Source organism: Pantherophis guttatus, chromosome 4, assembly GCF_059756535.1.
Source record: "Pantherophis guttatus breed Tessera chromosome 4, ASM5975653v1, whole genome shotgun sequence".
In the NCBI taxonomy this organism is placed as follows: domain Eukaryota; kingdom Metazoa; phylum Chordata; class Lepidosauria; order Squamata; family Colubridae; genus Pantherophis; species Pantherophis guttatus.
Genome location: NC_142066.1, coordinates 60,360,194 through 60,636,696, shown reverse-complemented (window position 1 = coordinate 60,636,696; position 276,503 = coordinate 60,360,194). Strand labels below are relative to the sequence as shown.

Below are 276,503 nucleotides of genomic sequence, written 5' to 3'. Positions count from 1 at the left end.
TTCTAACTTTCAACCAACATATTTTTCTTATATTTCCAATTCTATTTTAGAATATACACATATAAATATGTATATGTATAATCTACATATATGGTAGTGTCAGTGTCTTGACATATGTAGCTGGATCTCATTGACATTCTTTGAGCTGATGTTCTAATTTTAATTTATTCCTCTGTAGGATTATTCCTATGTGTAAACTGCCTTGTTTTAGGAATTTACCCAACATCTGAACTGCCAACTGCTATTATAGCAGGTTACAGATGATATTGTTGAAGAACCCACTGCTTTTTGCTGTCACCAGGATTCTCACCCCAATCCTTGTTTTAAGGGAACGGAGTGATATGCGGAGTGTCTGCCCCACTCCCAAATTTGTGATTAACTGTGGCCTATTACCAATCTCTGTGGTCTTGAACGGAGAGTATAGAAATAAGTTTGAGTAAATTTTGAGAGTCTTGTGGAAGGAAGCTCAAAAGATAATGTTAGGTGCAAAGGAGATAAAGATAGTCTAGAATGGAGAACTACTTACTGATATGATGATCTATGTTTTAAAAGTTCAAAAACTGATTCAGAAGAAAGGAGGCATCAACAGTGAAGGCCTGGCATGTAATGCCTTGGATCAGCACATGCTTGGTGGAATCCAATGGTAATTTTAGCACCCAAGATTGTTGCAGTTGTGATCTCAAAAAAATAAAATGTTCTGGAAAGATTACTAATAAGTCACATTAGGGTGGCTCATCTGGTAAAATGTAAACTGAGGTGAGCCTAATCTAAAGAGAGTACATAGATCAGAGCAATGGTGGAGGAATACCATTCCTAATCAGCACTGTCAGGAGGTGTTTCAGGCTACCAACTTGAATCTCTATCAGCTTACTTATTGAAAATGAAGCTAGTAGAAGCTGTATTTGTACTTGAAAGGTGTAGGAAGGGAAAAGCCAACCCGAGTGGTTTACCAGATTGTTAGCTTCTGCTTGATCCACTACTTAGTATGTTATAGTAAGATAATATATAATGTTTTATTCATTATTGGATTGATTATTTTGTGTAGTTTAGTGCTGCTTCAATATTACCTTATTGCAGGATGTTTTAAGTGGGGGAAGCATTCCAATCCTGGTTTCAGACTGAATATATGTATAACAGCGGGCATTGGAAGGGCCATTTACCTCCTCGATGCTCCGCCACTCCACTGTATGGGTTACTTTTCTCTGTCATTAGTTCGACTGGGTGCCAATCAAATCTTCCTCCACAGCTTTGTCCCGCCTACTCCAACTGCGCATGTCCAGTCTTTTCACTCAGTCACTAGTGATCAGACTGGAGTGCCTATTTCTCTATTTGTTTAAGCGAATTTTTTCAATAGAAAATTGAAAAGGAATTTAATTCAAACTCTTTTTCGCTGCGCGGACTGGCGTTCCCGGCTGGGGCGCCTTCCGCTGCGTTAATAGCGATAATTGAGACCTAGGGGAAGTTCGGACTTTCCCTCAGCTGATCGTCGCCGCGAGCGTGGAGTTGGTTAACCGGAGTACCGGCAAAACCGCCCTCGCTATTTAAGCCTTTAGTTGAGCGGCAATTTTTACAGTCCCTGCCTTGCCGGCAAACTTAAATAGTCAGGAGATTGAATTTTAAAGAAACAGATTGGCTTTAGAAGCTAAAGATTTACGAGCGTTTGACAGTGGTCAAACAGGATCAAACGGCAATATTTGGAGACGTTTGTTCTCATAGCGTTATCGCTTTAAACAGCCGTTACTGTGCCCAACCGTCATCTGGTCAGAGCGGTTAGAGGGCTATCTGATTAATCAACTCTTGTGGAAGCCGTGTGAGGGACAGTACCAAGTTTTGGTCTGGGTCCTGACTCCTGACTGGGATAAACAACTATCATTACAGGAAAGTATATATTATTTAAAATTGTCTATTATATTTTGAGGGAGTTGGGTGATTGATTATGGCAGAAGAAGCAATTTCTTCAGAGTTGGATCAAAGCCCATCTCCTGTTAGAATCCCTTCTCCTAAACCATCGAAACAAAAGAAGGTTAAATCTAAGGCTTCAGGGCATTCTCATCATCATGAAGCTAGTCAAGCTGATGGGTTTTTAAGAATAACCAGACAAGATCAGCGTAGACATAATGCCTTAGAAAGGCAATTTGATAAAGCCAAGCGCTTGGCACAAACAAATATTCAAAGTGGAGAAAATGACATAATTATACTTAATCCCCAATTGAATCAAGGTCAACAGAGCATAACAAAGGATTCGGTCTCTAATTTAAAAAATCTTTCAGTTCCATTGGAGACTGTCAAGAACATGGAGCAGAATCCGGAGGGATTCAATTTAAAAGAAGCAGTTTCATCAGGACCCTTCATTAAAAATTTGACCCGGTCAGTCCCAGAGGCCACTTTTACGCCAACTGCGGCTGGATTTAGGATTGGGGAGGATTCCCTAATTGACCAGGCCTCAGATTTTCAAGCATTTTTGACTCAAACTTTTACCCGTATATTCCAAACAGGTTTACAACACTCAGGTCTACCTGTAGAACCTAATGTACCGGTGCAAGTCCACTCTGGCCATTATAACGTACCTACAGCTGAGTATGCAGATTCTGTACAAGGTGGTAAATCAACAGAATTGATTGATCCTGAGGATAATCTGGAAGATTTTGATTTATCTGATGATGATGGGGAAGTGGTTGACAAACCAGCATTTAAGGGTTTATTCAATCCAGCTCTATTTAAATCACTTCTTCGTAAAGCAAAGATAGCTACAAATATGGACACTGATTCTAACCAATCTTCTACTTCAAATAATCTTTTCCCAGTACCTATTTCTGATTGTGAGTTTGTTCCATATCCTGATTTATTTGACCAAGTTGTTCAGAAACCTTGGGAAAGACCTGGTTCAATTTCAGTTCCAAATAATTTTGATAAAAAGCTTTATTGTGCAGCTCCAAAATTAGATACAATCTTACAAGTACCATCAGTGGATGAGCCAATAGCTAGTCTTTCATCTTCATCTGTGTTAGTAGGAGATGCGGGAGATGGTTTAAGACAGGAAGATAAAAAAGCAGAGTTAACTTTCAAAAAAACACATCAAGCAGTAGCCTGGGCTATTAAGGCAGCTACCTCTGCATCCTTTTTTAATAGAGCCTCATTAGTATGGCTCAGACAACTGAAGGATAGAGTTTCGTTTCAAGATAATCGCACACAGCATGATATGGCCAAATTGATTGCTGCAGCGGAATATGCGGCAGATGCTTCTTTAGACGCTGCAAAATTTGCTTCTAGAGCTCTTGTGTCTACTGTTACTTCTAGACGTCTTTTATGGTTACGTCAATGGCGTGCAGATATGAGATCAAAATGGCGTTTGACAACAGCACCATATCAAGGTCATTCTTTGTTCGGTAAATCTTTGGATGCCGTTCTAGTCGAAGGACGGGATAAAAAGAAGGTATTACCTTCCTCTTACAGACGTTATGATCGTCGGTTCTCTCCATTTTCACGTCAGCCATTTCGTTCTGAGCAGGGATTCGGAGGATCCTATTATTCACGTCCATCTTACCAACAGTACAACAGTACCACAGAAAGATCTTCCTTTCGAGATAGGGGAAGACGTCAGTCAGGGTTCAAAAGGCCATTTAGAGGAACGAATTATCGTTCCTTCCGTTGTGGAAAATGACTCCTTGATGCATTTTCCCATTGGCGGAAAAATCCAATCGTTCTATCACCAATGGGAAATGTCAACAACAGACAATTAGATAATACAGACTGTGACTGACGGTCTTCAGCTGGAGTTCATTTCATCTCCCCCTTCTTGTTACATTCAATGTCCCCTACCATTGATTCAGTCCAAACAACATCTTATGAAGATGGAAATACAGCATTTATTGGAAATAAAAGCTATCGAAAAAGTTCCTTTCATTCAACAGACAAAGGGATTTTATTCGATCTTATTTCTTGTGCCCAAAACCTCGGGTGGATGGCGCGGCATACTAAATCTGAAATATTTGAACTTGCATGTGAGGTACCGCCGCTTCAAAATGCATTCCTTGAGAACAATACTCGGATGTGTTCGATCAAACGATCTAATGCAATCCATAGATTTGAAGGAGGCATACCTTCATATTCCCATTCACCCAGCACACCGGAAATTTCTCAGATTTGCTTACGGAACCCAACATTTTCAATACAGGGCGATGCCTTTTGGCCTATCTTCAGCCCCAAGGACGTTCACGAAACTAATGGCAGCAGTAGCGGCCACTCTAAGACAGCAGTCGGTAAGAATTGTTTGTTATTTGGACGACATTCTGATACTGTCTTCGACAGTACAAAAGGCTCAACTGGACAGAGAATTGGTGATCAAATCTCTACAAGATCATGGTCTCACGATAAATTGGGACAAGAGTCATCTAGTACCCACGACAAGGTTATTGCACCTGGGAGCAATTATAGATACAAAACAAGGCATGGTGTATCTTTCAAAAGACAGACAAAACAGCATAAGGAATTTGATTTCACAGGTTCTATCTCACAGAACAACTTCCCTATTAGTGCTGTCTCAACTTTTGGGAAAACTGATATCGTCAATCAACATTGTACCGTGGGCCAGACGCCATTCTCGTCAGCTGCAATGGCTTCTATTGCCATTTCAGAAACAAGGAATAGCCAATTCTTTAAAGAAAATAAATGTTCCTCCATCAGTGAAACTTTCGCTGAAATGGTGGCTATCCCCGGCGTTATTCAAGGGGACTCTGTTTCTACAACCAGCCAGAGTCATTTTGACAACAGATGCAAGTCTGCTAGGATGGGGGGCGCATCTGAATTCTCAATTAGCTCAGGGAACGTGGTCGTTGGCCGAGAAACAACAGAATATAAACTGGTTAGAACTGAGGGCGGTCAGATTAGCTCTTCGACATTTCCACAGGGAAGTAGCACAGAAACATGTGTTAATTCTCACGGACAACATGGCCACGAAGGCCCATCTAAACAGGCAGGGAGGAACAAGGTCGAAGTGTCTCATGAGCGAGACAGAGAGATTGATGGCATGGGCAGAAAGAAATGTAAGTTCAATAAGAGCAGAACACATTTCAGGATCACTAAATCAACAAGCAGATTGGCTAAGCAGAGGAATAATAGATCAAGCAGAATGGAAATTACATCCACGACTGTTCAACCTGATTGTAACCAAATATGGAACACCGATACTGGATTTGTTTGCAACAGAGAAGAACAAACAACTCCCAAGATTCTTCTCCAGGTTCAAGACTCCGGGGGCAGAAGATCAGGATGCGTTGAGGGCCCAATGGCCGAAGGGTCTTCTTTACGCATTTCCACCTATTCCGATCATTCCACATGTAATCAGAAAGATGATGGAAGAAAAGGCAGATCTCATTTTGATAGCTCCTTACTGGCCACGTCGGGAGTGGTTTGCAGACCTCATGGATCGATCAATACACAAACCATGGAAGCTACCACTGGACAGTACTTCTCTAAGTCAAGGAGCAATATTTCATCCAGATCCAGAATGGCTGCAGTTGACCGTCTGGCGATTGAACGGATTCGGTTAATGAAGGACAATTTACCAAATGATGTTATTGCCACTATTCAAGCAGCCAGACGGCCAGCTACAATACGCATTTACAATGCGACTTGGAAAAAGTTTGCTCTTTGGTGTTTAGAAAAACATACAGACCCCACATCTGCGTCCATTCAGGACATTCTTAAATTCCTACAGTTAGGTTTTGATAAAGGATTGGCCACAGCAACTCTGAGATGTCAGGTAGCAGCCTTAGCTACAGTATTATCAACAGATAGAAAACATTCTATATCACAGGATGAAAGAATTAAATCATTCTTACATGGTACAGTAAATTTAAGGCCACCTGTGGTACATAGATTTCCAAATTGGGATCTTAATTTGGTGTTGCAATCTTTAACATCTGGTCCTTATGAGCCCATCAAAGAATCATCTTTAAGACATTTGACAATTAAATTAGCATTTTTGTTGGCTATAACATCAGCAAGGAGAGTGTCGGAATTGGCAGCATTGTCAATTCGAAAAGATCTATGTGTGTTTTTTTCGGATAGAGTTGTTATGAAACTAGATCCGTCGTTTATTCCAAAAATCAATACTATTTTTCATAGGGCTCAGGAAATTATATTACCAAACTTTTGTCCAGATCCGAAACATCCGATGGAAAAGATGTGGCATACGTTAGATGTACGTAGAGCATTGAAATATTACTTAACTGAGACAGCTGAATTCAGAAAGACAGAAGCATTACTGGTTTCATTTCTGCCATCAACGATGGGTCAGAAAGTTTCATCATCAACGATAGGTAGATGGATTAAATTATGCATTTCTTCTGCATATAAATTGAAAGGTTATCAAGTACCACAGGGTATAGTGTCTCATTCTACGAGAAGTGCAGCTACATCGATAGCTTGGGCCAAGCAAGCATCTATAGAGGAAATTTGTAAAGCGGCCACTTGGTCATCTATTTCCTCTTTTATAAGACACTACAAAGTAGATACATTTGCATCCGCAGAGGGGGCTTTTGGTAGGAGAGTTTTACAGGCAATAATTCCCAGCCATGGCCAGGAGATGGATGTAGATCCCTCCCAAATGAATTAGGCTTGGGTAAGTCCCATACAGTGGAGTGGCGGAGCATCGAGGAGGTAAATGGAACGTTGTCTTACCTGAACGTTCATTTTGTTCTCGATGCTCCGACACTCCGACCCGCCCAAGTACTATCCATCACCTGGTCCGGCTGGGGTGTTCTTTATTTTCCTCTACAGTGAAAGTTACATGAAGGACATAGAAGAGGAGGTTGAGACTTCAGGTTCTACAAGCACTAAGGGTAACAGTCTGATGATAGTTCTGGATGGACTTCGTGAAAAGACTGGACATGCGCAGTTGGAGTAGGCGGGACAAAGCTGTGGAGGAAGATTTGATTGGCACCCAGTCGAACTAATGACAGAGAAAAGTAACCCATACAGTGGAGTGTCGGAGCATCGAGAACAAAATGAACGTTCAGGTAAGACAACGTTCCATTCCAGGGAAAACAGAAGCAACCATGTATCCTTAATCCTTACTTCCAATCCAATGACCCCAATCTTGAATCCTATAAGTCTCAAGCTCTGAAGAATAAATGCCTGGTTTGTTTATAATAAGGTTCTACTCATCATGATTTGGTAACATGCATTGCAAAATGTGATATATATTGCAAACCTTCTTAGGCAAGAATGATGATATATCTCCTAGGTTTTACATCATTCCTTATGCTAAGTTTGGAGGAGAGGAGTTTATTTTAATTAATTAATAAATTAAAATACTTATAGGTTTTATCTATAAAAATAACCTAGGTGATCAAGAGCCCCGCTTTTAGGACAGTGGGATGTGAACATCTGTAGGGACAAATTAAAGATCTTGCTGGGGTGGCCATTCTGCTGCTTATATTAATCCCACATAGATATTTTTAAATATACCACAATTCCTAATAAAATACAAAACAGATTCACAGTTCAGATGGCTAAATTCTTGCAAGGTAGTGGTAAATACATTCTCACTTTCCAATATAGTGAGAATTTATCTAACCACAGAAAATGTAGTCCTCTCAAATAATCCTGTATTTATCTACTGTGCATTTACCCAAATAAATCATGATGATTGACAAAATAAAATAGTTATCAATATTGAGGCAGATGACATGCCCCATTGGATAGATGACACTCAACATGCTACTGAAGAAGAGCTTAGACTGTTGTAAAATACTGATGATTATGATACCATTTAGATCAGGGGTATCAAACTCAAGGCACGGCAGCATCACCTGATGTATCAGGACTTTTTTCCCCTTTGCTAAACCAGGAGTCGGCATGGCCAGCATGTGACGCATCCAGCTCATGGACCAGGAGTTTGACAGCCCTAGTTTAGATTAAAGCGTTTAGGGATATCTAATTGCTGAAGCTGCAAAGATAACATTATACTGAGAACATAGAACATAAGAAATACAAACATGGGAAGATTCAACCCAGTGAAAAATTAAATGACTCGGCTATACATTGGCTTCTGAGGCATCAGCACACTGAAATAAACTGAAATTAGTTACTTCAAGTCAAAGATCATATTATTTATAGTCAGAATATGACAAACAAAGAAGGAATGTTGTTGCTCCATAGTCAAGAATGATATAGCAAAGATAGCATTTAAATAGAACGCTGCCACTGACTAATAGCACTTAGATTTCAAGTGTATGTCCCAATCATTGATGCAAAAGAAATGAGGTAGTTGATGATCAGATTCAATCTGAAATAGACAAAATATACAAATAAGACATGGTGCTTGTGGTTGGAGGTTGGAATGTCAAAGTTGGAAATGCAGCTAGTCCCTAACTTATCACCACAATTGAGTCCAAATTGCTAACCAAAACAGTTAAGTGAGCTTTGCCCCATTTTATGAACTTTCTTGCCACAGTTGTTAAGTGAATCGCTACAACTGTTAAGTTAATAATATGGTTGTTAAGTAAATCTGGTTTCCCCATTGACTTTGCTTATCAGAAGGCTGCAAAAGGTGATCCGGGCACACTGTAGCTGTCATAACTATGAGTCAGTTACCAGGTGTCTGGATTTTGATCACATGACCATGAGACCCTGCAATGGTTCTAAAGTGAAAAATGGTCATGTCACTTCTTTCTGTGCCACAGTAACTTTGAACAATCACTAAGCAAACTGCTGTAAATCAAGGACTACCTGTAGTACAAAGGAAAATGTAGTTTTACTTTGCAACCTACAATATAATAATACAACAGTTGGGTAACTTATCAGTTTCTGAAAATATAATGATTTTTCAACCTTAGGAACTTTAAGATGGTAGACTTCAAATTTCAGAATGTCCTAGAGTGGACAGATTGCTGTCTGTAGAACTCCTCAGAGTTTAAGTCCATACATCTTGAAGATGCAAACACTGTTCCATGGATGCAAACTTTCAACTTTAGAGAAGAAAGAAAAAGTTTGCTGTTGGAAAAGACTCCTGAGAGTATCATAGATAGCCATGAAAACAAATAAATGGATCATAAAACAAATCAAATCAGGATTGTCATTCAAGGCACAGGAGGCAAGTTTCATCCTCATATTATAATATTCTTTATACATGGGAAGACCTAGTCACATTGAGAAATCTGTCATGCTGGGAAAAGTGGAAGGAAAGTGAAGTTTTGTCTAGTGGTTAAAGCACCAGGCTAGAAACCAGGAGACTGAGTTATAATCCCACTTTAAGCAGGAAAGCCAGCTAAAATGACTTTGGGCCAGTCATTCTCTCTTAGCCCAACCCACTTTACAAAATTGTTGTGGGGAAAATAGGAAAGAATATTAGGCATTTTCACCCCCATGAGTGTTATTTATAAAAAAATATATAATAAAGATGGGATATAAATATAAATATCCCCAGTCACTGGTTTCTAACAAAAAAAAGAGGTAGCCACATCCATTGTAAGTATCTCTCAGAAAACAGCAGAGGGAAAAATCTAATGGTCTTGGCTCTTTTTTTGCAGTCCCTGTGAGTTCAAAGGCAGCGTTCAATCCCGCCAGCCGAGAGAGTTAGATGGACTGGTACTAGTCACTACTTTTCAGCAGCGCTACATTTTAAACGGCAAAGGACAGCTTTGCATCCCCAGCAGTATCCCAAAATGACGTTGACGTTCAACCCGGAAGTCTATTTCTTTTGACATATGTCTATTTTTGGAATCTCTGTCCCAGGCAGGAGCTTCCGCTTCCGATAGGAGTCCCGCCCTGATCAGGATGAGCGGAGGAGGGAAGAAGCGCGACGCATCTGATGGTAACGCAACTAGAAATCCAAAGAGGGTGTTGCGCGGATCCGTGGTCCTCTTCCGTTTTTCATATACAAAGCAAAGTGCGCTTATCGTGAAATCCGCTTTATTTAAAAAAAACACCACCACCAAATTCCCTTGTTTCCAGCATTTGAAAGTCCTTGGTGACGAACCCGTCTATAGGATGTAGAGTGTAGTATCTTCGCATTCTTCTTCTTTTTTTTTTAACAACACCCCAATCGGATATTTTCCAAATTTTTACATTTCCCACCCTGGCCAGGAAATGTATGGGAGTGCTGCTGCTTTGGAAAGGCTTAAAGTGGAACGTGTTTTTTCCTGTCTTTGTCTGATATGTACTTATTTTGTAATAAAACAATCTTAAAAATTTTTTTTTTCTAAAAAATACCAGCTAAAAATGCAAACTAAGGAGAAAAAGAAAAAATATTTTTTTATGCTTCTCAGTGGTCACTGGCCTACCAATGCGTTTGCTATTGTAATATAAATAATACAAGATATTATATTATAATACAAGATATTATATTGTAAAATATCACAATCTCTACCATAATAAGTCGTATTGCTTGAATATTGACAAAGTTGCACGGCATTTAGTAGCTTTGCAGTAAGCTTCTCTGCTTATGGCCTTGTTGCCTACCAAATTTTTTAACAGATGGAGAATGTTATTCATCCTCCAGATATTAAATTATCTTTCTTTCTGTTTTTATGCAATTTCCTCATATGCTAGGCTGTCATTAAAATTTTCTTTTTCCCTTTTTGAATTGGAGAATGTGCTGCCATCCTGCTACGTTATCTTCAGGAGCAGAACCGGCCTCATAGTGCTCAGGATGTCTTTAGCAACTTACAGAAACAACATGGATTGGGCAAGACGGTAAGACAATGTCAGAGATGCGTTGAGGGACTTGTGTTAGCTCCACTGGTCAAAATAATATTGCACTTCACTTTCCAAATGTATGCTATGTATCTTTTAAATTCTCCAGATTGGGTATTTTAATTTAACATAATCCTAATCTACAAGAATAATGAATGTTCATAATGTTCATGACATGAGTCCTTGAAGAAACTGATTAGTTTAGAAAAACTATTGTTTCTCTGCTTATGGCATCAGTTTTTATTTGTACTGTGTTATGCAGCATGTTACAATTTAAGCAGATATTCACATACTGGCACTAACTCCCAACTACCTCCACCACCTGAGTTGGCAGATTTCTTCTGAAATGCCATGAGTTTTGTGCTCAGTTCTCCTATAGCAAAGAATTTTCTCTATCAAATTTTCATCTTCCTTTGATGTTCAAACAATTTGCAGTTTTCATTTCAGTCCTCCACTTAGTTATGAATTTTTCTCATTCTGCATTTTCTTGTTTTCTGTTTGATTTAGGCTGTAGTGAAGGCACTGGAACAGTTGGCTCAGCAAGGGAAGATCAACGAAAAGGTTTATGGGAAACAGAAGATTTATTTTCCAGATCAGGTGAAATGCCATTCTGTGAAACTTAAATTTAACTTCTACCACCCCAGGGAAAAAAATAGAAAACAAAGCCTCAGCAAGAAAACTAACTCATTTTTTTTCAGGGCTGCCAAAATCCATGTGCTTTTCTAAAACCAATAATCAGTATCAACAACTAGAGCTATCTAGATCCACCTTATATACCAGCTGTTACACATCTTCAACTTCTCTTTTCCAGATTCTTTTAGTAACTTAAAAGACTCTGATGCCAGCCCAACACTTCTACAAGTTAGAATTGTGATCTCAGTTTGTTTTTATTAGCTAGCTACATTAAACATTTGTTTGGGCTTCTGTCTGGATATGTGAATAGTCAGCAGGAACAGCCAGCAAGAAGATGTATAGTCGCTGGTACATAAGATGGGTCACCAATTTTTGCAGCTTGGCGGCCCGGCTGGTGGGAGGAGGGGAACCATGCTGCGTGAGCACACATGCATATGCAGCTGGACTGCAAGTCAAGCTGCACATGCACATGCCTGCACATGCCGCTATGCACACGAGTTGAGTTATATGCACCCCCATGTGCGCCAGCCCACTGCTTGCATGAGTCAAGCTGCACATGCACACACACATTGCCAGCCTGTGGCCCGGTTGCAAATAGGCCACAGCCCGATAGTGGGCTGTGGCCCAAAGATTGGGGACCCCTGATCTAGACAGCTCTGGTTTTTAGAATAGAATAGAATTTTTTATTGGCCAAGTGTGATTGGACACACAAGGAATTTTCTTGTGCCTATGCTCTCAGTGTCCATAAAAGAAAAGATACGTTCATCAAGAATCATAAGGTACAACACTTAATGATAGTCATAGGGTACAAATAAGCAATCAAAATGATGCTTGCCATGTAGGTATTGGCCTGGGACATAGGAATCCCACATTCACATCTCTTCTTATTCCCCAAGTGATTTTGGGACAGTTACTGTGTCCGCCAACCAATCTCATGGAGCTGTACTTTGCAGGGGTAAATTGAGGGAGGGAGTGCCAGACTTCTTCATGCGTTCTGAGTTTCTGAAGAAAGATGGAGTAGAAATCTAACAATAGAAGTTACATAAATAAAAATATTAGTTACCAGGAAACTAAAGTGGCAAGTAGAGGCATGTGAGCTTCCCAGATTAATCCATTTAGCCAGCAGTTGACAGAATATTGAACTAGATGATCAGATGATGAAAATTTCTTACATAAATTAAGTTGAAACTTAATATTACAAGACATAGTTTTATATTGTTGTATCAAATTTTTAAACATCAGAGAAAGAATCTTGATGGAGATGGTGTTTTACAGTTTTACTAAATAAGCAAATTGCTTCTCAGCTGAAAATTATTTCTTTGTAAATGGATAGTGATTGTTTTGGAAGAGAAGTGCATTGGCTGAACATACTATAAAGATAGTACAAGGATATACAATGAAGGTTTTATTTTCACAAAAACTTGATTGCTTGCAATGTGGTTTATTACATTATAGCATAATAGAAAATATACATAAAACATCTGCTGATCATCTTAGATTAATGCTCTGTCCTATACATGTTTTTCCAGAATCGTTTCGGTAATACGAGTGAATCAGAACTCAAGGGCTTGGACAATGAGATTTCAGAATTATCTTGCAAAGTTCAGACACTCCAACAGAACTGTCGTCACATGGAATCAGGTGCGTTCAGGAAGGTTAAATCAGTTGGTTGAGTGTGAATGCCTGTGCAATTGAGTGCTTGAATGGCATGGAAACTGGGAACTTTTTGTATCTGAGCTGCAGCTGGGATGCCTGCAAGCCTTCCCACTGACCAGTGCTATTTCAGCTATTCTAACTAGCAATTCCATTCCAGAACTGAAAGAACTGAAGGGCTCTATGACAACCCCAGAGATGGTTAAAGAAATTGAAGAGTTAAAAAAAGATTGTGCCAATTATACAGAGAAACTGGAATTGATCAAATCTGCTGCCAATCATGTGTCCCCTGAGGAGAAAGAAAAGGTAACAAAGCTGCAAAGGGAGGGTCCAGTGGCAGAGAAAGGGATGGTTCAGACTGCCCATTCTGGCTGCCCCGCTATTCTATACCAACCATATATAAGGGCAGTGGAAGTGCCGAATATTCCAAAATTAAGTCAAGCATCACAGAGAGAGGAGTCCCAGGACTCCAAAACACATTATTCTTTGCCAATAATCAAATCTCTATTATGATCTCAGGCCAGCATATAGAGGGTTAAGGTCAGTGGTGAAATCTAAAATTTGTTACTACTGGTTCTGTGGGCGTGCCTTGGTGGGAGGGGGGGGTAATGTGACTGAGTGGGCGTGGCCTTTTTTTTTTTAACTTTTAAAACCATTTTTTCTACAACCTCTTCAGCGAAGAGGTTGTAAAAAAATGCTTTCAAAAGGCTCTGATGATCCCAGCTGAGTTGCCTGATCAGCAGAAACTTTTTTTCTTTTAAATGCCTCTGACGATCAGGCAACTCAGCTTGGATCACAGGCATTTAAAAGAAACAAAGGGTTTTTTTTCTTTTAAAAGCCTCTGACAATCCCAGATGATCCCAGATCATCAAAGCCTTTTTTCTTTTTACTTTTAAAAGCATTTTTTCGGCGAAGAGGTTGTAGAAAAAATGCTTTTAAAAGTAAAAAAAAAAAGCCTCTGATGATTGTGCGGCTCAGCTGGGCATTGGCGGGGGGGGGGCGGGCAGGGATTTTTGCTACCGGTTCTCTGAACCACCCACCTCCATCGCTCCTGGATCAGAACTGGAAGCATTTCATCCCTGGTTAAGGTGCAATCAGTTAAAAACACCGTTTTTAAAAAATCTAAAAGATATAAAATAGAAAGTATATATAAAAATCTAAAGGGAAGAGTAGAAGTATTAAGTGTAGGGTAACATAAAGCTTAATATATGGAAGACTATATCAAATTGCATAATACTCTAATATAATAAGCTATATGCTCATTAAGTTTAGTTTATGGCACATATCATTAGTCAATGAATTGTACAGAAATTTGCAACATTGTAAATATTTGTTACGGTAACAATTGTTCATGTGATCTGGGGAACTCCCACAACCTGGCATACATCAAGAGCGTTGAAAATCTAATTGTCTAATTAAAATCTAATTCTAATTGGCATTAAATGGGAATAAACATGAATGCTCTTTTAAGGCCTTTTTCGTGCAGGTAGTTTGTCAATACTCAATTTTGGATGCTGCAGCTTTCATTCCTAAATCAAAGCTGGCTGCAGTCTGAGCTGTTTCATTAGACCTGAAAACATAAGGATTGCTTGGGTTTTGTTGATTGCAGGTATACAATGAGAAAAAGCTGTACTGCAAAGAATGGCGTCGCCGCAAGAGAATGGTAAGACACAATTATTTACGGTTTAAAAAATGATGTGTTGAGTGTGTATTTAGGAAACGCAATAGAATACATTCTAATATTCGATTTTTCAAGTGTAAAAGATAATATTCAAGTGATGGCTTACAATATACAGCTGCAGACTCACTTTCCATGCATAATTTAATCTGGTTATTGAATGCAGGGATTCATGCCTATTATCTGTTAAACTAAATGTTGCATTCTTCCTCTCTTTGTGTTGAAAATAATTTGCTTATTCGTGTCAGAAGCATCAAAATTAAATTATACGGCATAAAATTTATAATATAAAATACAAGATTAAAATATGTACAAGGTAGTTGTCAATAAGAGTATAACTTTCTTGGCATGGATGTTTTGGTAAGCTTCAGCTATTGAAAAATGTAGCAATATGGAAAGTTATGTGCGCTCTAAGAACTGCACCTTCATTTTCTTTGTGTAAATTGTTAAGACCATAGGATTCTTGGAAACCAAACACTTAACCTTTTGGATCAATTATAATAAAAATATGGGAAATGCATTATTGAAAAGGTAGCATAGCAACAAATAATTGTGAAAAATACTATAATTATTTTTCTTAAATCAGTCTTTTAACAAAATATTTCCAATTGATTTTTCTTGTTAATAATAATTTAATATGAAGTTTTGTATCTCAAGATGAAAGTTCCTGTTTCTATCTTTTTTTCTTACTTCTTTTTGAGGCATATTTAAGTAAAATGATAGAAAAAATGTTGACTTATAGATTTTGAAAAGTGATTATTTTTATCATTATTGTCTATGTTATTCTGAGAAATTTTGTTTTCAGATTTATGGAATAACTTTCCAATTGCTTGCCAGCTGTGTTTTCAACTAGCTAAGAGAAATTCATATATTTTCTCCTATAATTACCAGATCTATATTATTTCTGTCTGCCAATCTTTTTGTAGAAAGGATAGCAACTAAACATAAGACATAATTTTCTCAACAGGCCACAGAATTACTTGATGCAATCCTTGAAGGCTATCCGAAAAGCAAGAAACAGTTCTTTGTGAGTATTACATGTAAACTGATATTGAGAGCCACAGGGATATAAGCAGGCATTTCTTGGTCAGTTCCAACTGTGGATTGTTCAATTACTGGGCCAGGTATGGTCTGCAGAATGCTCTTATTTTCATTTATTATCACCTTAAAAGAAATGTGTTGTTTATTGTTCAGGATGAAGTTGGCATTGAGACAGATGAAGATTTCAATGTTACAGTACCTTCTATGTGAACCAAGATCTCATCTGCATAATTGAAATTTAAGCATTCAAGTTTCAGTTTTTCATTCTATGTTGCTCTGATTTTCAGAATTTAAAAATATTTGCATTCATTGGGGACAAGCACACCTCCCATTTTACACTTTAGTTTTTTCTTAGTATTTCGCCATAGGACTTCCTAATCAGTCTGATTGTTTTGTTCTTATAGTAGTTAGAACAAAATGTTAATATGCACTTGAGAAAATGGGGGAGGGGGCTCAAAGTACTTGAATTTTGAATAGTATTTTCTCTGTAATTGGACTGCATATTGTATTAACAGCATATTATGCCATTAAAGCAACACTACTACTTAGAGTGAGCTAATTATCCCACCAAGAATTGGGGAAATTTTAATGTCAGTTGTTACTTAGCCATCATGCTTTGCTTTATGCTATGAGTCACCTTGTGAGATGCAAACACATTGAATACATTTTCTCCAATTTAATTGGGCAATTGTGGGAGAAAGAATACTGGGTTTACCTCTTCTTTGTTACATGGAAGAAAAACAATGTACCTTGGAAAATTGATATTAAAAGATTAGTTTCCTGACTTGGGCAAGTGGCTATTGGATTAGATCAAAGATCAGCATACTCATATATGGTTGCATGTGACTGGCAATCGCCCTACAAGATCATATTGCCAAAGTTTGGGAGTAAAATACAAATTTTCAGTAGCACAAGGACTTTATTTTTGCTAATGGTAATACTGTTCCCTTAAGCCAGATGTATAATACATTCATTTTGACATTTCAAGTTGCTGACCCCTCTTCAAATAAGGGCCAATATTGTGGAAATTCCTACCTGAAGGTGTCAGTGGAACATTATATATGATTCAGAGTCCAAAATAATGGGATAGCCCCTAGTCTGGAAATTAGCATTTTATACAATTACCATGAAATAATGAGTAATTTCAACCCAAACACCTAGGTCCAGAGTTTTCTAAAATATTTTAGATAAAATCAGGCAAAGCCAACAAGTCATTCAACCACATAGCAAATTTATTAGAACTGCATGTCATAATAAAAAAATAGCAAGGTCTTGTCTCAGTTAATGTCCTTCTCCACCAACCAGCAGTAGATAAGAAAGCAGTGCCTATAAAAGACAGTGGACCCACCTTTGCAGCAAAAAAAAACAAAAAAACAAAAACCAAGGAGCTGCAGAAGGGAGTTGGCTTAATTCACTTCATTGCATTATTAGAAATCAAGGCTGCAAGAGACTAAAAGGTATTTCCCCTTTATTGCTAATACAACATAATTGATAAGCCTATTCAGGCTTTTAATCCATAGAATTGAAGTGAAGGCAAATAATGATTGCATATAGGTTAATTTTAAAAAGCTGGAGGTTGGCTACACAACAGAAGGTTGTTGCTAGATGACTTACTAGCTCTCTACAAGGCTATCAGAATGTATTATACAAAGGAAGGCAGTTTATTGCTTAACTTCCCTGGTTCTCTGCCCTTAACCCAAGGTAAATGCTACATGGAGTCATGGTAGTATATAAAACAGCTTTGTTTTTATAATCATTACATTAGCTACTGCTCCTTGAACCAAACCTTAGATATAACATCTATGCATTTAGAAAAAGTATTTACCAAACTGAGGAGAAGAGACATTAAGAAAAGAATTTGGCTCATTGTGAAACCCTGGTATATTGTAAATACATTTCTATTAGATCAGCTACACTTATGCATAGGAACAGATAGAGCCAAGGCTTGAAAAAGAGATGGCAGCAAGCAATCCCCATGAACTGAGAGCTGATTATTTTTCTGCTCATCTGAAGAGCTTGCAGTGTAAACTGAGGGGATTCCAGAGGTAAACCCAATCTGTAGCCCTAAAAATGCTTGAAATGGAATTACTGGAAGGAATAAAGCTTCTTGGCCATATATCTCCAAATTAGGCCCCTTCAATGCTTTCTCTTTGATTAGTAGAGTTGGCTCTTCAGTCGTTGCAGTACACCAATGACAATGTCTCTCAGGGTCTGTGGAAAAAGGCACTAAGTAAGTTGATAACTGTTTCTGGTATAAATCACCAACAATCGCCGTTCTATTTCAGTTTGGCAGTTTCTCAAACTTTTAGCATTGGAATAGAACTTTCATCACCTACAGTGCAGCAAGATTATGGGGAAAAAATGCTGCTTCCATTCAAGTGCTTTATTTTCCTCCTAAACAGTGCCAAGAGTACTTTCCTATGAAAGACATGACCATCTCTGCCACTGTTAGGCTATTTATTAAACACAAAAGCCAGCTAGAGAATCTGACGAATGTTATTTAAGGGACAGCAATGGATACAGTATCCTCATTAAGACTTTTTTATATGATTACCTCTGAATCTAGGATTCCACGAACAAATCAGGTATATTTTTCCTATATGTGATATTGGCCATATGTTCTTATGTTCTGGAATTACCTGTGGCTTACAGTGCTCTTCTATCCAGCTGAAAACACAAGCTGAGAGCTCCTGAAAGCTTGTTACAGAGATGGAGGCATTAAAGGACTGGAACAAGGAGTCCATGATACCCTGGAAAACATTGAACTTCACTTGGTCAGAGATCTGGTTCTTTCCTTCACTGGGATTGTCCTGATGAGCTTTAACAATATCTTCATAGTTTCTGAAATGCATATATGTAGTTAGTTAATTTAGCAGAAAATGTGGAATAATCAGATCTGGAATAATAAATTGATTATCATTTTGTAGAAGAAACATTTCTTAAGGATAGGATGGAAGAGCTGTAATAATGATAATCATGTTACAAAGTAAATATTTCTCAAAGACAGAATGCCATTTACTGTTGAACTAAAAATATCTGTCTCCTCCTTTCCTCCCTGTAGGCATACATATTCAAGGTAAAATATGTAACATTTTTTACTATTTTTCCTGAAAATCACAGCCCTGATTGAGTTAAGAAAGTCAGCCTGTGACCTTCCATGACTGAAGGTAGTTTAAAACATAGGTCTCCCTGCTCTTACTTCTAATACTGCACTTTATTTTGGGGAGGTCAACTAGTGAATCATGAATATAGAAATGCACAAGTCTTACACTTTCATGATGTTCAAGGCCATCACATCTTTCCGGAGAGTGGAGACCTCTTCCTCTTGTTTCTTTTTTTCTTTGTGCAAGAATTGAATATAATCAATAGCTAGGTAGCAGAGAAAGCAACAATTTAGAAAGGAGCCATTAAGTCTTTTCAAAGCCCAACAGACAACACCTGGCTATTCAGATATTTCTAAGCTCAGTTACATTAAAGGTGCCATTCCATTCCCTAGAATGAAGACAGAATTAAATAGATTCACAAACGCTAAGACTAACACGTTTTGGAGAACCATGTTAGTGTATGATGGCAATAGTGTATGGTGTCTACCTATACGTTTTATAACTATTTTTTTTTGTTAAAGATGTAAATTTAGAGAGGCTAAACTGAAGATTTAAACTGGAATTAAGCAACTGCTAGCTCAGTAGTAGTCTCTTTGGAAATCAGACACATTTCCAAAGCTGTCTCTCATATAATCTGTATAGCCTCTCCTTCCTCTATCTCTGCAACAATCTAGCCACTATATATCTCCTACAAAGTGGGTTACAGGGCTCATGAAAATTTACACCTTTTATTAAAATATTTTAATCAGAAAAGTGATTATTCTATTCCATTTTGTTCTACTTGTTAGATACAGCGGTAAGAGTCAGCTATTTACAGAATTTAATAGTTATATAATGCAAACTCTGAAATTTGTACAAATTTCTGGGAATCTTATAACGGGTCTTGGAGATGGGCCAAGAAACAGATAATTTTGGGAGCCCTACTCACTCTTCTGCAGCACAATCGCCTTGCTTAGCTTCTGGGAGCCTATTGAGAAATCTTGCTGCTGGCATGTCGGTACAATTGCTTGCAAATCATCATAACCTTTCTGTTAGAAAAACAAAAACATTACAACTCACATATCAAATCTGCCACATATGACAAGAAAATTAAAAACAAGTAGTAGAACCTGGTCAGTAAATCTATTCTTTTACCTGTTCTTCGAAAATAGAAGCTTTGTAAACTCCTTGTAAGGAATTTGAGATGCAACAAATAGCAAGCATGCATATATGTGTGGTTTTTCATATTCTCACCTTGATAGCATCCCTCCGCTTTTGCTCAGCTTGTGTATGAGCACGTCGACGGCGATCCTTGTATGATTCTTTGTAGGTATCTTGTTGGTAATCAGAATCTTCATCATCTGTGGCATGAAAAGAGTCTTTGTTGGCAAAGCAAGGAAGGGAAGTCATTGTGAGTGCTTCCAATACTTTCCTAATCACAAAGTTTCAATTTATTGAAAGAAGATCCAATAGACTATTTAAGAACCATTAACAGAATTGCTTAGCTCCAGATTTATTTTCCAAAGTCAAAAAGGAGTAATTTGACCTTAGCTTTATAATTTAAGAAAATAATCCCTAAAAGGCACTTTCATTTTAGCATAGATACTTGAGAAAATAATTCCTTCAGCTTTCAGTTGCAATTGAAAAATTGCTTACTTCCCTTAAAGCAATATAATGTTTAAGTGAAATGTGAAGAACCAAACTGTTTAATAAAAATAACAAACTTTTGGGATACTTAACCTAAAGACTCAAACAGAATAATAAAGAATTCTATGTAACTGATGCTAAATAAGGCAGGAATCAGCAATGTTGTGTCCATTGACATCCTGAAAGGAGCCCACAAATCAATTGCAGTTAATATAAAAGAAACAGTTTAAAATGACTTAGATTTTTGGAGGAGCATGTGGAAAACCAGAAATGTGTACCTGAACTAATAAATAAACTGGTTTGCAAACTATCTAAAACAGAAAAAACATTGAAACGTAATAAAAAGAATCTGTCATTTTCAGATATTAAATATATATCAGTGGCTATTAATCCTATAAAAATAACAAAAGTAGAAAACAGGAAAGATCCCCTAGCCCAGGGGTATCAAACTCAATTTCATAATGCATCAGCATTATGGTTGCCTTCAAAGGGCCAATTGCATGCAAGACTATGACGATTCACAGCGGCCAGGTGGGCGTGGCTGGGTAGTCACGGCTGGGTTGCCACAATTAGGTGGGTGTGGCTGGCTCAATGCCGCTCACTGGGCATAGCTGACTTGGAATGGAACAAGTCGCACTGGTTAACTCGATGTGGGGACAATTCGGTGCTCCACAAGCTCGCCTCCCCAAATTGCTGGCAGATAAGCACATGCACACTCATACTGCATTCTCAGTTTTGGGACTTTGGCAGCAGAGGCGCTTGTGGCGGGTGCAGCACAGCTGCTGGGACTCTACTATGTGCTGACCGTGTTCTGGCACCAGGTGGCCACCATGAAGTTGTTGTAGATAAGTGCAGAGTACCATGTTTCCCCAAAAATAAGACCCTAACTTATATTTTTTTGAACCCCAAAGGGCTTGGCCTTATTTTCGGGGGGGGGGGGTGTCTTATTTTGGGGCACAATTTGGGGGTGGCAGGTGGGGAGGTGGAGAAGCAAGGGGCAGGAAGCCCTGCCATGCCCGGCAAGGTGGGTGGGGAGAAGAGATGGCAAGAATCACGGCTGCTTTTGTAGCCGATTGTGGCTGCAAAAGCAGCAGGAAGCCCCACGCGTCTTGCACCCTCTTCAAGAACAGTCTGTCATACCTCAATCGGTTGCCAGGAACTTGGCCCTGATTGAGGCTCTCTGGGGTAGCACCCGCAGCCCAGCGCTTGAGAGGGTCGGGGGGGGGCCTTTACGCAACCCAGCCTTTCTTTCAGGTGGGCAGAAGCCCCCTCCTACCATGCAGCCAGCTGGTTGAGAATTGGGCAGTCCTGGGAACTGCTCCCCGGCTGGACAGGGATCTCTGGCAGGAAGGCATCTCCTTTGGGCTATTGAGCGCCAGCCTGTACACCTACTTGGTTCTGCAGGTGCCAGGCTACAATCCTGGGTCTGGTGGATGCTGCAGCTCTCAGGCCAGCTGTGTGCAGAGCTGGCACGAGAGTTGCAGCGGCCATCAGGGCCATGGCCTGAAAAGCACCTGGCTCTGTGTAGCTGTAGCCCGGCCCCTGCAGCACCGATTAGGCCACCCATGCCAACCCCCTCCCTCCTCCCCAGGGTAGCCACATCCCTTCTCTAACCTGCTTTTCAGCTCCGTTCTCCGCTGCACATTCAGGACAAAAAAAGTAGTCTGTTGGATTACGGTTAAAAAAAAAAAATACCGGTAGTTGAGACCTTCCAACTTCTCATGAAGAAAAAAAAAATCTCGCAAAGTTGGAAGGTGTTTTTACATAGTCTCACAGACTGCTTTTCTTGCCCTGGATGTGATAGTGGAGAACGGAGCTGGAAAGTAGGTTAAGAAGGACCTCTGTGTGTTTTTGAGGGAGGGGGGATAGATCTCTCTCTCTCTCTCTCTCTCTCTCTCTCTCTCTCTCTCTCTCTCTCACACACACACACACACACACACACACACACACACACACACAGTTCTTTCTTTGGGATCGCAGCACAGATACCCCTTCCAGGATTGCAAGGCTGAAGGCTTTGGATGGAGCATTTTGGGGATGTGTGTCTGTGCTGTGGTGCCAAGTAAAGAAAGATCAGCAGGAAAAAAAAGGGGGGGTGGGGGTTCCTGCAGCCTATCCTTTCTTTGGGATCGCAGCACAGACATACACCCCCAAAATGCTCCATCTGAAGTCTTCAGCCTTGCAATCCTGCCAGGGGCATCTGTGCTGCTATCCCAAGTAAATAAAGATCAGCAGGAAAAGGGGAAGGAGACTGGCAGCTGGGGAGGTGCTCTGAAGAACTGGGCCAAGTTGCACAGCCCTCTCTAGCTCAGCTGATCAGCGGGCAGCAATTATGGGGCTGAACCTCCAGGAGTGACCGGGGAAGGGAATGGCTGTCTCCTGTGCTGGCCATGCCCAATCTTTCACTAGGGCTTATTTTCAGGGGAGGGCATATATTTCAGGCTTGGCTTTATTTTTGGGATATGTCATATTTTTGGGGAAACACGGTAGAGCCCCAGCAGCAGCACTGCACCCGCCACCAGTGCCTCTGTTGCCTCCATGGCCTGCTCATCAGCCCGGCCTACCTGCTGGCCCCACAGCCACCAAGTGCTTCCCTTTCACTGGGGACGCCAGCCCACACGTGCTCGCTACATCCTGTGTGTGTGCCCAAGGGAAGTGCCCGGCCAGGCTGGGGCCAAGGCTGCAGGAGCCGGCCCCTCGCCATCTCCAGGGCGGCCCCACAGGCCAGATCTAACCACATCTGGGCCGGATGTGGCCCATGGTCCTTGAGTTTGACATGTCTGCCCTAGACCCTCTTTGAATGACTAATACAGTTGGAAGCGCTATTCCAGTCTCTACTTTTTTTGGAATTTTTTTTATGATGCCAGGATGGGGGTACTCAATAGATGACTTTTTTGTGTGTTTTTTTACCCCATTCTGCCTTTAAAAAATTGAAGGGTGATGAGGAACAATAATAAATATGAATGTGTTTAGAAATAAAGGAATACACTAGGTCAGTAATGGCTAACCTTTTTGCCTTTGCGTGCCAAAAGCAGGGGGAGAGGGGGGGGTCGCGTGCGTGTGTGCCCACATCCATAATTCTATGCACCCCGCCCCCCCATGCATGCGTGTGTGACCCCTCCGGACTCCTCCTGCTTTTGGCACGAGATGGCCTGGTGGGCCCAGTAGGCCCGTTTTTCGCCCTCCCCAGGCTCCAGAGGCTTTCCTGGAGCCTGGGGAGGGCAAAAACAGCCTTCGCCACCAGTTGGAGGCCCTCCAGAGGCCGGAAATGGCCTGTTTGCCAACTTCTGGTGAGCCCAGAAGGCCCGAAAACCAGCTGGCTGGCGCGCATGAGTGCCAGAGCTGAGCTCGTGTGCCCACTGATATGGCTCTGCATGCCACCTGTGGCACACATGCCATAGGTTCACCATCCTGGCACTAGGTAGACAAAAGTGTTCAGGAAGCAACAGGAAAAAATCCATCAGATGGTTATGCGATTATGGATGAATTACTGAAATGTTCAGTATCTGTCTGCACAATTATTTCAATAGCTATAAATTAGGTTAGTATCAGTCAGAAATTCATGAGATACATCTGTTGAAAATAATTGTGGATGGTGTAGACTTACTTTTTGCCTACACAAAATTTAGGCAGGAACTGTTTAGAATTATAGAATGTTGGTATAATAATTAAGAAATGTCATTTCTAAATCTACAGTTAACAATTTTCACAAAGCAAGGTTATAGTGACTTAGGTTAATTTCCAACATGTTGAGTTTGCATTGCACAAATAAAAATTAGATTTAGCATTGTCACCTGATTAGAAGATATTCCCTACTTACAAGAACCTTTAGTAATAGAAGTGTCAAACCCCAACCGGTTTGCCATACCTGGGGGGAGGGGGGAATTGGAAAGAGTGGCAGCAGGAACAGCCATGCGGCGGCATGCCGTGAGGTGGCCCAGGCAGCGACAAGGTGTCTGGCTGGGACGCCGTTGGCTCTAGGTACAGCATGAAGCAGCAGAAAAGGAGGCAATGGTGGCATTATCGCCCACACAGCTGACTGGCAGCCTTCCTGGACCCAGCTGGCCAGCGCCAGATGTAACAGCATGTGGAGCAAAAGCGGTCTACAGGCCGTGGGATGGAGGCTGGTGCGGACCAAGCACCGAATGGTGGACCAAGGTGCCTGCTATTGTGGAACCGGATGCTGGTGCCGGGTGGTGGTTGGGGGTGGGGAAGCTGAGGGGCATAGTTCCGCCTATAGAGCTCTGGGAGGCGGTAGCTCCCAGTGCTGACTTTGCAACAAGGTGCCTGCTATTGTGGAACCGGATGCTGGCGCCGGGTGGTGGTTGGGGGTGGGGAAGCTGAGGGGCATAGTTCCGCCTATAGAGCGCTGGGAGGCGGTAGCTCCCAGTGCTGACTTTGCAACAGACTGCTACATACTCAATTTGTGCCAGGCCTCAGACTTGAATAAACCTGTATCCAACAGTTTATTCTGCATGTGCTTCATTGATCATAAAAAAAGCCTTTGATCATTTCAAGCTATAAAATATGCTTAGAAACAAATTCCAAAATCATCTCATTATCTTATGTGGAACTATGCACAAGTCAGGAAATCAAATTACAGACAGAACATGGCAAAAGGTGGCAAAGAAGTGAGTGCATACTCTCTGCTTATTTATTCCACCTACCTGTGAAATATATTTTGAAGGAAAGTGGGTGGAAGAGGATGAGCGTGATTTTAAAACTGGAGGAAGACACATCAATAACTTACCCTATGCTGACGACTGTACTCTGATAGCTGAAAGTAAAATGATATGCAAAATCTAGCAATGAAAGTCAAGGAGCATAATGAAAAATGGGACTAAGATTAAATATAAAGACCAGACTAAGGGTCAAATGCAACAAATACAACAACCAGACTGAGAACTAATAATGAAGATACTGAAGTAGTGGACATCTTTTACCATTTTGGATCGCCTATTTACAGCCATTTAAGAACAAATAAAGAATATTAGACAAAGGTACATATCACTACACACCTAAGAGTAGAAAACTGAGAGCTACTGAGAGGAAAGGAAGCAATCCATACCTGTATTTGGTACTGAAGAGGCACTGGTAGAACCAATACTATTAGCTCTTGATACAATCATCACTTTTTTTCTGTTTTCTACAAAGAGTGCTAGAAAATAAACACAAAAGTATTCATAACTCAAACTAATTTAGTAATTCTTTAGATACTATTTGCTGTTCAATAAATATTTTTTAAAAATTGATAGTCCTGCTTATATTTGAAACAAAAATTCTAATAGGTATTGATAGCAATTATGCAATAAAAACAGGAACTGTTTAGTCAGCAAGTACTCTATGCATTGCAGTAAATGGCATTATCATTTGCAAAATTAGTTTATCTCTCCTTTCTTCCTTCCCCTCCGTTGCAATTGGTTCTCTTGTCATTTTGATTTCAAGGCAAGGACACTATTCCCTCCTATTCACTCAATGTTTTATTAGGAATTCATTCAAAGCACAATATGAAATAAGCAAAGCCTATGTGCTTCTTGAATACTGCTCATGTGAACAAACTTTGGGAAAATAAGAAATGGAAGCAACTGTAAATAATGCCTAACTACTACCGTAAACTAAAATGCGTTAATTTCCTAGTATTAATTCTTCATAGAAGAATTGCACCAGGGAAAGAGAATGATAAAGGGATTACAACTTACCAGAATCCAACCCATTGTCATTATAAGAAATATTAACCTGTTGAATTATGTCACAAAGAGAAAATATAAGAGATCATTTTTCCATTGTTCAACTTTGATAACTCAGGTTGTGAGTTGTATTAAATACATTTCCCTAAGCATCTCTGAAAGCTCCATGGTGACTACATGAAGAAGTATGTTCAATGGATCTACTGTTACCTCACATAGAATATATAAAATAAGTAAGTACTGCCTATAAACACACACAGAGTCCAATTTGTATCATCAGTTTTTGGCTTGTTTCTGAGCAACAAACTAAGGCATGTTTTTACAATACTAAGCCAACATTTCGTATATTTTCCTCCGGAAAAAAATATCCCTATGGAAAGAGTTAAATTACAATGCAAGGATATAATCCCCTAAAATGCTTCAGTCTTACCCTTGCACAATTTGTTGCAATAGAGAAACAAGAAGGGAAGCAATGAGGTGTTGCAACATTAAAAGTTATAAAGTTCAAACTCTGGATATGAGGGAAACAATACTTTGCCTCAAAGAAAATATAGTAATATAAATTAGAACGTTGGTCACTCTTCTATCCAGCATGCTAGTTACAGTAATACTTAATAAAGTGCAAACAATAAAGTCTCAGATAAAAAGTTATTTTTCAATAAAGATAGTTTTGAACATGCCAGTCATGCTTATGTTTGCTCTCTATAAGTTTAAAGTGGGAACTTAATGTTGTCTGTCTTCATTTCTGTTTTATGTAGGATAATTTGCAATGAGATAAGCAGCAACAAATTTACTAGCTCACCTATAAACAAACATCGTCATCCGCATTTTAATTATCATGGCAGAAAAAGCTACTGCTATCAATGGAGCAACAGTCTTATTAATTCCAGGAGTAATCTCTTTAGAATCTTAAAGTGTCTATTTTATTATTCTATCTATGCAACAAACCAAATTCAACGAATCTTGGCACGAAATATTCCTGAGAAGCCAGTGGCTATGTTTACACAACATATTACTCCATGGCTTATTAAACCATCGTGTACCCAATTTATCCAGTTGAGAGTTTGCACAACAGCGCGCAATCACACCGGCTACATTTGCTCACTGAACCAAATTAATGTATCGGCTACCTTCAGCCCAAAATACTGCAGGAACCCAACCTAAATCTCACCCCCCACCCGTTACAGGCAACGAGTCCTCAACACAGACAACTTTCTACGGTTAACTCAACACGTCAAGAAAAAGCAATCTTCCTATGTTCAGAGAGGTTCGCTAGGCTGCTACTTTATATTTTATTTATGTATTGATCAGAATTTGTCAAACCAAAACGAGAACAAGAATAAAAGAATAAAAATACAATGAGAGGGGCGATAGGCACTTATTAGTGCATAAGTTCACGCCCCCTCTACTTTGATAATACTGGCTCCCAACAAACAACTAACATCTTTCCTAAAAATACTGCTCTGTCTGCTCTGACAGCTGATTCTGTCCCTCGCTTTTCCTATTCGCATCGCTCACTTTTCCTCCCCAAGGAGCCTCCGAAGAGACGCTCGACGGCTCCGCCATCTTTTCCCCTATCTTTGGCACATGCTCACGTCTCGTCTCCAGAGCGGCCAATCAAGTTCGGGGAGCGCACTTCCGGGAAGAAGAGGGGAGGCGCTTGGATCGGAAGGGATGCTGGGAGAAGTAGTTTCTTCGGTCTCTCACTGACTCTCTGTGGGTTTCCCGCCTCCTGAGCGTAAGACGTCGCGCAGGCCTCTTTTTTGTCCATGTGAGGATTCGCATCTCCGTTTAAATCCGTCATAACTTCGTCTTAGCCGAGAGGGGAGGTAACTGGAAATCCTCCTCGGAGGTTTCTCCCAAACGATCTTCGGAGGGAGCCGTTGAAATATAAAAACCGCCTTGTTCTTTCTTGATGTAAGGAAAGGAACCCGGAAGTGTTTGTGGCTGGAGATCGGCCGGACGGGGAGGATATTTTAGGGGCGTCATGGCGGATCCTACGGAGGAGCTCGCCAAGCTCGAGTATCTGTCGCTCGTCTCCAAAGTTTGCACGGAACTCGACAACCACCTGGGCATCAACGACAAGGATCTAGGTGGGTCTCTTGGGCTGGAGAGGGAGGGAGGGAGGGAGGCCAAGGCTCCCGTGGGGGCATCGTGGGTTCTGTGAGGCGCCTGATGATGTCCCCTTCGCCTTTCTTCACCGCCTTGTATTCCTTCCCCGGCCTTCTGCTACTTGGCGCAGTGAATTCCTTTTGGCAAAGCTGCTTTGGGCCTGTTGTGTTTCCTCCAACGGAGCTTCTTGTTTCTTAGATGACAGTCTCGTAAGGGAGCTTTACCGGAGGAACTCAGTCGCAAAAAAAACGAGGCTTTGCTTTTGCTTCTGAAGAAGACGGAGGGAAACCCTGTAAAAACAGTCTGACGTAGCGTTAAATTGCAACTGCATTTTGAGCATCTGTCAACGGTTTTCCTAGGACAGGCAGAATTGTATGTTGCCCTAAATCAATAGAAAATTCTGGTTTTCTTATGGTTGTTGTTATTTTATCTCTCTCTCTATATGTATTTATGGCAAAGAAGTTAGAATAGCAGTATATGTAGGAAATGCACCAGTAATTGTGGCTGTTCCAAGATACCCAGTACATAAATCAACATCCCAGGTCCTGCATCTTTCCATATGTCAACTTGATTAATTATGCTGAACGTTTTCTCTCTTTCATGACACAAGTTGTATGGGTTGCTTGTTTGTTATCTTGAGTTATTTTGTATCAGTAGTATCTATGCCCTATTTATATGTTCTGGCTTACAGAAATTAATTGTGATGCTCTGGTTCTATTAACAATCAATGGCAGAGGTGGAAGCAGATGTTAGCTATCCCAATTTTAAGTATTTAAGAGTACTGTTAAAATCCTGAAATTTGCAGATGAGACAATGGTCATTGGTCTCATTTGAGACTGTGATGAATCTGCATGTAGACTGGAGGCTGAACATTTGTCCTTTTGGTGCAGTTTAATAATCTGGAGCTGAACACATTTAAATCTGCAGACGTGATAGTAGATTTTAGGAGGATCCCTCCTATTTTATCACCTCTTACAATATTAGACAACACAGTATCAGCAGTCAATATCTTCAAGTTTCTGGGTTCTATAATCTTCTATAATAAGGATTTGAGATGGATACCTTATATTAGAATAATAAAAAAGGCACAACAAAGAATGTTTTTCCTGTGTCAATTCAGAAAGCTCAGGCTGCCCAAGGAGCTGCTGATGCAGTTTTACAGAAGAATTATTGACTCTGTCATTTGTATTACTATAATGTCTGATCTGGCACAGCAACCAAACAGGACAGTTACAGACTTCAACGGATCATTAAGACTGCAGAAAAAACAATTGTAACTAGCCTGCTTTCCATTGAGGACCTGTATACAGCACAAGCCAGAAAGAAGGCTGAGAAAATATCTATAGACCCCTCGCATCCTGGACATAAACTGTTTCAACTCCTCTCCTCAAGATGCCACTATAGGGCATTGCATGCCAAAACAACTAGACACAAAGACAGCTTTTCCTTCATGCCATCACTGTTAAACACCGAATTCTCTGTCTTATACCTAAGGATACTTACCCATATAGTAGGGCTGTATTGCTATTATCCTTCTCATCTTTCCTATTACTATCTCCTATTGATCTCTAATGACTTATCACTTTGTTGTTTTATCATGATTTATGATTCATCACTTTGTTGTTTGTATGCACTGAGAGCTTATGCACTGGAGACAAATTCCTTGGGTGTCCAATCACACTTGGTCAATAAAAAATATTTTATTCTATGAAGTTTTTGGTCCCAAGTGAACAACATCCACAAATCTGTGAATCTGTTTACATCCATGTCCTTCCTCAATGGTTAAGGCCTCCCATGAAACATATTGTTATATCCACGTCGTGGTGATTTCATTCTTGAGTGAGTGGGTAGTGCTAGTAACAATTAAGGAGGAGATAGTTCATCCCACCCTCCGGAAATTGTAACTGGACCAAATGCTATTGGAGAATTCTTGCTCTTCCATTCTTAGTGAAGGATGTAGAAAAAGTGGTCAGGCTGGGACTTCAGAGAACCCTGGAAGAAGCTGATTATCTAAACCCCTTTCATCAGGGTTCAAGACCTGGGCGTAGTGAGATATTAATTGCACTTGATCATCTCCTGAGAGAATAACAGAATAACAGTTGGAAGGGACCTTGGAGGTCTTCTGGTCCAATTTCCTGTTCAAGCAGGATACCTATAGCGCCTATACCATTGTAGATAAGTGGCTGCCTAGTCTCTTCTTGAAAGCCTTCAGTGAATGGCGCATGCACAACTTCTGAAGACAAGCCATTCCACTGGTTGATTGTTCTGCTGTTAGGAAATGTTTCCTTAGTTGTAGGTTGGAATTCTTTATTAGTTTCCATCCATTCTTGTCTTGCCTTCAGGTGCATTGGAAAATATGTTGAACCCCCCCCCCCTTCTTTGTGGTAAGTCCCTCAAATATCTACTATCATGTCACCTAAACATATCGAATTACTGCAACCATTCTTAATTTTTTAGCCTCCAGTCCCTAATTATCTTTGTTGCTCTTTTCTGCACTCTTTCCAGAATCTCAACATCTTTTTTATAATACGGTGACAAAAACTAGATGCTATATCCTAAGTATGGTCTTACTAAGACTTTATAAAGCAATACTAATACTTCGCATGATCATGATTCTATCGTCCTGTTAATACAACCTAGAATTGCATTGGCTTTTTTGGATCCTGCTAAACACTTCTAGCTCATGTTTGATTGACCAAAATCCCTTTCAAGGTTACTGCTATTGAGCCAGGTTTCATCTAACGTAGTGATAAATGCATTCTGGCTCTCCTTGTTCTCTTGGCAATTTTCAGTATCCTTGATTATGCTATGCTATCCAAGATTCTGGTCATCAATTATTAAGCTATTCATAGCACAGAACCAGGTTATTTATGCCACTCTAGTTGTTTCTTCCTATCCCCTCTACAAGTCTCTTCTATCAAACAGCATCATGTAATTGTACTCAGAAAGTGTGCCTTCTCTATTATGGTGCCAATCGTATGGAACAACATGCTCACAATCTTACCAGCCTTTTCTAAGACATTGAAGACCTGGGCTAAGATACTGATGGGCTTATTTTAACAGAAATATTTGTGTAGATTAGGAGTCGTGCTAAAGATGATGTTTAATTGTTTTTTTTAATTATTTCCTTGTTTCCAACTGATTATTGGCCACTGTTACTCACAATGGGTAGCCATAAAATTAAATGAATAAAGTAGAATTGAGTGTTTAAATAATTTCAGCATAATAATTTCTCTTAATTTTTCTGTTCACAGCCGAATTTGTGATCAGTCTTGCAGAGAAAAATACAAACTTTGATACTTTCAAAACAGCTCTGATGAAGAATGGTGCTGAGTTCACAGTAAGGAATTGTTAAAGTCTTTTGAAGGTATCATGTGGTATATCAGAAGTACATAATCTGAGGCTCCCAAATACTTGAGTACAAGTTCCAGACATATTACCAAATTGTAACCTCTAATATTCCATGAAAAGAAAATAATTCAATATATAATAAAAATATTCATATTAACAATATTCAAAGTAAACATTTTGTCTGTCCCCTTACTTTCTTAAGTGGGTCTGTATCAAGCCATTCAAAGGTCAAATGTATCATCAACCCAGAAAAAATACAGTACAGTACTGCTTTAGGGAGGGATGTTGGCTTTATTGCTATTAAACTTTACTAAAAAATTTTGCAGCTTCTAGAATTTTTTTTCTTTATTTACCATTTTAGGACTCCCTCGTCAGCAATCTGCTCCGTCTTATACAGACAATGCGGCCTCCTGCAAAAGCTTCCACTAGCAAAGGTTAATATTTTTTGCCATTCATCAATTGTAAGACAAATGGATTCTTATGGACATGGATTAATTTGTTTACCTGAGAAAAGAAAGTTGGAATAAAAATTAAAAATTGGTTTTAAATAATTGAAATTGTAAAATTTTAAAATAAATGGGGCAGACAAACCTGTCTATATGTTTAGAGGCCAAAACAGATTATGGAGTAGCTACATCAATTATTCTAAGGATTATTGTTCTCATGTTATTTAATCTTGCAAAAAAAACCTGGATTGCTGCCATTACTTGCAGACTTTCAATGAATGGTTCCTTGATATCCCAAGCATTTGATCTTATTAAAATGAAGATAGCCTCTTCAAGCGAAAAATGCTTATTTTTAAAAAATAAGCATTTGCCTTTTCAGAGGTATATGGTACAACATAACCAGGATATATAAATAAAAATAAATTGAAAAATAAAAAATAAAATAAAATAAAAAATTTTCCACTTTGTAAAATTGTGAGCAAAAACATATTGCCACATTTTGTAGGACAGTAGAGATTTTTGATTGCTTATTCCTAATAGAGTGTGACTAGATTACAAATCTTCCTGGAGACTGTTTCAAATTCTGTGAATAGTTGGGCATGCACTTTATCTCGTAAATATCATTTTTCCTATCCTGTTCCCATTATCCAAGCTTTCCAATATGACTAGCAAAGTCATATGCAAGCAGGAAAGAAAAATAAAGAATAGTTTTCAAAGAGTTTTAAAAGGTAGAAATGTTTTTGTGATGTAAGAAAAATTCATTTAAATTAAATGTTAAATGTGGGTTTTTATTTTTTATTTTGCTATCACATTAGATATTATTAAACCAAAAACAGAAAAGGATAAACTGAAGGACTTGTTTCCAGCCTTGTGTCGGCCAGATAATCCCATGGTGAGGGTAGGTGTGTGAGTTTCCTTCTTTACTGACAAATACATTGAGGATAAAAGAAGTTGGAAATACTTACTTACTGATACTGATTGTAACTTACTTACAGTTACTGATAGTAACTGACACCAGGAACTCTGTCATTAAGTGACATGTCATAAATTGGAAAATCCCATGATTTAGCAGTGGCAGTTACAACAGTTCATCTTTAAGCAAGGATTGTGTAGGTTGTTAAATATGGACCACCCTTCTGACTTTCTGGGTGCTTCCCCATGAATTTTGCTTGTGGGAAGCTGGAGGGAACATCACAAATCGCAATCACATAACTGCACGGATACTGTGATGGCCATAAATATAAAATCCTGTCACAACTACCAGTAGCAGTGTCACCTGTGCAAGAATGAGAAAACAATTGGGAGCAACATAGCAAAAATTCTGTGCAAGACACCACACATTATGTTAGTTAAAAGGGCATCGGAGGGAAGAAGTTATATATAGTCAGTGAAGGAAGTTTTCAGGATGAATAAAAAATGCATTCCCAAAGCAATAGAAAAATGGCTGCTGCCCTAAATTAATGGAGATCTGTATTTTAATCATTTTCTCTCTTTGGGGTGGTGGTGGTTTGGTTTGAATATATGTCTTGTTAATTTCTAATGTCTATTCAAAGAGTTACTTGGAAATTAGTTAACTTTATTTACTTATTGGACTTTATATGGTTGTTAAACTTGCACATTTGACTCTGTACTGCTGACATAGGATTAAAAACACAAAACAAAACAATAAATATATAAAGCACAAAACCCCTGCAATCCCTACAGCAACTGAGGCTAAAATGTAGTTGAAAACATATTTTTATTAATAATGTATTTATATGCTGCCTGATCCCCAGTAACTTTGAGTATTTTTCAAGGCTTTTTTCAATCATCTGCATGATTTTCAAACCCTTACAAAAGGGCGACAGGGTTGGGACTATCCAAATATCGGGCAATTTGATTTTCTAGAGGGCAGATATTATGACAGTTAAGCTACACTTTCTGGGTCCTGCTTGGTGGTGTAGTTTCATAGAAGAGACCCAAAGCCTGCCCATCCTGTTGGATCCTCTGAAACAATCAGAGATAGGTGATTACCTGGCCCTTTACCAGAATGCTTGTGAGGATTTCAAGACATGACAACTAAAGAGCATACATAATATATTTAAGGAAAAACTAAAAAGATCATTGAAAGTTGTAGGCAGATTTATCGTAGTGTGTTGTTGTCTTAGAAAAGTGAATTGCAACTTGATTTGACTACTATCTACTCTATTTTCTCAGGATTGTTTGTACCAGATTGTATTTATTCACTGTGATGTTACTTAATTGGTGACTCACTGCATTTCTGAAAATGAAATCTGTTTACAGAAACATCACATAGCTGTGCCCCAAAACAAAAATTTCTAATATTTCTTTCCCAAGGCCACATGGTAACTGCCATCATATAGGTTTGAGAGAATTGCTGAGGGAATATCTTGCTGCACTAAGGACTCTTTCTTCTTCTTGAATAGACAATGCTGGATGAAGATGATGTGAAAGTGGCTGCTGATGCTCTCCAAGAGCTAGAAGCTTTAATGCCATCTGCGGGCAGGCAGGAAAAACACCGGAATAATGAGGACCAGTACGTTCCCTTTCTCTTATTTCTCTGAGAAAGAATTTTTTCACCTTAAAGTTATAGATTATCTACCATAATATTTTTATATTAGATGAAGCATCTTTTCAAAGAATTGCAAATAGATTAGGCAAAATAGGGATGTAGTCTGTAGTAAAGATGTAATACAATATTTGGGTTTTATTTCTGTGTTTTTAATAGCTATCAATATTCTTCTGTTAGTATCTTTACATCAAGTGTCCCTTTCTGGATCGGGACTCCCTACGCACGGTCACTCAAGCACTCGTCACTTCCCGCCTGGATTACTGCAATGCTCTCTACATGGGGCTCCCCTTGGGGTGCACCTGGAGGCTACAGTTAGTCCAGAATGCGGCCGCGCGGGGGATTATGGGAGCGACGGGGCGCTCACATATGACACCTCTCCTGCGCGAGCTGCACTGGCTTCCTGTGGTCTTCCGGGTGCGCTTCAAGGTGTTGGTGACCACCTTTAAAGTATCCATGGCTTAGGGCCGGGGTATCTGCGAGACCGCCTTCTGCCGTCAATAGCCTCCTACCGACCGGTTCGCTTGCACAGAGAGGGCCTCCTCAGGGTGCCGTCGGCCAGACAATGCCGGCTGGCGACCCCCAGGGGGAGAGCCTTCTCTGTGGCATCACCCGCCCTCTGGAATGACCTACCCCCTGAGATACGCACGATATCAGACCTCCGGACTTTTCGTCGGGCCCTGAAAACACACCTATTCCATCTAGCCGGGCTGGCTTGATCCCATCCTCTCAGTTTTAATTGAATTCGGTTTTAATTGGGTTGTTTTTAAATCTTGGGCTGAAATTATTTAATTGTTCTTTAAATTGTTTTTAAATTTTATATGCAATGTTTTATCTTGGCTGAACACCGCCCTGAGTCCCGCAAGAGAAGGGCGGTATAGAAATAAATAAAAAAAAAAAAGAGTGTCAGTTTGGTATGGTGGTTAAGAGGCTAGAAACTAGGAGACTGACATTTAGTTTCATGTTAAGCACAAAACCAAATGAGTGATCTTGTGCCAGTCATTCTCAGCTCTGAAAAGGAAGCAGTGGCAAATCACTTCTAAAATCTGGAAAACTGCAGGGATTTGTCCAGGCAGTAGCCAGGAATTAAGAATTGACTTGAAAAAACACACACACACTTTCTATTGCAATGAAATCAAATGGTACCTGGTCTCTTGCTCACTAATGTCTGATATCTGAAATAATAAGCAGTTTTTTGCTTGCTTTCTCTCTGTAACTCTGTAACTGCAACTGTTATAAATATATCTGATGCAACAAAAAAACATAAGAGCAAATAACTGTAGAAGAATAAAGGAGTCCCCATTGGGCATCACAGGTAATCATCCAAGCAGTAGTGACTATCCATACAACCATCTTTAAGTTGTACTGTAGTGACTGGCATCTAAGTAGAAATGAGCATAATTTCAGTATGTTTTGTTGGTAGAGCCAAGAAAAAGCATAGGAGTCGCAGTCGTAGTAGAGATCGAAAGCGGAAACGAAAATCATCCTCTCGCTCCCGGACACGGGAACGACATAAGGGTAAATCTAGATACCGCTCCAGGAGCAGAAGTCCTAGCTGGGACCACAAAGAAAGAGAGAGAGCTGGAGAGAAAAGCAGTGAAAGATGGAGGGATAAACATGTGGATCGCCCTCCACCTGAAGAGCCTTCCATAGGTGACATCTACAATGGCAAAGTTACCAGCATCATGCAGTTTGGGTGTTTTGTTCAGCTTGAAGGACTCAGGTATATCACATCATGCGTTTCACTATCCTGCTGAGAATCGTTACAATTTTAAAAATATAAGTTAGGCAGTGCCTTTTTAGTGTATTTAGTGTAGTGTAGCCATTGCTACAAACTATTTGAATTTTTATGATTTCATGTTTCCATATTTTTCGGACTTAAGACACTCTGGACTATAAGATGCACCTAACTTTTGGGGAGGAAAACAAGAAAAAAAAATCTGCCTCTGCCTCCCAGCAATTTGCCTCCTTACAGCAAACAGCCTGGTGAGCTTCAGCACAGGCTGATTTAGCATGAGCAGCTGATTGGCGGTTGGATCTGCCTCCCAGAATACCGCCTATAAGCTATTCCAGGCTGCGGGGATTGCCACCTCTCATTGCCGCCCATTGCTGCTACCGCTTATTGCTGCCTCTGCACACCCCATTTTTGGCCTCTGCGCGTCCCGTTTTCAGCCTCTGTGTGACCCGTTTTTGGTCCGTTCCAGGCAGTGGGAAGGTGCTATCTCTGCCGCCTGGAACAGGCTGAAAATGGGGTGCGCAGAGGTTGAAAATGGGACGTGCGGAGGCCAAAAATGGGGCACGCGGAGGTGGCAATGGGCGGCAGTGGCAATGGGCGGCGGCGATCCCCGCACCCTGGAACAGCTGATAGGCAATATTCTGAGAGGCAGATCCAACCGCCAATCAGCTGCTCGTACTAAATCAGGCTGTGCTGAAGCTGACTTTGCTGTTCGCTGCAAAGAGGCAAATTGCTGGGAGGCAGAGGCTGAAGAGTAGGAGCTGGCAGGTAGGTGGGGCTTTGGCAATATTCGCTCTATAAGATGCACAGACTATTCCATCCACTTTTGGGTGGGGAGAAGTGTGTCTTATACACTGAAAAATACGGTAAATTGTATACGTTAACTCCTGAAGAAAGATTTTATGTTATTTTTAAGGCTTGTTTGCCAGTTTTTATAAAATTGCCTTACATTTTAACTGAAATCATTAGCCAGTAGTCAGGAAAGTTATGTAGCAGTGAATTGCTTCTTGTAAATGTTAAAGGTTTTTAAACTTTTTAAAACCTTTTTAAAGGTTAAGAATATAAATCAAATATGTCAGCTAATAGTATTACTATAACAAACTTCATGAATTTTGTATAGGAAGAACTAATGTTTCTAAAATACTTTGTGCTTTTGGTATTAGAAGATAGCACTGAGTTATTCTTGCTCCTCTTCTTGTGTTTTATTCCTTTAGGAAACGCTGGGAAGGACTGGTTCACATCTCAGAATTACGTAGGGAAGGAAGAGTTGCTAATGTGGCTGATGTAGTGAGCAAGGGCCAGCGGGTGAAGGTCAAAGTACTCTCCTTCACTGGCTCAAAAACTAGCCTTAGCATGAAAGTAAGTCAGACCTCTCTAGATCATTTGACTTTTACTCTGCTGACTTTTAGATCTATTATTGCTTTGATTTCAGTTTCTCAGTGGAATGGAAGTGATTGAGTAAAATACAAACCACCATGAGTACAATTAGAAAATATTGTATGACAGCTATGACATTTTGACATCAGAAACAAATAGAAACTTAACTTGATTTTTAGCCATTGCTCTTTTGTATTTCCTGCTATTTGTGAGATGTTAGAACAGAAACTGTTACTTATATGACAGATTTATGTGCTGCATTAATCACAACTTGAAAAATGAAGGCATAGCTTTTTGATCCTTTTTGGAAATAATGGCTGAGTAGCAGCATTAATTCTTTAGTTCAACTTATTTATCAAGTTATTTAAAAAAAAACATTTGAGTTATTGTAAGAGGAATTTGGATTGTTTAAAATGGCTAATAGCAGTATATTCATTTACATATTCTTGATTTCACTGCTTGGTCAGGATCCATAAGTCTAAAACTCATTATTATTATTATTATTATTATTATTATTATTATTATTATTATTATTATTATTATTATTATTATTCCGCCCTTCTCCCGAGGGACTCAGGGCGGTGCACAGCCACAATAAAACATAAATATCCATAAAATTAAAAACAATTTAAAAACATATTAAATAATTTGGCCCCTATATTATTAAAAAATTAAAACAACAATTAAACTTCATGTTTAAACCAGCCCAGCTTGTTGAAACAACAATGTCTTGAGGGCATGGCGAAAGGTGCCATGCCCTAGGTCAGGGATCATACGTATCTCCAGGGGCAATTCATTCCAGAGGGCAGGTGCCCCCACAGAGAAGGCTCTCCCCCTGGGGGTCGCCAGTCGACATTGTTTGACCAACGGCACCCTGAGGAGTCCCTCTCTCTGGGACCATATTGGCCGGTGGGAAGCTATCAGTGGCAGAAGGCAATCTCGTAAGTACCCAGGTCCTAAGCCATGGAGCGCTTTAAAGATGGTAACCAGCACCTTGAATCACACCCGGAAGACCACCGGGAGCCAGTGCAGCTCATGCAGGAGAGGTGTTACATGGGTGCGCCATGTCGCTCCCATAATCACCCGCGTGGCCGCATTCTGGACCAGTTGGAGCCTCCGAATGCTCTTCAAGGGGAGCCCCACGTAGAGAGCATTACAGTAGTCCAGACGGGAAGTGAGGGCATGAGTGACCGTGCGCAAGGCATCCTGGTCCAGAAAGGGACGCAACTGGTGAATCAGGCGAACCTGATAAAAAGCCCCCCTGGCCACAGCCATCACATGATCTTCTAGAGACAGCTGTCTATCCAGGAGGACACCCAAGTTGCGAGCCCTCTCTGAGGGGGCCAAAATCTCACCCCCAATAGTCAGCAATGGAACCAGCTGGCTATACCGGGACGCCGGAAACCACAGCCACTCGGTCTTGGAGGGGTTGAGTCTGAGCTTGTTTCTCCCCATCCAGATCCGTACAGCCTCCAGGCACCGGGACATCACGTCAAGGGCATCATTGGGGTGGTCCGGGTGGAGATGTACAGCTGAGTATCATCAGCGTACTGATGGAACTTCACCCCAAAACCACGGATGATCTCACCCAGCGGCTTCACATAAATGTTGAACAGGAGGGGCGAGAGGACCGACCCTTGCGGCACCCCACAAACAAGGAGCCTCGAGGTCGACCTCTGTCCCCCTGCCAACACAGACTGCGTGCGGTCAGAGAGGAAGGAGGAGAACCACCGCAACACGGTGCCCCCCACTCCTAATCCCTCCAACCGGCGCAGCATGATACCATGGTCGATGGTATCAAAAGCCGCTGGGGAAGTTGTCACGCCACCACACTCTCAACAACCTTCGCCACAAAGCGAAGGTTGGAGACTGGACGATAGTTCACTAATACAGCCGGGTCCAGGGAAGGCTTCTTGAGGAGGGGCCTCACCACCACCTCTTTCAAGGCGGCGGGGAAGAAACCCTCACTCCAAGACGCTTTAATAATCACCTGGAGCCAGCATCGTGTGACCGCCCGGGAGGCCAGCACCAACCAGGAGGGACACAGGTCCAATAAATATGGCAGCGGTAAGTCTACCCAGAATCCTGTCCACGTCCTCGGGAGTCACATGGTCAAACTCCTCCCAGATAACACTCTCAAGACCCACCTCCATCACCCCATCTAAATCTACCAGTCGGAGTCCAAGCCTTCCTGAATCTGAGCGATTTTGTCATGCAGGTATTGCACAATATCCTCAGCCCTGCCCTGCAAGGGGTCTTCCCGCGCTCCCAAATGAAGTACTATTAGTTTTAGAATGTGTTGTAGATGGCTTTGAATCTTAAGTTTTAAATAAACAATATCACTAAGGTGGATATTAGGAATTTTGATATAAAAAGTTGGACTGTTAACAAGTGAGTTGTTTAAAGAATTTTAAGTATTTCTTAGGATTTTAAGACTCAGAAAAAAAACCTCATATCCATCAGATATCCCAAATATTATTTAAAAAAGACTGATTGTCAAGCTCCTTATCTCCCCTCTCTTGCTATATTATGAATACTATTTTATTAATAATAATCTTTTCTTGAATATTTGAAAGAGAAAATGAAAAAAGTGTAACTGAAGCTATTCCAAAGCACCATGCAAGTTCACAGGCCAAGATTATCACAAGATTATCATCTAATTATATAGCTACAAACATAGAAGCTCCTCCTATTTTCTGTTACGTGATGCAGTTGTGGTCACTGTTGGACATGTTGTAAATTGCTTATCAGGGAATATGCCTTGTTGCAGATTACAAAACTAAACTCTCAGTGCTCTTATACAAAGGTAAATTCTTACTATACTATGGAACTGTCTCCCATGTCTGTATTAGGATGTAGATCAAGAGACAGGAGAAGATTTGAACCCAAATAGACGTCGCAACCTCATTGGAGAGTCTGAAGAGACAGCCATGAGAAATCCAGACAGGCCCACTCACTTATCTTTGGTCAGTGCTCCTGAAGTAGAAGATGACACATTAGAACGAAAGCGTCTCACTCGTATTTCAGATCCAGAAAAATGGGAAATTAAGCAGGTAATAATTTTCATTATGAAATATGGTTTGATGTTATTCTGTAGTTCAGTGGGAGAATTGACTGTGCATAAATTTTCATTTGCTTTGTTTGTTTTGCTTTGATTTTGGGTGCTGTAAAAACAGAACATTTTGTAATTGCTAAGCAGCCTGTGGAATTCATCCCCCTATTCGGACCTGACAGCTAACAAAAAGCCCAAGATTTTAAGTTTTTGTTTTAAATACATATTTGTATTTCCTCCTGTTGATACCAAAGCAGGCTTTTCAGTCATTTTCTCAGCAAATTGAATATTAGTGATTCTAATATGAATCAGTGGCCAACTTAGTATCCTGCAATTCTGCTCTAGACTATAATCTGATCATGAAGCTTGGTCATCATTTACCATCTTCTAATAAAGCCATCTAGTTTAACTATTGCAGTATGTGATAAAGATGACCATTGAAGACTATTCAGAAACCACGACTGGTAAATAATGTGATAACTAGATTATATTTGAGACTGCCCAGAGTATACATCTCATTAATGAGGATGCTAGTTTTATATTATTTGAAGCTCTATTTATCATACTTTACATTTTGATATGCAATTCAGTATTCAGTATAATTTTTAAAGCTCTGTATAATATGGGATTTGGATAGTGGATTGAAGTACTTATTATTATGCAAATTAATCTTTGTCTTGTTCAAGGCCACACAGTCCTTGAGTCTACTTTCCCCTTCACCGGGTCCCCACAGGATTTGAGCCTCTTCTGCACTCTCCCATCACCCATTGTGCACTTATCTTTTGAAGATCTCTAGAACTCTGGACCTCATGTTGGGGTAGAATGGCAGGCCACTCCTTTCCTCAGCATTTCTGGCCCATGCAGCCATGTCACAGAAGCAGCCGCCATTTCGGAGTGACCACCGTGTCATGCTGTGTAGACTGGGTTAGGGAAACAGTGAGGCTACTCACTGAAATTGCAACTGCTTCTGGGACATGGTCATGCAGTCCAGGAATGTTGAGTTATGGAATGGCCTGCTGTCTTTTTCCAATGTGAGGTCTGGAGCTCTGGAGATTTTCAAAAGGTAAGTGTGCAGTCTGTGACAGGAGATGGGGAGAGGACCTACGTCCTGAGAGGACCTGGTGGGCCTCCTCCCCATCTTCTGTCCAAAGAGCCAAGGCTTGCAGGACAGGATGGTGAGGGAGATTGGCAGGGGGCGCTACAGTGACCCTGTGGTTGGAATATGGATTTTTTTAAAAGTATTAAGTATTAAGATAATTTATTGCATTTTTCTAATACTCATTGAAGCAAATAACACAGAACAATCCCAAATTGGCTCATTCTCAAATTAGTAAAGGGAGGCGCCTTGCTCTGAACATGACAACTTCATTATAGTTACTGTGGTTCTTAGCAGTTCTATGAGAGATTCTATGTTAATATGAAAAGGTTAGCTTTTTTTTTTTTTTACAACATCTGTGCTTAGAGAAAGTAGTACCTCTTTGTTGTGTCTTTGAGGGTACATATAACCATTTGCTTCATTCCCAGATGATTGCTGCTAACGTGCTTTCGAAGGAGGAGTTTCCTGACTTTGATGAAGAAACTGGAATCCTGCCAAAGGTTGATGATGAGGAAGGTAAACCATGATAGATCTAGTAATAGTCTAGATATGATGCATCAGTGTATTTCACAAAGTAGTTTTTTTGCTCCTCATTTGTGTTGAATTTGGGAATGCTAATTCAGATTCTTTTCAGCAGATTACTGTCAGTTCAGATGATTGCTTAAGATACTTTCATGTTATGGAAGAGAGATTGTTCTTTCATAATCTTTGTATCTCCAGCAATCCAGAGTCCAGAACTGTGGGTGTATTGAAATAAAGTTATGGAGGGGCTGTTCTGCAATAGAAAAGAATGTTGTGCCACAAGTGTATGATAGTTAGCTTTGATGTTGGTAAATAAAGAGTGGAGGCATTGGTTCGCATAATTAAGAGGCTTTAAATTAAAATTGGAGCTGAATTTAATTTGTTATTCTAGATGAAGATCTGGAAATTGAATTGGTAGAGGAGGAACCACCATTTCTGCGAGGTCATACAAAACAGAGCATGGACATGAGCCCCATTAAAATAGTGAAGGTAAAGAAATACTGTTCTTGGGTCTCTCCATAAAAATGGGTAAGTATAGCTGAATACTAGATTCAGATGGGTTTGTAAAAGTTAAAATGCTTTTGGTATCCAAAGTACAGTAGAACAATGAAGGGCATTGAAAACAAATTAATACTCTTTCCCATCATATTCTTCCATATACATGTGCAAAGCACAGTATCATCTTTCCCTTATCTATATCAGTTCCAGGAATCTCAATAGTTCATCTCTTTTTATTATTTTTGTTAATGGCCATTAATTAACATCAGTTAAACAAATTACAAAAAAAAATTAACATTAATTCTGTTTTCTGACTTTGTATTCAAGCTTTGTCCTCTTCATTGTTAAAATTGTGCATGACTATCAAGTTCTCCTTGCTTTTTTCCTATTAATTTATGTTTTGGATGATGGTTGAGAATCAGTCAGGATCAGATTCAGGAAATCTGAAGAAAGAAGTAAGACAACATTTTCTTGTTGATTCCAGAATCCTGATGGCTCCCTGTCTCAAGCAGCCATGATGCAAAGTGCACTTGCTAAAGAGAGGCGGGAACTGAAGCAAGCCCAGCGGGAAGCAGAGATGGATTCTATTCCCATGGGACTCAACAAACACTGGGTGGATCCCCTTCCAGATGGTAATCTCAAACCCTTTTTCAGTGTTATTTGTCTTCTACAAGCAATTTATTTGAAACCATCTAACACTCATATTTATTTCAAATCCAAATACATACAACATGGTAGGAAATCTGCTTGACAAAACAGTTGTTTGTAGTTTATGAAATTGCCCAGTATTTCCCCCCCATTAGTCTACTATCAAATAGAATATCAAAACAATACAGCATCATAGTATAAGAGGTTTAAAATCAATTTTGTTAGATTGAAATAAACTTGTGGGGTGTTTTTTTATAATTTGTATGTGGGTGGTTATACACATATACACACAAATACTTTGAGTCATGACTAGTTTCTCATTCGTTATTATTAAGGATTGTTTTTCCCATTTTCTTTATTAGATTCTTAGAGTCGTATAGATAGAAAGGATCATTTATATTATCATGTCTAGCTCCATGCTCAGTTCAGAAATGCAGATTATAATATCCCTGCAGATGGGTTTCTAGCACCTGATTGAACATATCCAAGAACCACAAACACTTGTTAATTGGTTGTAACGTCGAACTTTTGGAATGGAGATGCTTATGAATTGGATTGGAATAGCATTTTTATTCACTACTTTTTTTAATATGATCTCTATCAAAATATAGAGTATCTTATTGGTTGGTTAGGTCATTCTACTGTGTTTCCCCGAAAATAAGACCCTGTCATATATTTTTTTGAACCCTGAATTAAGCGCTTGGCCTTATTGCCATGCGCTCAAAAAGCCCAATTGGATTTGGGGAGGAAACAGGGTAGGAAACTAAAGTGCCATGTTTGGGTATGCTTTCTTTTTGTCCTAACTATTGTTCAGGAAAGTCTTTCCATATGGATATAACAATAGCACTTAGACTTATATACTGCTTCATAGTGCTTAACAGGACTCTCTAAGCTGTTTACAGAGTCAGCATATTGTCTCCAACAATCTGAGTCCTCTTTTACTGACTTCGGAAGGTATACTAGAATAGTATTGCTCATTCATCATCATCCACTGTTCCATTCAAATATTAATAAAATAAGAAGAACATAGTGGTCCCCTTCCCAAAATTATTTTTGAACAAGGAAAGGGGAGGATCTTACAGTTGCTGAAAAAAATACAGAATGGCTAAGGGAATGACTGGAGATGTAAACAGCAAGCTTAGCTGCCATTGAAGAGGAATAGTTGGAGAGGTCCTCATCTAGTGAAGATAACTTTTTTGTAACATATAAATCTTTCTTTTCTCACTTTCCTTTCCTCTTCAGCTTCCCTTTCCAGTTTTGTCCCTGCTGCTTTTTTTTATCTTTCTAGTGCAGCTATTCCTACAAATTATCCCATTTGCATCATACTTTCTTTCCCCTTTTCTGATGGAGAGATATATGTGTAGGCAATAGTAATAACACTTAGACTTATATACCGCTTCACAGTGCTTTACAGCCCTCTCTAAGCAGTTTACAGAGTCAGCATATTACTCCCAACAATCTGGATCCTCATTTTACCCACTTTGGAAGAATGGAAGGCTGAGTCAACGTTGAGCCTGGTGAGATTCAATCTGCCAAATTGCAAGTAGCTGGCAGTCAGCAGTCTGCAGTACTACATTCTAACCACTGTGTCACCGCAGGTCAACATGGCTCAGGCAAACATACATTATATTTCTGCATATGAGAGTAACTGAGACAATGGTTAATAATAGGCACGTGGAGAGTAAATTACTTTTAATGGATGTTCTGTTTCAAGATTTCTAACAAACCCACAGAAATAGTATTTTGGAAGCAGGAATATTGCAGTTTAGGCAACAGCAGACAGGAATGTGATTCAAATGCATAATAAAGAGTGCTTGTTAGAAGAGAGCCAAAGACAGTCCAAGAAGCAATAATGTATTCCTAGCTTAATAATCAGTTGTTTAGTAACTGTTCGAAGTTATGACAACTCCCCCAAAGGTGCTTATCACCTAGTTCTGGCATTTTGATGGAGATGCTCCCCTCTCCACGACTGCATTTCAGATGCTTAGTAATCAGTTCACCTTTACAACCAATTGCAGTATTCTGTAGGGATGTTACACAATTTACAATATTTTTTGCTGGAAACTGACTCACGACAGAAATGCCAGACTCCCTTACAGTCATAAGTCAAGCACTACCTGTAGTCCAAACCCAGAATGCCAAGTCATCTCATCAATTAATCCAAAAGTCAAGAGTTACAAACAAGAAGCAGGAACACAATTCAGGAGCTGTATAGCCAAATGGTTATCTCCAGTAAGGACTGCAAGCACAGGATCTAAATCTATCTGCAGTCAGCTAGTTGCAATCACTCATGCCTTGCCCTTCATTTTGCAAGAAGCTCACTGAGGAACATTACTCTTCTATCCTCTATATACTCTAAACCTAGGGTTTGGGATTGTGCCTCAGAATCTGATTGCTCTAGCTCAGTGGTTCTCAACCTGTGGGTCGGGACCCCTTTGGGGGTCGAACGACCCTTTCATAGGGGTCACCTAAGACCATTGGAAAACACATATTTTCAATGGTCTTAGGAATAATTTTATGGTTGGGGGTCACCACAACATGAGGAACTGTATTAAAGGGTCGCGGCATTAGGAAGGTTGAGAACCACTGCTCTAGCTGAACAGGAAATGCCTGTAACTTATCAGCTTTAATTGAATTCTGATTTAGTGATTCCTGAGGCTGACAGTTCTGAAGCATAGGCTCAGCTGGAGCAATATCATCAGATTCAAGATCAGAGACAGACTCTAAATACTTTATTATTGTAGTGGAATAAATAACTACCAATTAATTATTTTAATTGGTGTTAATAAGTTAATACAATTTGTTTCTGGTCCTTCCCTTTTTTGAAATTATTTTGCTTCTGGCAGATGTATGTGCATACATTTTCATTTACATATATGATACTATATATCTCACATATATTGAGTAAAAAAGAATTCCAGTAATGGCTTCAGCAGAAGTTGGAAACCTTTCATTGGTAAGACTGGGTATTGCACAAATTTTTTATTGTGATCCTACAAGTCTTTTTGGTCCTTCCTTTAGATTAGAGATTATCTTAAATTCAGGATTGTCTCTCATTCTGTTAAGTGTGTTATTCAAATACAATTTAGAATTCCACCTGAGTGATGGATATTCAGAACAGGGCAAATGAAGCAAACCAACATATCATAGAAATCATCTCAATATAGTTCTGTTTGTTCTTGATATGATGACTCTTGTTCCTTCCTTCAATGACTATCCATTTCTAATGCAACCCGTCAGTTGTTTTATGTTTCAATATGGATCTCAGACTCATAATTTTTCTTCCTTCCCAGTGGATGGAAGGCAAATTGCGGCCAACATGCGGGGTATTGGCATGATGCCCAATGACATACCTGAATGGAAGAAGCATGCTTTTGGAGGCAACAAGGCTTCTTATGGAAAAAAGACGCAACTGTCAATAATTGAACAGCGAGAAAGTCTTCCAATTTTTCGTCTGAAAGATCAACTCATCCAGGTAAATCTTTAAGAAAAGCAGTTGACTTGAATCATAGTAAGGATCATTAAATCCAATATCTTACATGTCCTAGGCATTTAACCTGGACATACATTGAATCTCACTTATTCTTTGAAACCTGCATTCAAAAATCCTGAATTTGATGTAATTATTTAATACATTTAGCATTATTTAATACAAAATGCATTTAGCATGTGGTAACACCTTGCTGACATTTGGGTTGAGATGCTAAGCAGGGTCATGTCTCACTATTACATGAATGGAAGATCACTACAGAGAAATAGAGCTATACACTAGGGGGGGGGGAATCTAGAAACAAACAGAAGGGAAACAAAAATGTTATGTATTGTTTTCAGGATAATTGTATTGATGTATCCATGATATCACCAGACTGAAGTTTCACTCAAAGGAAACTTTACTTTTTATCTGTTAAATATTTTTTCTGCTTTTATCAAATATCCAAGATGACTTATCCGAAGACTAAATAGCTCTCAGTAAGAAAGTAATGAAAAACTGACAAAAGGCACATACATACATACATACATACATACATACATACATACATAAATACATACATACATACATACATACATACATACATTTGTTGTTGTTAGTTATGAAGTCATGTCTGACCTATCGCGACCCCATGGACAACGTTCCTCCAGGCCTTCCTGTCTTCTACCATCCTCTGGAGTCCATTTAAGTTAACGCCTACTGCTTCAGTGATTCCATCCAGCCACCTCATTCTCTGTTGTCCTCTTCTTCTTTTGCCCTCAGTCTTTCCCAGCATTAGGCTCTTCTCCAATGAGTCCTTCCATCTCATTATGTGGCCAAAATGTTTGAGTTTCATCTTCAGGATCTGGCCTTCTAAAGAACAATCAGGGTTGATCTCCTCTAGGACTGACTGATTTGATCGCCTTGCAGTCCAAGGGATTCGCAGGAGTCTTCTCCAGCACCATAGTTCAAAGGCCTCAATTCTTTGACGCTCAGCCTTTCTTATGGGCCAACTTTCACAGCCATACATTACATACATACATACGCCTTTTGTCAGATATTTTTCATTACTTTCTTAAAAATAATGGAAGTTAGTTTTCATTCACAGTGGGAAACCTTCAGGTTTCCTTAGCCTGTGGTTAAGTTAGTCTAAAACTTTTTAAACTATTGTACAGGAGATTCGATCACAAAAAATTTTGCCCAGATTTGCTTGTATTTTTCAGTGTGGTCAATTTATTTCTCCTCCCCTCTTCTCTCTAATATGTAGAACCAAGATTGAAAACAAGATCTGTAAGATTAATAAACAAATTTCTCATTTTGATCTGACACACTCGCACGTCTGTTTGTTTGTTTTCTGCACTGTGGTGGCTATTGATTTGATTTTAAAAGTAAACAACACCAACTAGATTCCTCCTGAACATCCATTCTCTTTTAAATGAGACTATTTCAATGCTTCACCCTATTTTTTTCAGGCAGTTCATGATAACCAGATTCTCATTGTCATTGGTGAGACCGGCTCTGGGAAAACTACACAGATCACACAGTACCTTGCTGAAGCTGGCTATACCACCCGTGGGAAGATTGGCTGCACTCAGCCTCGTCGAGTGGCTGCCATGTCTGTTGCTAAGAGGGTTTCAGAAGAATTTGGTTGTTGTCTAGGACAAGAGGTAAGATGTATTCTGCTGTTTTGTGAATTAATTCTGCAATGTACTGAAAAAAGAAGGAATATAACAAGACTTTAAAGCAGCAGATGTATTTAACTGTTTTCAACAAATTTATAGAAGCTATTATCACTCACTCTAAATTAGCCAGGACAAAACTTTCTCCTTGAACTCTACAGATAGGAGAGTTTACTCCTTAGAATTTAGATCTGGGCTTGTACACAGTAATCACTTTTCTTTCTCAGAGAATTCTTCCCCATTTGTTAGTACCTGCTGTTTTGAGAATCATGCAGAATAAAGAAAAGCTTTATTTGGTTAATTTGAAGGAAATGTATGTTTTGTTTTCTGCAATTTGCTTATCTGGAATATGTTAATTTACATAATTTATTTTAATTAGGTATGCAAAACATGAATACTTTATTTTGTGAAAATTACTGTCTGATTGTTTATTTTTTTCCCAAATTTTAAAGATTACAAACCTTACTTGTTTCAATAACTATATTTTCTGAAGTTATGTGATATGGTTCTTAAATTGTGAAATTTACATAAATTGATGAAGCATGTTAGAAAATGAGATATGCATCCGTAATCCAAATATAGAGTAATCCCACTTTAGAAAAAAAATAAACTTGAGTGGCAAGGAATATTCTATGTGAGAATTCATTCTCATGATCAGAAGTAAATCCGTATCCATTACCAAATAAAAAAACAGATAGAAACCTAGCCTCCCTCCTGAAAGAATAAATAGGGCTGGCATACGATGCATAGCAGTTGCTGGAATTCTTCCAAGATGGCTTCTTTAGTTTTTTCACAATAAAACTACTGATCTGAATTTTTATGTTCTTGGAATTCTGTTCTTGTTCTTTCTGCCTTGCCAGTTGAAGACATCTGCTATCCCGTGGGGCTAGAGGGGTTAGGTAGGTTGCTTCATAGTGGGTGTGCATAATTGGGCATAACAAAGTCTCAAATTCTAGATGTACCACCAAACTAAAGGCTGTCTGTCCTTGTTCTGTTTGTAACCTCTGCCTCCAAACAAATTGACCTTAATATCACTCTCTAAAAGTGAGGGAGTTCATCACTGATACTCCTTTTGCTGTATTTTTTGAAGGTTGGTTATACTATCCGATTTGAAGATTGCACTAGTCCTGAAACTGTGATCAAATACATGACAGATGGAATGCTGCTTCGGGAGTGCCTCATTGATCCGGATCTGACACAGTATGCAATCATAATGTTGGATGAAGCCCATGAACGCACTATACATACTGATGTACTCTTTGGTCTCCTGAAAAAGGTAAGAACTCTTTCAAATCATCCACAGTGCTAAAAGAAGCAGAAAATTGCTCAAAGAAAGCAAAGCAGGCAAGTTTGTCCTGAAGTTCAACCATATATTGATCCTTCTGTTTATATTATATCATTTTCTTTTTTTTAAATGTACCCCACTTTTTCTCTGCAGACAGTTCAGAAGAGACAAGACATGAAATTAATAGTGACCTCAGCTACATTGGATGCAGTTAAATTTTCTCAGTATTTCTATGAGGCTCCTATTTTTACCATTCCTGGTAGGACATACCCAGTCGAGATTCTCTACACCAAGGAACCTGAGACAGATTACTTAGATGCCAGCCTGATTACAGTCATGCAGATCCACTTGACAGAACCTCCAGGTGAGCCATGGCCTGAGAACAATGTTGGGACTCTCTGTAGAAGTTGCTTTCAAACTGGGAAAATATTCAGTATAATTATATTGGCCATATTTGTTACATTGAATTTGATTTCAATTTAATTAAGATTTGAACTGGCCCAGAATAGTTTTACAATCCCTCTTCATTCTCATTCTCAAATGCCCAAGTGAGCATTCCAAAGTTTAATATGGGCCTGAGTCTGAAAAAGGTTGCATGCATGCTTCTGTAAAGCCTCCTTTATTGTCTAAAGTCTTTTAGCTTGCAATCCCTTTTCCTTTTATACTAGTTAAGTCAGAATGGGATTTTCATTTTTAATAATAAATGCACAAGATTTATTATTCAGGTTTGGTCTCCAGTGGAAGCTGTATAATTTTTATAGTTAATATACCTGTTCCTTGAGATAGAATAAAAATATTTAATGTAAATAACTCTGATAAGACAGCTTTCTTGCTCTTGGGAGCCTAATTTGCCATTTCTAATGTAAAGAGTTTTAATTTTTATGGACAAAGTAATTCTTGAGGAGATATCTGCTATTAATTTAGACTCTTTTTACATTGTTGGATTTCTTTGGCAGTCACAAACCTAGATACCACACAATTCTGATACTGTTAAATGAGAACTTAGCTTAAATACAAACATATATCTGAACCAGCTTATATATTAAAAGAAGAAATATTCAATATGTTACTGAAGAATAAAGGCAGAATTTCTGTATAAAGCTACTGGATAAAGAAGCAAAATTTTACAAAGGTTTTTAAGGGGAAAAATGGAAATTTCAGGGGAAATCATATTATATAAAATTTTATTTATTAAATTTATTTACTGCCTGTCTTGCCATAATCTAGTCTTATCAGTATATTTTCCCCATCCATAGTTGCAGTATGTCTCTCCTAATTTTGAATTTCTTCTATCTGATTTACATAATCGTTATTGATTAGTAAGCAGGAGAACGGGTACCATGCTCTGTTTAACATATCAACTTCATCTAATTTTTCATCTTCACTCAGCAAAGAAGTATCTGTCATTATGTTTCTTTTTCTCCTGGATGATTTACAGTTCCATTATTCAGAGCAAATCATTAAAATCAGCAAATTTTACTCCAATTGTCTACTTTTTAGTGTAGTCTCACAACTGTAAAGGCCACATACTTGCTTTTTTTTTATAAAATCAGACTGAAAAACAAATCACAAGATAAATCTGAAATCTCATACCATTGTCTGCTTATTAATTGTAAGTGTTGTTTTTATATTGGTCTGACTATATGATTTGCTTTTCTTTCACACAGGAGACATCTTGGTGTTCTTGACTGGCCAGGAAGAAATTGATACAGCTTGTGAAATTCTCTACGAGCGAATGAAGTCCCTTGGCCCGGATGTTCCTGAGCTGATAATCTTGCCTGTTTATTCAGCATTACCTAGTGAGATGCAGACACGGATCTTTGATCCAGCTCCCCCGGGAAGTCGAAAGGTATCTATTCCCACATGTGTGGGGTTTTTTTGTTTTTGTTTTTATTTTTTGGCTAGATGGTTGTTATCTTCCAATATAATATAATTAATAATCAAATATTTTCTAGATCAGGGTGTCTATTGAGCATCTTGTTCTCAAAAGTGAGAAAAATGTTTCTTTGAAACCTGTTCAAAGGCTGGAAGACATTTTCCAATTCCTATTGTCTTTTCGTTCTATAAATATGGGAATTCCTGATCTCTTCATTAATGGGGGGGGGATGATGTTTTTGAAGTGCTGAGAGGAAGTTGCATATATTTGAGAGTGAGATGGATAACATATAAATAAATAAATCAGCAAGTTTACAGATTGAGTGAAACATTAAAAATTTAAAAAATTAAAAGGATTCTTGGGTATGTATTATTTCTTGTTATCATTTAATAGCCTCTGTTAATCCTAAAACTTCATTCCCTGTCCTCTGTTTTATTTTTTAGATGCCTTTTGAGGCTGGGGTGGGAATAAAATCAGATTATCTTCTCAGTGAAGATATTTACAAATTCATTTAGATTCTGTGTTGGAGCATTATGAACATTAAGTTTATTTTTTGTGATTTGCTGTCACAAATAGCCTCAGGATTTTGCTGAACTAAAAAGCAACAGTAATGGATTTGCTTCAGTACAGTCTATGTGAACAACATCAATACCAAAAATATACTTATTCCCTCTTAGGTTGAGGCTTCTTCTGAGTACACTCTTTTAATATTTATCAGCAAGAAGGAAAAGAGGTTTAAAGAACAAAATATAAGTGTATAAAGTGATTTAAGACATAGAAAGAGAGGTAGAAATATAGTGAGTGGATGGGCATAAACTAGGTTTAGCTATGTTTTCTTTTGTTATATTAATCTTTTAATTTGGGGGGATGTTTACAATTTATTACTTTGTTTATGCAGTATATGTACAGTATAAAATTGCTTATTCTGAAAAGAAATACGGGTATGCATGCATGCATGTATGTATGTATGTGTATATGCGTGTGTGTGTGTATATACATATATATCCCCATTTCTTAAAATTTCTTATTTTCTTCCTTCATTCTGTTCATTAATCCCATTAATGTTGAACTTGATATTTTCCCTAATAGAGTACATTAATTAAAAAAAAATCTATAACAGAGGAGACTTTCACTTCTTGAGCTACTTCTTACAATTTTAATTAATCTAATTCTTGGAATTTTTTTGTTTTGAAATCAGATATGGCAGTTCTGGGAAATGTGTCTGTATTTGTCTATTTGTTTGTATGTATGTATGTATGTATGTATGTATGTATGTATGTATGTATGTATTAACCAAATTTATCACCCATCTCATTAAAGGCAACTGGATACCGCACAACAAATGGGTAAAACCACAAATAAATTTGATTGCAATGTATGCTATCCAGTTGGCTTCAGCAGTGTATACCTTTTGCTTGTAAATGGTGCCAGTGACCTGGTGGGCATCTGTTCATTGCTCCCTTTACTCAGTTTTAGTCACATTACCTAGAAGTAAACATTCCAAGGTGATAACTCTAGCCATGAAAAAGAAGTATCTGTTACTTAGGGGAAAGATTACGATAAGTCTAGAATAAATATTAAAGTGATGGCAGATTTTCATATTGTGAAAGCTATGGTTTTCCTCTTAGTGATAATAGATGGCTATAAAACCTGGATTATTACAAAGGCTAAATTATTTATTTATTTATTTATTGAATTTCTATACCACCCTTCTCCCGAAGGACTCAGGGCGGTGAACAGAATAAGATTTCATATACATATAATTTTTTTATATATATAAACAGTAAATAATAAATTGAGTCAACTTAGTGTATCTGCTAAGACCTTGGCATAGAATTTAGATGTTTATGCTAGCCCTGCTTGTTGAAACAGAAAGGTCTTCAGGGCACACTAAATTATAACACTAGGTATGGTAGTTAAAAAAAAACTTGAATAGAAAAGCAACAATTCTTCTAAATGAAGTAAAAGAATGATGTCATTGAAAAAGCTTGATGTTTGGAAAATTGAAGGCAGTTTAAAGATAGCAGAACATCTGTCTAGATATTGTCACCAATTACACAAACAGGACCTTATAAAAAATCAAGGGGTTTTGGACACACAGTAGAGCCAGAAGAAGCTGAAGTACAGTGATATTATTATCTGCTGTAATGAACAAATTTTTATAGCATCTAGAAATACTTCTTGATCAACTGAAAAGAATATTTTCCAAACAATTTGAGGATATGTTTTTTTTCATGTTATCTTTCATGACATGCAAAGTAATAGTTAAATCTCTTAAGATCTACCTGAATGCTTGCACACACTGCCTGCATGTTCAAATATAAATAAATTAAAAAAAAAAAAATCTTTAAGAGTTCTAAAGGGAGAGGCAGATTTTTCTTCATTCATATTCAGGGTGATATATTGAATATGTTGAGTAGTAGTGCAGTTTGAGGGTTCTGGTTTGAGGGTCATTTTATAAATTGCTGTTGCTGTAGGTTTAATTAATAATAAAAGTTTTTTTTAATTTTATATACAAAATATCAATTTATAGTAAATGTATGTAGAATTGTAATTGTAATTGGATTTTTAAAATTATTACTATTTTTATTTTCATTGATATACATTGCTCACAGTTATATTTATGTGAATTGTGTGGCCATATAGCTTTCCCAAATAAATAAAGTCCTCCCTCTTTTTGTAAAAAAGGAGATTTAGTTATAAATTGCATATTTTTTGCAATGTTATACACGTTTTTCATGGATTTTTATGTGTGCTTTCTTGACCTTATTATTTAGTTTTTAAGAATAACATCTGTTATGTAATCTTCAGTTTAGTTTTCCATCCGCCCCCCCTCCAATTTAAACCAATTTTTTTCAGGAAGAATATTTCTGTATTTTCTATGTATAATAGGCGAAGGTTTTGACCATTGAATGAATAGCATGTCTTAAAAGTAGCTTCATAGTGGTTCTGTTTTCATTCCTACTTTTTTCTTGCTATATTCAATTGTTTGCCATTCCTTTTTGTCCCCCTACAGGTGGTCATTGCCACAAATATTGCTGAAACTTCACTTACAATTGATGGTATCTATTATGTAGTTGATCCCGGTTTTGTAAAGCAGAAAGTATACAACTCCAAGACAGGGATTGACCAGCTGGTTGTGACACCAATTTCTCAGGTATTTGTTGGATACTATGTTACTTGAAGCTTTTACTAAGGGTAGTGTGCACACAGCACAATTTCTGCAGTGAATGAGAATGTCTTTATCTTATTCCAGTCTTTGAGGAGTAACAGAGGTGTCCTCAGGTTAGGATAGCAGTTGGCACTGGGATTGCTGTTACTATATGATGTGGTGTGATGCCATGTGGCCACATCATTTAGCAATGACAATTCCAGCAATCCTGATTGTTCTTGTAAACATAAGACACATAAGGTAAGCGGGAAGTGATGGGAGTTCCAGGTAAGGAGTGCGGGAGGCCCAGTGCAGGTTGCTTGCAAGTTAGGCTGGGGTGCTAAAAGAGAATCGGGGTGGATGGCACAGCAGGGTGCATCTGCAGGAAAGCTAAGGAGGATAGTGTAGCAGAGCACACATTATTAGATAGAACAGACAGGAAACATGACTGGATGAGCTAATTGTACTTTATTATAAGTACATGAACAGAATCTTGCAAGTCTGAAAGTACTAGTCTCACTATCTCATTTTATAGCCTGATAAATTAGGAAACTCCTTTCTGAGTTTCTTTCTCTGCCTGTTATGCAGTGGCAGGCTTCACCCTCCTCGATGTGATCATTCCATAAACAGCATCTCTCCTCCAGCTCCCAGAATCATTCCCATATACCACATCACATGTGTGAAGGAAGGCTAGGAGAAGGATGTGGTAGGTTATGTGTGCAGCAATCCATGGAAGGATTTACCAGAATGATTTACCACCTTCCTGTTGGCTTCTCCATTTACTTTTCTTTCTTTTGTCTGAAGTCAGCTTTATGTCAAATCAATGCATGAACAGTGTAGCATCTGGATATCATATATTCTGATAGAAATAAAACTGGTAGATTAATCATAATTATTATATTCAATCAACTTATATATTTCTAATAATGATACACAATTATAATAAGTTGCAATCTCTCATTATTCAATTATTCCATGTTTTCTCTTATTGTTACTTTTATTTTATTACGTATACACTAACCTTCCCCCTTCTCTTTTTTCTATCACTTACTCTAGCTTTTAATCATGTCACCTTTTACTAAAAAACATTTTCTTTCTATCCTACCTAACTTCTAGTCATGTTACCTACTAAAAGGTGACCTTCACACTTTCTGCCGCGAACTAAAGACATGGCTGTTTAAATCGCCCAGCCTGGACTGATGGGGTTGATTATTTTAATGAGTTTTAACATACGTTTAATTTGTATTTTAATATGTTTTTATCTGGTTTGATTTTAATTGTTGTGAGCCGCCCTGAGATAGGGCGGCATACAAATCAAATTAAAGAAATGAAAGAAAGAAAGAAAAGAGAAGAAAGAGAGAGAAAAGCAAAAACAAATCAGAACAACTACAGAAAAGAGAATCATCTATCCGTCGTCTCTTGTCCATTTCAATACTTTAATTGCTATGCTTTTTTTAACTTGCCTCCCAAATTCCTCTCTTAGATCTTTATCTCTGTCAGAATCTGCTTGTTGGCTATTCAATCTAGTTATTTCTCTCATCTCTACCCTCTTCTACTGTCTAGTTCCCCAAATTTCTGCCCAGGCCCGTCTCTCTTTCAAACATATCTTCCAACTCTAAATACATTTTCCCCCTGGTTTAATTCATCAATCACAGATATTTCCATTGTTATCTCCTCTTTGTCTTCTTCCTTCATTTCTTCTGCTGACTCCTCCCTTTTCTGGGCATCTTATACTTTGCTCATCATCCCTCATATTGTGTTTTCCATTTTTGCCATGATCTCCTTAAATCCTTTCTCCATGGTGCCTTTTGTGTTTTGAAAGAGTAATGCTATCTGCTTCAAAATTTTGCCCATTTCTGCCTTATAAAGTATCTTATTTTATTTTTTAAAAATTCAACTTTTGTCCAACAATCCAAGAACTATTTATTCAGTCCTTAAGTTACCCTTCAAGGGGTGCACTAGTTCCAGTTCTTTATATCCCATGGATAAACAGTCAGTTCCATTTAATAATCTCAAAAGTTATCCAAAGCCTCTTTGCATCTCCTTTATAGCTTCAATCTTCTAGCATAATATTCAGGGGTCCCTTTAGTAGAAAAGAAACTTCCTTATTTTCATAGTTGAGTCTCCAGTAGTCATAGGGTAGTTAAAAGTAATCCAATAGATATTTTCACAGTCCTTCATGTAAGTATTCCGAAGCTTGTAATTTTTCCTTTCGTCAGCAGGTGGCACTCTCAAATTTCAATATTGCCACTAATCAAGTGTTCTTTTAGTTACAGAACAATTATAAAAGCAGAATAGGTTTTGTAAATAAATGATTCCAGCATTTTAAAATGTCTTCCCAATTTAAGAGTCCCAATTTTCTGTATATTTCAAAAAATATTTTTCTTTCCTATGCCCTTCACTGGTAGTTTCACAGAATGCTCAAATACCGCTTTAACAGATAATTCTAAGCAAATAGTTCTAAATTGTTCCTCGGGGTTGAATTTAAAGCAAAAGAAAATCCTCTCCCCAGTTCCAGTCACTGTTTACTTACTTTGCTCCAGTACCAGTCTTAGATGTTCATTGGTTATAGACAGATGTTAGAGAGGGAACTGAAAATATTTTTTCAAATAAATAAAAAAGAAGATACTTCGATACAAAACTTGTGGGACACCACAAAAGCCTATATAAGGGAGTTGACCATTGCATATAATTCTAAGAAAAATAAAGAAAAGAGAGAGCAACTGGAAAGCTTGCGGGAAGAATTTTAAAAAATTGAATATGAAGTACAAAAGGACCCACAAAATAAAAAGATAAAGGAAAAATGGAACATTACGAAACATAAGATTAATTTGATAACACAAAAAGAAATAGCACAGAAAATTAGGAGGCCATGACTTGCAAGCAGGGTGGCATGCATTCCTGTGGGATGAGAAATATAAAACGCATAAATATTTTCAAACACACTCGATCAGGAATGCATTACTACAGATTTGGAAAAGAACAAAACAAAAACACTACACTAGAATTCCAGTGTAGTTACCACCCACAGAAGCATTGATGTACCCAAATTTACTGGAGAAAAATAAGATAATTAGATACAAGGAATTGGTAAATGACCAGGGAGATTTGAAAACTAAACAGGAACTGGAACAAGATATTGGTAGGGTGACAGATTGGTGGACATTCACACAAATTCAATCTAAATTTGTAAGAGATAAAAAGATATATACGAAAGGAACCACAAGAATTGGACAAAATCATTCATGGAACAGAAATAAAATTAATTGGCAAGATATACAAATATCTACTGAGGTATAAAATGGAAGAAGAGGTAGTTAAGGATACCATGATTAGATGGGCGAAAAATTTTGGCTACAGTATAGAATTGGGGAAATGGGAAAAATTATGGGAAATAAACATTAAATTGACTCTATTAACGGCATTCAAGGAAAACCAGTTAAAAATGTTCTACAGATGGCATTTTACACCAGTACGGCTTGCTAAAATGTTTCCTAACAACTCTCAAAATTGTTGGAAATGTAAAAAAGTCCCTGGAACATATTACTATCTCTGGTGGGCATGTCCTAAGGCGAAGAAATATTGGGCTAAAATTAGAAGGTGGATAGAAGAGATAATTGGTTACGATGTGGACTTGAAACCAGAGACGTTTTTACTAGGGATATTGAACAGAAACTACAATAAAGAAATTAGATATTTGATTTTGCATATAATTATAGTGGAAAGGATAGTCTATGCACAGTCCTGGAAAAATGAAAAGGTACCAACAGAGGAAGAAATAATTAAGAAAATCCTGGACTGTGCGGAGATGTGTAAATTAATGAAAGAAAGAAAAGAAAAGAAAGATACAGAATATTATCAAGTATGGACTAAGTGGTACGAATGGCTGGAGATTAGGGAAAGTAAAAGTGAATAAATGTGACAAATGTGTAAAATACTCTAAATGAATAAAACTAGAAATAAAGGGACAACAAAAGTAAAGATAAAGTATGAGAAAAATGGAGAATGTAGAAAGAGGAAAGTAAGAGGAATGAAACTGATACGTAAAAAGAAACACATATTGTGTGTTTGTGTTTTGTATGTTGTGTTGTGGTTGTAAAATTAATAATAGTAAAAAAAAGATGTTCATTGGTTGTCCCAGCTTTGTGGCAGCTATCTTTAGCTGCCTCTTCTTTTTGCCATGGCTGAGAGGGAAAAGAAACCCTGGGTCAGACAGGAGAGCTGTGATTCTCCTCGACCTCACAGGGTGCCCCTCTTTGTTTCACCACCCCTACAGGGCGGCTTCAGCTCCTCTCGGAGCCCACGAACAGGGAGAAGTCAGCACAGTGAACACGGAGACCTGTTCACTGTGTCTGAAAGCGCCACAATGTCAAATGGAAGTGTCCATTTACTTTTCTTTGGGAAGCCGGCATGGAAGATCACAAGTGGTGATCATGTATGACTTTGGGATTCTGCAACCAAAGTGAGCTGGTTGGCAAACACCCAAATTGCAGTCATGTTAAGGGATGCTGGAACTTTGTAAGTATCTCTTGTTCAGTGCTATCATAACTTCAAACGGTTGCTGAACAAGTGGTTGTAAGCAAGAACTACCTGTACATAAATTCTAAAAATGTGCTGTTACTGGCACTGAGTTTTTATTATATCATTGCGGCGCCATATTGACACTATACAAGAATAACCACTTGTCAGGATTCAAACAGTGGTGTCTCTATCATTCAGTTCTATTTTAAAGGCTGGAGGGTGTTTTTTTTAAATTAATGAAATGGTACAGTGACCTAGAGGTGGAGCTCTTGCTTCACAATCAGGAGGCTGTGAGTTCAATCCGAGGTAAAAGCAGATATTTCTCTTTCTGGGCATGATGAGAATATATCTGCTGAATTTAGTTCCGCATTGGCGACAGAAGGGGATCCGACCAGTAAACACTCAGCTCCATTCAGTCGCCCAGACTCCACCCTGTAAGGGATTATGGGGTCATTAAAAAAGGATGATGTTTCTTTTAATGAATCTTGACCTTTGAATGCTAAATGTATGTGCATATTGTATGGAATATATAAAAATCGTTTCATGAGTTCCATAGAGCACTTCTTGAACTGTTCTTTTAACTTTTCACTTCTATGTCATATTCTGCTATACATAATATCTGCTGCATTCCTTCCGTCTTTCACTTGTTCTTCTGTCTTGAATTGCAATCATCCTGTGTTCAATTTTAATGCAAATTAAAATATGTGGTGGGTAAGCAGAAGGAATAAATTCTTCTGTGTATCTTTTAATTTGTGATTCCTACAGGCCCAAGCTAAGCAACGAGCTGGAAGAGCTGGAAGAACAGGCCCTGGCAAGTGCTACCGACTCTACACAGAGCGGGCCTACCGTGATGAGATGCTGACCACCAATGTGCCTGAGATTCAGAGAACTAATCTGGCAAGCACCGTATTATCTCTTAAGGTGAGCATTGGCACCTATATGACTTTCAGGCTTTTGTTCAGCATCTTCAAAAAAAAAAAAAAAAGCCTTGCCCAGCTGTCTTTATAAAGAAGGAAATTGGGGGATTTCACACAAATTAATGTATAAAATTGAGAGTAATGTTTTGGGGAGCAGGCCTAGGAAATACCTTTTGTCAGTTGCCAGATGTGTGAACAATGCTTGTTATCTTTTCTTCCCCTCTGATACACTCAAGGCTATGGGTATCAATGATTTGCTGTCTTTCGATTTTATGGATGCCCCTCCAATGGAGACTCTGATCACTGCAATGGAGCAACTGTATACTCTGGGAGCTTTGGATGATGAAGGGCTGCTCACTCGACTGGGGCGCAGGGTAGGATCAGCATTGTTCAGATTCTCTTTAGTGTGCGGTTGAGCAAAAGAAAGTAATATCCAAGGTAATACAGCCTTCGGGAAAGTGGTTTGCACAGGATGCCTGTTTCTGCACTGCACTGCACTGGTGTCAACTATTCGTGAAGTCCATCACCAGTTATAGATGGAAACCTATTGGAACATTTATAGATGGAAACAGTTAAAATATTTTTTTGCTATACTCCTAAGCAGGTGGACCTATTGTTGGATCTCACACAGTGGTTTGATGCAGGGATTGGAAGGAATCTTTAGCAACAGCAACAGCAGATGATGATAATACCTTATTCTGGGCTGGTGTTTTTCTTTTACGGATCTATTGGGTCTATGTGTATTTTTCACATAGATTTGCAAGTTAAACCTTACTTGGGGATATTTCAACCAAATTATGTTTTTCTCCTTCCTGGCAGATGGCGGAGTTCCCACTGGAGCCTATGCTATGCAAGATGCTCATTATGTCAGTGCATCTAGGTTGCAGTGAGGAAATGCTCACCATTGTCTCAATGCTGTCTGTGCAAAATGTTTTCTATCGACCAAAGGTAAATTGGGGAGCATTGGAATGAAAAAGATTGTATCTTACATAGCAGCCGTGCTCTGCTCGCAGCTCGACTAGGGCATGGGAGAAGAATGGCTGATCTGATAAAGTGCAGATTTGATGTTGGAATGGGAAACTTGATTTCCTGCCTTATCCTTATCACACAACAGCTTCTTGATTTTAGAAGATGTTATTTAAGTCGGTCTTTAAATTTTCAAGCATTATTTGATTACCCTTCTCACTTATTTTTTAATAAATAAGTTATATGTCAATTCTGTTAGGTTTGTAAAATTTAATGTAATGCAGATGAGGAAAGAGCACTAATTCCAATAACGTATCTTCCAATAGCACAAAGAAGTGTAATTCTGAAGTGTTCAATTTTAGTTTTAAGAATTTAGTTTCCTAAGTCAAATAAAGTAATGTAAAAGGATGGTTGACATGTTGATATAAAAGTTTGCATGTTCTGCAGATAAGCTCTTTAATAAAAACTTAACTTCCTGTTTTCTTTGTAGATTTATTTATTTATTGGTTCGATAAATTAAGATCTGCGTACACAGAACCCTTGATATTGCCAGTTATTTAATATTTTTTAATTTATTTTGTAATCAATATAAATAATCATGTATATTTCAATAATTTGCTTGAAGGTTCACATTATTTTAAAATTCTCTTTTATCCCTTTTTTGCACTTGACTAGTTTCAATATACTTAGTAACATTGCATCACAAAATATATTTACCACTCTAGAAAAATGCATATTTTTATACCTGAAAGGAATAAATCAAATAAGGCTAATTTTGTTTCATATATGTAGGACAAGCAAGCTCTTGCTGACCAGAAGAAAGCTAAGTTCCACCAAACTGAAGGAGATCATCTCACACTTTTGGCTGTTTACAACTCCTGGAAGAACAATAAGTTCTCCAATCCCTGGTGCTATGAAAATTTTATCCAAGCCCGTTCACTACGTCGTGCCCAGGATATTCGTAAGCAGATGCTGGGAATAATGGATAGGTGAGTTAATGAAATAGGAGGGGAAATTGTTTTTCAGCCCAAAAAACAGGCTATGGGAAACTATATTTGGCAACATATGGGTTTGAGTATAATTAGTGTTATATTTGAAGATTACCTTCTGGGAGGAGGCTTTGTGGTATCCGAAGCAGAACATCTAGATTGTGTGTGTGTGTGTGTGTGTGTGTACATGTGTGTGTAGATGTGCAGGTATATTTATGTATGTATATAGCATGGGTATGTGTGTTGGTTTGTGTTTGGATAGATACATACTTTCTCCCTTGCGCTGCTAAGAGAGTCCATTGAATGGGCTTATACTCTTGTCATTGGCCAAAGACTGAATTAAAATTTGCTTATTATTATTATTATTATTATTATTATTATTATTATTATTATTATTATTTATTGAATTTGTATACCGTCCTACTCCAGAAGGACTCAGGGCAGTGAACAGCCAAAAGATAAAATACATATAATACAAATGTTAAAAAAACATTAAAATACAATTAAATAATTTGGCCCAGAAAACAAAATTTAAAATACCCCAAATTTATAAGACAAATTTAAAATTTAAAAACAGTTTAAAAGAGAAGTTAGGCCAGGCCGGCCTGCTGGAATAGGAATGTTTTGAGGGCACGGCGGAAAGCGCGTAGATCCGGGATCCTCCGTATCTCCGGGGGGAGCTCGTTCCAGATGGCGGGTGCCCCCACAGAGAAGGCTCTTCCCCTGGGGGCCTCCAGTTGACACTGTTTGACCGACGGCACCCTAAGAAGCCCTCTCTATGGGAGCGTACTGGTCGGTGAAAGGCTACTGGTGGCAGAAGGCGGTCTCATAGATACCCCGGTCCTAGGCCATGGAGCGCTCTAAAGGTGGTAACCAAAACCTTGAAGCGTACCCGGAAGACCACCAGGAGCCAGTGCAGCTCGCGCAGGACGGGGGTCACATGGGAGTGCCACGTCACCACCCGCGTGGCCACATTCTGGACCAGCCGGAGGGGTGCTCCTCAAGGGGAGCCCCATGTAGAGAGCATTGCAGTAGTCCAGGCAGGAAGTGATGAGGCATGAGTGACCGTATTTAACGAGTCCCGATCCAGAAAGGGACGCAACTGGCGAATCAGGCGAACCTGATAAAATGCCCTCCCAGCCCCAGCCGTCAAATGCTCTTCTAAAGACAGCTGTGAGTCCAGGAGGACACCCAAGTTACAAGCCCTCTCCGTGGGGGCCAATAACTCGCCCCCAATAGTCAGTGATGGCACCAACTGACTATATCGGGATGTTGGAAACCACAGCCACTCGGTCTTGGATGGGTTGAGCCTGAGTCTGTTTCTCCCCATCCAGATCCATACAGCCTCCAGGCACCGGGACATCACTTCAAGGGCATCATTGGGGTGGTCCGGGGTGGAGATGTACAGCTGAGTGTCATCAGCGTACTGGTGGTACTTCACCTCGAATATGCCTCCCTTTCCGGTCTGGCTCCAGTTCATTAACTCAGTCAGGCCTGACTGCAGTTTTTTTCCTTGGCTCCTTCAATGGACTGTCTCTTTTGAACGATTATAATTCAATCCTAGCTGTTATCGGTCTCCCCTTGCACTCTTGCTGCTTTGTGCTCACCGGGAGGCCGTGGCGACGCTTCCCGACTTTGAAGGTTGCCTCCTTTTAATAAGTTATCTTATTACCTTATCTGAAAAGATTTTGAAAAAATAAAAACTAGATGTAGAATATAACAAGAAATTGACAGAAATTGATTGATTGATTGATTGATTGATTGAATTAGTTTGCAAAATCACTCACTAATGTGTGATTTAGGACAGCATAGACAAATAAAATCACACATAATATCTGGAACTATTAACACACCTTACTAGAGACAAATTCATCCAACTGAAAAACACCAGCAGGACCCTAATCTCCCAACTCAATGCCTGGAGTAATACCCAATTACAGGCCAGGTTTGCCTGGAATAATGTGAATCTTCTCTATAACAAAATATGCAATCCCAGGATTTGGTCATGCTACACCTGTTGTTTGATTAATTGCCACCAAGTTGGTGTTGACTTTTACTGACCATGTAAATTTTGTCTGGAATGTCCTCCTCTAATCTAGCCTTTAGTGTCTCACAAAAGTGCATTCAATTGCTGTTGTAATTGAGTTAATCTACCTTGGTGCAGGTCATCCTATCTTTATTTCCACTTTTTCTGGTATTATGTACTTTTCAAAGTAGCTTCATATAGTGTCCAAAATATAACAGTTTAAGCTGATCATTTTTGTTTGATTGATGATAGTCTTAAAAGTCTTCTCCAATATCCAAGTTGAAAAGCATCTTCAAAGATCAATGTTTATATCCATGATGTATCAGAGAAAATCATTGCCTGCACAATTCTAATCTTTCTAAGGATAGATACATCATGGTATCATGAGATCAATTAACCTCTTTTTTAAAATTAATATTCCTTTTATCAGTGTATATAGTAAAGTCACTGAAACAATGGATAGTTTCAGTCTTTTGAGACTGAGTAGTAAAAGAAGCAGTGGTACATCACATGTTTGAATTCTAATTGATTAGGAATGTGCTCACAGTAGGAGGCAATATTTAACAGTCCTTTTCTGTAAAATATTACAATTATAAAAACAGTAGAGCTAAAATAATCCATTGCTGAAAATAATATTTAGAAATTGGGTATGGACATCTAAAGCAGTTTTTCTTTTGGAAAAAGTCTATTTTAATTAGAAAATTAAAACAGGATGCACCAGAGGATCTCACTATTGAACACATTGGTCCTAAAGCCTTTCATCACCCCTTGACTTTAACAGGCACAAGTTAGATGTGGTCTCTTGTGGAAAAGCAACAGTACGAGTCCAGAAAGCCATTTGCAGTGGTTTCTTCCGGAATGCAGCCAAAAAGGACCCACAAGAGGGCTACCGGACCTTGATTGATCAGCAAGTGGTCTATATCCATCCCTCAAGTGCCCTCTTCAACCGCCAGCCTGAATGGTAAGGGCATGGATTGAAATCAGAATTATGTCTATTTGAATATGCTGAATTTCCTATAAGTAGGTAAATAGAAATTACACTTTATTTATTTTGTATAGCATACCTTTGTCAGGAAGATCCATATTTTTACAGAATAGTCTTGACAGCTTAATTACTTAATTGGTTTATTCGGTTAGTGCCTGCGCACTTATCTGTAATACTCCGTGAACTAGCTTGCACTATTTGGCTAGCAGTGTTCAGGTTGATGACATCTTCTGGGGCTTCTTCTGCCAATCTCACCCTGTGTCTTGGCAGGTCCAGCACTGACTGTCATTCTCTTAATGCAGCTAGTCTTTCCCACCAGAATGGTACCCATTTATCTACTTGCAATAAGCTTTCAAACTGCTGGGTGTATAGGGCAGAAGCTAGAGGCAAGTGACAGGAGCTCATCCCGTCCCACAATGCTACCAGGGCTTGCTTGCTTGCTTGCTTGCTTGCTTGCTTGCTTGCTTGCTTGCTTGCTTGCTTGCTTGCTTGCTTATTTATTTATTTATTTATTTATTTATTTATTTATTTATTTATTTATTTATTTATTATATTTCTATACCGCCTTTCTCCCGTAGGACTCAAGGCGGTGTACAGTCAAGAAAAATATAGACACACAAACATCATAAAATTGCTAATTAAAATTATTACTTAGTTTGGTCAATTAAATAAAACCCAGAATTAGATCGCATTTAAAAAATCATTCACATGTTCATATGTTTAGCCCCGCCTGTTGGAACATCAGGGTCTTGAGGGCACGGCGGAAAGCATGGAGATCAGGGATATTCCGTATCTCCGGGGGCAGTTCATTCCAAAGGGTTGGAGCCCTCACAGAGAAGGCCCTCCCACTGGGAGTCGCCAGTCGACATAATTTGACTGACGGTACCCTGAGTAGTCCCTCCCTGTGAGAACGAACTGGTCGGTGGGAGGCTATTGGTGGCAAAAGATGGTCTCGTAGGTACCCAGGTCCTAAGCCATGGAGCGCTTTAAAGGTGACAAATAACACCTTGAATCGCACCCGGAAGACCACCGGGAGCCAGTGCAGCTCGCGTAGGAGAGGTGTTACATGGGCGAAACGAGCTGCGCCCATAATCACCCGCGCGGCTATGTTCTGGATCAGTTGAAGCATCCGGGTGCTTTTCAAGGGGAGCCCCATGTAGAGAGCATTACAGTAGTCCATACGGGAGGTAACTAGGGCATGAGTGACCGTGCGCAAGGCGTCCCGATCCAGAAAGGGACGCAACTGGCGGATCAGGCGAACCTGATAAAAGGCACCCCTGGCCACGGCCGTCAAATGATCTTCTAAAGATAGCCGTGAATCCAGGAGGACACCCAAGTTGCGGGCCCTCTCTGTGGGGAGCAAGATCTCATCCCCTATTGTCAGTGATGGTACCAGCTGACTATACCGGGACGCCGGAAGCCACAGCCACTCGGTCTTGGAGGGGTTGAGTCTGAGCTTGTTTCTCCCCATCCAGATCCGCACGGCCTCCAGGCAACGGGACATCACAGCAAGGGCTGTGATTGGGGTGGTCTGGGGTGGAGATGTATAGCTGTGTGTCATCAGCATACTGATGAACACTCACCCCGAAACCACGGATGATCTCGCCTAGCGGTTTTACATAAATGTTGAACAGAAGGGGTGAGAGGACTGATCCTTGCGGCACCCCACAAATAAGGTGCCTCGAGGTCGACCTCTGCCCCCCTGCCAACACAAACTGTGAACGGTCAGAGAGGAAGGAGGAGAACCACCGAAGCACGGTGCCCCCTATTCCTAACCCCCGTGCATTCCATCAACCGAGGACTCAGGGAAGGGGTGGGGGAGTGGCAGCAATCATTAGAGAGTCTTTGCCCGATGGAGGCCACTGTTCCTCAGATAGCCGGATGTGAGTCCCTCCTTGTGAAGTGGGGTCGGGGGATTCAGATGGGCCTACTGATTGCGTACCTGGCTCCCTGCCACGTAACAGCGGTCCTGCCTGAGCTGCTTGACATTATAGCCGGGGTGGCGGTGGAAACCCCCAGACTTATTGTTATGGGGGATTTTAACCTGCCATCCGCTGGTGAGATGTCGGAGACGGCTTGAACCGCTAGAATGCTGACCATTTCTGGTTAGCAGATTCTGTGTCCTTAAGTTGCTGCACCACAGTGCTTCCTTCACAGTTGTACTGTGAAACAACTATATTGCTAGAAATTTGGAAACAAAAAATATTGCTATGAACTTAAGGAATTTGTATGCATCGAAATAATAGTATTTTGTATTTACAAATGTGTGGAGATCCTCTTAAATAGGTCTAAATGCTCCTAGAACCGTGATGGCGAACCTATGGCACGCGTGCCACAGGTGGCACGTGGAGCCATATTGGTGGGCACCTGAGCGTTGCCCTAGCTCAGCTCTAACACGCATGTGCGCGCTGGCCAGCTGATTTTTGGGCCTTCTGGGCCCAACGGAAGTCAGCAAACGGGCTGTTTCCGGCTTCCGGAGGGCCTCCAGGGAGGTGGGGAAGGCTGTTTTTGCCCTCCCCAGGCTCCTAGAAAGCCTCTGGAGCCTGGGAAGGGCAAAAAACGGGTCTACCGGGCTCACCGTGCCATCACATGCCAAAAGCAGGGGAGCATGGGGGGGTCACGCACGCATGCGTTGGGGGGGCAGGGCACATAGAATTATGGTGTGGGCAGGGACGTGCGTGAACATCCCGCACTCCCCCAGCCTTTGGCAAAAAGGTTAGCCATCACCGCCCTAAAACATCATAATCTAGAGGATTTATTGAATTTGCATCATTTCTTCTATCACGATAATAAAGTATACCACCTTACCCTCTATTATGGTATGATACAATTCTGCTTTGGTGTGCTACAACTGAAAGTTAGTGAAATCCTACAGAATAGATACATAGCCAACTGTCTTATGTGACATATTGTAATGGAGAGATTCGGCTATACAGATTCCACAACAGCTTTTAGATTATAAATCAGATTCAAGATTTTGGTTTCAGTATATAAAGCTTTAAATAACAGTCAGAGACCAGAAACATGATGGCTGTTGTCACCATTACAGGTAGACCTCAATTTACGATCGCAATTGAGCCAGAAATTACTGTTGTTAAGTTCTGCTGTCATTAAGCAGATCACCATCTTCAATTTTATTATCTTTTTTGCAGCAGTTATTAATACCACATGGATTAAGAGAAATCATTATACCCAATTTTTTGTCAAATTGGAAGTTAAAGCCAATTTCCAGCAAAAAAATAATAATCATAAATTTCAGTCACATGACAACTGGACACTCCAAATGGTAGCAAATGCAGGTTGGTTGCCAAATGCCCAAAATGCGATCACACGACTGTGAGGCAGGAGGTAGCTTTCAGAACTTTGAAACAAGATTGTTGGTAGCTCTGGGGAAATCCATCATAACTTCAAACAGTCACTTAAGGGACTGTTTGTAAATTGAGGACTACTTATATAGTCATGGACAATATTTCAGATCATTATAGAAGATCCTACTATGTATGCCTAGAACTGTGAATTACAATTTTGTGGTTTCTTGTTTGTGAGCTTTCTTTGTAATAGTGCCTTTGCTTTAAAATGTTCTGCTCACTGCTCACCTTTATATATTTTAAGGCATTTTTTATAGAAAATTTATCTAAAATTTAAAATTTATTTAAAAGTCTAGAGCTGTAATTCTTAAATTGGGAGTAATTACTCCCAGGAAGGTAATTTGATTATATCCTGGGGGTAGTGAAGCTATTTGTAATTGCTTGTTTGTGAGTCAAGGATCCAGTTTGGGACTGTTGCTGCAAAAACGCTTGGGTTAAAAAAAAACATTTTGTCCATCTATTTTATGGGACTAATGATATTATTTGAGACTTGGAACAGGAGTAATTAAGTCAAGCAATTTAAGAACCTCTAGCCTAATTTCTAACATCTAAAATAAGATTTTAATGTCTGTAGTTAAAAGAGCTGAGCCAAATCTGGAGCTATGCCTTGATGTGAATGATGATCTTCTTCCTTTCTTTAAAAAATAAGTTCTGCCACTTTTGAATTGTTCTTTATTCAGCCTTGGTCCGCTATACTCAAGTGGAAGCTAACTAAACTGCTGTTATATAGTTTTAAATATAAAACATCTACACTCCTTTTTAAATTAATTGATCCTGAGTATTGTTATGTGTGCCCTTTAAGAAGGACAGTCCGCCTATATATAATGTATTTGAAGGGCAGAAGAGTTCTGTTTGAAAAGAAAATGACATTCTTATCTTTTTTGTTTTATTATTAGGGTGGTGTACCATGAGCTTGTGCTCACAACCAAGGAGTATATGAGAGAGGTTACCACCATAGATCCCCGCTGGCTTGTGGAGTTTGCTCCAGCCTTTTTCAAGGTTTCTGATCCCACAAAGCTAAGCAAGCAAAAGAAGCAGCAGCGCCTGGAGCCACTTTACAATCGCTATGAAGAGCCCAATGCCTGGAGGATATCACGGGCATTCAGGCGTCGATGAACCTCATCCTTGTGTGGCAAAAACTGTTCAATATCTCTATAGCACACACTCTGATTTAAGGCATATTTGGCCATGTATTGTCATTTTTCTTAAGTCTCAAAGCAAGCGATAAAGCAGAGAAATGTGGCACTTAAAAGGCACTACCTTCATCTAATTGATACCATTGTCAATTTCAGAGATGTCACTTATTGTTAGACAGACTTTTTCCTTCTATTTCTACACTGTCCATGGATCAAAAGTTACCAAACATCTTGGTTAATAAATTAATATTTCAGTATTAATTTGTGGACTTCTCATATTGGAACCTGGTTAGCGTTGGCTCTGATTATAGTAGAAATGAGAAGAATGCCCATTTCTACATATAAGAAACCCATTTTTCAGAGGCGATAACACTGACTACCTTTTTTTAAAACCTAAGCAGGCCATTTAGAGGGTGGAGGATTGTTGGTATAACATGCACTAAGCTAAAAATGTTAATTGGCATCATTATTGCATTAAAGCAATATTCCTGTATTTTATCAATTATTTTTCCAAGCAGTTTTTTTGTCTAATTTTAGATAAAAAATACTGTTTCCCCGAAAATAAGACATCCCCTGATAATAAACCCAATCAGGCTTTTGAGCGCATGCGTTCAAATAAGCCTCCACCCAAAAATAAGCCCTCCCTGAAAATATTTAAACGCAGAGCTGGAAATCAGGTAAAATGGCAAGAGGAGCCCCATCTTGCTCCATGCGCCCGAAAATAATAAGACCTCCCCGAAAATAAGGCCAGGCGCTTATTTCGGGGTTCAAAAAAATATAAGACGGTCTTATTTTTGGGGAAACACGGTAATAGTGCTTGGCTACTCTTCTATCTTTTCTGCAGTTATTTGAAGATACTTTCTGTCTTCATGATGTCAGGGAGAGCCCTAATTTGCAGAACTTTTCCATTGCCCATTTCTTGAACTTAAAGATTTTAAATGTATATTAAAAAAGGACCAGCTTCATTCATATGTCCATAAGGAAGTGATGGTTCATGCAGCCATGAATTGTACAGCTCCTTTGATTCCATTTACATTATAGGTTTGCAATCTATTTACAATAAAAAAAATTGAGTTAAATTGATAGCTGTGGAAGGGATTATTTTTTCCCCCCACATCTGGGGCTGTGAGAAGATGAATGATCACTGTCCTGTTTTTTCAACTTTTATTTTTTTAAAAAATAAAATAATAATTATAGGGGCATTTTGCTTGTTGAAGATTTTGTATTCTTGGTTATTTCACTTCCTGGCAAAAAGTGGCAGGAAATTCTACTATTGTTCTGCGGTTTCTGATGTTCGGGATTGTAGAGACACAAAAAGTATCAAACAGGACCTTATGTGCTTGAAGCAAGCAACTTGTCTCCTATTCTATATGAAAAGCTTTCATTATTAACTTCAATTTTATACAATGAGAAACTGCCAAAAATAAATCCTCTTTTTATAGTATCTTCAAATGACATGTATTTTTCTGAGGTCTTGAGGAAAAGAAAAGAGAAAGTGATATCCAATGATTTTATTTGGCTCAATTTGTCTGTCACTGCAAGGAGCTAGCATATGTTCAGCTAGAGGCAGCTTGAAATTCCTAGCTATTGTGCCAAACAGTGAAAACATCTGGTTTAAATTAATTTATAAGAATAAATTGGTACGAGTTGGAAAGTTGGAGGAGAAATAATCTTCTTACAGAAGATTTAGAAATATTCTAAATGTTTAGAAAAACAAAAAGAGCTGGCCTTGGAATCTATGGAGAGAGGAAGAGTGAAACTCTGGAAGGAGTGCAGAAAAAGAGCAATAAAGATGATTAGGGGTCTGGAGCAGTAGTGGGTTTCAATTTAGTTTGCTACAGGTTTGCTTGGTGCATGCATGCGTATGCACACGACACTTCTCATGTGCAGAAGCAACTGGGCAGGTGGGCGGAGCCTCCCGCCGCCGCCACTACTGCTTCACCCGATCCGGGGTGAACTGGTAGCAACCCACCACTGGTCTGGAGGCTAAAGCATATAAAGAATGGTTGCAGGAATTGGGTATGTCTGGTCTAGGGTATGTCTAAGGGATTTGATAGTAGAGTTCTAATATTTGAGGGTATATCACAAAGAAGGGAGGGTGTCAATCTATTTTCCAAAACTCCAGGACAAGAAGCAATGGATGGAAAGTAATCAAGAAGAGAGTCAACCTGAAACTAAGGGAAAAAATCCTGACAGTGAAAACAATTAACCAATGGAATGGCTTGCATTCAGAATTTGTGAATACTCCATCACTGGAATATTTAAGAAGAGATTGGACAGAGATTGTCTGAAATGGTATAAGGTCTCTTGCTTGACCAAGTAGTTGGACTAGAAGACTTCCAGGACGCTTCTGGCTCTGTTCTCTTATAAACTGACATACCACAAAGTAATTATGGGATTGCAATGGGAAAGGGCAGAAGCTGTGTTTGTTTATTTATTTATTTTTTTATTTTATTTTATTTTATTTGTATACTTAATTTAATTTATATAAGCTGCGTTAGGACAGGTCTCAGATTACAAAGGCTTTGGTACATGCTATGTTGCACAAAATGATAATTCAGACACTCTGCTATCTGACTGCCTTTATTTATTTATTTATTTATTTATTTATTTATTTATTTATTTAATATAATTTGTATGCTGCCCTATCTCCTTAGGACTCAGGGCGGCTCACAGCAAATAAAAACAAACCCAATGAAACGTAAAATACATAAATATGCATGCATAATTTAAAAATATATTAAAACCCATTAAAATAATCAAAAAAACCCTCAGTCCAGGCTAGGCAATGTGAACAGACATGTTTTTAATTCACGGCGGAAGGTGTGAAGGTCAGGAGCCAACCAAATTATGTACTTGTAATTATGCATTTGAGGACCCAGATTGTTGGGGGCAATATGCAAACTCTGTAAACCGCTTAGAGAAGGCTGTGAAGCACTATGAAGCGGTATATAAGCCGTGCGGGTGGTTATGGGAGCGACGTGGCGTTCCCATGTAACACCTCTCCTGCGCGAGCTGCACTGGCTCCCGGTGGTCTTCCGGGTGCGCTTCAAGGTTTTGGTTACCACCTTTAGAGCGCTCCATGGCTTAGGACCGGGGTACTTACGAGAATGCCTTCTGCCACCAGTAGCCTCTCACCAGCCAGTACGCTCCCATAAAGAGGGGCTCCTCAGGGTGCCGTCGGTCAAACAGTGTCGACTGGCGGCCTCCAGGGGGAGAGCCTTCTCTGTGGGGGCACCTGCCATTTGGAACGAGCTCCCCACGGAGATACAGAGGATCCCGGATTTGCGCACTTTCCGCCATGCTCTCAAGACCTTATTTCAACAGGCTGGCCTGGCCTAACCTCCTTTTAACTGAATTTTAAATTTGTTTTAAAATAATAGGGGCGTTTTAATTTGGGCCAAATTATTTAATGTGTTTTTATATTGTTTTTAAAGTTTGTATTGTGTGCATTTTATCTTTTCGCTGTTCACCGCCCTGAGTCCTTCGGGAGTAGGGCGGTATATAAATCCAATTATAAAATAAAAATAAAATAAAATAAGTGCTATTGCTATGCATTTCAGTTATGTTAATTAAAGGAGGGAGACCTAGCACTGTTAATGCCTCCCAATGCCAACTATTTATTTTATTTTTTTGTTTCCCTAATGTTCTCTGTTGCCATTTATTTAAAAAATTATGGACATAGAATTTTTTTTAAAAATTCTAAATAATAATAATTAGTACAATATATGTCACTCTAGCATTTGCCTGGCTAGTTTGTAAATTGGTCATCCTTTTTTTCCCATTCAATCATACCTGATTTTCAGAGACTGCCTGGACAAGTCCATGCAGTTTTCTTGGGAAGGTTTTTCAGAAATGGTTTTTGCCATTGCCTTCTTCCTAGGACAGAGAGAAAATGACAGGCTCAACACTACCCAGTTGGCTTCATGCCCAAAGTGGGAGTAGAATTTAACCTCCTAGTTTGTAACCTGTTGCCTTAAGATTCCTAAGACTTGGAGAAGATCAATGGACCATTGAATTGAACCCACTGAACTCAACAACAGCAACAAAAATATGTCGTGGGGAAAATGCCAGTAGACATCCAGTGTAGTGGATCCTTTAAAGGGATTAGTTTAAGAAAAGTATGTCACAGTTATCTTAAATCAATATACTTTATTTGGTAATGTTTGGAGACTTGTTTTGACAATTTAACATGGTACTTTGAGATAAGCAATTTATCTTCATACAGTAGTTAAATGTTGCACTTGTTAACAGTTCAAAGGAAAAGCTACTGAAATTCTTCAGCTTGGACTGAAGGAGGGTAAGGTTCTTCTGGTTCTTAAAATCTCACGCTCTTACATTCTTACTACTATTTTCAAGGTGATAGCCACTACTACCTGCCATTACAGGACATTTACTAAGATTCTGAAGCACCTGAGATTCAAGGGTGAAAAAGTGCTTGGGGAATGTGCTGCACAAACAGCACCTCTCTGTAATTTCTCAAGCCAAACACAACCACTTTAAGGAGATGCAGACAATAATTTTGTTCAGTTTTCCATGTGCTCTAAGTCACTGTTTTGCCTCAATTACTTATCCTTAGCATTTGCTGCCATTGAAATTACTGATCAGAAGGCTTTTTTGGCTAGTAACAGCTAAGGTCAAGATAGCAGAGAATAATTCAAATGCTCCTACTCAGAGCTCACAGTTAAAAGAGATTCTAGCTGATATCCTTAACACTTCCCCAGTTGTGAAACATGCCACCATGTGGTGGTGAATTGTTAATTGTTAGCAACTACTTCTTCTAAAGTGTTTTGTCTTTAAATTTAAAGATTAAATTTATCTTGCATATTCGCCAACTGGGAGATTATTGCGTTCCTTTCCTCAAAATGCATGTAAAAACAATGAAGCTACAGAAGCAGCAACAGCAGCAGTAAATTTCTGTATTGTCTTCAATTCAGGCTCAGCTGACCCATCTTTGCAGGCTTTGGTCAATCTCATAATTGCAGATTCTCAAGACAGTCTACCTGCATGATATATCATACATACTTCATGTTTTTTGTTCTGGTTTTGAGTCATCCAATATTGTTTTTGGATTAAATTTTTCCATAGATTTGTAGGCCCTGTGATTAATTGGAGAGAATGTTATAAAATTATTTTCCAAAAATAATTGCCTCAAAACGGATATGCTGCAGTTAATTATACAAATTGCAAATTTCCATTAAAATGTATTTACCAGCACAACCATAGGCTACTCTTAACAACACTATTCAGCAGTATCCATTTATAGCATTGTCTCAGAAACCACATTGATTTCTTCTTCCAGTTGGGTTAATTGTTTTTATGCTGCTGTTTTGATGTGAAAGATAATAAAAAAGAAATAGTGAAGAATTTAATGTCAAAAAAATTCAGGAATTATAAATAGTTAAAATTGTGCTGTTAATTTGGAGCAGAGAATAAGTAACTAAACAGTACATATCCTTGAAGTAGGGATGAAATCCAGCAGGTTCTGACAGGTTCTAGAGAACCGGTAGTGGAAATTTTGAGCAGTTTGGAGAACCGGTAGCGGAAATTTTGACTGGTTCGGATACCACCTCTGGCTAACCCCAAAGTGGGATGGGAATGGAGATTTTGCAGTATCTTTCCCCTGGAGTGGGGAGGGAATGGAGATTTTGCAGTATCTTTCCGTTGCCACGCCCACTAAGCCACACCACACCCACCAAGCTACGCCCACAGAATTGGTAGTAAAAAAAATTGGATTTCACCACTGCCTTGAACCAACTGCTTAGCATAAGATTATACAGGTGAATTTACATCATACAGTACAGTAAGGCATAACAGTGTCTCTGGTTAGGGTTAAGGTTAGGGTTAGTACTGTAATAATGGGTTGTAAGAATCCAAGTATTCTTGAAGTAGCACTCATAGGAAAGAAGAAAGGGCACTGATGAAAATAGTGTTGCAACAGCAGCTGCCCTTTTGAAATGTCGGCTCTAATATTCTGAAAATTATGCTTTTAAATTTGCACGTGATAATATACTTTTAAGAAGACAACATCTTCATTCAAAATGACTCCTTGACAGGCTGGAACATTGGACTAAATTCAGTAGAATGACATGACCTAGCAAAAAAGGAACATATAGAACTGGATGGAAACCTAGGGCTTCTAATAGAATATCAGCATCTGCTGAACATCAGCAAACTGTATGATGAAATAGCTAAAACAGCTTGCATAATCTTGGACTGCATTAGTAAAATGCCTTAAACACATTACATGTAGTTCCATTGTTTTGGAGGTCTGTAAGAACATACTTTGAATTCTGGTATCACATGAGATAAAATGGAGAAGCTGGAGTGATTTCAAAGTTACCATAAATTACCATAAGGGATCTGGATTATTAACCTTAAAGGAACTGGTCAGGTTTTGTTTGCAAAGAGAAGACTGAGGAAGGGAGGATAGTCTATGGTATGCTGAAGGCTCTCAAGTAGGACTTTTCTGAAGTACAATAACACATTTTACTTGCTATTTTAATTTTGAATGTGTCTTTTTATTTTCTAGTGGAAGGTCATGGAGAGCTAGTTTGGTGTAGTGGTTAAGGCATCAAGTTATAAACTGGAAGACCCTGAATTGTACTCCCACTTTAGACCAAAGCCAACTGGTTGACCATAGGTCACTTACTCTCCAGGAGGCAGGCAATGGCAAACCACTTCCAGAAAACTTGCCAACGAAACTACAGGGACTTGTCCAGGCAGTCACCAGGAGTCAAAAATATCTCAATGGTTTTTTAAAAAAGGTTTTGATGTGACAGATGGTAAATATGTATTAGTACCATGATCACATGATCAGCATTCTTGTGCTTCCCAAACCAGCCTCTGAAAAGAGAGTTAATGGAGAACCCAGAATTAAAATCACAAGTCACAGTCACACAATATCTCACTGAATGACTGACCATCCAGCATAAACTCATTGTCACATAATTTTCCAGTTAATTATCATGGGTTTAATGATGGAATTGCTGGTCCAAATTGTGGTCACTAAGCAAAGACTACTTCTGTCTTTTGCTACAGCCTTAATTTTTTTTTGGCAGATGAGGAACTCCTGTTTTCAAGCAGTTAAGTGTTATTGCAGAAGCATGGTTACTTTACAATTTTGTTTTGCCCCGAGTAATCTGTACAGTCACTGGAGGAGACTTCTTATTTTTGCTGTTTCTCAGATCCTGATATTATTCCATGGTGGGGAGAAAATATGCCACTATGGTAAGTTTGATTGCTAAGCCAGAAATGATGAGACTAATTATTCTCAAAACAAAAAATATACTAAACAAATATCGTACATTTTTTCAAAATATTATATACACATAGCTATATAGAGAGAACATATGCAGATTAACATTTATAACTGAGTTCTCTAGTTTCACAATTTCCAAGCATCAATGATAATAATAGCAAAGTAAATAAGGTCTTTCTAGGGAAATAAATCATTTGTCTGCCAACCTCTATCTTGGATTATTTTAATATTTAAAGTTGTACTGGGATTGATCATTGTAAAATATAAAATTAGCAGAATTATTCAGGTCTAATCACCATTTCTAGACAGATATTCAAGTGACAATGAGCTCAAGTTTGCTGGAATTTGATTTGATGGAATAACTATTGCTATTTGGAAATTTACCCATTGCCTTGAGTAACCTTTCAGTAATGTGAATACTGAGTATCTCATGAAAAGTTAAGAGCTTTCATTTATAGTTTCACAGGAATATGTACTATCTTCTAATAACTGCTGAAACTGATAAAATATTTGTACCAAAGGGAAAGTTCATACGATATGTCGAGAGACAGAAAATTTATGATCTGTTTGCAGAGAAATGATAAATCAAATTCATATCTGTACCAAGACTAATTTTCCTCATTAATATTTTTTTTTCTGTAATTATATGGAAGTCTTAAAGAAGTTTTGTTCTTTGGCATTTCTGTAATACATAATTGTTTGCATTGGAAGAAATATCAACATGGTGTTAGTGGATTAATATTAAATATGAAATTTATATCTTCTTTCTTAAAAGTAGATTGGATTATACCTTCCAGTATAAGAATATCTCATTTAACAAGTGCAGGTAAATTAGAATCAGATATGGCTCAGATTAGTTTCAGAATTGCACAATTGTAAGACTTCCATTGCCTTGGGTAATCCTTTGGTTGCAGCAGCTCTTAGAAGATTGGCTGTATGTCTTGTAATATGATATAATATCTAAATATGCATAAACTGATATTTTTGCAAATGAAATTTCTGCAATATATTGTTCAGCTTTGCACCACTGGGTATTGTGGTTTTGAATATTAGAATGTCATAAACATTATAAAATCTTCTTTCTATAAATCTAAGTTCTATAAATCTAGAACATTTCTGGGCAAGGGAGAATTTAAAGCAATGCTTCCCAACTTGGTAACTTTAAGATGTATGGCTTCAAATCCTCAATTTACCAGCCAGCATGACGTTCACATTTCTTAAAATTGTCAAGTTTGAGAGACAATGTTCTAAAGTATCTCTTAGATTATATTTTTTCAGAATGAGATGATAAAAGTTGCAGTTACTTTCAACTTTGTCAGGCTCACAATTTACATCAGCTACTTTTTAAAAAAATATGTAATACGTATTGATGCAATAGTAGTGCTATTTATTATAACTCTCTGTTTAGGCAAATTCAGTAGTTCATCTTTTCTCAACTATAAGGAAATATACCTGGCTCTCCAGGTATATTTTACAACAATTTTTGTTTTTTCCAGCCAGAATAGCAATTATGTGAAAGCTATTGTTCCAGTTAATTGTTCCTCTAAATCAGACCTGGGCAGTCTATCACCTGCGGACCATATCTAACCCTTTGGCTGACCCTGTCCAGCCCATGGTGATAGTGACAATGGTGGTGAGGGGGACCATGGGGGCAGTGAAGGGGGACCATAACAGCAGCAATGGCCTGCGGTAGCGGTGGCCCTATTGGTTTGGTCTCCACAACAGTCTCAGTTCCGCATATGCCCCTAGGGAAATTAATTGCTCACCCTGCTCTAAACCCTCTGAACATAGAATATATCATTTTGACAAACATGTTTGTTCAATGGTATCTAATTTAACATAAACTGTATTTTTGAAATTAGTGGGAAGGCAACATATCATAAGATTGATTGCATATCAAGTCAATCTTTTCCACAGTTTTTTATTGCTTGAATACAACTACAAAAACAGAAAACAAAAGAAAGTATGTGGCCACAAATGAAACAAAACAAGTAAAGAAAAAGAAACAAAAGAAAAAAGCTAAATCAAACATAATATAAATGCAACATTAATTATGTGTATTTAAGAATTTTTAAATTTAATCTATTTTATTTATTTATTAGTTTGTCAAACATGTACAAGATAGCAGGTATGAATATGAACATGGACATGAATGAAGGAAATGAATACAAATAAATGGGCAAGGATGGTAGGCACGCTGGTGCGCTTATGCACGCACCCTTTACGGACCTCTTAGGAATGGGGTGAGGTCCATGGTAGACAGTTTAAGGTTGAAGCTGTGAGGGTTTGAGGATGTAACAACTGAGTCAGGTAGAGCATTCCAGGTGTTTACCACTCTGTTGCTGAAGTTGTATTTTCTGTAATCGAGTTTGGAGTGGTTTACCTTGAGTTTGTATCATTTGCCTGTGTATTATTGAGGTTGAAGCTGAAGAAGTCGTTGACAGGTAAGACATTGTAGCAGACAACTTTGTATACTATGCTTAGATCAGACCGCAGGTGGTGCAGTTCTAGATTGTCCAAGCCCAAAATTTCAAGCCTGGTGTCATAAGGGATTCTATTGTGAGTAGATGAGTGGAGTACACTTCTTGTGAAATACCTCTGGACCCGCTCAATCCTATTAATGTCTAATATACAGTGTGGATTCCAGGCAGATGAGCTGTATTCGAGAATTGGTCTGGCAAATCTCTATTATTATGGTCACTGGTCATCAATTTTATATAATTATTATGATTTTGATGTGTGCCATTGAGACTATTTTGACTTCTGGCAACAGCTTGGACAAGTTGCAATTTGGGGAGCAAGGTTTCAGAAATGGTTTGCTTCATTTATAGTGCAGAGAGAATGCCTGTCCCAAAGTCACCCAGATTTGGGGGTAATGCACCAAGAAAGTAAATAAAAGTTCTTCACAAATAGACAAATTCCAAATTTTCAGAATGCCATTTATCAATATTTTGATATTTTTAAAACCTAGTGTCCTTCCAAGAACACTTCGCTTACTATATACCTCATATAGGTAACCAAGGGATTTGGTTAAATTAAATGTATAGGGTCTCCAACACAAGAAATTTGACAACCAACATTTTTTGACATCTAGTGATAAATCCAAAATATTTTTGATGAATTAATCTTTTTTTTAAGATCATAAGGAATTTATTTCACATTTCTTAAAACTGAAAATCCTCTGATTTTCTTGTATATCAATATTTATTTTAGTATATTGTTAGTTTTAATAAAGTTGTTAAATTATTGATAAATCTAAATTGTTGCTTCAGCTTCTAAAAAAATATTTCTAATACATTCAAAACCCTAGGAGCTTTTGAGGCAGCCAATGCATTTGGTCAAAATAAAGAGCATATCTAATGCTTTAATATAATGCATTGCTATTCAGCTATTTCGGGATAAGTATAATGTTTTTGTTATCTTTCAAACATTGAAAAGACTCATTAATTAACTGATTAAGTCTAACATTTTCAGCCCATACTTTAAAAAAAAAAATAACCATAGTTTTGAAATAAGTATTTCAAAACACTCATTTCTCTAGGCTACAAGGATCAATTTATCTTCCAGATATGTTAGACCACCTTCAGTGTTAAAAATGCTAGAAAGATAACTTGCCAAGATTTTGAAAGTCCCAAAAAATAGCTCTACAAATGATCCTTAACAATATAAAATCTGTGGTTGGTTTTGTAGCAATACAATAAAAATTTAGCAAATATATCCAGGGATATAAAATTGAAAAATTGAAAAAATATTCTCCTCTTTTCCATTTAATAAGAAAGTCATAATTGATGACAGTCATAATTGATGAAAATGAGAATTTTGGAGTTAGACTGTGTCATAATTTAACTTTTAAATGGTTCAAAATGTCTTAATATAACTAATATAGATATCCCACTTATAGTATTTAGCATTCGATGTAATGTTCATTTTTATATTTACTCTTCCCTAAATTCATTAATAGGATAAAAATACATTTAAATATTGTCCATTAATTTTTATTAGCAATTTGAAATACAGAAATCTACCTAAAAGAATATTTTTCTATGAATAATTATCCCCATATTTTAATAGAATTTGAATAATATAAAATCCCAATTACATATTTCCATAGAAATCTATTTATTGAAAAATATTAAATTTATTCCAATTTATTATATCTCCTAAAACATTAGACATATTTCTATAAATTTTCCACAAAGCTACATTTGAGAAGGCCTAGAATATTATTTTCAAATAATCTGTGTTCAGTTACAGCCACTTTTCATGGAATTCGTTAAGAAAAGTCAAGAGTTTCATTATCAAATTAAATATGAGAGAAAATAAGAAGCATGCTTGATGAGTATCACAATACAATTAACTGAGTCTTAGTATAATTCATTTATTAAGGCTAGAATAATACATTTTAATCAAAGAAGTAATACAAAATGGAGATGCATTTTTATAGCTCATAGTTCTAACCATTTAATTTGTACCACATCAAAGGTGTTTTCATCTAGTGAAACTTCTATAGCTGTTTCATAATTCTCAATTATATGATTAAAATACTGTATGTATCAATCAATAATCTAATTTTATCAGAGGAATGGCATTCTTCCTTAAAGTCAGATGGTGCAGGATGAAAACTTGATTGTCTTGCAATTTTTTATCCAAAGCTACAATAAGGATCATTGAATCTAAGTTTTATAAGCATATTGAGTAATAATTTGTAGGGTCGTTCTCTATTTTCATAATATAATACATTTTAGTTCAGGTAAACCTTTAAATTCTACCTTGCACCAAACCTGACATTTTCGACTGAACACTATTGACACTGTTTATCAGTATATCTATGGCTTTCAGCTATACTACCCTGTAGAATACTGGATGTGAAAACTCATTTATGAGATTGTGCTTGGGAACAAATCCAATTGCTGTTTCTGTTCATGAAACTGCGCATAAAGATGGAGTATATGGGTTTTTAATGTTTTCTTTTAAAAATTTTTTACAGGATATTGTTCGCATTGTTTTTTGCTGTAAGCCGCCCAGAGTCCCTAGGGAGTTGGGCGGCATAGAAATGCGACAAACAAACAAACAAACAAACAAACTAATAAACAAACAAATAAATAAAGTTTTGCTAATTGTCTAGCAAGGGATCATTGCTTTAAAACAGGGCATTGCCTATTTCGCTGGAAGAATCTTAATGGTAGATCCACCATATGCAAATCACATTGCAGCGTGAAACTCAGAAATCCAGGGTCCTCAGCAAATTTCCATAAGATGGAAGAAACACCATTTGTTCCAAATGCTGCATTAACTGAATGTTCGCTTTATCAAATTAATTATTTATACATATACTTGCTGTTGGTGTTTCAGGAAGTTGTTTTGAAGATAGTAGAATATCCCAGAGATCTAGTAGTACCATCTCCATAATCAAAGTCAAAGTTCGATGTCTCTCTAATCAGAAAGTAGTGAGGCTGAAAAATCAATGTCACTCTTTTGAGGTACAGTTTAGGAAATAGATACTACAAAGACTACTGCAACTCTATTCTTTTAGGTTATAATAACAAAATCCTGAAAGCATGATAGAGTTTTCCTCTGTCCACTCTTATTCCAAATAAAATTAAGGAAGGATAATCTTGATGTTATTTTTCACCTGCTCCTTTTTCTCAGAATGGGCTGATATTTAAGAGGAAATGTTCTTGCATTTCCTCTTAAATATTCTCTCAATACCCCTTTACAGTATGCCTATTTAACACCCTGACTCCAATAATTAATTCCGAAAAACATTACAATGACTACAGATTGTCATTGTTTTAATAAGGAAATTTTAGGATTCTTAGATACTTATAGCCCTTGATGTGATGTCCCACTGCCTGGAGGCCGTGCAGGTCTGGATGGGGAGAAATAGGCTCAAGCTCAACCCTTCCAAGACTGAGTGGCTGTGGCTTCCGGTGTCCCGGTATAGTCATCTGGCGCCATTGCTGACTATTGGGGGTGAATCTTTGCCCCCCACAGAGAGGGTCCGCAATCTGGATGTCCTCCTGGACTCACGGCTATCTTTAGAAGAGCATATGACGGCCGTAGCCAGGGGGGCTTTTTATCAGGTTCGCCTGATCCGCCAGTTCCGTCCCTTTCTGAATGCCTTGCGCACGGTCACTCACGCCCTCGTCACCTCCCGTCTGGACTACTGCAATGCTCTCTACATGGGGCTCCCCCTGAAGAGCACTCAGAGGCTCCAACTGGTCCAGAATGCGGCCATGTGGGTGGTTATGGGCGCACCTGGTTATGCCCATGTAACACCTCTCCTGCGCGAGCTGCATTGACTCCCAGTGGTCTTCCGAGTGCAATTCAAGGTGTTGGTCACCACCTTTAAAGCGCTCCATGGCATAGGACCAGGATATCTATGGGACCGCCTTCTGCCACCAACAGCTTCCCACCGACCAGTTTGCTCCCACAGAGAGGGACTCCTCAGGTACTTTCGGCCAAGTTATGTCGGCTGGCGACACTCAGGAGGAGAGCCTTCTCTGTCGGAGCTCCTGCCCTTTGGAATGAATTGCCCCCGGATATTCGTAACATCTCTGACCTCCGAGTCTTTCGCTGTGCCCTCAAGACCCTACTGTTCTGACAGGTGGGGCTGTCTAACTGAATGAGTTTAAATTGGGTTTTAATTTTGGGTTTTAAATTCGGCCAAAACTATTTAATGATTTTAATTGATTTTAACTATGATATTGTATATTTATGTTTTAATTCTGACTGTACACCACCCCAAGTCCTTCGGGAGAAGGGCGGTATATAAATAAAATTATTATTATTATTATTATAGCTAATCCTTGAATCTGAACTAGCTCATTTAGTGGATTGCCAATTCTTTTTTCAATATTGTATCCTTCATCTTGTGAGATCCTACCTTTATTTTTCTACGGTTTTTTTTACATCTTTCTCCATTGCCTCAAATAATAATAATTTATTAAACTTGTATGCTCAACAACTCTGAGTGACTCATAATCAAATAATAAAATCGATAAAGCTTTAAAAGTTAAGATAAAAGTTGGGCAGTGTGACAAAATGAGAAATCTCACTCTCCCACATTGAAATCCTGGTTGAAGAGCCAGGTCTTTGATACACTTATGAACAACAACAGATGAGGATTATTCAGATCCTATTCCAAAGGGCAGGACTGCTATAAAGATGGCACATTTTCAGGGCCCTAGAAGATGGTATTGTGTAATCCAAGGCAGAGGTCCCCAACCTGTGGGCTGAGACCCACTACTGGGCTGCAGTCTATTCACAACTGGGCCCCACTCACATAAACGTCTCAGGTGCTCACAGCCCCACTCATGTGAGTAACAGTTGCTTGCCTGCCCCTCCCACAAAACCATCACCTCTTTCCCCCCTCCCTTCCACTACGGGCCACTAACTAACCCCAAAAGGTTGGGGAACTCTGATCCAAGGAACACAGAGCATCCCAACCCTTAAGGACTGAATTGTCTGGACATGTGTTATGGGAGACATACATTCCCTCAAATAAGGAGGCCCTATACCATATAGGGCTGTTTATGGATAACAAGTAGCACCTCGTATCATACCTGGGCGTAAACTGGCAACCAATATGGCTCATTAAGCAGAGATGTGGCCTTCCCATAACTGCTGCATTCTTGTAACGGTATGTGGGAATTAGGGGTGAAATGCTACCGGTTTGGACCGGTTTTCCCGAACCAGTAATAAAAAATGTTACCGGTTCAGGAGAACTGGTATTCCAACGATCAGCTGGGTGACAATCAGCTGTGATGCGTGATTTATATTAGCTAGAATAGTCAGATTTCTCGCTTTGTAGCTAATCTAAATCGTGTGGCACAGCAGATTCCTCCCCTCACTGTTCTACTTACTTTTGCAGACTCGGAAGGCTTCAAAATGTTCCTTTTTTAGTGTTCCACAGGTGCGCCTCAGGTGCATATGCACGCATGCGTGCCCGCAGCACGTGCTTGGTAGCAGACTCACATAGCAGACTTCAGAGGATTTCACTGCTGGTGGGAATGTTATTGGGAGATTGGGCGGAGCTGGGGGGAGGGGAGCCGCAGCCAGGAGAACAATTGGATAAGAGGCAGTTTAGCTCACAAAATGATTATGGGCACAAAAAATGTCTCGGAAGGGACCCTGTCTACTTTCTTGGGCTGTAAAGGTGACAAGGGGGTGACAAGGGGAAAAATGTACTTTTGCACTTGAAGACTGATGTCAGCCTTGAAAGATAGTCCAGACAAGAAGTATGCCCAGATGAACTAATTCAAGTTTATTGTAATGTTATATTAACACAATCTTACGAGACCTCTTGTTGTGGCTCTTCCCCTGTCTTCCAAGGCAATTACTACATATCATTACAATTCTGAACCAGTTGAAGCTTCTGGTTGTTTTTCAAGAATAGCCCCATGTAGAGAGCAGTAGTAGTCAAGTCACAAGATAATTAGAGTATAAATTATTTAAGTCTCTGAAGTGTTCCTAATCTGGGAAAGGGTGAAGTGACATACCAGTTATGCAAAAGCCTTCCTAGTCACAGTTGACACTAGCTCTTTAAGCAGGAACTATGAGTCCAGGGAAAACCCTGGATTGTGAATCAATCTTTAGTAGAAAGTGCTGCCCCATCCAAGGTCAAAAATGAATATCCCCAATTGGTCTTTTAATTCTTCTTTTACTTTGTCCAGTAGTGGTAAAAAGCATACAGATAAAAATGTATTTAAATTGCTAAATATTTGGCTAGTATTTTCCCAAGATCTGTACAACAAACAACGTCACACAATATTTATTAATAAATTATTCAGTTATTCAAGAGTTGGTCCTTCTGAATTCAAAATGGTATCAACAATACATACAGAAAGAAATATATTAGATTTATCGAAAACAAAGATTAAGAACAAAATTAATTTAAGGACCTCAAAGTAATCATGAAAATAATGAGTATCCATGAAATGCTGATTGTTAGGACGAAGAAACAGAAAACTGAACAATGAGCAAATGAAAATGACAGAAACCTGAATGGGACTATTTGAAGGCAACTGGGGTTTTTAGTTTTGAGTAAAGATAGATAAGAGAAAAGTAGAAATATTATTGATTGTTCCAGTTATAGTCTTCTTTTACTCTTGGAAATTCCAGGCAATATACAGAGATAGCTCCCCCTTTCCCTCCTTGCATAGTATATTGAGCTAAGAGATGACTGGTTCGAAATTGGCTAGCTCACATGATGGCTTCAAGCTTGGTCTTCCCAATTCAGACACTATATCAAGCACTCTGCATAACCATGCATAAAATCATGTATGATATGGAGAAAACAGTTTTTTCCTCACTCAAAATAGAACTTGAAAGATATCAACTAAAACAAACTTTAAGGAGTTTTCGAAATAAGGAACAGTACATATTGCAGACTTAAAAAAAGCAGAATTCACTGCCACCAGAAATACCAATGGTCACCAAAATACAGTTTTAAAAGGGTACTGAATTTAGGGAATTAAAAGTCAGTGTTCCGTATTTAATCTCTCTGGAATCCTTTCAGTGTATTTTATCTACCAGCAGCCAGGGAAGGACAATAGAGAAGCCATTCAGTCTACACATGTGAGCTTTCAAAATACATCCCGCTATCCTGTGTGAAAAACTGAGCAGATCCAGCAGGACTTTTTCTCTGTTCTTATCATAGTATAACATTTTGCTGCAAACCACGTTGCATTTGAATCAGTGGTGGGTTGCTACTGGGTTCGGGCAAACTGGTAGTGGCAGCGGCTGCGAGAGGCTCTGCCCACCCGCCTGGATGTCATCAAAGATGCTCTGCACATGCACAGAAGCACCACACGCTCCCTATAGCGAACCAGTAGCGAATAAAATTGAAATCCGCTACTAATTTAAATCATAAAATAATTTTTTCTTCCCCATTATACGAAGGCCTTCTGTCATTTACCCTTACTAAACATTGTGTTCTTTGGAGACAGGAAATAATAACATGATTTCAATTCCTTAATCTCCCATAGAATGACTCATTTGGTAAGCTTCGGATTCGATATTTATACTGGAGATTTCTCTGAATCAGCTCAAGCACTCAAACCATTAAAACTGCATTTTAGGGGATTGGAAATTAAGCTTTTCTGCTGGTGCTCTCAAATGTTGTTGATGCAAGGATGTGCTATGAGGTAGAATTGGATTTGCTGATGTCATTACAGTATTATTCCCTTTATAGGGCATTTCCCTTCCTTCCTTTATCAATTAGACTTACTGCTGCTATGCTTTTTTAAATATATGCTGAGTCTCTCAGGATTTTGAATACTTTACTTTCTTGTAGGTCAGCAAATCTGAGGCTGTTATGTAGCTAGCAGCAGGTTTCCGATTTTTCTGACACTAAGTATTACTAATATCAGAGGCATTTCTCTAAAATTTGATGCAGCCAAGAAACAAACTGTTGTCTCTTCTTGGAGGCAACACCCAGCTGCACAGAAAATTCACTCTTTCTGCTTCTGGCAGTTTAAATACATCATGAGATCTAATAAACCACGTATATCCAGGTAGCTACAGGTAAGGATAAAAAGAATGAATCTGAAAGAAATCTGTAAAAAAAGGAAATGTAACAAAACATTGCTAACTGGATATTTGGATATTGGATATTTAGCATTTTGTGTACGAATTTCACATCCCTGCTAGAAGACAAAGGGAGGTTGATCATAGCAGAATATTTTGGTAGATATTTTGGCTTCTGTGCAAGTTTTTTAGGCATCTCTGTTGTGGGCACAGCTGTTGTTTGGGTTTTGTAAAGAAAGGAAGTCATAATCCACATATTTCTGCTTCCCCTAGTCAAAACTTTTTCTTTCCCACCATCCTTATCACTTTGTTTATTTTTTCCTCCACAATCTTCACTGCAGAAAAATAGCACATCTCCAGGTGCAGTATCTCCAATCTGTATGCAGAAATACAGTGGGGGAAAACTATGTTTGGGTGGGGGAAATTTTCTACTCCTTGCTATAATTTTTTTAAATTGCATAAATGGGAATTATTCTTGTATACGTTGATGGATCTGACTTGTTTTTCTAAATTGTCATATTTCAAAGTGTGACTAGTGACTTAAATATGCTTATATAACACGCTGCATGAGATCAACAGGGCCAAAAGTGTTGTGCTGCAGATTTTCATAGGTACTCAAAGGTCTGATGCATCTTGCTGCAGTGTCTAACAATAGTCAGCCAGCATTGATGGATTCCAGTTGCCCTGATACCATTTTTCCATTGTGGCAATGTCGTGGTGAAACTTTTCACCATATTCTCACTGACTAAATCTAGATTTTTGGGAAAGAAGCCAAATGTGAATGCAGAAAATGAATCTTCAATAACATGTTGTGCTTCATGATCTTGTATGCTGTAAGAAGTTTGTCAGTAGCTGAATGTAGTCTGGGTGCCCTGTAGTTGCCACGATAATTCTCAACGACATCCTTGAATTGTATACCCTTGACTGAAGATTGGTACACTCCTTCTATCTAGGATGGTCGTTTTCTTCCACCGAGCGTGCAGCTTTGGGAGAGATGCACATGGAGCGGTGAGGGAGGAAGGGGACACCCGCCTAGCCAGCCAGATCAGCCGAATCAACCCTGGCGAACAATGGGGTGACAGATGTCACAGCCAGATCGCCCTCATATCCTTTGAATGTTTTCCAGACTATTTTCTCTGGCCCCACTAACAGACTTTCGGACTGCTTGTCATTGATGATATATTTGATGTGTGGATAAACAAAAATGCCTTCTTTAATCTTGGCATCAATTATTCTTGGAAACAGCTGTCTCAAACAATGAAAACCTTCACCTTCCATGTTCATCACTTTCACAAAAGTTTTCACCAAGTTTTATGTGAAACAGAAGCAAAAATATCTTTGTAGGCTCAATAAGTGGTTCATGTGCCATGCTTTTCTGTCCTGAAACAAATTCTTTTAGCATGGCCATTTTTCTTAATGTAACGTGAATCTCTTTCAACATGTAACACCTCATTCACACATGTAACATGTAACACCTTATTCACACATGTAACAACAGTATATCTGAGCTGCATTTCAAACTACAGAACCAATACTTTTAGATCTCTACAGATATTCCAGTTGCATTTGATGGACAGGACAACAACAGTTACATGTTTTTGTGTTTCTTTCATGGGTTCAGATATCCAATAGGTACTGGAGTGTACACTGAAAAAAAGAAAATTTCTAAAAACTGAATGTAAGTTAAATTACAGGTTATTTTTGTGATTTGCAATCAAATATTTATAAGGAACACCCAAAAGTGCTCAGGGAGCAAAATATTTGTTATCCAATGTACGTGTTTTACTGCAGGTTTGAAAGGAAACTACAGCCACCTATCTCCACAACCTCCATCTCAGACACACCAACAACAGCCAAGCCTCCTACAACTGACCCCATCCCATTGGGTTCACAACCCCTAGTGATCACAGAAAAGGAAGTGCAAGACCTATTTCAAGACAAAAGCCAGAAAAAGCTCCAGGCCCAGACAAGATAACTCCTTCTTGCTTAAAAGTCTGTGCTGACCAATTGGCCCCCATCTTCACCCGAATCTTCAATTACTCACTAGAGATGTGCTATGTTCCTTCTTGCTTCAGATGCTCTACTATCATCCCAGTGCCGAAGAAGCCCACCATCAAGGAACTGAATGACTACAGACCAGTTGCTCTAACATCTGAAGTCATGAAAACCTTTGAAAGGCTAGTGCTGTCCCACTTCAAAATCATCATGGATCCGCTGTTAGACCCCTTGCAATTTGCATACCGAGCAAGTAGATCAACAGATGATGCTGTTAATATGGCTCTGCACTACATCCCACAACATCCTGAATCTCCAAAGACTCCTCTTTGTAGACTTTAGTTCAGCATTCAATATCATCATTCCAGACACTCTTCTAACTAAGCTAAACCAGTTACAGGTACCTGAACACACATGTAAGTGGATCATAAGCTTCCTAACAAACAGGAAGCAGCAGGTGAAGCTAAGCAGAATCACATCAGATACCTGTACAATTAGCATAGGGTCTCCCAAGGCTGTGAGCTCTCCCGCTTCTCTTCTCTCTGTATACCAATAACTGCAACTCTAACGATTCATCTGTTAAACTACTGAAGTTCACAGATGACACAACAGTAATCGGTCTCATTCGAACAATGATGCCTCGTGATGGGACCAGAACAATCTGGAACTGAACACACTCAAAACCATAGAAATGGTGGTAGACTTTAGGAGAAACCCTTCCATACTTCCACCTCTCACAATACTAGACAACACAGTATCAACAGTAGAGATACTGTGGTAGAAATTTCTACCATATCACAAGATCAAAAATGGACAGCTAACATCAAAAATGTCATAAAAAAGCACAACAAAGAATGTTCTTTCTGCGCCAACTCAGAAAGCTCAAACTGCCCAAGGAGCTGCTGATCCAGTTCTATAGAGAAATTATTGAGTCTGTCATCTACACCTCTATAACTGTCTGGTTTGGTTCTGCAACCCAACAAGACAGATTCAGACTTCAGAGGATAATTAGAACTGCAGAAAAAACAATTGCTACCAACCTGCCTTCCATTGAGGACCTGTATACTGCACGAGTCAAAAAGAGGGCTGTGAAAATATTTACATCGCATCCTGGACATAAACTGTTTCAACTCCTACCCTCAAAATGACGCTATAGAGTACTGCACACCAGAACAATTAGACACAAGAACATTTTTTCCCAAACACCATCACTCTGCTAAACCAATAATTCCCTCAACACTGTCAAACTATTTACTAAGTCTGCACTACTATTAATCTTCTCATCTTCTCATCATTCCCATCACCCATCTCCTCCCACTTATGACTATAAGACTGTAACCTTGTTGCTGGTATCCTTACGATTTATATTGATATTGTTTCCTGATTGGTTATTTGTAACCTATGAGTATCATTAAGTGTTGTACCTTATGATTCTTGATGAACATATCTTTTCTTTTAAGTACACTGAAATCATATGCACCAAGACAAATTCCTTGTGTGTCCAATCACACTTGGCCAATAAAAATTCTATTCTATTTTATTCTATTCTACCAGGGGACCTATACCTTAAGCTGAGAAGCTGGGAAAAAAATCTTCCTCCCCCAGGAACTGCAAATCACTTTCCTATTGCTACCAAAACTATATGGGCATGTAAACTTGCAGTCTCTAAGTCCACTTCAGTTGATTAATGAGAATTACACTTTGACCTGATTGCATGTGGCTTTGAGGAAGGGCTGTGGCTTTACAGATAGGTCTAGTCTGGAAGGAACAGCATGCATAACCTGGTGTCTTTCAAGATTTTTCAATTTCATTTCAACCCAAAGGCAGCCATGTTTGCTGAGGCTTATGAGCTTTTTAGTTCAATCCATTATCCGAAAGACTTGTCGATCTTATTCCCATTCCTGTTAGTGGGAAATAATCACCACTTACAGAAAATAGTGATAAAGACTACATGCTTTATGTTAAAAATGAGAAATTGATGGTGTTTATGATATTTTCATTATTTCAAAATTAGATAGTATAACACATTTTAAGGTGAAATGCATGCATTATACAGTAACGATGGATTTCTTGAATGGCAGCAGTACACTTTTTTGTGGTAGTGAAGGTAAAGACAGAATCTCCCACTTTCTATACACTCTCTCTGCTGTAGCAGATTTTGTTTACGTTTTCTTTAAAAGGCTATGTAACAAGACATGACATGTACGCGTACACGTTGCATTACGCACAATGCTCGAATACACGCGGGAGCATAAAATTAACGTGGAAGTGGTGGCTCCTTAGAAAGTAAGGAGGGAGAGAGGAGATATGGCTCTTTTTTTTTTTCTAGAGAAAGTTTCCAAAAGGATCGAGCCTTTCTCCCTCTTTCTCCTTCCCCCACCCCGTTTGCAACGTGTTGCAATTCCGTTTAGTATACTCCCGGTTGCCAAACCGCTGAAAGTTTGCCTCCACTTTGGAAGTCTTAAAGAAAGCTTTCCTCCCTCCCTCCCTTCCCACCCGCCCCTTTTCCCTTCCGCCCACAACTGGCTGGGCAGCCAGTGGGGTTCGTGACGCAGCGTCTGAATTCTTAGAGGGCAGGGAGGGGCTTGGGGGGGGGCTCTCCCTTTTTCCCATCTCCCCGTCTTTCTCTTCCATCACTTTCCTAACGGGAGGAGGGCTTGGAGGTGGAAAGCTATTGCGTCCAGACAGCGCGGCGACGGGGAGCCGGAGGATCCAAGAGGAGAAAGAGGACCCACCGCGTCTCAGCGAGTTGTCTTCTCACCTCCTCCGAGATGAAGCTTCCCAGACCCAACTCTTCAACGCTGCCTCGCCTGCTAAGTTACACCCTGGGCATCCTCTTCATCCTTGAGGTCGGACTCTATGCTCTTCCTTCAGGTATGCTCCCTTCCCCCCCCCTTCCAAATTTGCGACGTTTTGAGATGGGTGTGGGTTGGGAGAAGACGATTGTAGTACACTCTGCATTTTTTTCTTTTTTCTTTTTTAAAAAGGAGTAGGATCCTGAGTCCAAACTAATTTAGCAAATTTCCCCACCATTTCTTCCTCCTTTATTTTGGACAGTTGTACGGCCCTTGGGGGTGTGTGCCTGCGAGTGGTAAAGGAAGGAGAGACCTGAATGAAACCAGATGTGGCTTGGAATGGCAAAGGGAGGGGACTGGTTGGCGTGAATGACAGGCTGTTTTTTAAACTTGCTTCTCTTGCCCCTCTCCAACAACAACACCAGCAACAAAAGCCATCTATAGTTGGAAGAGTTGCTTTCCAGAGTTGCTTTGCATTTGAACAAATTCTCTAGGAAGGGAAATTGGCACTAAAACTGCAATCCCAATACTCGGAGTTAGATTTGGGAATTTCACTCTCCAACAACTGTAATTCAGTTCTGCTACTCTCAACGTGTCCAGGCATAATAAAACCCATTTACAGTACATCACTTCGTGCCAGTCAACCTTTGTAAGGATGCAAGAATTAATTTTATTTTATTTATTAGATTTTTACCCTATCTTTATTACTTTATATGTAACTCAAGGCAGGAAACATACATATTACTTCCTCATCCTATTTCTCCCACAGCAACAACCTTGTGAGGTAGTTGGGCTGAGAGAGAATGACTAGCCAGCTTTCATGCCTGTGGGGGAGCCAGAACTCGGTCTCTGGTTTTTAGACCAGCACCTTAATTACTACACCAAACTAGCTCCCCCCAAAAACAAAGAATGGTCCAAACATGCAAAAAATGTTACCGGTTTGTGCTGGAGAGGAAGGTAGATGAGAGATACGGATACATGTTAAATTCTCAATGTCTGTTTTATGCTTGTTTCCCCTCCCCACTTTTTTTTTTTTTTTTTGCCAAATTGGGAGGAAATTTAATAGACCAATCCAGAGACAGATCAATGGCATTTTTTTTAAATAAAAAAATTACTTTTGCTCTCACTCCAGCTTTTTTAAAAAAGTTTTTTTATTTGTATTTCTCATAAACACATTTACATGTACAGTCATTTATCCATCATTTTTCATTCATCTTATCTTTTAACTTTCATTTTTCATTTTTACTTTTTGGGGGCTGCTCTTTTACCATTTACCTTTACTCCAAACTTTCTTCTTCTCTTCCCCTTCTCTTCCTTCCTCTTTCTCTTCCTACTTTCTTCGTTCTTCCTCTCCTTCTCTTTCCTACTTCCCCTTCCCCCACTCTTCTCTTCTAACCTTCTCTTCTACTCCTCTTTCCCGTCCCTTTCCTTGCCTTTCCCCTTCTTTCTCCTTTCCTCTCCTCTCCTCTCCTCTCCTCTCCTCTCCTCTCCTCTCCCTTCCTCTCTCTCTACTCCTTCCCCTCTCTCTTCTTGTTCAGTTCAATCTAAAGTGGTATTCGAGCAGCCCCGATTTTCTAATTATCTTTATTCTCATTTCAATTTTTTATTCAATTAATATTTACTTTTATTTCATCATTTGTGTACACTTTTACTGATCAATTAACTGATGAAAACAATAGCATTGCAGTGTGATGTATATCTGAAATTACCCATGATCTTGTTTGTTGCAAAGACTTGAAATAATAACAGGTTAACATATAACAATTCAAAGGAGGAGATGCTGTTTGCCATATCTATTTAAACATGTGACTTTGCCATTATTGGACAGATCTGACTTAAAATAGGAAGATCTGTAGCCATGAATGCCATACCAATTTACTTTCATCAGTCGGAAATGGTTTTATTTGTATGCAAAGTTATAGAAAAACCAAGTTGTAACTAAATTATACTATGATTGAAAGAGCTAAGAAAAACATCAATACAGATAGTCCTTGGTTAAGAAAGCAATTGGGACTGGAATTTGTGTACAATGTGGTCATAAAGCACAATATCACCTGACTGCATTACTTAGCAACAGGCAGTCCCAGATGCCGATGTAGCCGCAGGAGTGTGCAGGCTGTTAAATGGGAAGAGGTGTGAGAAGCTGGCAAGGAAGGTCATAACTGATGATCATGTCACCTGCCCTGGGACATGATCATCCAAACTGTGATCATGTGACTGCTGCGACAGTTGGAACTTCAAGAACCAATTGTAAGTACCACTTGCTTAGGGCCATGCTAAGTTTGAACTAGTGGTGAAATGCAGCCGGTTCTATCCGGCTCCGGCGAAGCGGTAGCGCAGGCAGCGGGAGTTTCCGCCCATCCACCAGGACATCATCACATCCCATTTTTGACCCTCTGCGCATGCGCAGAAGGCTCTGCGCATGTGTGGAGGAGGTGCGCACGCTCACATTTATGAACTGGTAGCAAAGGTAAATGAATTTCAGTCCTGGTTTGAACGGTCACTGAAGGAATGGTTGTAACATGAGGACTACTTGTATTATCACAGATTTTTCCTTATTCCATTTTCCTGTGAGTTTTCAAGATTCCATTCAACCTTAGAAATTACTTTCATTTTTCTTTGGGATGAATGGGAACAAAGACCTCCTGTTTTCATAGCAATTTAAATAATATTCAGGTTTCACTACACTACACTACAGTACAAAACAAGAGTGGGAAAACTCAGGCTTTCAGATGTTGCTGAACTTCTATTTTCTAGCACAGTGATGGCAGTGATGATAACCTTTTTGACATTGTGTGTTAAAAGTGGGGGAAGTGTGGGGGGTTGCACACATGTGTGCTCACATCCATATTTTTATGCGTCCTGCCCCCCACGCAAATGGGTGCCCGACCCCCCGTGTGCTCCCCCGCTTTTGGCATGCGATAGCAGAGTGGGCCCGGTAGCCCATTTTTCACTTTCCCCAGGCTCCAGAGCCTTTCTATAAGTCTGGGGAGGGTGAAAATAGTCTTTCCCACCTCCCCAGACTCCTAGAAAGGCTCTGGAGCCTGGTGAGCATGAAAAATGGGTCTTCCGGTCCCACCGGAAGTCGGCAAATCGGCTGTTTCCAGCCTCCAGAGGATCTCCCGGGGAGGGGGGAGGCCATTTTCGCCCTCCCCAGACTCCTAGAAAGGTTTTGGAGCCTGACAAGAGCAAAAAATGGGCCTTCCCTACTCCCCTGGAGGCCAGAAACAGCTTGTTTCCTGACTTCTAGTGGGCCCATCTGTGGCACACATGCCATAGGTTCGCCATAACGGGTCTAGCACCTCTGGTCATTGATCATGCTGGTTAGACTGAATTTTCTAAAGAGAATCAAGAGATATATCCCTTTCTCCCTACTATCCACTCTTCGTTGAGTAGCAATTTTTTTTTGCTATTATTCCAATTGTCAGTTCCCATCCTGTTTCTCTTGAATCTTTTTGTCAGAGTGCACACAGCATGTCTATTTTGAGACAATCCAAGATATATACATACATGTACTAGGCAAAGTCAGGCAATCAATCATCAACTATAGCATGGAAGCACACACGGAGAGAGAGATACGCCCTCACAGGGCCTCTCTTATATTACAGCCTCTTAAAGTGGTAGAAGTCAAATACCCCTCCTGACTCTTTGATACCATTGCATCATCGTTACATGTTACAACATTACAGCAGCTGGTCATCTATTAAATCATCATTACTCTGACACTTTTGAATATTCTTGATCTGTTTCTGATTGTGCCACATGTTATAGGCCAGTGATGGCTAACCTTTTTGTTGTTGTGTGTCAAAAGCATGTGTTGTTGTGTGTCAAAAGCATGCACCCATAATGCAATGTGCGGCCATGCATGCATGACACCCCCGCATGTCCCACCCCCTGCTCATGTGCGCCGCACCACCCCGCATCCCATTTTGGGCCTAGCAGGCCTCCCTGCAGCCTCCTGGGACCAGAAACGGGCCGCTGGGGGGGGTTACCGCCCCCCATGTCCCATTTTAGGCCTAGAAGGCCTCCTGGGATCAAAAACGGGCCACGGGGGGGAGGCACGCTGCACCCCCGCACTCTCCCCCACCCCTGTATATGCGCACATATCTCCCACATAGCCCCACCTCCCGTACATGCACAGCAGAGACCCAAAAATCAGCTGGCTGGATGAAGGTGTGCGCAGGTACGGTGGAGCTGAGCTGGTGGACAGTTCGCATGCCCACAGAGAGGGCTCTGGTTCGCCATCAAGGTTATAGGCAAAGTAATGGTTGGCCTTCTTATCTGGTTTAGTTGCTTTTCCTTTCAGTACATCACCACTCAATGGAGCAATATCTATCGAAGAGGGCATTGAAGAAAGTCAAAATAGAGAGGACAGAGGAGGTGACAGATATCATTGGAAACCAAGAAACAAAATATTAATGGAGAGGGAAATGCAGGGAGAGAAATGGCTGAATTGGAGGTTGGCTAGTGACCAGAGAAGATATATGCATATATATCTGAGTGCTTCCCAAACATATCTCTGATAACATTTGTTAATAGTTATCTGCCTTTGCACCGAAGTAATTTATGGTGAAGCATTACACACTTTATAACCAGTAGAAACTGTATAACAAGGATAAGACTTTTTTTATATCAGTACAATGAACAATAACTTAAGTTTCACTCACAGTCAAAGAGGGAGAGATGGAGGCAGCATTGGAGAAAAAACTGCTGGTGATCTCAGAGCATGCTTGTGGTTTAAGTATTCTTGGATATTGCATAATGATAATCCATTCCCCCACCCCACCCCCTGGTCAAATTGTCCTTGAGTCACAAATGGTAGATACAGTCAGTTTCTTTTTTCTAAAAAGAAATTTATTTATATTAATTAATTATGAATTATTTATTATTTATTAATTTATTTGCGGCCCATCTCATAGCAAATGGCTCTGGGCAGCTTCCTGCATAATAATAGCCTCAACTAATTAATCATAGTGTGATTGTTCATATTTAGGGTTCAGAAGTTTATAGTGTCTGAATACTAAATATATACTGAATGTATATAAAATAGATAGGAAGAAAATGAAATGAGCATTCAGTCATTGCTATGCTTAGCCCTCAAAAGAAGTGGAAATACAAAACAATATTATTTCAATTTACATCTAAATCTATTCATTGGTTCTTGGTGAAATCTGTGATCTCTCAGGATCACAATGTACAATAACAAAAATCAAGACTCTGAATGTTAGTTAGTTTAGTTAGTTAGTTTATTAAACTTCTATACCACCCTTCTCCCGAAGGATTCAGGGCGGTGTACAGCCATATTAAAACAAACATATACTCACAAAATTAAAAAAACAATTTAAAATAAATATATGAATTTGGCCCTTATATTAAAAGTTACAAACACCCAATTTAAAATCCATTTTCTAAGCCAGCCCGGCCTGTTGGAACAAAAGAGTCTTAAGGGCACAGTGAAAGGTACGTAGGTCAGGGATCATGTGAACCTCCAGGGGCAGTTCATTCCAGAGGGCAGGTGCCCCCACAAAGAAGGCTCTCCCCCTGGGGGTCACCAGTCCACATTGTTTAGCTGACAGCACCCTGAGGAGTCCCTCTCTGTGGGAACGTATTGGCCGATGGGAGGCTATTGGTGGCAGAAGGCGATCTCGTATATACCCAGGTCCTAAGCCATGGAGCGCTTTAAAGGTGGTGACCAGCACCTTGAATCGCAACCAGAAGACCACCGGGAGCCAGTGCAGTTTGCGCAGGAGAGGTGTTACATGGGTGTGCCATGTCGCCCCCATAATCACACGCGTAGCTGCATTCTGGACCAGTTGGAGCCTCTGAATGCTCTTTAAGGGGAGCCCCATGTAGAAAGCATTACAGTAGTCCAGACGGGATGTGATGAGGACATGAGTGACCGTGCGCAAGGCGTCCTGGTCCAGAAAGGACGCAACTGGTGAATCAGGCGAACCTGATAGAAAGCTCCCCTGGCCACAGCTGTCTTCTAAAGACAGCCGTGCATCCAGGAGAACACCCAAGTTGCGAGCCTTCTCTAAGGGGGTCAAGATCTCACCCCCAATAGTCAGCGATGGAGCTAGCTGGCTATATCAGGACGCCGGAAATCACAGCCACTTGGTCTTGGAAGGGTTGAGTCTGAGCTTGTTTCTCCCCATCCAGATATGCACGGCTCCAGGCACCGGGACATCACGTCAAGGGTATCATTGGGGTGGTCCGGGATGGAGATGTAAAGCTGAATATCATCAGTGTACTGATGGCACTTCACCCCAAAACCACGGATGATCTCACCCAGCGGCTTCACATAAATGTTGAACAGAAGGGGCGAGAGGACCAACCCTTGCGGCACTCCACAAACAGGGTGCCTTGAGGTCGACCTCTGTCCCCATGCCAACACAAACTGCTTCCGGTCAGAGAGGAAGGAGGAGAACCACCACAACACGGTGCTCCCCACTCCCAACCCCTCCAATCGTCGCAGCATGATACCATGGTCAATGGTATCAAAAGCCGCTGAGAGGTCTAATAGGACCAGGACAGAGGAACAGCTTCTGACCAAGCCCTCCAGAGATCATCAACCAATGCGACCAATGCCGTTTCCGTGCTGTACCCCCGCCTGAAGCCCGACTGGTACGGATCTAGATAGACAGCTTCATCCAGGTACTGGGGAAGTTGTCGCGCCACCGCACTCTCAACAACCTTCGCCACAAAGCGAATGTTGAAGACTGGACGATAGTTCGCTAGTACAGCCGGGTCCAAGGAAGGCTTCTTGAGGAGGGGCCTCACCACTGCCTCTTTCAGGGAGGGAGGGAAGAAACCCTCACTCAAAGAAGCGTTAATAATCCCTTGGAGCCAGCCTCGTGTGACCGCCTGGGAGGCCAGCACCAACCAGGAGGGACACGAGTCCAATAAACATTTGGCAGCGCTAAGCCTCCCCAGAATCCTGTCCACATCCTCGGGAGTCACGGGGTCAGACCCCTCCCAGATAACACTCTCAAGACCCACCTCCGTCACCCCATCTGAATCTACCGAATCGGAGTCCAGGCCTTCCCAAATCTGAGTGACTTTGTCATGCAGGAATTGCACAAAATCCTCAGCCCTACCCTGCAAGGGGTCTTCCCTCACTCCCAAATGGAGAAGGGAGCTGATCACCCTAAACAGGGCTGCTGGGCAGTTCTCTGCAGACGCAATAAGTGGAAAAATAGTTTGATTTTGCCGCCCTTATTGCCACTAGGTAGAACTTAATATGAGACTCACCAGTGTTTGGTCAGATTTGGAGCAGCTGGCCCTCCAGTCGCTTTCCAGGCATCTTTTCCGGTGCTTCATCTCCCTCAGCTCCTTGGAGAACCAAGGAGCCACCTGGGATCAGCACCGGGTCAGAGGCCACAAAGGCACAACTTGGTCCAAAGCTCCAGTGGCTGCCCTATCCCAGGCAGCCACCAGTTCTTCAGTCGAGTCGTGAGCCAGAACCTCAGGGAATGGCCCAAGCTCCGTCAGGAACCTATCTGGATCCATCAGGCATCTGGGGCGGAACCACCTTGTCGGTTCTGCCTCCCTGCGGCGAGGTATGGCAGTACGAAAGTCGAGTCGAAGGAGTGAGTGATCTGACCATGACAAGGGTTCAATAACTATATCCCCTATTTCTAGATCATTCAACCACTGATCTGAGACAAAACACAAGTCCAGAGTGTGTATCCCCTTGTGGGTACGGCCATGAACTAACTGGGTCAGGTCCATGGCCATCATGGAAGCCATGAACTCCTGAGCCGCCTCAGATGTTTCACTGACGGATGGCAGATTGAAATCCCCATGACCATAAGTCTGGTTCCACTGATAGCCATGGTCAGAGAGATGCATTCATCATGGACCAGCCAGGATTTTTCCATAAATATCTATAAAACATACCTATCGTGCTATTCCATTTTAGACATTATGCAGAATGCAAAAAAATAAATAAATAGTAGACCAAAGAAATTAAAAGCATCAGATAAGGAAACATAGCTAAAACTAGTTTATACTAACACCCAGTCCCCTGAGACTCCAGGCCTAATAACAAAAGTCACGAGGGACTTCTGAAAAATAAGAAGGGAATGGAGTTGAACTTGTGTGAGAATGTAACATAAGACTTCATTAATTTATCAATCTGTTCTAGCTTTTTGCCATCTACGTACAACTTGAACTTGTTCAATACATTTTACCTGAAAACACAAGTACTTGTTGTTTCATGTAGTATTTCTCAGAGGCAGGTTTTTTTGTTGCATCATGTAATCTGTCTTTAGATTCACTGCAAACTGTTCAGTTATCTGCTATACAGTGTCATCTTCATAGAAAAATATGCATACATTTTTGTTCTCAAACAGTACCATGTTTCCCTGAAAATAAACCCTGTCTTATATTTTTTGGAACCCTGAAATAAGCGCTTGGCCTTATTGCCATGCGTTCAAAAGCCCAATTTGGCTTATTATCAGGAGATGTCTTATTTTGGGGAAACAGGATACATTTCCACTAGTATCACAGTATCTCATACACTTTGTCCACCAATATTTTATTAAGTGGACATCATACATTCTTGTGCTACTTCCTTCTTAAGATTGAACAATTTTCTAAGTATGGTTTGTTCTCTCATTTTTTATTTCCATCATATGCCACTATGATTATCTTCAGCACTCAACTTCACATCGCTGATTCTTTAATTCAATCCTACTGTCTTCATTGTATGCTTTCTTTAAATCTACATTTAAATAAATGAATAAATATTTCTTTGTATACATTACTATATATAGATGTATCACATCTAAATTACGACTGTGTTTTCCTGAAAATATGAGCTACCTCGAAAATAAGCCCTAGCCAGATTTTCCATGCCTGTGTCTAATATAAGACCTACCCCAAAATAAGCCCAAGTTAAGCCCCACCCTAGTTAAGCCCCACCCACTCCCACTGTCTCGTTGCTTGCAGCGGCACCACTACGAGGTGAGGCAGCGGCAGCCCTCGCAGTCAGGCCAATCCCTGCTCGGCAACCTCACCCCACCCATTCAGTGCTGCCCACCCACCTCTTCCCTTTCACTCCCCTCCTGAGCCGGACTGCCATATGGTGGATAAGACTCGGTCGGTTGTAGGTTTAATGGACATAATTAATCAATATGGACAAGTATCTGGATTTAAAATAAATGCAGGGAAAACAAAGATAGTAACTAAAAATATGACTATAAATCAAAAAAGATGAATTAGAAAGACTAACAGGATTTGAAATTGTTAAAAAAATTAAGTATTTAGGGGTCTATATTATGACATCAAATGCAAAATTATTTAAGCATAATTATGATCCGTTGTGGCAAAAAATACAGAGAGAGATGGAAAACTGGAAAAAATTACAATTATCCTTGTTAGGAAGAATAGCAGCAGTGAAAATGAATGTTTTGCCTAAGTTTTTGTTTCTTTTTTCTTTGTTTCTTTTTCAAATGATACTAGGAGGGAAGTGGGGGGAGGAGGGATGGGAAAAATTGTTGTAATACTTGTTAAAACTTTTTAATAAAAAAAAGCATTAAAAAAAGACTCGGTCCCCTTACTTGGTCCCCCTCCCCTGTTTCGGAGCTAGGGGGGAGTGATGGTGAAAGGCCATGTGCTGCGCATCAGCTGTGTCCGCTGCTGGAGGGGCTTTCTTGCATCCCTCCTGCCCTGCAGATCATATCCCCGGCAACAGCCACTGCCTGCTACTCCAACTGCCACTTCCGTCCTGCGACAGCGCCTCGTGCTGCCTGGTCCCCATTTGCCATTTCAAAGGCGGCAGCTCTGGTGGCCTGCAGCTCTGCTGCCGCATTTCAGTAGATGCTGGCTTTGCCTTGAGATGGGCCTGTTTCAGCGCCTAGACCCCTTGCCACCTGCTTTCCTGCTCCGTTGCATTTCTCCACTACTGGAACACCACCGCCCAGCTCCTCTCGCTTCCCCAAAGCATTCCTTTGCTAACCTGCTTTCCAGCTCTGTTGCTTTCTCTGCCGCCACATGCAGAGCAACAAAAGTTTGTGGGACTAAAAAGAAAAATTCAATCAGACCTTCCAACTTCTCACGAAAAGAAAAAGATTTCACAAAATTGGAAAGTCTGACTGAACTTTTTTTCTTTTAGTCCCTCAAACTACTCTTGTTGCTCTGCACATGGTGGAAATGGCAGCCCTGTTTCACTGGCCTGCATTGCTCCGCGTCTCGCTTCTCCCTTCAAAGGAGGAACACAACACTGGGAGGAGAAGTGGCAGAAAACAGGGCTGGCATTTGAAGAATGGAGAAGGGAGACATGGGGCAATGCAGGCCAGTGAAAAAGTGGGGACTAGTGATTGTTGCGCAATGCAATGAAGGAGGAGAGGGAGAGAGTACACCGCTCCCAGCCCTGGTATAACACTCTGAGGTTGGATTGGATATCTCTCTCTCTCTCTCTCTCTCTCTCTCTCTCTCTCTCTCTCTCTCTCTCTCACACACACACACACACACACACACACACACACACACACAGAGGTTGGATTGGGTTTCTCTCACGCGCAGTGGCGGCACTTCGGTGCTTGGCCGGCTGGAATAGCCCCACTTCTCACTCGGCCACTTTCCCTCCTCCTTCTCCCCCCCTCTTTCCCTCGCTCCACTTTTCTTCTTGCTATTGCAGTGCAGCATTCAGGATCTACTTTGACAGTGGTGTGGTTTGGGGGATGGTCAATCCCCATTCGTCATGTAGCCTCAGACCACGGTGGCGGGGAAGGCGGAAGGCAATCCCGTCCATCAGACCAGCCTGGCAGGGATGGGATGGTAAACCAAGCGGCGCTGAAAACAGCTGAAAGTGTAGTATTCAAGTCCTGGAAGATTGTTTGAAAGGCACAGAGTTGCCTGCAATTCTTGTTACTGGGAGAGGCTGCGCGTTGTTTCTAAGCACACACTTTCCACAATCTTCCAGGGCTTGATTACACAAAGGCAATTTGCTCTGGAAGGAAAGTGGGGAAGATGTTTCTGTCAGGAGAGGTCCCACCCAGCAGTCAAAACTTCAACGGCACACTTTCAGCTGTTTTTGGCATTGATGGCCTGACTGAGGAGCCCTCTGGTAAGCTGGTGCGGGGCGCATGGGGCAGTTCCACACCTCCCTGCCTTGCTTTGTCCTCCACCCCCCTTCCCGACTGCCTCGCTTAGAGCAGTGGCCGCAGCACTGACACATCACTCAGTCTCCTGCTTTGTTGTGGTGAGGAAGGAGAAGAACCGAGGCAGCAATCCTGCACAGGGCTGTTGGAGCTGCCGCCACAAGGCCAAGCAGTTGTCAGCACGTTGATGGCCTGCCTGCAGGGCCCTCTAGTAAGCCACTGTGGGGTGCATGGAGCAGCTCCGCACCCCCCACCTCACTTCATCCTCCACCCTCCACCACCTTGCTTCATCCTCCAGCCCCCTGCCTCACCTCCTGCTCCATTGTGGCTGCGAAAAAAATAAGATCTGCCCTAAAAATAAGCCACGGTGCTTATTTTGGTAACCAAAAAAAATTAGACTGCGTCTTATTTTCAGGGAAATTGTATTAGGTGGATCTGCTATTGAAGTATTTTGCAAATTCAATTTGTACAAAATGTGGTTTATAGATTTTAGCTAGATATTGGAAGCAGTTACAGCATTGCCAAAATATATTTCTTAGCTTTGATGAGTTTATGAGCCTATTCAAAGTCCACTTATGAGCTGATGTCCAAGTTTCCAGGTAACAATTCCAATTCACTTCCAGGGTCTATTTGGCACTGTTTAACTTTCAGTAGTTTTGTGTCAAAAGGTACAGCCTTCATAAAGGGGTGAAATGCTACCGGTTCGCACCGGTACAACCGGTTTTATTACCGGTTGTAATAAAAGCTACCAGTTCAGGAGAAATGATAGTAAAAAAAAGCTACCGGTTTGTCCAGACCGGTATTTCTGACGATCAGCTGTGCCGCGTGATTTATATTCTCTAGAAAGCAGGAAATCCTAGTTATACTAGCAAGAATTAATCTTTATGTAGAAAACTATGATTTAAATCAAGCCTTACTGACTAGTGATTTAAATCGTGATTTAAATCGTGATTTAAATCGTGATTTAAATCAGTTTGATTTAAATCGTGATTTAAATCAGTTTGATTTAAATCAAATCCACCCTGTTGCCAAGCATCTGAATTTTGATCATGTGACCATAGGAATACTGCAACAGTCGAAAGTGTGAAAACAGTCATAAGTCACTTTTTTCCGTGCTGTGCTAACTTTGAATGGTCAGTAAATGAATTGTGAGTTGAGGATTACTTGTATTGCCATTCTCTGAGGGTGTTCCAGTTTCTTCTTAAAGTATAATTCCAAGAATTGCACACCAGTTTGTTGTAGACTCTGTCTAAAGATTAAACTTGAACGATTATTTCCCATGGTTTGGAAACTATGCTTCTGTTGGTGCAGCCTGAAATTTCATGATGCATGAATAACTTTGAATTTATCCCTGTTAAATTAGTTATTTTTAACCAATTCCTTTAATCTATAAAGGTAATTTTGAAATTTATTTTAATGGTATTAACTATCCATATAATTTAGGATCTTCTGTAAATTTAATAAGCATTCCAATTTGATTATGAGTTACTAGTAAGCATTAAATATATATGTTTTGATTTGATATAAAAGGCATCTTTTAAATAAAAGATTTTTGTTCAGAGATATGACAAAATAAATATTTTAGAAGCACTCAGTGGTGGGTTGCCCCCAGTTCGCACCGGTTCTATAGAACCAGTAGTAAAACCGGTGGGAGGCTCCACCCACCGACCCCAACATCATCAAAATGCTTCTGCGTATGTGCAGAAGCTTTGTGCTTGCACAGAAGAGCGTGTGTGTGTGCGAGTGAAGCGAGCGAGCGTGAGCAGCCCTATTGTGAACTGGTAGTAAAGGTAAGTAGAACCCACCCCTGGAAACACTGATAAACATTTATAAGAATCTTTTTTGGTGAGTCTGTGTTTTCTTCAGTTGTTGCTATAAAGAGCAAACAGTTATTGAAAGTAAATATGGAGAGAAACACGAGTGTCCATTTTAAAATTTTAACATGTTTCAGGGACTGTGCAAAAGTAAACAAGCTTATCCTTTTTCATTAAAATATGTATTTAAATTTGTTTTAAATTTACATTTTATTTTAATAAGTTGTAAAATTCTATCATTGTTTTGTTAAAAACATTAATTTTTAAAAGTAAACTATTTGTTTATCTTTTATTTAATCCCAATCCAATGAACTAATTCATTTTATTAATGGTTGGTGATACTGCACAAATCAATTTATCATTTTAGGACACTGTGGCATTGCAAAGTTTGAAAACTCCTGACCTAGGCAATTTTCTGAGATGCTCTTATGGCTTTTGGTTTTCATTCCTACAAGAAAGGCAGCTTTTTTCTGCCAGAATGAATCTTAATGCTGTCACTCCAAGTTGATGAAGGTGGGAAATGCAGATGGACTTTGATTGATTTTTGTTTAAGTTCAGGGATATGAATAGAAAGCTGAACAGCTCCCCATTAATTTTTATTGTAAATAGGAGGGCGGAACACAACTAATTTAAGGAGGAGGGCTTTTGCTTTTTGAAGCAAAATAAAGGATATGTTATAGTTATAAATAATTAACTTGCATGTGTGTTGGAAGATGGTTTAATTCCTGAAAGAAATGACTTGTGAGGAACAATTGGGGGGTGGGGGTAGCAGAGGCAAGCCATGTAACCTATATGCCTTTGCCTTTCCTGCTTGTGTGTGAGAGAAAAGACTAAATGTATTCAATGGGAACATGTCAGCAGGAAAGCTGAAAGGAGATTGCTGAGACCAGTCCTATCAAGAGAGCAGCAAAGGTTTCCAGGTTGAAAAGGTTCTTAGAATTTCTATCCTGAAGAAGGGCCCAGGCCCAACTAATGGCAAGAAAAGGTTCTCTTGGTCTCCATAAAATCTCACAGAATATGGAAATGCACCCTTTTCCCATACAGGTACCATATTTTCCGGCGTATACGACGACTTTTTAACACATGAAAATCTTCTCAAAAGTCGGGGGTCGTCTTATACGCCGGGTGTCGTTCTCCTGTAACCAGGCAGACCAGCCCGAAAGGCTCTGACGAGCCTTAAATGGCTCTGGCGATCCAAACTCTGACAATCTGCTAATCAGGCAACTCAGCTGGGATCGCCAGAGCCCTGGAGAAGGGAAACACTTTTCCCCCTCCAGCTTGCTTACCTTAGCTCAGCGGTTGGGGGTCAAACAATCCTTTAACAGGGGTTTTGCAGGTGGTGCAATACGGAAAAACGAGCACAGCCCTCACCATCCGGAATGAATGGTGCTGTTGTGGCGGTGGGGGAGGGGGCGGCAGAAGCGGGAAGAAGCGGCGTTTGCGATGGCTGGAAGCTGTGTGAGTGAAGCACTACTTTCGTTTGTACGGCAACAGCATTCGCCTTGGTATATTTGTGCCAGCCAGTGGCGCAAGGCAGCCCTCCTCTCCTGCTGCCTGGGACTCAGAATGGTAAATGGCATTTTGCTCTCTAATCCGGATGCCAGATCGTCCCCCTGCAAACTCTCGTCTCTCGAGGAGCGCTCCCTGAAGCGGGGCTGGAAACTTCGGTTGGGCTGCTGGAGAGAGGAGTGCTTGCAGGGGGGTGATCTGGTGTCTGCAATGGAGAACAAAATCCAGCTGCTCCCCGGACCAGTCACCATTTACCTCTCTGAGTCCCAAGCATCAGGAGATGAGGACTGCCTTGTGCCGCAAATATACCAAGGCGGAATCCTGATGCCGCTCTTACAGCGGAGAGAAGCCGGATTTTGCTCTCCATTGCAGACACCAGATCGCCCCCCCCTGCAAGTTCTCCTCTCTCAAGCAGCCCAACCAAAGTTTCCAGCCCCGCTTCAGGGAGCGCTCCTCGAAATATGAGATCTTGCAGGGGGCTGATCTGGCGTCCGCAATGGAGAGCAAAATCCAGCTGCTCCCCGGACGAGTCACCATTTACCGCTCCAAGTCCCAAGCATCAGGAGATGAAGGCTGCCTTGCGCCGCAAATATACCAAGGCAGAATCCTGATGCTGCACTTTCAGCAGAGAGATGAGGGCTGCCTTGGCCATCGGCTAGCACAAATATACCAAGGCGAATGCTCATGCCACACAAAGTAGTGCTTTGCTCCCACACTTCTTCCGGCCCTCAGTCTCTCAGGGAGATGCTTGACTTCCTCTCAGCCCCAAGACACTGGCTGGCCCATGAGATGAGAGAGAGAGAGAATGAGAGAAAAAGAGAGAGAATCAGAATGAGACAGAGAGAGAAAGAGAAAGAGACAAAGAATGAAAGAGAGAATCAGAGAGAGAGAATCAGAATGAGACAGAGAGAGAAAGAGAAAGAGACAAAGAATGAAAGAGAGAATAAGAGAGAGAGAATCAGAATGAGACAGAGAGACAAAGAATGAAAGAGAGAGAAAGACAGAATGAAAGAGAATGAGAGAAAGAGACAGAGAGAATCAGAGAGAGAGAGTGAGAGAGAGAAAGAGAGACAGAAAGAGACAGAGAATGAAAGAGAATCAAAGAATCAGAGAGAGAATGAGAGAGAGAGAGACAAAATGAAAGAATCAGAATGAGAGGGAGAGAGAAAGAGAGAATGAGAGAGAAAGAGTGGGAGAGAGAGAAAGAGAAAGAGGGGGAGAGAGAAAGAGTGGGGGGGAGAGAGAAACGGGACAGAGAAAGAGAGAATGAGAGAGAGTGGGGGAGAGAGAAAGAGAGTGGGAGAAAGAGAAAGAGGGGAGAAAGAATGAGAGAGAAAGAGAGAGAGAGAGAGAAAGAGAATGACAAAGGGGGGAGAAAGAGAATGACAAAGGGGGAGAGAAAGAGAAAGAGTGGGGGAAAGAAAGAATGAGAAAGGGGGAGAGAGAAAGAGAATGAGAGGGGGGAGAGAGAAAGAGAATGAGAAAGAGAGGGAGAGAGAGAGAAAGCGAAAATGAGAGAGAGAGAAAGAGAGAATGAGAGAGAAAGAGTGGGAGACCCAGAGAGAGAGACAGAGAGGAGGGAGAGTGCCTGAAGGACCCCTCCCGTACTGGGAGTCCAGGTGTTTCAGCAAGCGGCGCACTGGATTCGTATTAGTGGTCCGCGAAATTTAAAATTATGAAGTTGGTGGTCCCTGAGGTCCAAAAGGTTGGGGACCCCTGGCCTTAGACCATCGGAAAACACATATTTTTGATGGTTTTAGGAATAACTTTATTGTTGGGGGTCACCACAACATGAGGAACTGTATTAAAGGGTCGCGGTATTAGGAAGGTTGAGAACCACTGCCTTAGCTGCTTGCCTTGCTTCGCTTGCCTGAATCCATTCCATCAGCAAGCAACTCCCTGCCTGCAATCAAGCAGGCAGGGAGTTGTGGACTTCAACTCCCAGAATTCCTCAGCCAGCAAAACAAAGCTGGCTGAGGAATTCTGGGAGTTGAAGTCTACAAGTCTTAAAGTTGCCAAGGTTGGAGACCCCTGTTCTATTGGGTAAGTTTTTTTCCCCTTTGGGATCTTTTAAAAAAAATAGTTAATTGGGGTTTTTTTAGTTGTTCTTTTTTAGACCTAGCCATTTAAAGTTTAGGAAGTTTTAAATTTAGCTTTCATATAAAAATAAAAATAAAATAAAATAAAATAATATTTGTGCAGCTTTCTGAGATTTAGTGTGTTTCTGTAGTGTTTCACTCTAACTACACAAACACACAAAATCTCACAAAGCTGTATGTGGAATTTTGTGTGTGTAAAGTGTGAAAGTTGGGTTTTGGGGCTTTTTGTGGCTGTGTGAGGTTCCTGCTTGTTTCAGGGGCCATTTTGGGTCTATGTGTTTTCCGATAGTCTTAGGCCAGGGGTCTTATACGCCGGAAAATACGGTATTTAAAAAAGGATAAATTTATATAGTTTAGGTTTAGGAAATTGTATATTCCTTCCTCTTTGTTAGACAGATTTGAGTTTATATTCCTATCTTTTCCTGAGCAAAGACTAGAGGAAAACAAAAAAGGAATCTCCCAGAAGCTCCCACCGATTTTGACTCTTTTTAGAGGAAGTTGTCAGGCCTTGCTATGTTCCTGGAATGATAAACCATCATCTCTAGAAGATGACTTAACATCTCTTTGTACTGGCATGTAAGATTGAGAAGGAGAATACAGTTGTGGATTATCTAAATAAATGTCTACTTTCGTGATGGTGAACCTATGGCACGCGTGCACAGGTGGCACACGGAGCCATATCGGTGGGCACATGAGCACAGCTCCAGCACTCGTGCGCGCCAGCCAGCTGGTTTTCGGGCTTTTTGGGCTCACTGGAAGTCAGCAAACAGGCCATTTCTGGCCTCTGGAGGGCCTCCTGGGGGGGAGAAGGCCGTTTTTGCCCTTGAACCAGCAGTAAATTGCAGGCAGCTGTGTTAATAACAGGGTGCGTAGACCACTGTACTATCAAGGCTTGTCGGGGCTGAGCAGGGAAGCCGCTGTCATGTCACTCCCCCTTGCTTCCCCGAGTGCAAAGCTGAGGCTGTGCGCTTCCTCACCGGGCTGGCCACCGGTGGCAAAGAGCCACGCAGCCAACAGCCGCTCTAGATGTTTGGGTGCCTCGGCTTCAGATTGCTCCCTCCCTCCCTCACACATACACACACAAAAACAGAGGTTGGAGAGCTCTCTTGGTCGCTCGCTCTCCAAGCGCCCCATGCACAGTCCATTTGAGGAAAGGGCATGCACAGCTGTGCGGGTTTGGCTGCAGGAGGAGACACGGTGCAATGGGGTTGTTTTGTTTGCTGTAGTGGTGCTTCGGGAGGGCAGGTGGACATCTGCAGCTGACAACTATAATTAATATGTCCACCTGCCCTCCCGAAGGGCTGCCGCCATTCGCTTTCATTTCGTGGCAGGAGAAGGAAGAAAGTGAATGGCGGCGGCGCGGTGGTGCTCCAGGAGTGCAGGAAGACATCTGCATCCAGGCGGAGCGGGAGGGTGGTGAGAGCGGCGGTGACAAGAGTGGCAGTGGTGGCCCCTTCCAAGCACAACGCACGGAGGTGGCAGGCAAGGCATCCCCGGCATGCCTGTTGAGTGGGCGACCAGTGGGCAGGGTCGGGGTCACCAGAAATGATTGCTACTGGTTTAGTGAACCAATGGCAATCATCGCTATCGGTTCAGCTGAACCAGTCCAAACGGTAGCATTTCACCCCTGCTATACAGATCATAACACTGTGTTTTGAAAAAGTAAATTTATACATGGATCTTTGGATACTAATCAATAAAACCTGGGACACTTCTCACCTTATTGTTACAAACTGACAGTTAACATAAAATAGCTTTTACAAGAGAACTGAGAGTTGCTGTGAATCTTCTTTTTCAAGAATGTGCTTCAGATCTTTTTACTCTTTTCTTCCTTCCTAATTCAACAGTTGAACATTACGTTAAAATATGAAGGATGCTGTATAATTAATCAATGCATCTAAAAAAATAAAAATAAAAATAACAAAATAGAACAGAATACCTTATTTACAATTCTAATACGCAACTTATATAGAATTATAACCAAATACAGGTAGTCCTCCAGTTATGAATGTAATGGAGCCTACCAATTATGTTCGTAACCCAAGGATTCAAAGGAGTGAATTACATAGCTTGACCGTGATCACTCTCTGCTTTTGCCCACGCATTCGCTAATCAAATACACAGGTCGTTAAGGGCACATGAGATATCTCGGCGTGTGGAAGGCCACCTATTGAGATATCTCATGCTTCGCCCCCATTCGGGTCACTTATCTTATGTAGATCTCGACGATCAACGGAGCTGTCCACATTCCACCCTCTCTGCCATGGTTTTGCCTTGAGGCCTACAAGGACTAGAGATTGCATCCCTATAGGCTCCAGTCATTTTTACAAAAAGCCTTTGCTGCCAAGAATGGAGCTCAGGAAGGGTACATGGACGCTTCCAGGCCTCCATTCTCGGCAGCAAAGACTTGAGGAAAGTCCTTTGCTGCCATGAACAGAAGCTTCATTCTCAGCAGCAAAGGCCTTGAGGGAAGGCCTTTGTTGCTGTAAACGGAGGCCCGGAAGGATGTGCGTGCCCCTCCTGGCCTCTGTTCTCGGTGTCAAAAGGTTTTGCAAAAATGACCGGAGCCTATAGGGATGCAAACTCTCAGCCCAGTAGGCCTCGGCAAGCCTTTGTTCAAGGGTTTTTGCTTTGGTGATTCAGACCTTCCCGCCATTTGCAAAGCCTTTTGCTGTAGATCTCATCCAGGCCTCCATTTACAGAGAACAGAGGCCCAAAGTACCGTGAGATCAGGCGAGATCAATAGCACGACATCTCATACTTCTGATCTCACGTGATCTTGCGGTATTTTAGGCTTCCATTCTCTGCAATTGCACTGAAGGCCTGAAGCACCGAAGTAGGCCAAGAAACTGAAAGCTTGCTAGATCTTCGCAAGGTGAGTATCCACAGGCCTAGTACCTGTGGAGACCCGGTATGGGGGGTAAATACGCAGGGCAAATGTTGCAGAGCCTCTGCGGTTGTTTGTAAGTGTGAACAACTGCTGTGATGCTGCAACATTTATAATTTCAGAACTCTGTCATAAGTACTTGGGGGGGGTATGTCATAACTTTGAATGGTGGCTAAGTGAACTGTCATAACTTGGGGATTACCTGTAAAAGGTAAAAGAGTGGATTAAAAATCCTGCAGTGAAAGGATACAGAATTGGTTCCATTGGAAAATGTTTTTCAAGTCATGAATTTTAAACTACTTGGGGAATCTCTATAGGCAGAGAAAATTGTACCAGTGATCAGTTCCATGGAGAAAGATTTTTCCAGGGAGCAGAGAAGTGTGGTTTCATGTGCTGTCTGCATCCCACAGATGGGGCTTCGCTTGTTTGCGCGGCCCAGTTGCTGGCATGCAACTGGGCCGCGCAATTCAACTGGCTATTCAACTGGCTAATTTGTTTCTGTGGCCTATAATGCTGTCCATTGCTCCTTCTTCATTTTTCCCTCAGTTTTCTCATTTCCTTTACTTTCATTATCAGGTTTTCAAGATTGTTTTACTTTAATTTCAGATTTCCCATTACTTATTTCATTAACAATCTCTTCTTCACTTCCCCATCTAATCTGTTGTCAACATTTCCATTTTATTTGTCAAAAGCTCTAAATTAATTCTAGTTCTATAAATTGTGCATTATTATATTATTGCATAAGATGTCTCATTATGCTTTTATGTTCTTTATTCTTAACTGCGTGAACTGTTGTCATTACATATATAAAAACATCTGAACAGTGAAAAATATAGTCTAGTCATATTACTTCCTCAAATGTAAAACAAAGAAAAGAAAAACAATGAGAAAAATAGACAAAAGGAATCATTTTGTTCCAGTCAAAAATTGACAGTGTTCTTGGCTTATCTTATAATTAAATCCATTCAGTATGTTATCTTTTTTCCTCTACAGAAAGAAAATATTGTAGCTAATTGCATCCAATCTGAGCCCACTTGTATTCAATCCATTTGTACTTGGATTCTTATATGTGATTCTAGGGGTCTGATGAAATGTTATATTTGGATTGGATGTGTCAGATGTCTGGATTCAGGGCTCTCAAACATCATCCCACTAAGTGGACTCCATGTAGTGTCAGGCTTGAGGTCACCCTAGACAACATCTGGGTATTCCTGTTGCAGATGTGGTAAAATATGTGACAACACTGCATTGCGTAGCAAGGAAGATGAAACAGCTTTTCATTGAACAAAATGATTGAGCTGCCAATATCATAATTTCCCTGTGGTGTGTCTGGGCTCTTTTATTGTAACCTAACGTAGTGTGGAAAAAATATGTTAGTGATAGCTATAGCTGCTTCAACTTGGTATTCCTTATATGATAGATTTTAATTAAGTAAAGCACAGATTGGTGTCTATTGGCAACTTCTGTATCCTGAGCCTGCTGGAATCTGACTTTTGCTCCTATGAGATAGTCAAGAAAAAATTAAGTCTGGTTGTCTGACATATTTCAGAATTTTGATCTCCCTTGAGAACAGCAGCATTTCACTCAGTATTTTCATTAGAATATTAATCAGGATGAGATTATGATACTGTTCTGCAAAATACCATAAATAATTGCCTTGAGGCAGAGCAGCTGTTCTATAAACTTTCATGAGGGAATTACCATCCAGCTGTCTAGAAAAGAAAATGGTATTTATTTCCTTGATCATTTTTATAGCAGTATTTGTAGCAAGAGAATTTGCTGTGAAAATGAATGTGTTTCTGGATTCTTCCTTTTTTAATTTTCAAAGTAATATACTAAAGTTTAACCAGGAAATTTCCTTAACAAATCATCCCTCCCTACTTTGTCTGTCTCACTTCTACACTGATCTCTCTAGGTTGGCATTAAACTAATGCTACGAGAATTTAATTTCATAGAAGTGATGCTGTTTTTTAGGAGCCATCCAAAAGGTCAAGATGGTTATGATGATTACACAATTGAAACTTCATCACTATTAATGTATATCACACACATGTGAAAAAGCGTGGAAGATTGGATTTTTGTGAGTGTGCTTACTACGTTTAAAGCTCTTCTCCCAATAAAGAATTCCTCTGCCATTTTTCTAGGTAGAGGATAATTGTTTTCAAATTTTCAGGTGCCAGTGTAAAATGATAAGGAGATAAAATAATCAGGTGATTAGATAATAAGACATGCTTCCAGATGTTTGCCAATCTTGGCTGAATAATAATATTTAAAAGTAAGAGGAAACAGGAAAAAATACTGTAGAAGCGGAGAGAAAGAAAGGGAAGGAAAGGGCAAACGATTCATCTGTAGTGCAGCCTTCCCAGCCTAGTGACCTCCAGATGCATTGCAAGCACTCTTCTGCTTCTTTCATCCTCAACAAATAACTATTCTTAACATTTCTGAAGCGCATCAGGTTGGTACCAGCTGCTGTGTTTAACTGACTTCAGGGTCTATCATCTCATTTGCTTAATCTAGGTTTTTTAATTTTGATTCTTTGGTGTTATTGATCACCCCTAAAAGAACTGTATTCTTGATTCTTGATGAACGTATCTTTTATTTTATGTACACTGAGAGCATATGCACCAAGACAAATTCCTTGTGTGTCCAATCTCACTTGGCCAATAAAAATTCTATTCTATTCTATTCTATTCTATTCTATTCTATTCTATTCTATTCTATTCTATTCTATTCTATTAACTTTAAAATTATCATATTTTGAAATTAATTGCATAATTGCAATAATAGTGTCCATGTGTAGTTTCTCCCATTTCTGTAAATTGGACTTGAAGGGACTGGAAAAATACTGTATGGGGGTTTAATTTTTTTCTGAGCTAACATCTCAAATTTGGACAAGAAAGCAGCCAATGACTAACTGAGTACAATGTGTTTTGATATCTGTTAAGTATAGATGCTGTATATTGCCCAGAATTTATTTATTTATTTATTTATTTATTTATTTATTTATTTATTTATTTATTTATTTATTTATTTAGATTTTTATACCACCCTTCTCCAGCAGGACTCAGGGCGGTGAACAGCTGAGATAAAACAGAGCATACAAAATTTAAAAAACAGTTTAAAAGGTACTTAAATGATTTTGGCCCACAATTTAAAACAACCCAATTAAAACCAATTTCAAATTAAAACCGAACGGATGGGATCAAGTAAGCCCGGCTAGATGAAATAAATGAGTTTTCAGGGCCCGACGAAAAGTCCGGAGGTCTGGTATCGTGCGTATCTCTGGGGGTAGAGGGTGGGTGCCGCCACAGAGAAGGCTCTCCCCCTGGGGGTCGCCAGCTGACATTGTCTGGCGGACAGCACCCTGAGGAGGCCCTCTCTGTGCGAGCGTACTGGCTGGTGGGAGGCTATTGGCGGCAGAAGGCGGTCTCGTAAATACCCCAGCCCTAAGCCATGGAGCACTTTAAAGGTGGTCACCAACACCTTGAAGTGCACCCGGAAGACCACCGGGAGCCAGTGCAGCTCGCGCAGGAGAGGTGTCACATGGGAGCGCCCCGTCGCTCCCATAATCCCCCGCGCGGCTGAATTCTGGACCAGCTGGAGCCTCCGGGTGCACCCCAAGGGGAGCCCCAGGTAGAGAGCATTGAAGTAGTCCAGGCAGGAAGTGACGAGTGCCTGAGTGACCGTGCGTAGGGAGTCCCGATCCAGAAAGGGACACAACTGGCGTATCAGGCGGACCTGATAAAAAGCCCCCCTGGCCACGTCTGTCATATGCTCTTCTAAAGACAGCCGTGCATCCAGGAGGACGCCCAAGTTGCGAGCCCTCTCCGTGGGGGCCAGTGATTCGCCCCCAATAACCAGCAATGGCACAAGCTGGCTATATCGGGACACCAGAAGCCACAACCACTCGGTCTTGGAAGGGTTGAGTCGGAGCCTGTTTCTCCCCATCCAGGCCCGCACGGCCTCCAGGCACCAGGACATCACTTCAAAGGCATCGTTGGGGTGGCCTGGGGTGGAGATGTACAGCTGGGTGTCATCAGCATACTGATGGAACTCCACCCCAAAGCCACAGATGAGCTCACCCAGCGGCTTTACATAAATGTTGAACAGAAGGGGCGAGAGGACCCACCCTTGCAGTACCCTGCAAACAAGGCGCCTCGGGGTCGACCGCTGCCCCTCTGTCAACACAGATTGCGACCGTTCAGAGAGGTAGGAGGAGAACCACCGCAAAACGGTGACCCCCACCCCCAACCCATCCAATCGACGCAACATGATACCATGGTCAATGGTATCAAAAGCCGCTGAGAGATCTAATAGGACCAGGATAGGGGAGCAACCCCTATCCCGAGCCCTCCAGAGATCATCCACCAACGCGACCAATGCCGTTTCTGTGCTGTGCCCAGGCCTGAAGCCGGACTGGAGAGGACCTAGATAGACAGCTTCATCCAGGTACTGTGGCAGCTGCTGCGCCACCACACTTTCAACAACCTTCGCAATAAAACAAAGGTTGGAGCTGGACGATAGTTAGCCAAAACAGCCAGATCCAGAGAGAGCTTCTTGAGGAGGGGCCTCACCACCGCTTCTTTCAAGGCGGCCGGCAGGACACCCTCACTCAAAGAAGCGTTAATAATCCTCTGGAGCCAGCCTCGTGTAACCTCCCAGGAAGCCAGCACCAACCAGGAGGGACACGGGTCCAATAAACATGTGGTCGCATTCACATGAATATAGAATATAGAATATAGCCATATAAATTTTGTAAACGAACAAACATACAAAGGCCAATAGCAATATATAATCAGATTCTTCACCAGGTTGCAAAGAAGATCGACAATGCAATAGTCCTAAAGAAAGGCGTAATTACATGAGGAGCAAGATAGACACATTCCTTTTGAGGTCTGCCCATGCTTGCTCTTGTTGCACTTCATCTATTAAAGTTTTCATCTCCCCTAAAGACATGAATTTTACTATAATAGATCAAATAATCAGAAGAATTATCTTCCAAATAGATCCAAGGTTTTATTAATCAGGTAATTTATTGAGGGATACGGTGGCTAAGACACTGAGCTTGTCGATCGAAAGGTCAGCAGTTTAGCGGTTCAAATCCCTAGTGCCGCATAATGGGGTAAGATCCCGTTATTTGTCTCAGTTTCTGCCAACCTAGCAGTTTGAAAGCACATAAAAAATGCAAGTAGAAAAATAGGGACCACCTTTGGTGGGAAGGTAACAGCGTTCCATCCGCTTTTGGCGTTTAGTCATGCCAGCCACATGACCAAGGAGACATCTTTGGACAGCGCTGGCTTTTCGGCTTTGAAATGGAGATGAGCACCGCCACCTAGAGTTGGGAACAACTAGCACATATGTGCGAGGGGAACCTTCACCTTTACCTTAACTCTTTATTAACCAAGTAACTGATGACTATTTTTCTTTTTTTCTCTTCAGCAAAAGGTCATGATACTTTTTGGGGCTGTAATTTTCTAAGTTCTACAAGCTGTAATTTTCCAACTTTAGCCCTTTGTTTTTAGAGTAAGTTGATGCTTTTTTTGTGTTCGTTTTTTTGGCTCTCTCACACTTTTTGCTGACTTAGCTTACTGTGACCTGAAAGTTTCTAAAACCACAAAGCTAAGAATATAGAGCAAGTTGGGGAAAGCTGATTCTTCTTAAAATGTGCTGTCGGTCTTTGTTTCGAAGGGGAGTTTATGTTTCTCTTTTTGCTGCTTAAAAAAAGAGATCCTAAAAGTGCTTAACTTTTTTTTTTTAAAAGGTGGTGTCTCAGAACTCATATTTTCTGACCTGAAAGCACATAACTAGCCAGAAATCCTGCTAAGAATTTTCTTGGAAAAAACCCAGTTTAAGACAAGAAAGTTAATCATAGCATTAGTTATCCCTGGAAATTTGAACTAAAACACTAACTAAAACATTATGAGAGTATATATTTATTTGCAATCAAAGTACTATATATCATTCTCGTTAATTGTCCCTACTCTCAGCAGACTGACTTAGTCATTCCTTTCCAAAATGTTTGATTACAGATGTGGGACTATTGAATCTAGGATTTCCCACATCAAGACTCCAAAGGTCTTTTTTAACCGCATTCTATGTTCTAAGACTCTATTTCATATTTATTGTCTGCTTCTTTTTCCCTTTATAGATATATCTATTTAATATAATTAACAATTACAGCTTGGAGGTCTTTGACTCCAAATTGTAATTGCTTGACCCTGCTCAAGCAGGGGACCCTATACCCATGATGTGAACCTATGGCAGGAGTGCCAGAAGTGGCATGCAGAGCCATGCACGCGAGGCGTCGCCTATTCCTCTTCTGGGTTTCCGGGGTACACATGTGCACCAGCCAGCTAATTTGCTAGTTACTGGTGCACATGCGCATGCAACGATCAGCTGGCCTTCATGTCTGTGGCAGCAGCCAGATGAAGGTGTGCCCTTAGCACGTGTGCGCATCGGTCATGCTGTCATCCGCATGCAGCCCTGGGACATACACACCTTGGCAGTAAGGAGCGCTGCTGCCAGGCGCTCCTCTGCACCCGCCCATCTGCTTGCTTCGTCAATGCCACCGCCGCTGCGAGGAAAGGCCCCAAAGCTGCTCTGCCTGGGATCCATATGGGCTACCATGGTGGGGAACAAGGTATGGCTGGACACTGTCTGGAATGCGAGGCTGGCAGGAGGAGGAGCCACCGCTGCCGCTTAGCTGGCGCAAATAGTCTGCCGCCATAGCCTGCCACCGCCCTCTCCGCCCTGCTGACTGCCAGGGAAGCAGCAACGCGAGAACTGCCACCCCCAGGGGTGAGGGGTTGGTGGTGGCAAGGATGGGTGAGCTGGGGCTTCCCTGTGTCCCTGCCCAAGCAGGCTTCTGGCATGGCCCCAGGCCTCCAGGGGAGGGATTGAAGCCTGCTGCCGCCCCGCCAGCTGCTCCTGCCACTGACAGGGAGTGGCAGTGCAACAACCGGCAGGGGCGAGGGGATGGCAGTGGCAAGGATGGCCAAGCCGGGGCTTCCATGTCTCCCTGCCCAAGTGGGCTTCTGGCATGGCCCCAGGCCTTCGGGGTGGGATTGAAGCCCCAGCACACCCATCGTTTCCGCTGCTACCCCATTGCCCCCACTGACAGCAGTTCTCACGCTGCTGCTTCCCTCTCAGTGGCAGGAGCAGCCGACAGGATGATGGCAGGCTTCAATCCCTCCCCTGGAGGCCTGAAATGCAATGCATTTTTTTGGCTTCCACACACCCCATTTTTGGATTCGGGGAGGAAAGTGTTTTCAGGCGGCAGCTCTGTGATCCTCTCCCTGAATCAGAAAAGTGCATTGCATTTCAGGTGGCGGATCTGGCCAGGAGGAAAGAGAAAGTGAGTGCGGAGAAGGAGGAGGAGAGCATGCGGCTCTGCAATGTGCACTGGAGTACCATGGAGGAAAGTGTTTTTGGGCAGCAGTGCTGCGATCCTCTCCCCAAATCCAAAAACGGGGTGTGCGGCTGATGCTGCCGCCCGAAAATGCTCTCCTCCCTGGTTCTCCAGTGCAAATTGCAGAACAGCGTGCCTTCCTTCTCTGCAGACTCACCTTCTCTTTCCTCCTGGGCCAGGAGCAGAAGCTGACTGCCCTCCGCCTGGGTTGTCTGACGAAGGGGCAGGCAGAACGGATAGCCGCCTTGCCTTATGCCCCCTGTGCAGTGCCCAAAACCGTGATGCTCTTGTTTTGCCTCCGCACGCCCCATTTTTGGATTTGAGGAGGAAAGGGTTTTCAGGTGGCAGCGCTGCAATCCCCTCTCTGAATAAAAAAACTGCATTGTGCTTCAGGCGGTGGATCTGGTCAGGAGGAAAGATAAAGTGAGTCTGCAGAGGAGGAGAAGGGCATGCGGCTCTGCAATGTGCACTTGAGAACCATCGAGGAAAGCATTTTCGGGCAGCAGCGCTGTGATCCCCTCCCCGAATCCCAAAACGGGGTGTGCGGCCGCTTGAAAACGTGCCTTTCTCTTTCTTCTCCGCAGACTCATCTTCTCTTTCTTACTGGGCCAGGAGCAGAAGCCAACCGCCCTCCGTCTGGGTTGTCTGAAGAAGGGGCAAGCAGAGTGGCTAGCTGCCTTGCCTTACACCTCCTGTGCAGCACATGAAACCATGATGCTCTTGTTTTGCCTCCGCACACCCCATTTTTGGATTCGGGGAGGCAGCGGAGATCTCCAGGCAGTGGAGATCACAGCAACAGTGTGTTTGGGTGGCAGCGCCTTGCCTTACAGCTCCTGCGCAGCACCCGCTTCATTAACCAAGTCCCAACCTCCGTGCTTCCCCAGGCCGCTTCCGCTTCTGACTGAGGCAGCAAAGGCGCAGGGGGCTTGCCGGGAAGCCTGGGACCCAGCACCCAGCGGTGCTGCCGAGGTGGCGGGGCCGAGAGTGCCGCCGGCGATTGGGGAACAGCTGTGTTGCCAGGGAACGGGCCGGTATCTTGTTGTCCTCTGGGTAAGAGGTGCACTGGCCCCCTTGGAAAAAGTGGGAGCGCATGCATGGGTGTGCATGCATGCACAGTGCAGGGGTGCATTCACAGGAGGAGTGTGGGGAGGATCATGCGCGCATGCACAAATGGCCACGTGTATTGCATTATGAGTGCTGGCGAGTGCAATAGCGCTCGTGCGCTCAGACTTTTGGCACGCAACGCCAAAAAGGTTCACCATCACTGCCCTAAACAATTTGAGACAAATGGCTATCTGGTCTCTTCTTTTAAAAACTACAGTGAGAAGCACCCACAACTTCTGAAGGCAAGCTGTTCCACTGGTTAATTTTTCTTACTGTTAGGAAGTTTCTCCATACTCATTAACACTGATGATGTTATCCAATTGTGTAATGAAATGTCAGCAAACATAACAACTAAGTTCAGAGAGCACCAAAAATCCTATAGTTCAATTCTGAGCTGTATATATTGTGTAGCCAATGATCAGGCGGACCTTGAAAGTGGGGTCAAATGCATCATCAGTTTGAAATTCTTGTGCATAGGTAGCATGTAATAAACTTTTAGTGGTTTGGTTACCAGGTGCACGTAACCAGGAAGTAACTATTCCTGGTTACTTGTGCCTGGCATATTGTCTTTTGTTAGATATTTATATATTGATAAAGGGAAAATACTGTAAGGCATAGATGAAGCAAATCTTAACAAAAAATAAAATACCTAAAAAAGTAGAAAAAAAGGATGTAATAATAATAACAACATTGTGACCAATGATAACAAATAATAGCAAGTATCAACAAGCATTGATACAAGATAAAAATTGGAACTTACTAAATGTACAGGAAACAAAAATTGAATGTTGTAATAATGTAATTTAATAAAAATACAAATAGAATGTAACAAGGAGAATTATATGATCAATTTCTATGAAAATCTGAAAGGAAAAAGAACAAAGATAAAACATGGCAGTGGCTTACAACTTAAAAAAATATGAAAGCTTGAATTTGGCTGCATAAGAGCAAACTATTTAAACTAATGCAATCAAAACCAGAACTGCAAAATCATCAAATGATCTAAAATCCATATTGTGCAAAGAAGCAGGAGAAACAGTAGATTATATATTCAGCTTGTGTAAGAAGATCTCATTAATTGATTACAAATAATGACATAACACAGTTGCAAAAATGATTCACTGGAACTTCTGTATAAATTATTATATATCAGTGATGGAAAATTGATGGGAGAATTGATGTTGAAAAAGTATAGGTACTCCTTTACTTGGGACTATAATTGAGCCCTGAATTATGGTAGTAAATCATAGCAGTAGTTAAACAGAGCGTCTTATACTCTGAAAATTACGGTATATTTTTCTTTCTGTTACCTCAACATGAAAAGGGTTTGAGAGAGAAGCGAGGGATGAAAATTGTTGAGTACAGGTAGTTCTCCACTTACAATTCATTTAGTGATTGTTCAGGGTTACAGCAGCACTGAAAAAGGTGATTTTTTTAAAGTTTTGCACACTTATGACTGTTTCAGCATTCCCATGGTCATGTGATCAAAATTCAGATGCTTGGCAACTGATTCAAATTGCAGGGTCCCAAGGTCAGGTTATCACCTTTTGCAAGCTTCTGACAAGCAAAGTCAATGGGGAAAACAGATTCACTTATTGTATTACTAATTTAGCAACTGCAGTGATTCACTTAAGAACTATGGCAAGAAAAGTCATAAAATGGAGCAAAACTCACTTAACAAATGTCTTACTTGACAGCAGAAATTTTGGGCTCAGTTGTGTTTGAAAGTTGAGGACTACCTATATTCCATACGCTTATCAAACTGTTTGATAATATGTCCTTTTATGTTTTTACTGTCCTTTGTGACTCTGTACCATAAGCATCAATGAAATCCTAAATCAGCCCTCTCCAAAACTGACATTCAACTATTCAGGAATTTTATCCATTCTGTTCTCTTTGTTAGGCAGCTTGCTTTATGATATAGTCTTAAATTTGGAAGAGCCAAAGACCAAGTCTCTCTTTGGTGTCTTGTACACATTTCTTTTACTCCAGGTCTTTTCCCATTCCATATTAATTTACTAATACTTTTTTGCCATATTTATTGCCTGCTTCTAACTCGGTGCCAAAGCCAAATATACATGGCTTCATTTGTGAGGTATTTTGGGATAGGTGTCAGGTAGTTGATACTGAATGGTTTTCTGTATTTGACCCTTCAGTAGCTATAGTAATATTTGTTATTGTTTATTTGTATTTTCTCAGACTCTGGGATATTTCTCATCTATAACACTGGTCTGCAGAGCTGCTTGGAAACAAAGGACACTTTGGTGAAAATTTCTAAGATCTGTAATGCAAGTCTTCCTGCTCAGAAGTGGAAATGGGTTTCCAGGAATCGGCTTTTCAACATTGGAAACATGCAGTGCTTGGGAGTCTCCTGGAAGACTGCAAACAGCAGTGCCACTACCCATGCATTGGCCACTTATGAATGTGACCGTGAATCTGTCAACATGCGGTGGAACTGTCGGAGTCTAGGGGACCAGCTTTCCCAGTATTTGAGCTCGAGGTTGGGGAACTGGTCACTGACACCAGCTGAGAGAGGTGACCAGGCTCGTGGAGGACAATGGAAGATCTATGGCCATGATGAAGATTTGTGCTCTAGGCCATACTCTGGTAAAACCCACGTTAGAAGATTCTGCATTATCCAAATTTAATATCTTTTAAATGTTTTTGTTAAAATTATAAGCAAAAAATATCATTAACAGATATCATTGACTCTAATGAGTAAAGGCTAATAGTAATACATGCATATGAGTTCAAGTTATGTAATTTAGCATTTTTACTTCCAATAGCCAACCAGCTAGCTACCTTTGCATCTTGAAAGTAGAGCAAAATGGTGATAGGCAGCATTAAACTTTCATTGTCCAAGCATTATCAGATCATTGCTATGGCAATTAAAGGGTAATTTTGGGCTTCTGGATGTTCCCAACATCCCTTAATTTTAGCCCTGCTAGCTAGAGTTACTAGGAATTGCAGTTTAGCAATATCTGTAGGATTCATAGGTAGGCAATCAGTGGAGGGTTGCCCCCAGTTCAGACTGGTTCGCAAGAACCGGTAGTAAAACTGGCAGGAGGCCCCGCTCACCGCCCTGGATGTCGTCATTGGTGATCTGCACATGCAAATTATTTAGTTTCTCTCAATCCAGTATTTAGGTAATATTAATGCAGAATTTTAAGACTGATTTTTGCATTATGAATAACCAAATCAAATTTAGATTAGAGCAATTTAGTAATACATATGGAATTGTAACCTATAATTGATAAGATAGGTATGTGTATTTTTTCCCAAAAGAATACATGTGGAATCTTCATTGCCCTCCATTGTCTTTGCACATAGAGAAGAACTATGTTTCAAAGATTCAATCTCATTTAATTGTATTTTGTATTAATCTACTGTGATCTATAACCCACCTATTAACACAAAAAGAGTTTTGTGGCATCTTTGTCTAATCAATTTTATCATCACATCAACAGTAATTAAATTGGATAATTTTTAAAGTTCCATAAAAGATCGTTTTCAGAAAAGATGAACTTAGCAAGCTTTCTGAAAACTATTAATTGTTCAGATACTGCCAAAACATAAACCAAATCATAGGAGTAACTTTTCCAGTATTTAGCTATCACCATTCTTGACAGGAATAAATATATTTTTCTTAAGAGTTAAGTAGCATATTTTTGAACACTACCAGGGACTGAGTTATCTGCTGAATATTTATCAACTTAAGTGCAAAAGTCTACTTTTATGCTTTAGCCACTTCATCTTTTTCCACAAATAAACCCTGAATTTTCTATTGTTCTCCATGTGATGCAGAATTTATAGATTCTGTTGAAGAGTGTGTGGGGAGACTATTGTGGGCGGGGCGGGAAATATAGTCATACATGGATTGGAACAATCTTCCAGCAATTAAATATGTATTGGATCAATTTGAAATTAGGCAGCACAGGCTGATTATGGCTATCCATAAAGGAATTATAGAATCTTAAACTGGATTACAAAGTGTTGATTGCCATACCTTTTGTTCAAAATTATAAACATTTCCTTTTTCTAGGAAGAGGACAAATATGAGCTATAGCTTTTTCTCTTTTCCAGAAATTTACACTATCCAAGGCAACTCTCATGGAAAGCCTTGCACCATCCCGTTCAAGTACGATAATCAGTGGTTTCATGATTGTACAAGTATGGGACGTGGAGATGGTCATCTATGGTGTGCTACCACACAGGATTATGGAAAAGATGAGAGATGGGGATTCTGCCCCATTAAGAGTAAGCTGTTTCCGGTTGTACAGAATTGTGGGCATATAGCACCCTAGGCTAATACTTTTCAATTTATTCATGAGAATTAAGTGGTGACTATGTGCAATTAAATGGGTTCTTTTTTTTTTTTTTCTAGATTCCACAAGAGTTTATTGTTTCTCCTTTTTCACAGCTAAGCTCCTAAGGTTTAGGATTTCCTGAATAATTCTGCTAGTAAAAAATCTTTATAGATTTTTCCTGGGCCTTTTTGTTATTCTTTCCTCCCGTCAACTTAACTCACCTATATTGCTTCCCTATACTTCCTGCCTTTAGTTGCTACTTTGCAACTAGGCTCAAATTATATGTATGCATTTTTCTCTAGTACTTGCTTTCTTTTCCTGCATTATATGATCCTTCCCCTTAGTAACTAGAACAGTGAAATACAGATTTAGCAGTACAGCCAGACTTTGAGTACTTTTGTCATGGAACATGTAGAAAAATGATGTTTATATAGGCACTGGATATGTATACAAATACATATGCATATATAGATTAATTTACAACTACAGTTCAGCCCCAAATTTCCATTGCTAAAGCAAGACAGTTGTTAAGCGAGTTGCACCCCATTTTATAATCTTTTTCCCACAGTTGTTAAATGAATCACAGCAGTTGTTAAGTGAATCATGCAGTTTTTAAGCAAATCTGGCTTCCCCCATAGACTTTGACAGAGGCCAGCATGGAAAGTTCCAAATGGGGATCATATGATCCTGAGACACTGTAACTGTCATAGATACATGCCAGTTGCCAAGTGCCCAAATTTTGATCACATGACCAGGGGGATGCTGTAAAGGTGGTAAGTGTGAAAACCAATCATAAAGTCACCTTTTTTCAGTGCTGTTGTAACATTGAATGGTCACTGAATGAATGATTTACCTAATAGTTGTTATTTATTACTGCAATTGGACATGGAAACTTGGTTGCTAATCGAAGCAACCACTAAGTGAAACTGCACCTGTGCTTACAATCTTATTTCAACTTTCCATTGTCCAGACTTGCTAAGGTGATAAATGTGAGGATTGGTCACAGTGTTACTTTCTAATCGCTGTTGCAACTGTGAACTGTTATTGTAGTCCTCACTTAATGACCATTTGTTCAGCCATGACAACATTGAACAAATGATAATTATTACCAGTCCTCAAAGTTACAACCATTGCAGCAACTCTACAGTCACGTGATCAAAATTTGGGCACATGTCAGATCGCCTTTATGATCACAGCATACAACTTCTGTCACCCACCAATCTCCCTCCCATCTCTGCCCTTTTGGCTGCCTTGCACTCTGCCATCCCTGCCTCTCTGCTGTCCTTCTGCCTTCCACTTCACTGCCCATTGCCTTCCGTCCCTTATGTCTCCCAAGGTGTCATGTCACCAAGGGCAGCAGAGATGCAGTGGGAGGAAGATTGCAATGGTCAGCTGGATGCAGCTGGCAAGTGAATAGCAGGTGGTGGTAGTGGAGTGCAAAGTCGCCACAGGGCGGAAGGAGGAGTTGAAGTGGAGCATGGTAAGAGGGCAGAGCCTGTCTGTAGAAGGATGCTTGTTGGGCCTGGCTTTGGAGAATGCAGCGGGACAGAGACAATAATTCATGCAGACCAGGATAGGCATGTGGTTCTCGCCTAAAAATGGCACCAGCTCTTGCTTAATGACTGTAACCAGGATTACCAAAACAGTTGCTAAGCATTGCAGGCTCATGAAGTTTCCCATAAGCTTAATGACATAAATTCTGATACAAATTAGGTGTCAGGTTTCGAAGTCTAATGTTAGCATTGGAGTAAGTGCAGCGTGAAATGCTGACATCAGGATTGTTAAACTATGTGTCTTACAATAACAGTGAAAGCTTAATATCAAATTCAGCATTTAAGAAATGTATCCTTCTATGCAGTTGCTGCAATCTTTATGAAAAGTACACATAAAGTCTATGCATTGTACATTATAGTCTTCTGAATCCAACAATTCCACCTTGCATAGTCTTCTTTTCTTTTTTTCACATGATCATTCCTAGGCAGCCATGGCCACACAACTTAAAAAGCTGTAGAATGAATTTCCAAAAATGCATAACTTTTTTTGAATCTATTTGCTAACTAAGGTGAGGACATATTGTGTTAACTTGGAGTCTCTTCCTTTTCGTCCTCTCCTCGTAGGCAATGACTGTGATACATTCTGGGACAGAGACCAACTCACCAATAGCTGCTATCAGTTCAACTTCCAGTCTACCCTGTCTTGGCAGGAGGCTGGAAAGAGCTGTGAGCAGCAAGGGGCCGGCTTACTTAGCATCACTGCGATTCATGAGCAGACCTACATCAATGGTAAGCATTGGAAATTTGTACTTGAAACAGGTTCTCCTAATAAAAGGGATGGAAAAATGTTTTGCTCTGCAGACTGACATGTTTACCATTCTTTCACTTATATAGACTAACAATAAGCCTTCCAATAGTGGTTGGTTGTTGGGTATTCTTCGGTATTTTGATAAAATGAATATCAATACAGAGAAAGTATCGGTGTGTATGTATAAATGTGTGTGTGTGTGTGTGTGTGTGTGTATACATACATATACATATATTTTGTTTTTGTAGATTTTCCCGGGTAGAGGTATGCAAGTTTTGGTGTATTCGGGTCTTTTCCCGTGTAAGATTGAGAGTATCTTGGCGATGTTTCGACGAGGTCCCACTCGTCATCTTCAGGCTGGTGTCTTCGGCTTTGTGCTTGTGCGAGGAAAGCGTGATTGGAGCTGCCATCTCTCTATAAATACTGGTGGGGAGATGTGGGGTGCTGGCTTTGTTGCTATGAGCGGGTTGGTTGCCTGTGCAATCAGAAAAGAAGAAAAAACTTCCTCCCTTTTCCAGCACCTTAAAACAACAGGACACGAAATTGACTTTGAAGGAACCAAATTAATCTCCAAAACTGAACACTTCAACAAGAGAATAATCACGGAAGCCATCGAAATAGAGAAACACCCCCATAACATGAATAAACACGACGATACCTCCCACCTACCAAACATCTGGAAACTAGCCCTAGTCAACAGAAGAGTCCCAGCCATGAAGATTAACACCGGACCCAAGATAACACATGACACCACCACCAATCATCCTCACCAGATTCAAACCCAAACCCAAACCCATCCCATAGACAACCACCATCCAGAAGCCAGACCACAGTGGCATCACCAGCTGCTGCACCCCCCTCCGATCCCCACACAAAGCAAACTGACACACGCCATGAACACATAGCAAGACCTCAAACTCAGAGCCAAACCAAAGCCCGGGATGTGGCATCACAACCATCTGCTCAGGACATTACATCAAAAAACTCAGGATATCACAACACTAGAACTCAGGATGTTAACACACAGCCCATTATCCAGGTCATCAAACACAAAAGACTAATGGGCACACATCAAGGACCTCACCCACATAGGATGTTATGAAACAGTTGACTAATCTGCAAACATTAACTCCATCAACCAATCAAGATGTAACAACACAGGCAACCAACCCGCTCACAGCAACAAAGCCAGCACCCCACATCTCCCCACCAGTATTTATAAAGAGACGGCAGCTCCGATCACGCTTTCCTTGCACAAGCACGAAGCCGAAGACACCAGCCTGAAGATGACGAGTGAGACCTCGTCGAAACATCACCAAGATACTCTCAATTTTACACGGGAAAAGACCCGAATACACCAAAACTTGCATATACATATATATATATACATATACATACATACCAGTGCTCTGTAAGGATTTTTGGAAGATTTTAAGCTAGGATTTTAACCAGAATTTTAAACATTTTAACTAACTTATTTAACATGACGCGGGAAAACACCCGAGATTTTAATTTTTTGCATACATACATACATACATACATACATGTGTGTGTGTGTGTGTGTGTGTATACACACACATATAAGGGATGCAGTGGCTCAGTGGCTAAGACGCTGAACTTATTGATCAAAAGGTTGGCAGTTCAGTGGTTCGAATCCCTAGTGCTGCGTAATGGGGTGAGCTCCAGTTACTTGTCCCAGCTTCTGCCAACCTAGCAGTTCAAAAGCCCTTAAAAAATGCAAGTAGAAAAATAGGAACCACATTTGGTGGGAAAGTAATAGCATTCCGTGCGCCTCTGGCATTTAGTCATGACCATGGAGACGTCTTCGGACAGTGCTGGCTCTTCGGCTTTGAAACGGAGATGGGCACCACCCCCTAGAGTTGGGAACGATCAGCACATATGTATGAGGGGAACCTTTACCTTTATCTATATATAAAATATTTGAATATGCAATATGAATATTGTAAAAGAAAACTGTCTGGTGCAAATGGATGGTGCAGAAGAGAAGAGATTCAGAGAAGACTAGTTTGTGCTTGGTATGGGTAATTGACTATCACCATGGTTTAAGAAGAATGTGAAGAAAAGTACATTATTAGGTGCCATTATGGCTTAGTATGACTTACGGTAGAGGACCTCCTCCTGTGACTTTCTATCTTTCTCTGACTCTACCAGGACTGCTGACAGGATATGGTTCCACACTCTGGATTGGGCTTAATGATTTGGACCTCAATGGGGGCTGGCAGTGGTCTGACAATTCCCCCTTGAAGTTCCTCAATTGGGAAAATGGTAAGTTGGACACAGAGACTGAAAACTGAATGAGATTATACAAATAAAAATAACAGATATTTTATATAATTAAGAGTATAAACAGATATTGCTTACTAATTGTATAGATTCCTATTGTATAAATATGTATCCCCTGTGTGTGTGTGTGTGTGTGTGTGTGTGTGTGTGTGTGTGTAAAATGAAGAGCCAGACAAAATATAAAATATTACCTGGGATAATACAAGATATCATATTGGACTGTAAAAATTCAAATATGTTCCTTTCACTACCATCTAGGGCATGGGTGTCAAACTCAAGGCCTGGCAGCCGGATCTGGCCTGGGGAGTGTTTAAAACTGGCCCGCAGAGCCACCCTGGAAACAGCAAAGGACTGGCCTGTGATGCCTCTGCCAGCGAAAATGGCGTTCAGGAGGGCAGCGTCCCCCTAGATCCGTGTTGGTGAACCTATGGCACGCGTGCCGGAAGTGGCAGAGCCATGTGGCCAGCACACGTGGAGTCACCCATTCCTCTTATGGGTTTCCAGGGCACGCATGTGCACCAGCCAGCTAATCTGCTGATTACTGGTGCGCATGCGCATGCGACAATCAGCTGGCCTTTACGTCTTAGCGCGTGTGCGCATTTGCCATGCTGTCATTGCCCGCATGCAGCCCCGGGACTCCACCCTTTGCCAGCCAGGAGCGCTGCTGCCAGTCGCTCCCCTGTGCCCAGCTGCCTGCCTGCCTCACCATGAGGAAAGGCCCCGAAGTTGCACTGCCTGGGATCCGTGTGGGCTGCCGCAGGGGGAGGCCAGCTATGGCTGGCTTGACACTGCCCGGAGCTCAAGGCTGGAAGGAGGAGGAACTGCCGCTGCCTCTTAGCTGGCGTGAATGACCTGCTACCGTAGCCTGCCGCCATCCTCTCTCCCTCACCAACTGCTCCTGCCATTGCCAGGGAAGTGGCTGTGTGAGAACCACTGCCTTCGGAGGCAAGGGGGCAGTGGTGGCAAGGATGGGCGGTCCAGGGCTTCCCTGTCTTCCTGCCTGAGTGGGCTTCTGGCATAGCCCCAGGCCTTCAGGGGAAGGGATTAAAGCCCTGGCCCGCTGCTTCTGGCACCGCTGGGAAAGAAGTGAGAACTGCCGCTGCTAGGGGTGGTGGTGGCAAGGATAAACAGTCTGGGCTTCCCTGTCTCCCTGCCTGAGCAGACTTCTGGCATAGTCCCAAGCCTCAGGGTCAAGAGGTAGGGAGGGAAGCCCTGGCCTGCTGCTCATGCTGTAGGCATCCCCTTGCCCCCTGCAAGAGTGGTTCTCATGCTGCCACTTCTCCGGCAGCACCAGGAGCAGCTGGTGGGGCAGAGAGGGTGGGGGCAGGCTGTGCTGGCAGGCCGTTCTTGCTGGGTAAGAGACAGGCTGCTCCTGGAGCAGCGAGGAGAAGGAGAAGCCGCCAGCGGGGAGGCGAGCTGCCCCAGGAGGACTGGAGGAGAGCACAGCTCCTCACCCATGGAGATCCACCAGTGGAGTAGAGGTCGTGGAAATTAGTAAGGTGCACGAGCCAGGAAGTGATCATGCTCCCTGGCAGGAGAGGGTTGCACGTTCACATCAGCAAAAGTTTGTGCAACCCTCTCCCGCCAGGGAGCATGACCGCTTCCTGAGGTGGCATTGCCAGTGGGAACCCTGCAAACCTGCTGGAAGCGCAGCCCTGGCTGCTATTTCTGCCTCTTCTCCAACCACTCAGAGCCCTATGTAATAGTGTTGCAGCTTGCTCGAGGTAGCTGCAGTTTGGACTTTTCCCCCTCTTCCTCCATCTTCTCTTCCTTGAGGAGGAGCGTCACAGTGTGACCGAGGCTGAGGAGGGGTGGGATAGTAGCTGCGTGGAGCAGCAAGGAGAAGGAGAAGCTGCCAGCGGGGAAGCGAACTACTCCAGGAGGACCGGAGGAGAGCAAAGCTCCTCACTCATGGAGATCTACCGGTGGGGAAGTGGTTGCGGTAAGAGGTGCGCTGGCCAGGAAGCGGTCATGTCCCTGGCGGGAGAGGGTTGCACAAACCTTTACTGGCGTGAATGTGCAACCCTCTGCTGCCAGGGAGCATGACTGCTTCCTGGCTCACGCACCTCTTACCACTTTCCATGACCTCTTCCCCGCTGGTGGGTTTCCATGGGTGAGGAGCTGCGCTCTCCTCCGGTCCTCCTGGGGCAGCTCGCCTCCCCGCTGGTGGATTCTCCTTCTCCTGGCTGCTCCAGGAGCAGCCTGTCTCTTACCTGGTGAGAACGGCCTGCCCCCACAGCCTGCCCCCCACCCTCTCTGCCCCACCAGCTGCTCCTGGTACTGCCGGAGAAGTGGCAGCATGAGAACTACTTTTGCTGGGGGCAAGGGAGTGGCAGTGGCAGGAGCAGCAGGCCAGGGCTTCCCTCCCTCCCTCCCCCCCCACCTCCCCAGAGGCCTGGGGCTATGCCAGAAGCCCGCTCGGGTGAGGATACGGATGCCCTGGACTGCCCTCAAAATAACGACTTTCCAGGCCCAAAACTGGGCACGGGGGGGGAAGTGCATGTGCGAGGCGCGCATGCGAAATGTGGGGCACATGCATGGGGGAGCATGGCGAGGGTCATGTGCACATGTGGGAGGGTTCGCATTGCATTATGGATGCTGCCACATGCGCCAGCTGTTGCGCGCGTACATACACACTTCCAGCATACCACGAGAAAAAGGTTCGCCATCACTGCCCTAGATGGTAGTGAAAGGAACATATTTGAATTTTTACAGCCCAAATGTGCCAAACTTTTTACAGCCCAAATACAGCCCGTTAGCAAACATTGGGTCAAACATATCCTGTCATTTTTCTCTACAGATGTACTGCTTGGCTTTAATGTACTATTTAAAGTAATATAATAATGGTAATACATTTTTAAAAATCCATCCTTTGCAAGGAATGGAAATTATTTGAAATAAGGGTAGCTAATCTTAAAATTTAGTATTACATTTTAAAACAATGATGATATTTTTGAAGATATAGAGATTTTTATTTTTCTGTGATTGGTTTATTCAGTTATTGTGCAGCATTGGACAGAAATTGCTTTAACTTCCCATATGCAGCCTCATCTTCATCAGCACAATGTATATTTTTTTTCATCTTTGATAACAAAATCCGAAAATAATGTCTTGTCAATCCTTGAAATTCAGAATCGATCCAAGATTGAATCCTTAATACTGAAAATATTCTTGGATTATGATTTTTTTTTGGTTTGAAGATTGGTTGTTGCAGAGGTAGGATTTCTTCTTCTCTTATAGATCAACCTGATAATCCTAACGAAGAAAATTGTGGGGTGATACGGACAGAGTCCTCAGGAGGATGGCAGAATCGGGATTGCAGCATTGCTTTGCCATATATCTGTAAGAAGAAACCAAATGCCACTTCTGATACATACTTCACAGGTGCGTAATTTGGAAAATGCAAAAAACCCAAACAATTTGAATATTTTAGTTTAAACATAATAACAGAATATAAAATGTCTGTGGATCTCTGCAGAAAATCTCACACAGGGCATTGGTACTGGAAAAAATTGTATGGTAAATGAGGAAATGTGGAAATGTATTGTATATTATCCTAGGCTTTTTGTGTGACAGGATTAAATGAGTCCACAAGCTATGTGCCTAACCTTGACCTTCTTACCTGAATAAATTGGCCAGAATGAGATCAGCTAGAGGTCAGTACCGGGATGAAATTCTCTGAAGTCTGCTACCGGTTCACTTCACTACTGGTTTTCTTCGTGTGTGCCTGTGCAGTGCACGCCAAACGCATGCTTTGTGTGTGCATGCGCAGTGTGCGCCAAATGCGTGCTTTGCACGCAGGTGCACCGCAGGCACTACCACACAGCAGGAGGATTGTGACAAAGGAGGATTAAGAAGCCTTTTCTGCGTCTTCAAAGGTAAGTAGAACAGCGAGGGGGGGAACAGCTGTGCCGCGAGATTTAGATTCGCTAGAAAGCAGGATTTCCTGCTTTGTAGCGAATATAAATCACGCGGTACAGCTGATCATCGGAAATACCGTTCGCCCAAATCGGTAGCATTTTTTATACTACCGATTCACCCGAACAGGTAGCATTTATTACTACCGGTTTGGGCGAACCAGTCTGAACCGGTAGCATTTCACCCATAATCAGTGCCTCTTTGCCAGAAAAAGATATTCCTCTCTAGCTTGCAAGAGGCTGCAATAAGGATCTACTGAAGAAAGCCATCGAAAAGGGTTGACCAAGTAATCCTTTCGGAGTGGGATACTTTCAGTATGCTAAGATGCCCAGTTTAATTGCTCCTTACTTGTCCAATTCAGCAGAAGAATTTGTACTCTTGAATCTTACCAAAAGGAAGAAATTGAAAATAAGTCCAGATAAACTGGAGATCCTATAAGTAAATAAAGAAGTGATCTGAGGGATTGAGGTAACCTCTTTTTAGATAGATTTGCATTCCCGTTGAACGGGAAGGTTTGTTGAATGCGCTTTGATTCTCACTGGATTTGCAGGTAGCAGCTGGAAATTTCTCTTACTGTGCCTTGGAAAAATGCCAATGGAGTTCCTGTCCTCATAATAAGAGTGGCAGATACCTCCTTCTGTTGTAGGAGCAGAGGAAAAATGAAATCAACAAATCAACAATCACCATTTACTAAAGGAGTACCGTGGCATCACACCCAGGCAAAGTGCCTTTTGCGAACCTGTTCTGCATACAAAATCAGCGCTTGCTAGCCTGTGAAGAAATAAATTCAGTGCTGGGTTTCCAGCTCTTTTCACAAGATTCTTCTCAGCTGTATTTGTTGCCAGATTCTTTCCTGGCCTGAGGCTTGATTTTTCACATTGGTCTTCAAAGAGAGGCTAGATAGCCAAAGATACAAAATTGGGCCCTGAATACAGATTGGATTGCATGACCTCTTAAATTTCTTTACTGAGTTATGATTCTAAGCCAATTGCTATGGTTTCCTGAAATTAAAAGTTTTGCTTTTGAGGCAGAGCACTGGACAGGCATTGCACTTTGCAGTAGCGGCTTCTTATAGTGTATTCACTTTGTGGTTCCAGCAATTGCCAGTCCCTACCATCTTCCATCTGTTGTTTTATAGGAGTTCATAAGAAACCGTGTAAACCATAAATGGAAAAGTTATATTAAGCTTACCTATAGATCTTAGAGAAGTTTTCCATGAGGTTGATGCTCTCCTGAGCTATGGGCAAAAAGCTTGCAGTGCATGGTTATATTCTTTCTAGCAGCCTAAACAGAGAGGTTGATTTTGCAAAGAGCAGTTAGGAGCCCAGCCAGTTGCCAATCTTATGAAGATGACCGATCTCTGCAATATGAAGCACTCATGTAGGAGAACTTCTTTAGCTTTTCAATGAAAAGTGCCATTTTCTTGCTGCATTGCTTTGATACAGTTTAAGCCTCACGCTCAGCAGCAAGCTAGCACCAAGATGGTGGTCTTTCTGTAAGGAGCAGTGATGGGTTTCTACCAGTTCTCCCTGGTTTAGCAAACCGGTAGTGGTGGCGGCGGGACGCTCCACCCACCCGCCCGGATGTCATCACGGATGCTCTGCTCATGCGCAGAAGCGCCATGAGCAAGTGAAGCGTGCACACAAATGTGCGCGCTCCCGATTCCGAACTGGTAGCGAAGGTAAGTGGAACCCACTACTGGTAAGGACATAATAAATTGGGGCAAAAGTCCTGTCTTTTCCATGATAAATTTGTCTATTTCTTTCAATCAGCAGGAAAGCTCACTTTCTGATACATAAAAAGGACCTATTCCCAGGCTCTGGATTGTATTTCCATAATCTCTCAATATTTATAAAATCTGTAACATCTTTTCACCAAGCTTTTATTTGTTAGATGATTTTAATATTTATTTTATTATTATTTTGAGGGTTTGGGGAGAGGGATATATTGGATGGTTTAGATTTAGAAGGAAGAACACAGACTTTCAAAAGACTTTCAGAGCCTGAAAGCCAGGCACTTAGGGCACCAATGTCAGGATAAGAAGGGAATAAATATTTGCATTCTGTTTGAAAAGAAACTATGGATGGAGGCTTTTAGTTTGAATCCTTTTATTAATATTTGTGATTAAAGAATTAGGGTGGTTTATATGGCAGAAAATAAAGCTCTGTGCTAGGTTTATAGTACTCTGTTTTCTGGGTTATAGATCTTGGCTGAAGTTTCACAAGTATGTCCCATGTCTCTCTGATTCTCCTAAATTTATGTACTATAATCCCAGTAGAACCTGAAGTGAAGATTGATTGTGATCCCAGCTGGCAGCCATTCCAATCTAACTGCTATCGTTTGATAAGTGAAAAGAAGAGCTGGGTAGATGCCAAAAAGACCTGCTTGCGCAGTGAAGGGGATCTGGTGAGCATCCATACCCTCTCTGAACTGGAGTTCGTCACCAAGCAAATCAAGCAAGGTAAGGAATAATTGATTTTATTATGCCCTCTGGATCCTTATAGCTTGAAGTATACTCAGAATTTCAAATTAGTATCCCAAGCATTCTCCTTAAGCAGCAGCCATGCAGTAGGTAATCTCATTTATAAAATGATTTGCCATGGTGGCAGTCCAAGAAAAAGAGAAGACTAGAAGATTGGTGATCACATAGAGTGTGTCTTTAGTAGAAGAGTTATACCTATGTTCAATTTCTCTCTTTCTCTCTCCCCCTGTAATCATATTACAAAATGGGTAAATAATTTTTATTTTAGAGTTTACAGAAAATAAGATGTGACTTAGATGTAGATGCTTATTCAGTTAGCTTGCTCTGTGGCCAGTGGCTTTAAAATGATGATACGTCCAAATCAAACTTCAGCGACATCATAAATACAATTTTCTTTGCAACCATATGGAAATTGTTTGCCATTGCCTTCCATGTTTTTAAGATTTCTAGGCTAGCCTAGCCCTGATATTTTCTCATGGTTACATGTCCAAATAATAACCAGATTTGATTCTGCTTAGCATTTTAAGAAGAACCAAGTTTGACTGACAGAATACTGAATTAAGCTAAAAGGAAATAAATCCTTCTTGTTCCCAATAACTCTTAATTCAATTAAAAATGTTGATTGGCTGGGATGTAGTCTTGAATTGTCATTCTGACAATCAAAATAATTACCTCTACACTTCATTTAGCTGATTGCTGATTTTTGGGTCAATTATGAGGATATTCCCCTCAAAGATTAAATCAGTTTTTCTAAAAATCTAAATTGGTTTTTTTATGATACTTACTGAACTTTTAGAATGAATCACTGTGTTGTATGTTTGTGAAAAATCTTCCTGAAAAGAACATGGAGTAGAAAGAATAAAGGCAATGCTGAAATTGAACTACAATAGTTTGGGAATAAAGGTGAAGATAAACCACAGCAGAGGAAGTTACAACTTTTCTGGGTGCTGCATCCAAATTCTAAATTCCTTGTTTTCATGGAAGCTTTCATAAATTTAGCATCATTTTGCTAAATTTTTATATATTAGAGAGGGCAAGTAAATTAGAAAGGCAGAAGTTGTGCATTGTGATGTATTGTATAGAAAGAAGTACATTATTAACATATACACAGAAGAGGATTGTATAAACTCTCTTCTTTTGTTCCCTGTTGTACCAGATGTTGAAGAACTTTGGATTGGTCTGAATGATCTTCGACTACAGATGAATTTTGAGTGGTCAGATGGCACACCAGTGCAATTTACATTCTGGCATCCTTTTGAGCCCAACAATTTCCGAGATAGCCTTGAAGATTGTGTGACTATCTGGGGGCCGGTATGAGTAAAATTTTGGAAATCTTTCTATCATAAGAGAAATATATAATTTTAGTATACATAGGATTTTTCTTATCACATATCAAAAAGTCAAAATAATACCATGTACTTGTAGGTGAATATAACTCCTCATTAATGAATTGTGATTTTGGAATCTTAAAGGATCTGCACTTTAAACTCTTTTTTTCCTTAAAACAGATTTGATTGTAAAGAAACGACTTATCCAACTTTGCCCAAAATAGTTATGTAATCTAGGACCTATTTATTTTCTTCACAGACAACTGAAGCAGACAAAGCTTTGTAGAATCCATTCCAATTTGTTTTTTATCGTTGGATCATCCAGATATATTGATAAACTTGAAACATTTACTTTTTGAAGCCTTTTGTGGTTTTGCCAATAGCTGTATAACAGGTTTAAATAACCCTTTTAAAACATTTATAACATATTGCCTATAGTATTCCTTTAGATTGCAAACATTTTGATTTATGGTATCTGGGAGATTGTATGTAGAAGGAAAGTTGGTTTACTTGTTTTAAAAACTGATTTCTGAAACGACGATTGCAGAAATATGCCCAGGATGTGCTAAACAGATCAGCATTGCAAAAGGCATTTTGGACAAAAATACAAATTGATAATCTCATAACAAAAGGCAAAAGATACCATGAAGATTAGATTAGAAATTTTCATACAATAAGGACTTTGCAAAACTGATTAAGTTGTAAATATATAGTTGGCACTGGAAGCTGGTAAGATACGATATTAATGTTTATAATATTTAGAAACTGGACCCAACTGTGAAAGTAGCTTTTACTAAATTGAAATTTCTGTGCTTCCATCCAGGAAGGAAGATGGAACGACAGTCCTTGCAATCAGACCTTGCCTTCTGTCTGTAAGAAACGAGGTCGAGTAAGTCAGGGGAAAGAGGAGGACCATGGCTGCAGAAAGGTAAAGACATTATTTTCCTACGTATATGTATATATGTACACATACCTATGTAGGTGCAGGGTCAAAGGCAAAAGAAGGAGACCCAGAAGCTGCATTTTGTGGCTCAAAAATTTGCTTATACAGAACTGCTCTGAAGATTCATGTATGAAAACCGAAACAAAGCTTTTCCTTTCCAGTTGGCTGAAGTCTCTGATGCAGGAGTGACTAATGATGAAAAGTTTGCAAATCCTGATTAAAAAGTTAGTTACATGAAAATTGAATGTAGAAAAGCAGGCATGAAGAATGTGAAAGCTTTTTTTCCCCTTCAGAAATCAGCAAGCATGCTTTCTGTTTAGTGTGGTTCAGCACACCTGCTGGGTAAGCAATTTATCAAGGTTATTTTACAGCATGTGTTTCCACCTAATATTTACTCTTAACTGCCTCCCAGGCAAAGGACATTTTTAAATAGAGAATCTTAGATATCAGTGCCCAAACTGACACAGAATTATTGACAAAAATAGAATTTTAAATTGGTTGGCTAAGAACAAAAACACTTTCCAAACCAAAAAGTACCTGTCAATGAGATTAATACAATTTCTAAGAAAAGCCTATTCTAGAGCAAGATTTGAATTGTTGGATTCCATGGACAAATATGGGCACTTCCATCCCTTGCCATACCATGAAAGATCATGTATACAAGTATAGGCAGTCCTTGGCTTACATTCATTTAGTGACTGTTCGAAACTACAGGTAAGACACTGGAAAAAGTGACTTATGACTGTTTTTCACAACTGTTGTGACATCCCCATGGTCACATGATCAAATTTCAGACACTTTGCAGCTGACTCATATTTATGCCAGCTGCAACATCCTAGGGTCATGTGATTACCTTTTGTGACCCTTTGACAAGTAATGTCAGTGGAGAAGCCACATTCACTTAGCAACCATGTTACTTACTTAACTTAAGAGCGCAGAGCACTTAACAACTGTGGCAAGAAAGATCACTCAGTTGTGGTTGTAAGTCGAGGACTACTGCAGGTAGATAGAATGCGGCACATGATTTGGCGACTGAATGGTACCCATGATTTGGAGAATGGTGCAAGCATCCTTGGGAAGAAGGCCCAATGCAGCCAGGATCTGCCACAAGCACAGTAGGGATAAGACAGCCCCTCCTTATCAGCAGAGGAGGAAAAGGGTGAAGGTCAAGCTGGATGCAGCAGGCCTGTAGAGCGCAGAGCAATGGGGTTAACTGTGGCTTTGTGCACAGGTACCTGGCTGTGGTGTTGGGTTTGAGGCAGCATTTTTCAGTTTCAGTTGACTGACGCTGCTCAAGGCCTTCCACTCCAGTCCCGGGCCTGGCACTGCTGTGGAAGGTGGCCAAAAGAGCATAGATGTGGGGGTGGGGGTGAGAGACAGGTAGTGGTAGGGTTGCAATGTACCTGCAGTTACAAGTGTAGGTTGCCATGCACCTACATTTTGATCAAATGACTGTGCAGAGGCAATGCAACTGCTGTAACTTTGAGCATGGGTTGTAAATTCCCTTTTTCAATGCCATTGTAACTTCAAAATGTCATTGAATGAATTCTCAGAAGTCAAGGATTACTTGTATGTGGTGCCCTAGCAACTGAAGATAATTTTCATCTTTTTTTTATTGTCAAATGTAGACCCCTGTAGGGTTAGAAAATTAAAATATTTACTAAATATTTAAAGAATAGCCCACTGCAACCTAAATCAAGATTGACCTATTTTCTCCTGGGTATAGGAGGACATACAGATTGTGAACAGCTGTTAGTGTATAAGCAAGACTATTTAGCTAAAAACCTACTTTATTGAACAGGTTGATGTATCAGGTAAAGACAAAGTATTCAGCTGAACGTGGATTCTCTGTGTTTAGCACATTTATTATTAGTTTCATTTACCTATTTTATTGTGGAAATAGACCATGTAATTTTACCTTTACATTATTTTCTTTGATATGGTCATAAAACTAATCTGCTGTCTTTGCCATTTGGGAAATAAAGTACACTTGCTGCATGTTATTTGTTGAGATTTACAGTGTCCCAGCAACCCATTCATGTCCAGAGGGCATATACATTCCAGCTGACCAAAAGCAAAATGTTTCAGCCTTTCTAACTCTGCAGCAACTATAGAGGGAAGGGTATTTTTTTCAGTATTGTAGGTATTTTATTATGGAAATATTTACCTGAAAGATTTGTAAGACTAGTTAGAATTATTTCCCCAGCTTTATTTCCCATCCAAGGGACAAAATTACCCTGTGACAATCTGTTGATGCACATTTTAAATTAATCCTCATTGTGTACCTCTGTGATTGGAGATGCAAAAATTATGGCAATCCAAAAACCAGCTAATAATTGTGTGTTGCAAGATTTTAAGGATCAGACTCAATAATTGATTTAAGAATAAAGTATTCAAACAAAACACTGTTTATTTACAGTAGGCATTCTATATTCACTGAATAATCACAGATAGAAGCAAGGAGGAGGTGCATACAGCTCCTTTTATATACACAAGGCGGAGCAAGATATGGGAGTGGTTAAATATGAATATATTAAATGATGAAGAATAAGTTAACCCCTAATACCCCGGTTATATACTATTTACATATTGGAGAATAAGGCATTTACTTGTGACATTGCGTCAATTCAGCAGATGTAATCTGCCTGTTCGTTAGTGGCAGAGGTAAGACTCCATTCGGTTGAATAAAAGCCTAGCTTTCCTAGCCATTAGGATGAGATTATGGGAGTTTAAGTCTAGCACATCTGAAGGCCATTTGGCTGGGAAAGACTATGCTGACAGCAGATGGAAGAAGGCAAAGCAGTCATATAGGGTGGGAAAGTACCTTGGAGGTCTTCTAGTCCAACCCCATATCCAAGGCAAGAGGCCTTGCTCCTGCAAATTGCTATAAGAAGTTTGTCACTATGTCGATTTCACCTCAGAATTGGAGAGTTTAGGATTAGATATAACTTCCCAATAAAACTTTTATTACAAAAATCTGGGATTGATTTGTGGTTATCATCACCTTAATGATATTAGTTGTTCACTTTTTTCATTTTGAGTTACCTGTTGCTCTTTAAATTCCTGTTCTATTTTCCTTTGCAGAAATTTTGCTAATTTTAAAAATGTGTGCAAGTAAATTTAGCAGTTAAGCAGTTAAAAAGACGCAAGGAGGCCTACTAAGTAGCTTTGCCTCCAGGATCACTTAGGCAGGGTAGCCTTCTCTGCTTGCATTTGTGTCTGTGCAGGGGAGGAGACTTCATATAGGCAGCTGCACATGGAAACTGGAACCATATCAGCTTGAGTTTTTACACCTTCCTTATATATTTCCGCCAATTACCTTGCTTGGTGGCACCTGAGTTATTAAAAGTGACTTTGAATGAAAAACTTAAAAAGGATGTCAGGATTCAGAAAAACAAAGCACCAGCCTTTAAAATCATTTGGATAATGAATTGCTTATCTGTGGGATCTATTCCACCTTGCTGTAAATAGGTATTTTGTAACTGGCCAGATCCATCATTGTGTCCATTTTGTAAGTGCACCTATCTCTACAAATTTTAAAAGTATGCTTGGGCAAAAAAGAAAAAAAGATCACTATGCCCCCATAACTTTCCCTCTCAATTTTATTTCAATTAAAAAGATTATCCTCATTCCCATTTTGCAAAATTGGGGAAATGCATCCAAAAACAAAGGACTCATCTATTTTGGTCTTAGTGAAAATTCAAAACACATGATTTTAATCCAGTTTTTCCCATCTCCCAGAAAATTGTGATGATCCCCCCTCCTTTCCCCTCCCATTCTCTGTTAGCAGCAGAGTGTCAAACTTTTTTTGTTTCTGTTTTACATGCTGATATTCCCATATTATTTATTTCATTGCTGGCCCATAGAACTCAGTGCAAGCATCAGCAGTTTCTGTTTCTTTCCATATGATAATAATATGATCTGATAGGAGCGCCTTTTATGAAAGGAGTTAGCCCAACTGCTGGATGTCTAGTTAGTCTTCTTAGACAAGACTAAAAACCTGAATGAGTAGGCTAGCTTCCAAGATTTCTCTTACTTTTAAAATAATGACAATTTTTCAAAACCTTACTCTGAGCTAAACATTTTTTCACACAGCCAAGTGGAGTCAGCATTGTCTTAATAATCGACAGAGCTAGAAGAACAACTTCCTTTTAAATAGCTTTTTTTCCCCTCATGTACTGCCATGTGTTTAATATATTAACAGCAATTTATATCACTACAGAATTTATCTTTTCCAGAATTTCAGGGAAAAATTCTCTATGTACCCTTTTAAGATCACCACCTAGAGTACATCAGGACTGAAGCAATAAGATAGCAGGCATATACAAATGTATTTATTTGTTTATTTTCCATCTTTATTGTTATTACAAATAATTCAAGATGACAAACATATCCAGCACATCTTCCTCATCTGTCCCCACAACAAGAACACTGTTAAAGTGGGTTAGGCTGAGAGAGAGTGACTGGGTCCAGATCACCCAGCTTATTTTCACGGCTAAAATGGAACTTGAATAAAATAATACAAGCATAAAAACTATGGATGTGACCAAGACCTAATTGAACTGTTATTTTTCAAAGTTTTAGATTTCCATTCTTGTAATTTCTGACTTTACCAAACTGATAATCTACTATATAGTTTTGTATATGAGATGATTCTATTTTAGAAGACACCTGAAGTTTCTTTCTCGTTTGCATGTCATTTTACTACTTATTTATCTTTTTGTTTGTTTACCTCTCAAGTGTTTGACTGGTAAACTGCTTTTATTTATTCTTATTTATTCTCTGCATTGATAGTAACAAATTCCGTGGTTACCTTCAAAAGAAGAAATAAATAGCATAGTAAATAATAAGAAATTACTAATGGTTGGTACCTGTGTATATAGGGAGAGAGGCAGTGGAGAGTTTCTACCGGTTTGCGCTGGTTTTGGGCAAACCGGTAGTGGTGGCGGTGGGAGGCTCCACCCACCTACCCTGATGTCATCATGGATGCTCTGCACATGTGCAGAAGGTTCTGTGCATGCGTAGAAGCTCTGTGCGTGAGTGAACCAAGCGCACATATGCGCGCGCTCCCAGTTCCGAATCAGTAGCGAAGGTAAGAGGAACCCACTACTGGAGAGAGGGAAAGTTATTATTATGTGACACATAAAATAAATAGTTTTAAACGTTCATAACATTTTCATTCTTTTAGGGCTATCAGATCAGATAATTATAAGGAAAACTAACAGTGTTCTTAAATGATACCTTTGAAAGAATGTGCAATATGATTCTTATCCATTTTTGTTAACATTTTTGCATAATGTTATAACTTGGAGAAAAATCAAGGATGTTTACATTTTCAGTAAAAAAGCTTTATAATAGCAAGAATAGAGTTGTAAAATGCAGATGAGAAAATATTTAGATATGGTAATATCTTTTGCAAATTTTTCATTTGGACTAAATTATGAGATATTAACTATTATTCATTTAAATAAGATTTCTCAGATATACAATGTATAAAAATCTAACAAACTGAAATATTTAAGGGACTTTCTTTGGGTTATTGTTATCGTCTAGGTCAGTGTTTTTCAAACTTGGCAGCCTAAGATATATGGATTTTAACTTTAAAATTTCCCAGTCCACATATTATAAAAGTTGTCAAGCTTGAGAAACATTGGTCTAAGTTATATAAGATTTTGATTAACTTACATCACAATCATTAGTCTGTCACCTTGTCACTCCCTCATTTTGAAGCTTCCAGAGGGTCCTCAGAGATCAGGATAAAAAACTCACTCCCTTTTTGTGTGGAAAAGGGGGAGAGTTTTCAGAAGAAGGCTTGTACCCATTTTCTTCATCCCAAATCAGAATGATTTTCCTTTGTGGGAATTGAGATGCAAAAGTACATTTGCTCTCCTGTCAGCCCTGACAAAAGAAAAAGAAAATTTTGATTATGCCCATTCTAGTGTTACTTTCCAACACTTCTTTGATCCTCATTTCCCTTTCCAGAAGTGTCTCTGGTTTAAGGTTGCTTAATCTCATTTATACAGAAGTAAAAGCAATTTCATCTCATTTTATCAAAGAAGACTGACAATGTTTGTAAACCTGGCTCATCGATTTCTAGTTAAACAATTTTTTAAAATATGGTTTGCAAAACAGTTCATATAAGGTCATGACTATGCTAATGGAAGTTTCAAGAATAGCTCTCTCACTCATCTAAATGTTAACTTTTTATAAGTGTGGGACATGAAATGTAAAATGAGTTTTAATTTGAATGGTTTGAATCCCCAATATAGGTCTCCTGCATGAGCAGGGGGTTGGACTAGATGACTTCCAAGGTCCCTTCCAACTCTGTTACTGTTACAGGGGTGTCAAACTCAAGGCCCGAGGGCAAGTTCCGGCCTGTAGGGTGCTTAGATCTGCTGTGGGGCTGCCCTGGAAACAGTGAAGGATTGGCCCGCAATGCCCCTGCCAGTGAAAATGGAGCTTGAGAGGGCCGCACTCTTTGTTTATCTTGGCAGAGGGTTGCAGGAGGCCATCGCAGCTGAAAACGGAGCTCAGGAGCCTGTTTTCTCTGGCAGAGCACTTGGGCCATCACAAGTACCCCCAACACGAGTGATGTCGAGCTGGCCATGCCCACCCTGGCCACACCTACTCCACCCCCCAAGGTCAAACACAACCCTGATGCGGCCCTCAATGAAATCGAGTTTGACACCCCTGGCTTAGACCAAAGAAAGGCATTGCGTAAATACTGAGAAGATCTGACATTGTAAGGACATCCCTTTCCCAGAGCTTTTGTTTTATGACTGCCTGCTTCACTTGGAAGACTCTTGGTGGTATACAATCTTAATTTTTTAATTTTAGTATTATTATAATATTTTTATAATGTTTTATAATATTTTTATTTTGCTATTAATAATACTGTTCCAATTATGCATTCAAGTTACAGGGATTAATTAGCATGTAGAAAATGCTATATTTTGCAAATTGTGGCTACTTTACAAATCTTATAAGAAATTATGATGATTGTTATAAACATTTGTTTATGTAAATTGACTATAAACTAGGGGTGAAATTCTCCCAGTCCGGACAGGATCACCCGATCTGGTAGCGATGGCGGGGGGTGGGTGGTTCAGAGAACCAGTAGCAAAAATCCCTGCACCCCACCCCACATGCCCAGCTGAGCCACACGATCATCAGAGTTTTTTTTTTTTTTACTTTTGAAAGCATTTTTTTCTACAACCTCTTCGGCCAAAAAAATGCTTTTAAAAGTAAAAAAAAAAAAAAGTTGGCCACGCCCACCCAGTCACATTACCCCCCTCCCAAGTCATGCCCATAGAACCTGTAGTAACAAATTTTACATTTCACCACTGCTATAAACTTAGCGGTTCCCATGTTCCCCTATGTTCTTTGCTTATCCTGTGACAGGTTTACTAGGCAGTGATGAATAATGGAGACCAGCACAGAAGGAGCACTGTCATTTGTACTCCTTCAATTGTTGTTTTGAATTCTTTCCTGGCACACTCTTTTTGGCAATAGTAGTATTTCCATTGTTACCATCAATTATGGCTTGAAGGACTAAGAAGGACAAAAATTACCTGGATAATATTTTCAGCTACTGAAGGTTGCTGGAGTCTGTTTGTGCCATCCATTCTAATTTTGTGACTGAGCTTGACAATATGCTAAGAATTGCTGGATGCCAATGCCAATATGGCATATGCCAATATGCTGGATCTGGGCTGCAAAACATTGACCAAAAAAATAGCAGGAACGAGATAAAGAAAATGATCAACCTCATGGCTGTCTAGATTTTTGCAGCCCAGATCTGGTAGCCTTACTCCAGATAGACAACAAAATAAAAATATCTCTTTGGAACCCTTCTACAATAATATTCACTCTGTTTTTAATAAGGTAATTTAACATTTCATTAAGTTAAAAATTCTTGGAATATTTTCAATCTTTATTTTGTCAAAAAAGAAATAATGTAATTGTTGATGCAGACTAATTAATGTAGATTAATTGCTAACATGGCAATTTGAAGACAAACTTGTTCTGTTCTGCTCAGGGTTGGAAATGGCATAGTCCATCCTGTTATTGGCTGGGGGACGACCATGTGATATACAATGAAGCTCGGAAAATGTGCATGGATTTTGGCTCTGCCCTGGTTACCATCACCAACAGGTACGTATCCCACTATAAGTCACCAAGAGGAGTTTTTGTATTGTGGCATTTTAAAAAAAAATACTCAGGTATTGGTGAGATTGGCTTCTGGATGCTCCAGTGTAAAGTTCTTACCCATTTTCTTCTTGGTTGCCTTTGGAAGGAGTATGTGTTACTTGGATGCCAGAGATAGTAGCAAAATGGCAGAACGTCTGGGGAAAGATTAGGGTTGGAGGAAAAGGTGAGGAAATTATACATTTGTTCCTTTTTTCCTGGACCAGGTTTGAACAAGCCTATGTGAGCAGCCTCATCTATGGCTGGGAGGATGAATATTTTTGGACTGCATTACAAGACATAAATGAAACTGGTTCTTTCCATTGGTTGAGTGGAGATGAAGTCACTTACACCCATTGGAACCGTAACCAACCTGGTAAAAGTTTATATCATGTTCCAAATCATAAGAGTATAAGTGTATACCCTCTTATATACTTTGTTATAAGTACTGAATATAAGGAAAAAATACCTCTGATTTTGTATTTATATTGATGTGGTATATCAATATACAGTGGCCTTTTAGAAAAAAATCTTGTGGTTTGCTTTATTAAACATTAATTTTGTGTGAATCAGCAATGAAAATGTTCATATTAAGAATGATTAATAAATAGATACTACCTACTATTTTAAGGGTCAGTATCTTATTGAATTACAATATAGCTCCATTTGAAATACTGTGCATAGTTCTGGTTATATTATTTCAAAATCTTCCCTATGAAACATCTTCTCCTACAGGGGAAAATTCTTAGGCTTTCTTGGGGTTATATAATATGCTGCATGATTAGTGACATCTCCTTCTTAGGTTATTATCACCTCGGAGAGCAAAAATACCTATACCTGAGAGCAAAAATGTTCAAGATTTCGTTATGGCCCCATATTACTCTGCACACATCAATGTCTTTAGAAAACTTTGTGTCGTGTGCCAGTTGTGCCCTTTTCTGCATTGTGAGACGCTGTGCTCAGTCACTTTTGCCCTGGTCATCTCCCGCTTGGATTACTGCAGTGCGCTGTACATGGGGCTACTCTTGAAGTCTATTTGGAAGCTACAGTTGGTCCAGGATGGAGCAGCACAGACAGTTCTGGAGGCCCCTAAGGTGACACATGTAATACCACTGTTTTACAAGTGCAAATTGCACTGGCTGCCTATCCACTTCTGGGTGCAATGCAAGATATTGGTTATCACCTTTAAAGTCCTTTATGGCATGAATCTAGGATATCTGCAGAACTATCTTTGCCCAATGGGATTGGTTTGCTCTGCTCGTGTTGGCAGGAGGGCCCTACTGCAGATCCAATCAGCCAAGGAATTTTGACTGCTTGGATCCAGGAAAAGAGCCTTTTCTGCCATGGTCTGCACCCTTTGGAACATCTTGCCACAAAAGTAAGATCCACCCTCTTGTTTTAGCCTTCAGAAACAGTCTTAAAACATGGCTGTGCTGGCTAGCATGGGGTCCTGAAGGAGAAGCTGTTGGCTGGAGGTAGTTGGTACACTAACAGAGAAGGCACCTTCACTTCTCCCTCCAACCCCCCCCCCTTTTTTTAAAAAAAAGTTTGTTTTAGTTTTTGTAACTTTAATCTGTTTTTATATTTATAAGTTTCAGATATTTGTGTGTTTCATCTTGCTGTAAGGTGTTCAGAGTCTCTCTGAATCGTGAAATGGGTAGCATGTAAATTTGATAACAACAATAATAACAGTAAATCATCTCTCTTTCAAAATAATACTATGGAAATTGAGTCAAAGGAACAAGGAGTGTCTGAAATGAAAAAAATAAAACAAAAAACTGTGTATTCCCCCAGTGTATCCACCATATATAACATTCATCAGATGTATGATATTAACTACAGTCTGTAGCCATCTTCCTATAAAAAGTTTGCAATCAATATGACAATAACATTTCAGCTTGAATACACATTTGAGAAGATCACAATGGTATTTTGTGATTCAAGGAAGGAGAAAGGTCAGGTTTTGTAATGGTAGCAATCTTGTGATATTGTGAGTCAGAAAGAAAATATTAACTTAAACCTTTTCTCTTGTGTATTTCCTCTTTCTCATGAACTAATTAGGTTATAACAAAGGTGGCTGTGTTGCTTTGGCCACAGGAAGTGCCATGGGCTTGTGGGAAGTAAAGAACTGCACTACATTCAAGGCCAAGTATATCTGCAGGCAGAATCTGGGGACACCAGTAAATCCTGAACTTCCTTCACCACATCCTACACCCAGTCTCACTGGCACTTGTCCTTCAGGTTGGACCACCACTTCCAAGCTGAGATATTGCTATAAAGTAAGTCCTGAGTAAAGGAAGGCAGCCAACCACCTTAGTGATTTGCAGTGATGCTTAAAAGTTTGAATTTTCAATATTCCTGCATAAATATGAGCTAAAACATCTGTTTTCTACACAAGTTTTAAAATTAGATAGAGAACTCAATTAAACAAGTGAGTCAAAATATTAGACTTCTTATTTATTGAGGAAAGTGATCCAAAGATCCAAATTTGTGTGTGGCAAAAATGTGAAACTTTGTTTTCAATAACTGGTGTACCTTCCTTGTGCAGCAGTGACTGCAACTAAATGTTTCCGATAACTGTTATCTGCCCTGCACATTGTCTTGGAGGAACTTTTAGCTAATTCCTTCTTGCAGAACAACTTAAACTTAGGGATGCTGGTGGACTTCCTGAGATAAACTGCCTGCTTCAAGTCCTTCCACATTTTTCTAGGATCTAGGACTTTGACTTGGCTAGTTCAAAGATTCATTTTCTTGTGTTTTAATCATTCTTTGGTTGTATAACTTGTGTTTTGGGTTGTTGTTTTGCTACATGACCCACTTTCTTTGGAGCTTCAGTTTATATATGTATATTCTGGTTTTTTTCCCTACAGAATTAGCTGGCATAATTCAGAATTGATAGTTCTATCAATTATGGCAAGCCATCCTGGTCCACAGGCAGCAAACTAGTAACAAACCATCACTATGTTTCACAGATGGGATAAGGTTCTTATGCTGGAATATAGTGTTTTCCTTTTGCCAAACATAGAGCTTTTCATTCAACCCGAAAAGTTCTTTTTTGGTCTCATCTGTCCACAGGGCATTCTTCCAATAGCCTTCTGGCTTATCCATGTGGTCTTTTGCAAACTAAATGACCATCAGTATTCTTTTTGGAGAGTAGTGACTTTCTCCTTTTAACCCTGCTATGCAAACCATTGTTGCCAAATTTTCTTCTATTGTGGTCTCACAAACACTAACATTTGATTATCATCACTTTAATTGAAAAACATAACTCTAACTTCTCCTTCAAATGAGCTGATAATCCTAGAGGTTCACATGCTTTTGCCCCAGGCAGATATGTAGCTTTGGATCATTTTCCTCAATAAATAAATGAACTTCAGGGGCAAAAAATCAGGAACCAGGATAGATAGAGTTCAAAAGTACTACAATCTGATCTACTAACCGTCAAGGCCAGGTAAGAGCCAGGGGACTGGATTTAAGTTTCTTATGAGGGCATAGAAATTCCAAGCTGATGATTTATTTGACTCTGCCCTCAGGGCTTGCACTCAGGCTCAGCCTAATCATCTCCTATATAAATAAATCTAAAGTTTTTAACTCATTTGTTTAACTGAGATCTCTTTATCTAGTTTTAGAACTTGTGCGGAAAACTGGTCACATTTTAGGTCATATTTATGCAAATATATATTGAACAGTCAAAAAGGTTCACAAACTTATAAGTATCATTGTATACTCAAAGGATTAAAGGGAAAGAGAATGATTTTAATTTGAACTGAATTTAATGTAGCAGTTTTATAATTCAATATAAATGCTATAGTTTGAATGTGATTGTATTTCCTAGCTGGTATGATACAGTAACAGCATATTGGTTTGCAAGTCAGATATCCTCTAGTTTTACAGAATAGTGTGAAAATATTTGTAATAAAAAGGTGTTTTTGAAGGCTGCCTAGACGCTGCAGTTAATGTAAAATATAGTAGCCAACTTGTTAGGTAGTTGGAAACAGGAATGGCTATTTAGGGACATTACATTTGATAGTGCTGCTTAATACTGCTTTGGGAAGACTCCACTTTGAAGACTTCATCAGTTTTGTTCACCATGATACAAAAAAAAGATGTTGAACATGCAGGAAAGAGCAACAAAGATGATTAGGGGGCTGGAAACAAACATATGATGAACTGTTGCAGGAACTGGGTATATCCACTCTAATGAAAGAAGGACTAAGGGTGACATGATAGCAGTCTTCCAAGATTTAAGGGGCTGTTACAGAGAAAAGTGAGGTCAACTTAAAGCACCTGAGGGTAGGACAAGAAAATAACAGAAAATTATCAAGGAGCCATCCAACCTAGGACTAAGGAGAAATTTCCTGACCATTGAGAACAATTAATCAGTGGAACTGCTTTGCCTCCAGAGGTTGTGGGTGCTCCATTAGGTGGAGGCTTTTAAGAAAAGATTGGACAACCATTTGACTGGAATGCTATGGGGTCTCCTGCCTGAACAGGGGGTTGGAATAAAAGACCTCCGAAGTCTCTTCCAACTTTGTTATTCTGTATTGTAAACTCTAATATGTTATCCATTGGTTTCAAGTACAGTTCAAAGTGCTATTTTGCTTGGTTCCTAGGTACCTTCCTGAATATGCTCTCTGAGAAAACAGCATAGGAGTCCTCATTACAGAGAGGTTAAATGGCAAAACTTATAGATAATGCTTTTTCACTGTGGAACATTTCCCACTTCTGGTCTGGTGGCCTTCCAGAACCTAGTTCAAACAGTGCTTTTTAAGAAAGTTTGGGGGGGAAGATTAATGCACGGTGTTTGTGTCATTGTAATGTACTGTATTGCTGTCCTTGTTTTAGTACTGTTTGTAAACTACCTATTCAAATTATAATAGTATATAATAACACCAAAGATAAATAAAAATAAAATAAATACAGAAGACTGTGACTTTGAATGTAAGAGCAAAGGATACCAGGGAATAAATTAACATGAGATGAAAGAAGGAAGGAAGGAAGGAAGGAAGGAAGGAAGGAAGGAAGGAAGGAAGGAAGGAAGGAAGGAAAGAAAGGAAGGAAGAGAAAGAAAGAAAAGAAAGAAGGAAGGAAGGAAGGAAAGAAAGAAAGAAAGAAAGAAAGAAAGAAAGAAAGAAAGAAAGAAAAAGAAATTGACATGTTTTATGACTATGAACTGAGGAGAAAGGTAATGGTTGTAATGAATAAATTTGTAGCTCTGTCACACATTACTGTAAATATGGTTTTGGTTAAGTAAGAAAAAAACCAAACCCCAATCAATATTGAAGGCTTGGGATAGAATAAAAAACATGAGATTCACATTATCCTATCCCAAATGTCATGAGAAAACATGATGCTCCTTTTGCATATTTATCAGATTCTGCCTTTGTTGAGTCTTCAGGAGAAGGGATATTATTCCAATGGAGCATTCTTCTTTAACAGGATAGTATTTGTATGCAGTATTTGTGTGAGACATATCCTGTCATACATTTCTAACAGAAACTAGAGTCAGTCATGCTGGGATAATAACAGGGATAAATTAGTAAAATTACCCTTTCTCCTTAATTTTTGGACAGGTATTCAGCTATGATAAGCTGCAGGAAAAGAAAAATTGGATCACATCACATTTGTTCTGTCAGGAATTAAAAGCACAGCTCTTGAGCTTGAGTGATTATGAGGAAGAACATTTTGTAGCCAATACCCTCAACAAGATTTTTGGGTGAGGAATAAAATAAGTACTTAAGTAATTTTGTGACTAATTAGCAAATGTATACTTTGGAGTTACAGGCTTATACATTTGTGCATTTTTCTGTGCTCCTGAATATATACATGCATTGGCTGAGTATAAGGTAATTTTACCCAGAGTTTCTATATATTTGGTAAAGGCCCAAACTGACCTCACTAAAGCATTACTTAAATAAAGGCAATACTTTTATTTGGGCAAGTAATTAGGGGAAATGAAGAAGAAGATGAATTGTTCAAATTTTTCTCAGCATCAAAAGCAAAATCAGACTACTTCTCTCAATTATATCAAATGGATTTTTTTGCCTGTGCAATCATCTCTTTCTTTCCCCCTTTGCTATGACCAGGGAGTTGGAACCTGACATTCATGAGCAACATTGGTTCTGGATTGGCTTGAATCGCCGTAGCCCGAGAGCTGGGGGAAGTTGGAGCTGGAGTGATGGTGTTGGAGTGAGTAGTGGATTTTATATTTGGAATATACATGGAAAAGTGTAAATATTTAGACAGTATTTATTAGTTTGTTTATTTATTGAATCAGCTTTTTTAAAATTACAAATTGAGCTACAGTTTATTTAATATAGCATTAATTTTGTCTGCTTAGACCAATTAGTCAAAAAAATTTACACTGAAAACAGAAAAACCTATAAACTTTATAATAAATCAAACAACATTCACTCTATTCTGTATTTTGTACACCAATGCATCAAACAAATTAAATGCTAATATTTATATGAAAAAAATCAGGAAAAAGTTTGGAAAAATATGGGTTTTGCAGCAAGAATATCTGTCTCTTTTTTCTGACTGTGGAGAATTCTCACTATCAGCTGTTTCTACTTTTGATTAATTATACTGGAATCCTGAGGCAAGCTCTGCTTTCATATATAGTTTATTTTTGACTTGGTGAATAGTTTCAGAATTAGACTACCGTATTTTCCGGCGTATAAAATGACTGGGCGTATAAGACGACCCCCGACTTTTCCTGTTAAAATATAGGGTTTGGGCTATACTCGCTGTATAAGACTACCCCTCTTCCAATGCAACCAAATAAAAATTAAAAAACATCAACTGGCTCACCCACAATGTAAAAGCAGCTGTGCTAGACCCAAAATGGCCCCTGCAACAAGCAGGAACCTCACACAGCCACAAAAGGCCCAAAAAAACAACTTTCACACTTTACACACACAAAATTCCACATACAGCTTTGTGAGATTTTGTGTGTTTGTGTAGTTAGAGTGAAACACTACAGAAACACACTAAATCTCAGAAAGCTGCACAAATATTATTTTATTTTATTTTATTTTTATTTTTATATGAAAACTAAATTTAAAACTTCCTAAACTTTAAATGGCTAGGTCTAAAAAAGAACAACTAAAAAAAACCCCAATTAACTATTTTTTTAAAGCTCCCAAAGGGGAAAAAAACTTACCCAATAGAACAGGGGTCTCCAACCTTGCCAACTTTAAGACTTGTAGACTTCAACTCCCAGAATTCCTCAGTCAGCTTTGTTTTGCTGGCTGAGGAATTCTGGGAGTTGAAGTCCACAACTCCTGCCTGCTTGATTGCAGGCAGGGAGTGGCTTGCTGATGGAATGGATTCAGGCAAGCGAAGCAAGGCAAGCGTTGCAATTAGCAGCTAAGGTAAGCAAGCTGGAGGGGGAAAACTTTTTTCCTTTTACATGGTTCTGGCGATCCAAGCTGAGTTGCCTGATTAGCAGGCAACTCAGCTGGGATCGTCAGAGCTTGGATTGCCAGAGCCATGTAAAAGGAAAAAGTTTTTTTCTTTTACATGGCTCTGGCAATCCCAGCTGTGTTGCCTGATTAGCAGGCAACACAGCTGGGATCGTCAGAGCTTGGATCGCCAGAGCCATTTAAGACTCATCAGAGCCTTTCGGGCTGGTCTGCCTGGTTACAGGAGAACGACACCTGGCATATAAGACGACTCCCGACATTTGAGAAGATTTTCATGTGTTAAAAAGTCATCTTATACACCGGAAAATATGGTACTTTAATAATTTAAAGCACAAACATTAGAAAATATTTCATTTTTCTCACCCAAAATGCTCTAACCTTTGGAAAACTAAGCATAACTCAGGAGAGGAGAAAATAAGAGTATACTGGCAGAGGATCAAGAGCAGCCTATCTGTGTCTTTTTGCACCTGCAGCCAAACTTGATCTGAGAGTTTTTCTACCAAATCTCTTTGAAACTAACTGCTTCCCATTTGGTTTTGGCCTTTAGTTTTCTTATCACAACTTTGACCGCAGTAATCATGATAATGATGACATCCGTAACTGTGTGGCCCTGGACTTGGCATCCTTGCAGTGGGTGCCTCTGCAGTGTGAAATTAAACTGGACTGGATCTGCAAATTGCCCAAAGGTGACTGGGATTGTAATGAGGAGAAAGGGAGGGAGCAGAGTAAAAGAAGTGATGGGATTGTACTGAGCACAAGGTATTTGAGATAAGGTTTAGACATAGTTTGTATTCTTAATTCCATTCTCTGTTTGGGGAATTGAATGCTTCCCGGTATGTACTTATGAATACTATTAAATATCTCTATCACATTTTTTGCTGTTTCTTTCTTCATTTCTCTATGTCTTTAAATGAGGTTTTAAAGAGGATTTATTAACTGATTTTTGAGAATGTCCATCTAAGTCAGTGCTTCTCAACCTTCCTAATGCTGCGACCCTTTAATACAGTTCCTCATGTTGTGGTGACCCCCAACCAGGGGTGGGTTCTAAATTTTTTTTACTACCGGTTCTGTGGGCATGGCTTATTTTGTGGACGTGGCTTGGAGGTCATGTGACTGGGGGGCGTGGCTAGGTGGTCATGTGACCGGGTGGCCATGGCTATGTGTATAGGGACTACTCAGAGGGCTGAAGAAAGTCATTTCTGACAGATCCTCACACTTTTGACTGGTCCTCACACTTATGACCATCCTCACATTTATGCCCGTGCAGCATTCTTAACAACCATGTCACTCATTTCACAACTGCTTCTCTTCACCATGGTGACAAAATAGGGCAAAAACGTAAAATGTGAGGACAGTCGTAAGTTCGAGGACTCGTCAAAAGTGCGAGGACCAGTCAGAAATAACTTTTTCAGCCCTCTGAGTAGTCCATATGCACAAAAGGACTACCCAGAGGGCTGAAAAAAGTGATTTCTGACAGGTCCTTGAACTTTTGACCGGTCTTCGCACTTATGACTGGTCATCATTTATGCCCATTGTAGCATTCTTAACAACCGTGTCACTCATTTCACAACTGCTTCTCTTCACCATGGTGACAAGATAGGGCAAAAACGTAAAATGTGAGGACAGTCGTAAGTTCGAGGACTGGTCAAAAGTGCGAGGACCAGTCAAAAATAACTTTTTCAGCCCTCCGAGTAGTCCATATGCATAAAAGGATACAGCAATAGAGAGGGATGAAGGAAGAGAAGGGAAATTAGAGTAGGAGTGAGGGTAAGAGAAGGGAGGAAGAGAGGAGGAGAAGGAGAAAGGAAGAGGAAGTAGGGAGGAGAAGAAGGGGGGAGGAAGAGAAAGTAAGAAGGAAAGAAAAGAGAGAGGTGGTAGGTTTGAGGAGAAAGATTGCTGTACAATAAAAAAGATGAAAGGGAAGAAAGCCAACCCCAAACAAATATAAAGATATTAAGATAAAGAATGAATTGTTAAACTTTAAAGAATAAAAGAGAACAAATATGAATAAATAACAATAATTAGAAACACACACACAAACATACAATGTATTTTCTTTGAACAGAGTATTTGGCCGGTTCATAAATTTAAACAGTGTTTAGTCATTTCAATTAAATTTACAATTTCTATATTTCCTTTTTGCCATATTTATTCCTCATCTATTTTTGTAAAAAACCAATATTATCCTTCATCCTCATCTCTAATCTTAATCAAATTCAATTTTTCCCTTCTATTCTATATTATACCCCTTCCCATTGCCATCTATTTTTATATCCATCCTCACATTGGTTAATTATGTAATATTACAGTTGTTTAATATAAATTCAACATTTTAATATAAATCAATTAGTTATATAACTACCTTTTTTGTATATTAATCAATATGAACATGAATATTCCAATTATTTCCATGCAATCCAATTTCTTACAAATCAATTAATTATATTTACCAATAATAATAAACCAAATAATTTCCCCCATATATTCCTCCAAACCACAACTTAACCATTTCTGCTTTCAACACAATATACAATTAATAGTATCTCAATTATTACAATTCCCTAGTTAAATAGAGCTTTTTTTCTTTTGTGTTTTAAAATCTTGAACTCTCCTCTTTTTCCCTAAATTTCCCATTGTTTGCACCTACCTTTTTTGGTGAGGAAAAAGAAAAGAAATCTGCCTGCCTAATTTTCCAACTTTGCAGCAACAGCAAAGCCAACAGCCTGCTTTACTTTCAGTTTCGTTTTTCAGCATAGCTAGGGGAAAAAAATCAGCACTCTTTGCAAGCAAGCACCAGAGCCCTGAGCAAAACAGCTGAGAGCAAATCAGCTGAGGGTCGGGAGCTGATCTAATCCAGGGCTAATTAACCTATGCTGAAGCTCCGTGGGCCAATAAAATTACAAAAAAACACCAAACCATTTGTTAAATTGCTGGCTCGCCCGCCCCTTGCCCACCACTATTTATTGGCAATAAATAGTGGTGCAGTGGGGTGGGGCAAGCCAGCAATTTAACAAACCGTTCGGCTGCATCACTGGCTATAGGGCGGCCCTTTGAAGCCCCGCGGCAAGAATTTAAACAGGTTTTTTTCCTCTTGCCATCAGCTGGGACTCAGGAGGCAGCAATAGATTGGGAGTGGGCGGGGTAAGCGAATGGCCGGCGATCCAACAGAGCAGAAAGTGAGGGTGAGTGAAGGCGTGGAGGGGGGCGAGGGAGGGCTTTGGCGACCCCTATGAAATGGCCATTCGACCCCCAAAGGGGTCACGACCCCCAGGTTGAGAACCGCTGATCTAAGTAGACCATATGAATAATATAGTGATAGCTGTGTACTTCAGATTGAGACAGTTTTGCCCCATTTGATTTGCAAGGTTAACTCTTTTTTTTAATGACTGTCCTGGATTTTTTTAAAAAAAAATTAGCTTTATCCACTACACTTGCTTTTCTTTTTATTGCTGCATTATTATGGCAGTTATTGTCTAACTCACAAATTTATGTGGATAGCTCATTACTAATTGCTCTGAGTTTTGACAGTGAAGGAAATAGAAGAATCATAACTATTTTAATAAAAAAGAAAATAAATTCACTTGCCTTATGGGTGTTTTAAATAAAGACAATTCATGTTATTGCTTTCCTGAAAACAGTTTGATATACTTGATGGGGATATGATCTGTCATTCATTCATTCATTCATTCATTCATTCATTCATTCATTCATTCATTCATTAGGGACTGAGGTGAAAGAACCAGAAACAGCCATCCAAGGTGAGTATATCTAGTCCTATGTCTATATATCCTAATTCTGTTGGCCCCATTCGTACAAAGTTATGTCCTTTCTTTGATTTGTATACACAACAGATGTTTGTTCTGATGCATGCAAATTAAAGATAACAAAGTTAATATTATGCTTCACGGATTTTATGAACAATGGATGTCAAGATTTACATATATAGATATGGTAGTATCCCACATTATCAGTAGACAATTGTAGTTGGCAATAATGGATTATGTTTCTTAAAAATAAATTATTTTTTTCAGCAGATGGTTGGTAAGGGTTTTTGTTAATCAACTAAAACTAGAAGGGATTTGATATCTATAAGTTGGATAGACTTGCAGAGGCCTAATATGTATGAAGCGGTTTTAAGAGATGTGCTATGTGGATTAAGTGCTCTGAGAAAGTGCAGGTCCCTAATTAAGTGCCAAGAGAAGAAGGCAATAATCAATGTCAGTAAGGCCCTACGTCTAAAAGACAGATCAGTGCTTGAGGCAGCAGAAGGAAAAGTTGATTAAAATGAAAGGGCGGTGGCTTCTGTGAGTGTACACCTGAGCATATTATGATTATGGTTTCTGGAGGCATATGTGATCTGGAAAAAACTGAAAGAGAAAAATAATTGGCCAAAGCTGAACACAACATTTATTTTTACTGTATAATATTAATCTAATCCTCTGGCTCCAATATGTTATATTCAGCACAAATTCCATTTAATGTAAATGTTTGTGGGAGGTGCAACTTTGATTATTTTTAAAACAATGAGACAGTTCCCACAGAGAGGGTCTCCTCAGGGTGCCATTGGCCAAATTATGTTGGCTGGCGACACCCAGGGGGAGGGCCTTCTCTGTGGGAGCCCCTGCCCTTTGGAATGAACTGCCCCCAGAAATGTGTAAGATCTCCGACCTCCGTATATTTCGCTGTGCCCTCAAAACCTTGTTGTTCCGCCAGGCTGGGCTATCAATGTAAAGATTTTAATTGGTTTTAAATGTGGGATTTTAAATTTGGGGGTTTTATAATTGAGCCAATTATTTAATAATTTTAATAATTTTAAATTTTGTTTGTCTTTGTGCTTTTAATTAGGCTGTACACCGCCCTAAATCCTTCGGGAGAAGGGCGGTATAGAAATAAAATTATTATTATTATTATTATTATTATTATTATTATTATTATTATTATTATTATTATTATTACAGTTAAGTTTGTTGAAACTTCTGTCTTATGGGGCAGGAAGTGATTTTCTGTCATGCATTTGATTTTGATTGTGTTTATTTAGAAACAAGTTATTGTGCTGTAGATTGACCCAGCATGACATTTATTTTACTCGGTATGTTTGCTCTTAAAGCTCTACTACGCAGGTTATATTTAATAAGTTTTATTGAGTGTGGATTACTGACCAGACTCAAAGAATTTGATTTGACATTTATTTTATCATAGGTGAGAAACATACTGCAATTGAAATCAAATTCCAGTCAATCCCATTCACTGTGTGCAATGGTGATGGATGAAGGGGGTTGTACTCTAACAATATCTGGATGGCAAGAAATTTATGGTCAAGATATTGTGTTCATAAATATTATATGCTAATGAGGATAATGTTCACCTACATTAGTTTATGAGCAGAAATTTGATATGATTTAGGTGAAACCTGTTCATTCACCAATTCTCTTCCCTTAGGACAGTGATAGTGAACCTTTTTGGCACCGAGTGGCCAAACCGGAACACGTGTGCATGAGTGTGCATGTGTGTGCACACTGGAGTGCCAAACCCGAAGACTAGCTGGCCAGTACGTATGAACATGCCAGCCAGCTGGTCTTTGGGTTTCTGGCACATGCGTGTGTGCCGGCCAGCTGGTCTTTGCATATGCTGGAGCACTGGAAACCCGAAGACCAGATGACTGGCACATGCATGCCTGTTTTGGGGGCATTTTTGGGGCCATTTTCAGGCCATTTTGGGGCTGTTTTCAGACCGTTTTTTGGGCTAGTTTTCAGGCCATTTGGGCCAAAAATGGTTTGGGCCATTTTTGGGGCCAAAAATGGCCTAGAAAAGGCCTGAAAAATGGCCTGGATTTTTGCCATTTTTGGCCATTTTTTTGCTGTTTTCTGGCGCTCTGGCACCTATGAAGATCAGCTGCCCATGTGTGCACTGGAAACCAGAAGAGCAGCTGGCGATGGCACGTGTGCCCACAGAGAAGGCTCTGTGTGCCACCTCTGGCTCACATGCAATAGGTTCGCCATCACGGTTTTAGGAGAACAAAAAACAAAACAAAACAATGAAAGAGTAACTAGCTAAGTAAAAGAAATGATTCCTTTGATGATTACAGTATTTGCTGTATCGTTGATTTTTGTACAACTAATAAGCACTAAGACAGACCAATTATTTTCTCACTTTCTCTGCAGGGAGTAATGAGTGGTTAAAGTTTCAGGATGCTGAATACAAGTTTTTTGATCACCATTCAACTTGGGTGCAGGCTCAACGGATTTGCACATGGTTTCAAGCTGAGTTGGTGTCAATTCATAGCCAAACTGAATTGGATTTTCTGGGCCAAAACTTGAAGAAGGTAGGACACTATCTAAAAAATGATGATGTGATGAATTCATGTCAAATAAAATTAGTCAAATTGGTATTGTGTTGTCTTAGGGATTGTAGGGGTTTCAAGATCAATCAAAAGACATTTCCATATTTCCATCCATCCATTTATGGAAAAAACAAAAATGGAAGAAGTTGTAAGAAACACAAAAGATGTATAAAAAGGAGACAAATAATTTTGATTTTATTTAGAAAACAAAATCTGTGGAGGATGGACTACCCTCCTGATAATATATCTATTTGGAAAGCAGTCTATTACAAGAAGAGAGTATTGATGATCGATACGATGGGAGGGTGGTCTGGAGGAAGACCAAAAACAAGACTCTATTTATATCATAACTTAATTTTGCAAATTTGTATAGGATATTATATAATTTATTTTATTGCTTTTTAATTATTAACAAAAAAGAAAAACACAAAGATAATTTGGAAATGCTTATATTGTGAAAGAGAAGAGAAAAAAAGACCATATAAAAGTGTTTTAACAAAAAAAATAATGAAAAAATAGGACAAAATAACAAATAGTATGTCATTGTAATAGTAAATAGTTGGAACTTCATATTTGCTAAACAAATGCAAATATTATTCAATGTACTTCTAATATATTTATACAACCATCATTTTTAAGTTATCCTATAAATGTATTCTATATAAATGAATCCTTTATTTCATTATAATTGTCTATACAAGTCTACATCTATAAACAATTTGCTTGTAAGTAAGTGTAATCAAGCCTTCAATCTATTAACTAAAAGAGGCCATACCTTTATCTTTCCAATGATGCAGTATCAGTCTTAGCCATAGCAAGAGCGTGGAAAATCCATTTATGTCATCCAGATTCCTTGTACTAGAGTTCAAAAGAACATTATCCTCCAAAAAATTTAGCTTTTATTGCACATATTTATACAATCCACCACTTTCTTGCCAAACTTTGTAAATAGAGAATATTGTGGAAACATTTGTTTTAAAGAAACATTTTCCTTACTGCATCTTCAACAAAGTGCTGTTTTAACAGTCCTTTTCTATATAAATGTAATGGGAGTCCAATAAGTTATGTCCAATAAATAATGTTCAGAGTGTAGTGTATTCATCTTTTAATTCAAATATGGCCAATTGTGATTTTGACTTCTTATTTTAAGTTAAAAAAGAAAGCTATTTTTTCATTGATATGTTATAGAACTTTATATTCCAGTGTAGTTGGTAAATGAGCATATGTTTTGAATATACAAGTTCTCAGATTCAGTTTCTGGCATTTTCATGTGAAGGATTAAGGATTAATGTACAGAATTATTTTTATTCTATGTTTAAAAGTACCTACAAAGAACATAGCACTAATGAGAGCATGCTGTTGGAATGATCCTAATATTAATAGCATTTTCCTAATGGAAGGGCCAGGTAACTTTTATTCATAAAGTGATCCTATTACACTGTATAATTTAGCCTTCTACATTAGGTGCATATTAGATGGCTTCAATGAGAACCTTAGCCAGACCAGTGGGCAAGCTAGCTGAACTGAGTGGAAGTTTTAATTCAAAACATCTGAAGAATGCCAAACTCTGGAAGACTGCTATATCTAATATGGGTTTTTTTAAGGTGATGGTAAAGTGTTTTTTTAAATAAATACTGGGCTAGATTGAAGCCTAACTAACAAATAAATACTGGGCTAGATTGAAGCCTAACTAACAAATAAATACTGGGCTAGATTGAAGCCTAACTAACAAATAAATACTGGGCTAGACAAAACATGGTTTGGTATAAGAGAGTTTGCTGTGTGCAGTTATGGTTTCATGTATAGGTAAACTATGTGGGGATTGAAGCCTAACTAAGAATGAATCTGGGCAGATTTGTGTGCATTTGCACTTAAATTGATATTTTACTCTGCCTTTCTTCAAGAATATACAAGGCGATGTATGTAAGGTTATATAAAAGCATGTTGTTTGATCCATGAAAATATAATAGAGAATTAATAACCTTAAAGAGAGATTGGTGGACTTGTGATTGAAGGCTGCAGTGTCAACAATTATTTAATAGAACTTGAGGAATGTTTCATCAAAAGCTAGAATAATGAAAGGAGGAGGCCCAGGATAGCATTTTTTTTAGTCACAACAGGTAGTTTGACATTGGAGAGAAATGATTAGTTCTCTTATTCTCATTCTCCCTCTTACTCACTATGATATTTCTAATGCCAATATATACAATCCTTGACCAGTTTTCAAGAGGTCAGGAGGAACATTGGTGGATTGGATTAAACACCTATGAGAACGATGGACGGTTTCGGTGAGTTTTCTGTGTTCTTCATTAATACCGGTCACTGCTCTAGTAATGTTTTTATTTCATGGCTTCACCTTTGCTTAAAATATGAAAGCCTCCCTCTGTGCCATTTACTTCCTTCAGGTGGTCTGATGGTTCTCTGCTGAATTTCATCTCATGGGCACCTGATAAACCACGGTTTATCAACAAAGAAAGGAGATGTGTGTACATGACAGCTAGCCGAGGTTAGTAGTAGATATTCATGGTATTGCTTGACATTCCAAATGATAATTGATTTCTTTCTTGAGTGCCTTTACTGTGTCTTTGGCCAGTTGGCATATGGCATAACACAGGTGTCCCCAACCCCCAGGCCACAGCACACTACCAGGCCTTGAGCTGTTCGGAACTGGGCCATGGAACCCGTGTGTGAGCATCCCCACTTGCACAAGCAGCAGGCGATGGGTGTGTGTGCCCATCACTCGTGCAAATGGAGCTGCACACTTGCCCACCACTTGTACAGAACTATCCCCTCTTCCCTCCTCTCCCAACCCAGCCAGTCTGCAAAGCTGGAAAGCTTGGGAACTGTGGCATAACATTTCTTTGCTTTCTTTGTTCCTGATACTTCTCCTGGAGCTGGTGTTTGGTGCATGACAAAAAATCATGTCAATAGTCCCATGATGTTTGTGGAAGCCAAGTTGTGACTCTGGCAGCAGGCCCAGCTCCAGATGGGTGACCAGACGATTTAGCAGAATTTTTGCAAGGTTTTTTCCTGCAATGAAGAGTAGCAAGATCCCTTTGTAGTTTGTCAGATACAAAATTGTATAATGTAATTAACAAACATGAACATAAAGCAATACGATCACATACTGACGCTGGAGTGACTGACAGGTTATTAGTTTAATTTGCCTCACTATTTATTTCTGCACTCTATATGCAGCTGTACAAAATTGTGCTCCTTTTTAGGCAACACAAAGGAATTCATCTGAATGCTATGGAAGGCTTGTTTAAAGATCCATAATTTACACTATAGATTCTTGTAACATTTGCAATAGAGTAGAACATGGCTTAACTATTTCAGTCAACTCTAAGCATGGAAATCTGCTGTATGGCAAAATAGATGGAAGGATAATAAATTGATCTTGCAAGAAATGTTCTCTAAGGTTTAAGAGAACAAGGTGGTGAAATGTTTATTTGACTGCAGATTCAAAATAAGCCTTTAGCATTCATCGTTATTGGGAAATTTAAGTTCATTTGCCAGTCAGTGTTCTGGACTTGTTTGTTTGTCAATACAAAATTGTGCAAGTATCCTCAATTTTCTTCTAAGCCTGATTATTGTCTGAATAAATAATAGTATAAAATGCATAAAGTAAAATTGATAAACATTTTCCAACCAGGAGAGATTGGATGCATATCTTGCAAGGAATTGATTAAGAAATTAAACACTAAAAGCCAGCAGGTCAATTAACCATCCAAATGTTCCTTCTCTATCAGTTAATAGAACAGTTTCTTACCAGTTTTCCCAGGGGATATATGTAGGAGACTGAAAAAGTTTCCTTCTTAAGAACTTGGGAGATAAATTGGATTCAGAAAGCAAATCAAAGCAACTGTTGAGATTTCTGTAATTTATCTTATTTCTTAGAACATTCCTTGTTAAAGGAACTTCAGAAGTTCTGTGGAGATAGTGCAAGTAAGCACTTATTCTTAACCTTAGTAAGAATATTCTTACTCTAATATTCTTAGCTGGTAAAACCAAATCATTTTCATTTGTAATCTCTATGTGGCAGAAGAAAGTAACCTTCCAGCCAATTTTAGGAACCTCTATAAGAATGCCATGTGAAACTTTTTTTTTCTCTTTTACTCCTGCAGTTCTTTTCATGTTTCCTTTACTTTTCCATCCTGTCTTCCTTGTAGACGGCCATGGCCTCAGAAAATCTCTGGATACCCTGAAAGAACATTTGAATAGTTGGGGTTGCCATTCTCAGAGCTTGGCCCTTCAAGCAGCAGCCTAGCCAGGTTATAGTATCTCCTGCCCATAGCCAATGTAAGAATTATTCCCATTTGCCCAAGGGTGATATGGTGACGTGGAAAGCAGCACTGATTTCTTCTATCATACTACTTTATCAGATAATGGAGCTAACCTTGAAACTGTTTCAAGAGCTGAGGAACCATCCACTATGTGGACAGGAGTCCTGCAAATATTTCTGTTTGACGCAATCTTCCCTCAGTTCCTCAATTCCTTATTTTTCACTTCCAAGAAATTTGCTGCATAGATGCTCGGGAAAATTAAATGCTGTCTTGTCCAACCTCTTAAAAATATACCGGTTGTCCACATGACTTATGATGGAGGAGGGAGGGGGGGATCAAGAACTTTCTAATCTAACAAATTCATCTGTAGATACCCTCTTCCCAGATATACTATCAGTCATCAAGGCAAAGTGAGTTTTATCAGGTGCAGAGGAAGGTTCTTCCATTGCAGTTAGTTAATACTAGCCTAGAAACTATCTCTAAGACTTTAAAAGTTCTGCCAGTACAGGTAATCCTTGACTTACAACAGTTCATTTTGTGACCATTCAAAGTTACAGTGGCACATTTTTCACACTTATGACCATTGTCCAACCAGGGTCACATGATCAAAATTCAGTTGCTTGACAAGTGGTTCATATTTATAACAGTTTCATGTTATATCTGAGAATAGAATAGAATAGAATAGAATAGAATAGAATAGAATAGAATAGAATAGAATAGAATAGAATAGAATAGCAGAGTTGGAAGGGGCCTTGGAGATCTTCTAGTCCAATCCTCTGCTTAGGCAGGAAACTCTGCACGTTTCGTTGTAATCCACCTTCTTTGATTATCAAAGTCAAGCAGCTTGCAGACAAACAAACCCTCCTTAAAAGTTCCCACTGCTCTTATCACTACAAAAGTCCTTCTCTTGTCTTCAAAATAAAAGTTCAATGTTGTAATGTTCTTTTTCCGCCTATAGATGTCTCTCTCCAATCCACAATTCCAATCAACAGCCTAAAAGAGTATCCATTTTGTTTAAAATCCATGTTACCAATCTTTGCCAATTTTTCTCTTCTTCTTTTTTATTTTGTATTTCCCCAAGTCAATTTAGAATCCAAATCCAAATTCCAAAATCCATTTCTTTCATACTTTTTTTTGTAAGAAAAAAATCTTCTATTACAGGGCTTTAATTTTAAGTTTCCCTTTGTTCTTTCTTCAGCGATCAACAGAGATCTTTTTAAATTCTTTCCAATCCTCTTCACACCTATTATGGGTTTTTGTTTCTTCTAATTTTTTAATTATCTCCACACATTTTAGTCCAAAAATCAATTTTCTTTTTGGGCTTTGCCACTTTAAACTTCGCTTTACTCTTCTTCTTTCATTGCCCCCATGCCCATTAGCCACTGTTATTTCTCTGGGGCACTTTTAACAAATTTAAAAATCTTCCTTTTTTGCCTATGAGCTGGCAATCACTCATCTGGCTTCAGTACTCCATTCAAATCACCGCTCCTGTTCAAAACCTGGTCCGGTTGCCCCAGCTTAATGACGGCCACAATGGCCGCCACCCCCGCTGCCAAATCAAAGAGTTTCCTCTGACCTCCGAGGAACTTGCCTGTTCCTCTTGGTCACCCAAGGTGCCTCTCCTTCTCCATCCCTACAGGACAGATCTGGTCCGAAGACCCCTTGACAGCAGCTTGTTAGCAGGGATTTCGCAAGGTGCATCAGACCTGCTATTCCCTGACTGTCTCGCCACGACGTTTCCAGTCGGATCTATTATGAACATTTCTGAGGTTCTTGTAGGACTGCAGTTTCCATTACATTACATTCTTTCTAGATAGAAGATTTTTTTTAAAGGCAGCAATTTCAACAAATATAAAGAAAAAAATAGATTTTTTTTTAAAAAAATCCCATGATAGAAAGCTCGAAATGTTTTTTTTCTTGCTTTCTTTCCAATTAGCCAAGTGCCAAAATTGGTATCCTTATCCACCATGGAGAAACTTTGTGCAATGCACCAAGCTCATAGAAATGTTTGTAATGGTAAACTTCTTTCCTGTCTTAGTTCTTATTTCCTTGCTAATAAAGCACTATAGTTTCTTCTCTCCACACTTTCCATTCTCTTTTTAACAACTGGAATGCAATTAACCATTAATATGGAACGTGTATAAAGTTCCTTTCATTTATATTTTATTTTAGTGGTGTGGGTCTACATGGCTTTTCAGACACAGCAGGTAAGAGAGAAAACATCCCAGTTTCATATTTTGAGTTTTTCTCTGCTAGAATTTTAATAACAACTCTTGGTACCATTTTTTAGTACAGCAATTTCTTTGAGTGGGCCATTGTGTTCTGGAATCCCCTGAACAAAGCTCATCATAATTTTTCCATCTTTTGCAGAGGACTGGGGTGACCAGAGATGTCTCACTGCTCTGCCTTATATTTGCAAGCGTACCAACATCACCACTGTGCAGCCCTCTTTGCCTGTACCAACTCCTGGCAGCTGTGCCCAAGGCTGGCATGTCTTCATTAATAAGGTACTCAGAACACTGTATTGTAAATCATTAAGGGGGACAATTTGAGAGGAATATCTGTCTGTGCATCCTCTTTGAGCTGAATATGTGAGAAGAAAAAGTAAGGTTTGTGGAGAATACAGAAATCATTTCTTCACAAATATTCCTATTCCTGGCATCAGGAATTTTCCAGAAAGTCTGAATAGAGTTGTCGTTTCCCTAGTTAATGTTTAACATATAAGAATAAAGAGCCAGCGCAGTAAAATGGTAAATATGGTTGATGAGACTTTTGACTGAAATCTTAGTATGGTTCACTCAATGTCAGTCATTACTGGTTGGTCTACATTAGGGGTCCACAACCCCTGGTCCTTGGACCGGTACCGTGCCTGGCATTCCAGAAACTGGATCGCACAAACAAGTGAAGCCCCACCTGCAGGATGCAGGCAGCATGTAAAACCACGCCCCCTCTGATCTGTAGAAAAATCTCTGTCCATGGAACCAGTCCCTGGTGCCCCAAAGGTTGGGGGACACTGGTCTACACTAGGTTATTGCAGGAAGTAAAAGCGTTTTTAGAAAGAGGAATAATAAGAGGAGCAATAGTAAATTACTGTAAATAAATCTTCATGAAAAAGATTTCTCCACATCCTGTTTTTTATTCTTTCTCCCTGTTGTTTTTGTAGTGCTTTAGGATCTATAATCAAGAAAAAGTGACATGGCTGGAGGCAAAGCGGAAATGTGAAATTCAGGGAGGTATATTGGCTACTGTCTCCAATCTGCTTGAGCAAGGTAGGTTTTATCCAAGGGTGTATGTGTACAAAGAGAGATGCTTGTTCTGCCTCTGAAAAGTGGACAGGTTTTGGTCCCAGAATAGATATGAGAGTTCTTCAAGAGAAAAAAAAATGATAAGGGAGAATGGTATTTTTTCTTGGGAAAATTCACCTAATGAAGTGTCTGTGGGGAGTGGGGGAGGCAGATACTGAACTTAGTGTGGTGACCTCACAATGCAAACTCTTTTTGTAAACGTGTTGAGAGGTTACAGACACATACTGTACTAGTACAAGGGTCTCCAACCTTGGCAACTTTTAAGACTTGTGGACTTCAACTCTCAGAATTCCTCAGCTAGCAAAGCTCTTCTGAAAGAAATAATATCATGATTGGCTATGAGTTTCAATAATAACTAAAACAAAAGTGCAATCTTTTCTTGTTGGTTACAGCTGTCCCTTTGAAAATGATTTCTGTATGAATTTGGAATTTCCAGGTCACTGAAATAAATAATCTTCCAGTTCACAGGAAGGAAAAAATAGTTTTTTTTAAATCAATGTGTGATAGCCAGAGATTCATCTGTTTCTTTCTTTGCCTCTCAGCATCATAGTCTTTGGTAGGGATATCTCTCTTAACCCTAAACTGTTCTGAATTCTGCTCAGAACAGATGTGTTCTCTAATAGATAGAATTTATTTTGTAGAGTTCACTCCAGGAATATCTGAAGTAGTAATAAAGAATAGAGGGCCATGAAAATATAAATACTGCATTTATTTTAGCTGCTGAATAACTAAACTAGCAGATTGTCTATTCTAAACAAGACAATTGTAGCAGTCTCATTATTGCCAAAAGACTGCTCAAGTCTATGCCAAAAAGTGATAGGATGAGTACCATTTCAGTCCAGGGCAAGCCTTTTTTTATGCTATGGTCCAAGCATAGATTCAGAGGAGATAATATTGAACAATTCTGAGCTGATGTCTTTGGCAGTACCAATGTTAAAATAGTATTCTGATGCCATCCAATGAAGCTCATGATGGATAAAATAGGTTAGCTTTTAATTCTCCTTTATTTTGAATGTTGATCAAGGACTGCAGTGAAACAGAGCAAATTTTATATTATGGACAATGGGGAAACACTAGTAGAGGGAATAGTGGGATTCAACTTTTGAGTTCCTAGCTCCGTTTAGAAAAACAGCACTATATTCACTGCTTTTTCTTTAATCATACGCCAAGCACTTTCCATTCCTTTGTTTCTTTCTTGCAGCTTTTATAACAACTCTTCTTCCAAACGTGACCTTTGATATATGGATTGGCCTCCATGATTCCAAGAAGGAATTTCTCTGGGTAGAATCTGAGGCTGTCAAGTATGTGAACTGGGCCCCTGGAGAACCATCTGGATATGGAACATCCATTGATAGTGATCAGCCGGTGAGCTGAACTTTTACTGCTAATAGCATAATTAAGGCTCTGGATTAAATAAAGTACAGGAAAACTATTCAAACAGGATTACAATTTCTGTTCAGGGTTCCCTGCCAAAAACTGCAGAAGAAAAGGCTGTGCCTTATGTATTTCTAGAATGCGGCTTTTGAATTCTGACTTCTGAATTTTTGAAGCTGGTCAATCATGAAAATGGCCTTTTGTGTATTTTCATAAACAAATGACAATTTGTTTATTTCTCTTTAAGCATTTGGCAGGATTTTCAGAGAACATTTTTCTTTTCCCTCTAAATAAATATACCCATATTTTTTGGATTATAAAACGCACCAGAGTATAAGACACACCTTAGTTTTTAGAAAAAAGCTGATTGGCGGGTGGATGGCCTCCCGGAATACCCCCAATCAGCTGTTCCCAGAGGTGAACGTTAGCAGCAGGTTTGTTGGTTGTGAGCTCTGCGCCTTGCTTTTTTTTCAGCCTCTGAAACCTCCCTTTAAGAGGCTTTTTCCTCTGTTTCAGAGGCTGGGTGGGGCTACATTTAGTATATAAGACGCACCCAAATTTTCACCCTCTTTTATGGAGGGGGGGAGGTATCCAAAAAATACGTATAATAAAATTGGAGGTTTTTTTTGTTTTAGGTGATCACTTAAATATAGTAAAACTTTCAATTAGTGTTAAAACTAGAATCTAGCGCAGCATTCTGTTACTTACAGATTAACCAGCCACCTGTTTTTTCAAAGATGCATCTTGCAACACAGGTCATCTTCAACCTACAATTGGCCATTTAATGACTGTTCAAAGTTACGAGAGACTCAGGAAAAAATTGCTTCCAATCTGTCCTTGAAATTCTAATTCCCCCCTTATCCCCAAGGTCATGTGATCATATTTTAGGCATTTGGCAACCTGTTCGTACTTATGACTGGTTGTCAAGAGTCCTGTAATTACATGATTGCCATTTTCAATCTTCTCTGCTCGTTTCACCAAAAATTCAATGTGGAAACCAACAGAGAAAGCTGCTGCCGCTTATGGAAGGACTTCCCCATCCCTCTTTGCAGGGGGCGGGGGAGGGAGACTTCTGCAGGAAAGGATGGAGAAACAAAGATCTTTGGGATGCAAACTTTTCTCCAAGCGAATGCTAGAGTTTCACCCACACAACATGCAGAGGAGAACTTTGGCGCTGGGCTGGAGAAAAGACACTCGCATCCAGAAGATCAGAGCTTCTTCCCAACCTTTCTAGCCAGAAAGCTAGCAAATACGATCTTTCTAAAGGCTAGATATGCTTTTTCTAGCTTTTATACTCTTAAGAAAGATTGCACTTGCTAGCTTTCTGCCTGAAAAATTAATAAATGCAAAGTTTTTGAAGAGTAGAAAGCTCTTCAAAGAAGATCCATCAGAGATCTGGGCTTCCTTTTTTCACCCCAGTGTAATGATTTCCTTCTGCACATGGAAAGGAGCAGATGACCTGTAGTGGGCTGAAGAAACAAAACTTGAATCTTTGGGATCTAAGTTTGTAAGACTCAGAGCAGGAATTCTCTTTGCCCTCTTTTGGCAGGCAGCTCTTTCTTTTTAAGAAGAGATTTGACAACCATTTGTCTGAAATGTATAAGATTTGAACAGTGGGTTAGACTAGAAGACTTCCAAGGCCCCTTCCCCTCTGTTACTCTCTTATTCTCCTTTGTCTACTTACTAACCTGTGTGGTTACTTAGCATCCACAACTCAGAGTCCTGGGATTGAATTAAGTGGTCATATGGGCACCTTACTTAGCTACCACAATAACTTGCAACCAAAATTTCAGACCCAATTGTGGTTTTAAGTCATGGACTACTGGTAATGAGTTCCAAAGTTTGGTAAAGATGAAGTAACAGTTTGGTTTGGTTCATGTAGCATGAATTAAAATTGAATAGGATAGTTTGTGGTTTGACATATTGCAGGAGTCAGGTTACTGTGTCGACATACTGTATATACTAAACTATCAGGCTTATTTATTCCACAATATGATTATTGTTCAGATATAACAAGTTATGTGAAAACCACAACTTGGTTTAGTGTTCAGTGTGTTGCTTGTTTTTGTGTTTCTCTGGAACCCATTGTCTATTTTGCTTTGCCTATTTGCTTTGCTTGTAACATTTGCTAAGAGCAGTTTCATGTGTGTCATGTTGCAGTAATCATAAGACAAGAATTGGACAACTCAGTGTGGACACACTCAATCCATTAACCAAATCAATATTTATTTGGTCATAAGCCAGGAGACACTTAGACAATTCTTGATGTTGTTTGATAGCTACATTCTCATTATGATTGCAGGTGTATGATTTTGATTTTTCTGGTTCTGTTTTTCATAGACCAACTGCGCTGTAATGTGGCATGGCCTCCCTTCCCTGTTTACAGGCCGTTGGGATGATAGGAATTGCCAAGAGGAGAAACATATTTTTATCTGTCAGAAGAGCAAAGGTAAGAGTTAGGAATAATGCAAGAAAATAACATTGGCTTAAGTTATGCTTAGCAGAGAGGGCTTGTGATAATTTTGATTCCTTGTGCCAAGGATGTTGGCATTCATTTCTGTTGTGCCCAAGGGAGAAAGAATTTTATTAGTCTGTGGCAACAAGACAGATACAAGAATCTGGTAGCAAGACTTCAAGACTGGCCAACTTGAAGCATATTATTTCATGGGCAGCAACTCTGTTCAATTACATGCATGTTCATGAAAATGGCTGCTTCTCATCACAGAATATACCCCAAAAAGGTTGATTAGTCTTTAAAATGCTTCCAGACTTGTTACAGTTGAAAATACCTAACCTGATATCTGTAAATATGTAAATATGTTTGCTTGTGTATATGTCATTGTGTGATGTCATTGTGTCACTTATCATTGGTCACTACTTACCATTAGCCCCACCTCCTCTGTATATAAGCTCTCGCTCCCCTCAGATTGATGGCTGTCTAAATGTGTTCCTGAGGAAGAAAATAAATATTATTATTACAAGAAAGTCTACAGTCTCTTATATTGGGCCTAACCAGGATAACCAAACTAGTAACAAGACTCTTAATTTGTTTATTGTCAAAACCCGTTAGTCTTGAAAATGCTGTTTTTGTGAGCACTTATTCAGGATGCTATGGCCTTTGGTTTCTCTCTGCAACATGCATCTAATGCACAAGTTCTATCCACTTTTCCTTACTCCAACTGAGTATCAAGTATCAAATAAGATAGATACACTCTTCCTCATTTTTTATTAACAATGAGAAAACAGTCTTTAACAACGGTCAGAAGTAGAATATAGACGTTAACATTCTTCTCTCCTTTATCCTCATCTGCCTTATCCTGATCAAACTACATAGAGGAGGAATGAGGTTTTCTAACTAAAGAATTAAATATAAATGTTTTAAATGAGAGGGAATAATAGTATCTATAAATATATCTTCTATTAATTTTTAATAAAATCAGTGTTGCTTTGTTAATGACTCTAAGGTATATTGACTAAGCTTTTATTTTCTTTCTCTCAAATTCTTTCTCCACATTCAAGATCCTACTCTAAACCCTTCTTCAACATCCTTCTCTCCTGTTCTCAACTCTACTCTTTCATATCTTAACAACACTTACCGTGTCTTGATGAAGCCACTCAAATGGCATGAAGCTGTGTTGTTATGTGAGAGTCTCAATGGAAGTCTAGCAAATGTGATGGAACCATTCACCCAGGCCTTCCTCACTCAGGTAGTTAGCAGCTTACATACCCCACTCTGGATTGGCTTGTCCAACGAAGAGGTGAGTCAACTATATTTAGAAACCATAGCATGTAAATCAAACCTGCCTTGCATGTAATAGATGCAAAAAAATGGAAGCATATCTAGAGTCTGACATGGTCTTGAGTTTATGTGTTGGCTAAATCATTATTCTGGAATAACAAATGGTGAAGGTATAAAGAAGTAGTGAATTCTGATTGATTCGCATTTCCAAAACCTCCTATGGAGAACTATTATCAGTGTGACTCTGTGGTGCATGTATATATATATATATGGTAAATGTATGCCATCAAATATTTTGTAGCCAGATTGATTAGTCCAGTATGGTGAAACTTTATATATATTGACTTTTTTTAGGGGAGACGTAACTATGAATGGTTTATAGATGAGAGCGTCTCCTACACAAACTGGCAAGATGGAGAACCGCAACAAATTGTGGGATGTGCATACATGGATATAGATGGAACATGGCGAACTGCCACTTGCAACACAAAGCTTCAAGGGGCCATCTGCAAGTTGAACACAGGTAATTTACCTGTATGACAACTATACAGATAGAGAAGGAAATGCTGAAATAAGGACTCTCTTCTCTCATCTCCTGAATTTTAATGAAGGGGTTAGGAAAAAAATCCTTTTGTTATTTGTTTTTAATGACTAAAACCAATGTATTTGCTAAGTTTCTTCTAACCAAGTATTCTGCTTCAGGACCCCTTTCTTCACACAAATGGAGCTACAATGGAAGTTGTCCTAAAACAATAGAAGATTCCTCTTGGGTTCCTTTCCGAAACCATTGCTATGCTTTCCACATGGAAGTTATTCTAGGTCAGAAGGAAGCTGTGAAGAAATGCCAGAAAGGTGAATCTTGCTAGAATTAATGGATTCTTGTCTTGTTTGTTTATTTTGTCTTGATAATTATTTTGTGTCAGACATTTATTTAAGAACATTCTTCCAAAATTCCAATATTTTATTGCAATTTCACCAGATAAGATAAAAGAATATTCACTTTGATTGCCAGCTCCTCAGCCTCATCAATACCTTCCCAACATGTCACTGAATATTGAGAAGATATGTGTGAAGTTCATATTGAGGGTTGATGCCACTAATGTAAATTTCCTGCATGGATACTCAAAAGAATTTTTTGATGCTGAATAGCGACTGCCAAATGTTATTGCTTAATTATTTCTACTGCGTCACAGACTCATTTTGGCTTTGAAATAGGTTTACCATAATTTCTTTCAAAATCTTATAAAACTTTGAAGTTATGCCATTATGTTCTGTGAATATTTTTTTCCAAAAATTGATAGATGTCTATTTGCAAATTCCATCTCTTTTTTTTTCTTTTGTCATATTGGATTGACATAGCATCAAAGAAACCATGAGAATTGCTGTTCCAATTGTTATTCCACGTTTTCTAGATATGTGCATATAAAAAAACACCTTTTTCACCCTTATGCGTGGTGCATGTTTTCCTCAATCTTGGGTCCTTTAGCAGAGGCCTGGGAATCTGAGGTTCTGCTCAGGAATTTAGCTGCTCCTAGCACTGCACTCTTGGACAAAGAGCTCTGATGTTGTTTCTGGGATCTCTTGGAACCATTCACTAGTTTGAATTGTACCACTAAGTGTTCCTACCACCGCTGGTACCACTTTGGCCTTTACTTTCCAGATCCTGTACAGAATAACAGAGTTGAAATGTTCCTTGGAGGTTTTCTAGTCAAATCTCTGTTCAAGCAGCAACAAATGGTTGTCTAAACTCCTCTTCAAAATCTCCAGTGTTGGAGCACCCACAACTTCTGGGAGCAAGTACTTCCATTGAGTAATTGTTGTCAGGAAATTTCTCCTATGTTCTAGGTTGGTTCTCTCCTTGATTACTTTCCATCCATTGCTTCTTGTTCTGCCCTCAGGTGCTTTGGAGAATAGGTTGACCATTGTTATTCTGTCATCCCTAGTCCTTCTTTTCATCAAACTAGACATACCCAATTCCTGCAACCATTCTTCATATATTGTAGCCGTCAGTCCCCTAATCATCTTTGTTGCTCTTCTCTGCACTTTTTCTAGAATCTCAACATCTTTTTTATATCATGGTGACCAAAACTGGATACAATATTCCTTCCCCCCCCCCTATTTTTTTACATGTCAATACTTTCTATTAGTTTATAATATAAAATACAAAAGCAAATAATAGGAAAAATAGGGGAGGGAAAGGGAAAAGTGTAGAGAAGAAGAGAAAAAGAAAGAAAAGGCAGTGACTTCTGACTCCCTTTGGTGCAATAGAGTAAGAACTAACATTGAACCTCAACTTTTTACTTTTACATAATAGTATAAACTAGCCTTTACTATAACAACAGATCTATCTAATCAATAAGGCACAAAATTAAAGTTTCATCCCCCCCCCATCTCAAGCACCAAGTCCAGAAGTGGTTTCCAAGTAGAAACAAAAGTACTTGTGTTTTTTTCTTTTATCAAAGCAGTCAATTTAGCCATCTCTGCTAACTCCATTAGCTCATCCATTGTGGGGATTGAAGCATCCTTCCAGTTTTGTGCATAAAGTAAATTTGCTGCCATCAACATGTATAACATCAAAGTTCCAAATTCTTTTCCAAGTCTTTTTCCATTAAACCCGAAAGAAAAAGTCCTTTCTTTACATTTGCATTTCCAGCATTCCTTTGAAATACCTTTATACATTCTTGATAATTTATCTGGTGTTAAATACTAAGGATACATCATCTTATAAAAATGTTCTTTTAAATTGTAATTTAATGTAAACTGGATGCAGTGTTCCAAGCGTGGTCTTGCCAAGGCATTATAAAGTGGTACTAACACTTCATGTGATCTTGATTCTATCTCTCTTTAATGCAGCCTAGGACTCTGTTGGCTTTTTTGACAGCTGCAGCACACTGCTGGCTCATATATAGATCCAAGATCCTTTCACAGTTACTACTATTGAGCCAGGAATACTTATTCTATACCTGTGCATTTGGGGTTTTTTTCCCCTTAAGTGTAAAGCTTACTTTTATCACCACCAAATTCCTTTGTGTTAGATAGGGCCCAGTATTTAAGTTTGTCGAGAGCTTTTTGTATCTTAATCCTATTTTCTTGAGTGTTGGCTATACCAATCATCTTGGCGTTATCTGCAAATCTGGTGAGTTCACCTTCTATTTTTTCATCTAAATCATTTATGAAGATATTGAAGAGTATTGAGCCAAAGACAGAATTGTCCTAAGACAGAAGGCAGTACCCCATTGCATGCTTCTCTCCATATAGGTGCATTTCCATTAAGGACGACACATTGAATGTGGTTGCTCAGCCAATTACAAATCCATCTGCTCCCTACCCCACATTTTTCTATCTTATCAAATACCCTGTTTCCCTGAAAATAAAGACAGCCCCTGATAATAAGCCCAATCAGGCTTTTGAGCACATGCGCTAAAATAAGCCCTCCCTGAAAATAAACCCTCCCCAAAAAATATTTAAACGCATGTGCAGCTGGTCCCCGTCTGGTTAGGGTTAGGGAGACAGAGCTGGAAATCAGGTAAGACAGCAAGAGGAGCCCCGTCTTGTTCAATGTGCCCCATAATAATAAGACCTCCCCGAAAATAAGGCCAAGTGCTTATTTCGGGGTTCAAAAAACTATAGGAGTCTTATTTTTGGGGAAATACAGTAGGAGATTGTGTCTAGTTTATCAAATGCCTTACTGAAGTCAAAGTAAATTATATCTACAACATTTAGCTGGTCCACTAATTGTGTGATATAAAAAGGCAATAAGATTTGTCTGGCATGATCTGTTTTGATAAATCCTTATTGGCTTCTAGGTGCTTGCAGATTTGTACTTGCTTATCTTTTCCAGAATTTTCCCAGGTAATGATGTCAGGCTGATAGGTTTGTAGTTTCCTGGATCCCCCCCCCCTTTTTTTTTTTGGAACATGTCATCTGGTTCCTCAGTGCTCCAGGATCTTCGAAATATATGGTTTAGCAATTCTGACATTATGTCTGCAAATTCCTTCTGAACCTTGGGGTATAATCCAGTTCCTCCTTCAGGCCCTGATACTTTTCCAGCTTCTCATGCTCTTCTTCCTGATGTTGCTATCACTTGACATTGCTACATCTATTACCACCACTGTCTTTGGTTGTTGTCCGGTAATACAGTGTCTAGTTGATTGGCTAGTACCTATCTGTCTGTCTGGATCTAGAGTCATGGTGGTGCAGTGGTTAGAATGCAGTATTGCAGGTTACTGCTGACTGCCAGCTTCCAGCAGTTAAATTCTCACTGGCTCAAGATCTACTCAGCCTTCCATTCTTCCAAGGTTGGTAAAATGAGGACCAAGATTGTTGGGGGCAATATGCTGACTCTGTAAAATGCTTAAAGTGGGCTGTAAAGCACTGTGAAGCGGTATGTAAGTCTAAGTGCTGTTGCTATGTAGAAGCCCCATAGGATCTTAGTTTTCTTATTCTCCACAACCTTCTCTGGTGTCCCATGTTTTGTGCAGATTCTCTTAGCTTCTGCTAGCTACTTGATTGTGCTGTTCAGTGTATGCCAGGTACTTGGTTGTACCACTTTATGGTATACACACACACACACACACACACACACACAGAGCCATCTTTACTATTGTTACTGCATGCATAAAACTCTTAGATAAATCTTTTCATATTCCCATATACAATCTAATCTGAAATAAGATTTATGTCTGTTAGAATAGAACAAATTTGATTGGAAGTTTGTCCCTTGTGTTAGCGTGTCTATCATTGAATCTGCAATAATATAAATATATATTGCAGATATCTTTAATATTTTCCTAAGAAACTATATTTGACTGATTTAGGGATCAGTCAATTTAAACTTAAATTTAAACAATAATAACTTGAAATGTGTCTCATTCTTCTTTGGTAAATATAAATTTCCACTGTATCCTTCAATAATCTTTATACTTTAAAGTTTAAGCATCTTTAAATAAAAGTGTGAACCATTTTGACTTGCTAGTACCTAGAGAAAAATACTATATTAAAATATTTGCCTTTATTTAGATACTGTCTATCCACGAAGTTTCTTGTAACATAAAAATTGAAGGAGAATAGATCTTACATGTCTAAATAGTTTATAACTTTTAAAGTGGATCTTTCAATTCTCCAAAAACCAATTAGATAAATGTACTACTATCACACATGAAATATTATTGATGCTGTGGATACCTGGCATGCCTTAAAATTATTTGAATTTATTCTGGGCTTTTAAGAATAAACTTTTTGTTGATTATATCTTGTTCCTTGTTTCTTTTCCCTTCTGAAACTTGTAAACGCTATCAATGCCGACAAATCTCTCCTCTATAATTATCCCCAAATTCTTAATATTCTTGTTCACTTCCTAACCAATTCCCAGCCTTGTTCAGTTTTTGTATAGGCATAAGCATCACTCTAAGCTCCTTTGCGCTCTAAATGAGGAAGGGTTTTGCTGGCCAATAAAAATATATCCTTATTTTAATAAATTAACCTATAATTTAACTATATTTCCTTAAATCCTAATGCAAATTAAAGTTTTATATATTATACTACATCATAACTGGTCAATATGGTTTCCTTTATTATTTTTTTCTTTTGATCATCCCTTTGGAACTGTGTCTATTTTGATGTTTAAATTGTTCATTTTGCCAACATCAATGGAAATCTTCAAGTCTGCCAAAAAATGGTTCAAGTCCTGAATAATAGAAATTATCTCTGTTCCTTGTAGTTTTAAAGTTTCAATGGATATCTCCATTCATAGCAATTTTCCATTTTTATCAACAATTCTATTATAGGCTTGAATGCAATTACATTTTGTAGAAGTTTGATGAATTTCTTTGTCTCCTCCCCAGTTCATTTTCTTCAGCCTGTCAGCTTCCTCAGAATTTTATCTCTGGTACATTAATTTAGAAACTTAATTACAATAACCCTTGATTTTATTTAACTTTGCAAGACTGGAATTATGAATTCTTTGGGCATGTACTGTATTATAGTATGCCCTTTTCAGCCAAATGTAAATCAAGGAAGAGATTGTTACAATTTGTTTCTATATAATTTATCATAGTATTGTTCTGTTTTTTCATTGATGCCTTTAATATAGAGGTTCATTTGCTGTGATATTCAGAATCTGCCAGAGGCATTTTAAGATCCATAATGTCTTTCTCAATTATTTTTTATGCTAGAGGCTGTTTTAGTACTTAAAACTTTGGCCTGACTACAGGTAGTTCTCTATTTACAACCACAATTGAGCCAAAATTTCGGTTGCTAAGTGAGACAGTTGTTAAATGCTCCATTTTATGACCTTATTTGTCACAGTTGTTAAGTGAATAACTGTAGTGGTTAAGTTAGTAACATAGTTGTTAAATGAATCTGGCTTCCTCATTGATTTTGTTTATCAGAAGGTCACAAAAGGTGATTTACATGACCCCAGGACACTCCAGCCATCATAAATATGTGTCAGGTGCCAAACATCTGAATTTTGATCACCTGACCATGGGAAAGTTGTAATGGTCGTAAATGTGAAAACTGGTCATAAGTCGCTTTTTTAGTGCTGTTGTAACTTCAAATGGTCACTAAATGAACTCAATGAAATGTTGTAAGTCAAGGACTACCTGTACTTGTCTCGGCTATGTCTTATATCTTCTTTGGTAAAACTTTGTTTATTAATTGTTTATTAATTTTCTTCAGACATTACATATCTGCTAAATCGTCTTTTACTGAAATAAAGGATTTCTCCCACTCCAGCTTAAGATCCTAAATAAATTAATATAGTGAATGCTTGATATTGTTAAAGAACTCTTTGGGGTGATAGGATATCTCGATGGCTATAGGAAGCAGTTTGTCCTCATCTTCCTCTTTTCAGCTGGAAGACTGCTGGTTATTTTTTTTTCTTTTTCATGCTAGTTCTGACTCTTTTTGCTTCTTGAGTTTGCATTTCTCAGTTGCTTTAGAAGAGAATTCAGTGCAGATAAGCAGTTGATAATAGCTAAAAAGAGCAAGTTAAGGTACCAGCAGGGCATTCAGCACCAGTATCTTCCATAGAAGCTCAGCCACACATCCGACTTTAGCTTTATTTATTTATTTTATTTAGGAAATTTATTTGCCGCCCATCTCTTATTTAGCAATTTTTTTTAAACTCTTTATCTACATGAGAGTGTAGGAGAATTTTAGCAAAATTGAAGTACATTAATTCATTACAAATTGTCATGTTTTTCTATCTGTATTCCTGTAAAATAGATATTATGTGTGTATTTTATGTAAAGGAAATAAAGTAGGGTCTGCTTTTGGAATTTTATCCTGAAATTATCTTTTGTTGCCAAGCAGCAGAAAGAAACATAAAAGGGAAGGTATCAAGAGAAATGCAAAGTAATAATAGAAAAGAAACAGAGAAATCTTTTTATTCCTATTTTGTCCCTGTTTTAATGCAAAGCGGATGTATGAATAATGTGTGGAATCTTCGATGCAGAAATTGTATCTTTTTCAAAGCTAAAGCTCCACACCAATACTATCCAACAATATCAAACTACATTAAAATAAAATTTAAAAATCAGAGGCTATAAGGGAACTTGGCTCCTGCATCTGTTTCTTACAACTGGGCAGTTTGAAGCAAATCAGAAAATTTCTGATTCAGTCCAGGTCAAAGAGAAAGATGTTTGGAAGCACAGTGTGGGCCTCCAATCAATTCTTTTATGTCAAATTGGCAACAGCATTTCTTTTTAAGGAGTACAGCTAAGTAATGTATTTATGTATGCATGCATTTATTTATTAAATTTGTATGCCGACAATCTCGCTTCCAAGTGACTCTGTGTGGCTTCCAACTAGAAAGCGGAAAACTCTGAATTCTAGTCTTGTAGTAGCCATGAAAGCCAGCTGGATGATTTTGGGCCAGTCGTGTGCTCTCAGCCCAATCCACCTCACAGGCTGGTTGTTGTGGGGAAATATAGGAGGAGGAAAGTATGTCTGCCACCTTGAATTATTTGTAAAAATAATAAAGTTGGGATATGAATGAATCAATGAATAGCATATATGCAGTTGCTTGGTAGGATAGAGTAATGGTGAAAATCAAGGAATCATTTCACCCTGATGAGATTTGTCTATCCATCGATGCTGTCAGAAGAATAATACTATGGACCCTGCATTTAAGGAATTCTGGTTGGCAAGGTCCCAGAGAAGGTCCATTTCTCTGGAATGCTGTTTCCCCCAGGTGAGATCAGTACTCACCCTTTTAGCCTTCTAAAAGGACCTGAAGACTGCCAGTGCCAACTCGCCTGGCACTCCAATAAGTCTATGTTGCTCCCTTCCTTTTCATCTTGGTCAATTTAATTTTAACTGTATTTTAAATGTATGGTCTCTATTTATTTTTTAATATTTTATATGGTATTTTTAATTGAATGTTTGTATAATGCTTAGAGTTGGCTTTGATGAGCTAGTGGCATATAAATTTGACATTTAAAAAAAAAAAAATCAAAATCTGCAGGATGGCAAGTATGGCATCCTGACTAAAATCTCTTCCTTTTGTATCGGCTGTGATGTCAAACACTCAGATAAAAGAGATAGAGCATTGTTTATGATGCTGCCATTTTGTAGATTTTGACACTCTAGTCTTTTAGTAGATACCCATGTATGTGAAGTTCTCTTTCTTATAAACTTCAGTTTTACAGGAAGATTGCATAAAATTAATCGAATGCATTTATTCACCAGAATAAATATGCAATATATTTTAGAATTAAAAATAATTGTAAAATATATTGCATATTTATTCTGGTGAATATCCTTCATATGAGGAAAATTTTCAACAGAATTGTATATTTTAAGGGCCTCTGAACTATGGCAAAGCTTTTCTCTCACAGGGAAGTGTAAACTCTTCTGTAATTTATAGGCTGTTGTATCTCTTCTATTCTCCACAGTTGGAGGTACGGTGCTGTCCATCCTAGATGAGATGGAGAATATCTTTGTTTGGCAACATCTACAAGTTTATGAAAGCCAAGCCAAAGGAGTATGGCTGGGGATGTCTTTTAATCCCAAAGGTAAATCAAGCAGAATTGAGAGACTGCATTACTGTTTAGCATTTAGACAACTTTGGTAACTTTGAAATTGATTTGCAGCAATGTGCTATGATAAAGTGTCATTCTCTGAAAGTATACTTTGACAATGTACTTATTAACTTTGTATCCTATTGTTTCTCCAAAGGTGGTTTACATGAGATCTCTCTTCACCTTTTCTCCTACAAAAATAAACCTGTGAACTTGGCTGGGCTGACAAAGAGAGACTGGGTGTGGCTGGTGGACTCAAACCTGTATCCCCCCCAGTCCTAGTCAAACACTTTAATGACTATGTTACTGCTTTTTGCTGCTTTCCAACATTTGGTGGTCTGAGGAGATTCTCATGTAGTACTCTAGAATGGCTGTTTCACTAATCACACAAAGCATGTTTTTCCCTTCTGCACAGGGGGTACCCTTGTTTGGCATGACAGCACGGCTGTAAACTATTCTAACTGGGGACAACATGATACAGGACCAAGCATGATCAGCCCAAATAGCTGCTATTGGATCCAGAGCAGCAATGGCGTCTGGCGTCTGGGCTCTTGTTCAAATATAACCATGGGAGTCATCTGTAAGACATCTCGAGGTAAGGAAATTAATTAAGTTTGTACAGATAAAATCAGGGTAGGCTTTTAATGGCCCTAAATTGAACTACAGCACTGGAAAATGCAAACAGGAGCTGGAAGTTCTTACCCATCCATTTTAAGGCAAGGACAAATTATAACAGAAAGCATTTTATGGTTAGAACAACTGTTTTTATGATGAAAAAGCAAATATTTTCATGAAGACCTGCAGATGAGGAGTCAGGGAGAATTTCGACCAGTCGGCTGATGGGTTTAGGCAGAAATTATTTGGATTGCATTGTTCTTTATTTTCCTGTAAACTGTGGTTGGTTTGTGGTAGCCCTGAGTTAGAATTGGGTCTTTGATTGGGCCACCTGAAATTGAAAGAATCTGCAATATTCTGCAGGTTTATGGAATTCTTTAAGAGGCAAAATGACAGTTAAAAGAGAAACCCTTATTAGATAAAGGGAAGACAGTGAGTGGATTGCACATAATCTTTTCTATTCTGCCTGACTAAGCATTTTAGGAATCCAGAAAGGTTTACATATGTTCACATTTTTCTAAATTGGATTAATTAAAGCATTACTCTAGTTTGTTTAATATTATGATGGAGGACAAAAATTAAGGGCTCCACTAGATATAAAACTAATCTACCTCCTTGTTGAGTATGTGGCTAAATTGGAGATATATTGTTTGAAATCAAGGCATATTTGATCACAACTCAGGTGATGCTGTAGTAGAATATGAGTCATTATGGAATAGCTTGAACAGCATTGAAGAGGTAGGTCAAATGATATTGGGACAGGAAGCTGACATTCTTTATTTCTTTGTATTTTCCATGGCAGTGAAAGGAAGCTCCATCTCCAGATCAGGTATGCTTTATAACTCAGTTCAGTTGCCTAACCCAACACAGCTTTTAACACCACTGTTGAAACTAATAGGGTGAGAATTGATCTAATTATGCTGTAAATACAAGGCCTTGCATATGAGTCTCCAAATTGAATAAAAACAGAAGGTAAATCAAACTAATAAAAAATAAATACATTCTGTATGGCAGGTATTTGAAGCAGGTTGTTCAACTTAATGATTTCCCCTACTTGAATTATATTAGGTAAGCGTAACAAAGGCAAACAGCATATCAGAAATAGACCTTTTTTAATCCTTCATCCTGCCTCCTATCTTTTCTTTTACCCACTCTACTTCAGATGTGAAAGCAGCATTGACTTGAGAAGTATAATCAGGATTAGGTAATTTTGAATAGGACTGGAGAGTCCATTGACTTTACCAAAGAGGATGTTTTGGTATCTCTCCAGATTTTTTGGGGGGGGGGGAGGGGGGAGCAGGCGGTGAGACACATGTGGTTTGTAATTTTGTATGGATACTGCCATGGGATTTGTAGTCCCACCGGGCTGCCTTGTATGTAAAAATTTGTAGAGCCATTTACTACTGAAGAGAAAGTCCCTTAAATTTTATCTATTATTCTTTGAAAGAAAGTAGTAGAAATAATTGAACAAATTGAATTTAACACATCTATATAAAATTGCAGATTATGGCTATTTTGAGTAGTTTGATAAAGTCTATGAATACACAAAGTAATTAGATGAAATATCCACAATTTCTGGATGGGTTGGAATGTCCCAATTTCAATTATTCATCTCTTAGTGTTCATCAAGTTGTTGTTATTGGTCACTTTTACACACAAAGTTATTTTGCTCACTCTTTTTGAATACTGTTTAGCTACAAAAATGGATCTTTCCTCCTAACTTTTCTCCTTTTACTGCAGCTTTCCTGGAAAACACAAAAACCATTGTTGTAGTCATCCTCTCCTCTTTAGCACTCTGTGCACTGGTAGCTGTGGCCTTCTATCTGTATAAGCGCCGGTGGATTTCAGAACAAGGGACATTTGAGAGTGCTCGCTATAGCCGCACCAACGCTACTCCTAGTGAATCTGCTGAGAAGAACATCTTGGTATCTGATATGGAGATGAATGAACAACAAGAGTAATGGTGAATCTGTCAAGTGTGGGAGTGGGGTAGGGATGGGGGTGGTGGGAGAAAAGGGATGGGAGGGTCACAAGCACCTGTCATGAACAGTCTCAAAACCAAGTCTCTCAGGAGAGGAGAAGAGAACTGCTGAGTCAACAGCAGAAGGGTTGGAAGGCAGGGCAGCGACCCACTAAAGAGATGTGGAGAAATACTAAAAGGGGCTTTGTAAGAAATCCCAGTTTACCTTTGTCCTACTCAGAGAAGAGAAAAATGATGATTCATCTCTTGGAAGGAAAATCTCATTTTGGAACCTATAATCTCTAAGTAGTTGTACAACTTCTTCACATCTCTTTAGAGACTTAGTATATAAGCATTTTTTTCTCTCCGATAATAATAGCAAAACAAGTATTTTGTTGTATCTTTTCATCTTGCTCTTCCTACCCTGTCTGTTTCTTTCTCTAATATGTCCTTCCATTACTTCTCAGAGCCATGTGAAAGGCCCTTGAATTCTTTTAGTTGAGACCAGATCTTCTATTCCACTGCTGCCCAGGGACTTTTTCTTTTGTAAGCCATGATGCTATCATGAAACCCATTGCCGTAGAAAGCCTTTCCCCAAAACCATTGAAAGCAGCATCACTGAACTTTCATATTTACGAATGCCAGCTTCATGACAGAAATATTTACAGCAGTGCTTAAAAGCTGGTGAATCCCTTTGAAGGTTCAATATTTCTGCATAATGTTTTGACTCATCTGTTTAATTGGTTTCTCTTTATCTAATTTTAGGACATGTGGAAAAAAGATCATGGTTTAGGTCATATTTACGTATAAATATTGAAAGGATTCACAAACTTTAAAGCACCAGTGTAGATATATTTATTTTATTGAATTTATGGGTGGCAAATAAATTTAATAAATAAAATAATAAATGAATGCTTTGGGGTGGCAAACAATATAAGGATGTTGAAATGTTTTGGCAGTTAGAATATTTTATACAATACTGCATAAAAATGGCCAGAGTATTGTGTAATTACTATTCACTGATTAAAAAAACCCTTATAATTAAGAATATGTAGAAGGTGTGGTGTTCAGATCTTTATATCTCTGAGAAAAGAATAATCAGAATGAGACAGTTGTACTGCAGGATTACATTTCCCCAGATGAAATAATGTTTGAGCACTTAAATGTGGGCAGCCAAAGGAGTAATTGCCCTATGTAAAATAACACAAATGGGAAACAATAATGCACATTGTATAAAACCTGATACAGCAGAAAAATATCATCCAGATTTTGGAACCCAGATATGCTCAGAATCTGAGTTTCATCACAATCACAAAATTACCAGCACAACACAAACTTTTGTGTGCAAGGAAGATATACTGTATGCTTGCAGGAGCATAGTTTGTATTAAGACATTTGGATTCCCTTCTCAATATTTTATTTATCCCCCTACTTTGGGTAGCCATGTTTCAGGAACAGAAAGCTGGTCTGTGAATTGACGTTCCATTCCACATGGGTTTAAAATCATTTGAAAAAAGTAAATCCTTTATTTTTATTTAAGAATAGCATATAGGCTGCTGGGCAACTTAAGGTTTGGATACCAGATGCTAAGAACCAATGAAAAAATACTGTACCTGCTTAGAAGAGTGGCTTTTTATTATAATAATTATTTACAGAAATAAAGAATAAAAGGAGCCTCATTTAAAACAGGGACCCTGTGAGAGCCATTTTATTTTACGCTTTCATTTTTAATTAAATATTTCTGAGTGGTAACTGTGACAATGAAGTGGGGATAAATATTTTTACAACTTAGCTACTTAAGGAATTTATTGTATATGAAAACAGATTTTTCACTTAAGCTGGATATTAAGTGTTTGTAAAAAAGCTATACCTATGACATTTAGACAGCCAAACACATTCCACACCAACAAATAGTAAGGGAAGTTTCAAAAGCAAATCTAACTTTCCTGTTTTCCTTTCTTTTCCCTTCATAACTGCCTGTTTCATGGGCAGTGTTTTGATTTGTGTCTATATATGTTTATATGGCTCTCTTGCTCAATATTTTTCTCCTCAGGGGATAATTTAAATCAAGATAGAGCATTTAGATTTTTCAGAGTCTGTCATAGGATGAGCAAGTTGCCTTTGAGCATGTGCAATTTTTTTCATCTCACTGATGAGACACACTGATGAGACATACAAGCAGTCCTCCTGCATCTTAATAATGCTAGAGCAGAGGTCAAGATTTATAGCATTGGGCACAAAAGATTTGCCATTTTACTGATGAAGTAGAATCACTTTGCAGTAATATTTAGGACAGGATTTCTGTGCAAATATCTTGTGGAAATTGACCATGTGTGTTCACTGAAATGGGTATTTTTTATAAGAAGCACAGTTCCTTCCCGAGGAACCACTGGCATGCTCGTTCAATTTTGTTTAACAGGGGAATTGTCTTGAAAGCATCTCTTGTGCCAGGCAGGCCAGCTAACATGTGTTCAAGGAGTAAGTGCAATAGCAGAGCTGAAAGGATGGGAAGCTTTTCAAGATCAGCCTCTTCATTCTCCCAGCTATTCAAGCTGCTGCTATTCCCTCAGTTTCTCTCTCCATAATGACTATACTGTAGCCATTATGTTTCTTATATTCTTGCTTATTATTTGCTTTCAGAGTAAATCAAATGTAACTAGAAATGATTAATTCCATAAAGGAGGGGAGAAGTATCCTGCCATTGAATATACTGGAAAAATGTTTCAGATTAAATATTTCCTATTTGTTTTTAATAATGTGAAAAGGTGCTAAAAAAAGAAACTGGCATATTTTAAAATAGATTGCTATAGCTTTTTTTTTTTTAAAAAAATAAGTATTTTGAATAAAGCTTACTTTCCCATTATTTTCAGCAAAATGTTTTTTTTCCCCATGTTTTCAACAGTTACAAAGAATCGAAACAATTCTTACCCTTTGTGTCTCAAGGAGTATTACAGGGCTGATCTTTGCTGTGATTAATATTGGGAAGATTGTATTTTATATGACCTAAATAAACATTGTTAATTTTTTCTCTGCAATGGAACTCAAGTTAGAACTCAAAATCATGAGATAGATAGTCCTTTGTGTTATGTAATGTATGAAGCAGAAGAACTTTTAAAAATCAGTACTATTTAATTCTAGCCTTAGCCAAATTTTACAATTTATCCAAGTTTAATTGCAAATATCTATAATATTATGCAACATTGCTCCTTTTGAATTATACAGGTAGCTAATTAAGACAAAATATAGTATATAGAGAATTGAGATAAAGGGAAATTTACTAGAAATAGAGAACTAAAAATAGTTTCTAAAATTGATTCACAAACTACTCATGTGATCTCCCTTTAGGAGAATAGTTAACACTAGAGCATCAACCTAAAGCAAGATGAAAATCAGAATGCTAGTGAAGCTTTAGATTGTATCGATGAAATATGCTTACTTAATCTTAGATATGTTTATTTAAATCATTCCTTTTCAGGGATGCAGTTGCAAAGGTTTTGATAGTTACTATCATATATAAACAAAGATGAATTAAAAAAGAATTTAAGAAATTGCTATTCAACACAGCTTTAAAAGGTTGCATCTTGGATTGATCACTGAAAGCATTCACTGTTTATGCAGTGTAACAAAGAAATGAAGTTTCTCTGACAAGGATTCATGCATCTGGTATGTTTGAACTACAAAAGTACTTTAAGAGCTATCGGTATTCTTGGATTCCCTCCTGTGGGCATAGGGACTCTTCAAAAGTACTTCCTGTATTTATAAATTATGTTCCTCGATTTGTAATTTATGGCAATGTAACTTTTCAAAAGCTGTCTCTAGGTTTAGAAGCATAATAAGTTCTTCAAATATAGCTTATTGTAGCAACATGAAAATTAGTGACAGTGTTCTAAGGGCTCCAACTGAAGCAAATTATCTGGGCTACAGTTGTTGGTATTGTTATAACATTAAACCATCATGAATTTATGGCATGTGCTGTACTAAGCATAGAAATGAAACAATCCTCACCAAGGAAAAAAATACCAAAAGAGGTATAGCAAAATAAAATAGGTGAGGTTTAAAGAAAACTCTGTGTTTATCTCAAGAGAATTTACATCAAAAACTGTTAAATACTAAACTTAGACAGATAAAGGAAATATCTATTGGATTTTCATCCTAAAAGGGTGATAGTACAACAGTGGTATTATATATAATTAAGCAAACTACCTAATCTGCAAAAAGGGTAAGGTGGTGATTGGACAGAGAACAAAATATTGTGTATTTTATTAGGTTCTTATGCCATGCAATTCATAGGCAAGATGTTCATACAACAGTACATCAATTCATTTACATCTGTGTCTCACAGATTGTTTTATAAGATGGGGCACACAATTTTATTTTAATATACAGATGATTATGGATCTTCAAGAAGCCTCTGATCCATAGCAAAATTATGCAGAGTGGCTTCTAAAGAAAGGGTAGAAAAACAGGTACCTAGCATCCAGATTGTTAAAACTTCAGTTAAAAAGTACCCACAAACAAATCTGTAGCCATTGTTGATTGAGTACCAGTTGCTGGCTAGTCAATAGGAAATCGCTTTGCAAGTTGCTCTTAATAACCCATGGTATTGAAAAAAAGTTAGTAATACAATTTAAGACAAGAACCGAACCACACAAACAACCCTAGACCCTTAGAAGGCTTTAAATTTAAAAAGGTGACACTGAATATGAATGGTGCACATATTCATTTTGGCCTGGTGTTATCAACGGGTGAAAGTGGAAGGGTGTAGAGGAGAGTTCTGTCAGATTTCTAAAGGGAATTTACTTCTTCAGATCCTGCTTGACAGTTCTTAGCCAGTGTTGGCAGAATTGGTTGGATCTGCAGTAAATAAATAAATAAATACATTTTAGACTCTTTTGCCTCATAAAACAGCAAAAATGTTAAACTTACTGAATACTGCTGTTGAATGCAGTAAAGTGCATTTGAATTTATTTATAATTGAGGCAAAGGCCTCAATTAGCTAGAATTGCTTAATATAACTAGTGAAAATATGTAGCTTGTGATATTGACCATACAAAAAATAAGGAATAAAATGACAATTCAGAAAAATTTAGACTAACCATTAATTAAAAAATAATATGCATTAGTATTAACAAAATCTTCCTAAATTAGTGATAAAATTGCATTTATGCATTCAAAAACATTTATCACTTTATTATTAGTAGTTAAACTAAAATAACCTAGAATCCCAAAATAACAACTAGAATAATATACTATACTTGTGACATGGCATATACTATACATATATGAATGTCACACATTCAAATTAATTTGTCAAAGTCAAGAAAATATTCCAAGCATTCGATCTCAGAATATATTGGGTATTTTTCTGAAATGTCATATAATAAAGGATGCTTGTCTTGGCATATACATAGTACATTTCTCCAGATAACTGCCTGTTTATTTTATTTATTATCTTCAAGGAGATTATAAAGATAAGTTTATGTCAGATGTGACTATACAAAAACTAATGAACTACAGTGTTGCCTTGCTATAAAATAATATTGAAATTCTGCAAATAGCACAATGCATTTTAGTGATTTATGGATTTATATTTGAAAACTTTATTTTAAATATGTGCCCCCAACTTACTATAGGTAATAATCATTATAGATATTATAGAATCCAGTCTGTCTTATCACTGGAACCAGAGGTTAATCTTCCAAGCTTTTGAACTCTTGCTGGAGCCGATCCTCAGGGAATTTCTCTCTACCAGAATGTGTGCTTTGGACTTCTATGCATAGTATTTGCCTGGTTGTGTGTGGCTTTTTATTTGTTGATTGGAGTGTTGATGGCCAGCTATTAAGTCATTAGCTGTTTACTTGTGTTGCCAAGTCCTGGGCTCCTAAACACCTGATAAACTGGTGGTAAATCAGCACTCCTGTTGACTGAGAAGTGGCCCATTTCCCAGGCTTCAATCATTTCCCTGGCTACTTTTACCTGCTCAGCCAACAATTTTAATAGCTTTGAAATGGAATGTATATCCTTGTTCTTTGCAATGTGAGGCTACCAATGAGTTCCTCATCTCCTGCCTCGTCGTCTGCTGTTGTTTTCTTGCAGTCTGATGGTTTCTCCCCATCTGTCCTATTTTATCATAGGGGCAGTCCATGCAGGGATTCAGGTAGATTATATTTAGAAGTATCTCCCACCTCCAAGCAATCTTTGCAATGTATGATGCATTATAAAGATGCACTGCAAAGATCACTTGGAGGTGGGAGATTGTGGGAGAATAGCAGCTACTAAGATTGTTGGCCGAGTAGATACAAAGATAGCCAGGGAAATGATTGAAGTCCCATGGCAGTCAACAGGAAGGCTGATTTACCACCAGTTTATCAGGCAGTTAGGAGCCAAGGACTTGGCAGCACAAGGAAACAGTAGCCAATGACTTAATAGCTGGCCATCAACACTCCAATCAACAACTAAAAAAACCACACACAACCAGGCACCACATAAATACTACATGTAGAATAACCTAAAGCACACATTCTAATAGAGAGAAGTTCCCTGAAGTTCCCTCTTCCCTGAGTCTGAAAGCTCAGAAGACTAAACTTCTGGTTCCGGTGACCAATGCAGATTGGATCCTGCAACATTATTTTGGGATACCTATATTTGTCTTCATTCATGATATAGATATTGTCATTGAAGAGCAATGATTCTAAAAACTAGAAAAAACTGTAACATCTTGCATGAATTGAAACCTAGGGAATCGGATGTTATTTTCTTCCTAATACCTTTATAGTAAGATTTCCACCTTAACACAGTAGCATCCATATATACATAATCACTTAGGTAGAAATTAAGTATTTATCCACAGTAATGGAAAAACACAGGCAGGATGCAGATGAAAAATCATGTCATCTGGAATTCTAAAACAATTCTGTAAATAAGCAGGATAATTGCCTGACATAAGCCTTGTTTAGAAGTACTCTGTCATCAAAAGTAATGGGCACTAGTTGAAACTAGTGAATAAAAAACTCTGAACAACTAAGAATGTATTCTGGATAAATGTACATCGGTATTGCCAAATGAAAAGGTCTGAAAGAAGCAGCACTGCAACACCTTTATTAAGATGCAGCTAAGTAGCAAGCAAGGTTGAATATTACTCTGGTTTTTGTGGGCATGGGGGTGATGTTGGAGTGTGGGCAGAACTCCAGTTTTATATATCAGATAGGCTAGGACTGCATGGTTATCGAATTCCCTTTTAATAGCTCCAGAATCCTTCATTACTGAAACTTGGTGCTATAGTTTCCCACCATTTTGATGCAGGAAGTATTCAGGAAGTGTAAAGAGATTGATCTACTTACAACCATTTGTTTAGCAACCATTCAAAGTTACAACAGCATTGAAAAAAGTGATGACCAGCCCTTGCACTTATGACCCTAGTAGCATCTCCATGATCATGTGATCAAAATTTGGTCACTTGGCAATTGGCATGTATTTATGATGGTTGCAGCATCCCAGGATCAGAGGTTCGAATCACCATTTGTAATCTTCCCAGCTAGCTTCCAGCAAGATAAGTCGGGTGGGTTCTAAAATTTTTTACTACTGGTTCTGTGGGCGTGACTTATTTTGTGGGTGTGGCTTGATGGTCATGTGACAATTATTTAGGATTTAGCAGAGGTACTGGTCTACCAAGCTTTTAACTCCTTACAGAGCTGTAGCGATCTACCCATTTATTTTTGCAGGCACTGATCTACTCATGTATTTTTGCAGGCACCAGTCTACTCATTTGTTTTCTTTTAACACTGATCAGCTGTAGGGCGGCCCTTTGAAGCGAGAGTTTAAACAGTTTTTTTCCCTCTAGCCATCAGCTGGGACTCAGGAGGCAGCAATAGATTGGGGGTGGGGCCAAATAAAATGTAAGAATAACACCGTGGGGGGGCGGGGGGTCATAACCGGTTTGGTGACGTCATATTGTCACCGCTACCGGCTCAGCGGAACTGGGAGGAACCCACCACTGAGATAAGTCAATGGGAGATGACAGATTTGCTTAATGATATCTAATATGGCTGAAGGACCTGACTTCCCTTATATTACTTAAAGGATCCTGAAGAGGTTGAGAGTTGGAGTGCCTAAATGTAAAATCAATAGGCTCAGGTGGAGGTTCTTAGCGGATAAGAATATGCTATGTGAATGTGGAGAGACACAGAGCCTAGCCCATCTGCTGATATGTAGATATACTACCAGAAACATGTACTGATAACTTATTTCTGACCAATAAATTTACTTCAAGGTAAGTAACTACAGAAAATTGGGAACTATCACTGTTCTATAAACAGATTTCTGGCTTTCTAAAACCTTATGGAATACCATACATAATCATTTTTACGAATTTAAGATTCTATAGCTAATTGATAATGCTTATATATTACTAATAACAGTAAAGCTGAATAACAAGCATTCTAGTTGTTTCAGATTCTGAACTACAGCTTCAATTTATTATTTGGAGAGTTATAATTTAACTCTCTAATTGTACATTGCCCAGAGTGAGATGGGCCATCTCTAAACTAAACTTGATAAATAAATAAGTAAACAAACATTTTATGGAGTTTTCAGAGTTATCAGCCTTAATTCAAGAATCTTTCACTCTTCATTATAACAGCATCTTTGCAAAGATTAAGAATACAATTTTAGCACACACTTTTCTCATTAAGGGATATACTGGCACAACTATGTCTATATCCATAAAGTGATGAAACTGATACTGACAGGAAAAGGGATCTGCACCAATCATGCCAACTGACTTTCTATGTTCATCATAAAGGAAGATTACCTCCTTGGATTTCAGTAAAGTATTTGACAAAGCAGACCAAAACCTACGTCTTAGTAAATTAGAAAAATGTGGGATAGACACCATCACCACCAGATGGATTTGTAACTGGCTGGCAAACTGCACACAATGTGTACTCTTTAATAGAACAGCATCTATATGGAGAGAAGTAAGCAGTGGGGAACCCCAAGGTTTTGTCTTAGGCCCAGTATTCTTCAATATCTTCATACATTATTTAGACGAGGGAATACAAGAGGACTCGCAGTGGACACCAAGCTGGCAGAAATAGCCAAATACCCCAGACAATAGGCTCAAGATCCAGGAGGATCTCAACGGTTTCACATTGGACCCTACCTAACAAAATGAAATAAAATGGTGAGAAAAGCAAGATTTTGCATTTAGGCAAGAAAAAAACAAAGGTTTAAGTATATTGCATTTCCCTGAAAACAAGACCTAGCCTAATTTTTAAGTGTGCCTAATGTAAGCCCTAACCCAAAAATAAGCCCCAGTGAAGGGGTAGGCATGGCCAGGATAGGCAGTGAGCGTGCATAGACCGATGGTGTCTGGCAGCAGCCATAGCCTGCGCAGCGCAGGTGAGTTGATACCCTGTCCAAGCAGCAGCAGAGGCGGGGGGAAGCACGCCACATAGGCCACAGGAAAGCCAAGAGTCAGTGGGTCGGAGTGGACAGGTGACTGTGAGAGGCTCATCACATCTCTCAGTTTGCCTGTGGCCAGCATGGCACATCCGGATTGCATGCCTTCCGCCTTGTGTGTCTGCCTCCGTATGCTGCCGGTGCTGCTGCACAAAGACTAGCCTCCCACAACTGTCTGTCTATTCTGGCCCACTGACTCAGCTTTTCCAGGGCCTGTGCAGTGCATCCGGATTGCCTGCCTCCCACCCCCATGCCTCTGTCTTTGTCTGCTGCTTGGACAGGGAATCAACTGCGCTGCGCAGACTGCACAGTCCCAGAGTGTGCCAACCAAGGGACTGGTGGGCTGCAGCTGCTGTCAGATACTGTTAATCCCCACACACTTGCCATCTTGTGTGCACTGGGTGGTGCCCAGCCTGTCTGATCACCCTTAAAACCCAAGTGCTTATTTTGGAGCCCCCAAAAATATAAGTCCAGATCTTATTTTCAGGGAAACAGTGGAATAGGTGGAATCTGGCTTAATAGCAGTAACTGTAGGAGGAATCTTGGATTCCCAGTGGATAATCACTTTAAATATGAGACAGCGGTAAGCTGCAGCTGTCAAAAAAACAATGCAATCCTAGGCTGCATTAACAGAGCTAGAATCAAGATCATGGGAAATGTTAATACCATCTTATAATGCTGTGGTAAGACCACACTTGGAATATTGCATCTAGTTTATACAATATAAAAAAGATGTTGAGACTCTGGAAGGAATGCAAAGAAGAGCAAAGATGATTAGAGGACTGGAGACTAAAACATGAACAATTGCAGGAATTGGGTATGTCTTGCCTATTGAAAATGACTGGGCAATATGATAGCAATGTTCCAATGTTTGAGGGGCTGCCACAGAGAAGAGGGGGTGTGTCAATCTATTTATCAAAGCACCACAAGGCCAAACAAGAAGCAATGGATGAAAACTAATCAAGGAGGGAACCAACTTAGGGGAAATTTCCTGACAGAACAATTAACCAGTGGAACGACTTGCCTTCAGAAGTAGTGGCTGCTCTTATCACTGGAGGTTTTTAAAAAGATTGGGCAGCCATTTGTCCAGAATGGCATGTGGTTTCTTGCTTGTGCAGGGAGTTGGACTAGAAGACCTTCAAAGTCCCTTCCAACTCTGTTATTCTGAAGTTTAGGGTGTAGAGAAATCTCCTTAGACATTACTTAAACAATACGTTTTATTCCCCCCAAGTCAGGGGACTGCAGTTTTCTTGGCAAGTTTTCTAGAAGTGATTTATTATTGGCTGTTTCCTAGGGCTGAGAAAGAGAGTGACTGGCTCAAGGTCACCCACCTGACTTTGTGCCTAAAGCAGGACTAGAACTAACAGTCTTGTGGTTTCTACCCTAGTGCATTAACTGCTATGCCATACTGCCTCTCTTAACTGATTATTTGTGCTGTGTTACAAGAATCTGTATCGCTATAAATCCATCAAATAGTCATTAAACTATTGATTTTTGGCTTCCCAAGTTATGCAAGGTTGGGGACCATCAGAATTCAAGTCTAAACAAACTGGGGAAAGTTGATACATGTGATAATGCAGCAGCAATGTTCTTGTGTTATCTAAATACAGTAGGCAAAAACAGGTCAATTGCTAAACAAGAGAAGAAAAGCATGAAACATTCTGACACTAAAGCACATTCAGTTCCAATATCTTTAATCTTGAACTCCCATTCTTCAAAGACAGAACTTCCAGGGAAGACACGAGCTGAGTGGGGAATAAAGCTGAGCTTTTGTCACCCCACAAGTGTTAATTAATTACAAGGGACTCAAAATATCCATGTTAATAATTTCTGCTGTTGCAAAATTTCACTTTGATTATCTTATATACATTCAAGTGTCACATAAAATTGTCACTGCTATCATTTCATTTCTTTGATTTCGCTATATAATATAAAAAACAGCCAACCATGACTTGCATCTGACTTTAGCTCATCAAACTAATGCTACAAGTTTTATTATTACAAATGTCCATGTTGGGACATTCAAGATAAATATATCCTTCAATTCCATCTATGCCATTTGTTGCTGATCCTTTAAACTTGCTGCACTTGACTTTAACTTTCATACTGCAATATTCAGCTGACTAATTCTGGAACAGGTGAGCAAAATTGCTAGAAAACTATGATCTATTGTCTCAAAGTTCTGTTTTAGGACACTGTACATTGACTTAGACCGGCTATCTCCAACCTTTCTGGCTTTGTGGGGGGGAAGAGGGGATGGTTCCATGCAAGTGGGGAGAGAGTGTGTGTGCAGCTCCATTTGCACAAGCAGTGGACATGCACTCCCACTGCTTGCACATGCATTCACTGCTCACACTAATGGAGTTGTCCATGTACAATTGTCCATCCACTGTGTGCGCAAAGCATGTGTGTGCTTGCCTGCCTGCTGCTTCCACAGCCCAGTTCTGAACATGGTGCAGCCTGGTAATAAGTCATGGCCCAGGAGTTGGGGGGCCCTGATTTAGATTATAAAGAAATAAAAACAGAACAACTTTTATTAAAGCTGGTTTTGCATTATGACAGTTACTACACACATATTTTGAATTATACACTTTTTAAAACTGATTTATTACACCAATAGTGCTCACTCAGAACTATATTTTTCTATATATTTTGTAAAATTGAATATCTGAGAGATAGGGAACTTCATAAGATGTAAACCAATCTATATAGAAAGAAAGGCGGCATATAAATTGAGTTAATAAATAATAATTTCTGGAAAAAAAATCAAGTAATCTGAACAATTCTCTGGTCACTGCATTGATTATTTTTGTAAAACACATTGGAAAATGCAATATTGGTTGTACTTCTAAATGGAAAGAGCTTCAGAATCCCATTGTTTTCTACTCTCAATAGAGAGCTTCAAGAGATTGAAAAAAATTGAAAGTCACATAAGATATAAGGTTTATTTTTGCTATCTGATTTGATGCTAGAAGAAGAATGTATCATACTGATGCCACAGGTAAGTAGTAAACAGTTAAGAATTTTTAGGCACTGTAAGAAATAACGTATAAGATGTTTGGAAACTATTAAACAGTATGCATCTTGCTGTAACCCTATATAAACCTACTTTGGTTTTCCTCTGTTCTAGGTTGCCTTGAGAGCTAGAGAAAGAGAAAAAAGATTAATATACATCTCTATTAATAATAAACAGAAACATGATTTTCCAAGGCCTTAATAATGTTATAGAGATAACTTGGAAAAAGTCTTTTAAAAGATAGAACCAATCTAAAATAAAAGGAGAAAGCATAGTACTAAAATTTTAAGTACTGTAACCATTTAAATTAAGATGCTGTAACATTTTATCCAGTTTGCTGGAATTTTAAAAAAAGTGATTCCTTTGTGACTGAATAAAAGCTTATGTCCTAATACATATCTAGAGGATACTACATAGTCTTCCAACCTTGGATATTTAATAGCGGATATCTCAAATGAGGTATGAATTTCTAATATCTCAATGGATATTGTTGAGGTATCTGAAATATTCATTTTATTCTAAATACAACAGTACTTTGCTGAATGAGTACTATGGTCTATCCAAGGTATGCTGGACATTTGTGCTACACTAGGTATTAATATTGAATGAAGCTTCATTACATCTACAATTAATTTATACTTTTCTAAAGCAGCAATATTTCACAAATGTGTGATAAATTTTCTAATTAAAAACAACTGAATATTACAAAAAGATGTAAATATGTGTATTATATAAAAAGATAAAATAATTTGCACTATATTAAAGAACATAACTTGTAAAAAATATGAGAGCCAGGTTAATGTGGTGGGCAAAATGCTGGACTTGAAACTAGTAGACTATGTTCTAGGCATGAAGGCCAGCTGGGTGATTTTGACACTGTCTTTCAGCATTGTAGTTTTGGAGGAAGTAGAAGACAGGAGCATAATTATTTAATGTACTGCATATTCTATACAAAAATTTGTTGTTGTTTTTTACATCTGTTGTGTGGATGTTTGGGTGGTTTAGGGGTGGAGAATTGTGGTGGGTGGGAGTGTGTTTGGGGATTGTTATGTGTGTTGGACCTGGTCTTTGGGTGTTAAGGCAATTTCGTTGTATGGGTATACTGTGTATACACGTACAATGACAATAAAGTTATTTATTTAAAAAAGAGAGATGTATTCCTATTTACTTATACTCATTTAATCCAGTAATGACACAGGGAACCCTGAGATTCCTAGGCTGCTGTGACTAGATGTGATAAACACAAAAGAAGTCCTAATCTTCCTATGTAAACAGAAAGAAAAAAATAGATATTATTCTGGCTATTACCCTATCTCTGGAGGCTTGATTGTAGTTTAATCTCATGAGTTCTGCAAACCTTTGCTCATATAGATGAAGCAGCAGTACAAGGTAAAGGCCTGAGTTCATCAGCTCATCCTGGGCCTATATGTTAAATAAGACATTATGAAGAAACAACAAATACTATATTTTTTTGAGTATAAGATGCTCTGGAGTATATGACACACCTTAATTTTTAGGTTTTCCTCTTCCTTAGTTGAGGAGGAAAATAAGGGGGAAAAAATGTGCCTCTGCCTACCAGCATCCATTGGTATTTATCTGGCTAGCATCCTTAGCAAACAGCCTGGTCAACTTCAGCACATTAGCCTGATTCAGCATGAGCAACTGATTGGTGGGTGGATCAAATACCCCCAATCAGCTGTTCCCAGAGGTGAACTTTAGCAACAGATTCGCTGGTTGTGAACGCACAAGTGCGCAGATACGCAGCTTCAAACATGCAGCTGATCATCGCAGGGTGCTCCAGTGAGTACAACAGGGGAATCGTGGAACTAGTCCGACAAGGCAGCAGCTGTTCCGGGTTTTTTAGGGGGGAAAAAGTGTGTCTTATACTCTGAAAAATATGGTAATTTTATATTAACTGAGCATATTTCTGTTATCATCTGGCACAAGATGCATGAATACAAGAAAAGTATAAAAACTTTAAATCCTTTCTATTGGATATTTTTTGAATATTTCCCATCATTATGGAACATGATATGAGGACTTTATTTTGTGAAGAAGGAAGAAATTATTTCATGAAAAATAACTCTGCAATTAGAACAGGATTTGTAAACAGTGCTCTCTAACATAAGCCATCAGTTTTAAAATTCCAGAGTCTACTATGCTTTTCTAATTGATCTTAATGACATTTTCCAGACAACTGCCCTACCAGGTACATTAAAATGCCTACTAAGATGTCAATTGTGAATTGCAAACTATCTTATTCAACTAGCATTCAAGTTTGCTATCACCAAGCTGAACAAGATCTGAGTGCCTGCATAACTTGAATATATCTGAACTTCAATGTGTGATAAATTAGTACAAATCCCTTCATCCTGTCTTCCACAAAAGGGAAATAGCTTGCTAGCATCAACACTTCCCACAATATTCATCGATCTCCAGCAGCAGTCCAGGCATCTCTTAACCCAATTGATCACCCTCAGCTTTTCTATAAATTCCAGACACTGATCAGATCTGTGAGAAAAGAAAGGTTGTAAGGTTTCTGCCCTCTTATTCCAGGTGACAATCAAGAGCTCAATAGGATCATGCAGCAAACCATCAACAATAGGCAAGAAAATGGTAAATGAACCTTCCACCCTAGATGAGTTCAAATCACCACAATCAGATGGATTACACCCCAAGGTTCTGAAGGAACTGAGACATGATCTCAGAACCACTGATCCTGTAGCACCAGAGAACTACCAAAGGACTGGAAAACAGCTAATGTAGTTCACATCTTCAAAAAAGGGGGAAAAAATAGATCCAGGAAACTATAGTCCTGTCAGCCTGATCTCAATACCTGGGAAGATTCTGGGAAAAATAAGCAATGAATCAGTGAACACCTAGAGGCAAACAAAGTCATAACCAAAAGCCAATGTGGGTTTGTCAAAAACAGATCATGCCAAACAAATCTTATTGCATTCTTTGACAAAGTGACAAAATTAGTGGACCAGAAGAATGCTGTTGATATAATTTCCTTGGGCTTCACTGAGGTATTTGATAAAGTAGATCACAACATACTACTTGATAAGATAGAAAAAATGTGAGTTAGACATCATCACCACCAGATAGATTCATATCTGGCTGACCAACTGCATTCAACGTGTAGTCCTTGATGGAACTGCATCTATATAGAGGAAAGTATGCAGTGGGGTACCCCAAGGCTCTGTTTTAGGCCCAATATTCTTCAATATCTTCATCAATGATTTAGATGAGTGGATAGATGAGGAACTCATCAAATTTGCAGATGACACCAAGCTGGCAGGAATAGCCAACACTCCAGAAGATAGGCTTAAAATACAGAAGGATCTGGACAGACTTGAACATTGGCGCTATCTAACAAAATGAAATTCAATGATGAAAAAAGTAAGTTTTACACAAGAAAACCAAAAGCACAGGTATAGTATAGTAGGTGGCATCTCGCTCAACAGCAGCAACTGTGAGAGGGCTCTTGGAGTCCTAGTGGACAATCATTTAAATATGAGCCAGCAGTGCATTGTAGCTGCCAAAAAAGCCAACACAGTTCTAGGCTGCATTAACAGAGGGATAGAATCAAGATCACATGAAGTGTCAATACCACTTTATAATGTAAGACCACACTTGAAATATTGCATCGTTTGGTTGCCATAATATATATAAAAAATTAAGACTCCAGAAAGAGTACAGAGAAGAGCAAAAAAGATGATTAGGGGACTGGAGGCTAAATCATTTAAAGAACGATTGTTGGAATTGGGTATGTCTAGTTTAATGAAAAGACTAGAGGTGACATGATAGCAGTGTTCCAATATCTCAGGGGTTGCCACAAAGAAGAGGGATTCAAGCTATTCTCCAAAGCACCTGAAAGCAGGAGAAAGAAACAATGGATGGAAAATAATCAAGGAGCAAAGCAACCTAGAACTAAAGAGAAATTTCCTGATAGGGTTGGTATAGGGTTTCCTGCCTGAGCAGGATGTTGGACTAGAAGACCTCCAAGGTCTCTTCCAACTCTGTTATTCTGTTATTCTCAATAAACCCCAGATTACTATGGAATCTGTCTGGACCTCACTGTTGCCACCAGTGGACCAATGAAATAGGTTCTGTCTCCCTGCAGTGGGGAATAATATATGTTAAAAAATCTCTTGGTTATCAGGGCATGATTTGACCATGACATGGGAATCACAGACAGTTCTTCCAATTCCAGATCAATTGCCACTGCTCCAAACTGAAAACAGGCCAATGCCCATACTGGCCCTGGAATGATCTGGGTTACACTCATGGCTGTCACAGTGGCAAATAGCCTCAGAACCATCCACAGAGAAGACAGATAAAATTGGGAAACTTCACTGCCCCTCAGAAATGGAGTCAAGGAGTTCTGACAGGGAGATCATCATGCAGCAGAGAGGCTATAACAATCTCAACTGATGTCTAGAGAGCAATTTTATCTCACATGAAGTAACTTTTGGGACAGCACATCTGAAAGCTTTGAGGAACACCTCTCCATTACCTCAGAAAGAGCAAAGAAGTAACTAATTCTAACTAAAGTAGAAGAATTGAACAAAGACTAATTGAGCATGTAGAACAGCACAAAACCAATAGAATAAGGTTGTCTGCGTTGAAGTTTGTTCCAAAGAAGCAGCATAACCATTGCAAGATGCCACTACTGCGATATCAAATATAAGCACCCACTCATTACCAGAAACAAACCAATAATAAATCACACAGATGCTGTCATAACTGAAAGCCAAAGAATGCACCATCAAAATGGAAATCAGGCTAGAAAATAAGATTAGCAAGCTGAGATTGGTTGCAAATTAGTTAGAACAGATGAAAAAAAAATGTGAAGAACAAGAAGACCAAAGAATGCTTAATCAAGAAATACCATTTAGAAACAAGGAAGATTAAGGAAGCACTGGAAATCATAAAGCAGCAAATAACAGCAATAGCTAAGAAAATAGAAGATACAAAGTTTGGATTTCTAAGTATAGTTAGAATCTCCAGTTTCATATAATTTTCATCAAGGAATATAATCAAAGATATTTACTTTCTTCCATAAAGGATGGATTTGTCAGAATAGCTGATTTCTTACCTGAGACTGTTGGTGATTCCTGTAGTAGTCATTCACATTAAAATCATCCAGATCTACAGTGAGAGTCTGCTTACACAATTCACAGGTTTTCACTGCACCAAGCTCAGCACCTAATGAACACAAATTTTTTCCTATCTTATTTGTAAGATATATTTACTGGAGATTAAATAGTTTAATATACTCTCTAATTATATCACATATTTGATCAGTTCATAGCTATATATACAATTTTGTAGTCACAATCACATTATAGAATTGGTATTTTGTTTACTGGTGTTAACATATTGATATCCATTTTACAGCCTACAAGACATTTATTTATTTATAAAATTTATCTTAGCACATAGTAGACAGTAGTGGGCAGCTGAAACATGCTTGAAATGTATAGATAATATGTGTATGTGCCTTCAAATGATTGGAGCTATTTGGACAGCTCCCTCCAGTTTTCTTGGCAAGATTTTGGAACTGATTTGCCATTGTCTGCTTCCTAGACTGAGAAAATGACTGGTACCAGGTCACTCAGGTGGCTTTATGCCCAAGGTGGAACTAGAACTCTTGGTCTCCCAATATCTAGAGTAATGCCTTAACCATTACACCAAATTGGGTCTTACTTATATTAATAGGGAAATATAATACTTTTGTGTCACAGGTAATTTATTGCACATTTTGAGCATATATAAAAAGTTGCTTAGTAGTATCCTAATATGAGAAGTCTGAAACCGGTACCTGCAACCCTCAGTTTTCTTTTTACTAATGGTTTCTCAAGAAAGCAAAATGAAAAATAAATAGATAGAATTTGCTGAAGAACAAAATGTCAACAAAATGACCAACAATAAAAAGAGTTCCGATTATCTGTTCAAATGTATGCAAAATAATGCAGCTACTGCAGCAGTAAAATAAAACACACACACACATAAGGAGGGAATGGAGGCATCTATCTAATAATGCAAAAATGAAGTTGAGAATCCTATCAGCTACAGTATATAGGTTTCTGGTAATAATTCTGAGCATATGTAAAGTCCATATATGTGATACACAGACACCACAATGGATAAACTACTATAAAAACCTGGAAACTTCTACCTTTCCTTAATGTGTTCATACAGTATATCTGTGAAGTACAAGAAATATATAGATAGAGGAACTATATTATTAATAAATATCCAGAAAGTAGGAATAATAATAAGTAAACTAGTAAATATTATCAAAAAAGTAGGGATTTCTGCTTCTTTGAGAAGTACTTCCATTCTCTCAGTATCCAAGGATTATAGATTTTATTTATTTATATACAGATAGCCTTCTATAACTTACTGTATATCCCTCTAATTCAAGGGCCATCTATCTATCCATTTCAGGTTTCTTTTCTTTATGGACACACACATATCACAGCTACATAGCAAAGTTGTTGGTGTCATAATGCCATATAAAGTTCTAGCACTGCCTCTACATTGTACCATATGACTGTCACTAGGTGTTGTGCCTTGAGATTCTTGACGAGTATATCTTGTATTTTTATGTACACTGAGAACATATGCACCAAAGACAAATTCCTTATGTGTCCAATCACACTTGATTCTATTCTGTTCTGTTCTGTTCTGTTCTGTTCTGTTCTGTTCTACAAGCCAGTAAGCATAGCTGCTTTACTTTCTTATTCAAGGACAATAATTTGGGCAAACATTTAAAACAGAGCATTGTGAGCTTGTTCTTGATTCCTAAGAATGAAAGATCTTCCTCTAGGATTTCTGAGAAATTGGAGGAACGGATGCAGAGTTCTCTGCTGTGCACTTGTTTATTTTTGCTGTGAAGAAAATAATATAAAGGAAAAAATAATATAAAGGAAGAGAACAATCACATATGATAAGAATATTGCAGAGTGCTGGGAAATTGGATGAATAAAAGGTAGATTGCAGAATAAAAACTGCAAATGTTTAAAAAAATAGATTACTGTGAATTTAGATCATTTATTTATCAAGTGTGGTAATGTGAAATTATGCATTATAAGTTCCATTAATTAATTTTGTAGATTGATATAGGAAATTACAGTGTGGTCTGAAATTCAGAGTATCTTCCTTTCAGATAAATACAGTAGATATGATTAAGACACATTAAGCTCAATAATGGAAGCGTGCACCAAAAATAATTAGTTGACATGCTTTAAGCAGACTTAAGCATGCACATTGAACTTAACCTGCAGTCTAAGTTTGGACTAATCAATCAATAAAAAATAAAATCAAAATATCTGTAGCTAATCCATACCTAGTTAAGATTAGCCATGAATTATTATAATGATATATTGTTACAATATATTGAAAATGCTTATGTGGAATTTTATTGTATGTGTGTAAGTCTAATACATACCTCACTTGTTCTTGCTTCATTTTTTTCTTTAGTTTTAATACACATATAACCCACACATATATACATATACATACACTGTGTGCACAATTATTAGGGAAGCTGTATTTTGGAGGATTAATTTTATTATTGAACAACTACAATGCTCTCAGTCAATCCAAAATGTTAATAAACCTCAAACCTGAATATTTAAGAAAGTAAAAGTGAGGTTATGGCTTTCGTAGGAGAATATCTGTACACAATTATTGGGCAACTATTAGTGTGCAGAATTATTATGCAACTGAATGAAAAATGATTTTTTTTCCCATGTCATTTATTTTCATCTGTTAATGTGAGAATAATAAACAAACAACTCAAAATTTACAAACAAGTCTGACATTTAAAAAAAAATCAGTAACAGTTTCAATAACAGACATAAGCCTTCCATTCATGGAGTCTGTCAGTTTCTTCATCTGTTGACTATCAACTTTTTGTGGAGCAGCAACCACAATGTCAGCGTTCCAGAAAAACCCCAACTCCCAATAAAGACGCGGAAGCAGGCATTTTCCAAAGTTCTCTTTACTAGAATAGGTAAACTGGCACATCTGAGAAATCCCGAAATCCTGAAAAGCCCGGGCTTTTCTTCAGTAATTCAAAGCTTCCAAAACCATTCCCTTTCTCCCCAGTCGATCACATGCTCCAATCAAACTCTGTTCCACCTCGACCCAGCCCCTGACCACTCCTCCTCCAGATGCTGGATTGCCCTGACCTTAACTGACAGGAAGAACGCTATTATGTCTACTAATTCCCCACTCCTAAATCCCCCCTCCTACTTTCCTATGCATGAGAAGGTGGCAGCATTGAAGCTTCCGGCCTAATATGGCTTCCAAGGCTGATACACAGCCTCCCAGACACTGTTCAGAGAGGTGTATTGTTTTCCTTCACCATAAATCTCCTGTTTAAGAAGGGCCCACAAGTTCTCAATAGGGTGAGGGTCAGGTGAGGAAGGGGGGCATGCCATTATTCTTTCATTTTTAAGGCCTTTACTGGCTAGCCATGCAGTGAAGTACTTCAATGCACGTGATGGAGCATTGTCCTGCATAAAAATCATGGTCTTCTTGAAAGATGCAGACTTTTTTCCTATACCACTGCTTGAAGAAAGTGTCTTCTAAAAACTGGCAGTAGGTTTGGGAGTTGATTTTGAGTCCATCTTCAGCCTGAAAAGGTCCAACTAGCTCATCTTCAATAATACCAGCCCATACCAGTACATCACCTCCACTTTACTGGTATCTGAGTCAAAGTGGAGCTCTGTGCCCATTACTGATCCAGCCACGGGTCCATCCATCTGGTCCATCAAAAGTCACTTCATCTCATCAGTCCATAAAAGCTTTGAAAAATCTGTCTTCAGATATTTTTTAGCCCAGTCTTGCTATTTCAACTTATGCACCTTGTTCAGTGGTGGTCGGATTTCAGCCTTCCTTACCTTGGCCATGTCTCTGAGCACTGAACACCTTGTACTTCTGGGACTCCAGGTAGGTTGTAGTTCTGAAATATGACAGCACTGGAGGATAATCGGTTCCTGGTAGCTTCACATTTGATTCTTCTCAAATCTTTGGCAGTTAAAGTGTGTCTTTTTTTCTCAACACGTTTCTTGCGACCCTGTTGACTATTTGCAATAAAACATTTGATGGTTCTGTGATCACACCCCAATATCTTAGGAATTTCAAGACTGCTGCATCCCTCTGAAAGACTTCTTACAATTTTTGACTTTTCAGAGTCAGTTAAATCTCTTTTTTAGCCCATTTTGCCTGAGGAAAAGAAGCTGCCTAATTATTCTGCACATCTTGATATAGGGTATTGATCTCCTTAGGCCACACCCTCTCTCATTACACAAATTCACATCACCTGATATGCTTATATCCACTAAGCATTTAAGTTTATATAGCTTGGAGGTAGAAAATATGCATATAAAGGATGATATGGTCAAAATACTCACTTGCCTAATAATTGTGCACATGGTGTATGAGTATATATATATATATATATATATATATATATATATATATATTCTCAGGTTTTCGCGGGTGTTTGTATGTAGGTCTTTGGTTATTCGGGTCTTCTCCCACATAAAATTGGAAGTGTCTTGGCGACGTTTCGACGAAGTCTCATTCGTCATCTTCAGGCTGGTGTTCTCAGCTTCGTGCTTCCACGTTGCTCCTGGAAGCACGAAGTCGAGAACACCAGCCTGAAGATGATGAATGAGACTTCGTCGAAACGTCGCCAAGACACTTCCAATTTTACGTGGGAGAAGACCCGAATAACCAAAGACCTACATATATATATATATATATATATATATATATATATATATATATATACCCATACACACTCATAAGCACACACACACACATGTATACTGTAAATATACACACATATGCACATATAATATCCATCATACTGTGTATATATATATATATATATATATATATATATATATATATTTCATCCTGCAGTGGATAGACAATGGCTAAAATGGTGATGATCTCTCTCTCTCTCTCTCTCTCTCCCCCTCACACACACACACACACATATATATACACAGTATTTTTTGGAGTATAAGACACACTTTTTCCCCCACCAAAGAGGGCAAAAATTTTGGTGTGTCTTATACACAAAATGTAGCCCTGCCCACCTGCTGGCCCCCACCTTTTAGCCTCTGCCTCCCAGCAATTTACCTCCTTGCAGCAAACAGCCTGTTTCAGCTTCACCAGTCTGATTTGGACTGGCTTCCTGATCCTCAGCTGTTTCAAATTGCAGGGATTGCCATTGCCGATTGCCACGTGGGCCTCTGCTGTTTGCTGCAAGGAGGCAAATTGCTGGGAGGCAGATTTTTTTTTTCTTGTGCTAATCAAGATGTGCTGAAAATGAAAATGAAACTAAATCAGGCTGTTTGCTGTTTGCTGCAACTTCTCTGGAGACTCAGGGCGGCTTACAATGCATTAAGCAATAGCCTTCATACTTTTGTATATACCTGCTTAGTAGGGCTTGCAGCCCCCTCAAGCAGTGTTCTTTTTATACAAAGTCAGCTTATTGCCCCCACAATCCAGGTCCTCATTTTACCTACCTCGGAAGGATGGAAGGCTGAGTCAACCTTGAGCCTGGTGAAATTTGAACTTGCAGTAATTGCAGGCAGCTGGCAGCTAAGTGCTACTTAACAGCACTTTAGTCCGCTGCGCCACCAAGGCTCTTGTCATTATACATACATACATACATACATACATACATACATACATACATACACGCACATACACACATATACATATATACAAGCATACATATTTTGTTGTTAGTTGCGAAGTTGTATCTGAGCCATCGCAACCCCATGGACATGTTCCTCCAGGCCTTCCTGTTCTCTATCATTCTCTGGAGTCCATTTAAGCTCACGCCTAGTGCTTCAGTGACTCCATCCAGCCACCTCATTCTCTGTCGTCCCGTTCTTCGTTTGCCCTCAATCTTTCCCAGCGTTAGGTTCTTCTCCAGTGAGTCCTTCCTTCTCATTGGTCATTAGGTGGCCAAAGTATTTGAGTTTCATCTTCAGGATCTGGCCTTCCAAAGAGCAGTCAGAGTTTATCTCTAGGACTGAATGGCTTAATTGCCTTGCAGTCCAAGGGACTCGCAGGAGTCTTCTCCAGCACCATAATTCAAAGGCCTCAATTCTTTGGCACTCAGCCTTTCTTATGATCCAACTTTCACAGCCATACATTGCAACTGGGAAAACCATAGCCTTGACTATACATATTACATATACATATACACATACACATACACATATTCATAGACATATACACACACACACACACACACTTGATGATTGAGCTATTCAATAACACAATGAAACATCTAAAATGTTTATGCTAATATTTGTTTGTTCTTTGAACCTTTAACCATACCTGATTTTATTTTAGCCTTTAGCCATGATTTTAGACATTCCTGATGGACAAATCGAAGACTTCCTCCACATCCACAAGGTTCTAGCAGAGGATTGGTTACAGATCCTCCTGCAATTTGGCATATCCGACACTGATCTCCCTCCTCTTCAGGGTCTTCTGCCAGGAGACTGGAAATATAAGGAATTTTTCAATGTTGCAAAATTTGAATCCAAAGATCTGGAAGAATGGCATTTAAAAGTCCACACCTACAATAGGTTTGAGAATTATCAAAATAAAGGAGCAGTGGGAAAAAGCAATTTCTTACTTTTGAATTTTCTCTTACATGCTGAGTATACTCAATTTAATTATAATACAAAATTACAAAAGGAATAATGTCTCTCTTTTTCAGGCTTCAATCAAATTAGCAAACAACTTTGTTTCTCAAAAACTAGAGAACTAAAGGGTTAGATATACCAAACTTAATTCTTATTAAACCAAATGCACAGTATAGAATAGGTGGTATCTGGCTCAACACCAGTGGCTGTGAGAGAAACCTAGTAGTCCTAGTGGACAACCACTTAAATATGAGCCAGAAATTTGCTGCAGCTTCCAAAACAGCCAGCCTAAGCTGCATCAACAGAGGGATAATATCAAGGTCACATGAAGTGCTAGTACTGTTTTATATTGCACTGATAAGATCACACTTGGAATACTGCATCCAGTTTTGGTTACCACAATACAAAAAAGATGTTGAGACTCTAGAAAGAATGCAGAGAAGAGCAACAAAGATGATTAGGGAGTTGGAGGCTAAAACATATGATGAACATCTAATGAAGAAAAGGACTAGGGATGAGATGATAGCAGTCTTTCAATATTTGAGGGGCTGTTAAAGAGAAGAGGGGGATCACATTATTCTTCAAAGCAACTTTATTCTCCAAATGCAGAACAAAAAAAATAACATATGAAACAGGGGTGGGTTCTACTTACCTTTACTACCGGTTTGCAACGGGGCTGCGCATCTCATCTCATCTCTCTGGAACCCGCACTGCATATCAGACATTAATACAATTGAACGTGTCCAGAAATATTTCACAAGAAGAGTCCTCCACTCCTCTGCTCACAACAAAATACCTTATGCCACCAGACTTGAAATTTTGGGCTTAGTAAACTTAGAACTACGCCGCCTTCGGTATGACGTAAGTGTAGCTCATAAAATTATCTGCTACAATGTCCTACCTGTCAATGACTACTTCAGCTTCGACCAAAACAATACATGAGCACACAATAGATACAAACTTAAAGTGAACCGCTCCAAACTCGATTGCAGAAAATATGACTTTAGCAACAGAGTGGTCAATGCCTGGAATGCACTACTTGACTGTGGTTTCATCCCACAACCCCCAAAATTTTAACCTAAGACTGTCTACTGTTGACCTCACTCCATTCCTAAGAGGTCTGTAAGGGGCGTGCATAAGTGCACCAGTGTGCTTACCGTCCCTGTCCTAATGTTTCCTCTATTTGTATCTATTTTATGTATCCAATCCATGCTTATACTTATATATATATTACCTAATACGTTCTTGACAAATAAATAAAATAAAAAAATAAAAATTCATAAAATTATCTCCTGCTTTTTTTAAATACAAAACTTCTTTGGTTTCCTTCTAGTTTACTTCTTACCTATAAAAGAACCCTTATATTTTGTGAAAATATCAGTCATTTGGATTTACTAGGCAAGTTAATTGCTAAATAGTTTTCATTAAAAGATTGCATGTTCATAAGAAATTTAAGAAGAACCTTGCTACATTAAGTGAAAGGTCCAAGTGAGGGACAAATAACATTCTACCTTACAGACATATTAGAGCAGGAAAACTAAACTGCCTGAGGACCCTGGAGGGGTAGAGACAAATAGCAAAAAACAAGTTGTGAAGGGAAAGAATATATGGGCACAGTAGCAGATACTATTTATTTTTAAAATTTTACTCTATGCATTAGACTTTATATTGCTTCTGTAAAGGTCATGTTATAATTTATATTGCTTTTTAAGTCCTATGCATCGTTTTCAGAAAGTATACAATCTTGTGGGTTTTGGAATCCAGTGTACCTGGGCATGCCAATCAAGAATACTTTGTTGCAACTTTCTCCAAATGTTTTGATTCCTTATTTAAGAGAGCACTTTTCCCAAAACAACCCATCTACTTCAGATCATTATACTGTGATGAGCTAGAAGCTTTCAAAAACTTTATTAATATGATCAAAAGGTAATAGCTTTCATTATTGCTTCCTAAGAACTGGTATTCACTGCACCCATCTATGACTATGGAAGGAGGCGTTCAGGAGTGTTACCCATAGATAGTCTAAATTCCTTTTAAAATACCGGTATCTACAATTTTGTTCATGTCTGTGATAATTGAGGAATGGAAAAAGAATAATGGTGCCACATACGATCCCATTAATAAAATGGGATTGACATGGCTTGAGAACAAATCGAGAAACTAAAAGCAAGCCAGCTAGCCAGCCAGCCAACCAACCAACCAACCAAAAAATACAGCTTAGTCAGCTAAATTTCCTATCTTGTCCCTGCTCCTACTTTGTCATTCTGCTTGAAAAAGAGCTTCTGGAATTCAAATTCTTGCATACTACTTTATAATCTGGTAATGACAAATTGTTAACAGTTAAGCATTCTGGCATTATCCTCAAAAGCAGCATGACTGCATGATTGCTTTTGGTGTAAAAGACAAAAATTTTACAATCCCTTGTTAATTATAAAAAAATATTACACACTACAAAGAGATTTTAAATATGAAGGACTTTAAAATTAAAATTTATTATAATACAGAACAAAAAATGCTTGCCAAATTCCAGAACTGTTTATAGCAATAGCATTTACATATCACTTCACAATGCTTTACAGCCCTCTCAAAGTGGTTTACAGAGTCAGCATTTTGCCCCCAACAATCTAGGTTCTCATTTTACTGACCTCGGAAGGATGGAAGGCTGAGTCAACCTTGAGTCTGGTGAGATTCGAACTGCCAAATTACAGGCAGCCAACAGTCAGGAGAAGTAGCCTGCAGTACTGCATTTTAACCATTGCGTCACCACAGCTCTTATATTTTGTTATTTACATCAATCATCAAGCTGGTTTAAAAAGTTCACTCTATTTTAGAATAATTAGTTGCCCACATTTACAGATAGTGAGAATAGTTTTTAAAGAGCTTCTCATTTATGATTTGCTTTTTCCCAATTTGTTTTTGAAAACGGATGTTAGGATTTCTAATGAAATTCACATGGTTCAGCTCAGTTTTACTTTTAAAAATGGAAAGCTGCTAGAGGCAGATGGTCACTTTAGTGACAATGGCAAAGGCATCAATTCATACTGCATGAGAGAAGGCAATAGTAAATCACTTTTGTATTTTTACAAAGAAAGCCATATGGATAGAATATATAAAATGCCTGATGATATATTGCTATATGATGGGTCCCTCAGATTGGATGGCACTCAACCTGCTACTCAGGAAGAGCTGAGGATCTTTCAGAGTAGTAATGGTGCTTATTATGTGGTTAGATTAAATCTTTGGGACATCAAGTTTTCATTCAGGAAAAAAATCTGTACCTGCAAAAACAGGACTACAGCAGGAACATGGAATCTAAGAAGCACTAACATGGGAAAACCCAACATAGTAAAAGATGAATGAGTACAAATTGACATCTTAGGCAGTAGTGATTTGAGATAGATTGAGATTGGACTCTTTCATTTAGGTTACACTGTTTTATTACTCAGGACATGAAAAAGAAAGAACTGTTTCTTTTATAATTAGGAAAGATATAGCAAGAACAGTACTTGATTTCAATGCAATCAATGACAAAATAATGTTGATTAGACATTGTGACCATCCCTTCAGTCATTCAAGTTTAAGCTCCAACCATCAATGCAGAAAAAGAGGAGGTTGATTAGTTTTATGATGTTTAACTTGAAATCAATAGACTATGCAAGCAAGCAGTGCTGCTTATGATTGGAGACTGGAATGCCAAAGTTGGAAACATGGAAGAGGAAAATGTAGTTGAATTGTATGGCATAGAAGACCAAAATGAAACAAGAGACTGGCTTCTCAATTTTTGCCATGTCAACTATTTCTTCATAGATAACATTATCTTCAAACAATCAAAATAATACATCTATACATGGATATCACCTGATAGAGAAATATAAAGGTGATGGAGGAGTTCAATTATAGTATCAAAGATATGATCAGATGCTGACTGTGGAAATCATGAACTGTTCACATGAAGTTTCAAGTTAAGCTAACAAAGAAGAAAGCCAGTCATTTTCCACAATATTATCTTGAGCATTTAACCCATCATTTTCAAGATTATCAGGAACTGCTTTGAAGTCCTGAATTTCATTGAAACAGAATAATTACACCATTAATTTAAAGAAGTTGTTAAGGATAAATGTGAAAAGGAATTGCCAAAAATAAAACAAAAACAAAAAAGCAAATTGGATGTCAGGACAAACTATTGCCAAAAGAAAAGCCAAGGCCAATAAAGACGAAAAAATTTCAAGTAGCTGATAGAAAAGATAAGAAGCAGGACATGTATAAAGACACTGACATGGAAAAACAAGAATAATCTTTCAAAAAATCTCTGAACTCAGAAGGAGGTCCAACCTTGAATTGATATACTAAAGCAGAGGTTACCAACCTTTCGGACCTCAGGAACCACTAAATTCATAATTTTAAATCCCGTGGACCATTAATATGAATCTAGCGCACCACTTACTGAAGCATCTGGATTGGAGTGACGGGATGGGGTCCTTCAGGCACTTAGCTTGGCCACCTGTTTCTGCAACCTTAAACACTCAAAGTGCCATTTGGACTCGTTTCCAACAGAAAACAAAACACTGGGAGCCACAAAATCTGGGTGGGTGTGGCCAACTCAACATCACTCATTCCCACCCAGTCACATGACCTCCCAACCATGCCTACCCAGGTTTTGTGGCTCCCAATGTTTTCTTTTCTATGAGAAACAGGTATCTCTCGGTGTCTCTCTCTCTCTCTCTCTCTCTCTCTCTCTCTCTCTCTCTCTCTCTTTCTCTCTCATTCTGATTTTCTGGCACTCTCTGGGTCTCATGGGCATTTCTTCGGCCTTTGTTGATGCTGGACGCATCTCGGTTGCGCAGGGAGACACACAACCTGCTCTCCGCCCCAATACACTCACTCAACCCAGATCATAATGGGCTCCAGGATGAGGGGACGCCATTTCCCCCATTGTGAAGCACGCTAAATTTAACTGTGTTGCACAAGATGCTGCAAGAGCAGTGGGCAGGCCATGGAGACACCAACAGCAGCAGCGGAGAGAAACAGCCACGTCGGGCCAGTGTCTCGGGCTAGAGAGGAAATTGTGTGTCTCCCTGAGCAACTGAGGTGTATGCAGCACCAACAAGGGCCGGAAGAAGCACCCACGAGACCCAGCAAGAAATGAACCAAGTACAGGGGTGCTTCGCTCCCATTCTGGAATATGGAGCGAGTCTCCATCCCCTGTCGGCCAGCCACTGGTGGGTTCAACCGAAAGAGAGCTACAGCAGGAGGACAAAAGAGCCACCCATTGCTTCGGCCCACCTGCGCCACCCCCCCTTACTGCAACAGCACCGTTACCTTGTTCCAGCTGGTGAGGGCTCCTTGTACGTTGCACCACCTGCAAAATTGCACATTGCACATACCACCCTCTATGGTGGAAATTTCCAGCCCCACCCCGAGCTGCCTGCCTGGTCCCATATTCCAGAGCTCTAGTCACAGGACTAGCCCATTGGTCATCCCAGAGCAGCTCTTCCACCCAGGTGTACTGCGGACCACCGTTGGTGACTGCTGTACTAAAGAATGTTAATGGACAGATGGTTACCAATTCAAGGGAAATAAAACAAAGATGGAAGGATTAAACTGAAATACTGTACATCAGAGATGTCAACATCCAAGATACCTGAAAAGATATTCCTTACTTGCAAGAATCTCTAATACTAGAAGATGAAGTTACATTAGAACTCCAAGCTTTATCAAGTTGAAAGCTCCAGGAACTACTAGAATACTCACAAACATATGGTAAACCCAGTGGTGGGATTCAAATAATTTAACAACCGGTTCTCTGCCCTAATGACCAGCTGGTAGGCATGGCTCGGAGAGGCAGTTTCTTTATTGCAGGGCAATAAAGATTAGGCTAGAAACAACACCAGAATGTTTCCTTCCTGCCTTCCTTACAGGATTAGTCCTGTAAAGTGGAAAAAAACAAAATAAGATTTCTTCCAACAACTGGTTCTCTAAACTGCTTAGAAAGTGAACAGCCGATTCTCCCGAATAGGTGCGAACTGGCTGAATTCCACCACTGGGTAAGCCACAGAAAAAGAATCATAATAGATCCAACAACAACACAGTGGCCAACAGATTGGAAGAGTTGCTACATCCTAGTTCCAAAAGAAAGAAGAAATATAAAGATCAAGCTGAAGACAGATAGAACAACCAGTCTTAACTGAAATGAGGATATTGAAATAGTGGCAGCTTTCTGCCATTTAGGATCAATCATCAACAGATGTTAGGCCTAAGTTCAAAGACAACACAATGTGATCCAATTGAGCAATTCTTTATTTGCTTACACCTAATAAACAGAATCTTACCAAACTAAAGCTATAATTTTCTAAACTAATAGATGAGACCTGGGCATTTTACAACCTACAGGTTACATCTGGCCTATGGACTGTCCTTTTCTGGCCCATGGTGTTGGGGTGCATATGACAGCATCGCTGGCGGAGGGCATGGTGGTGATGGGGATGTGGCAGTGTCAGCAGCACTTCACAACAGTCCCAGTTTCTCGAGGAGAAAGAAGAAAGGGAAAAGGAGAGGAAGAAAAGAGAGGGGAAAGAGGAGTAGAGGAGAAGGTTAGGAGGGGGGGAAGAAGAGAGAAGTGGGGGAAGAGAAGGGGAAGTAGGAAAAAGAAGGAGAGAAAGAACGAAGGAAGTAGGAGGAGAGAGAGGAAGGAAGAGAAGGGGAGGAGAAGAAGAAAGATTGGAGTAAAGGTAAAGGGTAAAAGAGCAGTCCCGAAAAAGTAAAAATTAAAAATTAAAGTTAAAAGAAAAGATGAATGAAAAATGATGGAAATGACTGTACATGTAAATGTGTTTATGAGAAATAAAAATATAAAACTTAAAAAAAAAAACAGTCCCAGTTTCTCATGTGGCCCTTTGGGAAAATTAATTGCTTATCCCTGTAATAGATATATCCCAGGAGATTATAAGGTGTAGTTATCCTGAATCTTTTCCTCCTTCCTCCACTCAATTCAAGACTGCACAGTCTCTTGTCTTGGCCCCCTTTCTAGAATATGTTTCCTCCTCCCTCAGAAGCCACAATGCTGCCACCAACAGTTCCCCCCACTCACACACACTCCTTCTTTAGCTGCATATTCCATCAAAACAGTCAAAAACAAGCAATCAAAAAAATTGCCATATACTAGATCTTGATAGAGACTTGGAAATGTTATTGAAAAACTCTGCTGTGTCTAAAACTATAAAGATCAGAATTATGCAAGCCACTGTATTCACCGTGGCACCCTACAGCAGCAAAAGTTGAACTCTGAAGAAACAGGATACAAAGAGTATTGATGTCTTTGGACTTGGTGTTGAAGACTCCTGCGAATACCATGGACAGCCAAGACAGCAATTAAATGAATCATCAAATGATTTAGTCCAGTTCTCACTTGAGGCACAAATGCCCAGGCTCAAATTATCCTATTTTGAATATATTATGCCATGACCGAACTCTCTGGAGAACACTCTAATATAGAGAAAGTTAGAACAAAAGAGGACAACCAGCAGCAAGATGGATGGATTGCAATGCTCTCATCACCATTGTACCTTGTTGCAATGGTGATGAGTGCTTTGTCAGAAGATGTGAAAGATCAGATTAGAGATGAAGAAAATCTACCCATGTAGAAGAGCTGAAAACAACCTGTCGACACAATCAATAAATGTTCCTGTAAATAAAAACATTCTATGGATTACACAGTTATTTTAAAATCTCTGTACAAATGTGATTCAGTGAAACCTAAAGGAGGTGAAGGAGGAGAGTATCCATTATTTCCCAAACTCCAATAAATTGAAGAATATGCTAGAATGATTATTCCAATATTGCACATTACACCATTTGAATCATTGCATCATTTGTGTAATAATACTCCTACCCAATGTTGTATTGTTACAAAACAATATTTTATTGTATGCAAAGTCCATTGCTGCAAGGTCTGGAAAATCTAGTGTTTATTTTATATGAATCTTTAGAAATGTTTCACCAAATCTGATCACTTATGCAGAAAATCCTATTTCTCCACATTAGAGTTTACAGTTTAAACTCTGGAATTGAAAAATTATTGTAGCATGACATAGTTTTAAATCGTTCTAGATCAAAGGCAATAGATTCCTCTTTATACTTTAGCTTACACCAAACAAAATATATGTGTCAATGTTCCCCCACCCACTAGCTTTTACTCACCTCTCTTGCAACTTTTTTAGCTTCTCAGGGTCTGTTTCAGCTTTATTAATCTCTTTGGTATTTATTGAATTACAAGAAGTAGTATTGCTTATATAATTGCTTTGATTTCGCAAATCAGATACTGTCAAGAAAATTGGAACTTGATCAGGTAAAGGACCAGTCATGTGAAGATGTGCTGTGAAGTTTGTCCGGAAAAGAGATGGAGGAGAATCTGTGGATGACGAAGAACTGTGGGAATTCAGAAAGTTATCTTCATCATGAGAAGCAATGCTTGGAGATATGCTACTTAGACCATTGCTTATACTGTCCTCAAGTAGATTGCTATCATCAAAGTGGCTGACTGTGGGTGACGAAGATTGGCAACTTTCAGCACCTGAAAAGGAATCCCTGATTCTTATGGGAGATAGTTGTCTGCGAGCAGTTAGTCTTGGATTTCCATTCAGTTCTGTGATTTGCACAGGACCCGTTGTAACATCCATGCTGCCTGCCATGTCACTTCGGTTAGCAGTTTGTATTAAGGTACCTGGGATATTAAGTGTAGAACGCATAGAAGGCCTTTGCACTGTTGATCTAGCAGAAATAAAACCAGCATAACATCTTTGATTGCTCTCAAAACTCTGTCTTTCTCTGCCATACACATTGCTCCCTTGCCAGTCTTCAGGAGAATTTAAGTTACCAGGAGCCTCAACAGCTGCTGCACTTCCTGCTTGTGGGATTTTTGTATTACATTCCAAATGTTCACTTTCATTTTTAGGAGCCTCTTCCAAAAGGTTTTCTTCAAGAGAATAAGATTTTTTTTGATCTCTTACTTTTCTTTGTCCTAATGAATGTGGTTCAATAGCTGAGTCCACTATTACATCATGTTGTCGTAAAAATCTATGGGAAAATTCAGCCCTACTTCCATCACTCCCAACTCCAGTTTCACAATTATGTTGTTCCACTTGTGTTAAAGATATCGTACTACCTCTACTTTGATCAAGAAGAGAAGGTTTGTTAAGATCAACTGAAATAAATTCTTGTTCTAAGTTATCGTTTTTGGTGCCTTCATTTATTCCAACAGATGCTTCCACATTTGAGCATAGTGCTGTGTAAAAATCATCTTCTTTGGACTTCATAAGGGTGTTTCTAATGGGTGGAAGATTTGAATTACTTGATTCATTTGATAAAGAAGAATTATTAGCAGTCTGAACAGAAGAATCCACTGAATTAGCCAAGGGCTGCTGTGCTACTGTAAGAATATTTCCTTTCTTAAGATCCTGGTCTAGGTTTTTACTACTTATGTTTAATTTAGAGGACTGGAATATGTTCTTTTTTTCTTGAGGTTTTTTCTTTGTCTTCTGAATAGGACCATTTTTTTGTCCTGTGATATTTTGTGGCTCTGTATTGAAGAGAAAATTATCTTTTATAATTTATTTGTCTATAGCCAATTTCCTGAACACTTATTAAATATAATGATTCAACAATGATGGAAAAAGTATTTTGTTTCTATATAATAGAAATGCAGGCTATATAAATTGATGAATAAATAAATACATATTAAATTTTTGGATCCACAAATTATTTATAGTAAAATTCTTTAAATTGTTGTTTCATGTTTGAGATATTTTGACAAATGCAGTGAGATTTTTATGTCTGAGATAAACTGTTTTATCGGGGGGGAGGGGTTCAGTCAAGTGAGATAGAAGAGTTTCACCCCATCTCTGAGATAGTCCACTTGAAAACTGGTTAGTTTTTCTATATTAAGAAAACTTTTTACATTTAATTAATTTTAATTTATAGGAGAAGTGGTCATACTATTTGATGAAGTATTTATATTTTTCTAAATATGACAGCAAAATACAATAACAATGGAGGATTGCATGTAAAATTATATATTTGCAATTCTGCCAAATGATACATTGGTCACTGACCAAAATAAATAACTACTACAGTTCTGCCTCAAATCACCAAAGCAACACAGTCTGCTATATCTGTGTTACAGGAAATGCCAGGGAAATATGAAAAAAATCATAGACTATGATACATAATTACACACTGCTGTTTTTCTCTTTATTTTTATAAGATGTCCTTGCATACTGGGACTTTAAATCTGCCTCATTTAGAAGCTTAAAATAACTTTTAAATTTAATCAGCTTTGCTCATGTTTTATCCTTTAGGTACAATTAACCTGACAATATTTTATGTATTCTCTGTCTACTAAAGTAAGCAAGAAATCGATCTAAAGAAAAATTCCATACATGTGTAAAAAGGACTCATAAAATTAGCACAACTTGCAAAAGAATTTCTCACCAGATCCTCTAGTAATCTTTGCTATTCCCTGGAGCATTGGCGTTTTCCTTCCTTTTCCTTCTGCTTTTCTAAAAGTTTCAGAGTCTGGATTTTCCAGCACATTTCTCTGATTCATTTGTTGTCTTCTTGATAAAATTGGCTTTGGGAAACCTATTAAAAACATTGGCTTATTAATTCACTTGTTTTAGAAAGATTAAGATAGGGACAATCTTAAATCAAAGTTTTATTAATTTAGAAACATATCATCCCCTGCATTGGAATAATAAATGTAGAAGGCTAAAGAGATTTTAATAATAAAGAATACAAGATGCATTTGGAAAACACTGGGAAAGATGAATATGTTTGATCTTTTCCCCCTGAGAAATATTTGGAGTTCATAGACAAAAACTGTACCAATTCTTTAGATCATCTTGTTATTAATCAGCCTTTTATGACATTAAAATTTGCAAGAAGAATTTGAATTGTGCAAACAGATGAATCAATTAAAATATTTTTTTGTGTGTAGAATTAGTTGTATCAGGAATCCTAAATTATTAGTAATATTGGATGTACTCTTGGATGATTTCAAATTTATAGTTCAAACACAGAGTTATTTTCTTATTTTATTTTAAAATGCTGGTAATCCAAGAATCATTTTGCCTTAGATGGAGTTATATTCAACTTTAAAAATGCTGATTTTAAATCTCTGGCTTTGTTGTTCAGATAGCAGTTGTGCCCATGAAGTATTCAACCGCAAGTTTTAGTTTAATCAAGACTGGATAATCACAATTTATTCTATATGAAATACCTCTGAATTTAACTAATATTAGAAGAAATACACTCTCCAAAATAAATCCCACTGATTCAGTTCTACAGAGACATTCTTCTGAACCTACTAGATTCCTGTAGCAGCTTAGCTATAGAATGAAAGATTGGGGATTTCAAATCTCTCCTCCCAGAAGCCTTCTGAGTTTCCTCAACATAGCTCCACTTCCTACTTTGGTGTAGTAGCTTGATAAAATTCTGTTATCTTCCAAAGAAAAATCACAACTGACATTTGCTCTTAAATCAAGAAAGAAAAGAAAGATATGCCAAATGTAACTTTTCTGGCATATTAAAATTTTAAAAAATGAGGAAAAAATGAAATAAATTGTATAGCACCACCTTCTGGTCCTGAACCACTGAGTTATATAGCTAGCTCCTTCTGCTCTCACCACTTTTTGGGAGACAGACCAATCCACAAAATAAAATCAATAAAATTAAACTATGAAAAAGGGAAAAATAGAAAAAGTGTTTTTTAATATTAAATGGTAATTTGCAAGAGTCAACTGCATTAGAAATAAAATAGAGAGTTGTTAAAATCACAAAACAATCTCAAAGAGAAAAACGGCAGAGTAAAACATTAATGTGGCAAACCATTCTGGCAGAATCTAACTCTACTGCAAAGAAAATTCAAGATGCATAAAAATACAGCATTACTAATCTAGTGCAGAAAAAACAAATTCAAGAGGGAAAATATTAAATAAAAATGCACGAAAGAGAATAACAATTTCCCATAATTTTCTGGGTAAAATTCTTTGCTTATCAGTTATCACTAAAACAACAGCCTTCTGCTTGCTTCCTCTGTACTTTCTCCCCAGAAATTCTTAAAGGTTTTAATTTTCCTTTTAATCTTAAAAAAAGATGAAGAAATTCTTCTCCTTATCAACTTGGCCCACATCTTCTTACAACTCTTGTTCCCAATGACATCTCCCCGCAGTCTCAAAAAAACAAACAAATTCACAGCTTCTTCCTAAAATAGAATAGAATAAAAAATTTTATTGGCCAAGTGTGATTGGACACATAAGGAATTTGTCTTGGTGCATATGCTCTCAGTGTACATAAAAGAAAAGATACGTTCATCAAGAATCATAAGGTAGTTATAACGAGCAGTTGGGGGATTTAAGAAGCTCTGATGGTGCAGTGGCTAAACTGCAATATTGTAGGCAAACTGCCCACAGCCTATAGTTTGATCCTGACCAGGCTCAAGGTTGACTAAGCCTTCCATCCTTCCAAGATCGGTAAAATGAGGACCAATATTGTTGAGGGCAATATGCAAATAATGCTTATATTGTAAACTGCCCAGAGAGTATTGTAAAGTATTATAGGGAGATATATAAGTCTAAATGCTGTTGCTATTGCTGTTGACTCTGTGCTTTACGAACTGTCACCTTGGAGTCAAGATTGATTACTGTCCTATAAAGCTTTTCAGAACAGCCTTCTATTTTGTCATGCCTAGACTAGGGCCTCTGGGAGATACATCTTTCTAGTTTTTGGCTGTTCACCATCTTCTGAATGCCTTACTTATTTCACCTTATTTTAGTGTCCGACTGAATTTGAGGTATTTATGAATAGTCCCTGCAGAATGAAATGTATTGTTTTTCCATCAGCTCTGATTTTATATTTATATTTATTATTATTATTGTTGTTGTTATTTGCATAGTCATCCAGATGTTAGACTGGGTTTGGCATTTTTGTCTACCTACTGACTCCTTACCAAGAACCTGGATATTTGGTGGTGTTACAGATATTGTTGCAGGATGGAAGCTGTTCCCAATAAAGTCATCTTTTGCAATTGACTGATGATGAATTTGTCAATGCCAATTATGTTCAAGTGGTGCTTCAGTTGTTTGGGATTGCATCCAAAGCACTTATTTCTATTGGTACTATTCTTACTCACTTTTGCCACAGGTTTCTATTTCTATTTGTATGTGTTTACATTTTGTTATCTTCTCCAGTTTTTTCTCTTCTATTCTGTTGTCTTTAGGCACCACCACTATCCAAACTTTTTTGTCTTTCTTATCGACAATTGTTAAATCCAGGGTGTTATGTAACAGATGCCTGTCTATTTGAATTCTAAAATCCCAGAGCAATTTAACTTCTTCATTTTCTATGAATTTCTCTATTTTATGGTACCGCCATTTCTTTCTTGCAGACAAATGATCTTTCTTGCAGATCTTCCAATGCATCATTGTTGCTATTTTGTCATGCTGTTGTTTGTAGTCAATCTGGGCAATCTTCTTGTAGCAACTTACCAAGTGATCTACTGTTTCTTCAGCTTCTTTGCATAGGCAGCACTTACTATCTGTTGCTGTCTTCTCAATTCTGGCTTTGTATGCCTTTGTCCTTAAGGCTTGGTCATGTGCAGCCAGAATTAGTCCCTTGGTCTCTTTCTTCAACTTTCCTGCTCTTAGCCATTGCCAGGCTTCATTATTATCTGTTTTCCCTGCTATTTTTTTTAATGTAGTGGCCATGTAGTGCTTTGTCTTACCGTGCCTCCATTCTGTTCTTCATTTGGTCTTTCTTGTAGGCCAGTTTGATCTCTCCAGTAGTCAGTAGGCCTTCCTGGTATACTAACTTCAGTGCATCCTGTTCATTGTCCTTCAGATATTTTTCCAAAGCCCTCTTTTTTTTCTAATATACTTTCAATATTCCACACCCACCTATTTGCCTTGGTAGGTAGAGTTAATAATGTCTGTTAATGTCACTGCAAGGACATGAAGGACATGATTCATTGTCATTATTTTTTCCTGTTTTCCTATCGATTGCTTTTAATTCTGTTTGAGTCCAATCTTCTATTCCAGCTGTGTATCTAATGATTGGAATTTCCCAGGAGTTGATTGCCTTGATGGTATTTCCTCCATTGAGTATGGACGTTAAGATCCTTCACCCTCCTTATGTATTCACCTCTAATCTTTTTTCTTGACTTCAGTATGCTTGATGTTGTCAGCTTGAAGGGATATCAGCTATTTGTAGTAATCATCTTCATCCAGACTCTTAATGTTATTTTCAGGGGGCATCTTGACCTTCAGTTTTCACTGTTTTTCCTTGTTTGATAGAGAGTGTGGCACATTTGTCCAATTCAAACTCTATTTCAATATCTTGGCTATATATATAAAGACAGTGTTGAGCAGCAATTGTATTTCAGATGGTGTTTCTCCATACTTCAAATCATCCATGTAAAGGAGGTGGGATAGACTGGCAGATGTTTTTGATGTTTGATAGCCATGGCCTGAGTTATTCAATATTGTTGACAGAGGAAACAGTGCAATGACAAATAGTAGTGGTGATAGTCAGGGTGGGTTCTACTTACCTTTACTACCAGTTCGCAATGGAGCCACGCACTGTTATACTCTACTATATGTTCATCAGGGATATGATTTAGTTCATACCTGAGTGGTCCAGTGCTTTTCCCTACTTTCTTCAATTTAAGTCTAAATTTTGCAACGAGAAGCTCATGATTGGAGCCACAGTCAGCTCCTGGTCTTGTTTTTACTGACTGTATAGAGCTTCTCCATCTTTGACTGAAGAGCACATAGTCAATCTGATTTCTGTGTTGACCGTCTGGTGATGTCCATGTGTAGACTCTTGGGTTGTTGGAAAAGAGTGTTTGCTATGACCATCGTATTATCTTGACAGAATTCTATCAGCCTGTGCCCTGCTTCATTTTGTACTCCAAGGCCAAACTTGCCTGTTATTCCGGTTATCTTTTGGCTTCCTACTTTAGCATTCCAATCCCCCATGATGATAAGGACATCATTTTTTGGTGTTAATTCTATAAGGTGCTGTAGGGCTTCGTAGAACCGGTCAATTTCATCCTCTTTAGCACCAGTGGTTGGGGCATAGACTTCAATTACTGTGATATTGAATGGTTTGCCTTGGATTCAAACTGAGATCATTCTGTCATTTTGGGGATTGTATCCCAGTATTGTTTTTCCTACTCTTTTATTGATTATGAAGGCTACTCCATTTCTTCTGAGGGATTCTTACCCGCAGTAGTATATCTGATGGTCATCTGAATTAAATTCACCCATTCCTGTCCATTTTAGTTTGCTGATTCTTAAGATGTCGATGTTCAGTCTTGTCATCTCTTGTTTGACCACGTCCAGCTTGCCTTGATTCATGGATCTTACATTCCAGGTTTCTATGGAGAAAAAATCTTTACAGGATCAGACTTTCCTTTCACTTCCAGATGCAACCACAGCTGAGCGTCCTTTCAGCTTTGGCCCAGTTGCTTCACTCTTTCTGGCGCTACTAGTACTAGCCCTCTGATCTTTCCCAGTAGCATATTGGACACCTTCCGACCTGAGGGGCTCATCTTCCGGCGTCATATCTTTTTTCCTTTTGGTACTGTCCATGGGGTTTTCATGACAAAGATACTGGAGTGGGTTGCCATTTCCTTCTCCAGTGGATCACGTTTTGTCAGAACTCTCTGCTATGACCTGTCTGTCTTGGGTGGCCCTACATGGCATAGCTCATAGCTTCATTGCGCTACGCAAACCCCTTCGCCATGATAAGGCAGTAATCCATGAAGGGGAATAATACAATTACATATACAGAATTTTTATCTTCCAACTTTAATATATTCTTCTATACTTATTTTTTTATTTTTCCCATTTGCTGGGATTCTTACCTCATTATCTTTAAACAATACTATTCTCTCTTTATTATTTTTATCACTTTCTCCAAAAGTCTAAGTAAACATCAATAACATTTCTTTATACAATATACTTATTAACCCCTCATATTTTAATATTATAAATATCACTCAGTGTTCCACGTTTTCAATATCTCAATTTTCTATAAACACCAATAAAGCCAGTTATCAATAAGATTTAATCAGTCCCAAGATTATATCTCTAAGTCCCCTGAATTTATAGTCCTTGAAAACTATTTTCCAATATATGTTTTACATCTTGTTAATCATAATACCTTTAGATATACAGTCCCTAGTCCTAGTCTTCCACCTCCTAATCTTACTATATTTATGTTTATAATAAATTCTATGATATATCTATATATGTGCTATTTTCCCAATTTTAACTTTCCACTTATTTCTATTGGTTTTCAATATTGTTACTATATTGCAAAAATATTATATCTCTATCCATCATCTCTCAGCCTTTTTAGAATTTCATCATTTATTGATTTTTTGGTGATTCTTTTATGTTTCTCTCTTGGAATCCTATGTCTTTCTAGCATTTTTACACAGACTGATTATTCCCTCTGCTTTACCCTTTATCTCCTTCTATCTCCTTCTGCTGCATCTTTTGAATATCCATCCATAACCCTTTCATTATTTTTGAAAGATCTTCCTTTTTTCTATTCTATTATAAGCTCTTAAGGGATTGTCTATTTCAGTGATGGTTAACCTTTTTGCAGTTGCGTGCCAAAAGCGGGGGTCGGGCGGGGGGGTCATGCGCGTGTGTGCCCACACCCACAATTCAATGTGCTCCACCCCCCCTGCGCATGCATGTGCGACGCCCCCGTGTTCCCCCTGTTTTTGGCACATGATGGCCCAGTGGGCCCAGTAGGCCCATTTTTCACCCTCCCCAGGCTCCAGAGGCTTTCTAGGAGTGAAAACGGCCTTCTCCAGCCCCCTGGCAGCCCTCTGGAGGCCGGAAACTGCCCGTTTGCCAACTTCCGGTGTGCCCAGAAGGCCCAAAAATCAGTTGGCCTGCATGCTCATGTGCGCTGTAGCTGAGCTAGGGCAATGCTCGTATGCCCACCGATATGGCTCCGCGTACCATAGGTTGGCCATCATGGGTCTATTTGATTTTAATATTTATTATTGCTGTCTTTTCAGTATTTTTATCTGCTTTTAACTTATTTTTATCTTTTTGTAATTTATTTTGCTTTGTCCCCTCCACTACTCCTTCTAATTTCTCAACTGTCTTCTATGTGTTATATTAATCCTTTCCCACCATTTATTGAGAGCCTTCTACTTTCACATCTTTATTTTTAAATATTCCCATCAAATATTCCCATCGACTTCTTTGTCGCTATTTCTAACCTTTCTTCATAAAACTTTATTGTCTCCTGCTAGATCATTTTGTAACACGTTAATATACCTCTAATATCCCAGTATCCCAATAGCTGAAAACTGCAGAAAAAAATCAATTGTTAATAAGATTTGGTCAATCCCCAAGTTATTCCTCCAAATCCCTTAAATTTCTAATCCTTAGATGCTATAAATTTGTGCTTTTCAGTCTTTATAATTTCTAATTTACACCTTCTCAATTGTCCAGATTTTAAAGTCTTATTTATCTTTTCTTCTTTTTCTTTTCCCCCCCCATGATGTTGATAACCCAAATCCAACTTAGCTAAGCAAGTTTCTTCAAATCTTTCAAATCTACTTTTCGATGTACAGTTCCAATAAAGTTTTAGTGTTTAATTTAATTTGCCTTATGATTCTTCAAAAAGCTCTTCCTAGCATCCAAATCATCTACTAAGATAAAGTCAAGGTCAGGTAGCTTTCCAGATGTTGTTTACCTTCTCTCATCACTTTCCTTTGAATTTTACATATTGCAGCAATCTTCTTCCTCCAGTAGATGGCTCCCCTGCTCCCAATTCCAGCTCAACAGAGTGTAAAAGTCAAAAACAGCTGATTGTCATCCAGTCAGGAGAGTTAGAGATAGAGTTTAGAAAAGCAATTTCTCCCAATAGTCACTTTTCACAATGTTGTTTGGCTTTTCCAGGCTTTCTATGTTTTAAATCATCCTTTAGGTTTTTCTTTTACTTCTAAATCTTTAATCTTCCTCTTTAGTTTTTAGTCTTTAATCTTTCTCCATAAAAGTAATCACTGCTTTTTTAACGTTTGGGGATCATTTTTTGGAACTTTTAATTTAGATTAAATCTCTAAGGTAACAGTTGGAAATTTTCTCACCCAGTTTCACTACTCTGTCCATACACCACTCCAGCACAATATCTTAGTGTCCCAGTTGTACCAGCTTGTGACTGAACAAAAATTGCCATTGTCCTTGCTGCCATTCAGGAGAGCTTTCTTCAGATAATGAGGAAATTGTGGTTTCCTTGCGATTGATGAAGCACCTCTCCTTTCTTCACCCCTCCAGGCAGGCTTAACCCCATGGGGTCTCCCAGCAAGCAGTTGCCGGCTGCATTTCATGGAGCCCGGCAGAGCTTCGTTATTTTCCAGCCATTCTCACCACGACGTCAACCAGAAGTGTTCTCCCTTTTGTAGTCAATCTGTGCTACATTCAGTTGGTCTTCCTTCTCTTGCAATTTTCCAAAACCATTTTGTCTATTAGGAATTGATCTTTTGTTTCTCTGCTATTGGGGCAGTTTCTTTTCTGTACAGGTGGAAAGAGATTGTTTTCAACTAGATGCTGTTGGACTGCATCAGCTATCACATCACTTAGCTATTTGAAAGTTGTTGGTAAACAAGTAATTGACCTGCGATTGCCTGGTACTGCCCCTTTTGCTGGATCTTTCATTATCAGGTAGCTTTTCCCAGATGTTAGCCACTCTTCAATTTCACCTCCTTGTAGTATGTTGTTAAACTGCTTAACACCTGGATATAAATTAGTTAGGTGTTTCAATCAAAAACTATGCAGTTCATCTTCACCTGGTGCTGACCAATTCTTGATCTTCCTTGCTCTTTTCTCTGCTGTTATTATTAGTTCTTTCATTTCAACTTCTGCATCTTGTTTTATTCCTTTGGGTTATCGCCTATCTGCACTCAGAACTGCACTGTTTCTTCCTTGTCAGGTACTGACTGATTCATTGCTATTTCTCCACTGATGGATTGGTAGAAATGTTTCTGATAGGATTGAAATTTGAGGTTCTGCCTATAATTTGCAATTCAAATTTCATATTTGCTGATATTCTTGGCCATAGCTGTTATTTGCTACTTTATTATTTCTAGTGCTTCCTTGATCTTCCTTGTTTCTAAGTGGTATTACTTAGGTACTCTTTGGTCTTCTTGTTCTTCAGCTTCTTTTCTTTCATCTGTTCTAGCTTGCTTGTGTCTGATCTCAACTTGCTGGTCTTATTTTCTAGTCTAATCTTTCATTTTTGTGGTGCACTTTGTTTTTTTCTTCTTTGTTGATTTTGCCTCCCAGACATTCAGTTGTACCTGCAGCTGTGCTGTACTTTAGTTGGTATTTACGACACCGCCTACTACCACAAATAGCCTCCCACTGGCCGGTATGCTCTCATAGAGAGGGGCTCCTCCGGGTGCCGTCAGCCAAGCAGTGTCAACTGGCGGCCCCCAAGGGGAGGGCCTTCTCTGTGGGGGCACCTACTATCTGGAACGAGCTCCCCCCCAGAGATACGGAGGATCCCGGATCTGCGCATCTTCTGCTGTGCTCTTAAGACCCTCTTATTCCAGCAAGCCAGCCTGGCCTATTTTTTCTCCCCTTTCTTTTAAATTTTAAATTGAAATTTTAATTTGTTTTAAATTTATTGGGATTTTAATTGTCGTGGGCTAAATCATTTAATTTGGTTTTAAATTGTTCTTAACTTTTCTATTTCTGTATTTTATCTTGTGCCTGTTCACTGCCCTGAGTCTTTCGGGAGTAGGGCAGTATACAAATTTAATAAAACTAAACTAAACTAAACTTTGTTTCTTGTAGTGAGTTGGTGCTTAAATTTGATATTGCAATATTTGCATCTTTTAATGCTTGTGCTAGCTGTTTCTTTAGAACAAGCTTCAATGTAGGCAGCCTTATTCTGATGTTTTTGTATTGTTCTAGATGCTCAGTTATACCTTGTTTCAATTTTTTTACTTCATTAGTTAGAGGCCTTTGTTCCTCCTGAGGCAGAAGAGAGTGTGCCTGGTTTCCAAACGAAAATAATTGTACATCTCAGCTGGATTTCTCTGCTGCCAATTCCCCCTGGTTTGCCTCTATATCCTGAGTTACTTCTGTCAAGGTTTTGATTTCTTTGCCCTGGGTAAATCTTTTCAATTCTTCCAATTCTCTTCTGTGAATAATTTATTTGGTATTATAAATCAACATTGATTTGGTAGCCTCTGTTCTGTTATTTCTAATTCTGGATGTTGTTTTTTTAGAACTGCTACATTCGTTTAAAATATCCTCTTGTTGTTGGACTTGATCTGTAATAACAAATCATTATTTCTTTGTTTTCAGTCACTGTATATTTGCAATGGGTAAACACCTTTTCTCCCAGTATTTTGCAGCTGCTGGGCCTGGTTGCTCAGCCAACAGTCCTGAGTTCTGTAGCCCATTTTTCACCAGATATCCAGAAACTCCAACATCTAGTGTGGACCTTGTTAACCTGCGTGAGACGGGCCAGTGTGGTTTTCTGAAATTTATGTCTCACCATATTTTTTATGGGAGAGACAGTGTCTGACTCCTCTGATAAGACCTGTCCAGTATGGTTGAATCTCTGGCATAGCTCTCATTTTCCTCAGAGCACATAATTCCCACAACCACATCAAGGTAGTGCTTCAGTGGATTGTTGTTGTTGTTGTTGTTGTTGTTGTTGTTGTTATTTAGATATTAAGCAAATATTACATGCTTTCAGTAACATAGCTTAATAAAAATCATCAAATAAAATATTTTCTGGATTCGTTCATGACATTTCTTTCTTTTTTAAATATATATTAACCAAAATCTAAACACCAGTAAAATATGCCTCTGTCAAGTGTTGAGAAGTGTAATTCTGAATTCATAATTTGTGAATTTTCTCATATATTTTATTTGAAGCATGATCTATACAATTCACATGCCTACTTGGAATATTATAAAATATACAGTAAAGATTTCATTAAGATTTACCTCTTCAGGTATTAGATGTATTTTATCTTAAATAATTATCCAAGGCAAAGGGTTTTTTTTCTTTGTTATTGTGCTAAGCCAAAACTCTGTTACAAACTAAAAAGAAGGCTGGAAATATAACTGAAAACACTTGTTACATGACATCACACTGTTATAAATTCAGGCCTCTTTCAACACTTAACTTGTTGGGACTGAACATTACAGATGTTTAATGAATCTATATTAATTACCAAGCAAGATAATATTTGAGCTTAATAATGATAAACCCTATAAACATTCAAGCACTTTAACAAAGAATATTCAAGACTAATGGCATACAAGGGAATACATAAAAAACTGTATTTGGGAATTTGGCATATTATTCAACTCCTTAAGAGGAAGATGAAGCAAAACTTTGAGGTGGGGAATGTATGTGGTGGCAGTAGTGGTGGGGAGAATTTAAATGAATTGATTGACTTTACAGTGCATAGTTATAGAAGGAAATGGTAGAAAAATACAAATCCTTGCTCTGAAAAACTTTTTGCCATAAAAAGAAGATAAATTTACAAGATCCAAATACAATTTGGATTTAATTTTTGATGTGTGTATTAAGAAGACATTGCTTTCTCTCACCTTTTGCCCATTGGATTATAATTTAGTATCTTTACATGGTTTTCTTTCTCAATCCATTAAATTACACCTTCATACCAATAAAATATGCCCCTTATATCTTTTCAATCTGTATTCCAGTTCTTCCTCTTTAATCCCAGTCTTCTAAGGAAGAAATGGTGGACATTTTCTCGAATAAATTTAGTTTATTTATATATTAATACTACAAGATACAAAAATACAAAAGAAAATAGTAAGAAAGATAGGGGAGGGAAAAGGGAAGGTAAAAGTGTGGGAAAAAGGAGAAAAAGAAAGACAAGGCCTATAGACTTCTGACTCCATTTGGTGCAGTAGAATAACATAATAACATCAAACCTCTACTTTTTACTTTTACATAATAGTATTAACAAGGAAGAAATGGTGAACTGAGGACAACTCCATGAAAAGCAGAGCCAATGACTGCAGCAGAATGAAGAGCTGGGAAGTAGTGTAGCTCTTTAATAATTTATCTCAGGAGAAACAGAGGACTTCAGATCATGGAATTAATTATAAAGAATTCTTCCATGTAAAATTGCTCTCATTTTGAATTTTTTAAAAACAATAATACAAATTTAAAAATTGTATACTAGAGGGAACCAGAAGGAACTAAAGATTACAATTAAAGAATAACACTTAAATTTGATTTACAATTTCAGAATGAAGCAAAATAGCCAGTTGCATATAAGACTATATATCCTATTAGTTCAGAAGTGCATTATGTCTCAGTAGGGTGCTGTGAGTATGGATCTTCTGGCTGCAGGTCATGTGATGGGTGGTGGTCAGTCTCTCCCAGCACGTGGGTCACGTGATGGGATGGTATTCAGGTGGCTGGTTGGCCCGTCTTCCTCTTTCTCTCCTCTCTCTCTCTCTCTCTTGCACTGCCTGCTGGGTTCTCCTTCCATAGCCTCTGCTCCTTTGTTGATTCCTCTGCTTGCCTCCCTTTCACTCAAACTCTTCTCTCCCTCAGGCTTGCCCCACAGACGCCTCTCCTATATTCCCTTCTCTCCCTCAGGCTTGGCCACAGTAGCATCTCCTTCCTCTCGTCTTCTCTTCCTCTCTCTCCTCTCCTTTTCCTGCTAATCTCCCTCCTTTTATCTCCTCTCCTCTCTCCTTGCCTCCTCTTTTTCTCTCTTCCAGGCACATCAGTCTCTGGGACTCAGCCATCAGCCCCTGTTCCAGTTTTACCCCCACCCCATGCGGTCACCCACTGCCCAGCTGGCCTTTGCATGCAGCACTCATCAACTGGAGCTGCATGCACTCCCCTGAACCCTGGTAGCCCCGGAGCTCTAACTGACTCCAGGCTGCATGCTGCTGTTTGGAATAATGAGGCCGCTGGAAGTGCTGATCAGCTGGAGCTGCATGGGATGATCCCAGGGCCTCAACAGAACCCCAGCAACACTGCAACTCCAGCTGACTCTCCCCCAGATCTGTGTGGTGCTGGTGCTGCTTCAGCTCACTCCTCCACTATACATACACACACACACACACACACACACACACACGACCAGAGCATCTTCCATCCTTCCTCCCTTTCCTACCCTCACCAGCCACTCACTCTCAGGCAGAGGACATTGCTGCCACTGACAAAACACCTGAAGAAGCGAGGAGGTAACTACTCAATCACTTCCTCCTACTAGTCTGCTTGTGGACCAGAGCTAAACATATCACAGACTGAATCTGGCCCGTGGGCCTTGAGTTTGACATGTCTGATCTAGAACCCACACAAAAAATTGATGTCATGGAATAATCCACATTTAAAGATAGCAGGAAACATCTGGGATAACTATGTCAAATATAAGATACTTTGCAATATCTACTTCACAATATATACATACAACTAAAACAGGTATTTACAAAACAATATGGCCCAAATGCTTTAGAAAATTAAGAGAAATCTGGAAGAGAGATATCTGAAATCTTAGAATCCCTCAGAGATGTAGTACTTTAAATGAAATCAACAATTTGATTTTATATAGAATTGTGGAGAAAGAGAGAATATTAGCATTTGTTATATACCTGAGTCATGAAATACTATAAATATCAGAAAAATTTACTTATGATTTAAGAATGATATTAATTTATCAGAAATACAATTGTGTATCTAGTGAACCCCTCAAAAGGTTTTTTCAAAAGGTTGGGCATCAATTTTCTCCCATTTTGGACATTCATATGCTCTATTCACTGGTTCAAGATGTCATCACTACATTGACCTTAGGTATCAAATCACCATATTGATGACATTGTACCTCAAATTGTCAATCAAAGAATCATTTCTCATGGTTTCACAAAAATATGTTAAATAGATGACTTCTGTCTGGCAGGAAAGTGATAGATTTAAAGTATTTTACGATGAGTAAAATATGGAAAGTTTGAATCTTATAACTTTTAAATTCGCTGGGCTCAATAATGGGATTGGGCTCACTAGAAAAAGGTCTGTTCTTTATTTATGAACTTACTGTATCATTTCTTGTATAATGTACTAAGTGAAAATAAGATATGGAATTATTCAAGTATCTTGATAAACTGTAGATAAGGTATAAATAGGAAAAAGAGCAATATTACAAGATTTTCCAACCAGAAGAATCTGAAAAGCAGACCAACAAGCAAAACTTCTACCCCAGTTGTGTAACCTATCTGGATCATCCTTGAGATGAATGAGTTGCCTAACTGTAGATGTCCTCCAACTGAAGATGTTCCTGAACATGTGGATCTATAAATGAGCCTCAAGGAAATAAAAATACTGCGATTTGGGGCCTAAGTCACAGGACTTTTAAAATATCAATTTTTACCAACTTGTGTCTATTTGTGTCATACTCCTTTAATTAGCTAGCTACAGGATTTCAACTGAGTTGGCCAAATAGTCTTTTCCCTTAGTTGCTTTTATATATTTTTGTAAGAACTATACATATAACCTTTAGTAAGGTTTGAAATAGCATTTTGCTTCTAACTGGATTAATAACATCTGCCTAATTTAGGTGGACTCAAAAGATGAAAAAATGCCACATCCATTTTAAACATCTGGATGACTGTGCAACCAACCATAATAGCTATTCTGAGATTCTCCCTAACATACATCATCCCTACAGCCAATCTTTATCACCTAAGTCCTTTCTCAGCATTTTTTATTATGTTCAAGTGTCCTTTACAAGGGTGAAACCCTTGAAGTTCTTCAGTTTAATTTTATTAGTATTATTCTTGCAGTTACAAAATATCTTAAAAATATTTCTTTATATTTAGAGATGAGCTGGCTCTCTGTGGATGCTAGAGGTTGGTATGTTTCTTTAACGTACAGCTAAAGTTAATATTTCTTCCAATGGGCTTGGATCCAATGTAAAAACCAGACAACTTTAAATCAGCCTGACTAAACATCTATTAACAAAGTCTACTCCCTAGGATTCTCTTCAGAGACCTTCTACCCACTAAGCTATGAAATCATCAAAATGTCTTTAAGTAAAATATCTGCGACTTTGATGTTTAAATCAGCCTAAGTCTGGTTCAAAGCATTACAGTTCATGGGATTTTTTTTCAAAAGAGTATGTCAGCTTCTACTCCATCACATCTCTGAAATTTCATCAGATCTTTGGGCATGTTAGATATATTGCCCTCTGCCACTTTGCTAGAATAGTACAAAAATACTATGCCAGTGCATAGATCCCCAAACCTTATGCTTCTTTTTATTCTCTCTATAGGGAATCCTGGATAAGTTTCATCTTCTATGCTGAAGAATTTTTTCTAGTAGAAAACATGGCTTCTATTTGTTGTTTCTTTTGTCTCACCAGGATCCATATATATCCTCCTGGACTGTTCAATTTTGTGCTTCCATATGTATCATTCATCATTCTTTGTGATTTAAGAACTGTGTTATTTTTTTAATTTTTAATTTTATTATTTAACACTTATAGTTACATATGTAATATGTGTATATTTGTGTACACATGTGCATAGTTGTATTTCACTTTTGGTCTCATGGCTGTAGTAAAAACAAAAGAAAGATATTTGTTTCAATATAAACTATTTTGTTTTCTTAAGGTTTCTTGTCAAAGATCAACTTAAGAGGAAAGGAAAAGCTCTGGTATATCTTGATGGCCATAAAGCCAGTTTGCTGCATTACACTGTGATCAAATGTATTTAGGAAACTAGAGATCTAGACTGGAGAGGATATTCTTATTATACTGTCACTGGCAGGAAATGATATTAAAAAGGCATTTTGCATTAGCCACAACTAGATAGCACCTTTGCTGGAATCAGTGTTGCCTGTTGTTGTGCCTGTTTTCAACAAAAAACTTTATTTTTTATAATTAGGTAAGAACCCCTAGGAGAAAACAAGACTTCTGAAACCATTTTGGAAACCATCCAGGTACAGGGCATTTTCACCCTATCTTTTCTTGTAGACCTGGCAAATGACATTTGTCAATTAATGCTCACTAAGGCAAAGAGACACAACCATAAACACAGAAGGGAAAAAAGCACAAACAGAAAAGCATGACAGCTGCTGTTGTGCTTACTTGGATAAAATGAAATGCTTATTGGTATGGGATTAAGTTGAAATTTAAAGCCTTAGAATTTGTTCACAGTATTGCTATATAGCTTGCTAATCACTATTTTGTATATGATTTCAATATTTTTTTTTCTTTTTGGGAGTATGTTTATTCTTTTTCATAGGTTCTGACTAAAGCTTAAATGAATTTTGGCTGAGGATTTTTCTTCAGAGGCAGGAGGGCGAGAGAGGAAGATGCCATACATACCATTAAAGTCCTCATTGTGTGCCCCCCCCCGCAATTTATGTTTTGCAAGCAGTTGATAAATTATGAAAGCACCTGGCCTATTATCCTGTGACAGATGAATTTGGTCAGGAACCTTTGGTGAAGGATGATGTCAAAGACTTGGCTCCAGAGCCACTTGCTTCTAAAGTCTTAGGTGCCGTTGTGATAAAATTCTCATTGTTGTTACTAAATTGTAATGAATGTGATATAAGTATAAAATATCAAATGCGTACATGCATTATAGTTAATCATATTAACTATATTTACATTTACATTTAGTTTGAGAATAAGGCTGTATAATCAAAGATCTCTTTGACTCAAACAAAAACTCTCCAATATTATCATCAGGTTAAACTTGTTACAGTGACAAAATTATTAAATGCATGGGGAATACTTATATTCAGATTATGCATGTAATGCTTTTTGATCTGAAATTTTTTTTTCAGATCTTCATTCTGAAAGAGATTGCATATCCTACAGTAAGGAGGGTAATATTTTATATATTTATCACAATTCAACAAGAGCTTTTTAAGGCAGAGTCCCCAACCCCCAGTCTGTGGACCAGCACTGGCTGCACAAATAAGCAAAGCCCCATCTGCGGGATGCAAGCAGCACACAATACCACGCCCCCCTCGGTCCATGGAAAAACCTCTCTTCACGGAACCAGTCCCTGGTGCCCAAAAGTTTTAATGGATTTTGTACATGACTGTTTTCTCCAGGATAATAGACTATATGATTGCTTTTTATCAGAAGACGTTTTTATGCACTTATATAACTCATAGTTTCTAACTCAGCCTTATTATAATTTCCTGTTTTGCTTGTTTTTACACTTATTGCCTATTCCCTTATTGCCAATAGTCTATAAAAACTATTGATTTTGAGAGTAAATGTTTCTTTTGATAAATCAATAATTTTGGCCATAGAATGTATTCTTTGCAAACCATCTTTTCCACAATTCCTTAATTTAAAAATCTCTTTAGTTCCAATCATGTGTATTACAATTTATTTTCCTGAATATTTTTCCATACATACCTTGCATATCTTTTTTGGGGCCAGGCCCACTTTTTTCATTTTTTTTCATGCTTGAGCTTGATTTTTGCTTCTGTTTAACAGATGTTTTGTCAATGGCAGGAAATTTAGCTTCTGATTTATTCCCATGAGATTTTATATTGGATTTTGGATCACTTCCAGAAATTTCATCAGACGGGGTCTGGTAATTTGAAAAGAAATACTTAACTATTAACAATAAAATTAATTTTAACAGCCCATATATCGGTATTAGGATAATTACTTTCTCTTTAGAGGAATTTCTTCCTCTGTTTAATTTTTATTGAGGCAAATGTAAGTCTTTCAAACAGGATTATGGCTGGAAAAATTAAGTTTCTTTTCCTCAAATGAAGAAATTCCCTGCCTCTGCCTCTGATATTAATAGCATTAGAAATAGTTTGGCTCAAAATTATTTTTTATCCTTGTTTATGAAACTACTGTAAATTGGTACATCTGTTGCAGCCCAAGTGCCCAGTCTCCAATGTGGCATCCAAATGCACCATTTACTAATATTGCCATTGAGGTTCATGAGATTAAACCCTGCTATTTTGTAAAAGACTCTTTGAAGCAAAAATATTAAATTGGAATGTAGCATGCTACAATGATACAGCATCAATTTAATTTCCAAGAATGTCTTTAGAACCCATGTAGATATCAGAAGGATTCTTAGAAAATATATAAAGTGGCAGCTGCAACCTATTACCGGTATTTATTTAGAAGTGTGTCCACATGCCCAGAAATAAAGATATGCTAAAATGATAGACAGCATGATAAGAACTTTTAAGATGTTGAGCAGCCTAGTAATATTTGCCTTCTATTAAGTAACTCTTAATAATTAACTAACCACATCTTCCATTCTAGCCACATTGTAAGAATGCTTGTGATATATTTTAAATGTATATATATTCAAAATTCTAAATAAGCTTAAAAAGGTGGGAAGCCTCTACTTTAATTCAAAAGATATCCAAGTATGCTGCAACAAAAACTACATTTTAAAAAAATACTCTTATAAATATTACTATTCAAATTTCCTGTTCTAGAAAATTCATTCCATAAAGGACTGTCCTGGAGCTGCCTTGGTGCGCATATCCTTTGATTCTTACTCTCTCAAACAGGGCCACTTGTTAGAAGCTTGGAGGACATTATGCACCTCCATATTACAGTGTTTCCCTGAAAATAAGACCCTGTCTTATATTTTTTTGAACCCTGAAATAAGCACTTGGCCTTATTGCCATGTGCTCAAAAGCCCAATTGGGCTTATTATCAGGGGATGTCTTATTTTGGGGGAAACAGGGTATTAAATCTGTCCATCAGACAATAGAACAATTAGAATAGAATAGAACAATTAAAAGAACAAGGCACTCACATAGAATGGTGGACATATGCACAAATTAAATCAAGGTATAAAAAAGACAAAGAACAATACGGCATAGAAACAGGTAGCAAAGATTTTGATAAGATTTGGATGGGTACGGACAATAAATTACTGGCTAAATTGTACAACTATTTGGTAGAATATGATTTGATGGAGGAGGTGGTTAAAGACCCAATGCTAGCATGGGCTAAAAATATTGGGAAAAATATAAATTTGGAAGAATGGGACCAATTTAAGTAGTAAAGCCTTGGTACCACAGTGGTTTAAAGCACCTTGTTATTAACACAGCTGCCTGCAATTTACTGCTGGTTCGAATCTCTCCAAGGCTCAAGGTTGACTCAGCCTTCCATCCTTTCTAAGGTAGGTTAAATGAGGACCCAGTTTGTGGGGGCAATAAGCTGACTTTGTATAAATATACAAAAGTATGAAGGCTATTGCTTAACGCACTGTAAGCCGCCCTGAGTCTCCGGAGAAGGGCGGCATATAAATCAAATTAAAAAAAATAAAAAATATGGAATAACAACGTTAGATTCACCAAGGCAACCACCTACAAGGAGAACCAATATAAGATGATCTACAGGTGGCACCTAGCACCAGCTAGGATTGCCAAAATTTATCCCAATTTAAGCCCAAATTGCTGGAAGTGCGGGCACCAGCAAGGCACTTTCTACCATTGCTGGTGGACCTGTCCCCAAGCAAAAAAATATTGGAAGATGATTGGCAATTGGTTGTCAGAAATAATAGGTGAAACTTTTGAATTAGAACCTAAAATATTCCTCCTGGGAATCCTGAAGACGGAAATGGCAAAAAAGAAGAAATACCTAGCAGTTCACATAACAACAGCAGCAAGAATCTCTTTTGCTCAACAATGGAAAGAGAAAAAAATACCAACCAAGGAACAAGTGATTGGCAAAATAATGGAATGTGCCAAGATGAATAAATTAACGTTGGAAATCAATGACAGAGAAGATACTGATTATTACAGCGTGTGGGACAAGTGGTACGAGTGGTTAGATAAGAGGAAACTGAAATAAAAAACGAAAGAGACAAGATTGAGTATAAGAAATAGCTAAATGGTATAGTAAGATAAGATATGCTGCAGATTGTAGAAAGTAAAATGAAGTAAGGATAGGTTATATATGTAAGTAAAAGATATGACTTATGTATCTACTGATTTAAAGACCCATTATATATATATATATTAAGAATGATATAGGTAAATATTTATGTGTAGTATTTTTTAAATTAAGATAAATAGGATATACCATATAATTAAGTAGTAAAGATTATTTATATGTACATACATCTGTATTTTTATTTATTTATTTTTCTTACACCATGTAACCGGATGAACAAAAACTGTATTATTATAATTTCTTAACAATAAAAACTTAAATAAAAAAAAAATCTGTCCATCAGAACAAGACAGTAAGGATCAAAACAAGCAAAACAAGTTCTCCTGCCATAATAGATTAGAATGAAAGAAACCAATAAAAACCTTTCATATCTCCTAGGTCCATTGGATCAGGGTGGCTAATAAATCCGAATTAAAAAAAATCAAAATAAAAAAACATTTCACTTGCTAATGCTGTATTCGGGCCCCAATGATAGTGGGATTGTAAGAGTCACTCTAAATTGAATGCAAACAGATTAGTCAGTGAATTGAATGATCCTTTTTTCTTCCTTATTACAGACAGAACTTAAGAGTCAGATGATTAAAGTAACATAAAAACATTCAAAATAAATGATTTCTTTTAGATTTATCTTTCATAGTTGTTCACTATTTATACCTTGTCAATATCCCATAAAATCAGATTAAGACTGGAACTTGCTAATATTAAGAATAATAGGACCTTTTGGCAATTGACATATGATTTCTTGCCCTTCAGACAGCTATGAAATGCTTTATTGTAAAATGCCTGAGAGAATATTTTTAGATAATGATTAACAATCCAACAGTTTTCTTTTAAACTAACAATATTCCTCTTACTGTGGCTATAATTTCTAATTAGCTTCTAATTAGCCAAGCTCAAATCATAGATCATATTTGATAATTTCATTCAGGATTCTAATGCAGTCCTTTGGGCTAAACTTTTCTATTTGATTAACTGCATAGCTAGAATCTCCATTACCTTCAACAAACTTCAACAAAGTTATTATCATTCCTATTTATATAAAAAGTAATAGTGCTGATTTCAGTAATTATCATTAGGGATGTGCTTGAACTCTTTGGTTAGACTAAGGGTTTGGATTATTAATCAATGATAGATAGTTACCTCTATAAATTTCCCTACTTGTGTTATAAACAGAAGAAGGACATCAAGCCAATGACAGGCAAAAATGAAAGAAGGGCCAAAATATTTTTCAATGGGACTTCAAGTCCTGACCCTATTTGCTCCTGAAGTACAGCTCTCAAAGCCTAGCATTCTATGGTCTTCAAGCAAATATGAACGAGAGTATATAATCTCAGTCCTAAAGGAAGGGATTTACATGTGATAACCAAAACACAGCATTGCACCTGAAAGCCCTCTGTTAGCAAAAGCAATGGGGAAGCTGGCAGGGAAGATTGCAAGTTGCTCCACTAAGTTGCTCCCACTGTTTTATATCTCTAGAAGCCTACTACAGAGCCCTTCCAAGGCCTCAAGACCCATCTAAGCTCCATAGCTTCTGTTTGTGACACTTTCTCCATGGCACACTCATACTCCTTGTCCAAGACTACTGCCTCTTCTTGCTTAATAACTCATGCAGTTCTTGGATTATGATGGCAAGCAGGCCTGACATCACTAAGCAATGAAATCACATGATGTTAACCTGTTTCCCCAAAATAAGACATCCCCTGATAATAAGCCCAATTGGGCTTTTGACCGCATGGCAATAAGGCCAAGCGCTTATTTCAGGGTTCAAAAAAAATATAAGACAGGGTCTTATTTCAGGGAAACATGGTAGCAATGGCAATTCTGGTCCCAACTGCCATCAGAACCAAAGGGCTTACCTGTAAAAAGCAAGACCTTTGCTTAGTCAACTCTATAAGACTTGCCTGGCCAGAATCTATATTAATGCAAATGACTTCTTCTGTCAGATGCCAAACATATCCTTCATAGATGCTCATTCAATCCCTCAAACCCACCCTCCACAAAATGTCACAAAGGAACACTTGGCAGCATTCTAGAGATATGATAAAGGGGGGAGGGGAATAATGCTTTGACACTCATTACCACAATGTAGACCCTAATATGGATTCATGCAAATATTTGGTTAGACTCACAAAAAAATACATTGTGTAACTATGAAACCAAAAAAAATGGAAGGAGGCAATATTGTGGATTAAGGTGGTCTGAATGAAACTGATGAATGCATGAAAGGAAAGAATTATGTAAGTTTAATTACAATTGAAAGGGCTAAAATGTATGTCATAAAGTGTAAGTTGGTACCACTTGGTTGTGCTAGGTAAATCTCAAAGGAATCTATAGGAAATTATATTTGAATATTACAGATAGTTCTCATTTAGTAACTGGTTTGTTTAGCAACTGTTCAGTTTCCACAGTGATGAAAAAGAAACTTCATAGAACATAGAAACTTCACTTAATGATCAAGTTGCAGTCTCAATTGCAGTCACTAAATGAGGACAACCTATATGTTCCAATGAATGGTGATAATGAATAAACTGGATATGATTTTGGGGGGAAATTTTGCCATTTTATGAACAAATATGATCAAAGGACTTGACATGAATGGATATGTGGCAAAAAGAGAAAAGACTACAGCCAAAGCAATTTGGAGACCTAAGAATGGGCTGCCTTTAAAGAATTCTCAGAAATTATTCCAGAATGAAACAGGCCATCTAGCAGTTGGCACTGTGATTATGTTATACCTGCGTTATGGACACTGGACTGATTACCAATTGGTTTCCAATTCAGTTTAAAGTGTTGCGTTTGATCCATGAAATCTATTATATATTTGCACTTGTGTACCTGCAAAACTGCTTACGCTAATCTGAATTGGTCTAAGCTCTCGTCTAGAAAGAAATTGCTCTTATTTCTCCACTTGTAAGAAGTGAACAGAACTGAAGTTGGGAGATGCAACTTTTCAGTTTTGTACAAATATGAACTTGAGGGTTGATGGCTGAATATGATAAAAAAGATGGAAGTAAACTATGCATGAAACTATGCATGAAAATAAGTGAAATGCTTAACAAATAGTTCACAGTGCCAAGCAGGGATGCACTACCTAGATTGTTAAATATGTTTATAGATAAATGTATATGGATGCTTGTGGTGATGAAGTTAGAGATAAGTTTCCTGGGAATGTGAATGCATGTGTATTTCTGTAAGCAGAAGATGCAGTATTCTGATTTGGAGCATATATTAGTCTGTGAGTTAACTAGAAATTTGAAAGTTAACATGTACAAGACAAAAATTGCATGATGCAATAAGAAGTTTAATGTATGAGTGACCAAGGTAGTAGTTTTTCATTGGAAAGTTGAGTAAATAATTGCAAGTTATACATAAATGATGAAAAATTAGATCAAATAAATGAATTTGTATAACATGAGGAAATGGAGATTAAAATGATATGTGCAAATGCTGATGGAAAGGTAGGAAAGAGTGTGTCATCTGTTATAAAGAATAAATTTTAGTTGAAACAAAACATATCTTTTTTCAAAAGTTTGTTTTTACCCACTTTATAATGAAGAATTTCAAGTTGTGTATGTCAAGAGAACCTTAAAGTAAGTTGAATGAAGTCAGATTGGAGCTCTTAAGTAATGTGCATGATAATCAAGAAGAGATAAGGTCAATAATTAATAATTGCTTGGTTATAGGTATGAAGGAAGTATATTGAGGAAGTTTGGTCATGCAAGGAGAATGAATTAAATATATATATGAAAAGTGATTGGGTTGGATTGAGAGTAAGAGCAAGTCTAAAAAATGTGATTTGATAGAGTTGATAAGCTCCTCCAAAACAGACCAAGGGGAGATGACTAAAGAGTTAAAGCTATGCATGAAGCAGCATACAAATGTGATGAAAGCAATATTATAGAGAGGTATAGTGAATTGTGGATTTAATTGTATTTTCTTTTGCAATAACAATAACAGTAATAGAATTGGAAGGGACCTGAGAGTTCATCTAGTCCAATCCTCATGTTCACGCAGGATACCTGTACTATTTCTGACAAATGGTTGTCCTTTTCTTTCCTTATCCTATAATTTCTTTGCCTTATTATTTCTTACTTCTTTTCTATAACTTGCCTAACTTTGTTTACTATGAATGGCAACAGAGTGATTAATATGTGTGTTAATATTTGTTCCTTATGTGAAAGGTTAAATTTATGAGAGATATATTATAATGTGTTATCTTTACTTAATTCTCTATTAAACAAGCAATCTCCTTTTCAGAATACAGAAGAAACCCCTCTAACAATACTCTTAGAAAATGGAATGGTCTATATTTTAGCAAATTTCACAAAGAAAAATTTCCAAATTTTTTTTGTTATTGTTATTTCTCTTCATTTTCCTCTGGTGCTACCTCTCAGCTCCAATTCTCAGTAAGAATGTTACAAGACCTAAAGGGAATGAAATGTTTCTTGAATTGAAAAAAAACAACCTTGATTCTCCAAGAGTTATAGACTTCAGCCTTCACAATAATTTTAAGATGTACAGTAACTCGCTGGGAGGTGGAACCGACCAACTGGTTCCGCCCCAGGCGCCTGATGGACCCTGAGAGGTTCCAGAAGGAGCTTGGGATGATCCCTCTCTCTCTCTCCCACGCCCCGGTCATGACCCTGGTGGAGGCCTGGGAAGAGGCTGCTACCGGGGCTCTGGATCGGGTCGTTCCTTTGCGGCCTCTGACCCGTCGCAGATCCCAGCCGGCTCCCTGGTTTACCAAGAAGCTCCGGGAGATGAAGCGGCGTAGATGAGGCCTAGAGAGCTGTTGGAGAGCAAGCCGTTCCGAATCCGACCGATTTCAATTAAGGTTGGCCACACGGGCCTACCTGGTGGAGTTGGCGGCGGCAAAGCGCCGCTACTTCACCGATGTCATCGCGTTCGCAGAGAATCGCCCGGCTGCCCTGTTCAGGGTGTCCCGCTCCCTCTTAAATCAGAGGGTGAGGGAAGATCCTTTACAGGGACAAGCCGAGGAGTTTGGTCAGCACCTGTCGGACAAAATCGCTCGGATTCGGGACGGCTTGGACTCTGACTGGACAGAGTCAGAGGGGGGTGAGACAGCGGGTCCTGTGTTTTGGGAAGAGTTCAATTCTGTTACCCCAGAGGAAGTGGACAGGATCATGGGGAAGCTGAGTGCGACCACCTGTGTGTTGGACCCGTGTCCCTCCTGGCTGGTTTATTCGGCCCGGGAGGTGACACGAGGCTGGATCCAGGCAGTGATAGCGGCTTCTTTGAGGGAGGGAAACTTTCCGACCACCTTGAAGGAGGCGGTGGTGAGGCCCCTCCTCAAGAAGCCGGCCTTGGACCCAGCTGTATTAAATCATTTTCGTCCAGTCTCCAACCTTCGCTTTTTAGCGAAGGTTGTTGAGAATGTGGTTGCACGTCAGCTCCCGCTGGTCCTGGATGAAGCGGATTACCTTGACCTGTACCAATCGGGTTTCAGGCCCGGGTACAGCACGGAGACCGCTTTGGTCGCACTGGTGGATGATCTCTGGAGGGCCCGGGACAGAAGTCATTCCTCTGTTCTGGTCCTTCTGGATCTTTCGGCGGCATTTGATACCGTCGACCACGGTATCTTGCTGCGTCACCTCGAGGGGTTGGGAGTGGGAGGCACTGTTTTACGGTGGTTCTCCTCCTACCTCTCGGGTCGAATGCAAGCGGTGTTGGCGGGGGGGCAGAGATCGACCTTGAGGCCCCTCACCTGTGGGGTGCCTCAGGGGTTGGTTCTCTCGCCTCTCCTGTTCAACATCTATATGAAACCGCTAGGGGAGATCATCCGTGGTTTTGGGGTGAGGTATCATCAGTATGCTGATGATACTCAGCTTTATATTTCCACCCCGAACCAACCCAGTGATGCCCTCGATGTGATGGCCTGGTGCCTGGAAGCGGTGCGGGTCTGGATGGGTAGAAACAAATTGCAACTCAACCCGGCCAAGACCGAGTGGCTGTGGGTACCGGCATATTGGTTCAGGGGAGAGGTGCCATTGCTGACTATAGGGGGTGAAGTTTTGCCCCCTGTAGACAGGGTGCGCAACTTGGGCGTCCTTCTGGATTCACGGTTGAGCTTAGAAGACCAGATAACGACCGTGACCAGGGAGGCATTCGCCCAGATACGTCTGGTGCACCAGTTGCGTCCCTAGTTGGACCGAGATGCCCTACGCACAGTTACTCATGCACTGGTCACCTCACGGATTGACTACTGCAACACTCTCTACATGGGGCTGCCCTTGAGGACCACTCGGAGGCTTCAACTGGTGCAAAATGCAGCCGCGCGGGTTGTGATGGGAGAATCCCGATACTCCCATGTTACACCCCTCCTGCGCGGTTTGCATTGGCTACCGGTTGCCCTCTGGGTGAGATTCAAGGTGCTGGTGTTGACCTATAAAGCCCTACATGGCTTAGGACCAGGATATTTGGCGGACCACCTACAGCCAGCAACAACATCCCATCGCCCGGCTCACGCCCATAGAGAGGGCCTACTCAGGGTGCTGTCGGCTAGACAGTTGTGGCTGGTGGCCCCCAGGGGTAGAGCCTTCTCGGTTGGGGCGCCCACCCTCTGGAATCAACTCCCCTTGGAGCTCCGACTAGCGCCTGACCTTCGCACCTTCCGCCGGGAATTAAAAACTTGGCTTTTCAAATCCCTTGACCTGGTCTGAGGATGGGGTTTTAAGGGTTTTAATGGGTTAATTTTAAATTTTTTAGATTTTAGTCTTTATTTTTATTGTGGCTTGTGTTTTATTGTTGTGAGCCGCCCTGAGTCCATTGTGAGATAGGGCGGCATATAAGCCGAATAAAATAAATAAATAAAATAAATAAATGTGAATTACTATGCTCCAGAATTAAAAAAATACATTGACAGCTGATCCACCAGGATTATCAATTTTTAAAAGCTGCTTGAGTCTTTATCAGAACATTTTTCTTTTCTACTTCACATCTAAAGTTAGCAAATACTTGCCTGTCTATTAACAGGAAGTCTTGAAATCCATGGCCTTTCATATCTACGTACTGGAGAGATAGATGATAAACTTCTCTGCCTCAGTTCTTGTCTGCTCTGTTCTCGTTTTTTATCAGACTGGTCTTTAATGTGCTCTTGTTTTCTCAGGCAAGCCTAATAAATAAACCATATATCTATTTTAAATGAATTGTATGTGGAGGCTTACATTCAAACAATAGCTAGTGGAATCTGGCCACACATCCATAACACCCTCTGCCAATTTTTCTCAATCAGAAGCTCTCCAGATTTCTTGAGGTATGCGTCATCTTAGTATCCCCAGACAATAATATTTAATTTGGGGAGAACTAGTTCTGGTTCATGTTCTTTGTAAGAAAATCAAGATACTGAAATATAATTTATTACCTGATACTCTGAATCCATTTTGTGCTGCATCTCTCTTAGGTACTGAGCATCACTGATAAACTTCTGTCTTTCCTTTGCTTCATACATGGCAATACTTCAGGAAAACCTATAAAAATATATTCAAATTACATCTTTATTGCATAAACCAGCATAAGAAAGGTAGGATACATTCAGTGGTGGGTTGCTCCCGGTTTGGTCCAGTTCTTGCGAACCGGTAGTAAAAGCAGCGGGAGGCTCCGCCCACCTGCCTGGACATCATCATGGATGATCTGTGCATGCAAAGCAAGCACGCATGAGTGCTCCTGTTGTGAACTGGTAATAAAGGTAAGTAGAACCCACCCTGAATACATTCATTTAAAAAGGATAATGGATATATCAAAAATATAAATCTAAGAAAAATTATAAAGAACTAGAAGTTATAAAAGATATAAAAATTAAAACTAAATGTATTTATAAAAAGCAGAATCCAAAAGAATGGAAAGGAGCAATGGAGGGTATAGGGGAGCATAAAAGGTTGTATGTGGAAAATTGTATCAAGTTACAAAGCACTCTAATATGATGTATATGCATTTATGTGTATGGAGATACATATATATATATGTGTGTGTGTGTTTTTCCTCTAGCCAGGTTTTTCCTACGTAACCAAGGTTTTTCTGCAGCCCTAGCTCAGAAGAATTACATCCACTCGATTCTGGGCTTTTTTTCTTTTCTGGCAGCCAGCAAGTTCTTCCTCCCAGGTGGGAGACTTATATAGATCTATTTCCAGCTCGTTTGCTTTCATCAGTAAGCCACACCCACATCTTATGTATCCTCCCTGTAAAGGTATAGTATCTATTTTCTTACTTCTTCATAGGATTTATGTGTGTTTTTCCTCTAGCCAGGTTTTTCCTACGTAACCAAGGTTTTTCTGCAGCCTTAGCTGCAGATCTATAGATCTATAGATCTTATATAGATCTAGATCTATAAGTTTCCCACCTGGCAGAAGAACTTGCTGGGTGCCAGAAAAGAAAAAAGCCCAGAATCGAGTGGATGTGATTCTACTGGCTAGAAAGAATATGCATATACATGTACATGTACATGTACATGTACATGTACATGTACATGTACGTGTACGTGTATATATATATATATGTTTTCTGAGGTTTTCGTGGGTGTTTGTATGTAGGTCTTTGGTTATTCGGGTTTTCTCCTGCGTAAAATTGGAGGTGTCTTGGCGACGTTTCGACGAAGTGAAACGTGTGTGGCTGTGAGAGGGGAGGGATTTGTTTCTGGCGTTCTTGTAGTCTTCGGAGTTTGTTGGTGTGTGTGTCTGTCTTGAGGGTGGTCTGTGTTTCAGCTCTCCAGATGGCGAGTTGTTTGGATTTGTCCCAAAGTGCGGAGTTTGAGGTGAAGTGTGAGGAGATCTTTGTTGATTCGGTCTAGGAGGAATCTTTTTGTGTGAAGTTCATTTCTGATTAGGGCCAATTCTGTTCTTTTCAGGATGTGTTTGGTGGCTGCAGAGTTGGACTGGAATTTCAATTGGAAACATGTGGGGATTAAATTTTGATCTCGGCAGTTGCGTAGGAATGCGAGGTCACATAAAATGGAAGCTCTTTGGACTTTGAGTTTTTCATAGGTCCTGGTCAGATGGTGGATTTCCTCCCTGTAGAGGTACGATATTTGTTTTCTGAGGTTTTCACGGGTGTTTGTATGTAGGTCTTTGGTTATTCGGGTTTTCTCCCGCGTAAAATTGGAAGTGTCTTGGTGACGTTTCGATGAAGTCTCATTTGTCATCTTTAGGCTGGTGTCTTCGGCCTTGTGCCTCCAGGAGCAATGTGTGACCGCAGCTGTCTACTCCCTCCAACTGCAAGTGGGGGTGTGAACTGACTGGGTGGAAGCTCGGCTGTGTTCTGATTGGGTGGAGGTGTGTTCTGATTGATTGGGGGCCTGGCTGTGCTCTGATTGGACGGGGAGTTGGCCGTGCTCTGACTGGCTGGGGGTGTGTTCCCTTTGGGTGGGGGCTTGGTTGTGCTTGGGTTAGTCTGAGTTGCAGGCGGATTTGAGCTGGTGAGCTGCGTTGCTGTTGTTTGGCTTTGCATTCGTGGTCGTGCCACATCTTCATGGTGGGTGTCAGTTTGCTTCGTGTATGGATTGGAGGGGTTTAAAGTGGCTAATGATGCAGCTGCGGTCTGGCTTCTGGTCCGTGGTCGTGCCTCATCATTGGTGTGGGTTAGAGTCTGCTTTTCGCGTGGATGTGTGATAGTGACATCCTGTGTGGCCCTCGTGAATGTGGGTCTGGTGTCATTCCTCGTGTTAGGGACTCGTTTGTCAATAAGGGTGGGTTTCCAAATGGCTGGTAGGCGGGAGGTATCATCTCGTTTATTCATGCTGTGTGGGCGTTTTTCTATCTTGATGGCTTCTCTGATTATTCTGTTGTTAAAGTGTTCAGTTTTGGCGATAGTTCTGGTCTTTTTAAAGTCAATTTCATGTCCTGTGGCTTTAAGGTGTTGGACCAGGGAAGAAGTTGGTTCCTCTACATCTTCCCCCAAAAAGCATTTATCATATCTAAAATCCAACGCATACAGATATCCTAGTTATCCAAAGGAGTCAAGAGAAGGATGGATCTAGACTCAGGTAGCAGAGAGCATTTTGTAGAAAATCCTACGCATTCCTTAGACATTAAAATAAATCCCAGATGTTGCCCAAGTCATTTTATGAGATTCTGCTCTGTATATTGTAGTTGAAGCAAATGTGAGAGATATTATCCACAAATTAATAGTAAATATATTATTGAGGCTGCAAATAAATTATTGACCCCGTCCTTGCCCAATGAGTTGTGTAACCTTGAACAACAGCTTTAGGTCAAATTCTATGGATGAAATAAGAGCAAAAAGTGGGACTGCTTGATAGTTCTCTCCACAGCCTAGGCCCAAACGTGATCATGCGTCTGTGTTTGGACAAAGCTATTTTATGTCTTTTGCCATTACTGCTCTAGGTTCTTTTGCTTCATCTCCTGGAGTTGTTTAGTCTTTATATGCAGGACTGGCATACAGAGAAAGGTTACTCAGGGGCAACTTCCTTCAATACTCTTTCACCTTCTTTGAATACGGGACTTCAGTGAGATGTACAGGAAAAACTGCCTGCTAGAGAAGATTTCCTTAAGTCTGCTTAAAATGAAATGGTGGGCAAACTGTTCTTATGTAGGAAGATATGGGTACAATTAGTAATTCCTGAATAAAATAGTCAAAAGAACTAGATAAAGCTGTTTCCCAATACTTTGATCTCTCACTGCTTCTCAGTTTAAACAATATTTATATAATGTAGATTCTAAATAAAATTGTTAAATATCAGCAATTTATAATTTCTATTCAAGAATTCTTAAAAATAGAACTTCTTATATATCTGAGTTGAAATCCCTTAAGCCTTGGTTAGATAGAGAATGCTAGAAGCTTGTCGTACTTTATAGTTGTACTTAATAGATTTATAAACGGACATTATTGATCATTTTTATACATAATGATCTCCCCAAACTGATTCTGCTCTATAAGTCCCAATGTTTAAGAAGAGTGATAAATCTGATCTGGCTAGTTATAAATGTTATTAAATTATAAGACAAACATCTTGGAAATGTCTGACTGGATAGATCAGGACCATATCATGGTTGAGAGCATACAAATTTCTGAATAAATTGACACTACAGATTAATCTAAATTCTGTTTCTAAAAAATGATGAGACTTTGAAGACAGGAAACTAGAAAGAACAGAAAGAACTAAAGATTATAATTAAAGAAGAAAAGATATGGAGCAAAACATTCCATATGAGTGATGAATACATGGATATCTGAGCAGAACGCACTCAGAAATTATTTTTAAGATTGCTTGCTATCATAAAATGGATTTAAAAGAGGTTATAGAAGAGGAACAGGTTCCACTGGACAAAACTGAGAAGGGGGCTGAGTGTAGATTTAAAAACAAAAGGTTACAATCAACCAGTGGAAGTTGTGGGTGCTCCATCACTGGAGGCTTTCAAGAAGAGACCAGACAGATATTTATCTGAAATGATATACTCTCTCCTGCTGAAGCAAGGAATTGAACTAGATGGTGTCCAAGATCACTTCCAACTCTGTTATTCTATGTTCTAAAAAAGAATGATATGGAAAAAAGGTTATTATACTGGATTTACAAATAAAACAAGCTGGTGTCATAATAATTAAAAGGATACATAAACAAAAAATCAGAAGAGTGACTTGGATAATTTTCTAATTTTGAATTTACAAAAAAGACATTTTAAAGATTTGAAGGAGCTTCTGATAAAAGACAGAATGAAAACAAAACAAGCTCCAGGACACTTTTTAAAGGGATTAATGAATTAAAATGGGGATGGGTATGGGTCAAAGAGGCTATCTATGTAAAAATTGAACAGCACTCTCTCAACAGAGGGGATATATCATCCATCTCCAGTCTGCAACAGAGTTCTTTCAGCAGTTTCAAGAGGGCTCCACACCCATTTGCACTATTCAGGCAACCCTGAGGACACAGATAAACCTTCAAGTGGACTCAATGGCTTTTTAAAAGAATGCAAATGACCAGTGTCTGCAAGGAGTTAAATCCTTCCATTCCCCACCAGAGTTGAAAAAGCTTCCTGGATGAGAAGCAAAATGTCTTCAAAGAAAACCAAGGAAGTCCAGTTGCCTCTTAAAAAAGCACCTTTGGGATAACTGCTGCTAATATTTTTGTCACAGAGACTTTACCTCATAGTTCATATCTATTGCCTCTACTATTTATATTGACTTTGGAAATTTTGACAGGAATATCACACAAAATGTAGAAATTAAAGGACTGAAAATAAGAGAGGAAAGATATAAATTACAAGCATTTCAGATTATTTGGTATTTATTGTAGAAGAACCAGTAGAGACAATCCCACAGCTGTTAAAAGAGATAGAAGAGTCTGGAAAGGTAGCAGCAATGGTGGATTGCTCCCGGTTTGGTCCGGTTCTTGCGAACCAGTAGTAATGGCGGCAGTAGGCTCCACCCATCTGGCCGTCATCACGGATGATCTGTGCATGCGCAGAAGCATTGTGCATTGTGCATTGCGAACAAGTAGCAGAGGTATGTAGAACCCACCCCTGGGTAGCGGGACTGAAAATAAACAGAGAAGAAACTAAAGTTATAGTTAAAAATCTCACATACACAACACACACACACACACACACACACACACAAAATCTGGCAGAAAAAGTAGACTTTCAAATAGTTAAGAAAGTTAAATATTTGGGAACATATTTAACAGCAAGATGTGCACTAAGAGAAGACAATTATATAAAACTACTGAAGCAAATAAAATTAGATTTGGAAAAATGGAAAAAACTACATTTGTGAATATTAGGAAGGATTGCCACGGGCCTGGTGGCTCAGCAGACTGATAGCATTGTGATTAACACCAGCTGTCTGCAATTACTGTAAGTTCGAATCTCACCAGGCTCAAGATTGACTCAGCCTTCCATCCTTCCTAAGGTAGGTAAATTGAGGACCCAGTTTGTGGGGGCAATAAGCTGACTTTGTATAAATATACAAAAGGATGAAGGCTATTGCTTAACGCATTGTAAGCCGCCCTGAGTCTCCGGAGAAGGGCGGCATATAAATCAATTTTTTTTAAAAAAATGAATATCCTACCAAAACTGCTTTGCCTGTTTCAAGCAGTACCTATAAAAATTGAAAAGAAATTCTTTGATGATTTATGGTAAACAAATTGATGCTGAAATTTTTTTGGCAAGGAAAAAAAGCAAGAATAAAATTGAAAATGCTACAAGAATCTAAATAAATGGAGGGTTTGGATTACCAGATTAGTTTTTATATTACCAAACATGTGTGATAACATGGTTAAAAGAATGGATAACTCTCAGACACAAGAGACTTATATTTAGAAGGACATGATTTACAATTAGGATGGCACGCCTTCCTATGGCATGAAAAAAATAAAATTCATTGATATTTTCAAAATCACTATATAAGAAATTCACTAACATGGAAAAAATTCCAGAATGACTCTCAACAATGGAAGCCTTTACATACCCAAATCTAGTGAAGCTTGAAAAAATCGTGACATATCATTTTAGACACTGAAGGAAATTAAAATAGAAGTAAGAGTTTAAAAAACAGGATAGATACTTTCATGGTAGCCTGTGGGAATCAGGTGGCCATAGTATATGTGTAGATCGGCCTAGCTGGTGGACACGTGTACAGAGCTTGGCACCGAAATAATCTGACTATGAAAAGTGGGTTCAGCTGGATGACCACTGGAGGGGCTCTATTTAGAATGGAGGCTGTGTTTGCTGCAAGGCATAGACATCTCCTTGTAGAACATTCCTGAGGACTGAGGTAACCTCTGATAACGGGGAGATGAGCCTCTCGGCTAGCAGAAGAATATGCTGGGAATGAAGCCAAATATGATAACATAGCAAGAGTTAAGTTTTGTTTTTACCTTAGGTATCGCTTTCCTAGAATTCACGTGATTTACTGTAATATTGTAGAATGTGAAACCTATATGGAGAATATATGGATGCTTTCCTTTTTTCATGTGTGTAATATGAGATGTGTAGCCATAATAACGCCTTTTGATGACGCTGTACTTTGATTACTAATAAAAGAGATTGCGGGGCTTTGTTCTGCACTCTCTCATCCCGAGAAATAATTGTCCTGTGTCTTCTCTAATCTGGACTACTCATGGGGAGCCCGCCAGGATGATCGTAACATCTGGTGACCCCGACGTGATAACCCTCGTGGCTATACGTCTCTTGGAACTCCTGTTCTCACCGCCTGGAAAAGGCTGTGCACCCCGATTTCGCCTGAAACACGACGATAATCTTTTGTGAGTATGAGAGAAGGTCTTTCCAAGCAGCAGGCAGTGTATCTGCAAGAGCTTGGCGAGATATCCAAGACCAATATTACTATTTTAAAAGATAACGGGGAAGTCCAGCCCATGATAACAAAAAAAGAATTTGATTTACCTTCTAAAATACATTTGGCAACATTATCCGGCTTATCCGGAAAAGGGCTCTTTAAAAGTGAAAACGTGGAGACAGATGGGAACCTGCCTCCACGAACCTCCCCGAGCCCCTGGAAAAATTCTTGCACTCTGGAGATTGGTTATAGAGTGTTTAATGATGCATGAGAAAGTTTTCAGGACACTGATAAGTTTCCCGAACCTTAGCACTGCTTTATCACAAGGCAGCAAACCTCAAGAAAAGTGTTAAAAATCCAAGGGGGGGCATGTCTGTAACATCTCGCCCTCTCTTTCACCAGGGATCAAAAACCCTGGTTATCATCGTATGGATGACATTTTAATTGGAGCACAAAAAATACAACCTAATTGGCTTTTTGAAATACAAAATGATTTATGTGTAAATGAATTGCACATTGCCCCAGAAAAAATACAGCTGCATATCTTTGTTAATATTTCCTACTAGTAAGCTACCCACAGGAGTATTGGCTGCAAAAAGTGTCAGTTATCTTTGTTAATATTTCTTACTAGTAAGCTACCCACAGGAGTATTGGCTGCTTTAGAACAGCAAAAAGTATATTGTATTAAATGGCTTTATTTGTCTCATTACCATTTAAAAATGTTTTACCCTTTATTCAAGCTATTGCTGAACTTATAACCTTGGGGCGTACTCGAGCCTGTCGAAGAAATGGAACTGATTTAATAAATATTGTTCTTTCTATCTCAAAATCTGACTTTCACTTTTATCTTCAGAATAATTCATCTCTTCAGTGTGCTCTAACTGACTATGTAGGCTGTATTTCATATCATTTGCCTAAAGATCCTAGGTTTACTTGCTTAATGACTTCCTCCAGAGGAGCCATTGCTTACAAGGATACTCATGACGACATCTGGAAAGAATCTTACACTAATTGTCTGCGGCTATCTTAGCTTTCCACACTTTTTCTCAACAACCTTTTAATCTGATCTCTGACTCTCAGTATGTTTGTCAGGCTGAAAGAAGAAATTGTTTATTGTTCTTCCCAGGGCCGGATTTAGATGAAAAGAGGCCCTAGGCTATTCCACTTATGAGGCCCTTTCACCTATAGCAGTGGGTCTCAACCTTCCTAATGCCGTGACCCTTTAATACAGTTCCTCGTGTTGTGGTGACCCCCAACCATAAAATTATTCCATTGACCATTGAAAATATGTGTTTTCCGATGGTCTTAGGTGACCCCTGTGAAAGGGTTGTTCGACCCCCAAAGGGGTCCCGACCCACAGGTTGAGAACCACTGACCTATAGTGAAAGTGTAATTTTAATTTTGCTAACAATTTGAATGTAGGCCCCTCTTGATCTTGAGGCCCTAGGCTGAAGCCTAGTTAGCCTATAGGAAAATCCGGCCCTGGTTCTTCCCACCCGGGGTTTAGCAGGTAATAAAAACATAAAGCCTACCTAAATGGGAAGGCTCAGATGATTTGAACTGATCAACTTGAAGTGATTTCTGTTAAAAATATTTTGTTGATGTGCATCTATAATGATAGTGTGTAGAATTGAATGTGGTTGAATTAATTAATGACTGATTTGCATGGAGGACGCATTATACAAAAGGTCTGATTGCAGTACAGATGTGAATGGGTGTGTATGTAGTCATTTATTGGATTGCATGAAATGTAATTTTGTGCAAGGTTTTGTTGGATGACTTCTATGTAGTTTAAGCATTTTTTTTCTTCCTCTTCCTGTTTTCCCAGGAAAAGGGAGGTTTAACAAAAAAAATTTCCTTTCTCTCACCCCCTCCTTTTTTTCCCTGGGAGGTGAGAGGCACGAAGAGGGGGGCTATGGGTTTTTGTTCTTTTCACCATTTTTTCTCTCTCTGCTGAACCAGCCTGAGAAAGGCGGGGTAAAGGGTGATATCTGATACCCGCCTTTGCACAGCACTATTTTGGCTCAGAATGCAATTTTGATTTTCTTTTTCTTTCTGGAAATTTTTGACATTTCAAATACTTTCATACCCAATTATATTTCAGAGTATTGACTCAAAATACCTCATTTAGATTGTTTGTTTTATTTTTGAAGCTGTTTTTCTTACTCCTTTATGTTTTTATGTCTGCGTGCATTTTGCATATGGCACGTTTGTTTGTTTGTCTATTTGTCTGTCAGCAGCATAAGCTGCTGCCCTTTTAGGAATTGTCACAGAGATGAGTTAGAAATTACAATATGTAGAAAGAGAGATAAAATACTTAGGACATTTAATTAATGAAAGAAGTAACAAAAATAACACCTGAAGGAGTTGAGGAAATTTCTAGGATTGACTGGATATTGTAGGCTGTGAATAGATAATTGTGCTATTTTGAATAAAGACTGGTATGCAAAGAACCCAGTGTTACAGGGAATGTAAGGGAATGGCTTTGAGGGTTTTAACCCAGAAGTGGGGAGGGTAGAGAGAGTCAGTAACATTTTTGTCTAAAATGTTAGATCCTGATGTTAAGGATTTCCAGATTGTGTTCAATCAGTGGCAGCTATGGCAGTGTTAGTGAAGGAAAGCAGAAAGTTGACTTTTGGAAGTAAGAGAAAGTGGTCGCATGTAAGAGAAGACATTTAGGTAAGTTGGTTTGCACAGACTTGGGCTGGCTTGGAAGTCAGAATGGCAGTGGGAGAAGGACTTGAATCTTTAGTGTTATAAGGAGATTTGTTTATTGGAAGGTTATAGATGCTGTGGGTAGTGGAGACAGAGATTTCCATCAAAATAAAAAAGCATTAGCGAAGCAATTTGATCTCACGGCAGCCGAAGCAACTGCCATCATACAACAATGCCCTACCTGTAGTCAACAAGCTCATTCTATCCCTATGGGTGTAAACCCTAGAGGACTCAAAGCTTGTGAAATCTGGCAAATGGATGTGAGTCAATACCTTTCCTTTGCCCCATGGAAATATTTGCATGTTTCCGTGGATACTTATTCAGGATTTATTATGGCATCCCCACAAAGGGGAGAAGCAACCAAACATGTAATAAATCATTGTATTCGGACTTTTGCATTGATGGGACGCCCAATTGAACTTAAAACTGATAATGGATCTGCGTATACCAGTACTGCCTTTGCAGACTTTTGTAACAAGTGGTCCATCACACACAAATTTGGTTTACTCTACAATTCTCAATGGGCTAATCAGACCCTCAAAAATGCCCTGGATAAATTGAAAGAGGAAAAATGCCTCGGCCTCCCAGCCATGCAAAACAAACTCAATCTTTGCTTATATACTTTGAACTTTCTTAACCTGACTGGACAGCCTCCCACATCGGCTGCGACCTGTCATTTTTCTGCTTCCCCATCAGCTGCCTCAAAACCGAAGGTTTATTTCCGCCAACCACCCAATCCTGCATGGAGAGGGCCCGCTGACCTTATTACCTGGGGCCGTGAATACGCTGCTGTCCAGTACAACGATCGCATCATTTGGATCCCCAAAAGACACGTAAGACCATTTCATTTACAACAAAAAGAAGGAGAAACCCCTCATGCTGAGATTTAAGAAGAAAACACCCTGCTAAGTCCTACCGGCAACGGACTCTCAACGCACAGTGGTGATCATCAGCTTTATAGGACCACACCAGAAGCTGGTCCCCTGCGCACAGCGGAAGATTCATCAGGAGGAAACTACCTTCACATTGTGCATATACATTTTATTAGCTTTAATATAACACTTTCTTACACATACTAATGTTAGTAGAAGTTTGGGAGTGAGTTTTGTGGGTAATTGTTTTTCTAATTTTGCTAGTAATTTTGTTTCACACGTATAAGTGACTATGATTTGTTTATGGCCTTGGACATTGTTAGCTTTGGGACTCTCAAGTGACCATATAAGGAACATCAAATCCCCACATGCATACATTGTTGTACCTATGTATCTGATTATCAGTATAACATCACTCACACCATAGAACATATGGATGGATCTGGCGCCATTGACATCTGGGCTGCCCTTTGGTCATGGTTCCCGGAAGGTTCTTGGTTGAAATCAATTATGCCAACTATTGTATCTATAATCGTACTGCTTGTTTTGCTTTGTTGCTGTATCCAATGTCTCCCCTCCCTTCTGCAAATGTGCAAAGGTTTTATTCCCTCCAATGGGAAGGACGTCCTGATAAGTGAAACCAAAGCCCTTCTGGAACTGGAGGAACAATTCAGATGTGGTCAGAGAAGGTGCTCGGGACTTGCAAGATAGGGCTTCCAGGATAACTCAGAGGTTACAAACTCCTGACATGTGGTTTTCTTGGGTGCCTGGATCTGGAAGGATTAAACAAATGATATTCTTGTTCATATGCGCAATAGCTGGCTTAACATTCATCCCATGTGTGATACCTATCCTTAGACAATTATCAATCAGAGCTGTTAAAGAAATTCAAGTGGAGAAGGAACTAGCTTTGACAGAACATTTTCTTAATCAACTTGGTCCCTACCCTGTGAAAGAACTTACAGATACTGAGTCAGATCCATATGTGGTAATGGGACCAGGGGAATAATGGAGAGAATCTCCCTACGACTCAAGAAACTAACCACAATCATGTATAACCATTTATATATATTTATCATTGCTTTGCTTATTTCTGTATGTTGTAGTATCCAATGTATTTCTGCTTTGTTTGCTATGATGACAGGCATGTTTCCCAGGTGTAAAGAGAACATCACAATAACAACACAGCTGAACCCTGTTGCAAAAAAAACAAAAACAGAGGAGATGTGGGAATCAGGTGGCCATAGTATATGTGTAGATCGGCCTAGCTGGTGGACACGTGTACAGAGCTTGGCACCGAAATAATCTGACTATGAAAAGTGGGTTCAGCTGGATGACCACTGGAGGGGCTCTATTTAGAATGGAGGCTGTGTTTGCTGCAAGGCATAGACATCTCCTTGTAGAACATTCCTGAGGACTGAGGTAACCTCTGATAACGGGGAGATGAGCCTCTCGGCTAGCAGAAGAATATGCTGGGAATGAAGCCAAATATGATAACATAGCAAGAGTTAAGTTTTGTTTTTATATTAGGTATCGCTTTCCTAGAATTCACGTGATTTACTGTAATATTGTAGAATGTGAAACCTATATGGAGAATATATGGATGCTTTCCTTTTTTCATGTGTGTAATATGAGATGTGTAGCCATAATAACGCCTTTTGATGACGCTGTACTTTGATTACTAATAAAAGAGATTGCGGGGCTTTGTTCTGCGCTCTCTCATCCCGAGAAACACTTGTCCTGTGTCTTCTCTAATCTGGACTACTCATGGGGAGCCCGCCAGGATGATCGCAACAGTAGCCTCAATTGCAAATACAATCTAGATATGATATAGATATGAAAAAGTATGGCTTCTATAGAGGACAAACACTGTTTGATAAGACACTGTTGAACTCTGATGAAAAATTAATTAAGAAGGTACCCTATTTTTTTGGAGTATAAGACGCACTGGAGTATAAGATGCAACTTCATTTTTGGGGAGGAAAATAAGAAAAAAGCTGATTAGCAGGTGGATCGTCCTCCTGGAATAACCCCAATCAGCTGTTCCCAGAGGTGAATTTTAGCAACAGGTTCCTTGGTTGTGAGCTCTGTGCCTTGCTTTTTTTTGCTTTTTTTCCTGCCTCTGAAACTTCTGAAACTCAGTTTCAGAAAAAACTTTTTTTCCTGCCTCTGAAAGTCTCCAAAACAGAGCTTCAGAAAAAAAGCCTCTGAAGCTCTGTTTGTGGGCTTCTTTTCTGAAGCTCTGTTTGTGGACTTCTTTTCTGAAGCTGTTTGGGGACTTCTTTTCTGAAGCTTCATTTCTGATGCTTTTTTCAATCTCTGAAACCTCTGTTTGAGAAGCTGGGCGGTGCTACATTCGGAGTATAAGACACACCCAGATTTTCACCCTCTTTTTTTGGGGAAAAAGGTGTGTTTTATACTCTGAAAAATACGGTATATAACTTTTTGCTAAATCTAAAAATGGAGGATGAACAAATAAAAGACACAATGGTACAATGGGAAAAAAACTTTGGCTATAACATAGAATTAGAGAAATGGCAACATTTTTGGGAAAGGAGCTATAGATTAACAATGGCAACTTCTTATAAAGAAAATTTAAATAAAATGTTTTATAGATAGCATTTACCACCTGCTAGGAAGCTAAAATGTTTAAAAATATGTCTAGCAAATGTTGGAAATGTGATCAACAGACGGGTACATTTTATCATATGTGGTGGACTTGTGCTAAAACAAAACAAAAAAATGGGCAAAAATACATAGATGGCTAGAAAAGATAATAGGGAAAATGTAGATTTTAAACCTGAACTGTTTTTATTAGAGATGATATCAGAAAAAATTGATAAGAGAAGTATGTATTTAATATTACATGTTTTAACAGCATCTTCGCACAATATTGGAAAGATGAAGAAACATCTCAAGATGAAGAGATAATTAAGAAATTAGACTGTGCAGAAATGGACAAGCTTACATTGAAAATCAAACAGAAAGAAGACACAGAATATTATCAAACTTAGAATTCTACCAGTGGTTGGAAGAAAGGGGTGGAGAGTATGAATGGCATTTGTATTGTTAAGCAAATTAAATACCCAGACAATGATGTTTATTAAGCTCTAAGGAATGTAATTAATAGAAAATTAATAAAATTTATTTTTAAAAAAGAAAAAGAAAAGAAAAGTGATTGTTTCATTCCATTAGATTTACTTCCCTTTTCTTTACAGATATCACTAGCCATCAAGTCATATATCTCAACAGTGATGTGATGTGAAAATGAGGCAGGATTTGCATCCTTTAAAATTAAGCACTGGGAAGAGTATAAAATAATCTGAGGAATCGGATCACAAAGAAAAACAGAAACATTTGCAAAAATACTTATACACAATACATATGTAAACATTTAATGAACAACTTGTTTTGCATGTACCAACTTAGAAGACTTAATTGGGGCTAGATCAAGGGTGTCAAATTCAACGCCTGGGGGCTGGATCTGACCCGTAGGGTAGTGCTGGAAACAGCAAAGGACTGGCTCGCAGTGCCTGTGCCAGCAAAAATGGAGCTTGGGAGGGCTGCCCACAGCCCTCCCGAACTCTGTTTTTGCTGGCAGAGAATTGCAAGAAGCCATTGCAGATGAATATGGAGCTCAGGAGTCCATTTTCACTGGCAAAGCGCTCAGGCCACCACAAGCGCCCCTAACAAAAGTGATGTTGAGCTGGCCACGCCCACCCTGGCCCCCCAAAGTCAGACACAACCCTGATGCGGCCCTCAATGAAATTGAGTTTGACACCCCTGGGCTAGATTATGCTTGAAGTTCTGTGGGAGACAAACATCTCTCCAAAATATTCTGGATCATCCCTATCAACTTCATCACTAACCTATTACCACCCTCTTTGTAACCTTCTGGTACATTCAAGGTGGTGGATGAAGTTACAGACGATAAATGGCAAGTGCTTATTGAATCAGGTTAAGAATAGGTGGTGCTACTGCAGACAACACTGACTTATTACCTGCTGGATCGAAATGGGACACCTTGCTATGGCATCTCATTGCAGGACAACTTACCATGGAAACAACTTACTGTGAGCCTAAGGCCTTCCACTCTGGTTCTAAAACTGTCCCTACTTGCTCCTCTCCCTGTCCGGGAGCTGTCAGGGTCCAGCACAGCATGCCAAAGAAGAGGTCCTTCTCCCCAAACCCGGGCACAAATGGCATCTTGACAGCTTGGATGTGAGTAAAAGTCCCCAAGCTCGGAATAGTATGTGTGTCTGTGAATGTGCAGGACAATGACTTCCACTTAACCTGCCTTTTATGGGGGGATGGGGGGCACTAGAAAGTGAGGCAGGAAACCTTCAGAGAAGAAGGGTGAACTAGTGGGAATTTTTGTCTCCCTTAAGCCGGGCCAGTTTTGGAGACCAGAGTGGAAGGCCCCAGGCTGGTAGCAAGTTGTCTCAATAGCGAATTGACCAGAGAGACATGCTCCATGGTAATGTGGTGGTGGTAAGGTGACTGCAATGAGTTGTCGTAAACCTTGCTGAATAGGCTAACTCCCAAATAGCCACCAGGCCCAGAATCTGCAGTTAGCTGTGCAGCCTGTGCAACGAGGTAGGGAACCAAGTAGCAAAGGCAGTATCCCACTGGTTTTATGTTTTAAAATACCTATATATTCCATACATATTCATGTATAAGCCCATTTGTAAATAAACTGGCCTTTGAATTTTGAAAGAAATACCCGTGAAAAATGCACCTCCTATGAATAAACCCATTGTGAAAACTGAAACATATGAAAAGCTAATTCATGGATTAGCTAATTCATGGGTGGTGCAGTTGTACGTACAGTCAGGTCCAGAAATATTGGGACATCGACACAATTCTAACATCTTTGGCTCTATGCACCACCACAATGGAGTTGGAATGAAACAAACACAATGTGCGTTAACTGCAGACTGTCAGCTTTAATTTGAGGGTATGTACATCCAACTCAGGTGAACGATGTAGGACTTACAGCAGTTTGTATATGTGCCTCTCACTTGTTAAGGGACCAAAAGTAATGGGACAATTGGCTTCTCAGCTGTTCCATGGCCAGGTGTGTGATATTCCCTCATTACCCCAATTACAATGTGCAGATAAAAGGCCCAGAGTTCATTTCAAGTGTGCTATTTGCATTTGGAATCTGTTGCTGTCAACTCTCAAGATGAGATCCAAAGAGTTGTCACTATCAATGAAGCAAGCCATCATTAGGCTGAAGAAACAAAACAAACCCATCAGAGAGATAGCAAGAACATTAGGCATGGCCAAAACAACTGTTTGAAACATTCTCAAAAAGAAGGAATGCACCGGTGAGCTCAGCAACACCAAAAGACCTGGGAGACCATGGAAAACAAGTGTGGTGGATGACCAAAGAATTCTTCCCTGGTGAAGAAAACACCCTTCACAACAGTTGGCCAGATTAAGAACACTCTCCAGGAGGTAGGTGAATGTGTGTCAAAGTCAACAATCAAGAGAAGACTTCACCAGAATGAATACAGAGGGTTCACCACAAGATGTAAACCATTGGTGAGCTTCAAAAACAGGAAGGCCAGATTAGAGTTTGCCAAACAACATCTAACAAAGCCTTCACAGTTCTGGAACAAGATCCTATGGACAGATGAGACCAAGATCAACTTGTACCAGAGTGATGGGAAGAGAAGAGTATGGAGAAGGAAAGGAATTGCTCATGATCCTAAGCATACCACTTCATCAGTGAAGCATGGCGTGGGCATGTATGGCTGCCAATGGAACTGGTTCTCTTGTATTTATTGATGATGTGACTGCTGACAAAAGCAGCAGGATGAATTCTGAAGTGTTTCGGGCAATATTATCTGCTCACATTCAGCCAAATGCTGCAGAACTCATTGGATGGCGCTTCACAGTGCAGATGGACAATGACCCAAAGCATACTGCAAAAGCAACCAAAGAGTTTTTGAAGGGACAGAAGTGGAATGTTATGCAATGGCCAAGTCAATCACCTGACCTGAATCCCATTGAGCATGCATTTCACTTGCTGAAGACAAAACTGAAGGGAAAATGCCCCAAGAAGAAGCAGGAACTGAAGACAGTTGCAGTAGAGGCCTGGCAGAGCATCACCAGGGATGAAACCCAGCATCTGGTGATGTCTATGCATTCCAGACTTCAGGCTGTGATTGACTGCAAAAGATTTGCAACCAAGTATTAAGAAGGAAAAGTTTGATTTATGATTATTATTCTGTCCCATTACTTTTGGTCCCTTAACAAGTGGGAGGCACATATGCAAACTGCTGTAAGTCCTACACCGTTCACCTGAGTTGGATGTACATACCCTCAAATTAAAGCTGACAGTCTGCAATTAACGCACATTGTATTTGTTTCATTCCAACTCCATTGTGGTGGTGTATAGAGCCAAAGATGTTAGAATTGTGTCGATGTCCCAATATTTCTGGACCTGACTGTATGTGCCTATAATGTGTTCATACCTATGTCTTGTGATTATCTTGGGTAATACCATTCACTGTTGAGATCTCCTGTTAATGATTAATGACTCACAGTAATCTGCTAGATTTGGAAAATAAAACGATTGTGTGTATCTTCTCCAAGATTGTGATATTTCTCAGGTGAATTTTCCATCACAAATCTTTGTATGTTGCATGTATTTCTGATCTTCCATGTTGTGTTTTTGCATTTGCACATATGTATAAAGTATATTGGAAAGCATAGGGGTGCTGCATATGCTACACCCTAGATCACATGAAGGATGAAGAGAGAAAGGAAGCTGGAGTTAGAATGGAGTATCAGCCTACAATTCTGCACAAGATCATCTTGACAAACAGAGTTTCAAATTTCTTTACATAATGTTTTAGAGAAGAAATCTGTCTGGAAAGAATAAAAAGTTTATTATTATTATTATTATTATTATTATTATTATTATTATTATTATTATTATTATTCATTGTATGTGTATACACAGTATACCCATACAACAAAATTCACTTAACATTCAATGACCAGGTCCAACACACATAACAATCCCCGAACACACTCCCACCCACCACAATTCCCCACCCCTATACCACCCAAACATCCACACAACAGACCAAGTAATCAAACAAACAAACAATTGGTTAAACAATCTGGCAGCATACTCACTAAGCTACAAGAAGGACTGAAAACAATATACTGTATATAATTTAAACCCAAACACAGTCGTAGGGAACTACAACTCAGATATAGTAGCACAGAAAAGGCACATTGACAGAGAAGGCATGTTCCCTGGATCCCATAAAATGACATTGTTTAATAAATAGAAACTGGAGTATTCCAACGCTCTCGTAATTAATTAATATCTTAACTAATTAATTGTAAATATATGGTCTCACAAATATCTAGGTTTTGTGCCACCTAGGGCTGCATAGGTTACCATCAGCACTCTGAACAATATCCCACGACCCACAAGTAACCAATGCAGAAAATTGAGAGAACAGAACTATGAACACCAATTTGCAACAAGAAGATACTATGAAATCTCCATAGCCTTATAACACACTGAAAATTTAATCAGTTTCAGCAAAGAAAGTAAATATTTTATACTAAACAAGATAAAAAACGCAAGAGAATTCTTAGCACTGTGGCACTGATAAGCCACTAACAGAAATACCGAGATAAACCTCATTTACAAACTATTTAAAAAAAAGAAACAACCAAAAATCAAAACAGAATTAAACATGTTGTTCTTTATTACATACCTATTAACCAATACCCCAGATAAACAAGAACCAGCACCAGATAAACAAAAACAATAAAGAAAGAAACAATACCCTTCAATTAAGGAACAAACAATACCCCAACTGAAGCTCTAAGACAAGCTACTACATATAAACTGCATTTCCCCAAGGAGCTAAAATGCTACCTAGCTTGATAATGAATTTCTCTGTGAAGAGAAGTAAACTCAGAGAACATCAAAAACCCAAGAGTAATTGTACGGCATAAAAGTAAATTGAATGTAGTGAGAATATTTAGTTTAATATGTCTACTAAATCTAGAAGCGATAAGGTCAGTAATTAATGAATATTGAATAAATGTGGCTACAAAACATGTATTAGCAATACAGAAGAAATACACTGAAGAGTTTTAATCGTATAGACAGACTGAATGAAGACTGAATTACAAAACAAATATATGAAAAAACAGTGCATGGGTCAAGAATTAGGGGAAGACCAAAAATATTGTGCTGGGATGGAGTTAACAGTTTCAAATGTAGAATAGTAACAAGGAAAAACATTCAGTAATTGCAATGTATGAAGCAGTGTTGCACTTATTGAAAGATATAATACAGGAATATCATTAAATTTAAGAAAACAATAAGCAATGCTGAGAAAAGTTTGTCTGAAAAGATTGCTTGATTCATCTGTTCTATTTTTCTGCATTCCTGGATGTTCTAGAATTAAAGGCAATGAATCATTGCCAAGAAAGTTCTTGGGAATTTTAAATTTAAATCTAAGCTAAAATGATAAAAATGATAAGAAAATCAGAACAACTTGATTCACTGAGCTTTTTAACCAATAGTTTAATTATTATCTGGGCAGGGTAACCTGGATCAGCTAAGAATACTGATATTTAGGATTGTCTGATTCAATTTGAGGATTGAATCCATAGCTTTGTATGCAATTCAGTCTGCAAAAGTGTTTGTTTAATCTGACTCAGACCTCAGAGTTAGAAAAAAACAGCATCTGAATTACCATATTGTATAAAGTGTCATTTCCTCCCTCTTCTCTACCACAGTGTTTCTAAATGCTGTGGAGTTTAGTAGACTGGAATATAGTAGACTTATACAGATAGTCCTCAACTTACGACCACAATTGAGGCCAAAATTTCTGTTGCTAAGTGAAATATTTGTAAAGTGAGTTTTGCTCCATTTTACAACTCTTCTTGCCACAGTTAAGTGAATCAATGCAGTTGGTAAATTTGTAACATGGATGCTAAGTGAATCTGTCTTCCCCGTTGACTTTGCTCTCAGAAGCTTGCAAAGGGGGATCACATGACCCCTAGACACTGCAACTGTCATAAATATGAGTCAGTTGCCAAGCATCTGAATTTTGATCATGTGACCCTGGGGTGTTGCAAAGTCGTAAGTGTGAAAAATAGTCATAAACTTTTTTCAGTGATGTTGTAACTTTGAATAGTCACTAAATGAACTATTGTACATCAAGGACTACCTGTACTTTGCAGACAGAAATCTGATCATCCATTCTACCTCAGGTAAATGGCAGTCTGATATTAGTTATGTAGGTCCAGTGATGAAATAAAATATTTTTTCTGAATCTATAGTACAGTCCTGATTAAGCAGCATATATGTGATCTCTTGTTTCTAAAACTATTAGAGAGATTCTATCAGAATGCAATGCTCTTCTAATTTCTGTATGTTCTACTAATCATTATCATATGTGAACTCAAACATCTTCTTGCATCCTTTTTATCAAAATTAAAGGGATTCAACATATAGTTCACTTTGAATTCAAATTAAATAGGGAGTTGAAACTTTGGATACCATGCTGCGTGCAAACTGTTATAACTGCTATCATATAAGCTCTATTTAATATTTTCCCTGCAGCAAGGCTACTGATAGTTTCCATTTGCTTTTCTGTGTTAGTAGTTCTATTAATTCTAAATGCTCTTACGTTCAGGATCACTGCAGCTTTTGTTGCCCTCTCATTGCTGTGCTCTGTTGTGCAGAATTGATCCTCTAGAGGCAGGCTTGTCACTCTATGTAAAGTAGAAGTAAAGGCAGAAGGGAGAAGGAAAGGTAATTAGAGAAGGGAGGAAAGGACATGAGAAAAATAGAAGATTATATTATAGACAAGGCAGAGAGAAACACAGTTGAAACTAAATACTTTGGTTCTTTGAAGTCCAAACATTCTGTTTCCTGGGCATATGTAATGACTTAACAATATACTGAGAACTATGATACGTCATAGGTGAGACCATTTGCCCTAACACAGAGATGAGTAACTATTTTTTTTTTTAATCTGGCATGGATATATTTTTCCCTAAATAGTTTTTTCTTTGAGAGCTCCAAAGGATATGTGTTATGTTGGGCAAATGAGGAGGCAGAAACAAGGTCTTCACTGACAACAGCTCTTTAATTCACAGTGTGAATCCAACAAAGCATACAGTAAAACAGCTCCCTTTATATATTTCTCCGGCCAGGGAGTTAGCCAATCATCAACGTGCTATTGTTCTTTTAAACTTCCTGCTGAAACTATATATATTACACCCCTCCCTTCCCAGAGAACACTTAGGCTCGATATTTACAGTTTTGCATACAAAATCACGCAGGTGACTAAGGCGTTCCCTACGCCTAGTTGACCTGCGCAGTTTAGTCTGAGGCGTAGCATCGAGCTGGTTGGAGGGACCTTTTGCCTCTCCCAGCTCCGCCAATAGAACCTCCTGGATTACTTCGGGGGCGTTGTTTTCTTCAGCTGGGATTGGCGTCTCGCTAGGGCAGCGCTGGACACCGAAGTCCTCAGATAAGTCTTCCGACCTTCTTGGGCTTGAGCTAGCTGTTGTGGGAAAGGTTTGGTAGTTAGGGATTGGAGTTTCTGATTGTGGTTCTGGTTCTGTAACTACCCTTTTTCGGATTTGATCTACATGTCTTCTCCAGATTCTCCCATCTCCCATGTCCACTGTGTATGACTTGGGATCGGTTATGTCAGAAATAGTCCCGGCTAACCATAGGGGCCTGTTAGCATAATTTTTGGCAAACACTGGTGTCCCTATCTGGGATTTCCCCAGCTTCCTATCAGCTCCCTTGAACCCATACGGGGAATAATCGGGGATGCACCTAAGTTTTCGGCCCATTAGGAGTTCGGCCAGACTGTGCCTAGTGGCGGTGCATGGTGTAGCATGTTGGGCGGCCAGAAACTTGTCTACCCTGGCCTGCCAGTCCCCAGCGTCTAACCGTGAGAGTGCCTCCTCTCAGCTAGGCCGTTACTGGCTGGATGAAAAGGTGCAGAAAGTGCATGCCTAATTCCCAACTCCGCCAGATACCCCTCGAATTGGGTAGCAGTAAACTGGGGGCCGTTGTTGATATGAGGGTATCGGGTAGCCCATGGGTGGCAAAGAGTTTCTGAAGCACCTTGATTACCGCTTCAGATGTCGTTGATTGCATTAAATTGATTTCGAGCCATTTAGAATAGGCGTCGACAATGACAAAAATGTTTGGCTATGAAAGGGGCCTGTGAAATCGATGTGGATTCCAGACCAGGGACCTTGGGGTCATTCCCATTCCCTCACCGGCGCTCACTGGCCTGGATTCTTGGCAGGGTTGACACTTCTCTACCCACTCGGTAATGTCGCTGTCCATTTGTGGCCACCAAATGTAACTTCTGGCTAGCCCTTTCAACCTAACAATTCTGGGGTGCCCATCATGTAAGATATGCAAAACCTTTTCTCTTAAGCATAAGGGTACAATGACACGATCACCCCACAATAGGCACCCCCTTTGCATTAACAATTCATTTTGTTTGGATATAAAATGCTTACATTCCGCGCCTTCAGTCTTTTCCGGCCACCCCCTCATGACCCAGCTCATGACAGTCTTCAGTACATGGTCTTTAACCAAGGCTCTGGCCACTTCAGCAGAAGTGAGAGGCCCTGAGTCCAAAATGTCAATTAGTAGGATTGGTACTCCAGGGGTTGGGTCTTCTAGGATGTCCGATAGCGGGCATCGGCTGAGGGCATCGGCATGCCCTAAACTCAGTCCTGATTGGTGGACAAGGTGGTAGGAGTATGCCACTAGGAAGATAGTCCAACAAGTCATTCCGGGGACAAGGCAGCAGGGGTGGGCCAATCCCCTGCCAGGAGGCCCAAAAGCAGCTGATAGTCCGTGACTAGTTCAAAAGTCCGCCCAAACAGGTATTCGTGGAACTTTTTTATTCCCGAGACGGCTGCTAGGGCTTCCCTGTCCAGCTGGCTGTAGTTCCGCTTGGCGCTGGACAGGGTGCGGGAATAGTAAGCAATAGGCACCTCTAATCCATTCGGTAGTCTGTGGCTCAAGACGGCCCCTACTCCAAAAGGGGACACGTCACAGACTAGCACAAGTGGAAGCATTGTGTTGTATTGTATTAGAAAACTGTCCGCGGACAAGAGTTTTTTTACGGCGGCAAAAGCAGCAGCCTCAGTCTTTCCCCAAGCCCAGGCTGCGTTCTTACCAATAATCGGTATAGGGGTTCAGCTACTGTTGCCTTGTCTCGTAGGAATATAGCATAGAAGTTTAGAAGTCCCAGGAAGGCTTGTAGTTAAGCCTTGTTTTTGGAAGTTGGTGCATTTTTTAATGGCCCTTATCTTGCTTTTGGTGGGGTGAATGCCAATTCCGTCCACCCTGTACCCCAGGAATTCAACAGAGGGGACTGCTATCATGCATTTGTTTCGCTTGACTCTGAGGCCAGTGCTCCTGAACTTTCCTCGTCTTAATCGGTTTCCTAGTTATTGCTCATCTGCGGCAGTAATAAGGACATCATCAAAATATGGGACTACCCCTGGAAGTCCTTGTAGCAGACGCTCCATCGTACTTTGGAATAAACCGGGGGCTACGCTGACTCTGAATTGTAGCCGAGTGCATTTGAAAGCACCTCTGTGAGTTATGATAGTTTGTGCCTCCGCGGTAGCGCCATCTACCGGCAGTTGCTGGTATGCCTGCACAAGATCGAGTTTTGCAAAAATCTTGCCAGGGCCCAGCATATGAAGTAAATGGTGCACGATTGGAAGAGGATAAGCACTTTGTTGGAGAGCCTTATTAATCGTGCATTTATAATCAGCGCAGATGCGCATAGACCCATCTGGCTTGATGGGGGTCACTATTGGGGTTTCCCATTTAGCGTGATCTACAGGGACTAACACCCCCTGCTTAATGAGCTTGTCCAGTTCCAGGTCAATTTTTGGCTTTAGTGTGAAGGGCACTCTTCTAGCCTTAAGTCTGATTGGGGCTACGTTAGATCTAAGTTAAAGGAGATAGGGGTCCCCACATACTTGCCCAGCTGGTTGTTGAACACATCCTGGAACTCTTGCATCAGGTCATCCCTCAGACTGCCGCTCGTGCTGTGGACTCTGGTGACTCCCATTCCCAGGGCCTTAAGTCCAGGCCCAGGAGGCTCGGTAGGTGTCCGCTGACCACGATGAGGGGTAGCTTCTTCTGGTGCTGTCCATACTCGACCTGGAACATGCCTACTCCTTCCACGGGGATGCGGTTCCCTTGGTAGTCACGTAGCCGTAGTCGCTGGGGCTGTAGTTGATGTCTTTTCAAGCTGGGTATGGCCGCTTTCAGGGTGGCCCAGGACATGATCGATAGAGATGAGCCGGTATCGATCTCCATCTTACATGGGCGTCCTTCTATTTCTACCATGGTGTGTATCTTCTTCTCTAGGGCGGTACTTGCTTGACCTACTCTGGTGCTGCAGTCTCGTGACTTTTGAAATTTGTGCTCTTTTTTTTGTCACCATATTTGTTGGCTCTCTTGTGTCCCACTGGCTCGGATTGGCTAGGTCCACTCTTCGGCTTATGACTGGATGGTAGACTCGCTCTGCACACTCTTGCCAAGTGCCCTTTTTTATCGCAGCATCTGCAAACGGTGTCTCTGAACTTGCAGGTCTGCCGTTGGTGTGACCCTCCGCAGCTCGCATAGTTCTCTCGCCGCTCTCTCTGATCGCGTCTATGCCTTTCTGTTTGGAAGACATCTTTGTCAGACTCTTCTTTGCTGTCGGTCTGGGTTACTTCACTGTGCACCGGGGCTGACTTGTGCGTTGTCTGCGATGGTGCTGGTCGTTGCAGGGTCTCCGCAGCCTTAGTGGAGGATTTGTGTGCTCTTGCTTCGTCAAGAGCGATGTGTAGGGTCAGATTTGACCTGGCCAGAAGTAGGCGAATATCTCTAACACCTCAGATTAGTTGCTCTAGGAGCGCGTCATTGAAGTCTTGGTACTCACAGTGTGTAGTGGCCTTGCGCAGGGCGGCCATGTAAGTGCTGATCGGCTCTCCTTCTCATTGCAGCCGTTGCTGGAACTCGTACCTCTGGACAAATTTGGAGGGTACCGCGGCGTAGTGTGCCTTAAGCGAGGCTTGTAAGGCCTGCCATGGTACCGACTGAACCGGGGTCAGCTCAGATAGTGACTCAGCTATGTCGAAGGCTTTGGGGCCACAGTGGCTCAGGAAGAGAGCTCTTTTTCTGTTGTCGGAGAGGCTCTGTAGGTCGCTGGCCTCCAGAAAACACTCGAACCAAGCCATGTACGACCCACATTTCTCTCTGGCTGGGTCGAAAGGTGTTGGCGGTGCAAAAGCAGACATCCTGATCATCTCACTTGGCACTGAGCTCGTCCGCCTGGCTGGATTCGTTGTTCTCAGTTCTTTGGTTTGCTTCTTGTTCCCCTCAATCCCATCCTTGTCGCCAATGTTATGTTGGGCGAATGAGGAGGCAGAAACAAGGTCTTCAATGACAACAGCTCTTTAATTCACAGTGTGAATCTAGCAAAGCATACAGTAAAACAGCTCCCTTTGTATACTTCTCCGGCCAGGGAGTTAGCCAATCACCAATGTGCTATTGTTCTTTTAAACTTCCCGCTGAAATTATATACATTACAATATGCACTACAATGTTATTGAATCAACAGAACCAATTATTTTTTCTCATTGTGGGATAAGGGGCAGCATTTTTAAAATAAAAATTGATAGAGAAACCTCACATTTTGGTCTTTAATTAAAAAACCTTAAAAATAAAAATCATAATCTTAAAATCCAACTGTTCTGTCAATAAATTTTAATTGTATAACTTTGTAGAATTCTAGAAATCTGGAGACTAGATTTACCAATCACACCTCATTAAAAAATACTTCTATTCAGGCATATTGAACTTAGTAAGAAATAATTTTGAATGTGTATACAAGTCAAATAAGTGGATTGAGGCTTGTTTTTTGCGGAGAGAGGACCTTTAAGTTAGTCTTGATTCCTGATGACTGCCTGGACAAATTCCTACAGCTTGTTTTCATACTTATAACTTAATCTCTTTCACTGAAAGCCACCGGCTTCACTAGATCAGGGGTGTGAAACTCAATTTCATTGAGAGCTGCATCAGGTTTGTATTTGACCTAGGTGGGAGGGGGCATGGCCAGGGTGTGCTTGCCAGCTTGACATCACTCACGTTGGGAGTGCCTTGGTGGTCCGGGCAGGACTGGGGGGATCTATTGTCTCCAGCATAGGAAGATGAGACCAGGGAGAGCGTCACTCTTGTCCTCCAGAGGAGCCTCACCCTGTCAGCCCACATAGAGGGCACAGGCTTTCCAGAGCCCTAGGCACCGGAGGGCAAGCACCCAGCCCAGCCCTCAAGCTCCTAGGGCATCGGAACCCCACAGCTCAGCCCAGTCCCGCTTCCCTGAGGGACTGCCCAGCTGCGCTTACCTCCTCTTCAAGGCTGCTGCTGCTGTTCTTGCTCTCCTTGGCCAGGTTGTTCATGGTGTGTACAGCAGGGCAAAGTGTGTGGGTCAGAGGGAGGTCCACTCTCTCCACGCAAGAAGATACAGCTTTGTAACCAAAGCATCCTCAGCGATAGGATGGGACGCCATCAGGAGAGGTCAGGAGGAAGAGATAAGGGGATGGCGAAAGGGCAGCAGAACTGCTGGTGGCCAAGTGCTAAGACAGGACTTTCTTCAGACCCTCCCTCCCTCTCATTATAATCCTTCCTTCCTTCCTTCCCTTTTTCCTTCCATCTTCGTTCTCCTTTCTTCTTTCTTCCCCTCTTTCTTTCTTTTTCCTTCCTTGTTCTCTTCCCATCTTTTTCTTTCCTCTTTTCCTTTCTCTTTTCCTGTCCCTTCTTGGATGCTCGAATGCAAAAGGGAAAACATTTCTTGATGCCTCCTTGCCTTGTGATCAAATGCACTTTTGCTAGTAGTTTGTTTTGCTAGCACTCTGCAAGTGAAAACAGAGCTCAGGAGGCTTACACGCGCCCCTCCCGAGCTCCATTTTCGGCTGCAACAGCCTCCTGAAGCCCTCTGCCAGCGGAAATGGACCTCAGGAGAGCTGTGCACTGTAGTTGTTAAAAAGGAACAGAGAAAGTACTGAGCCCTGTGGCATGCCACAAGATAGTGGTTGAGAGCTGAATCTTTCATTTCCTATTAATACTGATTGGGATCAACCTTGGAGAAAGAAGCTGAACCAGAGCAAAACTGTGTCATGCAGCCCCAGCCCCAGCCCCAGCAGCAGTGGTAGAACCGGTTTTTTAAGTAGTTAAGTAGTTAAGCAGTTCGGAGAACCGGTTGTTAAAAGAAAACTCCTTTTCCCCCCCACTTTACAGGGTTAATCCTGTAAGGAATTACAACATTCTGTGTTGTTTCCTAGCCTAATCTTTACTCCCCTGCTTAGGAAACTGCCTCTCCGGCAGTATGCCTAGATTTACTGTCACTTCCGGTTCCGGAGGTTCTCGGAGGTTTTTTTTTTTGCTTGACTTTCTCAAAGGGGAAGAGTTGTTTTAAGCTTTTTACACCGCTGTTGGGAGAAAATACTCCCTGTTGGAGTTCTTCCAGCCAGAGTACAATGATCAGCACTTTGAAGAAATAATTGAATAACGAAGCAGAAGCTTTTAATGACAAGGAACCAAGATGAGTGACATTCAGCAAGACTTCTTGGCTAGCTGTAAACTCAAACGTGAGTTTACATACACTTTCTGACTATTGATCTAAAACTGGTTTTTGGTGAAGTTTAATCCTGTGCTTGGTGATGTTTAATCCTGTGCTTAGTGATGGGATAATTTTCCCTATTTCCCAATAGTCCACTAGGAGAAGGGCGGTATATAAATTGAATAAATAAATAAAATGTTAATCTCTGTTCCTGAAAAGAAGAGTTTTGGAAATCTGACTAGTTCTGTGTCTATTTGTTCTGGTAATTGGTTTAACAAGCAACAGATATTCTGTTTGCTTCTTTGCTTCATTCTGGAGAGCTTAAATGACCTCTCTGCTAAAGGGTTTCATTTTATAAGCAAGAGTTTGCTGCTAATAGTTATCATTGCATTTTAACTATTTTAATTCCTCAAGGTGCTCTGGCACCCTCCCTGATTTGTAACTCCAGTTTGCAGGTATTTCTAATCTAATGATTGGTATTTAGAGCAGCTTTTTGCAAGCAAAGAAGCTTTTTGTATTTTTATACAGGTAATCCTCGACTTATAACAGTTACAATGGCACTGGAAAAAGTGATTTATGACCATTTTTCACACTTATGACCATTGCAGCAAACTGTCATTAGGGCAAAGAAGCGATGCCACATGACCACCTGGCCATGCCCACCCAGTCACATGAAGCACCGCAGTTGTGAAATGAGTGACATGGTTGTTAAGAATGCTGCAACGGGCATACATGATGACCAGTCATAAGTGCGAGGAACAGTCAAAAATGCCAGGAGCTGTCAGAAATCATTTTTTTCAGCCCTCTGGGTAGTCCCTATCTGCATATGGACTACTCAGAGGGCTGAAAAAGTTATTTTTGACCGGTCCTCATACTTTTGACCAGTCCTCGCACTTATGACTGTCCTCACATTTTATGTTTTTTGCCCTATCTTGTCACCATGGTGAAGAGAAGCAGTTGTGAAATGAATGACATGGTTGTTAAGAATGCTGCAATGGACATAAATGTGAGGATGGTCATAAGTGTGAGGACCAGTCAAAAGTGCGAGGACCGGTCAGAAATGACTTTTTTCAGCCCTCTGAATAGTCCCTATACACATAGCCACGGCCACCCGGTCACATGACCAGCTAGCCATGCCCACCCAGTCACATGACCTCCAAGCCATGCCCACCCAAATAAGCCACGCCCACAGAACCAGTTGTTAAAAAAATTGAATCCCATCACTGCCCAGCAGTCAGCCCAAAAGGATACCATGGTCAATCAAAGGGTGCTGAGAGATCAAGAAGAGAGAGGATGATTGAACTACTTTCATTTCATCCTCATCAGAGATCAACAAGTGTCCTGTAACCAGGCCTAAATTCTGACTGAAAGAGGTCCAGATAATCCATTTTATCTAGAAATCTGTGCCAGGCAGTTCCCTTAATATAGATACAAATATTACAGAGAAGGTAACGACAAGTGTCAAAAATGTCTATGTTTTATTCATAGACATTTAGTTAATGTCACATTTTAACTAGGGATATATGTACCTGTGTGTCTCGGTCTTTAAGTCTGTTATTGTGAAATAAAACCATAAGAATTCACCCATGATACTGGGAACAGAATGTAGTTGGGTGGGGGGGAAGAGATATCCTTCACAAGCAGCCCTAAGGATATAAAAACCGCCCTGGCCATCGCCAGAAATGGAATTGTGCCTATAATAGTAAACAAACTGCATGTGTAAAAGTTAATCTCGCAGTCAAAAAAAAAGGGGAGAGGAATATAAACCTTTCGCATTTAAACAACTATGAGCTGAGAACGACCTTTCACCAAGAAATCTCTCACCTTCCTATTTTTGGTCTGCCTGCCTCGGGCGCCTTCGCGCTTTCTTTCTCTCCAAGCCGTCGGGTAGCGTCTATCCGTTTCCGTGGCAACCCCATAGTTCCAGTTTAGGGAATAGAGAACGAACGAACGAGCGTGCGCACTATGCCGTGATGGTGAAGCACCACAGAGATAGGAAATGATAGATAATCCTAAACGAACTATATATATATATATATTATATATATATATTAAAAAAAACTAGTTTTTCTTTAGAGAAGCCATCTTTAATTCGCCTCGCAGACAGAATGTTTTTTTACTTTCTTGAAGGAAAATTTCAGCGAGGAGTTTATTTCACTGGCTCCGATTACTGTGAATTAGGTTTTTTTTAAAAAAAAATAAAGTTTAAAATGAGCCAATAAACGTTCGTATTCTTAAAGGACAATATTTGCAGCTCGGGGTTGACATGAGGGGGTCCTTGGCGCTCTTTGAACTTGGTTGTTTTGTTGCAGACGTTTCATTACCCAAACTAGGTAACCTGATCACGGGTAGAAGGATAGAATTTACTGTTTGCGTTCGTGTTTTTCGTGGAGGCTATTGTGTGCGCGCCTACTGTATTTGAGATCGGCTGTGACAGCAGTAATGGATGCCTTCGATTATTATTACTGTATTGAAGGAGGAGTCCGTGACTCTCATGTATTGAATGTCTGAGTCAACAACAAGCGTTATGCGACAATCGAAGAGATGCCCAAGATGTTCGGAAGAGGCGCTTGAGGACCCGCGCCTCGCAGGGAGGAGGGCGGCGCCGCGGCTTATTTAACTGTCCGCAGTTCACGCGTTGATACTAGAGCAGCTGTTGTCTTCGTCATCGGTCGGTCTCGTCATCATGCGCAAAACGGTCCCTTCCCCCGCCTACCCGCAGGCGGAGTGGGTGGCAGCGGAGGCGATTCCTCGGGTGGGTGTTTGTACTTGTCGGGCCGTAAATTGCTCAGCCTTTGTGCGGGAACTCATAAACGCCTACGTTTTTTTTTTTTTTTAAATAAATAATGCGGAGGTGAAAGAGAACCCGAGGTCTCTTACATAAATACCTTGTAATTTTGCTTCGGTGTACCCTACAGGTGATTGATTGATATGCATGTACATAAATGTCTACTCTGTCAGCTGATATTCACGAACGATCCAAAAGGTAGAAAACTGGCCAAGATATTTCCTTTGGTGGAGAAATTAATACTGACCTGAAACGGTGAAAATTTGAATTTCGTGCCTTCTAAATTATTGATATTGCAATGATCAACTAGCTTGCAAACTGCCAAGTTTTCGTACCAAATTTGTCCACTGTATGTATAGACATATTAATGAACACAATGCAAATAAAAATCAAAGCATCTTTCCAATTCCTCATTCTATTGTCTATTCTGTTCCAAATGAGAATTTATTTATTTAGCGTATGCCGTGTTCTACATGGATTAGCAATATATACGTTTCATCTAGATTAGTAGAATCCAATAAAATATAAATGTTGAAAAGACCTATGTTCAAATAAAAACATTTAGGCCATCTAACCATTTAGGCCATCTAACCATTGAAGCCCAGTATTGTTTATATTTAAAAAATTAGATTCTGGATTGGTATATGCCCTCAGTTTACAGTCAGTCACAATGCGATCTACAGTTTCATGTGGGACGCTGCAGTCACACTGAAGGAAGGATACTATGCTCCATTTATACAGAGAGTCCTGGCAAATGCTGTGTGAGGTGTCAATCCTATTCAGGATTGTCCATTACTGATAT

At 39.3% G+C, this 276,503-nt stretch overlaps 5 protein-coding genes, 1 long non-coding RNA gene and 1 pseudogene across 11 annotated transcripts; 4 read left to right on the top strand and 3 right to left on the bottom strand.

The window, feature by feature from the left end:
• The first annotated feature begins 9,710 nt into the window (after positions 1–9,710).
• Positions 9,711–16,487, top strand: PSMC3IP (PSMC3 interacting protein). The gene is made up of 8 exons (XM_034416183.2): positions 9,711–9,817; positions 10,595–10,698; positions 11,206–11,295; positions 12,861–12,972; positions 13,145–13,290; positions 14,594–14,647; positions 15,630–15,689; positions 15,857–16,487. The coding sequence occupies exons 1-8, from the start codon at positions 9,781–9,783 to the stop codon at positions 15,911–15,913; spliced, it is 660 nt and encodes a 219-aa protein (XP_034272074.1). The 5' UTR covers positions 9,711–9,780; the 3' UTR covers positions 15,914–16,487.
• Positions 16,488–16,914: 427 nt separating this feature from the next.
• MLX (MAX dimerization protein MLX) lies at positions 16,915–27,795 on the bottom strand. 3 transcript variants are annotated; one of them, XM_034416180.2, is made up of 8 exons: positions 27,639–27,795; positions 26,133–26,169; positions 25,502–25,591; positions 20,041–20,147; positions 19,736–19,835; positions 18,973–19,072; positions 18,343–18,544; positions 16,915–17,914 (listed from the first exon to the last, which is right to left on the bottom strand). In XM_034416180.2, the coding sequence occupies exons 1-8, from the start codon at positions 27,684–27,686 to the stop codon at positions 17,858–17,860; spliced, it is 741 nt and encodes a 246-aa protein (XP_034272071.1). In that variant the 5' UTR covers positions 27,687–27,795; the 3' UTR covers positions 16,915–17,857. The 3 variants fall into 3 exon arrangements, with proteins under 3 accessions (XP_034272071.1, XP_034272072.1, XP_034272073.1); XM_034416181.3 differs by having other exon boundaries at positions 26,923–27,745; XM_034416182.3 differs by lacking the exon at positions 26,133–26,169.
• Positions 27,796–27,816: 21 nt separating this feature from the next.
• Positions 27,817–70,151, top strand: DHX8 (DEAH-box helicase 8). Its single transcript, XM_034416177.3, has 24 exons — positions 27,817–27,949; positions 28,043–28,213; positions 31,487–31,572; positions 31,945–32,017; positions 32,845–32,927; positions 34,456–34,565; positions 36,022–36,321; positions 37,548–37,692; positions 40,563–40,763; positions 42,287–42,374; positions 42,772–42,869; positions 43,363–43,510; positions 46,820–47,001; positions 48,468–48,662; positions 49,765–49,950; positions 50,113–50,323; positions 51,627–51,808; positions 54,852–54,992; positions 60,273–60,428; positions 60,661–60,798; positions 61,244–61,372; positions 62,183–62,379; positions 65,187–65,366; positions 69,655–70,151. The coding sequence occupies exons 2-24, from the start codon at positions 28,108–28,110 to the stop codon at positions 69,872–69,874; spliced, it is 3,555 nt and encodes a 1,184-aa protein (XP_034272068.1). The 5' UTR covers positions 27,817–27,949; positions 28,043–28,107; the 3' UTR covers positions 69,875–70,151.
• Positions 70,152–91,961: 21,810 nt separating this feature from the next.
• Positions 91,962–187,103, top strand: MRC2 (mannose receptor C-type 2). Of its 3 annotated transcripts, none has more exons than XM_034416175.3 (30): positions 91,962–92,554; positions 122,601–123,008; positions 124,485–124,658; positions 126,826–126,990; positions 129,182–129,295; positions 132,554–132,697; positions 135,510–135,692; positions 136,870–137,024; positions 137,865–137,969; positions 146,023–146,138; positions 146,399–146,547; positions 148,233–148,450; positions 151,745–151,887; positions 152,258–152,360; positions 154,146–154,284; positions 157,321–157,356; positions 159,760–159,920; positions 162,159–162,226; positions 162,344–162,444; positions 166,595–166,731; positions 167,388–167,493; positions 168,731–168,894; positions 171,244–171,352; positions 172,423–172,661; positions 172,997–173,165; positions 173,345–173,494; positions 181,540–181,659; positions 182,081–182,260; positions 183,083–183,109; positions 184,021–187,103. In XM_034416175.3, exons 1-30 carry the CDS (start codon positions 92,452–92,454, stop codon positions 184,239–184,241), a joined length of 4,407 nt encoding a protein of 1,468 aa, XP_034272066.1. In that variant the 5' UTR covers positions 91,962–92,451; the 3' UTR covers positions 184,242–187,103. The 3 variants fall into 3 exon arrangements, with proteins under 3 accessions (XP_034272066.1, XP_087748411.1, XP_034272065.1); XM_034416174.3 differs by having other exon boundaries at positions 92,010–92,554; positions 135,507–135,692; XM_087892285.1 differs by lacking the exons at positions 183,083–183,109; positions 184,021–187,103 and having other exon boundaries at positions 182,081–182,298.
• Positions 187,104–188,471: 1,368 nt separating this feature from the next.
• Positions 188,472–274,839, bottom strand: MARCHF10 (membrane associated ring-CH-type finger 10). Of its 2 annotated transcripts, XM_034416176.3 has the most exons (12): positions 274,738–274,839; positions 265,936–266,020; positions 245,788–245,893; positions 245,386–245,538; positions 235,881–236,058; positions 218,900–219,049; positions 216,611–217,988; positions 208,101–208,267; positions 201,817–201,926; positions 198,024–198,137; positions 196,809–196,842; positions 188,472–189,094 (listed from the first exon to the last, which is right to left on the bottom strand). In XM_034416176.3, the coding sequence occupies exons 3-12, from the start codon at positions 245,872–245,874 to the stop codon at positions 189,066–189,068; spliced, it is 2,400 nt and encodes a 799-aa protein (XP_034272067.1). In that variant the 5' UTR covers positions 245,875–245,893; positions 265,936–266,020; positions 274,738–274,839; the 3' UTR covers positions 188,472–189,065. The 2 variants fall into 2 exon arrangements, with proteins under 2 accessions (XP_034272067.1, XP_060547722.1); XM_060691739.2 differs by lacking the exons at positions 245,386–245,538; positions 245,788–245,893; positions 265,936–266,020; positions 274,738–274,839 and adding an exon at positions 239,789–240,005.
• On the bottom strand, positions 269,242–274,832 carry LOC148114124 (uncharacterized; annotated as a pseudogene).
• A 196-nt stretch (positions 274,840–275,035) lies between the features above and the next one.
• On the top strand, positions 275,036–276,110 carry LOC132711800 (uncharacterized). The gene is made up of 2 exons (XR_009622547.1): positions 275,036–275,668; positions 275,832–276,110. It is a non-coding gene; the product is annotated as an uncharacterized LOC132711800 (long non-coding RNA).
• The last annotated feature ends 393 nt before the right edge of the window (positions 276,111–276,503 follow it).

Excerpts from the sequence above, each read along its gene's own strand:
- MRC2 (XM_034416174.3), top strand. The coding sequence starts at position 92,452 with ATGAAGCTTCCCAGACCCAACTCTTCAACGCTGCCTCGCCTGCTAAGT. Across the intron at positions 129,296-132,553 it reads GTTCCTCAATTGGGAAAATG|ATCAACCTGATAATCCTAAC; the intron begins GTAAGTTGGACA and ends CTTCTCTTATAG. Across the intron at positions 173,495-181,539 it reads TGTGAAGAAATGCCAGAAAG|TTGGAGGTACGGTGCTGTCC; the intron begins GTGAATCTTGCT and ends TATTCTCCACAG.
- MARCHF10 (XM_034416176.3), bottom strand. The coding sequence starts at position 245,874 with ATGTATGAAGCAAAGGAAAGACAGAAGTTTATCAGTGATGCTCAGTAC. Across the intron at positions 245,539-245,787 it reads AAATGGATTCAGAGTATCAG|GCTTGCCTGAGAAAACAAGA; the intron begins GTAATAAATTAT and ends TTTATTTATTAG. Across the intron at positions 196,843-198,023 it reads ATCAAGCCTCCAGAGATAGG|CTCTCAAGGCAACCTAGAAC; the intron begins GTAATAGCCAGA and ends CTCTTTCTCTAG.
- MLX (XM_034416180.2), bottom strand. The coding sequence starts at position 27,686 with ATGGCGGAGCCGTCGAGCGTCTCTTCGGAGGCTCCTTGGGGAGGAAAA. Across the intron at positions 25,592-26,132 it reads TGACAATGGGTTGGATTCTG|CACTCTTTGTAGAAAACAGA; the intron begins GTAAGTTGTAAT and ends TTTATTTTCTAG. Across the intron at positions 17,915-18,342 it reads AAGAGCACTGTAAGCCACAG|ACCCTGAGAGACATTGTCAT; the intron begins GTAATTCCAGAA and ends CTTTTTCCACAG.
- DHX8 (XM_034416177.3), top strand. The coding sequence starts at position 28,108 with ATGGCGGATCCTACGGAGGAGCTCGCCAAGCTCGAGTATCTGTCGCTC. Across the intron at positions 34,566-36,021 it reads CACCGGAATAATGAGGACCA|AGCCAAGAAAAAGCATAGGA; the intron begins GTACGTTCCCTT and ends TTTTGTTGGTAG. Across the intron at positions 60,429-60,660 it reads GCACCGTATTATCTCTTAAG|GCTATGGGTATCAATGATTT; the intron begins GTGAGCATTGGC and ends GATACACTCAAG.
- PSMC3IP (XM_034416183.2), top strand. The coding sequence starts at position 9,781 with ATGAGCGGAGGAGGGAAGAAGCGCGACGCATCTGATG. Across the intron at positions 9,818-10,594 it reads GAAGCGCGACGCATCTGATG|AATGTGCTGCCATCCTGCTA; the intron begins GTAACGCAACTA and ends TTTGAATTGGAG. Across the intron at positions 12,973-13,144 it reads CTGTCGTCACATGGAATCAG|AACTGAAAGAACTGAAGGGC; the intron begins GTGCGTTCAGGA and ends ATTCCATTCCAG.